This window comes from Pseudopodoces humilis, chromosome 2 (genome assembly GCF_049639895.1).
Source record: "Pseudopodoces humilis isolate 2021_Gansu_Grassland_sample_001 chromosome 2, ASM4963989v1, whole genome shotgun sequence".
Lineage (NCBI taxonomy): Eukaryota > Metazoa > Chordata > Aves > Passeriformes > Paridae > Pseudopodoces > Pseudopodoces humilis.
This window is the reverse complement of record NC_142201.1, coordinates 95,117,385-95,402,454: the sequence shown is the minus strand read 5'-3', so window position 1 is coordinate 95,402,454 and position 285,070 is coordinate 95,117,385. Positions and strand designations below refer to the sequence as shown.

Here is a 285,070-nt window from a genome sequence, read left to right as displayed (position 1 = left end):
ATCACAGTGGGCACCCAGGCAGGCAGGCTGACTTGTGTAAATCAGCCTGTGCAGGGGAGGTCTCGCTGCAGTCCCATCTCCTGGAGCAGCTTTCAGCGCAGACCTCAGGAGCAGCCCACACATGGACCAAACCTGCTCACACCCTCACCACATGGGTGACTGGCAGCCCAAAAATATCCCAGGTGGGAGCAGACCTTTGGCTTTTATGCCCTCTTGAACCAGTGGGACAGGAGCTAATGGGTCATGAAGTGACAGTGGCAATACTTTGCTAAACATGATTTCCCTGAGCTTTCCAGCGCTCACATTGTATCCCTGTTGGTTAAACCACAGGAGGCTTCACCAAGCTAGTTTTTGATACCTTCCCTTTTTCTGCTCCCTGCTTCAAGTGCTCAAGAAGTGTCAGTTCACACACACCCAGATTGTTACACAACAGCTGTGTTGTTTCAAAAGCAATCAAAACAGTGAAATCCATTTGATGTGATTAGAGGTGGACGTTGGGAGATTAGATGATCCTGTGATGAGCAGCAGAAGTAGGTCTGTGTCAAACTGAAATCCCCAGAGTGTTATTATAACCTTCTCTGCAATGTTTGCTTTGCGATTTAACTTCCAGATCAGGAGTGTAAAACTCCAGCAAAGGCATAAAGCAACTTAAACCTGATAACTGCATTTTATTGTCAGAATGACAGTGGTGGAACACAGGCCAAACCAACTATGAGAAAGGCCAGACAGACTGAGATAACAAAAAGAATAATTTCTTAGAAAATATCTCTCAGGAGGAAAGGGGCAAGTTTTCTCACCCTGAATCCTAATTCAAGGAAGAGGGAGGGGGTTTTTGAAGGCAAGCTGATATGAGAAGCTCACCCCAGGCAGAAGAACATCCACAGCCTGGGCAAGGTGTGACATTGCCACTGCTGCTCAGGGTGGCTGAAAGTGAAGCTTCCTGACAGGTGAAAACCACACAGTTTGAGAACTGTTGATGTGTACTCCAGGTGGGATAGCTCAGCCATGCTCACCCAAAGAGCTGCTCATTGGAGACAGGCATGGTTTTCCACCTTATTTCCAAGCAAAAATCAGGTGAAGAAATGGTTCTGGTTCTAACTTCAAATTGCAAGGGCTGAATGTAATTCTTCTGCTAACAACAGTTGTAACCAGTGGTGACTGTGGCTATAAATCAAGGCTGTGCTTTTGTTGTAATGTACCAGTTGAACTGGGGTGAAAACTGCTTTTCTCCCCTTGACCCACCCTTCATCAGGCTGACCCACAATGATCCAGTTGAAAAGCATGCAGACATTGTGGATGGAGCTGTCAGCTAGCAAAGCCAAGAGAGTAATTTCTCTGGAGAAAGAACTGGCACCTCAGCAGCTTCAGGATAGAGTTCATTCACAGATGTTGATAGATTATAAAGGCAGGTTACTCCTTCCTACCTCAGCAGGCCGTTTTGCACAGAACAGAGAAAACATACTAAAATTAAAAAATGCTTTCTGGTAAATGACACAGCTGGACAGGTGCACAATCACCTAGAACTGGCCATATGGGCCCATGCAGTGTCATTCAGGAGTTTATTCTACATTTACTGCCTTGTCTCCAAACAGAAGTGAGCAAAATTCCAGTCTGTGCCTCTGATTCACAAATTCACATCTAACCTAATGGTTGGCTGAGGCCACTTCCTGCCAACTTCCTCAAAACACAGCTTACTGCTATTCCAGAAGAGAAAGGAGGCTAACACAAAGAGGCAATGAAATATCCTCTGGAGGCTTCCAGATTGCCTTAACTCATAATTCTGTCTCAGTACTGTAATTGAGATATAAATAATCTCCTTGTTTCCACTTCAGTTACTTTCAGCTTCACCAGTGTGAAAACAGTCTTGTATCTCTCAGATACCTCAGAAAGTTATTGCACCAGAAAGCAAAGATGATTTTAAGAATAGTTTCCACATCAGTTTGAATGATAATGCAGTCATGCAGGTGTTGTATAGCTGATATTATATTCAGAGTAGTTTACTTCTTGAAAGTGAAATATAAACATTTCAAGCACACCTACTTACAAGAAATACGTTCACATATATTCCCAGGCAGCACACACCTTGGGGTGCATGATTACTTCCTATGAGAAAAAAAAAAACAAGATTCTCCTCTTTAAACAGACAAACAATACATTTCCTCTTCCCATACCACAGTAAAGGCTTGTACATGCACATCACGTACACACACACACAAATGCTCACATGTGTAAGATCCACCACAATCTAAAAAAGAAAGTGCCATAAAAGGACCCTGTAGTAATTGGGTAGCACATCTTGATGTAAATGAGCGTATCTCAGAAAAGCTGCAGGCCTTGTAGTCTTGTTTTGCTGTGCTAACCACATGCAGACACACACACAACAAACTACTTTCATGTTAGAGCTCAGTTCTCCTTCCATAAAGCCTGGTGGTAAAGCTCTCCCTGACATCCATCAAAGAGAGGGACTGATGAGGTGAGAGCTGATTAAAGTTCTGAATAGCCAAGGAAACCCATGATTCGAAGAACTTAATTCCTCACATCTTAAACAAATGCTTGTTTCCCTGGGAACTCATCAGAGCAGCTGTTCTGAGAAAAACTCCTTTTTTCTCCTTGCCATACCCTGTCCTCAGGACAAAAGGATTCCTCTGGCATGTAACTACCCATCTCAATTCCCAGTGTGGGCAACAAGAAGGGATATGCATGTTTGGAGCAGTCTTTGTCTCAGCTCAAAGTAAATATAGGTCAGATGAATTAACCCCCCCCAAAATGCATGTTTCTCTCTGCTGATGGGAGCAGGAAGCTACCACAGTGAGGTCCCACACTGACCTTGGAACTGGACCATGCCTTACCCCATGGGCTGAGTGCAGGAAGGAAGCACTGCTCATATGGCTTGTAGGAAAATTAGGACACAAATGGGGTGTGCCATCCCTCCATCAGAGCACTGAACAGTTTCTTACTTCACCATATGTCCTGCCACTATCTACCCATCTGTCATGGGGAGAAGAAAGGGCTTCCTCCATGGATCCTACATCCCTGTCACACCCAAACATGGCTTTAGTAATAAGGAAAATGTGAATGGTGACCTAATCACCTTTCCAATCCCTTTGGACATGCTATTTCAGGGTTATCTGGGACATGTCCTGGTAATCATGAAGAATTTTCTTCCTCTGCTGCACAGTCACTTCAATAATTTGGTACATTCCATTTTTGAAAGGATTTAGGTCCTTGCCCCCATTACACTGCTCGAGAGACTGCTCCAGAACTTTAATCTTTGAATGATTTTATTAATTTCAAGCCTGAACTCCCTCATGACCAATTTCTAGCCAGATGGGTTGGAGCCAGTAGTGTCACTTAACTCAAATGCTCCTTTTCCCTCTGTGATTTTTCCCTCTCTCCCTGTTCCCAAAAACGTATTTATAAGGGGACATCATGAATGTCTCCAGTTTCAGAAGCCAGCTTCTTTTCACGGTTCTTGCAAAGGAAGATATGACATTCTTCTCACTGTAACTATGTAATTAGTTAATCCTTCTGGACCACAGGTAACCAAACCTATAAAAATAATTCACTGAAGAATGCCAGTATAAATGTACCAATACTTCCCTGTCTCTATTCAGAAAAGAACCTGGTAATAAAGTTTATCATTGTCTCTGAGTCAGAAAAAAAAGACACAGTGGTTGTTATGGCATTTTCTCACTGATCATCAAACCCAAGCCTCTTTCTTCGTCGTGTCCCTTCACAATAGCAGCTGTTGTGACAGGAGAGCAGGACCCAAAGCAACGCCAATGCTGAGCACTAATTGCAGAGCAGGGACAAAAAGGGACTTCAAGGCTGGCAAGGCTGGGCACTGGAGGCGATGCCCACACGAGCTGCTGGGAGTAGTGGCTCAAGCTCCTCGGCTCCAGAGGCACAGCTCCCTCTGCCAGCCCTGCTGCCTTTCACTCCCCATTTCCCAGCCTGGTTTTCCCTCTCTAAAGAGATGTGGCCATAGCTGAATCAATCTTCTTCTCTCAGCTCCCCAGGTAGATGCCAAGGAAGTGCCAGGGGCAGCAGCAAGTGCTCCAGCCATTATATCCCCAGACAGGACCTCATGCTGCATTCTCTCACCCCTTCCCACGTTTCCCTAGGAAAAAAGGACAAAGTTAGCACATGTAGGGACAAATTAAATAAATGCACATTTATAATAGATCCTCGTTTCCCCTCTGTTTCTTCTTTCTTTACAAGCCAGTGGGATTCAGCCCACAGCACCTTGTTTATCCTAAATTGATAAATTCATCCTTTTTGATACATTTGCCCTTTTCTCTCTGCTGAGAGGAACAAGGAAAGCACAGGGCATGGCTCAGCCTTTCCAGCATGCCTGCTCCTCCTGCGATGATGGAGGTACCGCAGTGCCCAGAGCAGCACATCTGCCCTCAGCCCCAAGTAGAAATGCTCCAGGCTACCCAAGAGGAGTGTGTGGTTATAAGGTCCAAAAGCACTTTCCCTCTTGGGACTTATATTTAGCCTGAGAACAAACAGTGCTTTTGGCTTATGGCCTGGATTCTCATCAGAAGGAAGGAAAAAGTTGGTCTGAGAGGCTTTTTCAGCTGCTTTCCCTAAAACCGTCTGATTTTACTCTCCTCTTCATGGAAAACATTTGTGGTTTTATGCTGAGAAGTTCGTTCATCAGTTCTCCACAATACAAAAAGAACACAGAGTTTCTTTCTAAAAGGGGACAGAAACATGAAAAAGGAAAATATTTAATTCTAGCTATAATTTCTGGAGTTTTGCAATGTCATTCATTTTCCTAAGTAATACCCAAATATTTTTCTTGCTGTGCTGCAGCCAATACCCACTTGAGCTCTCATATGAGGAAAATAAAACAGATGTGAATTATTCAAATCTTAAAAAAACAAATCAACCACTATACAAACTTAATGGTGCATACTGGCAATCCTGTACAAAAGTATCTGTGACCTATGTCATTATCCTCTGTTAAAAGATAATGAGGTGGGGGAAAAGAACCATAATGAGATTATTCATAGAACTGGGTATATCACAGGAGGTTAGATGAGCCCACAACCTCAGCATCAGCGGTGTTAATTAATGGGGTTATTGTTCCACTAGGGAAAGACCCTTTGTCTGATCCTTGGCTAGATTAGTCCTACTCTGTGTACATCAAAGGAATCAAATCCAATAGGAAATGCTAGTGATCCCAGCTCCCTCAACCATTTCAGGTTTGTAAGAAAAACAAATGCATTTAGAGCAAGCTACTATCCTTGTTCAATCCTGTTGTGTTTCACCCCACACCAGTCCTAATTCCATTAATTAAGGGAATGCTGGACAAGGTGGCCTTTGTAATACATCCCAACAACCATGACAACCACCTTCCAGAGGGAAAAGACAAGAAAGGTTTGCAATCAGATGGTGCTGTGAAATGACTTGTAACTCTTGACACATAAAATTTACACGTTTCATACCCACCACAGCTGGACAACAACTGGTGACAGCGCTCTGAGCCCTGGTGATGTTCCACATGGTAGCTGGAACATGGTGGTAGGCAGGATTTCCAGTGGCATCCACATCAGGGAAAAGCCTGTTAACATAACATTGCATGCAGCCTTGGTCATTCAAAAAAAAAAAAAAATAAAGCAAAAGCTTTGAATTAAAGCATGTGAGTTGTCTCCCTCAGCAACATGCTCAAAAGGATGAGTGAACCTGGGGTACAACAGAAGGTATTTTTTTATCAAAAACTTTCCTAACAGAAGAAATGAGAATAGCCCTGTGGATATTTTCTGGAAACAAGGAAATAAAGAGGCAAAGTTTCATTTCCTTGCTGAAAGCATTTTACTGAACTGCATCCAGCTGCAAGATCCACGTGGTGCTGCAGAGCCTACGGTGAAGGTAACTTCTGTCAGAGTACTGTTATGGTTAACATGGTTAAACTGCAGCTGGTGTGCTGGTAAAGGCCCCATTGCATGAGCCCCAGACACCCATGCTGAGTGACCAAGGCACATGAAATACACCTTCTGGATCTTTTACTAAACTAACATGACAGGCTCCCAAACCACTGGCATCTGTAAGAAAATCCTTTAAAAGTTCTAATGGAGTTCAACTCACAGTTCAGTTGTATAAAGCAATGCACTAGACACTTTTGAAATTAATTATGGAAAAGACTGAAAGGGGCTATTTTGCAAACATTTTGCTGTCTGTAGTTCATTTGTGGGGCAGTGCTGATTTCCAAGAATGTGTCAGTCATTCAGTTTATTCTGCCACAGTGATGTGGAAACAGCTTGGAGCCCTACTGTTGTTTGAAAACATTTTAGTTCAACTGTTTACAAATTATTAAAATTGTTTTGTAATGCCAGCATTACTTCTGCCTCTCTGACTGAGGCATTCTGAAAGGAAAAGTGTGAATAATGATCAATAAATAACAGCACAATGACTATGGAAATAAATGCTTGCAACCACATACAGATTCAGGCATTTGTCTGAATGAAAGACAGCTTGCTGAACGCACAGGCAAGCAAAACCCAAGCTGTCTGGAGCAACCACTTCTCCCTCTAAGCCTGGCCTCTTCTGCGTCCCTGCCTCTTCCCAGCAGCACATGGGGACACCATCGCTGGCTCCCTGATGACTTTTCAGTGCCATCTTTTCTGTCCAACAGAAGGTACTTTGCTATTGAAACACTTTCAGGCTAAACACCATCTTATATATGCACAAAGTGACATGATCAAACAAGCATACTGAGGACTGGGCAGCAAGGAAACTTCAAAGGCTTGACCACTTAAGAGCTTTGGGGCACTTTGTGAAGTGGCAGAGCAAGGTTTGGGTTTGCCCAAGGCCAATATATTTATCTAGCTGGTCACCAGAAGCTGCATCCCCCTCTATCCACCTGACACACAGGTAGCCATGATGTAGGATGCTGGCACTTTCTGCAGCACAGAGGCGAGCCAACCCACGAGGTTGCCACATCTCCCCTCTCTGAAACCCAGGTGGTGACCCAGTCATTTCTTTAACACCTCCAAAGATGATAACTCCACCACCTCCCTAGGCACCACATTCCAGTGTTTGACAACGCTTTCCATGAAGAAATTCTTCCTGATGTCCAACCCAAAACTCTCGTGGTGCAGCTTGAAGCTATGGCAGCTTGTCCTCTCATCCTGCCACTAGCTGCTGGGAAGAGATTGACCCCCCACCTGGCCACAACCTCCTTTCAGGTGACTGTAGAGACCAGTAAGGTCTTCCCTGAGCCTTCTTTTCTCCAGGCTAAACACCCCCAGCTCCCTCAGCCACTCCTCACAGGACTTGCTCTCTAAACCATTGACCAGCATCTCCCTGGTGCAGGAGCCACCTCGGCTGGAACCTGCTCTGTGCCAGCCCCAGCACAGCAAACCACTAAACACAGAGCTCTAGGAAGCCAGGTGTCACCACTCTGGAAGTGGAGCAGCACGTCACAACGCCATTGCAGGCCCATGGCAGGCGTGTGCCTGTGCAGCAGCATGGGCCAGCAGCAGGTTCCCACTGCGACAGAGGCCAGCTCTGCTGTGTGGGCAGTACTCGGGTTCCCACTGATGTTTTTGAGAACAAAACCTCCCAGCTGTATGAACATTGTGTGGTGCCCTGTTGTTTTAGGGAGAAGAAAAGGCATGGGGATGGGGGTGGACATGTAGTACTTACTGAGACTCAGCACAGCAAAAGCTGACAAGTGCCTAGCACTTATTGAACAGCCACTTCAACCTGCTGCTCTTCAGGCCAATCAGACACAGACCCAGACCAGAGAATATGAGACCCAGGTTGGTAATCCTGTCAAGAGACAGCCCTGCACAGAGGAAAATTTGGCAAACATTTTGGAGGCGGTTCAGAGACTGCCACACACAGTATAGCACTGCATTCATTGAGCTTGTCTGAAAAACAAACCCTAATTACTGGTTAAGCCCCCCTAGGACACGCTTAGAGTAGCAGATGGTGCCATTTCCCAGAAATGTTTATAGATTTGAGTGTCTTTGGCAGAGGAACATAGCTACTATGGAGTTGCAATGGGTCATAAAGAAGAGGAGGAAAATATTTGTTCTGCAGGACATTTTTGGTTAGAGGTGGGAGTTAGAGGCTTACAGCCCAGTGATGGCTGAGCTTCTGCCTCCACCTCTGGGAGCCAAGGCATCCAGCAGGGAGGGCCAAAATTATAACCAAGGCAGTGGAAGGAACTGAACATGCTCCTGAGCACGTCAAATCTATGGGCTATCCCCCTACCTTGCAGTGAACCAACAAGTTTTCAGATCACTTTTGTCTGAAGAATATTAATTCTGAACATATAATTGCTACCACCAGGACACTTAAGGTTATATAAGGGCCATGAAGCAGATATGGCTGAGTGTCACAGCCTACCTCAGACTAAAACTATCCCACACCACATCTAGAAGCTGCAGCACAAAGGTCTGTCCAATGCAAGAACCACATGATTCCTCTCCTCCACATCGACTCTCTAGAAAAATAATGGCTGGAAACTTGAGCCAAAGATGTTTGGACAAGTCAGGCAAAAGAAATTGCATCCAATGCTGAGCTTTAAAAAAAACACAGAAGCAAACTTTTCTCATAAATTAATATCTGTTGTAAATCCACTTAATTTCTATGCTTTTTCATACCTGTGCTAAGATTAGCACTGAAATAATAATAAATAAAATAAAATCATAAATAATAAATAAATAATAAAAGACCATGTTTCCTGTTAACACAGGAAAACCCTCAGCTTCTTCCATATAAAGCTAATGGAGCTCCAGTCCATTGCAGCCAGCCAGTTAATGAAAACAGAAGTAGTTAAGAGCAGAGGGGAGAAACAAGATCCAGTAGGTGTCTCAAGTAAGCAGTTTTTGTCAACTCAATGTGAAATTGAATTTTGTCCTCCATTTCAACTGACAAACGCTTTCCACTCTCTGAAATTTTTAATTTTCCATTTTCAGAGGCTATAGATTTCCATCTCCTACCCTAGCAAATGTTTTGGTGGTTAATGATTTTTCCAGCCCTTTCTAATTTGCTCAGAAAATATAGATAGGCCAGCTATAATAAACCATTGCAGGATGTGCAAAATCTTCACAAGAAATAAATATCTACAGCCTCTTCTTGTACCCACAAATGACAAAATCACAATGAAATGTTAAACAGAAAGCGATCCTCCATGCGTGGGTGAGATCTGATTTCTAATCTAAACATCTCTTAAGCTTTCTGAGTGCTGCTTAGTAGAACATCAGTTGGCCTCTTCTAGGGATAAAATGTCACTCAGAGACACAACATTGTTTTGAGATGACTGAAACCTTCAAAGGATGAAGTTTTGCCTCTCAAAACAAAGTTACAATGAAGCAAGAGTATAAACTGTGTACTCTGTTTTTAAAGACGTGTGCATGGGCTTTGCTTTTCAGCACTTACTCATTATCATTTCTATATTCTCCAAAAGAAACACGAGCCATATTCATCAGCTCATTACATGTACTCCCTGAAACACCCCTAGGCATCCATCTCCTCTGGCTGCTCTCCTGGGAGTTGCCCACTTCATTTGTCAGCAGAACCCACCCTGACCCATCACTCTGATGTCCAGCAGACTCCTCATTATATAAATTATCTGCCATTACCAAGCAGATACAAAGCTCCAGACAAATGTTAATAAAAGGCTATGTAAAAAAAGCAAAACACTCCAGATGGACCAATAGCACAAGGTTCTCTACTTTTTTGCAACCATTCATGCCAGTGAAAAATGATCAGATGGTGTTTTACATGCACAACACTTTAAATGAGTTTTTAAGGCTTTTTTAAAAAAATCAGCAACACAGAAAAGCATCCCTGTGGATGTAAGGGAAGTTGGGAAACATTACTAATGGTTTTGATTTAAGAAGTTTTAAACCCATAAGACTCCACCACCTGAAGGAAAGTGTGAGACTCACCCAAAACTGCCGTGCACCACATTTTCCAACAGTACAACCCATTACACGTTCAAGCTGAAACGCCTGTAGGAAACTCAAGTTGAAGGAAAAGAAAAAACCAAATTATCTGTTCTGCTGACCTATTGAAATTGAACCCAACAGACAGGCTGATCCTCAGCAGCACTCCTCTGCCAGAAATTGCCTCGGCATCTTCCAAGGTGTTGCCAGCCTGGCCAAAAGCAATGACTGTGGAGTTACAAATGACAATCAGACACGACTAAAATCCTCCAAGTTTCTGCTTCTTGCCATGTTTTGATCGTGTTAAACTGTTTTAGGGTTCAATGCTTCACCAAGCTTCCAGGAAGTAATGCAATTTTGGTGATCAGGCTATTTATATTTATAAACAGGATATTTATAAAAGGAGGAGCAGTCAAGGTTAATGGCCCTCTTTTCTAGAGGAAGCTTTGAACAATAAAAAAGCCCGTGTTCATATAATAAATTCTCCATGTGGTCTCTCACAGACATATAATTCTTGATGCAAAATGAATCAATAGGAATGAAAGTCTGGTAAATATTCTAAAGGGAGCTCTCTCTCTCTCTTATGTCTGCCAGAGAGCAAAACAAATGCAGCCCTTATTTTTCTCTCCATCCATGAGGAGTTTGTAAACCTCTTAGAAAGAAAGTCAAGCCACAATCATTGCTCAGGTTTGTTCAAAGTAAATTTAAGAATTGCTGGAGAGACACTGATCAGTATTTTTGTCCCCACAGCATAAAAGATTAAGTGCTCTTTTTAAAACCTGTCTATTACAAAAAAAAAAAAAAAAAAAAAAAAAAGTGATCCAGTTTGCTAGGGAACTATGTAAACTTTGGTGTTAAAGCCCCAGAGAAAGGGGTAGTATATTAACTAACTGCTTGGCCTGGGGAAAAAGGCTCAGAGAGTGATGCGGAGAGATTGAAAAAACCCCAAAACAAACCACTTCTAAGTAAGTAACTTAACTGGAAATTCCTGGGTTCACTTTCCTCTGTCACCCTGGGAAAGTCACTTATTCCTTGTGTATATTGCAGCTGTAGGGCCTCTGAAGCAGTAAGTCCCAGCAATGATCTAATGCAGAGAAAGTATGGCTGTGGTAGCCAGGTAACCCTCAGAAACAAAGCCTCTAGTGCAGGACAAGTTGGTGGGAAAGGATTGAAAGAAAACACAAAAACAAGCTGGTTACCGAGCATTAGCAAGCCCATAGCAAATTCCTAGAAGAGATAAGGTGACTGTGTTTTTTACCACAAGATAACTTACGAGGACAACTTGCTCCACTCCACCCATGACTAACCTCACCACCTTCTTCGCTTCACAGTACATATGGTATTTGCAGTGAGTAACCATATGTAAACTGCAGATAACACATCCCTAATAGGCTGCTGTGATCTGCATGCTCTTTAAATCAATTATATTAATCTTTTAATTAACATAAAAAGTCTTAACTGATGCTTTTGAAAGCTTCATTTCAAAAGGCTTCATTTTCCTAGGTGTGGATTGGCTCACTTCTCCCATAGACAGAGACATACAAAATCAGAGCCTGCCTTTGAAATGGCAGACCTTCACTCCCACACATACATTTTCTTTGAAAAAGTGAAAACCGAGGGCCAAGCAAGGTCTCATTCACAGCCTCAGCTCCACAATGGTTTTTTCCATGTTCTTTAGTCAGTAAAGTCTCACTGGGAACATGGTGTCAAAAGGTCATACACCACCATTTGCCTGTATATGGAAGTGGTACAGGCTATGGGGTTTCCCTGTCAGAGCTTGAGAATAGCTTTGCCTATAAGGGTTTCAGGCTTTTTTTAATTAAAAAAAAAGAAAAGAAAGTAAAAGCCCACTACTACCAGTTGTTTCATTTAATGGGACCTACCATATCCTCTTCTTGTGCTTGAAGCCTGAGGGACAAAACGAGAACAGGGTTCCTTAGCAGGACCAAGCCCAGAAGTGAGGACAGCTCCCCAGGCTTGGCTTCCACTTCCCACAGCTCTGCCTCTGTTCCCACCTGTCCTGCAGGGAACACTTGTCTCTGTCCTTTCTGGCAGGGAGAGCAATCTGGACTACTGAAGCAGCGAGGAGAGGTTCATCATAGTATCATGATTTTTTTTTTCAAGTGCTAAAAATCCTTTTGAAAGCCCACTGTGTTTTGGCCTGGGTGGGGAAGGAGTGTTGTGCACTGCAGCACACAGGGCAGAATTTCTTGTCCCATAGCAGGTTTGACAAAATGGCAGAGAACCTCAGGGTGCCAAGAGCTTCCAGCTCCTCTCATCTGTGGGGCTTTCTTGGAGAGCCAATGCCCAGACCTTGATGGAGGTACCAGGCTGACAAGCTGAATTAAGAGGGTAGAGAAAAGCTGCTCTGGTTCAGAGTTGCAGAGAAAAAGGGAAAGAATTCCATGACAACATTTGTAATTTCTAAAATCTTTTGTGATACTACAACCTTGCAATTTTGAGCCACAGTACTAATAACACAGGACATGTGATTTGGATCACAGATCCTGATCCTGTTTTTGATGTCCAACAAGATAGGCTGACACTATCGATCACCAGAGCCTTGTGCAAGCTCCATTGTCTCTGCAACCTGCATTTCACACAGCTCCCTAGCACCATGCTCAGCTGTTAGAGTCAGAGGCACAGAAAATATCCCATTATCTGTGCTGACAGGCTCTGACACCCAAGAGAACACTGAGTTTAACCTAAAACCATGGGGGAAACTTCTAAAGCTAAGTAAAGAAACTAGCAATGTGAGTGTGTAAGTAGAGTTGTATTAAATCACTGGGTAAAAATGTTAGAGTTTGGTGTTTTAGTTATATTAATATGTGAGATACAAGACAGAGGATTTGGGGCATTGTCTCTTTCTCCTTCTTGTTCTTTTTCTTCCTTCTTCATCTTCTTATTCTAGGGTTTTTGAGTAATATTAGAGGATTGGATAGAAGAATCCACATTACAGCACACAGGTGTCAGGTCATTGGGTCTCTAAGGAAAATAAGTTACTTGGCATTTAATTACTGGGTAAATGGACACATAAAAGGCCTTGGAGAGATTCTTCATCCTCCATTTTGCACTTTGCTACCCTAGTGTATACAACTCCTTGCACTCAGTAAATATGTAATATAGATAAGAATAAACATCCCAAGCCCAAACATGAGAAAACAAGTCTCTCTCTCATCAATCTCCGTCCTGGGGAAAAGAACCAAACCACCAATGTTGCACCCTGACACTCAGCCACTCAGGCTGGGAAGCAACATGAGCTTGTCCTCTCAGAAAGATCTGAACAGCTCTGGAAACTCTGTGTGCTGGAGAAGGAATTCACTGGGGGTGATGTTGGAGGTTCTGCTCTTTGCATAGAGCAGCCAGGCTTGGGTCATTTCGGGCCAGACTGGCTACTACCATGAGAGCCAGGTCCCTGATTACTTGCTAAAGCTTGACTGAAGCACACACTGCTCCCTCTCCCATCAGCAGCCCTGTCTATACCTGAGTTAAGGAACACCTCTTTCTCCTCTCTCCTCCTGCTCCCATTCCCCTGCCATGGGGCAATCCCCAGGGGCATTTGTCCCTTGGGAGGGTGGACAGCATGAGCAGAGGAGAGGGATGGCACCAACCCATGAGTGCCTTGGTGCATCTGTTTGCCATCAGCAGCCCGTGTCCCACAGCTGGTGTGACCTGCTCGTGTGGGAGCTCAGCAGTCAGTCAGTGGGATCTGGACATTGCCACTATGTGCTGGGATAAAAAAGTTAGGAGAGGTGCTGGAGGTGCTTAGCCAGAGCAGTGCCAGGACTTTCCCACCATGATCAGAGCTGGGCTGGCTGAGGTAGAGGACAGCCTGCAATTTTCCTGGAAGTGACAGAGTGAGTGACCCACTGTGACAAGAAGCCTGAATCACTCCTGTGGCAGCACACCCTGGCAGGGGAAAACATTGATTTTCTCATTGCTCAGGTCACAGTGAGGTAGAGAAGTTTCCCTGTTTACTGAGTGCCAGTTGGAAGAGGACAAACCGCCTGTGATTTACCAGGATCCCTATTCAATATATCTAAAACACATAAACTGGAAACTCAGCCCTGCTGCAGCTCCTAGCTGTGGAACAGTAGTTGCCACTTCTGCAATTGAGAGAAAAACAGAGCAGTTTATTAAGCACAGTTGTGGGAACATAGTTTCAGTTTTCAGTGGGTTCATCTGAATATTTTTTCCATTTTAGTTCATGTAAGTTCACGCCCTTTGGGTTTCACATAAAGCCGTAGGGTCTGAGAAGCTCAAAAAAATCTCAAAATCAAAATGTCAAGTTGAAACGAAACCATAAAAGGTATTTGGATTTGCATGAAAACGGGCCCAGATTTGCTTCAGGAGTTCCTGAAGCCTAGCAAAGCTTTTGAAGAGCCTAATCTGAGTTTTGTGGTTTCAGTGCAGACAGAAAGCAGTGCAAGAGAGCAGATGAGCTCCTTTCAGGAAGCCAAGGCAGAGGAGAATGATTAAGAAGCTATGAGAACAAGAACCATGGAGCGGGGAAGAGGGAGGGAGGGGGCTTGGGGGAATCTAAAAAAATCTCCAAAACCAGATTTTCACTTGCTGAATCTGCATATTAGGACCAAAGAGAACATGAGTCATGTCAAGGCACTACAAGATAGTGGACAGATCTGAGTTTCTGAGGGGCAGGCTCTGAATGGGAATACAGAGGTTTGGAGGTAAGTCCAGCTATAATGGTGCCATATGCCCTTCTGCCCATACACTGAAAATCCCTCTCCCCTTATAAGTAATCCTCTTCCCACAGTACTTCAGCCACACATGAGGTAGGAAAACAAAAAAAAATAATCTATCAAGCTTATGCTCTCTGGTTAACACCTATAAACCTGTCCCAACATCAAATATTTTAAATTCTGGCTTTGATCTATTTTTTAAATTAGTTATTTCAATTTCATATGCTGTAAATTTATTCTTATTGCATTCTTTTACTGACATAAAAATAAACATTTCAGAGTGACAAGTCAATTTAGTTGCTCACCTGAAGAGATGCAGAATAAATTTAATTGAGAAATTAACTTTTCTTTCCACTAGGAGCCTATACATCTCATTCAATTACACTCTTCATATTAACATATTTTATATTGACAGGATGTAGAGGAGGCACCCACTGCTTGAGATTTAGTCTCCTGGCTGAGCAGCTGAATGTCTTAAAAACAGAAATCTCTCACCATGACTGACATAACAAGGGTATACAATGCTATGAACAGTAAGCAGGTAGACAAAATCTGCAACACTTAAAAGTATTCTTCTTTGAGAGCATTTTTCTTCTAACTATACAAAAATTGAACATATAACCTGCAAAGTGAACTTTCAGTCCACTCTTCCTGCTTTTTCTGGGAAAAAAAAAAATAAAAAAATAAACAGAAGAAATTTTCTTCTTTTAACAGAAGAAAATACAAATTTGGCTGAAACACTGAGTTTTGTTCCCTTCCATCAAAAGGATCCTTACTTTCATATCTTCTCAGGAGTTCATCTTGCCAAAGAAAATAAAATGGTTTTGCACAGCTTCAGCATTTGCTTGAATTCTCATGAACTTGAAGTGCTACTCACATTTTATATCATCCTCCCAGGAGCATGCACCCAGGAGATATGACACTCCCCACTGACATTGTCGTGCAGCATGACTACAGACCAGCCAGCAGCATTTCCAGCACTGCACATCTAGCAACCGTGGCTTGCAGAACAGGATAAATCATTACTTTGGTGTCATCTTGCTTTGCCTTTTCACCCTCTCACAGGTTTACTTTCATGCAGGCCACTAAACTTATTTAACCTGAAAAGCCATTTACTCTCCTTACCCTTTCAGCACCTTCTTTTTGTGATATAGAAGAACTCCCATCGGTTTGGCCTGTCCTCACAGCACACACTCTCCCCAGCCATATCTTTTGTTTGAGAGTCCATCCCAGGTGCTATTTCATACTGCAGTTGTACCTTGGATGTCATCTTTCAGACAGGATGTTCTTTGTACCGTCAAGATCTGTCTACCTCCTCTTCTCTAAGACATGGCATTCAAAGGATGCCTAGTCAGACCATTTCCATTGAAATCAGTTGGGTTTAAGTGCTTAAGCAGGATTGCAGGCTGGGTGAAACAGTTTTTGTTCTTCATCTAGTAGATCTGAAGATAAGCACTGCATTCTCACACTGCAAAGGTTTGACTAGGTTTGTTTGGAAAATCATAGTGGGGTAACTACCGTCTGACAACTCAGCCTCAATTCCAACAATATCCTGGGTCATGGTCAAAATGGTCAAAAGGCAAAAGTTTCCATACCTCAGTCACAGCCAACCAAACTACTGAGGAATCTTCTTTCCAAATGATGATGTTTCAATACATTTTCTGCTAATTTCATAGAAATGAGCTCTAGTAAAATACACAACCTTAACATGCAAACCAAAACACAAACCACAACAATTTACTTAATCTAAACAAAACTAAAGAGTTTAGTTTTCTGTCTTGGCAGGAAAGGTTAAAGGGGGTAGTCTGAAGTCCTGTTGTTAAAACAGTTTGGACCTTTGTGCAGCAACTTCAGAAGAGACCCCAAATGATAACAATCCAAATTCACACAATTTCCACAAGCATGATTTGAAGTGTCCAGCCTGTCCCCAGGCCAGAGCACGCAGGAGGCTCTCTATCCTTCATGTCTGGCATCCCAAACAGCTCATTGCCCTGTAGGGTTACTGACCATTCTATGGTCACTCCTCCCCCTCCAAAGAAGTAGCTGATTCAAAGGAGCAGCTGCTGTAGCAGCCAGACAAACAGGGTTTATTTCACAGAATCACAGAATCACTGGGTTGGAAGAGAACTTCAAGATCATCGAGTTCAACCCAGCCCTAACACCTCAACTAAACCATGGCACCGAGTGCCACATCCAGTCTTTTTTTAAACACCTCCAGGGATGGTGACTCCACCACCTCCCCAGGCAAACCATTCCATTACTTTATCACACTTTCTGTAAAAAACTTTTTCCTAATATCCAACCTAAATTTCCCGTGGTGCAGATTGAGACTGTGTCCTTTCCTTCTGTCAGTTGATGCCTGGAGAAAGAGACTGACCCCCACCTGACCACAGCCACCTCTCAGGGAGTTGTAGAGAGTGATAAGGTCACCTCTGAGTCTCCTTTTCTCCAGGCTAAACAACCCCAGCTCCCTCAGCTGTTCCTCACAGGGTTTGTGTTCCCAGCCCCTCACCAGCCTCGTTGCCTCCTCTGGACGCACTCAAGTGTCTCAATGTCCTTCCCAAACTGAGGGCCCAGAACTGGACACAGCACTCCAGGTGTGGCCTCACCAGTGCTGAGCACAGGGGGAGAATGACCTCCCTGCTCCTGCTGGCCACACCATTCCTGATCCAGGCCAGGGGCCATTGGCCTTCTTGGCCACCAGGGCACACTGCTGGCTCATGTCCAGCTGCTGTCACCAGCACCCCCAGGTCTCTTTCTGCCTGGGCACTGTCCAGCCACACCATCCCCAGCCTATTTAAATAGCTTTCACCTGGACTTCAGCCCTTTCCTCAGAGAAAATAACAAGTTGCCCAAAAAGTCCATCTCATCCCCCTATGTCTACGGGCAGCTTTCAGGGTGGTAGAGGAACCACAGCAGATGTTTCTCTCGCTGAGGATGTGTATGGGCTATGTTAGGGTTACTGCTGCATTAGGGAGTGGAAGGGAGGCCAGGAGGATGGTCTCAATCATAACTCAATTTCAGCTTCAGAAACTGAATGATCATTAAACTTGTTACTACAGGGTAGTGAGCAGATGTTTGGGGTTTGGCACTTTAGCAGATGTTTTGCAACATTCCTGCTGGTTTCACAGATTTTCTAGGAGACATTTCCTTAAAAGCCACCATCCAGATCCCAGCTTCACTGTAAATTGTCCTAGCAGCATTGAGTGAAAGAAGAGGTGGTGGTGGTGGTGGTGGTGGTGGTGAAATCTTTAAATCATATTTAAAACAGAAAAAAAAGAGGAAAAAGTAGACACGGAGTCATTTCATTATCCTTCCATCAAAAACATTTAAAAGTCACAGCAAAAAAATGGGAAATAAAAATATGATACAGGGCAAGGGAAAACACAACAGAACAAAGGTGAGACTCAAAGAGTAGCAGGTCCCTACACATAGCTGCATGCATGAAGTAGTCTTGCTCACTAGCTGGTTGTAGGCATGGGGAAGGCTGTGAGCAGCCCACTGGTCTTGCAGTACTTGCTGGGAAATTTGACACTGAACCTTGTCCATGGCCTAAAGCACAACCAAAAAACAAATAATAAACAAGTAAAGCAGAAAAAGAGTGAAAATGCTACACCACAATGTTATGTAAAAAGAGAAGCACAGCTGGAATAATTTTGAGAAGATTTGGGGTTTGTCCTGTGACAGCTTCATCTCTGTGGTTTTCCTCTGCACTGATGCAGTGTGAAAAATGTACAGCTGTACTTCCCTTATTAAAAATAGCCATACAGTCCTGAGCAGAAATCTCTTGTTACACAAGGGAGCCAATTCTGCCTGATGTCATCCAGTTGTACAGGCAGGAACTTCCCCAGAGGCGCTGTCACTTTGGTTCCTGTGAGAGGCACACATGGGACATGACGGGCTGGGAGTGTGTGATGTCACCCAGAACTGGGCTGTCACACCAGGGATACAGCACAGGCCAGGGAGGCTAGGCTCAAGCCTGAGCAGAAGACATGAGCCACGGCACCCAAGGAAATGCAGCTCCTGAGGCAGGGTACCAAAATTTCTCAGGAGCTCAGCAGTCCAGCAGACACCTAAACACAGGGCTGTTTTTTCCTCTAGCTCAGCATCATGCTCTTTGGAAAACCTGACTCACAATGTTACAAGCAACATCAGCAGCTCAAACCCTGTTATTTATCTGTAGGACAACAATGTCTAAAGGCCCCAGGCGTGGCATAGCACTGCTCCATGCGGGCACTGCGCAATCCTGCTGGCTGTGAGCCGTGGCTCCAGGAGAGCTGACCTGGCACTGGCAACCACCATCAGCTCCCCAGGAAACTCTTGAGCAGACATGGCTGCCCACCAGCCTTAAGCCATCCCATTTCTCTTTCCTGATCAATCACATCACTGCAGAGAATATTTAGATTTGAAACCACGGTGCCAGGCTCCAGCAGCTCTGTTGCTGTCGGTGAGGCATCCCAAGCACATGTTGCTTGGCTTATCTCCAGCCCGTGCTGACTTAGCTCTGCTAGGTTTGCATCACAGACGAGACAGATACGTGCAACCAACATTTTTTTCTGTGGGTCCTGTATGTGTTCCCAATCCTTCAGCCCTTGGGGGAGAAGCTGCCATTCCCTCCCTGAGCTCATGTTTTCTTCAACCCATCAGGAGTTTTCCCCCAACTTGCACTTAGGAAGGCAGCATGGTCTTTCATCCCTCTTGCTCTCCAAGACTTCCTGAAAAGATCCAGCGGTAACTTCTCCTATACACAGACATTTAATGGGAGCTTTGTAAAACAAAGCTCATGCCAGTGGGGACACAGCCAGAATTCATCTGGCATCCATTTCACAATGAAAGGAACACAGAGCTAAGTAGGGAGGCAGCTTAATCTTTTGGCCAGCACAGGGAAAGGGAGCTGACTTGGCTTAGTGACCTGCAGCAGTGATTCCACTGTTCAAGAAGCTCCAAGCAGAAGGAAATTATCTGTGCAAAGGAAGAAGGGGACCTCCTTGAGCACAGAAGAGAGGGAAAGACAGTGGGTCCGGACCAGTGTAGCATACCAAGACCTAGATTTACTTCCTTTTTTCCCCCCAGAACTTCCCTGTGACCTTAGACAACCTGCCCTAATCTTTGCAGAAGTTTTGAGTGTTTTGTGCATGCACAGAAAGGGGCAGAGCTCAACCCCCTGGGAGACAGTCTGTATGTCCACCTGGTTCCCACTGGTCATGCCAGGGGCAGCATGGCACCACAAGGACGTGGGAAGGACCCCTGACCAGAGCAAAGCCACAGGCAGAGTCACGTTTTGTCTGAAACACTTCCAAAACAAAAAACATCTCATGTTGCCATCATGAGAAGTCAAGCTCTGAAAACACAGAAATTTCTTTCAGAAATCAAATAGTCCTTCCCCATTCCCCAAACTTAAACATACAAGACAGGAGACTGGTGCCAATGCTATCAGACATTATAAATCCTTTCAACCCATCTGGCCCAGAGCAAAATAGACCAGAAGAGGAAAAGCCCTTGCTGAACCATAACTAATGGAGTAGCAAGTCCCTCTGATCCAGACGCAGTCTTGCAGCCCTTTTGCCAAAATTATGGGATAGCTCCCTAGCCTGTGTGAGTCAGCAGGAGCACATGGGTTTCTGTGGAAAGGAGGAACAGTTCCCGCAGGATAAACATACCTTCATGCTCTTTGGTAGACATACTCATAGTAACCTGTTAGCCAGAAACTTGTGCTGGCTAACAAAATATCTGAAAATTGACCTACAATTTAACTTTCAGCTGAAAATGAGAAATAGGATAGGTCCTTGTTTCAAACCTACACCTCTAAGACAGGTCTTGCACATTTATCACCAAACGTGAAGCTCTTAGCTCAAGCTAAACAATAGAACTAGGGAAGTAATTTGAAGAATTATTTAGTATATAAATATTGAAGTTTCAGTTTCACAGTTGAGAGCAGACACATCTCCAAGGACTACAGCTCATGGGTAAGAGATCCCCAATCAATATTAGCTGTGCACTGCCAGCCACCATCAGCTCGCTCATGTTTGCCTTGTGCCCTTCCCAGTCTCATAGGAGCAGGACTATAAGAATAAGCCTGTGCTATCAGATGGAGACTTTTGGCTTCTGTGTTTGGGGGCAGTGAGATTGCCCACCAAACTTTGTCTCACTGCAGCACACGGACATTTGAAATTTACTTTTGCCCCATAAACAGGAACAATTCTCTTCTGATTCACGCTGAAAGCGACAGGGGATTTTCAGAATTATCACAACACAAGACGTCATCTTCCTCTGCTGGCAAGAGGGATCGAAAATGATCTGATTTCATAAAAATATCAGCATGTGTGTGGCGTGTGGTCTGTTACTCTTCCACACTCTTGTGGTTTCTGGGCACACAGCAGCAGCCTGCCTGCTACAGACTGCAAAGTAAAATACAGGTTGGGAAACTGAATATGTGGAAGAGGAACAAAACAGAAATGCCTGAACAGATCTGTATCCAGTGTAGGGCAGCTAACATTTGAATCAGAACAAAATTAATAACTGAATAGGAAAACATTCATTTCCTCTCCTTCTGAAATAGCAGTAATGTGAGGCACAGGAAGTACACATGCTCTCATATTTTGATTTTCAAATAAATGTCAGATGAAATGACATCAAGAAGAAATGGAATAATCCTGGGAAAGTCCTCTGTTTATTATTTTTTTCTTTGTTTTCCTTTGCATAAAGGCAGTTTTGGCTTATTTCTACCTTTGCAGATTCACTGAGATAATTTCAGTGGTACCTGAAATTCAGAATACTTCACTATAAACTATTCATCAATTGGGCTGTAAAATACTTTTATGACTTAAAACCACAAGTTACTTCAAAACTAAAGTATATTATCTCCTTAGAAACATTTCAACACAATAAAAAAATGACAGGGCCCAGTGCCCAGGAATTAATTTCTCCAGTAAAAGCATTAAAATATTTTTTTTTTAAATTTCTTTTTCCTTACATAATCCACACACTTCCCTCAGCTCACTTTCACATTACTGGACCTCATGGCACCTTTCCAAAGCCCTTCACTGCTTTAAAGTGTATTCAGTTATCAGGCTTGTTGGAAATGCATTGTTCTTACATTTTTCCTATATTTTTCTTCAGTTTCTGATTCAGCCTTGGGTGGCTTCTGTTTCTTTTCACTCCAGTTTAATGTATTCCTGAGTATCATTTCAACTCCACACATTCAAAAGCAGCTTGTATGGACCCACTGACCTGTCTCTACTCCACTGATGGGAAGAGGGAAGGAGCAGAGCCCGCCTCTGACTGGGAAGGGACCAGCCTTGTGGATGGCGGGCAGTGAATGAATCAGAGGTGAACTCATCCCCAGCAGTTCACACTGAGCAGCAGCTGCTGGAAAGTTTCTGTTTCACACTCTTGCTTCTCATGAATGCTCTGATCCGTGGGGTCTTAGGGCTAACACAGAAAAATCCAATTTTGGCACCATGAGGCACAATACAAACACCCCATGGGTAGCTGAGGTTGTGACACACATCACCAGAAGCCAGAGATAATCTGATTTACTCCAGTCTGCTCCACCTCAGACAGATAGCCAGTGTGCACCAAGCGCTCACACCGACAGCCATCAGAAAGGATAAGTACAAAAATGTAACATTGATGATAATATTCCAAAAGTCAGCCTTGCATGTAGAGATCTAGCACTGCTCAGGGGGCACCAACATCCTGAAGCAAATATTCAGCAGCCTCTTGCTCCCTGTGTGGTCTTCTCCACCATGCAGCAAGTTAGGGACCAACTTGTGAAAAACAGATTAAAGGACTCATACCCCAAAGCAGATCCCATCCTAAAAACTAAAACCAAACTCTGGCCAGCTTCACTTTTTGAAGATCAGAATAAGAAATGGGATGAGGCCAACGGTCCTACAGGCTTGTTCCCTGGACAGCTCTTCTCTCTTCCAGGTTGGGGTGGCACCAGGTTTGGTACTGACTGCAGCCAGCCCAAAAGCCAACAGATTTTTCTATCAAAGGATCCCTCTTCAATGTGCTTCTCCCTAGTCAGCACTGAAGCACTATCAGCTTCTTTACATCCATCAGATGACAGAGGAATTATTGCTTTTAAAACTGTGAGCACAACCTCTGTGCAAGGTTAAAGTCATGGTCCAGCCAGAGCAAGGACTGGGCAAAGCAAAGAGCCTTGCAGCAGCAGCCCTGACAATCAGAGTAACTCATCTCTGGGGAAACCCTGACTCATGAACCAGATATTCCTAAATCACAGTGCAGACACCTCTTGCTTTTAGAAAGCAGCCAAAGTGTGCATGTATCTCACCTATTTCAGGGGAGCTTTTTCTGAGTAATTCTCCCTCAAATCAGTTTGCAGCAAGATGGTTCACCAGGGCCTCCTACGTCATGTAGTAGCGTGCAGTGATGTGCTTTGTCAAACAGCACTTTCTGTTTTAGAGATAGAGAAACCAAGAAAATCACTCTCATTTTTCTAAGACACATTTATTGTAAGTGATTTCAGCAGTGTTGGAAGCTAACTTCAGAAAGGCAGTCTGGGTGATTCAACCAAGCCAAGCATCTTGGCAGTTACTGATTTCCCCTTTGCTCTTGTCACTTCTTCTTTTGGAGGAATTTATTAATTTTAAAAGTGATGGATAATGCCTATTTTAGAAGGTTAAAACCTTCTAAAGGTTTTAAGACAGATTTATGGTTTTCTTCCCCTTTTGTGCAAGTTAAACAGCCTCCAGTGGGTACTGGATTTGAAGAAGCTGGCCGGAGCTGGGGAAATAGAAGCATCTTCCATTAACATGAACATCCCGAGATGAGAGGTGGAACCTGCCTGCACACAGAGCACTTCTCCAATTCATCAGAAACACAAGAGAAAGAGTGAGTCGAAAGGCAGGGTAAGTGCACCATTGAAAAAATACCCTTGAACCAGTCTGCTTTGGGGTTTAATGCACAGCATTCATAGCAAGGAAGCTGGTGTATGGAGCTCTGAGCTCTGTCCTCATGCAGGAGCTCAGCTAAGCCCTTCAATGCCTGGCAGTGCCCATATTGGCACCTCACACTCAGCCTAATTCTTCCCCTTCTCCCTGCACCTGCCTGTGTGTCATGCCAGTCTCCTGACCTCAAGCAGAGGTTCGCCAGCAGCCAAGCACTGCAAATGGGACTGACTCAACAGATCTGTGGGGATTGCTCCACACACCCACAAAAGAAGGCTCATTCCATTGCCAAATCCTGTCTCTTGCTGTCCTCAGCTCAGTGCCTCACTCCTCTCCATGGCAGGACCAACAAAGTGGCTCTTGTGAGTCAGCAGGCAGCACCTCCAGCACTGGCACAGCAACACAAGCTGTGAGGAAGGATTTGTCACCTCAAGGGTGGAAGCTCCTGCCTGCTGTCCACAATGCACCTTGCCAATCCTTTTTCTAAGAAGGAGTTAAAAATAACCCTTCCCATGCAAGGAAGGAGGAAGAGAAAAGCCTCAGGGTGAGCTGGTGGGTTGAAGCAGGACACAAAGTGACCGCTGGTCCACCAGCAGCTTGTGTGCCAGGCAAAGAGCCAAAGGGTGAAGGGAGAAAGCATTCCCTGTTCCCACACCATGCAGGTTTCTAGGGCTCCTGGAGAGCAACTCCAGGCCTGAGTGGGCCTCACTTGACCGCTACAAAAGCAAATCAGAGGAAAGAAAAGCCAATAGAAGCTGCCTGCAATGCAGCTCCTGGGCTTGGGTTGATCTTTCACTTCATGTTGCAGAGATCTAGCTCCTCTCCCCTGCACACCTTCCTGGTGCCACTGTCCTCACCCCAGCAGGAGCTGCTACAGCTGCTGCTCCAAGTTTCTCTTCCCTCTCCAGTTATACAACTACCAAAGCTCTCGATAGGAGTGTGAAAGCTGCTATTGTCTGCCAAACTACCCAGATGTATCTGCTGCAATGATTAAATATTTTGCAAGACCTGACCTTTTTCTACGTAAATCTGGTTTAGACGAGATCATTTTTCACCACCTCTGGGAAGTTAGCAGAACATTTATGGAAACAATTCCTCAAATCAGGGTGAAGTCCTCTGGCCTTACTTTGACCAGCAACTCCTGCAAACCACATTATGCATGTCCAGAGAGAGATGAGGTGTCCTTCAACAATCCCACAAACACCATCCCTGTCAGAAACAGCTTTTTCTTCTTTCCATCCTCTGCTCCTGCCAGAACCCACTCCTCCCTCTCTGGCATGCTGCTGGTACTTCAGCACAGCCTCATGATTCACAGGCACACTGGAGCCACTGAAAGAGCTGTCAAGGGGAATCAAGCCCTGAGCACTGCTTCAAGGCAGATCTGCATCCAGAGCAGCATGCTGCATTTCAGCCTCTCCGCCTGCCACATCCACAGGTGTGTTTTCAGGTTTGTGTGTTTTAGGAGGGAAGTTCATCCTTGAGTCAGAAATTCATTAGGCCAGTGCCGAGCTAGTTCAAATGATACCAGTTTGCTATGGTCAGCTTATTTTCTCCCTCAGAAGCAGCCAGGCATGAAAAGTCTTGATCTGAATTCAGTTAGCAAGGGATATATTTTCCTATAGTGATAAAATTATGACCTTTCATCAAAATGTGCTTCAAAAGTTTGCATTCCGGGCACCTTCTGGAAGGGAAACTCCTTGATATGTGACTTCTGAGTAGAAGACAACAGACTCTAACCATGACATCTTCTGCTCTCTGGAAAGGACTCCGGGAATCTCCCACCTGAAGGTTAGTTTCAGATGCACAAGGAGACCGCTGGTTTCTGATTAGCTACTTGCAGAGTGAAACTCCAATGTTCTCCCCTTCTTTGCTCCTGCTAAAACTTAACTGTGAAAGCCTCACCAAGAATACCAGTTAGGAGGAAAAGTGCAAGCTGCAGCTGTGGTAGCTCCCAAGCACTTTAGGGTCAGAGAAGCTCAAAGATCAACGCCAGAAATTATATATTCCATAAAGAGAAACTACAGACTCTGCTCTCCAGAAACAGAATTTCTGCTTTCATCATAAACAAGATGTTTGTGATTTCATAACTCTGAGTTGTGAAATGTCTTGTTTGACACTGAAACAAGGATAATAAGTAAGGATCACTGGCAAGAATTGAAATGGCTTTGGTTGGCATTCCCCATAGACTTTTCACAGAGCCCATGGGAATCCAAACATAGACACCAATGTTGCTTCCCATCAGATGCAAAGCCATTCTGCAAGTTTAAATATCTGAAAGCTCAGGGTCGTCTTAAACAACAATAGGCACTTGAAGATTTGCTTCCCTTTTCCTCATCCACCATTTAGAAATAACATCAGGTACCTTCCCATGGCTGCAGACAGAAGCAGCTTCTCATGTTTCCATCCCAAAAATTCTGGGGGTACATTCCAATGCTACACATCACAATCCACTCCAAGTATGGAGTTACGGAAGGACAAGACTTCCAGATCTTGCTGTGTCAGCAAGCACCACAGCATACCCATAACTTGCTTTCCTCCTTAACACACTGCAGCCACAATGGGTTCATTCCAAGAGTTTAAATAGGTAAACAGGGCTGCTTTCATCTCCAGTGGGTTACAGATAACAAGTGGTTTTGCTGGCAGATCGAGTCAGGGCTTTGTGTTTTCTTCCTGCCCAGTAGCTCGCCCTGCACCTCATGCTGAGGGCAAGCCCTCAAACCACCAGAGCCAGCTGCTTGCTCTAGGCAGGAGGATTGTGCCTGGGAAATGCTCCCAGGGATCCCACCACAACACCCTGGAGAGGGCTCTTGCAGCTTCCTCCCTCTGGCACAGAAGCCAGTGGGCAGGCAATGGTAATATCTTCCTCTAGCACAGCTGGTTCAAAGTGAACTTGCCTTAAATTATAACTGAGTAAGCAATATTGCTTATCAAGATATTTCAAGGAAAAAAAAAGAAGTCTTCTCTGAAGAAGCAGTCAATTTATAATCCGGCTGTTTCTTATAAAATTGCAGCTTAAAGTTGAGGTCATTAATTTTGAAATTACAGGTTCTTTTGTGTAAGATTGAGATGGAAAGGTCACTTTTAACACAATATTAGCTTTGAGCTATGAACTAAATATATTATCTAAGCTAGACAAGACATTGATAAACATCTAAGAGGATGAGGCTTTTGGCAAGCACAGTATCTTTTTTCCACTGATGCAACAGAAATTGTTTTTTTAAGTACTATCTAATATTGTCCAAACTGAACATGCATCTAAGACCACAATCTTGAGGCACAGTGAATAGATGATCCCTTGTTCCAGGTTCATCCAGTGATTTGCAGATGCTTCACATGCTCATGATACCCACAAGCTGATCAGTGACTTGTGCCATCAAGTGTGGCACACAAAATTCCACAGTCTCTGCCCTTTGATGAATCATGGGTCAGACACCATCAGACTCTGTCAGGGAGGCCATTTCAGAGATGTCAGTCCAAGTGGTCAACTGGCCACCTCCTGAGGCAGAGACAGCACCCAGTATCAGTTACCCAAGAATGGGCCACTTCTCAACACTGACTGTAGGTAAAAACAGTCAACATTCCTTCATCTGGAAAAACCAGACATCAGCCAAATAGAAATGTGAGTGTGGTTAAAAAGCAGGTGTGTTTGTGAAGGGTTGGGGAGGACCATCACACCTTAAACTTGGGCTAATTTTGGGCATCTAACTTAGGTGCTGATAGCAGCCCTAGGGTGTCAGCAGAGTATTCAGAAGGTGACTCAGATTCCCAGAGCCCACCACAGGGTTGTGCCCCCCTGGGTGGTCTGCCTGCCTGCAACCCTGGCACAGGGGACACCTCAGGTGGCTGTGATTCTGCAGAGAATCTCCCACCCTCCAGAAAAGCATCAAGTTAAATTGAGGTTGGCAGAAACAGTGGGAAAATGATCTGAAAATTATCTGAAAGCAGAACCTGGAGATGCTGAAACCCTGGTCTCGGCTCAGACCCCTCCCTGGCTGCTGCTGGGAGATGTCCTGTTCTGTACCTCCACCCACCTTTCTTTGCTGGCTGGGGACCTCTCCAGGGACATGCCACCAGCCCATATGCTCAGGTGATTGTCCAAGTGCTGAGATCCTGTTTTCTCAGCAGGAAACAGCATACTTGACTCAAAGGGGGCCAGCCTTGGCCCCCCTGCCAAAGCACAAACACTCTTTTCATGTCACAGTCTGGAACAAACACTTTAATGGGAGCAGTTTCAGAGGACTATCAACTACCTGGCTCAACACCTCATCCAGACACATGAGATTCTACAGATGGAAAAGTAGCCAAGCCAGCATATGCTTCCTCCCAGCTTTACAGGAGCCACTTTTTAGGAGCTGACATTTAGATATACCTTCATCTAACCACCAGTCACAGTTCCTCTCCAGGATTCACATGTACCTATCCTGATTTAAGGAACAGATATGAGATGTTGGCCTGCAGCCAGAAAATCATGCTGAAGAACCTCCTTTTCAGGAATAAACCCTATTCTCTCTAGGCTGGATTTAAGCCACTCAGTTACAAGACAGAGATTCATTATCAATTCTCAAAGTACCTACTGGCATGCACAAGTTTGTTTTTCATCTCTGCTGTGTACACATACACATGGTCACATCTCCTTTCTCCCACTCCCAGCAGCACCTGCAAACACAGTTCATGGGCAGCAGTCACACATGGGGCAGCTGATCAGTGACTGTCACCCTCAAGTGAGGTGATCAACTGGCCACCTCCTGAGGCAGACACAGCACCCAATGTCAGTCACCTTCCTGTGGGAAACTGCATGGATCCGCAGTGTGAAAGAGAGAAGAAGAGGAAAGATGTTTGATCTATCTGACTTTGTAAGGCAAGAAAGGCGTTTCTGCCATAGCAAAGCTGGTCAATGCATGGAAAGCCATCCTTCCACAGGAAAAACCTCAGCAGAGGTGAAATGCAGGGCTCAGCATTTGGTAAGACTATGGTGAGCCCTGGAGCTCTCAAGCCCAGAGGCAAACTGTTATCCTGACTGTTCTGGACCATCCGCACACTAGGCGAATGTGAAGGGTATGGAAACACCTCAGACCTGCCAGCCCCCTTCCAAAGTGACAGAAAAAAAAATTGTGGAGGAACAGTGCACTGATTTGCAACAAGTCACCTTAATTACCCAACAGGCTGCTTAAATAGCGAGAGCTTCCCTGAAGCACATGCTGGATCTCCAAGTGTTCATGAAACAAAAGCCATTGGTGTTTCCTACATCTTTTGGAACACAGCATGTTCCTGCTGCTATTGTAAAACAAGAGCTGGCAGGAGTCAATGGAGACCTGCCATTTCACATCAGCTGGGAGGAGAACACCTGAGTTACTACACTGCTGTTTTTCTCACATGACTATTCTATAGGATAAAACTTCTAATTAACTGCGTAGTAAATGCGATGGGAAGACTCCTTTGCTAATTATTTCTATACCTTCAGGCAACAGAATAAAATCAATATGTAGCAAGAAAATGATAGGTAAATAACCTTGGCAACTTTTGCTGCAGGTAAATTAACAGTGTGGCAGCAGATGGGAATGCCTTCAGAAATCGGGGTGCTAGTTGAAACCCGGCTTCAAATGTGTGTCACCCACCAAAGCTGCCTCCTTCAGTACAGCCTCAAAACTCCCTGCAATGGGGTCCTACAGCCCCCTCCTTCACAGCTGCGCTAAGGAACCTGCTCAAAGCAGAGCAGGCTTCCTACACTTTCTTGTATTGAAAAGTCTATACTACATTTACTTGTTTTAATGCTACTGGAACAATCAAAAGGAGGGGAAATGACCTTAGGAGCCATGCAACTCGCACAACATTTCTTGCTATTCCCAACAGGCAAAAATGGTTTTGGATTCAGTCACGTTTGGGTAAAACCAGGGCTCAAAACTGTGTAATTCTATGACCCCCCCATCAATAGTTACTTCTCCCACATGCAAGGAAAGATGAGAATTTAAGACTTAAACCCAGGGGATTTGTCACTTTGGACCCTCTGTTTTACTGCACCCACTTTCACCCTGCTTGAGGGGATCCGTGTTTCCAAGAGCCACTGAAAGTTTACTTAGAGTTGGGCGCCCAGCCTAAGAGCTGCGCACATCTGAAAGCCGTAGTACGTTAACTTTGTTTGTCGGCCACAGAGTAGTTTCATTGATCTGAGAGCGAGATAACGATTTACAAAACAAAACCACAACCACTTGTTAGCTGTAAGTGCCTTCATATACCCTGCATTAATTCAAACGTGAATTAGACATGGAAATGCAGCCGGAGCGCGCTGGGTGCTGGTGGAGCGGCGTTCCCTTCCAGACTCCTCGCATCAAGTCCCATCCTGCCGCGTTCCCATGCCAAGCTGGCAGGCCCCGCGCCCCGCCAGGAGATAAAGCCGGCAGTGCGCGGGAAGGCGCATGCACAAGGCATGTCTGGCAGGCCTGCTCTCATGACTAACGCTGCGTTCCTGCGATAACAGGCTCGGCCACCTACACAACTAGCCCTCTGAACAATTACTGCACTGCATGGGTTCCCATGAACGGCAGACTGATGGGAGAGAGAGATAAGCATTCGCTGTCGCTCTCACAAGGGGTTTCTAGGCCTGGGCTATCTTCTGCATCTTGCTCTTGTAGTTCTGTTTTCTGTCCGTCATTTTGGTCAGGTCCTCTGCTCCACTGCTAAGGCACCAGACCTTTGTCCAAACCAGTGTGTCATTCCCAAAAATCCCCCATGAGCACAAACTGCAGCAGGGCAGACAGGACAACACAGTGAAACACCTTCCCATTAAACCATACAAACACATCCAAAAAGACACATGGATTTTTCAGACCCAGTGCTTAGCAGCCTCTACCTGGTAAATGCATCCTCCCCTTCCATCTTTTCCCTCCCTCCACAATGTTCCAGACTGATTTACTTTGAAAGGAATATCTCATGGGTCGATATTGTCATTACACACCAGCAAAAGCCTTTGCAGCTTTCAAATCTTCAACAGAATTTTCTTGGCTTTCAAACACAAGATCTCAAACTTGTTCACAAGAATGAGTTTACATCAAAGCAAGCTGTCAGCAAAATTGCACTAACTGGCACAAAACAGGCACATCCAGCAGTTGTTTTCTCTGCTGGCACTAGTTGTTGCTTCCATTTCCTCCACTTTGTGCTCTTGGCAAAGTAAACTACTCATCTGTCCCAGATGAGGGGACAGATCTTAGATCTGATACTTAGATCTCAGATACTTATCTGTCCCAGATAAGGTCCTGAGCACCTTAGGATCATTTCTACAGCCCATGATTGGCTAGCTAGGATTAGCCATGTAAAAATTACTGCTTCCCACACTAGGGGGTCACACCTCTGCCAAAGAGGAGTTGGACAGGCCGCCCTCACCTGATACTGGGAAAGGGAAAGCAGGGGAGCCCTACAGAGAGCAAGGATGGGATAAGGAAGAGAGAGGCATTCCATTGTCACTGGCACGAAAGGAGCCCATACTCCCAAATGCATCATGCACTTGGAAAAGCCCACAGGGGTTTGGGGCCAGCAGGATCCTAGCATGGACTGGATAGGCAGGAAGATAACCTAAGCAGGGAGATAGATACAAGGCTGCAGGGAGGGTACACCCAGAGGGACCAGCCCCAGAAAACAGACTTATAGAAGAAGTTTTTAAGTTGGGTTTTTTAATGCCTGCCATCACTGGGCTCAGCATTCACTGAGCCTAAGCTTTGTGCAGGAACCAGGGGGACCATCACAAAAATCATGGGCGGATTTATTTCTCAGGGCTCTGTAAACTAGAGCCATTTAATTTTTTTTTTTTTGGAGGAGCCTCCTTGCCCTGATATCTTTAATTAAGAGGGTTGCGTGTTGTTTTTTCTTTTACTGTGTGGTAGTTTTTATCTAACAGGTATATGTAAAAAGTGTGCCTGGGGAAAATCATATTCATGGGAACAAACTTAGTAAGGCCACTTTAACCCGGCTGCTTTTTTAAGAAGCACCTGAGGGCAAACCCTTGAAGATATTTATGCTCTATGGTGAGTTAGAGGCTTCTGAAAACTCCAACTAATCCCACTTCCCTTTATTCCCCCGGGTACAAGCAGTGGGAAGCGCCACTGTCCCTCTGCTCTCAGTCTAGAACATTCATAAGGAACTACTTTAAAGCCAGGTGATGGGCTCCACCCTGTAAATTGCTGAGGGCCCCAGCCCCTCACAGCAAGCCATGAGTGTCCCAGCAGCTCAAGGGGTTCAAATGTGATTGTGAAGCTCATGCAAACCTGAATATCTGCATAAAACTTTAATGATGAGCACCTTATGTCTACATCACACAGGCCAGGTACACATCAGCAGGTTGGGGTTTTTTGGCCAGAGAAGTTGTCGGTCTGCAGTTGGGATGTCTACAACATGCAACCAGTGCCGGCAACACGTAGCACAGCTGGTACCACAGCCACAGAATCACAGGATGGGTAATGTTGGAAGGGATCACTGGAGGTCTTCTGGTCCAACCTCCCTGCTCAGTCTGGGTCCCCCAAATATATTAGTCAGGATTGTGTCCAGACAGCTTTTGAATTATCTCCAGTAAGGGAGAGTCCACAACTTCTCTGGGCAACCTGTTCCAGTGCTCAGTCACTGAGACAGTGAAGCTTGTCCTCATATTCAGGTGGAACTTCCTATGTTCCAGTTTCTATCCACTGCCTCTTGTCCTAGCAAAACTCCAAGAGAAACAAAGACTTTAAGTTAGAGCTGGAGATTAGAGAAGTACAGGTCATTTTTGCTATGCTTTGTCATTCTTTTTGTATAATATCAGTCTGCAAAATCATTTCTAGATTAGGCATTAGTTTCTGTTAAAAAAACTATACAAGCTACCTTAAAAGTTTGATCCAGCTCCTCATTAAGTCCATGTGAAAAGGGTTTTCTGAAAGAATAATTCCCTTCCTAAGCAGCTCAGGTCCATGCTTTTGTGGAGGAGACCTATCAACATCAGAAGGAGGGGTAGATATAATCATGGTGAATAACACAGTCCTCTTGCCACTTTCACCAGCTTTAAGCATTCAGAAATTAGGGACAAGCACCTTTCCTCTCCACTGCACAGATCTTCCCCATACTAGCTGGAAAAAAAAAAAAAATCCCCACAAGGCTAGCTTGTAAATTCAGGTCTTCAAGAAAAAAAAATTTAAAATAACAAAATCAGAAAACCAAACATCTGGGCGGTTTACCTCCAGGTGCCTGAGTGTGGGGAATTTTCCAGCCACAACCCCAAATGCTTTCACCACAACCCTGGGGGCCAACAGAGCTCCAACTCAAGAAGCAGAGCAGGGCAGGCAGCTGGTCAGCAGCAGTTCCTTGGCAGCCCAAAATCTGAGCTGCAGGGTGCCAGGGAGCAAAGATGAGCGAAACCAGCCCAGTGCAGCTGCTGTGAACTGTGACCCCATTTACAGTAGCTGGCACAGCTGTGTGAGATGCACTAGCATGTTTTTTTTCCATCTGTGTACAGGAAGCCCTGCAGGGAAAGGGAGGGGGAGAGGGGCCTGCTGGGCATTTTTCCTCAGTGGAGGTTGGTGGAGTTAAAAATTGCCAAGAACAGGCCAAAAACAGAGAGGGTTAGGCAACATAAATTCAGGGTGCATCACCCAGTAGCTCTCACACATCCCTCTGTATGGCACTGCCAGTGAGTGGACTGGAGCTGTGGTGTGAGGGCCCCACACACTACCATTGGATTTTGCTGCCTGCTCTGCACCCAGACAGCACAAACCTCGGGAGAAATAGTCCCAAAATCTTCCAAAAATGCATACAGGCCCTTGCTGCCAAGGCGGATCATGTGTCTGCCCCCATGCCCATGCCTGGGGCAGAAGTAGGTTCAGTGTTCACTGCTGGGGCACAATCCTGATCCACACATGTCCCACCAGGATGCTCTGCACTGTCACCTGGCCACACTACTGGGAGCTGTGGGGTGCAGGCTGCTCCCTTGAGCTGAGTGCACTGCAGGAGGGGAAGGTTTGACCTCACCCTCTTGGTCCCACTGCCTCTGCTGTGGGGAAAGGATGAGTCCCTGAGCAAGTAAACCTGTGGTCCAGTTCCTTACATGTGTGCCTTGCATTCACATCTCTGATATGAAACAAACTCTGATTTTTACATCCCTGCTGAAAATTCCTGACAGGAACAGGAGTGGTTCCTTTCAGACAACTCCCTTCAGCTGTTTTCCAGTGTTTCCTTTTTCCTTCACCATGGCACTTTTCTTGTTCCTTCTCTGGTTGTGGCACAGTAAGACTGGAATGAGAGGAAGGGTGCAGGAATGGGTTTTGCTGCTGCCAGGGACATCTCAGACCCTCTCTAGCTGCCAAGTCATTTGGACATGGGTAGGTACCATGCACTGGCATTCACTCAGTGCACAGCTGATCTTGCCACGTCTGCAGCACCAACAAAAGCAGACAAATCCCCATGCACAATATGCTTGTGGGAAGGGAGAAGAGGAGCATGAATGTGATGAAATAAAACCACTGAGCACTCACACTCTTTTCTGTGTCCTCATTTACACTGCAAACATGAACAGCCAGGGCCAGCCTCTGACTTTGGTTAAGCCAGGAAACAAAAGGGGTCAGGGCCAAGGTTTGTTCCCCTGCAGCCAGCCTTTCTTTCCCCAGCCAAGAGGCTGGGACCCATCTGCACTGCCCTGGGCGACAGCCCCCAAGGATGCCCTACCCCCGCTGCCCCAGGGCCAGGGCTGTTCTCACCAGGGCTCCACACTGGCAGTGAGGCAGGGTGGCTGCCCATGACGTGCTCCTGAGCCTGCTCTGGCCCGGCTCCTGTGCCTGGAGCAGACATAACTCTTTTCTCTCTGTGTTTGTGCTGGGCATTTCACATGGGAACCTCTGGGGACCACTTTGGGAGCCCTTTGCAGCCCATATACCTGTCTGGCAGCTCTGAGGCCACAGTGTTACCTTTGAGATGATATGCACATAATTCTTACTGTGACAGGCAGAGTAAAATCTATCCTACAGACCTCCTTGCGTTATTGACACCAAAGGTAATGTCCTGGCAACACAAAGACATTTCACAAGAGACCCAGAACAACTGCTGATGCCATTCCAACACCACTTCTCTATGGATTGGACGGGGAGTCTGCTGAGGTTTCCAAACTGGGATACCAAATACAAGGATGTGCATATTGGCCAGGTTGGGGGTTTTGACACAGAAGATGGAACAGGGCTATTATCATTATTATTGTTGTTGTTGTTTAAAAATTACCTGTTTCCAGGAGGACTCAGGGGCTTCAGTCTTACTCTGGACTCCATATGTAATAGGAGGATGTGCCTGTCCCAAAGAGCTGCTCAGCTCACCCCAGAGCACAATCTAGAAGCTCGAAGTAGCACAGATAAAATCACAGCTGCATACTTTTATTTTCTACCCCCAGCCTGATCAGCCAGGAATGAGCATTGCTGGGCTAAATCTCCTAAAACAAGCACTGGAACCCTGCTTGAGATGTACTTCTAGTCACAAACTAAGAGGCACTGGCCTAAATCACATACCCAGGCATTTTACACTGTAAAACACCTCCAGCACAATGTTATATGTCAAATGTCAATCTATTGTGAGCTTTCATATCAAAGGGCAAATGCTGATTGAAGAGAAGCGGAGAAGTGTAGCAGAGAAGTAAATAAAAGGAAAGGTCTTAAGAGGCTTACAACCACCCTGGTATAAAAGAATCATCTTTCAAGCTGATAAAAATATTGTTACATGCTCTGATAAGAATAATCTCTCGGGCTCTGATAAGACTACAATGAGAACAAGCCTTTTACAACACAGCATTAGTGAACCACAACCCCATCCTGCCCAGAAATACCCTTTCTAGGTACCGCTTCCTTTTGTTCTCCAGTGGGGCAAGCACCAAAAAGAGCTACTGTAGCTTTCCTCCCTGTCTATCAAGGACACAGCCAGGAAAGGACTCGGTGGACTCCACCCTATTGAATATGGAGCAATTCGCTCCAAAGCAACTAAAGCATGCAAATAATTGCATTGACTTCAAATGAAATTATTCCTATGTGTAAGTGCTCTACTGAATCAGGGCCAGGGTGCTTAGCACTCTGGAGTATCAAGTCTTGAAAGTTTTGGAAGGCTTTAAGTGAGAGGGAATGGTTTGGGAAATAGGGGGGAGGAAAGTGGGTAGGAAGGAGCTCTCCCACTGAATAATAGGTCATTTATCTCTGAAATCTGTGATGGGTAAAAATAGAGAGAAGAATGTTGGAAGGTCTGAGTCTATTTGGATATTTGCTTTAACCATGACTTAGCACCCCAAATCCACACTGACCCAAAAACTGGACTGGCTATATGGTTAGGAATTTGAGTTTGGAAATACATCCTGTAGTAGCCTATGCATATAACTTATCTTCTTTCCTTCCTTATTTCCATCACAATGCAAGAACATATTCAGACAACCTGCTGTTCTTGAAGGGATGATTCCATGACACAAAAGATGGCTGGAATTCTTCATGTCCCAAGCTGAAGGAGGTAGATGCTTTTTATTGAGAGAAACTTGAAGTCCATGAAGCTCCATGAAGCCAGCTAACTCAGGGACTGTAATGCAGGGGGACAGCTCAATACCTGAGGCACGGAGCTGTTATGCTGGGTTAGTGACATTGACAACAGCAGATACAGGGATGGCTCCCCCAGAGCCACCGGTTTGGCAGGAGGGAGCAACACAAAAACTTTGTGGAAATGACCTATTGAGCTGAGTGACACACAAGCATTTGCAGATATACAAAGCAGCCTGTGGCAAAATTAAGAAAAATATGAAGTGAAAATGGAAGGTCATAACTTCAGTTTCCTGCTGCAAGACCAGGAATATCCTTTGCCTTGTTACACTCCTGAAAGGTCTCATCCCAAGAATGTGGACATACCAACCAGTTCGTTCCCAAACCTCTCCTAGCATCACTGGCTTCCTTCTGCCCTAACAGACACTAGTTGTGTGCAGTTCTCAGGTCTGATCCCAGTCTATTCCAAAAACAACAGATGAAAGGCAGCAAGCATTAAAGTAAAGAGAAGTTTTGCTCTCAACCACATTTGGAGCTGAATTTGACCCAGAATTAAGAGGACACTTTTTACCAGGGATCTAGCAGGTTTCTGATGCTGTTCCAGTAGCTCCAGGAAGCACACCTGCTCTTGGATCTGCATGGCAATTTCTGTGGTTTGGACACTGAGGAGGGTTTTATATTATTTTTAAAACATTACCATTAAAAACAAGGAGCAATTTTTCTCTTTTCTCTTCACTTTTTTTTTTTTTTTTTGGAAACACTTGGACAAGACTGATTAAGCAAAACATACAGGTGACAAAGCCATACAGAAAATATTCTCAGGGTTGTACACAGAAAATATCTCCCACAGTTGTTCTGGATACGTCACCCAGCCTGAGCCTCTCATGCAAGATCCCTTCCCTCAGCTGCCCACCTGCTGCCTCTCAGGACTGACCCCACACAAGCCAACTGCAGCAGAAGACCACTGGTGTATCTGGTGTGATTCCAGGGGACCTCCATAGCCTCTGCTCTGTGTTTCTGACTCACTTCTCCCTCGCTAATCATGGGAATTGAGTGGCAGGTGATGCCAAGCTGATAGACTCCAACAGCTTTTTAATCCACCCATTGCTATTCCATCTTACATAGGGTGACTGGGCACAGCCGTGTCCCAGAACCAGGCTGGGCAGGAAGCAAAGGCTGAGGACCAGTGCTTCCCACCACTAATACCTGGGATACACCTTGTGCTTTCACTGTTGCATAGATGACACCAGATGGCATCTGCTATAAGTGACCAAATAAGAACTGGAAACATTTTTGAAACCGTATGAAGTGATATTGAGCTGCTATTGAAGCAATTTTCCACAAGTGTTGCCAGGAGTGCAGAGGACAACTCCAAGCGAGGGTGGATCACAAGTCCCAGTGAAACAATCTTGTGTGATGTGCCTGCTACAGGAGAGACAGGCCAGGAACCTGGGCAAAAAGAGAATCTTTAAGTCGTTGAATATGATTTTAAACAGTTTTGGATATAGCAAAAGCATGTGAAATGATGCTTAGACAGACATCCAAAACAGTTTCTACATAAAATGGGGGGAACAAAAGAAGGTCCACATGTTTAAAACAGGAAAAAAGGCCAGAGCAAAGAGTATTTCACACCAAAAGAACTGAAACCCCCCTTTCAATACAACCTACCTATGGCAGGAGCTCAACACCTGGGAAATTTACAGGCCTGCCTTTCACCAGGATATGGGGAGCAGTAATAGTCGAGCAGGTCATTCCTGCCCAGGAGCTGGCAGCAGGGCTGAAATTGGACCCAGTCATTTGCGTCATCCTCAAACAATTAGTAACTGCTTCAGGTAACTCGGGCCACCAGCCAGCGCATTTGAAAACGTCTGTGGCCGGATAAGGGCTGTCATACTCCTGATGTCAACACTGAGGCTTTGCAGTGAACTCTGCACTGTCACGTAACAGCAGCCAGGCTGGTGGAGAAAAGCACCCTCCCAAGGTAAAGCGCTGCTCAGGCTAACGCAGGACAGATTTGGGGCGGCACAGAAGGAGATGCTGGGCCAACTCACTTCCTGACAGTGTGCAAAGGTAGGGCTGTGATGGGGATTTCCACTGCCAGAGGCTTACAAGGACAGGGAATCACATTCACAGATCAAATGTCCACAGCTCATTGATGCTCACTTTGGCCAGTAGAAATCATAACACTGGAGGTGCTCCTTTAGCCAGCTTAGTTTATAGCATTTCACAAATCAAACTTGTTGATAAGCCGTTTCTTGAAATGAGGCGAGCAATAAAGCCGAGAAATTGGGGCCATTATGGAAAAAGCTTTGACTTTCTCTGAAATGAAGCATTTTCATGATTCACCCTAGATCCAAAGGGAAACATTTATATTACGTGTCACAAGCCAGCCAATTCAAATAGCACCAGTGAGATGTGATGTGTCTCTGCTTCAGCAGCTGTCAGTTATTCATTTCTACATCATCAGGTAGACAAACAGATAAAGCCTGCCAAACCATTGGCTCTGAGAGAACCAGCCCTGTATCTGCTGCTGTCAACATGACAAAGAAACATTCAGACCCCTGTTTTAGCCCTACCAAAAAGGCAAGTGCTTTTAAATCATATCTCTTTTGTCCAACTTAAAAAAAAATTTAAAAAGCCAGAAAAGATATTATTACTTCCATTTCCATCAGATGTCCCTTTGGAGAGACTTGGATAGACCAAATCAGAACTCACCATCTAGATATGGGGAAGTTTAGGGACAGCATCCAGAGGATTTTAGACTGTTAGTGTGGCAGTAACTTACTACACCAGATGTAAAGGCATCACTGTGCATCAAGGACACAGGAGACAGAGGAGCAAATGAGGCAGGCTAAGGACAGCAGCTCTAAGCAGGCTGAATGCAGCAGAATTGACAAATCAGAGCTCTTCAGATATTGCTTTCTTTGCCCTCCATAGCAAAACACCAAATGTTGACTGTCAACTAACTGCAGTTCATGTAAAGTTTGTTTCACTCCAAATTCACAGTTTCCCATTAAAAATCACATATCACTGGCATTCAGAGATCTTTTTGTGGGAGAGAAGGAGCAAGGGATCAACTACCATATGGATAAAAACAATCGTTGGAATTACTGCTGTAAAAGCATGGAAGAGTTACTCAGTCTCTGGTTTGGGTCTTAAAATAATCCCTATTAGATTATTAGTCATCTGATCCTAGAGGCAAGATAATCCCAACTTTCACAGTTTTTGGATTGCATCTCTAATAGTTTTAGGTCCTGGCATCTGCTGTCCTGTTTGTACAAACAAAACCAGGAAAAAATGCTCATAAAATAATAAACAAGGCAAAGGAATACAAATGCTACAGAGCTGGAAGGAAAACCAACTTCTTAGTAACACCACCATTTTCCAGTAATCGTTTTCAAATTAAAAAAATTGTTAATAATGTGGACATATTAATTCCAGATCCCTCACACTTACAGCCCTTAGATATTTTCTGTGGATTAAGCCCATTGCTGATGTAACAGTCTGGAGCCAAGTGGAGCTCACACCTACCGCGGTCTGGGTTCCACCTGTTTTTTTTAGGTAAACCATGACTTCCTGCTGTTAGGCATATCTGTCCTCCAAGAGCCAGAACATGAAGATAAACTCTTTGTTTTTATTGCTTTGTCACAGCTGAATTACACTGTCCTAACACCCAGATTCTGTTCCAAAAGGCAGAAAAACTGTAGCAAATAGTCAGGGTGGAGGACTGTGCCAACCAGGCTTGTTGCCCGATAGGGTGCAGGTGCAAAAGCATATTTGACAGATAGAAAGATTGTGTTGTAAGGGTTCAAAAAGTATTTCTGTGCCACAGAGGGAAGCTTAAGAGGGAGCAGGGGAAAGAAAGAGAATAGCAAGCTCTTGCACTAAGCTATTAGTGCCTTTCCTGAGAGGACCTTGTATCACTGCTGTTCTCCTCCCATCACAAAAGCCTATGTTTGGGGAACTCAGATTATACATCTACATTATTTACCATCAAAAGAAAATCTCTCTGCAGGTTAATGGTAGCACTCACCTGCAAGCACAGTCTCACAAGACTCTGTGTGTCTAAACATCACCCCTAACCCCTGGGCTCCGGGGAGTGACGTGACATGATTACAGCTAGTACAAAGCAAGCGGTAAGGATGAAATCCATTGCAGCCCTGCCTTGATACTGGAGACCACTGCACATGCCTGGAGTCACAAATCAATGCATTTACAGTAATCAGAGATACCTATCCAAGCATAGAGAGATCTCTACTTAGCAGGAAGACTTAACCTGAGCTAATAAAGGGGGAAATGCATGCCCCTTAGGACAAGTAATGAAATTCATTTGATGAAAATGTATGCCCCTATTAATAAATATAATCCAGACATTGCTTGTGCATTTCTAAACCAGCATAGCTGTTTTTATTTTCATTTTGCATATATCCCCACTGATTTTCAGAAGATGTTTTCAGCTGCCTGGATTTTACTAGTGACTACATCCTTTTCATCCACTGACTGGTTTGGTGTCATAAGAAGCAGTATGTGCATTCTACCTCTTCAAGTATCCAATGTATTTGTTTTCCATAAGGAACAAATCCCTATCTACCAGTTCAAGCAAACTGTCAAGGGAGAAGAATGACCTTCATTCACACACGATGCTTTTACATACTTTCTCTCCTTGCTCTAAGCCTAGAGCTAAGTTCTTTCTGGGTAAATATTTTTCCATCTAAGAAACCTTTTTTCCATTACAGGGTTATAAGCTATTAGCAAACCGTATTTTAATCGGGAATTAAACCCTGCTGGCAATGAAGAAGTGTATGAAATTCTGGGAGAAGGAAGTTTCTAATCAAAGGAAAATATCTCAAAATGAAAAAAAGTAGGTGTAACAATAGGGGTGGGAAATTGCTTAGCTTAAACTGAATGGAGCTCTAGTGAGCATTTGCTGCCTCATATCCTACTGGATAAGGTTGCCTACAGACACCAGAGAAATAGACCATTGAATTGTTTTTTATCAATTTAATTTTCATAGTTTCTGGCCTGGAGGAGGAGATGAGAGTTAAGGAGGACAGCAAAGTTTTATTGGTTTCCACACTGGTGGGCAGAGTGGGTAAAGGTCTCTGGAGGTCCCCACCACCCACACCCAGCATCCATCATCTGGTAGCCAGTAAGAAACAGAAAACACTGCAATGCCAGGGAGTGGGAATGGGAACACACCCAGTGCTTTGATGAGACCTGAAACACACACCAGACATCCAAACCCTCCCTGTGTGTGGCCATGGGCCCCCAGAGCCTGAGCTCTGCCAAAGGTGAGGCTCCCAGTGGCCAGGCTGGGAGCCCAGCCACACTGGTGCCCAGCCAAAGCCATGCTCTGCTCCCCCCAAGCAGTGCTGACCACCACCTTTTCTCTACTGATGTTGGCTGACTCGTTGCTGGAGATAAAGTTGTGTATTTGCTAGCACTCTTTGTTTCCCAAGGAAGCCAGAAGCAAAGCAGAAGTTTATACGCTGAAATGGGGAAAAAAACATATCAATACAGGAAACAACCAAACAAAAGATCAGTACAAAAGATAACCAAAAATAGCATGCTATGTCCTCAGGATAGCAAATGCAAAGAATTAAGTTTAAATCGTTACATTTTTATTCTGCAAATAAAAGAACAGTTTCTTCCACTTCAGTCCAAAAAGCTTATCAAGCCAGCATATCACACACAGTAGCAGCTCCACCTCAAGAATTGACAATATAGTTACACAGATACATGTAAGTGTATTAGCCAAGGTACAGGTGTAGCTTGGATTATACTGGATCGTATAATGTTACTTGTTCTTGGTTTCTTTGCCATTCCAGCTGTTAAGCAGAGCCCAAATATTTATGTGATTGCATGTTATTTCAGCTAAAGAGCTGTTAGAAGCATCCAGCACAGAGCACAGACGGGGCTTATTCATAATTCATTCGACAAGTTTTTTACCCCTGGCTGGATCCCACATGCTGCCCATTTGTAAATGCAGACCCTGGATATCAGTTTTGTAAATGGATGTGTAGCAAGTTAATAGTATGTGACTCCTAAGGCTCCTACTTATTTGTTCTGAATGGGCAGAAAGGAGCTAGACCTATTCCAGGATAAGAATTCATAAAAGGCATTGATTTGCTTTAAACCAGAACAATTAGGTCAAACCATCTACTCTCTGAAAACTGCATGATCGCCCAGCAGCACTGATTTTGACAGTGTGGAAAGAACGTGGGGCAAGATGCCATCTGAGCTGCTCAGAACATAGGTTCACTCTGTAAGACACGGCTGGTGCTCGCACAGCTCCTGCAGCCTGTTATTCATTCCAGCTATGCAGAATTTTGTCTCCAAACAAATTACCCCAGCCACCAAACACAACAGTTGTGCGCAGTCAGTGGCAGAGCCAACACTGTGACATGACAAAATGGCCTGCCCTTGCACTGGTCAGGCAGCTCTGGTTTCTGACAGAGCCTTATGAAGCCTTCAATTGTCCTGTACATGTCAGGTTTGATGAGCTTTTCCTGAAAAGCAAAGGAGGAAGGCATGCTGATTAAGCAGGAATCCTGCATCTGGAGAGCATATGAGAACTGGACTAGGAGATCTCTAAACCTTTAGAAATCCAAATAGATAGGATGTCCAGCACATTGCCAGGCTGCTCCCTGTCATCCTTCCCAACCTGCAGTGATGTGCCTGGAGAGATCCAAACTCTCAGCCTCCATGTGCAGAGGAGCACTAAGAGAGATGAGTTTGGCACAGCAACAGTATTGAAGGCAGGGAAATACCCAACCTAGTAACAAGAACATCACCCACCTACCAAGAGAAGGATGAATCACCTAGTTCACAAGCTACATGAAAGCTTGATTTATTGGTAAATTGTGATAAGTGGGCTGGTTTCTTCCTCTCCAAACGGGCTCTGCTGTTCAGGCAAACACCCCCAAACATCATTTGTGATGTCAAGTGCTGGTGCAGAGCTGCTGAGCTCATTGATGGGAAGGAACTGGCTTCCTCAAGTGTGGTTTTACTCTGAAGTAACTGTCTTGAAAAATTACCATCCCTCTGCAGGCTGTGTCTCTGCAGAGTGAGTCAGAGTGTAATAGATGCCTTGGGTGACCGAGATAAGTTTGCATGGCCAGATACAGGCAAAGTGCTGAGCACACTCTGCATCCTGAGCTCAGAGCTCAGCCTTGGCTGCAGAGCAAGACCACCCTCCCACCCCTGGGACAGGCTCCTTCCTGATTATCCAGGAGGCACAGCTTTACTCCATGGAAGCAGCTTTTCATGTTATAATGTTTTCTATTTAAACCACCTCCTTCTGGTGCATCCTGATCCTTTTTACCTTGGGACATTAATCACAAAAGCAGTCACAAACAGCACACCATTAAAATGCAGGAGACCCAATTTCTGCTTTGCACAACACTGGGAAATTAAAATAATTTGTCACCATGATTTCTTAGTAAACTGGATGTTCAGTCCTCAAGTGAGAGATTGTAGCAGATAGGGAAACACCCCGAGTGTGCCACATCACATAACTGAGTTAACGTGGACTACAAAATTTCCTCTGAAATGTCTGGTTTTGGTTCCCTCCAGACCCACACACATGGTCAGTGGCCCAAAGCAACAGATTACTATCACCAAAAGGCATTTTGTTAAAAGCCACCTGGAAGAGGAAGGAAAATACAAGTTCTCTAGTGAGCTCGTTTTTTGACTTAGATGTCTGTCTCACTTTTCCCCAGAAGGGGAGGCAGTGGGATTCCCCAGCTGGCTTTTGCAGTTAAACACCAGTCTTGTCTGCTGCATTTTTCCCTGAAGGCGGCCAAGCTAACTGAAGAAAGAGACTTGCAAAGAAGAAGAAAACTGCTTGTTGGAGACCTTGTTTTGCTGCATAACACAAATACCTGAAATACTTGGGAAAAAAAGGTATTCTTGCTTTAAAAGAAAAACCTGCAGATTATCCATCAAGGTTCAAGGAAACTAGTCAATTACTTAATTCTTCATTAAGTTTCTGAACATATTCCAAGGAAATATACAGACATATGCAGTGTTTTTAATGTTTTTAATGTAAAGTTATGAAAAAGGAGAACACTACAGGTCTCAAGTCAGTAATATCTTTCTTAAGACATAAGCTACCATAATCAGGCTGCATCTCAGGAGTCTCCTCTTTTATATTTAATTTAAAAATTTTAATTAAAGTTATTTTCCCTTAGAATTTCTGAAAGGAAAATAAATGCTTGAAAGTGGGACATGGGGGTACTCTAAAAACAGAGGGGGAAAAAAAGCATTGCTCCAAATTACCTTCAGACCAAGTCATTCTCCTAAGCCCAGGTCCCAGCTAACCCTGGGTTAATACTGAGCAAGCAAGAGCAGCACTCTCTGTGAAACCATTCACTGTCCATTTATATGTCAGGGTGAGGAAAATGAAATGGGAAAAAACACAAGCCTATTTATGAGGTCAGATCTTCTTAAGAAACCAAGAGCTGGGGTTTTTTCTCCTTTTTTTTCTGTCTTTCATCTTGCCTTTCTTTTGTTGAGTGCTGCTTTGGAGCACACGCATTTACATTATCCACACTTAGGGCCCCCACTGGGGGCTCACAAAAATAAATACAGGCTTTAGTCAATTCACAGATTCAGAGGGAAGCCCAAGCCTGGGCTTTGAGGGCTTTGATCCACCAAGATTCAGCAGCAGGCTTGTGACAGTGCCAGACACAGCTGCTGAGCACACAGATCTCACGGCTGGAGAAACATCCCTGCTAGAGGGGCAGTGAGGGCTTTGGCCAGGGTTTGCACACAGTGCCGTGCAGACAGGGGGAAGCCCTGTGAATCAAAATGGGCACTTTCCCAAGGGCTGCTTGGGACATTTACAAGTCTAATTCTAAGTGTAGTTTACTCAAGCATGGCCGCTAGCGGAGCTGCAGGCGCACCACCCCCTCGTGCTCTACCTCCACATCCCTCGGGCGATCATCCCAGTTCCTGGCCATCTCTTGTCCCAGTACACCCGCATCCCCAGGCTCCAATCCAGAGCTTGAAACCGCCTCCACTGTCTGGGACCCAGCCCCATCCCTCGCTTCTGGGAGCCATGAGCCTCCCACACAACCCCTTTGCCACCAGCCATGGCCCATCTCTGCACTCTGCAAGCGTGGATCTAGGGGAAAGGAAAAATAAAATTTGCCCTCGTTTTGTACATGGTGGAAGCGTTGTTGGACCCAGCAGTAAGCACACTGATGGACTTCTCTGAGCCACCCACAGTGCTTCAACAGGACCCGACCTTGCTGCCACCTTGTCCTCAGCAGGCCAATGTTCCCAGAGATGACAAACTCTCAGGAGACAGTTCAGTGCTGTACAGAACTGTAGGCAGAGAAAAACATGAGCTCAGATCAACTGGTTGACACAAAGAAAGGCTGACAATGGTGGGGTACCCCATGCAAGGGGCCCGGTCTGGGCTGTGGGAGGCAAGCGGAGGGGGAGAATCCCAAATCAGCATCAGCACTTCTACAGGGGAGGGAATCATGGTGCTGGAAATAAGAATCTTACATCTTCCACCACAAACTGATCTTCATCAAGCACATTTCTGAGTGAGGAGGAAGTATTGATATAAAACATGGTGGTCAGAAAAAAAATCACCCAGAAAATTTTGGCAGACTGAGTATATGAATCTTTTTCTCTGAAAACCCCATCAATGTCATTTGACAGTCTGCTCAGCCCTCCAAATTGTTGCTGGTAATTTTGTGTTTTTCAGCAGAATTAGTCATGCTGTAAATTGTTACACTTGAAATGAGACCCACAATCACCAGTTTATCATACATCTAATTAAAACAAACCTAAGTATTCCACACTATATATACACTATGGTGTTCATGTGCCAAACATCAAGATACAAAATACTTTGGAGTTCATATTGACGTCAGTTTTCTGCTTCAATCAACATTTACCTTTTAGGTCAATATATTTTTGTGTTTGCCATAACAGAAGCTAGACATGCTTATGCCTGTAACTATTTCATTTAACTCTTTCAGTGTTTGAAATAAAGTTTGTAAGGAAAAGGCAAAGCTAAATACAAGTGTGCAGTGGCATTTCCTGGCCTTTTGCTCAGTTAAAATCAGAAAAATACTATTGCAGGGCTGTTATCTGGAAGAATCACCTTGTTCTTTGCCAGCACTGGCACAAAATATACAACAACATTGCCAGTAATATTAAATACCAGTAATAGCCCACCTGAATAGCCGGGAGACAAACATTCAGTTATTAAAAGTGATGGTACAGAGTTGCCTCATTAAGCCCAGTAGCTCACTGTTTACAATGGGCTAGTGCCAAAAGAAGAACACAGTTTTACAGCTTTTATTGCTATTGTCTCAGTGCATTGAAGTATCTGTTTTCAGATAACCTACAAAAAACCGCCAGTTTTAATCAACGTGAGGTATTTGAACTCTGTGGCCATCATTTGATCCACGATCAAATTATCTGATTTGAGCCCTGCTGAGATAAGAGAATGTATAATTATCTGTTTGGTTTATACAACAAGTAAATTTATTATAACCTGCTGCTCTTGCCAGCATTACCAGTGCTGGCTGGAGAGCTGGTGGACAAAACATCTGCCTAGGGATGGATGATCTGTTATTATGAGTGCCACAAAGGCTGGCAAACCATGACCACGGGTGCCAATGGCTCCCTCAGCACTGCCATCCCAGGGAATGATTTTGTGTCTCCACACATCCAAGTTTAAAATGGGCTCAAGAAGAGCATGTAGGAATGGTATAAAATGCTCAGGCACAAGGTCACATGTGCCCTGCCAAGAAGTACACACATATTCACATGGGAAGCTTGTTGGCAGGCTCACTCTCTTGCTTTCTCTCTCACATGTATATGTATATATGCATATATAAATATATGTATACATACATATATATGTATATATATATATATTTTTATTTTTTTTTCTGGGCCACAAGTCTTCCTGCAAGCCTAGAATTGTCAAAACCCCTTCCACTGGCCTTGCTCTAAATTGTTGACAAGAGCAACTGCTGTTCAGGAAAGTGAGGAAAAGACATGTATGTACAGCAGGGAAGAAAAGGTATTCATGGAGACAGGGGCAGAAGAACAGAGGACTTTTCATCATTCACAGGTAAAGCACACCATTATGGAGGAACAGTACCCTCTAAATGGAGTAACCAGGAGTTTCTAGGCAGCTCCCTAACAACTGTTTGCCTGCCTCCATTCCAGGAGTGGGAATGTTATGCCAAATTGCTCTTTGCAATGTGGGAACAGGGTGTTTCAGTGGCTGCCCAGGTCCAGGACAGAGCCATGATGCACACTGGAACTTCTCTTGTGCAGCACCTGTTCTACACCTCCATGCACTCATCCCCATCCCAACTACAGCTCCTCAAAGGAGAAGGGAGGAGGAAGGTCAGTGTGCTCCACTGCAGACTGAAAATAAAGATAAAAAAACATGCAAAATTGTCTATTAGTGCATGAAAGACAAACACTGTTTTCCTCACTCCCCAGTAACTCACTACCTTAATGGCAGAAGATAGACAATTAATAGTGTGGCTTCCATGTTCAATCAAGTTGGGGGCTATGGCTTAAACCCACTTTAAAGAAACTAGGCCAATCATTTTATGAGGCGTGGGAATTGTTAAATTGGGCTACCCCTTCTGCTTTAAAACAATTGCATGAAGGCTGGTATTGTGGAGAGACTTTAATGAAGGCCTTATATAGCTCTAGGTCAGGACATTTGCATTTGTGAAGATTACATTGAGCACACAAGAAATGAAACAGCATGAACAAACAGAAATGTTTTCATCTTTAAAAAAAAAAAACACAACACATTCCATCCGTGGGAATATGGTACAAGGGACTGGGAAACAATAGTTTCTATTTCCAGCTCTGCTGTCAACTTTCAGGAGTCTGACCTTAAGCAAATCATTTTACTCTGGAACTTCATTTATCTGCCTCGGGTGTGTAGAGGCTCATTAGTACTCTTACTAATGAGCTTCATATAATCATATGCAAAGCACAGCATTTTAGTAGATTTTGGAAGAGCAGGATTTGTAAAGCCCTTTGAAATTCATGATGATGTAGATACGTAAAAATCTGCCTCTTGCTTAGTCTCTCTCACACACACTCTCTGTAGGTGAGAAAGACAAATTCCATTAAAAAATTTCAATTCCCAAGCACAAACAGTGTAAACCCAAAGTCCACTTCCTGAAGTTTTATTACTTCTTTGGAATAACAGCACTAACATACTCAAAAGAAATACAAACAGCAGCAGGGTACTGCAGCAGTTTCTGAGTAGACAATAAAAGCCTATACAAAGTTGAACTTTAGATTACATGCCATGTTGAGTTATTGAATTTGACCGGTTAATTTGTTCATTTCTTTGACCTGATTTATACATTCACTGTGTCCTTGCAGGTTTCCTCCTCTTCAGATGTTGCTTTTACACTTCTTGCCTCATTGTAGCTTCCACAGTGCAGAGGCAGTCACCAGCTCTGAGTGCACAATTGCAAACCTGTCTTTTATTAAGCTAATTGTTATAGATGGAAAAAACCCTACTTGTCATGCCTACAGCCCAAAACCAAAGAATTACCCTATTCCAAAAAGAGTGTCGTATTTTTTGCAGTTATAACAGTTGGTTTAATTAAATATTATGGCTTTACCTACAAATTCCTTCCATCTTTTGTCCTTTTATGACAACAACAGGATAAAAACTCAGACTTAGTCTCCTCACTGGAAATAAGAGGTTTACAGGTTTGGACTGGGATATTTGCTTCATAGCAGCTCATACAGTGCTTTCGGATTTGTGACCAAAACAGGGTCGAGAGCACACTGATGTTTTAGTTACAGCTGAGCAGTGTTTATACAGCATCAGGGGCTTTTCTGCTCCTCAGCCTGCCCTGCTCATGAGTGAGCCAGGGGTGTATCAGAAGCTGGGAGGGGACACAGCCAGGACATCTGACTCCAATTCACCAAAGGGATATTCCACACCTTATGCTGTTGTGCCTCCAACACATGGGCACCAAGGAGAGACAGTTCCACCTCCACTCTCACAGGCAGAGGTGTGCCCTTGCTACTCAGGGAGATGTACTCACACTTAAAATGAAATACTTTCCTGGAGAAGAAAAAAAAAATATTTGCTGTAGGAAAAGTGGCCAGAGCAGCCCTATATGAGGCCTCAAGGCTCTGGTGAGCCACAGTCACCTTGCAAGAATATCCCAACTATTTGAGAGTGGACTGTGTTGGAAGTTAATTGCAATGGTGGGGAAATTGTCCTGGTTTGTTTGGTGAAAGCTTTATGCACACCAATTATTTGCTTGGCTGGAGGCTTTGGGTGTTAAAAGTATAGGGAAGTTATATTTTTGAGTGATAGAGGATGCAAACGTCCCCTTGGCAACTGAGGTTTTGCTAGGGCAAGGAAGCAGCAGGAAGACCACCACTTTATAGGAGATCAAATCACACTTTTATCACTGATCGCTTTTCTACCATTTGTTTTTTCATTGAACCTAATTGCATTACTTTGCATTTATCCTTGGGTAAGGCAAAGTTTAAAAGTATGCAAGATTCGATTTAAGAGAAATTAGGTCAGGCAAGGAGGTTAAAAGGCTTTAATTATAGCCTTGTCTTACCAACTAACTAGTTTTGCTCACCCTCTGCACTTGCTATAACCTCTCAGAAACACAAGGAAGGCCCTCCACACCCTTCTACAGCCAGTCAAAAAACCTGGCCTCCCTTCACATTCCCACAAGGCTCTCAGGATTTCACCATATCAGCAGCAGATCTCAAACCACCACCCAGATCCAGCAGGCTTCAGTGCCCCTTGAGCCAGCATCGCTTTGCTTTGATGGGCCAAACTCCAGCACAGCCCCCTCACCTTGCAACCTGGGAGAAGGTGGCTGCAGCCAGCTCCTTTTACCCATCACCTTCCTCCCTATGCTGCTGCTCTTCCATCCCCAAGCTGCAGGGCTTGTCTCTTTTAACGGGACCCCAAAGTTGTCCACGGGATCCAACCTGTGAGCAGACATTGAAGGGGTCCAGGTTAAAAATAACCCCTTAAAAAGAAAGTGTGTGGGAAGAGTCACTGAGGCCATCCAACACCTGACAGAGTCATTGAGGTGGCGATGGGTGAGAGTGGGCATGAGGAAGGATGGGGCTAACCTAGAGTCAATTTGTATCTCTGGAGGAGTCAGAGCTGGGGTCCATTCCCACCACTTTCTAAAGCTCTCTGTCCTGCAAAAGCTGGCACCAATACTTGGAAACCTTGGATGGATCAGTGTCAAGCCCTCCTTGGTGGAGAGAGGTCTTTCACTAGAGGCAGGGCACTCTGTTCAGAGAAACAGTCTTCAGGGAACAATGATTTTTTTTTCCCAACCATGTGCTGGCACCTTGCCACCATGTCCCTCCCCAAAACAACATGTTATTGGACCCCCCCCAACACCAGCACCCATAAGAAGCTGTGTATGACTGACACAGGGACAGCACTGGAGCAGTCACCTGGACTGCTGCCAAGGGAAGCAGACAAGCCCAAGCATCCAGCATCCAAGAGAGAGGGTGATGCTGGCACCCAGCACCTCAGCAGCCTTTCCCAGAGAGTGAGAGGGGACATGGCAGAAGCCCTGCAGCCCCCACTCTGCCCAATACTGAGCTATCCCTGCTGTCTGTGACATCTCCTGGGAGAGGACTCCCTTACTACATCCATGACACAGAGATGACAGCTGAACTATAAAGAAATGTCAAGAAAGTATTTAAGGCCACTCATCCCCCCAGGATGGCTGTGCCAGTGCCACTTCTAATGCTGTAAAAAGGATGTGACCAAAATGGAGAGATCACAGCTCCCCTTTGCCCACAGCAGAGAAACATCTCTTTCCTTCCAGACAGGAATGAACCAGTGTGGGGTAGGGCCATTAAAAATCCCCACACGGTTTGCAATTACCAGCACAGTTGTGCTGCCTACTTCTGGAGCCAGAACTGATGTTGGGGTGTTTCCCACCTCTCAGGCCCAGACAGCTAGCAGGCCCACCCACTCCTTCCTGAAGGGAGGGCTTGTTCCCTGCTGGGTGCATGAGCTGGCTCTACATGCATTTACATGTCTTCTGATAGCACCCAGAGAGTCACTCTTCCAACATCCCTACACCAGAGACACTTGGGAGTCTACTATGATGTTGTGATGATTAACACCAAACTCAATCCCCATCAGGCAGACCTCTATCCCCGTGCCCGCCTCAGGAATTTGCACACAGCTCCAGGCTGGGCTGTTTTTGCATTTTGGCCCTCCCCATGCACTCATACACACATTTCCACGGACAGCTTTGCAAGAGAGCACCTTGGGGTCTGAGAGCATCCTTCTGATGCCAGCATCCCAGGCAAGCTCCTGCATGGACACAGGATGTTTTCTGCTCCTCTGAGGGCATGGAAGGGGAAGACAAGAGATTTTAAGAATGGGTCTCAACTTCCCCCACTGAGAAAGATCTCCCACTGGCACCACTCTCTCTCCCGCTCCAAAACAAGGTTTAGCTCACCAGAAAGCAAAGAAAAGCAAAACGTGGAAGAGGAGCATAGCAGCAGGGAGTGCCAGGGCCCCAGCCTGGCAGGGCAGAAGAGAGCAAGCCGAGCCACGCCACCAAGAGCTCCCAGGTTCCCATCACCTCCCACCCTCTTCCGTAGGAGCAGGCGTGCCGCCCGCTCTGCCGTGGTGCCAAGGCCTCTCCCCCCACGCCTGCCCCTCCTGCTCCTCGCCCTTCCCAGCACACAGCGTGCCAAGGCACACAGGCACTGGGCTGCAGCCAAACACACAGGTTTTTTGAGCAAATTCATCCATCTTCTGCTCAGCAGCCCAGTCTCCACTTCTGATGATCAATCTCACAGCCCATCCTCACCCCAACCAGCATAAGGCACCTGTGGAAAAGGGCACCCTCCACTGATGCTCCAGGGTTGCTTTCAAGGCCACTGTGTATCATACAATCAAAATGACCAGGTATTTCCAAGTCTGTTTAGTAGGGCCTTTTTCTCTGTTTAGCATGTGTCTTGTGGAGAAAAAGCCAAAGGCCATCTTTAACACAACTGGGAATGCACTGTGAGAGTGCTGCAGTTGTGACCTCTGTAAGAGCCAAGCAGGAATTCCTTCCCCACCGCCACGGGTATTGCCAAGGAGCTATGCACCAAAAGAGGCTGGTGGTACTAGAACTGCGATAGAAGGAAGGCTACTAGAGCTTCAGGGTCACTCTGCATTCCTTTTCCCATAAGGTACCTCCAAGTGGAATGAAGTTTCCAGCTGGGCTGACAGACTTAGAAGCTGAACTTCTGTTTAGCAAGAGAATAGGCCTAACACAAACTTCCCCACAGCTTTTTGATAAGGACATGACAGTCAAGAACCACACCTAAGGAAGCTCTTCCCGGGCTTGTTGCAGTGTGCAAGGTCTCTGCCAGCCTTGGCAGAAGATGGTGTTTTTGGGCAGAGAGGGGCTGTGCCATCCCCTCCATGGCAGCACACCTGGCAACAGCAAGCTCCCATTTCCTGGGGTACAGCTGGGGTACCACAGGGAGAGCTGGGCACCACACTCATTCTCAGGCATGCTTCTTCACAGAGAAATTTTCATATGGACATCTTGAGAGTCTGCTGAGATTTATTGTTGAGTCAACAACACATGGTGCAAGAGTGCTGTGAGATGTGGCAGGAGCTGGCAGCTGCCACAGCACTACGGAAGGGAAGTCAGAAAGCTGTGTCCCCCACTCCGAGATATCACATTTCCATACCTTATGTTATGCACCTGATGTGTTTTGAAGGGACAAGCCACCGGCGTACATCCTGGTAATCCAAGATGTTATCACTTTGTTAAGAGAAAGTCTGAAGATAGGCAGATATGGACATGCAGGGATATCTTGCTTAAAAGAAAAAAAAGGGAGGGGGATAAGGTACCACTTTCTGTGGGAAACAGTCTCCCCACAGGAAGAAGTAGAGGTTTCTTTTAAGTGGGTTTATTTTTTTTTTAATATTACAAGAATTTTGTTATAAAGGAATGGTGTTTCACCTGCAAAACCAGAGTTCATTTTATCTCCTCCCACTCCTCATTAATCAACCTCAAAGAACGTTTTTACTATAAAGAGATACAATATTAGTTAAACTAATGACTTACACAGACAAAATCATTCCCGCAATCTTGCCGAGTGCTTGGAGCAAGCAGACAGGTCCTGAGAACTGACAGCTCTGGCTGGGGAGAACGAGGCTCTTGAAGGAAAGTTGCTTTGCAGATGGCTCCCCAGTACCAGCAAAACACCTTGGCCTCACCAGCCTCTGCCTCAAACTGCATCGATGAGGCACATGGCCTAGGCCATGAAGACGTGGCACAGCAAAGAAAACACTTCTGGGTAAAACACAGACAGCAGTTGGAAATCTTCATGCTCCAGTTCTGGGAAAGAAAGGGAACACTATGGAAATTGCTGACCTCAGTGCTCAGAGGCTGGACTGCTGTTCTAGACAAAGCCCCATGCGCAGGTGGGCAGGAGGGTGAGCTGCAGGCTGTGCCCACCTTCAGCGTGGGTGAACAGAGAGGCACAGGGGCTGCAGGACTGCTGGGACCAGCACGTGAGGGAGAGAAGCAGGCACTCAATTTCAGCAATGGGTTTATGACCAGAGAAATTTAGAGACTAAGATGGGAGAATAGATTAATTCTAGGCTCATCAACAAGGTTTATCTCTTTCTAGGTTTGACCACTTTTCCTTCCTGTTCTATTCTCCTAAGTTTCAATTTGCCTTTTCCATGGCCAACATTTTAGTAGTAGCCAACACAAAAGGAAATGTGCTGGTGGTGCTACAAAGGAAAGCTGGTAGGATTTGCAGAAGTTAGAAAACAGTCAGGAGAGAAGATGGACACAGTGGTGAGGTGGAAATGGATTCAGTTCTGGGAACAGCAACACGGAGCACAGAGCAGAGTGGGGATAGACACTGAATGCTGTAGTAAATTGGTAAGCCTAAGCTCCATAGAGGTGGAGCACTCAAAGGCACCAGAAGAGGCAGAATCTGACTGTCCAAGCACAGAAACAGTGCTCCAAGTAGCACTGAGCAGAAATGGGGAAAAGGTCGGGCTGGATGGGGCTTTGAGCAACTTGGCCTTGTTCTTGCCCATAGCACAGGGGCTGGAACTAGGTGATCTTTAAAGTCCCTTCCAACCCAAAGCATTCCATAATTCTGTGGTAAACAAGTACCAGAGCTAGATCTGGTGGACTGAATACAATAAGATAGAGGCTTTTGGGAGCTGCTCAAGAAAAGGGTCACCAAAGAGTCATCTAGTCTTGAGAACAAAAACAGTTCTCAAAATGAAGTTTGTCAGCATGGAAGAGAAAGTTGCAAAGTGTATCCCACCAGAGGAACAGGGATACCAGCAGAGAAAAGAAACCAAAACCACTCTCAAAGCAAGAAACAAGAGGGATGGAGAAAGCTGGGCAGATAGAGGACATCAAAGAATAAATGCATAAAAGCAAACAGAAAAAAGAACGAAAAAAATTAAATAAATTGACCAACAGTCTTCAGTGCCCAAAAAAAGACAGGTATGTAGGCTGTGAAAGAACAAGGCAAGAAGGACCTGGTGGCACAGGACAAGGCCAGAGGGTTGCAGTAGGACCATAAAGGCTAACAGGAAAGGTCAGGAAGGATGATCCATGGTATCTATGCAATATACAAATGGATGGGGAAGCAGGAGTAGGAAAAGATGTGAGAATGGCCAAGACAAGCCAGAAGCAAAGCTAATGGATTTAACAAAGACACAGAGGAGTCTCTACTAATATGGCAACACTAATTAAGAGGATGTGGCACCAAGATATGATGGCAGCAAATAATTAAAGGTTGTTAAGAGGAAGTAATTTAAGGCTAATAAGAGACAGTAATTTATCAGGAGCCAACAAGAATAAAGAGTCCAGGAGCAGTAAATTCAACAACGGAGTAAAAATAAACAGGCAGAGCAAGAACCAGAGACACCAGCATGATAACAAGGACAGTGCCACAGCAGCGCATAAAGTCTGTACACAAATGGTGAATGGCTGATGGAGTCCCAGATGGAGCTGTCAGGCCTCCTCCCTCTCCTTATTCAAATCTTCCCTGAATACCCATCTGCACCAGGAGGCCTTTGGGATGATATCAAGCCTGTGATCAGGGAAGATGCATCTTTTTGAAGTAAGGCCCCTACTGCATTTGTCCCTGCACCCAGCATTTCAAACAAGAGCTCTTGGGGCAGAGATTGTCACAGGATCCACACCACATGGGGTGGACAGGGTGGGAATGGACACAAGGTTGGTGGAGGGTGGCAGCCACCAGTAGATCCTGAAGGAAAGTGACATTGTTGGGCTTGCAGAGTGCAGGCAGCATGAGGGAGGAGCAAGAGGTCTTCATAGCATGAGGTCTTCATAGCAAGAGGTCTTCATAGCTGCAGCACCAGCTACAGAGTGACAACTGAGCTCTTACCTGGGGAGCAAAGGACAATCTTCCCATGGGAGCAGGGGAACAGGAGTCCAGGCATCAACCTGGGAGCAGGAAGGCAAAAGGAGCTGGCTGCCTTCCCCACAGCTCTTGCTGCATCTTTACAGCACCTTCCTAGAAAGCACCTGAAGCTTATTAGCCATGTTCCTGGCACTCCTGCCCTGTCCAGCTCACACTAACAGATGACTGCTATTGTCCCTGCAGCAAGAATACCTCTCACTCACATCCAGTGTCCAAAGCCAGACAGACAGAAGTGCACACCCATCCCACTGCTCTCCACATCCAAGCTTGGAAATCCCAATCCTGAGCCCAGTCTGCTTCGAAGGGAGCGAGCGGCCAGCGACCGCACGTCGGCGGTCAGGTTTGCTCCAGCGCTCCCTCCCGTCAGCTGTCCCCGGGCTCCGCTGCAGCCACCGCAGCCCAGCCTGCTCTTCCAGCTGGGGACGCGAGGCACAGCAAGGAAGGGCTGCCCTGGAATCAAGAGACGCGCCTTGAGACATGGATGAAGAGAGCGTGGGAAAGAGGCTAACGACATTCATGTTCATCAGAAGGCAGATAAAACCACTACAATAATAAAATTTCATTATGACAACTAAGGAAGAAGAAACAAAAATTCTTTGTTTACTGTGTCTATAATAAAGTACAAAGGTACCTGCCTTTGCACTACTGGTTGCACAGACAGGTTTCAGCCCTGGGTGAGGACTAGAGCTCGCTGGAGTGTTGTATGTTGGTTTCCAGGTGGCAGATCAACCCTTCACAGTGTTAACTCAACATTGTGCCACAAGGTACATGCAAAACACCTTTCCTGGGGTCCTTCTCCTTAGGGAAACAGAGAGCAGAGATGGCAAGACTTACTAGTTTATACAGATGCCAAGATTTATGGATTTCTCGAGAAAGAGGGAGGACATTAGCATCCTCACCAACAGCCAAGGAATGTGCTTCATCCTCATTAGGCATGGGAGAATCTACATTGGCAGTCATTCTCATTTCAGAAAACCATCAGAAACCCAACTTTTATTCTTCACAGTGCTTTGGTTTTCACTAGTGTATTCAATTTGCAAATTCAAGAGAATAGCATGGGAAAAGTTTCTATTTTTAACAAAAGAAGGTAAAAACATCTAAAGTAATGAATTACTTCTATATAAAAAGATTCATCTTCTTGAAAGAGTTTTGCTGCCTTGTGTACTCCCACACAATACATTTTACATACTTATATTTTGCATGCATATATATACATACAATTCTCCTACAGAATACAAAAATAAATTGATCCATATTATGAACTTATTCTACATATGCATGTTTTTTATTCACAGACATGTGTGAGAAAGTTTGAGAAAATGAATAACCATAGCAGCCTGAGACTAGAGCCAGGGGCTAGAACAGAAGCGGATAAAAGCTGTGTAAAAATAAAGTAAAATAAATAAAGCAGCAAATCATCCTGTACAATCTGCTAACTTTTACAGTCTTTCTTTTTCCCCTTCCCATGTTTATTTTTGTTAAGAGAGGTCTGTCTATCCCAAGCAGCAGAGTAGCTGACCCAGTGGCACAGTTATTTCCTGATGAGTCATCCATGTCCTGAGCTCAAACTCCACACCTCTATCCCAGTAGGAAGACTTATTTCATACAGACCATTTCCATCAGAGCGTTCATGATGATGTCTTAAGTGTAGTTAAAAAGCTCAAACCACTAAGACAAATGCTTATTCCTCAGTTTGACTCATCTCCCCTTTTTTATTTCTTAAGAAATCCATTAATGACCAATCATATTTCATGACCAGTCTTTATATTGATTTTGCCTGACTTAAAGGTTTCTCTAGTTTTGCCTCAAGTGTTCACAAAATGCCGTGAGTCTAGAGTCATGGGTCTAGCTCAGAGTTCCCTTCCATCATAGCATACTCAATTTGTGCTGGTGCAATTTTTTCTAGTCTGGATGTGCTTTTTCTCCTCCTGTTCCAGCAATCAGGGCTTAGAAAGATTGAATTTTTCAGGTGAAAGAGCTCATTTTTGAGGCATTGTCCAATGGCTGCTCCAAACACCCTGGTAATTCTAGCAGTAAGCAAAAGTAGTATCACAGGCAGTGTCTCCAAACTGAGCACGCAAAACATGTGAACTCAACATGAACAGAAGGATCATGAATGACCAACAGATCAGTCATTACTCATTGTGTTATTTGGCAAATTTAGAAAGAGCAGGCATCTAGAAGGATAATTGCAAGCCTGCACAGACTTTGGATCAAGCTCCTGTGGTTCTTTGAGCCTCTTTAAATGTCTTTCCTTCTCCCTGCTTCAGGTTTCTTATCTAGTTGATGGGACTAGTGATTACTACTGGCTTTTCAAGGCACCTGGAAATCTACTGATGAATAATGATAATAGCATGCTACTATCTTGATGGTTTTTCCTCAAATTGCTCCTAAAATACTTCCCCTCAAAATGAATGCGGGCTGTCACTGGTGACCCAGTTCTTACTCCTGCATTGTATACCCAACTGTAGCACAGGGCAAGGGATGTAGGTAGCACTATAAGCACCTCGGAATTTTTCATCACGGTGACCTCAAACTTCCAATTCTTCTTATAGAAATGCCACATTAATCAGCATCACCAACTGGAGTGTTTTTAGTGGAGTGGAAGTTCTTGGGCAAGAACCTGTGTTCTGCCTGTGGATAAACAAGACGTACATGCTCAGCTCTCCAGGGTTTACTGGCTAGCCATGAATAGCAGTGTTTACAGAGACACTGTCGTTTTTTATGGCCTAGCTCTGAAGATTATGGGGCAGCTCTGGGCCTTCCCACAAAAGCCTCTAGATAGACTGAAGGCTGTCCTAAGCAGCCATGGACTTAGTTTGTGGTTCACTACCTCTCTCCCAGACTGAATCAATGGAAAGAACTCAGCACTGCTGAAGAAGTCTTTTATTCGAAGTCAACACACAGCATTTGATACCATGACCTACCTTAAAAAAAGATGGTACCCACTGTGGTACCAGAAAGTCACCTATGTGGCCCAGACCATCTGAACAGAACTACAAGCTTTCATTAAGTGCATGCAAAAACATCTCTGCACTGCATCCACAAGACAGTTCACTCAGACTCCTCAGTCTGCCTTGCAGCCCAGACATGTCTACAGAAGCAATATGCAACTTCTTTCAATTGTCTGCTCCCCCTTCTAAATCTAGAGCAGCACCTTAGTCATCTTTCCCTCAGGCCTTCTGACTAGCAAAGAGGAAGAGAAAAATTCCACCAGAAACTAAGGGAAAAAACACGTGTGAAGTATAGGTTGGTTAGCACAGCAATCACTTTCTCAAAACAGCCTAGACCCCATTTTCAGAGCTAGGAATAAGGATTATCAGGTAAAACAAAGATTTATTGAGACAGCCTCAATCACAAAAGGTGAAAACAAACAGACACTAAGAAAACGTAGCCCAAGATATTTTACTCTTCTCCAGCAAGACTGAGATAGGTACCTGAAGAAAAAAAAAACAGCATCTAAATTACACTATTACAAGAGAGACAACCTCAAGTGTGGGACTTCGGCACTAATGTGGTTCTCAATTCCATCAGTGCTGCCTTGAGACTTTTTGCTACCAGGAAGCAGATCTAAAGAAATACTGCCAAGAACAGCCAGGAAATTTTGTCAGGAAAGGAGCTGATCATATAGCTCTGTGTACAAATGAGCATTGCCTCCCAAGCCATCAGTATCTAAGGCCAAGAATATCTCCAAACACTCAAGAAAAGTAATAGATAACAATAGAAGGATTTGAATGTGTTGAAATACCAGGCCAATTTTTGGCATATACTTAATTGCAGGAAGCTGTTCTTTCTTTATGTGTTCAGCACACTTTAATCATCCTCAGCTCTTCCCTTACACAGAAGGGCATACATATTTTTAAAAGAAAGGCAACCAGACAAGCAGACTATCAGGTAAGAAGAACAAGCAGTTCATGTCTTTGCCGTCAGTTCTACCACACCCAGCCTCTGTAAGAATGTACTTCCTGACTATGTTTTTTGCTTTCTGATAAAAATATAAAATGAGCAATAAATGCGGGAAATGTACATTTTCCATCTCCAGAAGCAGAACATGTTTCTTGTAAATCATGGATTGCCACCTTCCACAACTCCAGTCAGATGAGTAGCCCACAAAAATCAAGCAACCCTTCACTGAAGTTTGGCTTACTTAGACAAACAAACCAGAAACATCCTGGGAACAAAGCACCACGTGTCTCAATATTCCTACTCGGAACCAAGCCAGAGTCTTCTGTCTCTACTGCAACCAGTGAAATAAATGGTGAGCCTACATCCACATCAATAAAAGCTATTCAGCACTTTCCGAGAACCTTAAGTTATCAGGGAAACGCTATTAGCCTGCTAAACATTTTGTGGTACTTGGCCTTCAGTAAAAAGGAATTGCTCCTAATAGCTAGTTAAATTGGGTCAGATATGCCAGACCTTCCTAAGATCATAGGAGAGGAAAATGAGCCAGTTAGAGCAGGGATGCTTTCTTGTGAAATTACCTACTGAACTCTCCAAGCAATGAAATTACGCTCCAGGCAGATGAAGCCTAGCTTCAAACACTACAGCCTCCCTCCCACTAGGAATTTTCTAACTTGGAGTACCAGGAGTGCCCCTTCCAGAAGGGCACGAGTGAAACAGAAAGCACCACACTGCTTGCTAAATGCCTCTCACCTACTTCATGCTCAAGCACTGGCTGAACATGTGCCAATGCTCTGCCAACCTTACAAACCTAGGGTACTTAATCCCAATGTGAGATGACTCAATGCCACCCAGAAAGGAGTGCCAGGCAGTCAGATCAGGCTGATCTGAAGGGCCAGAACATCTCAGCAGCAGCAATTTTTCCTGTGTAATCATCTCTTATAAAGAAAATTAAAATTAACCAAAAACAGTGCTATCAGGATCCTTACACGAATAAAAAATATTTGAATATACATGTTGAAAATATAAAAAAACGAGGCAAGGTCACTTGCAGTGAGAGATGCAGATGACAGCATCTTCAACACAACCTAGATACAATTAGCTGTTCACATAAAGAGGTGCCATATCAACTTTGCATATCCTAGTAAGAAATTCAGTTGTGTTTCCTGTTGCAGACTGTGTGTGTGGTACCTTCATCAATAGTTTCCAGCTCTCGTGCTGGGAGTGAGCTCATCCCCACTCAGGTTCTCTGGCCTGTCATGGCTCTGCAGGACTGTCCTTGTTTGCTGCTCCCTGCAAGAAAGCTCCTCCACACCTCTGGGCCTCTTCCAATTCCCACACTTTCACGCTCACCACAAGCAGCAGAGCAAGGCAGGGTGGAGAGCAGGTTCACACAGTGACATAGAAACCTTCTCAGCTTCCTTTCCTTTCGATCCACTTTTATCTCAACTACTGCCATCTCTCCAGCTCCATGCTCATCTGGGACAGGCTGTGATGACAGCTCTTCCCCCTGCAGGGTCACTGCCACATCTTATCACCATTTGTGAGGCAGACAGCCCATCCCCATGTGTATGGCCCTACTTCCTAGCACAGACTGCTCCCTGTGCTAGGATGACACTCATGCGTGAGCTGCCAGAACTGAGGACCAAGGCAGGAAAGTCATGGGGAGAATGTAACAGATTCTGTAATTGTCAGAACTGCTATTATTCTTTTGAGAATGCAGGGACAAGTGTTCAGGTTCCAACCTGGTGACTATAAACTCGATTTGGGGCACACCTACTAAATTCACAGACAACACAACTGCACAGTGCATGACCCAGAACACCAGCATCAAACAAGAGAAAGCACAAACAGCAGGATGGTAAAACTTCATCTTAGCGAATGGCTTTTCAGACTCACACTATTACCATGCTAAATCAGTTTTACCTCAAGCTTGACTTTACCATCATTATTTGTATGACACACAGGAACCACCAAAACTGAATTAGCACATTTATTCAAACACAAGTTACACATAACCCTTCAAGAAATACATTGCAACTAAGCCTTTGCATATCAGATTTTTTCATTTAGCTTGTCTACAAGACATACTTTGGCAAAACAGCAAAATCAGACTAATTAAATGGTTACAACAGAGAACTGCATGTGATGAAAAAACAGTTTAAGAGCAAAGACCATACAGAGAACATATTACTGGATTACAGCCCAGCATGGATCATTCAGAAAGTGATAGAAGGAAGTTTCATCCAACAGAACACAAGTATACAGCATCATTAGTATATATTTTCCATTAATAATTATTAAAAAATAGAAAAACCGTTAACTTCAAACATTACTTTGCTAGCCACTATACCTATAAGGTAAAACCATAAATGGACTAATTCTGCTTAGGAGGTGGAAAACATTAAGTCTCAAGAATTAACTAGAGCTCAATTCAGCAAGCTACTTATGCATGTGCTTAAGCCCCACCAACACCAGTAAGGCTTACACATGTTGAAGTATTATAATTAACATTGAGAGATTTCAGCAAGCATCAAGGGTGAAGTGCATGCCAAACACTTGCACTGAATCAGGATCATATCCTTTAAAGTACAAGTTACACACACTATAAAAATCATGATCCACCTCTCACAATCTATTGTTCTATCACAAGAAAAACCCCTACTAGGTATGAGAAAAACTGACACAGTCCCCTGAAGCAGCACAGCTTTTCATGTTTTATTAACAACTCCAAAAGTATGCACAAATCAATGCTTGGGACAATCTGTCTTAACTCTACTTTCCATCCTCAGTCTTTCCGAACAACAGAATTTACCCAATTTACACCAGTATAGTATTAAAACTCTGCATGCAATTTGCAAATTCAAGATCAAGGAACTTGTTTCTTCAGATCCTTGTCCAAGTGATCAATAGATTCTTAGAACTATACAGCTGTACAATAATGTCAGTGACTATATACAATCCCACACAAGATACTGGAACAAAGCCACAAAGTTACATAAATAAATGTTCAACTTCAAAAATATTTAATTTCTCTTGCATTTTTTTTTTTGTGTTGCAAAACACAACAATCTTTGCAATTTTGACCTGTATCAGCCCTCTCTAAAATTAAAGAAAAAAAAACCTCCCATAGAATTGCCCTTGTCTAGAAGTTATCTGCATGGCTGTTTAAATAAAATCAGTCTTGCCATAGCTATGAAATACAGGAAATACAGGAAGCTAGGAAAATGTTCCACATACTTGGGAATGAAGCATTCCCTTTTGGTTGAAGGAATTTGATTGTTGGGTTTGCGGTTTTTTTATTCTTACGTAACCCACTATATAATAGTGAACAAAATACTTTTGTTTCATAGAAACAACTAACATTTGCCCACACCAGGCAAATGCTCTATTTACAGATTCATTAGGACTGCCTGACTGACAGTGAGTGTAAGTTGCTGAACTCCAAGAAATATGGAGCCTAAAACGGCGACACTCTCTGCTGAATCGCCTTCCCTTTGAGGATACGTCTTATCTGGAGAAGAGAGAAAAGACAAATACATCAGTCTTGACGTGACTCACAATCTGAAAAACTCCCACCCTAGATCCAGTTTTGCATCCATTTATCCAAGCCTCCTTGTTCTGAGTCCTGAGTTGAGTCACACCAGAAATGATCCCACTTTACAGCATTTGAACCAATAAAAGGCAACAGTCAGCAACTCAGTTGTGCTGAAGTTACTAGTCTTAGGTTAGGAGTCAGTTTTTTCATCAAGCAGGAAAAAGTGATTTCTTCATCTGTTACTCTGGCCTAGGAACTGTCATTGCTAATTCTGATAAGAGCAATAAAAGCATGAACTCAGGACATACTGAGATGAACAAGAGAAGTAGTATTGCCTCCAGTACGTTGCAGGGTTACAGAGACAAAGCCTATCTTGACAGGTAAAAGCTTTTGAGATGGAAACAAATAAAAGCTGCATGTGAAACCTAAAATTTCAGGCCTGTATATTCTGCCTGATCTTGACATTGAAGCTAAAGATCCAAAGAATAAAATGGTATTTGCTAAATCTTTTCCTTGAAAGCTGCAACTCAAAGCTCCAAAGAAACTTCTGGAGTGGAATACAGCTTTTGTGTGGACAGGGACAGATGGAAGGAGAGGGCTGCTATGAATTCCTTACCTGTTCCCCTACAAGGCCATCAGGAACCAGATGAACTGGCTGCTCATTCTCCAAGTTCCTGGCACTGGGATCGGCTCCCTTGCGCATGAGCAGGCGCACAGCATCCAGCTGGCTCACGCGGTACTGCAGGCTGGCAGCCACATGCAGGGCTGTGTTGCCATTGTAAGCCTGGGGACCACAAAGCAACTCCATGAGGGGAAAGTGGGGGCTTGAGCCTCTCTTTTTCTATCTGCTTTATGAAAAAAATCATCATACCTTTGCATTAACAAAAGAGAGATAGTTGGGCAGCTCCAAGAAGAGACGAATGAGCTCCAGGTTTGCTTCTTCTGCTGCCAAATGTAAAGCAGAGCGACCACTTTTGCGATCCTATCAAAAAAGAAACTGTTTAGTCTTCCCTGCAGGTGCTTCTCCTATCCAGGGGGAACATGCAGACAAATAAAAATAGAAAGCAAAGTAACTGCAGAGTGTTGAGCAAACATACTTGCACTACAATTCATCAAAAGTGAATCTGAATATATATATTTTAATATCAACATCTAACGAACAATGGAACATGATCTCATCTGCAGGTAAGCTTACATAATGTAATATTTGATATTTTGGCTAAGTAATGGTCTGGCACAGCACAGCCCTGAACTGCACAGGTAGGCAGTTTTTTAATTAAAATTTGCAGTTCAAGAGCAAGGTGTCATCAGCACCCTACTACTATGGTTATCTCAGAGTGCTCCAAACATATTCTTACTTTTACAACATTACCCACTGCAGCCAGCGCAGCATCATTCTTAGTCTAGAGATGAGACAGTCACCTCCCTCTTTCCCCAGGGTTCGTTTGCATTGATAACACCTTGTTCTGAATAAATACAACATTCTCATCCCATCTGGATAAATTAAGCTTTCAAATTAGTCTACTTCCCTTGTAATAAACACAGCGTGGGAGAAAGGGACATATCCTGCTTCCACATTCTCTCTGGATCTGGCACTTCAGACTAAGGCATTTTACTTACTTTCGCTTCAACGGAGGCTCCCATTTGTATCAGGATCTTGATGGTTTCTACCAGGCTCTTGTTTCTCAGCAGAAGCTCCTGGACCTCAGGGGAGTGAGGTGGCTGGCAGTTCTGCAGTTCATGCAGCACAGCATTATGGGCCACAACCGCACAGTGCAATGCTGTCAAACCTGAACATCCAAAAAAAAACCAAAATCATCACGAATGAACAAACGCAATACAGAAGTATTGACTGGATGCTTGTTTCAGAGCTTGGATAAAGGAGCTTCTTTCCCCATTAAGCCCAGGGATGGTTCCATATTTATAGGTGACAGTGACTGGTCCCAAGTGGCTTGAGGTCTGCACTGTCCATCAGCAGAAGAGTAAAGTACCAGCCTACTGTGAGCTCTCAGCCAGTAGATGATGAAAGAATCAATACTGAATATATTTTTAACTATATGTCAGAAAGAGCTGTATTATGGAGAAAGGATCCAAACAGAACAGCTTCCTACTGCCAGATTCTGGCTTCTGTGTCCACTGACACAATGCTGGCACTCCAGTGTTTTAAATAACGGCCAGTTACAGCCTGTGCTCTCCATGCCAAACACAGCAATCACATGTAAGAGGAAAGAGGTCTTTACAGACACAGACTAACCACATTCACTTCTGACATATGTCAACTGTACCTGTAAATTTCCATCTGAAAAAGAAATATTGCATTTTATTGCATTCCCATCAATAGCTATAAAACATTGTTACTATCCAGTAACTCTGTAAATCATAAACTTAACTACTCACCATCATAGTTTGTTGCCTCGAGGTCCACATACTGATTGCTTCCCATGGCTCCCTTTTGGATTGCCTACAGAAGTGGGAACAGGTACACATTTAGGTCTTATCCAAACCACATACTGCTTCAAATTTGTTTATTGCCTTACTGCAGGAACTGTAATAAAGTTGCAATAAATAACAGCATTCCTGGAAATGTTCAAGGTCAGGTTCAATGGGCCTCTGAGAAACCTGGTCTAGTGAAAGGTGTGCCTGAGCACAGCAGGGGGGTTGGAACTAGAAAATCAAGTCCTTTCCAACCCAAACCATTTGATGATCCTATGACTAAGAGGAGACTTACTGTTTTGGTCTGGTAAACTAGAGGATTCCCCCAAAATTACTCCAAAATGTTGTGGAGAACCTTAATGAGAAATTCAGTCCAGCTTTAAGCTCTGTGTATAGACAGACTCACAAGGCTACCCAGAGAGAAAGATAAAGGAAGGAATGTTTCCCAACACAGAGCTTCCCAACGGAGCTAATGCCAAGGCTAAGAGTCAATGGCCAGGGCAGAGCTGTGCCTGCCTGGCTCTTACCTGGAGGACCTGGGCATGCCCCTTCTCAGCGCAGACATGCAGCGGCGTCCTGCCCCAGCAGTCTGTGGTGTTCACTTGAGCCCCCAAGCTAACCAAGTCCTGCACAATGAGATGCTGATTGGCAGCCACAGCAACCTGGAAAGCGCTCTGCAAACATCAAGAAGAAAATTTAAGCTATTAGTCATCTGATCTCTAACAGGAAAGAGCAACTAAAACAAATAAAAACCCTAGCTACCTGGTATTATTGAAGCAGTGATTATGAATACTAGGAAGCCAGGACAAATGAAGCAGAGCACATAGTTTTACCAGCTCAAGGTGATCCCAAGAAGTATTAATAGCTCAAGGTTAATATTAGTATGCAGGCTAAATCTTGGGGTTAATATTAAATAAGCATTTCACCACATCTTTCCCAAGGTTCAGACATGCAGAAACACTCAGGTGCACAAAGCAGGTGCAAAGATTTTTTTCAGAACCTCACCTGGCCATTGTGCTCTTTAATATCCAGCATGTGCAGGGCAGCCATCTTCCTTGCAAGAACATAGGAGAGTGCTCGACGGCCCTGGGCCACAGCGATGTGGAGGAAGCTGCAGGAGCAAGGGGAACAGAGTTACACCACCGAACATAAACCAGGGCTCAAGACAGCAGAGAACCAAATGTATAGAAGGGGTGTTACGTTGCCAGCTTCAAACCTTCCCTGTGTAACTAAGACAGGAACATGGGTATTTTCTCACCAGGGCAATTTAAAGCATCTAAACTAAAATGTTTTCCTCCCCGTTTAGCCAAGCCTAACAATAAGCACCTGAAATTAGAAAATTACATCTACTCCAGTGTGCTGGAGCTCTGCATTGCAGTCATCAGCAACACCACACCTTTCACTTGATCAGCCAAACCACTGCACTTGTGACACAAATATTGCTATTGAACTGCTTCACTATAACCCACAGTCTGCCAAAACCCAAAGAGAAACATTCCCCAACCTCCCACAGAAGAAACACCAAGATAAACGGCACTCACGTGTCTCCATCAGCATCTTTAGCAAGAAACTGGTCTTGAGAGATGTTAGCCAGTTTGTTCTCCTCCTGTTCCACTTGCCATTGGAAAAATGACTTGCCCAGCTGCGTTGTGCTTCTGGCAATGTTTTGGTCAGACAGAGAGACATTCAGAGCAGCCAAAGAGACGCTGCGCTCCTGACTACCACAGAGGTTGCTGAAGTTGAGGGCGTGAGGGGCAACCTCGGCCTGCGGGTGGGCACTGCTCAGCGGCTGCAGGGGACTGGAGACGCTGTCCGAGCCCTCCGAGTCGTTCAAGAGGGAAGAGAAGCTCTGCGATGGGCAGTACTGCAGCTCGTGGCTCTCAAAGGTGTTCTGCTGGTAAGCAGGAGACTGGTCACTGGCAACAAACGGCCTGTAGTCCAGGGAGGCATCTGAAGGGTAACTCTGTGACAAATCTTGGTTCTGGGATGCAGGGAACTGGTAATGCTGTGGTGCATCAAGCATATGCTGGCTGGTGTGGTCTTGGAATGCTTGGTACTTCTGGGATGGGGAGAAAGCCTGTGTTCCTGGGCTGTCCTGGTACTGCTCATGGGAGCCATGGCTGGAGGCTGAGTGCAACCAGCTGACCTGCACCGTGTTCAGGGAAATGGGGCTCGACTCGTTCTTGATGTTTATAATGTTCTGAAGCAGATCAGAACTGCTGTCATGCTTTGGGTCAGTTTTATGTGTCTCCTCCATGCTATCCATAGAAGTTGGTGTCTGGGGTGGGGTCTGACAGGGGGACAAAAAAAAAAAAACAGCAAATCAAAGCAAGCCCCAGAAAATTAGAAGTATAGGAGGTATAGTTGTACCTGGTAGTTTCTGATCATACAAAGCAAACTGAAAAATAAAGGCACGGAAAACATTACTACAAACTTACCAGGAGATGTGGGTGAACATTTGCTTGGCGTTTGAAAGAAGGTCCATCAGAAAGGAGTTCAGGAGCCTTTCTTTTGCCACTGTGACCCAGTATGCTCTTCAGTTCTGATGAAAATAAATTTAGAATCCATTTAGAGGTTACTCTTACAATTGATTTAAAATGATACTGCAGGATATGTATTTAAAAATGGTGTACCTGTGTATGGTTCATAGTTCACCAATCCTCCTTGTGCCTGTTTAAGAAAAATCCAAATTTTTCTATTATTATAATGTCATTTCTGGGGGGGGAAACAAACAAAAACAAATAAACAAAGACCAAAAACAATCCACCTTCCCAAAAAAAAAAAGAAAAAAAACAAGAAAGCAGCCATAACTTCCTTCTATAAACATAGAATATACTTTAGAATAATTCTAGTATGTGGTTTTCTAACCCTAACTTAATTGCTTTTAATTAAGGGTAGAAAATGGAAATACTTTAATGAAACTTAAGTAAAACCCACTGTTTTTCTTTAGGCTTTTCCACCCATTTGTTATACCACAAAACTCAAGAAAATCTAGAGAAAGACACTATTCCTTCCAGAGACCTGAGGATTTTTTTGAAACATAAATAACCCAGCCAATTTTACACTTCTTTAGTGCTGTGAACATTTCTATGCAAAAAATTTTCCTCGAACAACACTTATCTGGGAAGCTTCCAAACACACGAGAAAAAAGAATCTAATCAAAAATATCCTTTAATCTTCTCAGAATTTCCTGTAATTTTTGTCTTTTCAGACTGAAAGGGCCTACCCTTACACTGTGTGCTTTGCACAGAGAGGCGTAATAGCATAACAAACAAATCCGAGAAGAATCCCTAACCCTTCCAATGAATGATCTCATTCCAGTCAACACGGAATTTCTGTGGTTTCGCAACACAAATGTATCTCTATCCAGACTCCCTTTGGAAACTAAAGCTTAGTAAAAACATTTTTAAGTGCCTCCTCCTCCTCTCATGGTAAGCCTTCTTTCTGATTTCTTCCCAGCTGTATTTTTCCATTATGTGTTGAAAAACACCGATTCCATCCACAGCAGATAAAGCAGAAGCTCATTTCTAGCGGTACCACAAAGGGCTCTCTTGCCAGCCTCAGTAACCATTAAAATCAAAGCCCTAAGTGCAGAAAGCTGCCGGTTACCTTGCTTTCCTCGGTGGCAGGACCCGAGGACATCTGTTTGCTGCTCCTGAAGTGCAGCAGGAGCTCCTTCACGGAGTTCTTCACACGGACCCCCTGGAAAGGTCCTCTGTGCTGCTTTCCGCCCCCCATGTGCTGTTCAACTGTGGAGACACGAAACAAAACCCGAACTTAAGCCACCCATTTGGTTAACCTTTAACAAATAATAATCGAAGAAAAAAACCCAAACAAACCAGGAACTCTTGCGGAAAGGCACCTAAATACTGGTTTAGCAGAGAGGGGCCAGGGATCTGCCCCGTGTACCCTTCGCCATCCCTCGGGCGTGCGGCTCCTCCACCGCCCCGGGGAGCGCCCCGCCGCTCCGGCTCCACGGATGGAAACACCCCGGCACCGGGCGCGGAGCGCCGGCCAAACGCGGCCGCTTTTCAGCGCTTCGGCCGCTTTCGCACGCAGAAGGGGCAGCGGCCGGCATCGTCCCCGAGGGGACGGACGGGACCCGCGGCTCCGCGCTCTCCCCGCCACCCCCCGGGGCCGGGGCCGCCGCGGGGACCCGCCGTACCTTGCAGCGCGGGGCGGGAGCCGCCCCGGGGGTCCCTCCGGCCGCCGCCGCGGCTGCTCACCGAGAGGCCCGAGTCGGATCCCGGCGAGCCGGGGGCGGAGGAGTGCGCCGGCGAGCAGCTCCCCTCGCTGGAGTGGGGCGAGGCCCCGTAGAAATAGGCGAGGTTGATGGGGCTGCTGAGAGCGCCGCCGTCGCCGCCATCGGGCGCCGCGTCCCGGCTGCTCTCCACGATCATGGCTCTGCGGCGGGGCGGGCGGCGGGGGGCGGCGGGCGGCGGAACGGGAGCGGGCACGGCCAGGGCTGGGCGGGCGGCACGGCGGCTCTGGGGGCGCGGGGCCGAGGCCGCGCTTATACCGGGTCCGCCCCCGCGGGCGGGGCCGCGCCGGGCGGGGCCGCGCTTCCCGTAAGGGCCGCGGGAGGAGCCTGCCCGGGAGGAACCTGCCCGGGAGGCCCTGACCCGGAGAGCACCGGTGGGAATCGTGGCCGGGGGTGCCGCCTCACGCCTTGTCGTCCAAGCCGGCCCCTGTGAGCTTCGCAGAACAACAGAATATCCCGGATTGGAAAGGCCCCATCAGCACCATCGAGTCCAACTCCTGGCCCTGCCCAGGACACCCCGAGAATCACACACGAGCATGAGAGCGTTGTCCAAATGCAGCCCTCGCTCACAAGGCGTAGAACCGCTAATCGCCGCCTCTTGCGGAGCTGCAGAGGTGTGACCAGGATCTCCCTCGGCCTCCCACCGCTGCTGGTGCCACCTCACGTCCCCATGGGTAGGAATCCCTCACCCTTCTCCCCAGTCCTGCCAGTCCTCGGCTCCAGGACACGGGCTCGGAGGAACAGAGACTTCTTGGCCGTGAGCATCCCGTGAGCAGCATCCAGCGAGAAGGGGAACGTGAGCAGTTCCTCACAGTAGAGATGAGGCATCTGTGTTCCTCTCACCCGGCCTGGAGCAGGCAGGGACAGACAAGGAGTGATTTTGGCTGTAGGTTGCAGCATACTGCGGTGGCAAGAGCCTCTCGGTCGAGGCCAGTGGGGAGAAGCGGGTGATCAACACGATGCCAAAACAAAAAATGCGTGAAACCATTCGATTACTGTTAACATCACTGAGTTATTACCAATGTTCACAGGGAGACTTCTCAGGTTTCTGCTTTTCAAACAAATATTTCTGCTTTCCCATTTCTGCTGAAGTCACCATCTTCTAAAATACAAGTGAGTAATTTTGCCTATGAGGTTGAGATTAGAAAGTTTTTAGCACTGCGGCTGCTCCAATAAACATGTCATAAAACAACATGGTCTAACCTGGTCTTTCTAAAGTATGTTATGCAAATTGGAGATCTATAATTTATCTATTTTAATTGTATTGAATAACATGGGTCAGGTGCAATATGAAATTATATTAATCAGCCCACGAGGAGGCAGGAGGGAATTGCTTTATATTATTCAAATATCTCCCACTGTCAAGTGAAGGAATGGTTTCACTGAGAATTACCTAGGCAGGTTTCTACTCCAAAGACTGGTGTTTTACGCCACAGATTGAATCTACATAGCCAGAATGAAATTTGCAAGTAGAACCCGTAAAACAAAATCAGATGCCAAGAGGTGCCTGAAATACCCCAATAAAAGTAAAAATTCACTTGCTCCCAAGCACACCCTCTCCCTCATTTCAAAAAGCACTTTACACAAGTGAGGATTTATGAAATCAGGCCATGAGTTTTAAACAAGGAGATGGTTCCCTGTTCTTCAAGCTTTAGACCTCAGTTTTGATACCTTAACCTTAGGCAGATGCTTTTAAGTATCTCTTCATTGAAAAGCACTTTGTGCTCAGAGATCCTGGACCCCACAAATGTTCTTTGCACATTCAAGGGCTGTGAGGAGGACCCACAACTCAGCTTTCCAAAGTGGATCCAACCAATGGACCCTAGCCTTCTCATCCCTGCCAGGGAGCCCAGAAAGCCACTCATTTTAATCTCACAGGAGGGTCTGCAACTACTGTAAAGTGCATCTTGTCCTTTAACAAGCAGATGGTAACGCAAATCTGAGAAGCTGATAATCCAGAAAATTGGATTTGTTATCACAGTTGCCTGCCATTCACTTTAAAATGTTGAGAGTAAAAGAGATTTCAAAGCAAAAGTGGATTTGTCTCATTGTAGTTCTGTGTTTTAGAAGGTCCCTAAACCACATGCAGGCAGGGACAGGCAGCACCTTTATCCTTGCTATTCAATAACAATTTTGGAATGGATTTAATTGGAGATTAGTCTCTACATATAAATGAAAACTATTCTATAAAACAATTTAATAAGTTTGTGTTTGGTTTTTTCCCTAAAGAGAGCATGGCATTTCTTTTTCTCTTCTATTTCAAAGTCTCTATTCTCCTGAAGGTTGAATTGCTGACTTGATCTCCCTTTTTCCAAGCAAAATCCATTTCAAGCAGCACTCTGATACCTCAGCTCGTGCTTGTTTCATCCGTGGCATCTTATCAGGTCTCCTGGCATAAATCAAAGCAGATTAAGGCAAGTCTAATTCCACCAAGCTCCATAACAAAAGGCTCTTTCAAAAATATACACACACCCATCGGTTGCACAAGATGAGCTGGCTCACAGCAGCCCTGTGTTCTCAGAGTGCTTCTATGACAGTTACTGGTAAATTATTGCTACATCCGCAAACTGTAATTATTAATGCTGCAGACCTTGAGCATTAATGGGTTTTGGCCCAAACACTACGTAACAGCTGTGGTGACCAAAACCCTGTGATTCATCTTCAACCAAAGTAAGTTCCTCTGGGGCAAGGTGGTGACCAAAAAAAAAAAAAAAAAGCACTTGTCACCTCTTCTCTTTGGGAAGGCATCCAGCTGGTTTCAGCCTTCTTTGGCTGAGCTGTAGCTCAGTGTAACCCACCAACCTCAGAGCTGGAGAAGGCTGCGAGGTGAGCACAAGGCAGCCACCTCAGCTCCCTGAGTGCTCCCTACCCGTGTTTTTATTGCACAACCACCCTACTGGGATGTATCAATAATGCCAACTAGTGGCTGTTAGCAGCAGCATTTGTCCTGAAACCACTCTTGTATACACCTGCAAAAAGTGAGATAGGCTTATCTTGGTATCGCAAATAACAACAAAAAAGAAACAGAATGCACTTGTTTCTGAAAGCTCTTGTTTCTTCCCTCCCTTCAGAGCACAGCCCAGTATTGCAGCATTAAAAGCAATCACTCTTGGTTTAGGTTAATCCAATATACCTGATTAATGAAATACCTTTTGAGAGTGTGACTTGTGCACACCCATGAGAGACTTCAATGGGATCCAGAAAAAACTCAGCCGAGAAGAAAACCAAAATCCACTTGTCTTGTGCTTGCTGGGTAGGGGTCTCATTACAGAAACAAAGAGTTTCTGAATGCCAACACCTTAGGCTTTTACCACCAGCTAAACATCAAGGCTAATCAAGCTCATGTGTGTCCCCTTTGCTATCCTAATCAGAACAAGCACAGAGAAAAGATGCAGTGAACACTATAGGGAATGTAGGCTTTAAATAAATAAATGAATGAATAAAGCAAGCCTAGTAAGTGGAGTTTTGACTTCCCTGTAGAGCAGCACGTAGTCACTCTGCCAGGCACACTGGACAACCTCCCTGTGTGAGTGAGGAAGATGCCAGCTCTGAGAGCAGCCCACAGTTCAGCAGGTATGGGAACCGAATAAATCTCCCTCCTCAGCCTATCCTAAGCAGCAGCATGGAATAAGGGATAGCCTCTAGGTGAAGTGCCAGAGCACTAACTACTAGTAACAAGAACTTGATTTTGCAACATGTTTCTGGAGCAGCATAACCTTAATGGTATTTCTTAAACTGGACATGAAAATGGTAGTTTACAATCCCATTGCTTAATGTGAGTGAATATTTGCTCTGTTGATGTCAAACGTGCCTTACTCTCCACTGGATGTAATTGTGGCTACTGCTGCAGACTGTGAGTTGAGGTGTGTGAATGCCACCACCACACCTCTGCACCCCAGCAGCAATTCCAACAGCACACACCTCCCAAACTATGCAGCACAACACTCAGTTTGCTTCTAGACTAGCATTGAGAAAAACAGAGGTAAAATCTCAGGAGCTAATCCACTTGTAGAGAGCATTCAGGGTCTGTACCTGTGTTTGCTGTAACGGCTCTGGAGAGCACTTGTCAGCAGACTGGAAGTGGTCCATGACACAGTTTTACTCTAAAAGCTGCTATAGAGGACTTTTATTCCCTCTTTGCTATACTTGTATTGCTACATTTTTCCTAGACTTTGGTCTTCAAGACTGACATTCTAGAATTAACTTGAACATCAAAAGGGGGCATGTATAATTCTTCATATTAAAGAAAAACTTAGACTTTTTATTTAACATATTTATTTTGGGCCTTACTCCTTTGATCCAGAGAATACCTTCAATTCTACTTTTTTTCTCTCAAGCTGTTTTATATTAAAAAAAAAAAAAGTAATTTTTTTTTTTTTTTAGAAAAGTGGGTTGCTCCTAAGTAGATCCTTCAACACTGTGTATATAAAACAGCTGAAATCAGTACAGAAGAATAGAAACCCTAACCCCATCAAGTGTTGCAAAGCTGGCAGAGTGGATCTGAGTTCTGTGAAAGCAAAGAGTTTCCGTGTATATATACACCCCGTGTTTGGGGACATTCCTCCCAACATACTCACTGCCATGGTTAGTCAGGCGTTCTCAGCAGCTCACCTGTCTCATTAGTTCATTAGTGCCTTGCAGCAGGAACGCATGGCTGAGAAATACACACACCACTGATGTCACAGCATGTAAACAAGGAGCTGTTTCCCCATAGCAAAGGGCAACGTCATACCTCCCCTATAAAGGATACTGTGTGCACACAGATGAGGTAGAGAGTGCACGTTCTTGCCCCAAAGTACGTGGCTTGTTGTGGTATTCCAGCTTAGAAAGGGAGCTGGCACAGTTTCTCAGTGCTATTAGGGAGACTCAGTGTAGGTTTGGAGGGGTCAGCATCAGTTTTCCTTGTTGCTCACGCTGAAGACATTTTTCCTCCTGACCCAGATGATCAACCTGGGCCAAAACATGACATTCATTCATATAGCTCATATTAATTTCATGTTCTGCTGTCAGATGCAGGAGCATGTGTTGCGAGCACAGTAGGTGAGTTAGGCTCTGGTGTACTTTGATTTCAATGTTCCTACCTTCCACAAACAAGAACCACTTCAACCATCTGTAAAATGAAATCACTTTCTAACAGGAACTTCAGAGCTGTCCCGATTCTCTTTGCCACTCAGCACTTCAGTCCAGGAATGGGAGGAAAAACTCCCAAAGTGAGATTTGAACCTAGAAAAACATGATTTTTTTTAACTGCTCTCAACCCAGACACTTGCATTCCTAGACTCAGTTTGCATGCAGTAGCAGGCAAACTACCTAAGATTAAGATTGTCATACACCCAGGCTTCTCAAACACGCATTTTTCCACTCAAAAACATTGTCTAGGCAGATTTTGAAAATCTGTGCTCTTCTCAGGTATGGCAAACCAGTCACATCTACCAGACAGCAGGTCTAACAGCTGACCAGTCCAGAAACCCCAGGCACAATGTCAGTATTTATACAGCCCACCTGTGCAGCACTTGCATGGCAGGATCAACACCTGCAGGAAGCCTCAGCACTGATTTGCACAATCCTACACATCCTGTGTGCATACCATCAGCTCAAGGGTGCAGACCAACGAGCAGGAAAGTCCAGACAGAAGCAAGACAACCAGTAAAAAGCACTTGTAGCATGTTGACACTGTAGAGATCATTGAAGGGAACGCCCTCATCTAATGTCTTGAGCTTATTTCACTATGTTTTACAGCTGATAGAGCTTAAATACCTTCAGTTCAGACATCCATAAACTAGAGAAATCCCAGCTCTTTCAAAATACATGCCTATATGACCATTGGGAAAGTCCTGAAATTCAGCTACAGAGCTGTCCTCCATTAGTCAGACAAAGACTCTCTAAACACGGAATTTTCTCATTTAAAAAAGCACCTAAATCAAGGCTGACAAATAAAATTTTATTATGGTAGGGAAAATGTTAGGTCAATTCCAAACAGCAGTACAAAAATTCTCCTGGTGCTTAGGATGAACTGCACCTACTAGGGCAGGTTTTACCTTCAGTTAAATGTCTGCTGGGACAATACCTCTCCACCTATGGGTCAGAATTTGCTATCACACAAGTCTAAATCACAGATATCCTGTGTCTGCATAACAGATATAAATATCACAGAAAGGATCCAAATACTCTGTTCTTTCTATAGACTTAACAGCCCCCTGCTACAGGTTTAGAGAGAAATCCATGACAGTAATGACAACTTCACAGTAATATGTAAATCATGCACGAGTTAGCACAAAACATCAAGTAAGTTGGAAATAAAGTCTTTGATTTGGTGGGGCACCGTGCAGAGCTCTGTTCCCAGGCGTTGGCTCCCTCCTCCAGTTCCCAGCTGGGAAAAGACACCTTCCAAAGCCAGACACATCCTGTCTGACAGGACGCTGCTCTCCACAGAAGCCAGCCCATGGATGTTTAAGTTTCCTTTTAATTTCCTGCCAATTTCTTAAGAAGAAAGCAAAAGTAAAGGCAGCTCTTGTTTCTACCTTTCACATTTTGTCTCAGGAGTTTGTGACTGGGAACTCATCAGTCACATGGGGGTTTCTAAGCAGCAGCATCAGGACTGAGTTTTGCTGCTCTCAAAAGTCCAGCTGAGAAGCAAAGCCAGGTCAGACCACCCGAGCTGAAGCAGGAGGCAAAGCCAAAGTAAGGGATGGGATTATTGCTGCCACCCCGCTGCTCTGAGCGGCCCAGGGATGGGAAAGAAAGCTCCCCAGTACCCAGGACTGCTGGTACTGACCTGTTTACCTGTTTCCAGCAACTGATGATGATAATGATGACAATGACGATGATGATGATATCCCAATCGCAACCTCCAGGGTGGCAGGCTGCAGGGCTGCCCCGAGCAGCCCAGGGCTTGGCTGGTGCTTGTTCCCCATGACAGAGAGGGCATTTCCTCCCCTACTACCACCCACTGCCACCAAATGCAACAGGAAATGTGGCTTGCTGCAAAGAAACTAAATAGAAGTCTAACAAGCAAAAAAAAAAGGAAATAAAAATCACTTGCTGGAACGTGATCACAGAGCGGATACTGGAGCTTTGTTTGGAGCAGAAACACAGCCTTCTTTTCAATGCCCTAGGTGTCATGAATGGTCACTCAGTCTGGATGAGGGAGAGTCCAGGGTTTCTCCTTTTCCTTGCCCTCTCTGTGCCTCCAGCAAACCTCCACGTCCCAGCTGAAATCACCTGGTTTCCATCTGAGGTACGTTTGAACTACCCATCCCCGGCGGCACTCATGTCTCCAGTGTCATCATGGCACACACATACCCCCAAACATTTGGGGTCTGAAAACCAGACCACATTTTATCCTGTGCAAGACTCTTGGTGCTGAGCTGCCCTCCCTGCCTGCCAGAGACGGGCACGGTTAATGAACCGGGGTGCTGCATAATCAACCTCCTGTGGTAAGCCAGGGAAACGCTCGCCAGGCGATGAAAAGAAGTTTATGGTTTGGTTTATTAAACCCCTTAGCATAACAAAATTTTAAGTGAATTTTAAGCTCATTAAATTCACTTATTTTCATTCCCACAGATTTTTTTTTTGAATTGCAAGAAAGTCGGCCTAGATCCCTATTTTTATACGCTTCCCTGTGTTCGCTGTACCATGACAGTTTACTACTGTCCTGTTGAAGCTGTCAAGCTCATATGCTGATGGTGCTCTGCTATTCCAAAATTACTGATGAGCTGCCAGGAAAGAAGTCTAATCAAGATTATACAAAACACCTTTTTTCACTAACAATGCTTCTTCCTTTCAGTACTCTCAAAGCTTAGCTTTCCATCCATTCATCCATCCATCCATCCATCCATCCGAAAGCTATTACATCCTCCCCTAAAAATGCAGATTGCTTCAGAGAGAGTTGCCCAGAGTAGTCCAGCTAAGCTATTTAGTAGTATTTTGCTACCAGATTCACTGAGGGTTTCCAAAAATCCCACCATTCTTTATGGTTTCTTCACTCTTGGCTGTACCCATTACCCTCCCAAAAGCCAACCTGTCTTCCATACTCAACCCAAAACACACACAGATAATTATAGCACAAGCCACTTGCAAGGCTATTACAAATTAAAAAACTTATGAGAAGACAACATTGTTTCAATCAATTCGGTTTTTTTAAACAATAAATCAAATAAAGCATACCTTCATGTTAGGAGGAGCGAAGTTAGAAATAGTTCTATGGAAAACAAGCCAGTTCTTTGCACCCCATTGGCAACTAATCATTCCTTATGGCCATGCCTGTGTGAATGACTGAGAAGTTCCTCTGAGGTTTAAAGGTGTGAAACAGAGAAGCAGTGATAAGGAAATTTTTCTTTCCCTCCCTCACAAAAGCCCTGCTTGCTTTAGCTTTCTGTTCACACACACAAAAAAAAAAACCAAAAAAAACTAAAACCAAAAAACTAAAAACCCCAAAACCCTAAACAAGTTTCTTTCAGGTCCCGGCTGAGTACCCATGGGGCACCTTTAGTGCAGTGGCTCACACACCACTTATCTTTTGGCTCTGGTTAACAGGAAGGGAACGGGGATGTTGTGACATGTGAGAGGAAGCAGGGTGGAGGAGGACAGTGGCGTGAGTGTGGCTCCCTGGACTTTTTCTGCACAGTGGAATTTCCCAGGTGGGGTAAGCCCTGGTTGAGGACATTCCCCTGCCAAAGAGGCTGGCAGGAAATCCCAGGCTGGTGTAACACTGCCAGAAAAGGGTCTAGAAAACAGATATGAGATAAGAATAATGAAAAAGTGCTGTGCAACAATGGGGTGAAGAGAAACCTATGGGTATAACCCAGTGGGGTTTCCTTCCTGCCAGGAAGTTCTCCTTGCCCACCTCTTGCCTGAAGTGCTGCCTGTATGGCCACAGGCATTAAGCTGCATCTCAGTGTCCCTTTTCTGTCTTGGCACCACAGGGTAAACTGGCCAAGCAGGTGCCTGCATAGCATTCACATAGGAAGCAAGAGAGATGCAGTGTCCCACAGGAAAAAAAACAGCTGCAGCCTTTGGGAGGCGGTGCAGGACAAACACCCCTCCTTGGCAACTGTCTGGCTTTCAGCAGGACTTTGCCCTCGGAAAGGCTGGAGTGAGTTTCACAGGGTGCGAGTGTGAAAGCTCCATACAGCCAGGAGCCTGGTTAAAATGGGAAGGGGGACATGTGTAAAAAGAGATAAAATAAAAAGGAAAAAAGTAGCCCCGTTTGTCACAGATGTATCAGGTGTGAAAGAGTCACCTGCTCCAGTAGATAAAAACAACCTTCAGTATAAAAAATGCGTCCTGGATTTTACTAAAATGTGTGTAAATCCATCCATAATGCCTTTTCCCTTCAGCAGTGGCATGGGCCAGCATTCACCATGCATATCAAACATGGTGAGCAAGGACAAGACACCCAAATCTTTTCAGAGCAAACACCCCTCACTGTCAGTGCCTTGCGTTGCCCCTTCCCAAATGCTGATACAATTTCCAGTAGCTGCCACCAACAAGGCAAAGGCACTGCTATTCCTGCCCATTGTGTTCCCAGTGCCTCCTGCACTGGAACACAAACAGAACATCCTCACGCTTTATCCCCACCCTTGTCCTGCTCCAGGCTGCAGGAGGGAGGTAGGAGAGAACATCTCTATCCCAAAGGTGATAAATTTGAAACCTTCCCCCTGCAGGCAGGAAACGCCGCGTGGGCTCCACCTTCCTGTTCACAGATGTATTGTATCACTGGAACATGTTCAACCGATAAACTTGATGGGCTCGATACTTCTCTTTGAAATCAGGATGGTTTGTTCCAGCTGGGGCTGGTATTTGCTCACTGAAGGCCCGTGGTGACTTCAGTCTTGTCTAAAACGCATCAGGACAATGCCTCATCCGGACCCTTGCCCTGCCCTCTCCTGCAGCAGCTGTGAAGCAAAACCTGCTGCCTTTGGGTTCCTGAGGGGCTTCTGAGTGCCTTCACAAGGTATGGAGGTCTCTCTTTGCAAAGAGGGAAGGCTGCAGCCCCAAAGAGGCACAGATGGCCATCCAACACCACAGGCAGCAGGAGCAGCACCTGGAGCACCACTGGGCTCATCCTTTCTCCCAGGTGCCACTGCCTTTGGAGTTAGGGCAGCTCAGGTGCTTTGATTCCAAAAATCATGGGGGACATTTGTTACCAGCTGGAGATGTATGGAGGTCAGCCTCCTCCTGGGCACCACTCAGCTGTGAAAAGAGGTAATACCTGCTGCAAAGAAAAGGAAAATCCAAGTCTAACAAGAAAAGAAAGACAGGAAAAGTAAAAACGCCGTGGCTGATGTGTGGCAGGGCAAGATGCAAAGTCACCACTCCAGCCAGAAGTGAAAATATCTGCCTGTAACGATGTTTGTTGCACACAAGAACAGAGGCAACAGGACGTCAGGAAGAAATGTGTTAACATAAGGAACCTACATTTCAACCAGCATATATGAAACTTCTGGGATTGGAAGATACACATACGTTGAACACAATTTAAACAATGCAAAGTATTTATAATATCTGCTTGTTACTGGAGCACCTGAAATTTTTAATTGAATTTTTAAGACAGGATATTTTTTTCAGTAAAGTAACTTTCTTTTTCTAATTTTACTTATCAAAACAAGGGCAAAAGCAAGGTGCAGCAAAAGCAAATAATAATAATACACAGGGAAAAAATACAAATGTGGAGCAGAAAGATATGAAACCATTAGGAGGAAGAAACAGCTAGAGACAGAAATAGGTGCCTTGCCAAGAGCAAGCAACAATTCCCTGAGAGAAGCTGACTCAGAAAAGAGGGCAGGCAGGACTGGAAAGCACGACTCACCCAGCTCAGGGAAAACCAAGGGGTAGGAAGAAGTGGAAAGAACTGACTGCAGGACGGCAAGAGGGGAAAAACCCTGTAATTTGTCATGGTTCTTTCACTGCAGGTGAAGTGAAAGTCACTTCTGCCATGCCTCTCACCTACTGCACTTCCACAGGCATGTCCCACCTAGAAGCTCTTTCGTGAGATCCTTCAGAGTGAGCTGCCACACCACAGCAGAGGAATTGTCCTTGTCACATAAACACCCCTGGTCATTGCAAACAATGCAGCAGAGATTTAGAGGGAAAAGGGACAGTCCTGTACCAAACTAAACCAAAAAAACAGGTGCCTTCAGAGGCACAAGGGCAAAGGGTGAAAAGTACTTGTCCATTTTCAGAAGGGACTAGGGAAGGAGAGTGTAAAAATTGGAGGGGACAAAATATTTAATGGATGGCTGACCTAGAGAACACTGACTGCCACAGCACATCTTGCTCTCAGACCACAGACACTGCTTAATTTTCTATGTTGCAGAAAGAACTAACTTGAGATGTACTATTCTGTCCTGGTAAAGTTAACTTCTCTCCATCCTTTTGTGGCTTAGGGAAAAAAAAATCAGATTTAAAAGAATATTTTGAGGGGGGAAAAATAATCATTCTCTGAAGCATAGTCTTCAATCTAAGAGTTATCAAATCCATGTCATCAGCTGATTTCACTCTCAAACATACATCAAGTCAAAGAGCCTCAGTTGTATTTGTGACATTTGTTTTCAAAACACAAACTACACATGAGTTAGAAACAAACCACCACCAAGACAAGTATGTTGTGGCTTATGTTTTTCTTTTGAGAGTCATCCCAGACTCTTTTTCAGTGCCTCAAAGCCCTTTTCTGGCCACATTCATTAAGGGATTAATCTATTTAGCCCACGCCAGCTGACAGAGTTGGGATGTGGGGGAGGGCATCTTGCACTTTCAGTTAGCTTTAGTGACGTGCTCACACCACAATCTGGTGCTCACAGAAAGTAACTCATACACTCAGTGCTCTAGCATTGCCCCACAAAATCCCTCTTTCCCCTTCCAAGCAGAGAAGCTCCTGTAGAGTTCACCATGACAGACTCACAGAATGGACCAGTTTGCATCACCCCAGAAAGCTACTGAATATGCCCATGGGAGACTAGCAACACCAACAGTGAAGGAGGACACAGTAATTGGGACAGGATTTTAGAATCACTGCCCAGATACAAGCTAGGTTCCCTTACATGGAAGTTTGGGTCTGAGTGACAAGCACTGTGGTGAATTAACAATTCAGGAAGACTCAAAGATCCAGATACAAGGACATAAAACATTTCCTGATTTCAAATACATTGATCTTGCACCGTCAATAGGACAGCTAGTGTTAGAAGTTACCTTACACACTGCTTACTGGGGATGCAGGCCTAAACCATGGGATGAACATAAGAAGCCCCATTCCAGCCGGATCAGAAACCACGTTGTTTTGGCTTTTTCCCAGGAGCCATGGTGAGCCTCCTGTCCCTGTGTCTGATGGATGAGGCTCAAGCCCCTACCCTGCCAAGCAACCTATGCTATCTCAGGCAAGTTACATGGCTCCTCTGAGTCACCACAGCCTCTGAGGAGCACTTGGCACATGATAAAAATCTGCCTGCAAATTCCTCCTTATCTTGACTACAAATGCTTCGGGTTTCTTTTAAAAAGTTCCCCTGCTATGATATCTGTCACATCTACAGTCATGTGAGAACACAACACACATGGCTTCAAACCAACAATAAGCAGAGTTTGGAACTGTACCTAACACGATTGCTGTGTCATCACCGTCAGGAGGGCATAGAGGAAGAGGTGGGTGAGCAGCCTAGGTGGGAAGAACTGTTCCTTTTTTTAAAACATGTAGAGCAATACATCTGTGTGCATTCAGTGTGCTGTCTCAGAGGAGTGAGTCTGTCCCACACAATTGGTACTGCCTTTGGAAATCTCCACATGACCAAATGTCCAACTTTCTTCCCCTCCTTGGTGTCACACAGCAAGACCTTTGCATGTTGTTTTTCCTTAACTGCATCCTACTCTTTTGCTTCCCCCATCTATCCTACTCCCCACTCTCACTTCCCCTCTGAGGAGGCTTGGGGCCTGATGTAATACCACACTGAAAAGCAGCTCATACTTTGCAGCCTTTCTTGTTCATTTTTGACTGAGTGAAGGCTGACGTAAGTTGGACACAAGGGCAGCACACTTCAATGCAGTTTCCAGAGCCAAACGCTGGGAAGAAGCTGCTTTGCCTTTGCCCTGTCCCCTCAGGGCCATTGGGACTGGCGAGAGCAGGCTGGGCCATGGCCCCAGCTCTGTGCTCAGGGGGAATGTATGAGCAGTACCCAGATCACAGCCCTGGCCCTTGCCCCTACCCTGCCCCCTTCAGCAGGCACCACGGAATGAGAGGGGAACAGAAAAACAGAACAAATACTTGGCAATGCTGCCTCAGCACTCTGTCCTAGCTGGGAGGATTTTGTCATTCAGGGATTTTTAGCCTAGTCAAACGGGCTATTTTTGGCTATATACGTCACGAATCAGCACAAAGGGCATCACACCCTGCTCACTACTTTCCCAGCTGCGAGCCCTAGCTGCAAGCTAACTCCAAGGCAAGCCAGTGGACATCCCCCAAATCCTCTACTCTTAGGACATCCCAGAGACTCCCCAAGTCTATGCCAGGCAGCCACTCACTCCCTCCCTGTCCCCACGACCCTGCAAACGCAGCCCCTGGGCTCACGGGGCAGTGGACACACAGCCTGCCAGCGCAGGGTGCCCTACAGCCCTTCAACATGCGGCTGACTCACAGGACACATCTCTCCCCATTTTTTTTTCCATTATTTACGTAAAAACCGTTCATAAGAGAGAGAAGCAATGACCATGCTGCATCTGCTCTTCACCCTTTTTTTTAATTAAGTGGTTTAAGGATTTCCTGGGGGTCAGTTGGGCTGCAAAACCCCTCAAAGAAGGAAGCCTAGATTATGTACAAGCTTTTAATATGCACCAGGCCTGATACACCAACGGAGGGAAGCATCAGTATAGTTTAGTGCTAGGTCTCATGTCCAGCACAAATCACTCCTCTCCAAATACAAATCACCTAAAAAAAAAAATCACTTAGAATGAATTTAATCTATAAACCATAGTGTGAAACTCCTACCCAACACACAGCACAAAATATAATAGGTAAAACTAAGGGAATTACTATGCAGCTATAAAAATATAAAGGACACAGGGTTACAGCAAAGAAGATAAACTGAGACTAAATCAGATTAAATGGTTCAAGTAAACTTGCCCTCTTTATTAGGAACTTTTCATTCTCTGAGTTTTTTGGCTATTTAAATTGTTTTTCTGATCACATCAGGAAATAAGACAGTAGAGCCTTCTGCATATTATAAGCATTACAATAACATACATATATTAGAAAAAAAACAAGTTCTTTCTCCAACATACAGAATTTTCACTGCTCCCAACAGAGAGTAAGAGCCTTCCAAACAGTCCAAATATATATTAAATGATCTGGACTTTAGTAAGTGCTTTATAAATGAAAAACATGTGTGTGATTGAAGTTTTTTGCTGTTACTTAAACTGTCATGAATGGAAGAATGTTTTAACTCACACTTCTGCAACAAAACCAAAGCAAAACCCCAGTATACCCCACCCCTCTAGAAGGCAATTTCAAACCTTTGTTTTTGTCATGTACATATGAAATTGTCACGTGTAGTACCTAAAAAGTTGCACAGACACTTGTGGTAAGCAAAGTTTCCATTTTTAATTGCTTACCTCTAACAAGTAGAACAATGAAAAATGGTGATTTAAATCTCATGAAGTTGTGCTGCATTGCAGATGAAATTAGAAGCAACTGAAAACTTGAAAAAAGGGAAACTTCTGCTTTTTGTCCTCCCTCCTCATCAACAATTCAACTCACATTTTTACTAAATTTCTAGAAGAAAGAAATCAGCCGAAGAAGATATACATGAGACAAGACTCTCGAAATAATACAATGCAACACTAATAAATATAAAATGGAGTTTACTTATTTTATAAATGAATTACTCTGAAATCTTCTAACAAACACAAAAATAGTTTCTTTCACTGGAATTTAAGACAGCTGGATTTAAAATGAAGAAATTTAAAAAGAAAAAGTATCTATTGAAAGATTAATAATCAAAATGATCAGCACAACAATGAAAATATCAAAAATAACACCATTTCTTCCTTTCAAAGGAAGAAAATTGAAAGAAAAGGACAACAGGGTTTTGAAAAACCTTGTGAATTAGTTTTTTTATGTGTCAAGGAAGATACTTAACAGATGCTAAAAAATTCCTTTCCAGTCCTGTTTCACATCAAGTAACTTCAAAAATAACCAACATCTTAACCTAAGTCCCTATTAAAATCCACTTTAAACTTTAAAGAAACTGATTTAAAAATATTTTATTGCTTCTGTGTTTGCATATCCCATACATACACAACTGGTGTGATGGTAACAAGATGAGAATAGAAATGAAAAATCATTCAGAGATCACCTGAATGACATCTAAAAGCACAGTGTCCCCAAACACGAGTAAATCCTCAGTTTCTTCATTTCTCTTCCCTGTCTATTTTAGAGCCCGAAGAAATACAGTCTTCATCCTCATTCTAAACCAACTGGCAATCTCCCTGAAGTTCATTACTGACAAGTTAGTTCATCTGTTACTAAAAAATTAATCTAATTAATCTAAAGGATGAGGGTCTACCAGAAGGCAATTAGACACCTTTGCTAATAACAGCCCTGTTCTCTTTCCCTCAACTGTCAAAGCATCCAAAAGAATAGTGTCTTCTCTCTCTGTGCTTGGTAGCTAACAGTGATATAAAGCTGCTGTTGAGGAGCAGTAGCAAGTACTACAACACCCAGAGAAGACACATGCAGCCACAACATTTTCACACACAGTATGGCTTTATGAGTTAAACCTAATGGTCAGTCCACAAATTAAGTAGCTTCCTTCAAAGTAAGTCTAAAGTCCTATTTCCATGAGCATTATTAGGATAGAGTTGTTATTCAGGATGAAAGTCTTTACCTATTTTAAAAATCACACCTGGAAAAGATGAAAGGTAATTTTCCATTGTGGTAGTTTGCTTTCCCAGACCTGAATTGGTGTGGCCTCTTTTTAGCAGAGGATAAATTACCATTACCATATTGAAGTAAGAAATAGTTACCTAATGCTAATGTATGGGCAGATGCTGTGTGAGGCAGTTGTCAGCAGGAACCAGCAAATTGGATCTCTTAACTGTTGATTTGAAAAGCTAAGAATAGGTGCTATTTCAGTGTACACAATTCCTCCAGACATGCTTAAACATTTTAGAATTGTTAACTTTATAGGCGGATAATATCAATGCCTTTTACATGCTAAAGTAATTTATATTTGCTTTTTAACCACTTCTCAGTTGCCCTTTAAAATGAGCACAATAAGAAACACTGTTGCTGAAGCTGGTAGCATTGGCTCTCTTAGGGCCCTGGCAATAAGAGCACAAACCTCCTTAGGAGAGCAGCAAACCTCACAAAGGGTAAAACTTCTCTAACATAAAGACTTTTTGATTATTTCACCCTGTGCAATCTGCCAATTTGCCTTATTAATCTTCTCAGTTTGCTCACAAAGATTCAATTTGGTTTTGACACAAGCCAGTGAAGAAACTGGCCTGAGTGGGACCAAAACTAAGCATAGAACACTTCTCTGCTGTTTAATTTGGGAGTTGAGTTTAATAAAAAACTGTTTTCAAAGTGCTTCTAGTTAAAACTGTAGACAGGCTCAATCAAATAAGCAGCAGGAAATGCCAGGCCAGGAGGCTGGAGAGCCACCAGCCACCAGCAAACCTGGGTCTGTGCCAAGCAGATAAATAAAAGCAACCCTGGAAGCGCTTGGCTTTTGGGGTAGGGTATTCCACCTTTTGTACTGGCAGCAGTGAAGTTCATGAAGAAATGGCAGAACTGCCAGACCCTGAAAAGGAGCCATTGCATGGCCTTGACCACTACTGCCAAAGCACACCAGGGGCCCTGGGGTCACTGGGGCTCCCCATCCAGACACGGCGTATGAAGGATGCACCAGAGACACTCTGGGCAGCCGGGCTTCGCAGGACCTTAAGGGAACAGCTGTAGCTCGCAGGGAATGGAAACACTGACATTGGCAAATGAAACACTTTCACTGGCAAATGCTTTAAGCTTCAAGTAGGCCAGCCTGCAACTCCAGCCTGCAGAAACTGCCTGGGACAGTGTTTTCACTGAGGTCATAAAACACACATATCCTCACTACAAATCAAGAAGTAGACAGTGTATCAAAGCTCAAAAGAAATTCAGTAGTACAGGAAACCAAACTAAAATACTGGCTATTTGCACTATTTAGCAGCCATCTGTAAACAACAAAGGTGCCTAATTAGTGTGCTTGATTAAATTTCAGCAAATTCTTCATGACTTAATTCTACAGATATTGTGATTGTGCTTCCTTATTTGTGACTTCGGTACACTCCCTTCATGTTTCTAATTAGGACTTTGAAACAAGGACACAAACAAGGACACTCTGCTTCTCTGACACACAATTGGAGGAGACATCCCTTAAGCTCTGCAATGCTGAAAGACCATTCCCAAAATCCTTCACAGGTTTCACACACTGTTCTGAGAAACATGACCCTGGCAACAGAATCAGTGTCACGTGGGTTAAATTAGGCATACAGTGCAGACAACTAGTAAAGCTAGTAACCCAAACAGTTTCTTATTGAATCCTGCCAATTTAATTTAAGGTGCTCTCTAATAATCTCAGGTATGAATGATAAACTTGAAGGAATCAACCTCACAGGAAGACATGGCCTGAAGAGTCAACTCCTCTTTACCACCCTTCACAGCTACCCAGACTTAAGGCCACCCAACTTATCCTGCATGCAAGTACAGTACCCAGAGCTCCTCCATATCATCCAGCCCCATTCCACAGCTCAAAAGAGCAAGTGTACTTTGGCTATAGCTAAAGACGACATAGGGATACCCATTTGTGCTAAGTTTGCAGAGGGCACACATAAGATAAAAATGCATCTATTTGATTCTTGACAATTATTTCATTAGGGTGCAGATTATGTGGCAAGTAATGAGCCACAGACATCTCCCAAGCATCCACAAAGTGCACAGCAATTCCTGAGAACATTCTCCTCATGACAGAATCAAGCTGAAAGGAATACCAGTCACTGTTGAAGAGGCTCACTTCTGGCCCAAGCTCCTGAACATTAGCGGTTCTGATGACAATTGAAGTCTTGGGGCTGCGGTCCAGCAGCTGAACAACGGCTCTGCGGATGTTCCTGAGCCGCCGGATGTACACTTCCACGGGGAAGGTGCTGAAGTGGGACCATATGGTTATGGCTATGACGGTGTTCCTGCCGCCCACGATGCTGTTGAGCTCGTTGGCGATGTAGCGCAGCTCGCTGCTGAACACTGTCGAGAAGCGGATGGGCGGCCCGTGGCAGCGGAACTTCAGCAGGATGTTGTGCTTCAGGTCCACAGACATAAAAGGGCCCACGTTCTTTGGGCTCCCCAGGTTGAATTCCACTAGATCTGAAAGCCCAGGAGCAAGTGTTAGTGAAAGATGGTGCAAGAACTTCAAACTGTCAACAAGATGCGTGGACCACAGGGCAAAGCAGGAGTAGATAAGGAAATCTGAACATATTTCAAAGAACTCTAAACAGAAGTGAGCATTATTTTTTAGAGTGGAGTTTATGGGTGTTGAAATCTGCAGGACAGCACATTTGGATTTCATAAGGCTGTCAATGCCTTTTCCAAGTTTCCCAAACTATTTCCTTTTCTCTTATAAAAAAGAAATTTTCCAAATAGTCATTGTTACTCTCTGAGTCCAGCGTTAAAAAGAACCCTTCTAGCAATTTTAGGACTCCATTAAATTGAAAGATTACTTCAATTTGTAGGAATTAAGGCAGCTCAAAGACTGTATTCCAACACAACTGAAGTGCTTTTCACTTCAATTGGTTGAAAGGGATGAGGGAGGCAGGAATACGTAATTGTCTACTGAAATCCTTCTGTTTAAGTAACTTGAATAAGGAAAAGCTATAAACAAAACCTATAAACAGCAATGGAGGTAATTTGCTACTTCATTCCAAAATCTCTCCAGTGACTGGGATGCTGCAAGGCCTTACAAAGGCAACCCACGTGACTTCCAGCCAAGCCTCCTGGGGTGGCCACTTTAACTCACAACCACAGCAGCAGTCCTGTTCCAAGGACTTTGCAGATACCTGATGGCCACATTTACAAGGCCTACATGTTTTCAGTGTCTGCTCAAACATTTGGCTGTCTGCCAGGACTTCTGATGAGATTTTGTCTTTCCTCTTTCTTTGTTTTGTCACTGTCACTCAGTAAAACCAGCTCTGTGTCTGAGATGTGAGAAATAAGGCCTTGTAAAGGTCCTTAAGGACAAAGCTATATAACAAAAAAATTACCTGGAACAAATGCTGTCAAATATTCAAACCATTGCCTTATTGTAGAGTCTCCAAACAAGTGGATTACTTTTCCTTGTAAGCACTCAGTTATATCATCTGATTTATTGAAATTATGGATCCAATGTGTTCTGGACCTCCACTGGTCTTCATAATAATAGCCAGAAGGGGAAGCTGTGGGATCTTCAGCTCTGTCCATACTGCTTAAATCTGGAAGAGAAAAATCCTTTGAAATCAACATGCAACCAAAGCAGCCTACATAATCTTCACAGACACCTAGTCAGTGACCGCTGACAAGAGCTGGGTGGCCGATTATTGTTCAGCTCGGTTTAAATTAAACGGTATCTCTGCCGCTAATGTAAAAACGTATCTGACACCTTTCTCCCTGCTCTGGAAGTGCTGAGTGGCGGGTGTGTGTCCCGGCAGAGAGGAGCGGAGGCAGGGAGACCGGCGGAGCATCTTCCCCATCCCAGCACGGCGCACTGCTGCCCTCCAGCGCCCGGCCTGCGCACGGCAGCGCTGCTCGCCGGCGACACCGACCCCGCGGGGACAACCTGATAACACTCAGAGAAACGTCCAAAAACCCAAAATAAACCCACCAAAACCCCCAAACAGACCAAAACCAACCTCCAGAAAACTCCTCCTATGGAATAACACGTACCTCGGCACTCTAGAGAGTGAAGTCTGAACCATAATGCTTCCAAACTCAGAAAATACCAGAATTAAAGCCAGCATAAATAAAAATGGTTTATGTGCCACTTGAACATGATAATTATGGGAGTCTCTAATTCAAAAGATTTTGTATATTGTCTCTGCTATCTAGCCCCCTCCCCATTTACTGCCTGGGACAGGCAGCCCCCTGAGGAGCAACTACACACCAGCGAAGCTGTGTTCCACAGGATACCTTTTTAACTTGCAGAAGTTGAGCAATACCTTGCAAACAAAATTATCAGGATTACAGATTATAGGAAGACAAGCTTCAATCTCATGGTTATATCAGCCAAATATTGCCGTATTTCCCTTAGTAACCAGGGTGATATTGGCACATCAAAGTTCCGTGAGATTGTTCCAGGTTCTTCCTTTGCCATTTGTGTATTCAGATACCTGAGCTGAACAAGCATGGAGATCTTCCCTGGCACAAACACCAGCTGCATGGAGCAGACACGTCCAGCTGTTTAAACACTTCTACTCACCTTGGTGTGGAGACTGCTAAGAACAGCCCATGCCCTGTCATAACTTACTGCTGTTTGATAAAAGCACACCTTGCCGTGGCCAAAATAATGCCAGGGACCATTCAAATTATGTAAAAGTACAAGCACTGGAATTCCAGGGCCCAAAAGCACCCTCTGATAGATGTTTCATTATAACACAGATAGAGCCAACCATAACCATCTTTCCTAATAAGCATTTTTAATTGCTCTTTTTCTATTCAATATCCTCTGCATGTTATATTAGTAGATGTTAACCTCAGAGGTTAGAGGATGTTAACCTCCTTAGACCTCACAGGGACGCTGTAAAAAGCAAACTACAATTACATTTGTATAACGCAAACAATATAATCACAATTACCACAGAACAAAGCCATCAGAAAATTCTGTCTCTGGATTCTGGTTCTTTAATCTGACAGCAGGAACAAGGAGGAAAAAAAAACCCCAACTAATAATGTGGATTCATCCAATATTTATAAACAGGAGAAAGGAAAAAAAGCCTTCACATGGTTATGCCGTTAAAGGCTAATTCATAATGTGAATTCACAGCTTGAATTTATTTGATTTTAAGATTTGATGTAAAAGCAATTCCATTTTTTACCTTTCAGATGTAACGGTTGTACTAGAAAAACTTCTTGGTGCCCCCCAGTAAATCAGCATTTCAAGTCTGGGTATAGTATCATACCAGTTTTGGCCCAGAATTGGCCCTTACTTTGAGATTTTATAAAAAAGAATAAAAGCTCCAACCTGAAGTTAAAAACCAAGAATAGAAAGAAAAACTTGTATTTCAGAAAAAAAAAACGTTTTAAAAATCTTGATCTACATTTACCACCATACAAAAGAACACGTACAGAAAGAACAGCAGAACAATGAGTCTGTGTGTACCATCAATCCTAACAAATCCATACATTCACGAGCATTATACCAATAAGTTCAGTTTATTTATTCAGAGACTGTTGTTCTTGGAAGGAATTTCCCTGAGGAAATGTGCTACTCTTATCAACACTTTTCAACCCAGCATTAATCCTCACGACATTGTAGGTACACTTTGATCATTCATAGCTCCTGGAAGAAGGGTGACAATCAAGTTTTGAATTTGTAGCAGTTTCTCTCAGGAAATATACAAGATAAAAAAAGCAACAAAAATACATCAGCTAAAGGATCTGGACAAAGAAAAGAGGTGGAGGGTAAAATGCTGCAAGCCTAGTAGTAGAACTGTATTTTTTAGTGAACAGTAAAACTAAAAGCAAGAAATGCTGTAAGTTGTCTTCTGTTCAGACTTTATTGCTCAGGTCAGTAACTCTACCTTAAAAGTTTCTATAACCTTATGGAAAAAAAAAAAGGAAAGTTTTAATTTAAGAAATAATTCTCTGTGTATCATATTTTATACAGACTTTTTAGAAGCATAAAAAGCTTGCATTTGGATATGAATGAGATAAAACCTCTGAGTTTATGCTAGTACAGACCATCTTTGTTCTGTTCTTAGAAACAGCACAGAACAATTAGGTTCTGGTCCAGAACTGTAGGTTCTGACATCCTGTGGTAACACAAATTATAGTAATACTTCAATGCATTTATCAAAACTCTTGATAAAAAAAGAAATTAAGAAACATCACAGAGCTGTTTTCATTAGATTTAGAGTTTGGTAAACAGTTACTCTAAGACATTTTACAGTGTGAGTAAATGCTAGGGGAAATAAAAGACATTTTTGGCAAGAGAACAAACTACTTTTCTTCTGATTTCCTTTTTTTTGGCTAAAAATCCCATTTATGTACGTAATTTTAGAAAAAAGTTTCATTATTTCTGAACTTGTATTACAGATAACACACAAAAGCCTTCATCGTTTCAAAAGAAATCTGATACTGATTTTTGCACCATGCTAAAAAAACAAATTATTATTTTATACCTGCTGTTCTTTTTATAAATTTAATTATGAATTACAAACAAGAATCTTATGCAGTTCACTTTACCTGTAAATGCCTTGGGCTTTACAATGACTGAATCAGGTCCACTGGAGGGTATCGGCCTTTTGATATTCACGTCACTTGAACAAAAAATGAACACATCAATATTTGTAAAAGTTACTGTGAAACTTTAAAGTAATATTAATCTCAATTTTTCTTACTCTACTTCAAATAACCACATAGTACTACAAATTTTTACTCTAAGTTTATCCTACTTCCTATAGCTGAATTCATTCTGCATTTACTTTGAAACCACCATCACTATTCTGAATCCAAATTCAAAGTTTCTGAGAACGGCACTAACACAAATCTTACTGACACAAATCTCAACAAAGCAATCAAGCTGTCAGAGGTCTGCAGAAAGCTTTTGGGGATTTGTCCCAAAGATGTTCCCAGCTTGCAGAACCTTGCAGACAAACTACTGCAAGGGTACAGGGCTGCAGTAGCAGCTCCCAGCTGACTAATACTAAGCTCTTGTTCTTTTACTACTATTTTGAAGAGAATCCTTGTCTATTTTTTTTTTTTTTCATTTGAGAAATAAATTATTTGGAATTTCTATCAGCCACTTCAGTCAAGGATCTCAGAGCTGAATTAAACAAACAAATAAACAATGAAAACAAAACAAAAAAAAAAAAACCTTTCCCATTCCCATATGGAAACATCAACAATAAATAATAGCAATATTTTACAGGTGGACTGGCAGAGACACGAAGTCAAAAGACCCACGTACAAACTTCATATGGTAGAGCCAAAAAAAAAAAATTCCACTGATGCTTACTTTTTATTTCTGGTCTTGGTTACGAACATGCACACATGCTTTCCTAAATTTGGAGCTGCTACTCTAAAATCTTTCCCAGTTTAGGCCTCAAGTGAACATAGTGCCAAAAGGATGTTTCCTACAACATTTTTGTTGGAGAGCAAGGCAGTAGCCTACAACTACAACTCTGACACTAAATAGTAACTAACTTTATCTAAATTCAGCTGTGTAATTTGATACAAAAGCAGTTCTGCTTTTGTACTCAGGCGCTAAGAGATGGTTTGGGTTTGGTTTTTTTTAATGCTGAATGCAGAAATAAAATATGACTGTGAAACTTAATTTAGTTTGATACTTGAAATAACATGCACAGATCATTTCCACTTGCATGGGTATTGCTCAGCAATTTGTTCTACCAGGTGTTTTCTTTATGAAAGTGTTTCTAAGATTTGCAAGTCATACTGAGCAACAAGGAACACATTTAAGATAATTTTTTATGAGGAAAAAAAAATTTGCAATTTCTGTAAAAATAAGCATAAAACCCAGACCCTTTTTAGGGAGTTTAAATTTTGCTAAAAACACTTCTCAAAGCATTGTTACTGATACTGAAATTGTAGGTATGGAAACAGAAAATAAGAAAACAGTTCCCCAAACCAGTGCCAGATTTAGACAGCATGCTCTTGTGAAATTCAGTAGCACAGAAAGAGAAGCACAGAAAGAAAACTACATGCCAAGTTTCTTTAAGATTGCTAAGATTTTTGGACAGCTGAATGGAGTTCAACAACTCATACCAAACACTTGATCCTACAGATACACTTCCCCTCTAAGGCAATGTGTCATATTTAAACAATAGGCTAAAGTTTGTATAAAAAAAAACCCAAACAAAACAATTTGACGGGATATATAAATTTAACAACATACAAACCTTTGGAAAAAGAGGCTTTCCTCTCGTGTCAGAAGACCTTTCAGATATCCACCTTTGGCATGGCTGATTCGGCTGGCACAGGACAGTTTTCGAGGCTTGTAACAGAACCATGGCTCACCCGTGTAGAGATCTGTGAAGTTACAGACTGGGAGACCTCCAGGCAAGCAAACATTGCACTCTGTAGTTTCTGAATACCTCCCAGACTTGAATGAGCTTTTGAAATAGACTCTGTCCGGCCTTTCCTCTCGTAAGCGCATGAGGACTTGGATTGCTTCACTCGGATGGACAAGTGACACAGAAACTTTGACCTCTCCTGGCCAAAGCAAGGTAAAGAAGACCTTGTAAAGGCCATTATGGCAATCTACAATCCTTCCTGCTGCTCCAGCTTTCAGCCCAGGAGAGTGAATTCGTGCCTGTAAATAGTCTCCACCATACTGCTTGGGTTTTCCTTGGAAATCCTTCATACGAACGAGTACCTCTAACTGATCCCCCACCTTGAAGAACCTGCTGGGTTTCACAATCACAAAGTCACTGTGTGTGGGATCAGTGCTTTGTGCAAAGGCGATTTTGCCATCAGGGGGCTTTGGCCACTGTATTGCAGCAAGCAACGATTCCTGCTCCGCTTGTTCCCTTTTGGACAAGGTCTGCTGCATGTACCCACAGTAAGGCTTCCTGGTAGTTTTGGCTGTCTGTGACAGAGAATGCTGGACATCGTTTTCTGTTATCCAATTCGATCCTGAAACTGTGTCATCATCCAGGTGCTGGGGAGAAAAAGATTACCTGAAGCTGTGCTATGAAATGAAACGCTGTGAATAATGGATGCTTTGTCAGGAAATGATCCCAAGAACTGGGCTTTGCTTTACAGAGCTTTGAAGCTGACCAAATGAAGCAGCTTCACTAGAAGACCCAAAACTATTACTTTGACCACGGGATTTCTAAGGAAACAGGTGGGCAACCTGCTTTGGCAAACAAGCACTTAAAGAGATCACATCCAATGTATGGCAGTGTTTCAGCTACAAGTATACTCTCTAAAAACCAGCAATGTGAAAAAAATGACAAAAGGTTGGATGATTAAGTTATAACTCATATTTTCTTTTCTTCTGCAGTAACATTTTAGTCTCGTAGCACCATGAGGTCTAATAGCTGCCCCATGTAATGCAAGGAAATAGGGTTTCTTTGAGATGCTACACTGCAGGTTAAGCTGACGCACCCCTTCCAGAGAAGTCTGCTGCATGTAGCAGCTGCAGTCATTTATCTGGTCACACTCACATCACTTCTTGGCTAATTATCTGAAATGCATATTTCCCTGTAATGTGTACAGTGGAAGAAATAAAAGAACAAAAGCCCAGACCCTCCTGGGACAATGAATTCACAAGCCAGTTGGCAAGTAGAATAGAGCAGGACAAGCTAGGACTAAACAGGCAAAAAACCTGCTTTATTTCTAAGATTTTAAAATCTATATACAGCTGCTTCTAGCACTAAATGAAACAGCAAGCAAAACATCCCCTAATCCACACAAGCTTAAAAATTAAAATAGTTAAGTACAAAACTAGACTAAGAGAGAGAGATTCTGCTGAAACTTGAAAAAAATGCATTTTGTGCAAAAACTGTATTTTCATGCAAATGACTGCAGATACCATCTTCTTTATGACATCACATAATTTTGCAGGGTAGCATTAGGAAAATTTTTAAAATAGCAGTCTAAGACTCCAGAGGTACCCATGAGACTTCTAATCAGAAATGCAAAAAACACCCTTCAAATACACACAAAATCAGCAGTTAATGAGCAATTAATTACCAGGTATATATAATAGAACTTATCCATAGTTCTATTTGACAAAGAAGGAAAATAGTTTTTCAAGCAAAGATTAAAATTATACAGTGTACCATTTACATGGCATCAGATGATATGCTAGTTCAGATTTGAAAGATAGCTAAAAGATTTAAACAACGTTATTTGAAATCTTTAAAAATATCATATTTAAATGTTGGTACAATATTACCAATACCCCAGTGTTCTCCATTTAATTCCTCCATAACTAACTCAGTAATGTACTAAAAGTCACAGCACTCATATTAAAGCTTTGTTCATTGTTATAAACCTTTCTTAGGCCATGGAAATATCAGAAGTGTCTTAAAATCATTTGAACCACACTGAGATTCAATATACTTTTTTAGAAGAAAGGTAAACCTAACAAGCAGTAGAAACACATAGGTGTTTGAAGTCTGTGACATAAGTTGGTTTTGATCAGCTTTAGAGTAAGATGATGAGCACAAGAGGATGTAGGATGGATACACAAAATCTCCTTCATTTGATATCCAAGTTAACTAGAAAACCTGAAACTGTAAATTGCTACACTGTAGCTCTAAAACATAAATTGACACATACTCATCTATACACCAGATGTTAACATCACAATAGAAGCTTTTGCTTCTGCTTTATATTCCCACCCAGGATATAATAGATTTTCCCTGAAGGCCATCTGAGATAATTCTTAATTATTTTTGTTTTCCATCACAGCAAGCCAAGCTGCAGATGTAAGCTGCACATTACTTTTATTACTCCAGTAAATTTCAGCCAAAGCTGAGAGTAAATCTGAGGCACAGTTCTACTTTAAATCTTACCTACATGCATTCTTGAATTGAGACAAGCTTCTATTTTTGGATACCTTTATAACTTCCTCCCTTCATCTGCTCATGCAGATATATATATATATATATAAAACAAATATATGTATGTATATATATATATATATATAAAATATATAAATATATATATATATAAAACACAGAAAATACTGCATGGAAATATTTTTTAAAGTTAGCTATATATTTTGATGCATCTAATAAGCTGGTAACAATGTCTGAGCAAACACATTTACATGTTTTCCTAAAGAGGATTGGAAAGGGAGAATATGGGTGTGTGATTACTTGTTGTTTCCAATGTAAGTTCCCAAGAGAAAGTTTCTGGTTTTCTGTTGGTTCTTCAGTGGTTGGTACTTTGGGCTGGGGGACATGGGAAAAACAAATCCATTCAAATTAAGAAGAGATGGTTATCTAAGACAGCTTAAAAACTGACATATCCATATTTTTAGTTTTCTATAAATTTCCTGAGGGTTTTAGACCCAGTCTTTCTGTCAGAGATGTAGAAGATGCCATTTCTGGCCTAGCTAGCCTTTCTGAAGTCTTCCCAGGGGCATACCTATATCTTTCAGTGGGAAAGGGTGCAAAGAACACCAAGCCAACAAACTCATTCAGAAAACAGAACATGGTTTGATGTCTCCAAATCAGTCCACCTACACAGATTTTTAGCAGAGCATAAGGCCAAAGCTCTTCACTTGTATGCAGCTGAGAACAAGGACAAGCACTGTCACTTCAACATCTCCAGGTTATGTTCTACTAAGCAGAATAGATCATACCACAAATATTTCCTCAGTCTATCTTGAAAGGGCCTGAGAGGGAAGATCCATGAAGGTAAGAGCAGAGCTTCTCCAGCATCCTGAAAGACCAATCATTCTCCAGCATCCTTGTTCATCTTTACAGCCCTCTTTCAAGCCTAACCAGGACCATGTATTGCTGCAGAATTATAAGCTTGTGTGTGAAAATAAGGTATACAATGTACGCCATTCACAGGAGAAAATATTGCAGAGATTCTCTTTGCCAGTAAAGGCAGAAAAAGCTTCAGAGTCAATTAATACACCAAAGGTCCTTGACTGGAATAGAAAAGCTTTCCAAACCCTCTTCCTTTTTTAAGTGTTTCCCAGGCTCAGCTCCAAACAAGTACTCAAGTTCTCCTGCCTCCACAGATACACAAGGCCTGCCCTGAGGTAAATAACTAGCTTAGTTTGTCCCCACTTCATTTCCTACTCCCTCTTGGCATTTCCAAATCTCTCTGGCTCCTCTATGTTGTCATACCGAGACTGTGCAGAACTGAGGGCTTTCTACTGCAATTAGTAACCAAAACAAAATAAAATTATTTTATGAAAAACAGATAAAGAGGATTTCTCAAGAGTGCTCTTCCTTTATGACACAGATTCTTTTAGTGTTCATTACAGCTCCATGTTGGATAACACCTGCTTTGCCTATTTCCATGTATACTCCATTCAAGGTGTCATGTAATTTAAGAGCAATTCCCAATGGGCTTTGTTTGTTTGTTTGTCGGGTTTGAGGGTTTTGTGTTTGTGTGGGAGGAGTTTGTTTGTTTTTGTTTTGTTGAGCTTTTTTCTATCCTTATTTTTTTTCATTTACTGCATTTTGAAGCTAACCAGAACCCAAATGTGACCACAAAGTAATTTAATGGCTATCTGCCAAGTAACACAGGCAGGACAGAAGAGATTACATGTCAGTTAAGCACTAATAAATCTACTAGCAGTTCCTGCATTAGAGATGTCATAAAAAGGAAAAAAGGAAGCTGTATTTTTATGAGAACTAATGGAAGTTTCAGCTCATCTCCTCATCTTTTGGCGTTCTCACCGCCAACTAAGCAAAAATTAGATACTACATATAGATTAACTCGGGCAATAATGCTCTCAAAGATATTCTAGAAGGGTCACAGAGTGTTGGGAAAATCTACAATGAACACCTGTCCTCTGTTAAACACCACAATGTAGGTGGCTGATGAAAATGTTGAGTATTTCCATTGCTGCTGAAAAGGTGGAACTCCATCTCAAAGCCCAGTATCTTCCACCAGCTGTTAACTCCTGCCTTGGCCTGGTGCATCCCAAACAGCTGCTGCAAACCTGCATAAATCACTGTCACTAGAGCAAGAAGCAACACAGGAGATCCCCAGGCAACAGGCACAAGTGGAAAAATAAAAGTTCCAGGAGACAACATCTGAATCTGAACAAATACCAATTCCTGAAAGATCAATCATCTTATTTTCAGTCATTTTACACTCCAGGTACTTTGTTACCTATGACAGATATGAAGTCAGTTCTCTATCATTACCACCTCACAGCGCTGAATGGCTGCTAAACTACTCTAAGTGACAACACCAATCCTCAAAAGCCATCACCTGACAGTCAAATGTTCCAGAAATAACTTGAATAAGAAAAAGTTATCTTTTGTAGGCACCTGCAATTTAGCAGCAAAAATTTAAAACCTGTTACACAGTTCTTTTGTTCAGTTTCAGCTGTCTTATTCCATATGCTGTCCTGGCAAGAACCTTCCCTTCTCCCCATACACTCTCACTTCAAGGTGCTTTTGAATAAAATAGTTCTCACAACCAATCCCAAAGTGGTTCTGTCACTCTAAAAGCCACTAGTACAACTACACAAACCCTCCTGCATTGTGAGAGCTTGATAATGGGGCAACATCCTGATACTTCACAAAAATTGCTGTACGTTTTATCAGTCTGGCTATATTTCCAGAAAAAAATATAATAAAATATTATTCTGGTACTATATGATCAACTGTGTGATCTCAAGAGAATAGCTATTCCATAATAAAAAGCAAAGTAAATAATAAGCTGGCTACCAAACATTTTGTGGACAGCTTGGTTGGTTTTTTGGGTTTTTTAAACAGAAGACAAGGAAAGTAAAATTCTGACTTGGGTATGACTACTGGGAGAGTGTCATTAGTAGTTTAAGAAATTAAGCAGGAACATTCCAACATGAAAAACTATAAAATCCTAAAGCAAAAAAGAATTGCCTTAGATCTTGAGCTTTAGCCAGCTACGTTGGATGATTTGGGGATAAGTACATCCCATACATACATAAGTACATAATAAGTATGTCTGATGCATTCACAAACACGTTCTCAAGAGTAACCAACAATAAGCTCTCCTTCCACAGCCTGAACAGATTTGGTTACAGATATTCTGTCAAAGTTTTGTAAGATTTTTTCTGGCTTTGATCACTGACTGAAAAGAATCAGCATAAATGCCTATGTTAGAGTGCTTGGAAAACTGAGCCAAGACAAATACAGGAGCAGGTCCATTCAGAAAAGTCATGAAAACAGAAGGGGTTAGAGTTGCATGTTATAGTGTAAAGATTTACAATCAACACAATACTTAACTGAGTTTAGAGTAGCAGACATGTAAAGGGCAACAATGCCACAGACACTTATCATGGACAGTGGCAAGAAAAAGCACAGAGCAAACACCCAACCTGCATTTTCCATTTCACTCTCAAAGCACTGCCAGAGTCCTTTTCTCCAAGAAATGAAATTTTAAAATAGAAAGGAAACACTTTAAGACCCTAAATATCAACATTCCTCAGGCAACAGCAAAATTGAACCACAGAAAGAGAAAATAAAAGCTACCTCTTATGAACAAAATGGATCACACTAACTTGAACCAAAAGTCCATCAAACACAGGATTTTGATTGCCAATAGTTTCCAACAGCAGGCATGTGGGAAAAGAAAACATGTTGTGCCATTTCCTCCTGTAGACTGAACACACTTTCTAGCACTTTATGGTTTCAATTTCTTCAACACTAGGATAAACATCTTTAAGATCTAGTATCCCCTAATAGATTTTTCTTCTGTGCATTCATCCAGATTTTTTGAATGTATGCATTTAGTAACTATAAAGACCTACTGCAAGGGTTTCTGCAGCTTTGCTGCAATCCATAAGAAATATCCCTGCTTCCTTTAAAATCAGCATCTGCAGTTTTTATTTAATGTGTCCACTAGTACTGGAACATGTAGCCAGTGCTCATTCTTCAGTTATTGATCCTGACATGCTCGTGATTTTAGACTTCTCAAACATCTTCCTTACCCTTACGAGATCCTCTTCTGATTCAGCTATATTCTGTGTGGGGTGAGGGGGCTTTACAGCCCCTCTTTCAGAACATTTCATTTGGGCACCACTAGGCAGGAGGAAGGAAGATTCTGCAAGTAGCATACACAGAACTTAAAAGCATAAAGCAATTACTGACTGGCTGATGTGCACAAAGGACAGCTATAATTTAACGAGGTGTTAGGCTAAGCATTACAATGCTCATCCACCTAATGCAGCACTGGAATGCCTGGCCAGGCAGGCAGCCAATGGGCAGGGTCAGCCACCAGAGCTCCCTCAGACAGATCCTCATCTGCCTTGACTTTAATCTGGGGCTACTGACTAACCAGTTTGAAAGCACCTCTGCACTGAAGTGATAAGGAAGATGAAGAAATATGCAAGACAGATACAGTGAAGGGAAAAAGGTAAAGGCATATAAAAACTGCATCATTACAGGCTGGAGGTGAACAAGCTAATAACAGCTCTGCAGAAAAAGACCTAGGGATTCCAGGGGACAGCAAACCCACGGTGTGTCAGCAGCACAGCATTGTGGCAAGGAATTAACAAGATCCTAACCAGCTGATTGAGCAAAGTTATAGTTCTCCTCAACTTGACAACGGTGAAGTCATGCCTAGAACACTGTGTCTGGTTTTTGAACAACCCACGGCAGAATAAAGCTGGCAAAACCAGACAAGAGCCCCTGAGATGATGAGGGAACTGAAATAACACTAAAGGAACCAAAGGATCCTTTCTTAAATCTGGAGAAGACCAAAAGGGGATCTAACTGCAGTTTTCACATCCTACAGGAGAGCCACAGAGGAACTGGAGTTAAAGTACACTCTAATACGATAAGAGGCAACCTCCTGTTCCACATAAGGCAAACATTCTTCCTTCTAAGAGGGATGCAGCATTGCAATAGGCTGCCTAGGTAGGTTGTGAAATATGAGTGTCCTTGAATACTGTCTAAAATCAAAATACCCTGTTGCAATCCAAGCTAACTCTAATGCCAGCCTTTTGAGGAGGGTGTTGGATTCAATACCTCCAGACATGCCTTCAACTATGAATTTTCTGTGATTCCAATTCATAGCTAAATGCTGTCAGTCAGACAATTCTAACCTTACACTCAAAAGTCAATGCTGCTCAAGCCATCTTGGAGAAGAAACGGGCTCCACTTACCTCTAACTGAAAAAAATTATGGACCAGGACCACAACAGCCAGCACTGCCATAAGCAGGCAGAAGAGCTGCAGTCTGAACGAGTCACGCCACATGGTCCATTCGTGTCTTTCCCTCCCATGTTAGACATTGCCATGACTTCCATTCACCACAAACACGAATGTCATTTCGTCTCAGCAGAGCACGAGAGAATTCAGTTGACTTCCACTTCATTCCTGCAAGTGCATTTACAAAAACTGTATTAAGTTTGAAAATGCTACTAGAACTAAAAGGTGGGGCAGTAACTAGCACAATAGAACTGTCAGCACAGATTATTTTGTGGAACTAATCTGAACAGCATTATCTATCGTGTTACATAAATCTCTTGGATGTGCCAAAGCAAACCATTACCATAAAGCCGGTCTCACCTGTAAGTGATACAAAAAAAAAAAGACAAAAGAAGAGCGCAAGATTTTGTTCTGGCAATCAAAAAGACCAAAACAAATAACAACCCTCTTATTTATCTGTTAGGCCACACCACCACCATCCAGACATTACCAGATCGAAGCAGAAACTTGTGGTTTTAGACAACTCTCATTTACCTGTTTACACATTCCAATAAGTTGTTATTAAACATTAATGTCTGAAACAAATTTGGATAAGCAAGGTAAAACTTACTTCCTCCAGTTTTCTGCTTGGGAAGAGGGGAAAAAACAAATCAATTGTAGCATTAAAGAGGAGATACCTAAGAGAATTGAAAGCGCTGAAATTTAACTTCATGCATCACCCATAATATTACATCTTCCCTGTTTTGCTTTTTTATCGTGCCTTTTATCTCAGGTACTCATATGCAGCTCTAAAATAAATAAAATAAATAAATAAAAAAAAACAATTGGAAGGAATACAATGTGTTGGAATTTGGTATTTCTGGTTCTTTAAATCTAATAATAGCACTGTCTTTCATAAACTTTAACTTTCATACAATATTGTTTTTTAAGGTTGCTTGATGGCTGATCTGCTATAAAATCACAGACTTAACAGCCACTGATAAAGTTCTCAATGCTTGCTCAGAATGACTCTTAAACCTTCCTTTCTTTCTGAGAAGGACAATTTTGATGCAGTCTTTTTGCAAGCAAAAAGGGTACAGTTCTTGCAGAGGCTCTAAACTTGGAAACAGAAAACAGATGGCAAGAAGAGACAGTCAAAAGACACCAATCTCTCCAAACCCAATATTCTCAGAGCAGCATTACTCATACAACCATGCACCAAGTGCAACAACATAATCAAATGATTATATAAACTTTGTATAACTTTCTATAAATAGTATAACTGAGAATTTATACAATTAAGATAACAAAAATATATAGTACCTATAGTTTTAAGACCATATGAAAAATGCTATGTAAATTTAAATGAAAGATAATGATACATTACATATAAAAATAAAAAAAATTATTTATCAAATGAACACAGGCTAGAAAACTGAAATACATTACTGATATAACCAGGACAGCCCCAAAATAGACCACACATCAAATTGCTTTACAAGGATTATAGGGATTATAACTTCAAATGCTTTGCTGAGAATTACAGAGATTGTATTTCTGACCAATGAACTAGCATTGAAAGAGCAAGACATCCATTAAAGTGAAAGTACCAAAATGCCACCAAAATGCAGCTTTTTTGGAGCTGCTCTGCACTAATATGAATTTTATATAAAACAACAGCTTAGGTCATAAAATGATAATAAATATACCTAAATACAAGAAAATGCTAATTTAAGGATGCATACGTACATTTGAGGAAGAGAAATACATTAGACAAAACCAGAATTTTCAATTGTGTTGCTGAGAATTCTTACCACATGACCAAAAAGCACAAGACACTGAAAATTAATAGACTGCAATTTCAGATGCCTAAAACGACCACAAACGCTTTCCCATGCAGTTTTAATCAAAATTTTCCATGTTATATAGGTATCAAATGCCCTAAAACATTTAAATGTACAGGTTTAGAGCTTTTTTTATGCTAAAGGTTTAATATACTGCCAGTTCTATGACAATTGATGAAAAATTGATCCTGTTCATTTTTTTTAAAAGGGAAGCGCAAAAGTACACCCAAAAGCCTTAGGTTCTTACCCTACTCCTGAAACGTTCTCTGAAGCCATCCACACGAAAGGCCAGACAACCTTGGAAACAATACATAAAAAAAATAAGTATATCTATAGAAACACACACAAATATTTTTAAATAAAATTCATACATTGGTGGTTTGCTTACAGTGGCACAAAATAAAATGGCAGTTACAACTTTTTACCTGTAAAATCACTTTAGTTTCTACAATGACCCAAGAATTTTGTTAAAGTATTTTATTCATTTAAACTTCAATGCCGTGCCTTTAAATTTTCTTCTAAGTATTACTTCTCCCAGCCCACAAGCCAAATTTTACCCAATGTTAAAAACAAAAAGCGATTTAATGACATACTTATGAACACGTCATTAAATCATGCCTCATGTTCCAATACAGGATTGTTGCTTTGCGTTTTTTCAAGTTGTCAATTACCGTCAGATCTCTATCCCCACAGCTCTCTAAGCCAGCAGCGTTACAAAAGCAGGTACGAGGGCAACCTCTCCAAATTTTGTCACGCAAATCGCAAAGGCACAGAGGAGCCGCTCCTTCTGGCGATGCCCAAACCGTGTCACCGAGGCACAGGGGCTCCAGGCTTGATGCTCGCGTGGCTGCCAGCACGGAAAAATCAGATTTGCATCTGTTTTGCGCAGATTTCACCCTGGTCCCCAGGGCTCGGGGAACTGGCAGCTCCCGGCCGGGGAACACGGGACCGGACACGCACTCACGAAACAGGGACGGAGGCAGCGAGCAGGAAGCACCGCTGCCGGCAATGAGAACCGCACGCCTCTGTTTTATTGCTTCAAAGGTACTTTTTAGGGTGCCGCGGAGTGGCCATCCCCGGGGAGCGGCACAAGGCATCCCCAGCATCCCCGGGGAGCGGCACAAGGCATCCCCAGCATCCCCGGGGAGCGGCACAAGGCAGCCGCTGGAGCGGCAGGAAGCACCTTCAGCCGCCGCCTCGCTGAACGCCGAGCGGCGCGGCTCTGCGGGCGGGCGGAGCCGGCCGCGGGTACGAGCGATCCGAGCAGGGCACCCGCCAACCCCGAGACCCCGAACCCGCCTCCCGCCCGGGCCTCCCTCCGCGGCCCCGGGCCCGCCGCCGCCCCGTCTGCCCCGCCAGGCTTTCCCCCCGCACACACCGCGCAGGCCGCACCGCCCGCGCCCCCTCACCGCAGCCCCCGGCTCTTCCCCGGGCCAGGCGGCGGCCTCGCCCCCGGCCCGGAGGCGCCGGCTGTAAATGCCCGGCTCCCTCCGCCCCTCCCTCCTGCCCGCCCCCGACCCGGGGGCGCCGCCCGCCACGCCTCCTCCCGCCCCGCCCCGCCCCGCTCTCGGCTCCGGCCCCGCGGCCGCTGCCGCAGCCTCGGTGCCGAGAAGGAGCAGTGAAAAGGAAAACAGACACAAAACCCGACAAAAACAATGCCACCGTCGCTGTAATTTTTGATCCACCGCAGGTGAAGCCTAAGAAAGCAGGATGTGAGAGGGTGGCGCGGAGCCGGGCACTATGGCCCGGGTGGCATCTCCATGGTCCGCAGCCGCAGCCCCCGGCAAGAGCGAAGGCTCTGACACGAACCAGCGCAGCTCAAAGGCTGCCCAGCCTGAAGGCAAACGGAGCAGGGAGCAGCTGAGGCGGTGTCTTGGACAGAGAGAAGGTTGTGAGAGCCTGACCCCAGAGCAGCTGCAAAGGCTGAGCGGGGGATAAAGGCACGGCCCAGCACAGCAGAACTGGGCAAACGCAGCTGGATTGAAGGCTGGACTTCAAGATGCTCGATGAGGACAGGCACACAGTGTTGAGCTGTGCACCCTGCACCAAAGCCAGGCGGCACTTCCAATCTGCAGGGCATCTACAATTAGTTTTGTAAACACTGCGTAAGTTTGGGAATGCCAAAACACACACCTGCCAGCAATTCTTTGTATGAGTACAGCTGAAGGGCTTGAGCTTATTTTTACTAAGGAATACGGGGTTTGCTTAAAACCAGAAACAAGACAGAGCTGCTGAAATATTCTTGTGAACACATTATTTTAGCCATTAGAAATTCCCTACTTTTGCCCCCATCCCCATCAGCCAGAGCTGATGAAGTGATCATAACTCTTATTTTTCTCCTTCCTGCATCTTACAACAGTGGTTACCTGGTAGAGATAGAAAGCAAAATCTCAACAGGCGCCAGCTTTTGTTTCTATTATACACTGTAGGTCAAGAATTGAAAACCATCTGGCTGTACAAGCATAACACATTAAAAAGATAGTATTTTGAAAGATAATTGGTACAGATTTTTTTCCTCTTTCAATACACAGTCTTTTAGTTCTATAACAGACTCTTTTCATTCTTCCTTCATGAGCCATGCAGTGCATCAAATTCCCCTTTGCAGCTCAAGGTGCAACCTAAGGCAAAACTTGTGTGCCAAATGCCAAGCATTATCCCATCTCTTAATATATCTGGAGTGATGTTGAGGGTGAAGGTTGGGAAGGTGACAACAGTAAGTAAACCTGTCACTTCTAAGGAAATAGGTACTGCTATGCTATCTTCTGCCACATTTTACATTTCACCTCCCCTCAGAGATGGCAAGGTATCCCCACACTACTCTCCATAAATTCTTCAGTTATCATTATTGTTAGTCTTGATGAAGGTCCAATAATGAATCAAATATGCCTTTCTAATCTCTACCATGGTAAGCCCTTTTGCACAGAGGCCAGAAACCAATTACTCAGTGTTTGCCCCCATGCTCTACAGAAAGCACCATGTAAAAGGCTGTTTGGGTTGAGTATCAACAGCATTAGTGAGGTCTGTTCCACTTTGTCACCATGCAACATCTAAGTGTCATTAGTCCTAAAGGAAGTACAACTTGAGCAGCTGTTGCTCACCTTACATCTCTCCTTGTTTATCACACCACAAACACTTGGCAATTATTTTGAGATGAGTACAGAAAGCTGGAAAAAGAAAAATGAAAAAGAAAAATGAAAAAGAGTCTTTTCCTTGTTTCTTTTTCCAGAATTATATGCAGTTATGAAGTTATGCTGGGCCCTTGGCCCCACTGTCCTTCTCTCCCTTACCTGCAAAGAATAATCAATTAAACACAGTATATTTGATAATATATATAGGACTACTGAACCCATTCTTGATTATAGGCAAGTGTTGAGTAATGTTCCGGTTTGCTCCCTGAGGCAAACTAAAACATGCTTTTGTGCTGAAGTATGGTGAGTTTTAACAAACAATGCATTGGACAGTCTGCAAAGAGCACAACCCACACTGTTCCTTTTCTATAGATACCTTTGATCTGTCTCCTTTTGCTACATTACCCTTATATCACTTCTCTAATCTTTTTTCCCTTCCACAATCATCTGTGTCTTGCTCTTCTGCAGTCCTTAGAACAGCAAGTTCCACTCTCATCTTCTACACAAGTTCAGCACAGCCCCTGGTTTCAGCCATATCAACAATTAAGGCCTATTTAACTGTTGGAAAAAGTGTTTTGCTGACCTGGTGTCATCCAGATGGTTTTCACATAATCTAATGCTTGTAAAGGGATAATGCTTTTGCTAGAAGAATCCTCTTGCTGCTTCCTCAAGTCATTTTCCAAAAGGTTACACAGAAGCTTTCCTATAGGCACCATCAGCCTTTCCATGAACCTGCCTCAAGCAGCTGTGCTGCATTCCCACTCCAGGGACAGGCAGAAGGGAATGCAGCTTTCCATTTCTTCCAGGTGGCTCTGCTCCCCTTTGGGACTAAGAGAAACTCTTCCTGGTCTCCCATTGTATTTCTGCACCAGACAATGGACATGGCCACAGCCATCTCAGCCATAGGCTGCCCAGAGTAGATCCTGCCAGTTTGACACTGCTACACCAAAGGAAGGGAAGCATCAGGCAGCTAGGAATATGAGAAAGCAGGCGAGAGAAAGGTAGCTTACATGTCCCACTAGTAAAATAATACCTAGTTCATGTGCTTAAAAATTTCAGTATCTGTGAGTAAAGCCAAAAAGTAAGACCAACAGGAAAGCCAATCTGCTGTAAAACTACTGAGCTTGAGAATGAACAAGCAAGGACAAGTGCATGAACTCTATCCTGAAGAGCTCAACAGTACAAGACAGCTGGAGAGCCAGTCTTGAAAACACTCCAATATCACATGTATTTCCCCTAAACTTCAGGTTGATGGGGCTGTAGGAACTACTGATGTAAAGAAGAAAAGTGAATTCTGTTGTAGAGTTTCCCAGTGTCTCCTGTTTCTCCCCAGGTCACACAGACTTTAAGGCATAAGCAGTGGTAACCTACTCAGCACATCTTCCAGACACTTCTCACACCAGAAAACATGCTGCAAATGTTCAAGGGTCTGGGTAGCTTCAGCTGGTGTAACAAGGGATAGGAAATTTCCCAAAGGCTGCTGCTTGAATGCAGTTCAGCACAATGCCAAGCAAACAGCCCTGACTGCTGGACTGCTGCTCCTCACAGCAGTACACTGTCTGAGAATTGTTTAGGCTTTTCTAATGCTTTTTTTTTTTAATTGCTTTCAGTCCAACGCAAACACTCTAAATACATCAGATCTTACATTTTCCAGAGCATTCTTTATGATCATGGGCTTCTCAATTTTCACAATTTAAAGCACTGTAGAAGAGGCTATGACTCGTTTGATTTGGGCATCCTGCGCAGAATTTTCTGACATTCCTTCCCTTGGTGATATCTTCTTGCACATATCAGAAAGAGCAGCTATACTGGTTTTGGATGGAATAGAGGTAATTTTCTTCACAGTGACCATGGTAGGTCTTTGATTTGTGCTGGGAACAATGTGATAATATAGGGCTGTTTTAGCTACTACTGAGCAGTACTTATAGAGCCAAGGGCTTTCCTGCTTCTCACACCACCATGCAAACAAGTGGGCTGGGGCACACAATATGTCCTAACATAGGGAAGGATTTCAGCCCATAAAATTAACTGTTTCCTTTTGAACAAAATGGGTCCATCCACTAGCCATGCCTTTTTTCCAAATCTAGCCAAAGATTTTAATGTCTGATCTTATTACAAATATGAATAAAAGCCAGAGACAAGAGGGCCCTTCAACCTGAGTTCCTGAGGTGCTATGGTTACTATCCCTACGACACACAGCATTTAAACTTACTAGTACAGCTTTAAGGTCTTGACTCTAAAAGAAAAAGGAACTGCTCTTTTCAGGCCTGAAGTTACTTTAGCTATGCCTATTTTTTACTTTTAAATAAAGTCCTAGAATGAGTTGGAAGGGAGCTTAAAGATCACCTAGTTCCAACTCCCTTGCCATAGGCAGGGACATTCCTGCCCATAGCAGGAAACTGGACCAGATTGCCTAATGCCCAATCCAGCCTGGCCTTGAATACATCAAGGGATGGGGTATCCATTTCTCTGGGCAACCTGTTCCAGTGCCTCACCACCCTCACAGTAAATATCTTCACAGAAGAGCAAGAAGAGTCCCACTTAAAAAAAAATCTTTTCTTTGGTGTGATGAAGTAGAAAATCATAGTAAAGAATTAAGAATGTCCACTAACCTCCACGTGTTACAAGTTGAGTGAAAACAAAGTTAGCTTTCTTTTTTCAGTTTTTTTATTGTATTTTTTTGTTTTTACCTTTCAGAGAACTGTGTTGCAGTAAAACATGACTTTTGTGTATGTCTCAACTCCTCAACTGTTTCTTCTTGTTAAAGCCTGAAAGATGCTTAATTAATTTGTTTGTTTAAAAACAGAGCAGGTATCTGACTAAGTCAAGAGACAACGCCACACATTGCAATTGTGTTTCTCTTGATAAGCCCTTAGTCATAATTCTCTCTCTAGAAAGCTCTGTACAGAATACTGTATTAAATCTAAATTAAATATTTTAATTTAAACACAACAGGTAATTAAGAACACGAAAGAGAGCCAGCAACAGAAACTAAGGACTGCAAATCACGAAGACCAATTTCAGAGCCATTGGCAAACTCATTTCATGTACCCTACAACACTTACTGTCCTAGGCACTGCAACAGTGGCCAACAGATATCTCAGCTTACCAAGTAAAGAATGCCAGTGCTTACCTTGTCATCACTTGCTTTCTATTCCTGAGCTTCCCATGTCCAGAAGAGCCCTCCAATTTTAAGATTATGACTATAGCCATAAGAGTCAATATAAGGTACACCTTAAAATTTTCAATAAATGTACAAATCATTTATTTAAAATTCAAAACTCAGAGATACAAACAAAATACTTAAGAAGCAATAAATCCAAACTGTAAACACTTATAGAAAATATATTAACTGTACCAATTTAACCACCCACCATTCTTCACAGAAAACAGCAAGAAATAGAAAGACAAATCAATATCAAATTGTTCCTTTTTCTCAAATTCTAGTTTAGAGGTAGAATATGCCTGTGAAAGTCTCAAAAAATTTAATTCAGTAGAATTATGCTACAAATGAATTTGGCCCATATACTTATAAACGTAATAAAGGCAGAAAAAAAGATTCTTACTGAGTTCTTGTACAATAAAATTTGGCACGGCACTTTCCAAGAGATAAAGCACCTTTCCTGATAAATACTGGTTTATGTTTTTGCAAGAAAGGGATCCTATGCTCTTTTCATTACTGACAAAGAAAACATTTAAAAATAGACAGAGTCCCAACTTTTTGGTAGGCATATAGAAAGCAAGTGTTTCTCAGTAACTTGTCCTAGAAAGCCAATCTGGGGGGGGGAAAAAAAGTATAACTATTAAAAGAAGACATTTTGAAAGACTTTATGAATACTTGGTGCATACTTATTTGGGTGGCACAGTTGTCAAGGGAGGGATGGGGGGAAGTTAATACAACAGGAGAGGAAAAAAAAAAAAGTGTATTTTCCATAGCAGGGGAACTGACCAGTTTTTACATTTTATTGTTAATCAGTCAGTTTCCCCTAGCTGCTACAATTCTGTCCTCTCATGAAAAAGTGTATCTGTGTGAGACACACTAGAACATCAAGTGCAGAAAAAATTATCCAGGTAATCTGAAAGGAACATATATTCCATTTTTGTTCATCAGATAACCTGCTACAAGTAGAAACTAAAACTGGAATTCTTCAGACAATATATACAAATCCATAAAAAAACAGGAACAGTTTGCAAGCTCAAATACAAACATTATTTAGAAAAAAACAAACCTTTTTTTTATAGAGACTGGCTGCTAGGTGCATTATTTAAACTGCTGCATGCAAATAGTAGAACCTATGGTTGTTTAGGAAACTTAACTATCAACAACTGTTAGGCTTCTGCAATTTAGTTTAGCCAGGACTTTCTCAAGTATTTGCTGAAGGACATTTGTAGTTCAGAAGCAGCAAAATTTGCAGTCTTAATGCCCTCTTGCTTTATGGTAAAGAGGCAAAAGAGTAATTTCTGCCACAGACTAGGTGAAAATAGGCTTGCATGTGCCAGCTATCTCATTTGGGGCAAAACTACTTTGTGGTGCAGTTTAAATAGTCTGAGCTATATTTATCTGATTTTTCAGAAGCAAATTAAAGAAGCATTTGAACTGTACTCACGGCAGAGCTGGCAACATTACCGGGCAAATAACCAAGTTATCTCTCCCACTAACACTGGAGGATCAGCCCAGGACAAAACACAAGAGATAAGCTTTTCTTCTACAAAGTACATTCTTCTGCTGAACATGAAGCCTTGCAAAAGGAAAGAATACAATATTAACACAGGAAAGTTTCAGATATATTTTAGGCCTTCCAATTCCTTTATGAAATTTTCATCACCTCCAAAGGAAAACTGTGCACCCCTTACCAGCTAAAAGAATATTACATACCTAGATTAAGGAAACTTACTTAAATAAAGATGAGCAAATGCTAAACCACGTATTAACCTATGACACTTCCACATCATGATTTGTTGAGAGCTCAAAACAGGGCTGAAAGAAGACAATTTTAAGTATACATCCAGTTTTATTCCTTATTTTTCCACTGTATCCCTCATTATGACTTTCCCTGTATGTATTTTAATGATCAGGATGAAAATATTTTCTGTATATACAAACTAATTACATTTAACCCTGTAAAAACTAATCCAAAACTTCACCGTTCTTTGATTTTTCTATATTTAGGCAACTCATCTTCTACACATGCAAGATACTTTTTAGAACATTAGAAAAAAAAATTTCTAGTATTTCACTGTTTCCCAAAAAAAGTAAGACAAAGCTGAGTGTTTTTCAGTGCATGCTTCACTGTACCTGCATAAAACCATTTTTGGATATACAGGTTACACACATTAATAAGGACAACACTGACCTCGGCATTAGTTAAAGTAAGTTGCCTTGTCTTTGTGCTTACAAGTCCTAATAACAAAGGAAATGTCAAGAAATATCTAGGGCTTCCATGAAAAATTTACTTGAACCAAGTTTTACCCCTCTGACAACTCCAAAATTAAAGTTGTTTCACCTCTAACTGTGCAGCAAAAATGACAATCCAAAACAGCAAGATACATATGCTCCCTCAGCATCTCCAGTAAGTAAAACATTGTTTTCCAGGCAGTGGTCTAGTTTCTCCCAGGTCTTGCAATAAAGCACTCTGCCATGAAAGAGAACTTTTACTGTGTTATTATACCTGACCACTGCCTCCAGAGTGCAAGATCCAACAATTGTTTCACAGACTGAAATAATTCCTCTCTCAAAAGCCAAAGAAAGTTTCCTTGAAGTTTGGGGGTTTTTATATGGCATACTGACATTCAAAGAGCTAAGTCTTATGAACTACAGATCCCCAAGCATGGCAGATTTAAAGCCAAGTTCAGCACCTTCAGGAGACAAGGGTATGATCCTGTGGACTAGACACTGCTTTGCCAAGGTTATCAGATGTTGTGATACATTAATGTACCTGAGCCATTTTCAATACCCAAGCACAACTGTGCTCTAAGATCTAACTATGAATGCGGTCATGCTACAAAAGTGCTGCAACTACATTCAGTTAGAAAGACAGCACATTAAGAACCTACCACCTCAGCTGTCCTGGGTTTTCTTTAATGCTCCCATATATGCATGGCACAGGCAGAGGTCAGCCTGACTGCAGAGACAGTTCTTTGGAGAAGATGGTGCCCTAGAACTTTTTTGGAGTGGGAGAAAAAGAGATGATGGCTACTCTATACACAGAGGCAAGCTTTATTCTTTCAAGGTGAACTTCACCACTGGGAACATGGTTGGTACAAGTCCAATACACCATTTATGTTCTAAATAAAGGATATTTTGAGGCCCCAAGCAGATACTGGCCTCATACCAAACTCCTGAGTAGTGGTAAATTTCAGCTTGTAACCTAAAGCAGACATGCAACCAAAGCTTTCACGAAAACTAAATTATTTTACATGGTAACATGGCCATAAGAGTCATTTTAAAAGAGTGCTAGTAGGTTTTAGTGACACCATAGCACCAGAAGTTAACCTCTGGATCCAGAGAATTACAATAAGCACGTGTCTTTGTAACTGAGAACTAAACATTAGCAAACTACTGCAACACTGGCCTTCCAGTACACCTTGCAAAATGCAGCATCAGCAAACGCAACTGACCCCTGTAAATCACAACATCAACTTTTATTTCACTAGTGTCCATCACAAATCACATGGCAAAACAGATTTCCCTTGTCATTGTTTAAGAACTCTAAGATACCTGATCGTTTTCCATTAAAAAACCCAACATAACAATGGCTAGGTAAGATACAAACCCTGCTGCTTTCCCAGTGTTTAAGTGGAAAGCAAAGTCTAGGTATCTCAGCATATTTGCTAACAGGGAAGAAATACAACTTTTTATCCACATCTAATTAAAATGTCAAATACTGGACATACAGGGGGGAAAAACAACCAAAAAACCCAACAGAGATATCAGGAAATAGTTTTAAGTCATGGCATTTGCTTCTAGTATTTATACCTGTAGACAGGAGTAGTTGTGATCCTTCAAATGCACTAATGTCTTGAAAGCCATGAAAATCCAAATCCCACAAGGACATTAGCATCCTTTGTCCACCACACACCGCCAAGTCTGCTGCTGTAACACAGCAGGGCAGTCTTGGAAATGATGTTCCCAAACCACATGCCCTTCTGAAATTCTTATTTAGTCCTGGCTGCTACTGGTTCCATTTTGAGTCTTACCTGAGAAGGCACAGAACTTCAACCTCAGGACAAACAAAGGTCAAGGCTTGTTTGAAGTTCCCTGAGGTCTCTCTCCTGTAAGTCCTTGTTTCAGTGTGTATGTAAATGATCTAATTCCTTGCCAGCAGCTTCAAGTAATTTCAAAAAAGTCACTGACTCGGACACTGGTTTTCTGGAATGCATCTTTGATACACAGACCAAGTTACTCTTGTTAAAGTCAAAAGAAGTCTGAAAAGCAACTTTTCATCTTTCTCAGAAGGCTGTATCCTATCTATGACAGGATTTACTACCTGTACTGACTCAATTTCTTCCAATATTGTTTGCTTCTCCTTGCAAAATAAGAATTTAAATCTTTATTTTCTGGGAAAAAAAAAAAAAACAACAAATACTTAACTAGCACATTCACCAAAGTGAATTTACAGCAAACATTACCACCACCACCATTCACCCCCTCAATTTTCAGAATTAATTTAATGGAGGCCAGTTATTAGGATATCAGTTTTATGTTTGAAAATAAAGTGCATAATGATTGTCACTGAGAACTTTGCTGATTTCAGGTTAGCATAGTTAGTGTCAATCCTCAGCAACATCAATAAAATAGTAATTACAACATAAATTCATAACATGAGTCAAAATCTGAAACAGGACACATGAAAAATAAGTTTACATAAACAGGAAAAAGAAAGTGAAATGGAATCCCTAGTCCTTTGTGAAAATGATCCTATTATACAGCTATCCCAACATGCAGCATCTGAAACGAAGAATCACAATCTGTTGGGTTTCCTTCTACTATTCCTGAATTCAGTTTGTAGCTTTCTGGTGGTGTCTGACAGATTTCACCTCGGACAGGGGAAGATGTGTCTTGAGGGAGCTCTACAGAGACCGTGTCAGAGGAAGAATCTTGGCTTTCTGCTGACACAGCAATTTGTAGACAGCTGCTCTCCATTTCTTCATTGCAATATGTGTCTTCATCAGCCTCTTCCAGCTGCTGAACAGATTTTAAGTACTGTTGTATCAGTCCGTTGTCCTGCTCATTACTAGAGCTCTCTTTACTTTGCCCACACTCCCCAGGGCCATCCTCTACATCTGAAGAACATGCTAAAACACAACTGCCACATTGTTTGATGGTTTCCATTGAAAGGGAGCTCTCAGTTCCTTCAGCTAAGCTCTTTGCAGAGCAACACAGGTCACTGGCATGAGTCTGATCAGCTGCAGAAGAATGAAAGCCAGAATCTGGGAACTGCAGCGAAGACTTTTCCTGAGGATCATCCTCACTAGCTGGAACGAACAAAGCAGAACTAATGGCTGGTGGGGTTTCTTGCTCCATTGTGGATGGCTGAATAGGTGCTTCGGATGAACTTAAAGTACTGGCTGAAGGGATCCCAGCACCACCTAAATTCTGCATCACTGAAAGCTGCCATTGTTGAAGGGATCTAACCTGCAAAGTATAGAGAAAAATTCATTATGAAATGCAGCTAAATGTATTTTGATTTCTAGAGGTTTTCTTGCATTCAACAACCAAGCTCTAGTATAAATCCAAGACCAAGTGAGAAACAAAAGGTTTTCTGTATCTTTAGGGAAATTTTGTTCTTCCCCACTGTGAAATCACGGCTTTTAAACCTACATGCCAAACACTGACAGACCACACAACCTCCCAGTTCAAGTACCTGAAAAAAAAGTAATCTGCTCTTAAACTCAGAAAGGGTTTATCTGTTTTTAAGAAAACAGCCTTATTTTTGGAAGAAAAGCTTATTAAAAGGTATATTAATAACTTCTCTGCTTCAAAAATGAGTTGTTCACAAGCAACACAGCTTGACATCATTTCATTTGCCATAGGTATCAGTCACATCATGTTTCACAGTTTTATGTTTATTTAGCTTTTCTTGTGTTTTGTCTTCCTTCTCACACCAGGCCACAATTTAGTCTTTAGTAATAAAACCAGTGTTCTTGCATAAATGTTCTGAAGGTTATTTTCCCCCACAATATCAGTATAGCAGACAACACAGCAATAAGACTTTATTATACCACACAAATCATCATTGGAAAAACTGAACCATATTGACTGTCTCTTTAGGATCTGCAGTAAGAAATAATGCAAATTCACATATAAGCAGGTTCAAATTCCAAATTCACATTTAAGCAAAAAAACAAGACGACTAAAATTACTTACCTGGTTCCAAAGAAATTTGATGGCTTCCTCCTGTACAAGCCTCTGCATTTTATCTTCTTCTCTTTCTTTTCTTAGTCTGCAAGAACACACATCCAAAATTTATGTAGCTTAAATAAGCAACATTTGGGTAACAAGAACAACAAGAATACATAAAAATGCCTACTTATATAACAGCACATTTGAAAGCTTCAACAAAGCCTAACATTAAGAAATTACTGCAGTCTGGCTTGCCATAAATACCCAGCTGCTGACTTCAAGTTTCTTTTTCAGTTACATTTAAATTCTGTTTCCTTTTACTGCAGCACATTTGTTGGCTTGGCAATAAAGTGTCTTTTTGTAAACTGAACCTGAGTTCTTATTTTTTCCTGCATGACTATCACCTTCCCCTACACCAAATAGTACCTTCCTTTATTTCAAATTATACTGTCCCCACTGATACATGGATGGAGTATGATGTGTAAGCACTGGGAGTTTCTAGCGGTTCTGAGCACTCAATTCACAGAACTTTTGTCACTTCTGATAATGAAGAAAAAGAGCCTATCAGACTGACAGATCCAGCCTGATGCAGAAAGATATTAAGTAAATCCAGAATTTTTGTCTTACAAATTGAGGAACTTTGACCATGACCTTCTCCAAACACAGATTTACAGGATCAAAAATTAAAACAGAAACAAACACAGAGTCACATTTTAAAATTGTATCATACAAGGTAGAGGAAATTATTTTCACCAGCAACAGAAGAATGACTCTCAATATGGACACTCGATTTATAGACTCTAATTGCAAGAAGACAAGTAAAAAAAAAAAATTCCACTCAGCAATTTCTATTTTGAAATATGCAAGCCCTGCTAATAAAGGACAGAAAAATGTGTTCTAACCCAATCCACTTAGAGAAGGCACTTTGAGAGTATGAATAGCTACATGCAAAACTGTGCTTACCAACAGGAAGTGATCCTGTAATAGAATCAGTTTTATGTTTCTGATGCTAGGTTCTACTGTGAGTAGTTATATCAAGGTCCATCTGTATCTGTTCTGAAATTCTCTGGAATGATGGTTATATCCATACAGACTTGAAAACACACAGCATGATCTCAACTTACTTTTCTATTTCAGCTGTTAAGCAAATGATGTGCTCCTGCATTCTGTTTAGTCGAATTTCATTCCGCACTTCCTTGGCTCGAGGATGGTGGTTCCTCGTGTAAAATCCTCTCCAGGAAGCTTGAAGCTTGGTAGCTGCTTCAGTCATCCTTTGCAGTTCAGCTGCACTTTGATCAGCTGGTGCTGCACCTTGCACATCCAGTGAACCAGACCTTTCTTCTGTCACCCGCTCAGGACAAAAAGTTTTTACTCCTAATTCTGCACCTAACGAGGTGCTGGGGTGACCATGCAGAACTTGGCCTTCAGAGGCCCCTAAAGAATTGCCAGTCTTTGCAGCCAGGCCAGCTGTTACTGGACCAGGGGCAGGCACCTGCAGGATCTCTTTGATATTCTCCTGTGTTTCCACCCTTTCTGCTGCTCTATTAGGTTGCTCTCCTGTAACAGACAAAGCTTCTTGCTTGTTAGTTGTTTCCCTACTACTAACACCTCCCACACATTCAATCCTAGTATCATCATCATCATCATCTTCTAGGCCCAAATTGATTCCATGTAGCTTCAGGTCTGAGGCAGGAGACACTGGAGACAATCCTGAAGCAACTGGCATGAAAGTAGACTCTGAGGATAAAAGGCTGCTGTTTAGTTTGTCTTCACCTGTCTGTACATCTTCAAGGTGTAGCTCCTTGGGAAAGCTTCTCTCATGAAGAAAAGTGCTCTTTTCTGCATAAGCATGATCATTGTTTGCAGTTGGTCCAACCCAACAATTCCTCTTGATGACAGGTCCTAGATAGGCAGAAAACCACATTATAGTGTTAGATTATTTCAGTAATAGTAATATTTGCTTAATTCATAGGAATTCCCAATTTGGTTTTGACAGCTAGCAGCTGGGTAGGCAAGATGTTAGTAATGATGAGCATTATTTCTGTATCAGGACAATAGTTACGACAGTAACATCCAAACTTGGCAAATACTGGGTACAGGAAATTGCACAAAGTGCACTTCCTAGGAGAATAAACTTGTATAAAATGGAAAAGTCAAAGTAGTAACTCCAGTTTGTTGGGTTGGGTTTTTTACCTAACCAGCCTATTAGCATTGCAAGACACAAATAAGCATGTAGCAGAATTTTTTTAGAAACAAAGTTTAACTTTGTTGAGAAAATTGAAGATCAATAAAATAAAACACTAACAGGGCTTTGTTCTGAAATTCCTTCCACAAAGTTACCTACATTCAAACCAAAATATTAATTTCCGCATGTTAGATCACAGGTGTAGATAAACTACTTACCCTTTTCAAGAACCATCTGTGATGGTTGGGCCAGGCCACTGTGTTCATGAGCAACTGGAACTGTTTTGCTGGGAAGAGAAGATGTAGGTGGCTCCTCATTTTGTTTTTCATGCATCAACTGCCTCTGGTGGAGCCTAAGCACAGAGTGCCAACAACAAATTTTATGTTTCTTTTAAACTTTCTTTTGTACAGAAAACATCTAAAAGAAACTATGGACTACTTCAAAATAAACAAGTGATCAAAACATTCTAAACATGAGGCTAGCTATGCAGACTCCTATATGCACAAGACACTAACAAGACTAGTCACAAAGCAGGAGACTGCAGTCTTTTCCTGCTCTCCTTCCTCCTTTCTTCATTACATGTACAAAAATAATTAAAATAAATAAAAAAGAGAAAAACCCAACATGCAATTCTGACTACAGACTGAAAACCATAAGGTATTTCTACACACAAAGAAAGCGTACAGATATTTTTAGTGTCTAATGTGGAATACATTATGTGTGTAGGTATAGAGGAGCTTGAGGAATGGTGGGAGTAACTTTTAGATTTCAAAGTCAGTGAATCAAAGAATAGGTGCTCGTGTTACTAACCGCCCAAAATCCTAATACAAATCAACAAATATTGCCACAAAAAAAAAAAATCATCCTTTACAAACTCAGAGAACACACAGGTTGTTTCAGCCCAGCCAAATTAGAAGATCATGATGCAGAGATCAAACTGTCCTACAGATCAAATATGGGAATGCATATATACAGGTGAGCATTTGGGGGCATTGCTTTTTCTGCTAGGTTTTTTTTTGCTTGGCTGTTGAGAGTTTTTTTAATTTTTAAAGAGTTAGATTTAGCAGAAGAACTTCCTGAATTTTCCTCAGATACATGTGAATGCCAGAGTACTTCGCTAGAAATTCCAAGGTCAAGATGCCTTGACTACACCTTCTCCTCAGAAATAGCTACAACATTTCTATAATTTCCTCCTGGAGACCAATCCACACTTGCAAAGTGGGCAGTAACTCCTTCCGGATACTCCCAACTTTCTGGCCCTTTTGATGAGATACCCCTCTGCTAACCACAACACATATTTTTTTGTTGCTTAAGTTTTTAACCACACTATGCCACCTAGGTAGCCTGCTCCTGAGAGATTAATTTTCTGCTCTTTCTGCAAAAGTTTCTCAATAGGTTCTGAGGAATAGAACAACCTGTATTGTTATGTATTCTGGCTTCTAACCAAAATTAGTTCACCTTTACATGGACAAAAATTGCAGCATGATAACTCTACTCATCTACTTTGCACAGACCTTAGCAAAATAGTTACTGCTGACAGAATCAGCAGGCTCTCCAGAGGTCTCTGCTGACAGACCTCAGATACCAGATACAGATGGACAAAAGCATCACTGGGAACAGTGTCCCTCAAAGGACAACCTTAACTTTAAAGCCAAGAAAGAACATCCCAACAACAAAAAAGTGGATAATACACCAGTGTACCACAATAGTCATCGTTCACTACTAGAACAAAAGTTAAGCTCCTCTTTGAAGTTTTCATCATTTTTCATGTGGTTAAAAAACAAAAAAAAACCCCAGAATATAGTTTATTTTAATCACAGTTCTAACACAAATTACCTTCAGCATAGACTGAAAAATATAAAGAATTTTCCCTTAGATGGCCCAGAAAACAGGAAAACACTCCTGCTGCTGCCTTGCTTCTTATTCCCATTTAGGCCACATCCCAAACCTCATTACACTTTGCATCTTCAGCCCTAAATTTTGCTTTGAAATACTTAAAATGAAATCTTACTAACACATGAGATATATAATTATGTTCTCAATTACATTCTCTAAGAAAGAAACTAGATTCTCACCTTTGCTTACTCAATATTTTCTCTAGTTTTGCATCCTCTTCGGTCTTGAGTCCATATGCAGATATGAGAGGACAAACAGTAGCCAAGTACTGAACCAGCTGAACATGCTGCCCAGGTCGATATGACCTTCCTTTCCCTTGACTGTAGAGCCATTCTGCTTTCAAACTGTGAGGAAGGGGGGAAATGGTTTTAAAACCTTTAATGAATGGCATAAAACCAGTAACTCTGTTTTCATTACTGTCTCCCTCTTGGGTACCCAAGAGCTAATCTACGAATCTAAGCAAAACTTGGAACATGAGCAGTGCCCAAAGGAACTGGGAATGTCATTACCAGAACAATGAATAAAATATTCACTCACTTAAGCATCAATGAAACAAATAAAAAAAAACCCTTGTCCAAAACTGTACAATCTTTGCTTTGTATGTAGTCTTTGAGCACTGAAAACACATTTGTCTCAATGAACTGATCAGCATCACTTTCACAGAAACAGAGAAGTTCATAAAACCATGCAAAACAGACAAAGAGAGCAAATCTTGATAAAAGTATTCAACGAGTGTGGTTTTCAAGTTAAATTAATTTCTGCCTAAGAAAATTTAATATAATACATCTACATGTAATAATACAGTTAATACACAGTCATGAAAAAAACTCAAGAATTCTAATAGGCAATTTTTCAGGAAAGTCATAACATGTTATGGTGAAACTGAAATAGAATTGGTTTACCTTTGACCAAAAAAAGTGCACCTTTTTTATTTTAGTATCAGGGAAAAAAGGACATGAATTCCTAGAATATATTCATGCCCTGGACTACAATGTGCTTATACTGGAGAATGTTTATGCTTGGACCATTCTGATGTCAAGAACTTTGTCATGCAGATATCCTAGCGATACAATGAGCACAGTGATACAATAACAAGTGATTTGAGCAAAATAATATTTAACTAATTGATAACAAAAAACCAGCCAAATCTAGAAATGTACACGAAAATCATGCTCTTTATATAAGGGCATGTTTGAGCTTGCCCCAAGACAACAGCTTTAACACCTGCTGATTGTGACATTCTACAAAGCCAAAGAGGCTGTAAAGAAAAGGTACCAGACCACTGATGAATTGCTACCAGAGTTTTGCTTTGTGGAAGCATTTGTGTGAGTTGAGCAACAAAACAGCAGCTTAACTTCATACCTCTCTTTAAACAAACTGATCTGACATAATAATTCCAGTGTAACAGACAAAAAACTTAACTGAAGCAATTTATGCTTAGCCAAACTTAATTTAATAATTTTAGAGATTTAATAATACTATTACATCACCTTTCCTTCTGAGAAATCACATATCCATCAAGAATTTTAAGATTCAGACACCAGCTGACAATATAAGGCCTGTAGTCAAAGCCAGGGACAGAAGGTGTGGCCATCACACATGGATTGTTCATAATTGACAGCTGTTCCAATTGGCGAAGAGAAGCTAGGAAAGAAACCTCGAGAAAACAAGATACATTTGTTAACTGAATAGAACATACCACATTTCTCCTAGCTACAGCTGGACAGCTCATGCAAAACAATAGAATGACAAATAAATCAAAAATCACATTTGATTTTTGAACACAAAGAACTACAAAGGACCTTCTATCAACTACTGCAATTTCCCATTAATTCTTCTGTAAGTGCAATTTAATCCTTGGAAAGTATTACCTTCTCTTAAAATTCAATAATAGGGCTTTATGTATAGAAAGGTATAGTATTTCTATGATTCCAGTTTACTACAACAGTTGCTGGACTTTGAAAACAAATAAAGAAAAAAAAAAAAATTGTTCTTTTTACAGTGTTCGAAAAATAGGTCAGTGGCAACAAGTGCAATTCAAACCTCTGTTCCAAACACAGCAGCTGCAGAAGCTCTCTGCAGCGGTTAATCAGCTCAGCTTTCAACTTTCAGACAACCACAAAAGATAGGAATTCAGGCCTGAAAGTAACATCCCTGAATAATAAAAAACATAACAGAAAAAAGGCTAAGCTTCTTTCCAGACTAAATTCCAAAAGATACCACGTAGCTTGTGCAGCTAATGTAAACATGGTTTTTACATATAAACAAACTATTAAAAGCTGGGTTCTTTCAAAGAGGAGAGCCCATTTTCAGTTACAACCTCAAAAAAAATGTTCAACATCTTTCTTTCAGTCTGCCTAAAGACAAGGTGATCTATCTTCTATAAATTACCTCATTTAAGTCTCTGATTTCATTTTCTGCCAAAGATAAAACAGTCACACTCTGAGGTAGGCAAACAGGGGCGGTGCGAAGTGAAGTTATAATATTTCCATGTAGCAACAGAGTCTATAAAATAAAAATACAGTGATGAAATGAATGGTCAAAACCCACAGATTTATTTTTCAGGCATCACCTGACAAAAAGACAGGCAAAAGAACTATAATTAAGGCTTTCTGGTCACAATTCCTAAAAAATGCATCTGGAAACATTTTTCTCTATGGTGTGCATGCCAGAAGAGTTAACAGTATGTTTTGTCTTGATTCATGATAGGAGAAAAGAAAACAAAGAGCTATGAAGAAGGTATCGCCACCATATCTTTATCAAAATCATTAGAGTGCCTATAGAAAAATCACTGCCTCGGCTCCTGCAATTTGAAAACAAGGAAGAGAGTTCTTACCTGCCTCACTCTAGAAATTACAGTTAATTAATTAAAATGCTCTAAGAACTAGTGTTCAAATAGTCAATGTCTAATGGCAGCAATTTTCAAAGCAAATTTCTTTATGTAAAGAATGATGAAAACAGAGATAGAATAACATCTACCTTCAGCGAGGTAAGCTTGGAGAGGTCACTTAATTGAGCTATGTTATTGTCTGACAGATCAAGATGCTGAAGTGACAGACAGGAATTGATTTGTTCAATGACCTAAAAAAAACGAAAAAAAAAAAGTCAGTTACTCACAATAACTCTTTTTTAGCCACTAAATAAAACCAAGCATCAATAACTATAAATTCTTTTGAAAGATAAAAAAAACACTAGCTAAGTAACACAAAATAAAAACCACATTTTAATACGGCTGTATTTTAAAGACAGTAATTTTTTTTCCTATTTTGAAGATCACTTCCTTATTTTCATTTCATTTTGATATCAACCTTTTATTTTTTCCTAGACAACTCTACTCCAAAAGCTGCCCTCTTCTACTTCATAAGCCAGTAGGCACAAAACATTAACACTTGTTCCAACCAAAACATATTCATATTTCTTTACAGCATTTTCCAAATTTCTATAACACAAGATTCTGGTTAATGCAACAGACTAAATACTTTACCTTAAGGTTATTTCCTGCCAAATTCAGCCATTCCAGGTGCACCAAATCCTTCAGCCCTTCCACGTACCCAATACTATTGTGAGGCAAGTTGAGCACTCGGAGCTTGGTCAGTTTTGCTACACCCATCATTCGCACCAAACGATTGTTGGCTACAGACAACTGTGGACAGACACACAAAAGAATCTGTTTTTACTGTGCAGACAGAGTAAGATTTTACTTCTAGTAGTTAAACATCTACTCCAACAGATATTTGTGCAATTTACATATTTAATTTTCAAGTAAGTAACACAGACAAAAAACCTCCAAGAGCCAGGAAATTAATTACTGATCAAAGAACCTAAGTCCTCACAGCTCACTCCACAAACTTGAGAGGAAATTCTCCTAGCAGTAGCTAAATAAAGGAAAAAGAATGAGGAATTGTGTCATATGAAAATAAGGTTTTAATATCAGAATTGCCAACTCATTGTGCAAACTGTCGCCCCATTCCTGGTGTAAAATCGCACTTACTGTCAATATGGCAGAGGACAAAATGTATTTCACACAATTCTCAAACAGGTCCTGTGCTAACAGGACTGTGAACCACTAACTTTTAAAAGGGTAAATCCTGACTAGACATACACTTCTGTAACATGATCACCCAGCTGGCAGTGTAGTGAAGATTTGTTGTAGCAACAAATCCCACCTCTGCCAACTCAGTGTAGCTGGTCTGTAGGAGTTCTCAAGCAGCTTCCAGAAGCACTTTCAGTGATAATACGAAGTTATTTTTACGGTTACAAAGCTCGTGTACTCAAAAGCTAAGAGGTATCAAAATTTGAGTTATCAGTGACTTTTCTAAGTGTTCTTATGATGTCCCTTCCCCATTAGGATTTATTTAGCTCATTTTTAGTTACCCAGGTAATTCACAAGTCTCCTCCACTATCAACTGCTGGCCGCCACTGAAAACAAAGCTTTCTACTTTAGTTAGCCATCCATTATTTTCCTCTGAAGACAATAACTGTCTAGCTTACTTCAATTATATAATATGGCCTGAAGGCAGAAGATGCTAACATCATAGCACCACCATTTGATAACAATTTCAAATCAAGTAACACTGACCTGCATCAGATTCTTGCATTTCTCCAAGTGTTCCAATTTAATGATCTGATTTTTGTCCAGAATCAGAGTCTGAGTATCAGCATCACAGGGCAAGGCTGGACCCAGTTTTTGCAATCCTTGACCTGAGCAGTTGACTAACAAGCCTTAGAATAAAAAGTTGAAAAAAACACAAGAAATAAAAATAAAGCGCCACAAAGTTTATATATGAGAACATGTGCTGAAAAAGTAACAAAAGATAAATAGATTTGTTTTATAATAAATACAGATAATTTGGAAAAACAGATTAACATTGTTTTCCACATAAAACTGAAGCGAATTACTTCAGCTTGAACACTTTAAGAGTAACTGATTCAGTTACTGGAAGATATACATACCAAACACTGTCCCAGTTAAGAACTGTGGCAGAATTCTGGGAAAGTCATAACAGATCCTTTGAAGTGAGATGTAGCAAAATTCTGGTAGCTAAATTTAAAGGTGTGATCCTCAAAACCCCAAATTTTAAAAGAACCTAAATTTTAAAATTCTTCAGAGAATTTAAGTTTTTGAGCAGCTTGACAACTATGTGTAAGCATTCCATCTAAACTAAGAAGCCATTCATGCAGCAACACTACAGTACTGGGGGCACTGGGAACAAACTGTAAATAGGCTAGCGTACCATTTACTTAATGCAACACACAATTCAAATGTTCCATACAAAAAAGGTGACTACATAAAGTTAAAAGGCAAACCTTTGCCATCTATAGGGAGCTTGAATCACAGGATACCCAAAGTGACACCTGATAATCATAGTAATTTTCATACATTAAGCCTCTGCAGTGTATTTGGTGTACAAACACCGCTGTAGAGCTTCTTGTTCTATTAATATCTGTTCAGTAAATAATGCTTCCTTTTTCAACAACATATCCCAAATAGTGTTCTCACCCTAATATGCTGCACATATTAATATTACATTTTACAGGTTTTTAGGGTTTAGTTATGCTGTGGATGGAGACAAGCTTTTTTTATGTACTGTTTTGTCAGCTAGAGAACATGCATTTCTAAAAAAATTTGTCTGATGACATTTATTATATTTCCATTGTTTTTTCAAATCCATGGTTGCCCCAAGAGCTTTGGAGAGCAGCAAGGCAGAGCCAGCAACCATCACACTCCTGTCTTTGCATATTCACGGATAAAGTACCACTTGTTTCTCACTCAAGTAGTCACTTCTGCAACCACTTGGTCACTTTAATTGAACAGAGAAACTCTGCATCTGCTCATTCATCCAAGGGTTTGTTACAAAAATTCACAACTGGCCCCTCCAACCTAGCAGAAAGGCAAGGACCCACAGTACTGAATTGTAAGAATAATCCTTTTATTCATGTGCAACGAGGTGTCCCATTCAAACCGAGGCACTTGGAATATGGCTTTACACATAAATCTCATAGATTTCCAGCATTCAAATATATCATGAACCAATTGCTACTTAATACACACAACCATTTGCAAAGAACCTGTATTTCTATGGCGACATCATCCACCTGCTTCTCTATTGAACTAGACATTCCCACAGTTTGACTTGCTATAACCACTTCTTCATGATGCTAGACAAAGAAAGGTTTTCACAGAGGTGTTAAACAAGATAGGGTGCTGGTGTTGTCTCCCTTGTCTGGGCGTATCTTTTATGAACACCTTCAAGATTCAGAGAAGAACAGGTCCCTCTTTCAACGTTGTCTGTCCTCCTTGTAACAAGCTTCAGTTTGTTTGCTTAAGCATGGCAGGTCAGTATACAACATGAACTATATATATAAATATATAACCCCACTAAACACATTCCATTCTATAAAGACTCATTGATATAATATCTAGGGAACGAGATTTTGCTAAGAGGCTTTCAGGACTCAGGAAAACATTTCAAAATTGCTTATTTCTCGTTTGGCAGGAAGCAAGGAACTACACCCTCAGAAGCGGCGCTGTCTCCAAGACCTCTCAGCCCTCCCCTCTAGTGAAAACGGGCCCTATGTCATTCAAACCCTGGCCTACAAAGGTTCTACAAGGCTGCGGGATCTTCCAGGACGATGGACAGCCGCTCCGTCCTGCCCCGAGCCAGAGGCGCTCCTCAGGGCGGGAAGAGCTGCCCGCGCCGCCGCCCTCGCCCAGCGCTGCCCCGGCCGCGTCCACACCCGCGGGGCCTCAGGGGCCGGCAGGGAGCGGGGGCAGCGGAGCGGCCGAGCCGGCCCCTCACCCCGAGAGGAGGGGGTGCCGCCGCCTCCGCAGTGCCGAGCCCCCCGCGCCCCTCCGAGCGCCACAGCGCCTTTCGGGACCCGCAGCCCCCAACATCGCGCCCCCCCGGCACCCAGCACCTGTCCGGAGCTGCCCTTACCCGCTCCGGCCGCCTCATCCCCCGCCCTGGCCGCGGCGCCGGCTGCCGCCATGCCCCGCACTTGACAACACCGCCAGACAACCGAGCGGCAGGCACCGATCGGCCAGGCCGCTCCGCTACGGCAGCGCCGCGCCTTTTATGCTGGCTAGAGCGGCGGGTCCCGCGTCCGGAGCTGCGCCGGGGTAGCCCGGCCGGGTGAGCGCTCCGCGAAGCCCCCGCGGTGCGGCCGGGCCGGGGCGGGGCGGGGCGGTGCTGCCCGGCCCTGCCCTTCCCGCTCCGCTCCCGTCGGGCCCCGCGCGCCGCTCCCGACACCGCCTCCCGGCTTCGCCTCCGCCTCTCCGGCCCCTCGCAGCCGCCGCCATCATGAAGTGAGCGCCCCATCCGCTGCGATCCGGGCCCATCCGCCGCGGGGAGGCCGCCGCGGGGCCCCGGCCGCCTCCCCCGGCACCCGCGCCCTCATCTAACTCTTCTCTCCCGCGCAGGGTCGAACTGTGCAGCTTCAGCGGGTACAAGATCTACCCGGGCCATGGCCGCCGCTACGCCCGCACTGACGGGAAGGTGAGGCCGGGGCGAGCCCCTCGAGCGGCGGGGGCGGGCGGGAGCGGGCCCTGCGGACGGGAGGGCACTGCGCCCGGGAGAGCGGCCGGACGGTGCGCGGGGAGCGGGGGCCGCGCACTTGGGGCTGTCGGAGACTGCGGTCGTGTTGATGTGGCCCGTGTTGTTGTGTCTGCCCGAGTCGCTCGTAGTGAGCCGTATGAGAAAACAGCATCGCTGTGCAGGTGCCGTGGCTGCTCTGTAGGAGATCCGTGTCATGCTGTAGCTTCGAGTTGGATTTTTTATGAATGCAAAGTTTCCAAAGGGAGTCTTAAAGCTGCAGGTGTAAAGTAACAAAGTTATGTAGAAAATTATGCTTAGACGTCCTGCATCAAATGCTAAGATTTACTGGAGCCAACAGCTGGTCTTGCAAATTAATTGAGTAGAAATCTGTGGGGTAGAATAGAGTGGAGAGCCCTTTCAAGTTGTCATGTCATATGCAGACAGGATTGTCCCTGCCTGTGAAAGGAGGGCTTGGCTTTTGAGTATCCCAATACAGTCATCTTTCTCTACCGAATTCCCTGCAAAATGACCAGGAGATGGACTAGTTGAATCCTTGTGAGCACTCCTGGGAATTAGGCTGTACTTCAAATGGAATTATATAGTTAATAACAAACCAGCTTGCACATTTTGCCTGTTGTTTTAGACAACGGGTTAGTGTCACTAGGCAAGAAGAAATCGGGTGGAGCATTGGTCTCCCTGTGTTCCCTAGGCCAAGTTTTGAGTCACTCCCACATACAGGAAGTACATTGTTGCTTGAGAACAGACGCTTGAAAAGTATGATGCTGGACACAATTATTCATGCTGTGCACGAAATACACAGCAGCACTGGATGCAAGTGGTAATTTGAACTTTTCTCAGAAAAAAAAGAATGCCTTGCAAGACATCAGTTTGACCAGTGTAACAAAATGCAAAACTTTAAGTTGGAGCTGTGTTTAAGAACTCCAAAAGTGTCAATGTCAAACAGCACTGACTCAAAGAATACTTACTTAATGCAAACTGTGACAATGTCTTTCATGGAAACAAAGCATACACAAAACATTTTGCCTTCCCAGGTTTTTCAGTTCTTGAATGCAAAATGTGAGTCTGCATTCCTTTCCAAGAGAAACCCTCGTCAGATCAACTGGACTGTTCTGTACAGGCGTAAGCACAAGAAGGGACAGTCAGTAAGTACATACCAGCTAATGGCACTGTAAGTTGGCAAAAGATGTGGTCACTGGTCTGTTAGAGGTCACTTAAGTGTACCAGTGTTGAGCAGAAGTGTGACCCAAGTCAACAGGATGAAGACTGGTTAATGGTGAAAATGTGAGTTTACACATCACTTCAACAAAAACATTGTATTGTGTTGTAGCACTTCTTTGAGGGGCTGCTTAGAGCCACAGTATGTTCAGTAGATCTTAATTAAGTAGATCTTAATAATTGCATATGTTCTTAAAAGTTAGTTTTTGGGAAGCTGGGTCATTACCATCTGTTTAATATGCAGACTTCATAATAGTTTGATCTGGTAAACTTCTTGAATGGTGACAGCATAGGGAGCTGATATTGGGGTTGGAGTGGCAGGGATGACACTTCTGATATACTGTCCTTGAAAACTTCGGGCTGTAGCTTAGCAGGAGGTCTTTTCCTATGTAGCTGTCATTGCATGGAAAAGATAAATCATGAAGGCATGTAGCATGAGGTGTGCTACAGTGCTCTTAGCTAAACTTGCACAGCAGAGGAGCTTTGAGAAAGGCTTATATCAGTGCAATAAGTCAGTGTTCTTGCCAGTTTGGTTGAAGAAAGAAAGTTGATGCATGATGGCTTACAGTGCTCCCCAGCATCTGATCCACTTGAACAGGTGTGGAGTGTCTGCCTTTCAGAAGACACCATCAAAGGCTTGTCCTTCCTCCCTTTTTTCTTGTAGGAATTACAGATGGCTGAACTTCTAGCATTCTTTCAATTTTTTTTTTCATACTTTGCTGTAGAAGCCTAGAAGATACAGGGTCTAATGTGTGCGCCTCCAACACTAATAGCTGGACAGCTGGGGAGCCAGCCAAGGATTGTTGGTAATAGCACACTATGAAAAGTACAGGATGTGTCTGGAGAAGGGGCCATATGGAGGTAGGGCAGCGCTTCTCTGTACTCAACAGAAGGATTCTGTAAAGTGAGGAGTAAAATTCTGCTTCAGTGTATAGTTTTAAATAGCTTCAATTTGAGTAGCAGCTTGTTTCTGTAATTGTCTTTAGCCATGTATTTAATGTCCTGTGATGCTAATTGTGTTCATCTCCTGCCCTCTTAGGAAGAGGTCCAAAAGAAGCGCACACGCCGTGCTGTGAAGTTTCAGAGAGCCATCACTGGTGCCTCTCTAGCTGAGATTATGGCCAAGCGGAACCAGAAGCCTGAAGTACGAAAGGCACAGAGGGAACAGGCTATTAGGTGAGAAGTCAGATCAGTGAAGCTGTCCCAAGCTTTTCAAAGATTACAGTACTTTTCGTACAAAAGCTTAAACTCTAGGTGAGCTCTGTGTTTTATAAGATTTTTGGTGGGGTTTTTTGTTTGCTTTTAATCTACCTAGTTGTATGTAATAATGAGTAATCTTCACAAAAGATAATGGCAGCAGAGAAGGATCTCTCCTTGCCCTTTCTCTTTGTATTTTTGTCACTCACAGTTCTGCTGTCTCTGTATAAATTCCCCCACAGGGGATAGTGAATATAGAGAAAAAGTCTGCAGTAATGCATTCCATTCATGATCTTGGGAAGCTCTTACAGTGCTGAAACAAGGAAACACTGAATGGCAGACATGGATAACTTTCTCCTTTTCTGTGAATTAACAGGGCTGCAAAGGAAGCCAAGAAGGCTAAGCAGGCAACCAAGAAAACAGCAGTTTCTGCTGCAAAGGTAAGATGCAGTAGGCAAATAGAAATTATAAAATGGAATACACTGTGTTGTAACACAACACACAGCGTTCTGCTGTGGCACTTAATTGGAAATTCCCATTTCTGTTTTGAGGAAGCATTTTCATAATTTCTTGATGTGAAAACTCTTCAACTGGATTTTTGTACTGAAGTTAAGCATACCCAAACAGCTTAATAAAATGAATCTTCTTTACAGAATAAGTAAATATTATAGTACAACAATTCTCTGACCTAATATTAGAGATAATTAATAGATGAAAACTTGTCTGAATGCGACATCTTCACTATCTAGGAACTTGGTAAAAATATATTGATGTGTTTCATTATCACATATGAATTAATACCATATGTTGGCTTAGTGTTGTGTGTAAACATCTGTTAACGTGATCCCAGTATTACAGATTGCAATTCTAGTCTGATCTGATTTCTGTCAAGAGTTTATGCAGGGACACTTAGGACTGCAGATAAATAGCTTCTTTTTGCTCAGTCTTCATTATTTCTCTACAGGCCCCTACGAAGGCAGCACCTAAGCAGAAGATTGTGAAACCAGTCAAGGTTTCTGCTCCCCGTGTTGGTGGAAAGCGCTAACTTGCCAAGCTGTTGGTTATGCTGAATAAACATCTGATGAAATTCCACTACTTGTGCCAAGGTCTGCTTAGCTGTGTGAGATACACTGAAGGGAATGAATCTGTGAAATAACCATGGCTGGGTTTTGGAGACTGAAAAGCACCTTCCTGCCATAAAACACTTTGTTTCTTAGACAATCTGCTGTATTAGCACACGTTTCCCCAGTCTTTACTGAGCGGCTCAGGTAGCAGGGAAGATGCAGCTGGTATTTGAGGAGCGTTCTTGCCTGGAGGACAGAACAGCACCTGAGTTTATTCTGCATCTATCACAAATGACATAAAAAGAGGTTTCTAAGCTCAGAGATCCAAGATAAAAGGGTGTGTGAAGCAATGCCATCCATCAATCACTTAAAAAGGTCCTGTGTTGTGGAGAGCATGTAGCAAGATAGAGGGAATCAAATAAGGAAAATACGAAAAAAAGGGGAATGAATGGATGGTTTCACAGACTGCATGGCTCTTAAACACAAAGATTCAGATGCAACTTCTGGGTCAGGAAGTTACAAAATGATGAATTGCTGGAAGCTCTTGTGAGGTAAAGGAAGCCTGTGAAGACTGAGTTTCAAATACAGCTGGTGTTACACAGTTAAAACTCAATTAAGGTTCATATTTAACTTGCTGAATGCAGTTAGGGGCTCCCTTAGTGCAGGGATTGAAATTCCTCATGGGCATTCTTCTGTCTGCCTAAGTAACTACACTGTGCTGACAGTGTGCCCAAACTTTGCCAGTTTTGCTGGACAGCAATAGCCTTGGCAAAGCAACATCCTGACTACAACCAAAACAGAAACCAAAGCTTCACTATTTTCTGGATCAATTACTTTTCTCTTGATACTTTGAGAACTTAGTTTGTTATCTTACATCAGTCAAGAAGACAGCTGTGTTTCAACTTCCTGCAGTCCTGGGCTTCAAAAACAATAGCTGTAATGGGCACTTGGGTTATAGGCTATACTTACACCTTGTTTGGGTTTTAGTAAAATAGATATGGGTCTGGATGAAGGCTACAACCCATTTAAAAAAGGTCCGGCTTGATAATAATAATGGAATTTGCACCATGATCTTTCAAATAATTCTGCTTTTTGCTATTAAAACAAACCAAAAGAAGCCAGTGCTACGCACGTTTAGAGTGAAATTGAAGGCTTTTAAACTGGTTTAACACATTTCAAAGTGAAGGAGCCAGAAACGAGGGGAAAAGAAAGGAAGAAAAATGGCCTGTAGTTAGCAGGGAAAGGATTTTTTTAATCATTTAAAACTGAAGGCTGTAAACACCTCTGAAAATTACCCGTGCTAGTGGTGATTATGAAAGTCACATCAGTGTATTGTTATGAGGCCCCTGGCATCCCAGATGTGTTCTTGTGAATGTTTTCAGCTATGAAGCTGAAAATCAGTATGAACTTCTACCATCTGCTTAAAATACCATTAATGATAAATCTAGAAACTGATTGGCAGATATGACTAATAAGTTAGTATTTGTTAATGCTTTGAAGCTTGCAGGCTTTGGCTGCCTGGTGTCACTGCAGTGGTACACAGAAATGTTTTACAATTACTCTTTATGTTTATTCCTGAGTTCTTATACAGTGAGAAGAAGTAAAGAATAACAGGCCATCAGGTTACTCCTCTCACAAGCTATGCCTCGAGTGAGGCAGGCTGTTCCAGAGCAGGGCCTTACCCTGGTGTACCAGCATGCTATTCAACTCAAACACAGATGTAATACAATGAATTATCATGGAAATTAATATAAGCCGTTGTGTTTACTTAATGCAACATAATTGATCCACTATCAAGTATTTGTCAGAAAAAATTGAGCGCCTAAGTTTGTCACAGACCCACAAAATAATTGGGGTTTAAAAGGACCTCCAGAGGACATCCACTCCAACTCCCTGTTCAAAGCGTGTCTGTTTAGATGAGATTGCTTAGTATCCAGCCGAGTCTTGAACGCAGCTCCAAGGACAGAGATTCCACAACCGCCTAGGGCCACTTTTTCCAATATTCGACCACTGCCACTGTTAAAATAAAATAAACCGAAAAGCTAAATACAGAACCCTTTTTCTATATAAATAGCGCCTTTGGCCGGTCTCGCTCTGGTGGGTATTTGTGCTCCAGGTCCTGCAGGTACCGAGCGCAGGGGAAGGGATGCGCTTTCCTTGGGCGCGACATCCCGCGGCTCTTGCCTCGCATGGCTCTGTTGCGGGTGAAAAAAACACCGCAGAGCTCGGACAAGTAAAACGCGCAGTTGACATCTAAAGGATTTTCTTCCTGGCCTCTTACAAATTAAACTTTACAAATAAAAGCGGGCACCAAGCGCCCCGAGGCACGGCTGCGGCTCCTGGTCGGCACGAACGACCCCGCTACTCTGCTCGCAGCTTTTGCCCCCGAGGCACTTCTGGAGCAGCAGCCGCTCGTTTCGGAGCCGGGGGTGCACAAGGATTCCCCCGGGAACGCCCCCAGCCCCGCAGCCGGCTCTGCCCGGCTCCCCCATGGCGGCCCCGGCCTTGCACCCGCGCCCGCCTCTGCCAGGCTCCAAGATGGCGGAGCCGCTCCCGCGCGTGCTTCCCCGCGCCCCCGCCCCTTCCCGGCGCCTCCTGCGCGCGCGCGGCTCCACCTCACTTCCGCTTGTGCAGCAGCCATTTTGTCTTTCCGCCGCCGCTGCTGCCCGAGCTTCTCCCTCCCTCCTGCCGCCGCGGGCCGCGACACTCCAGTTCCCCCCCGGGCGCGGCTCCCGCCGGGCCGGGGACGATCCCGACCCCCCTCCCCTTATCCCGGGAGGCTCCCCCGCAGCCCCGGCGCGGCTCTGAGGGCGCGGGGGCGGCTCCCGTGCCCCTGCCGCGCGATGTCCAGCGAGGAGAGTTACCTGGCCATCCTGCGGTACCTGACGAACGAGCGGGAGCCGTACGCGCCGGGCACGGAGGGCAACGCCAAGCGGAAGATCCGCAAGGCCGCCGCCTGCTACGTGGTGCGCGGCGGCACCCTGTATTACCAGCGGCGGCAGCGAGACCAGCAGCGCTTCGCCGAGCTGGAGGTGGTGCTGCAGGCCGAGCGCCGCGCCCGCCTCATCCGCGCCGCGCACCTGGCGCCCGACGGCGCGCACCGCACCCGCCTGCAGACCTGGCAGGGGCTCTCGCAGAAATACTGGTGGAGAGGTGAGCGCCAAGGGCGGGGGCTGGGGCACGGAGCCACAGGAGCGCGGCTGGAAGGGACCGCAATGGGTCCCAGGGTCATCCCAGAGCGCATGGCACAGGACTGCGTCCAGACGGTTCTTGAACATCTCCGCTGATGGAGACTCCACGGGCTCTCGGGGCAGCCTGTACCTTGTGCACAGTCACCTTTACCATCTTTCCCCGTGTTCACGTGGAACCTTCCCTGCATCGCTTTCTGCTCGTTGCCTCTGGCGTTATTGCTTGACACCACCGGCACCTTGCTCCATGCTCGCGGCACCCTCTGTTTAGATACTTATACACGTTAACGGGGTCCCCTCTCAGTCGTCTCGTCTCAAGGCTGACCGAGCCCAGTTCTCTCAGCCTTTCCTTGTAAAAGAGACGATTCAGCCCTTTAATTATCTTTGTTGCCCTCCGCTGTACCCGCTCCAGGAGTTAGGCGTCTCCCTTGTACTGAAGGGATGTCCGTATGCCCTCCCTGGCGAGAGCAGGAGGGGACTGTCATTTGCTGAGTGACCAGCGCCTTTAAACGCCACCTCGAAGCACGTGGTCTGTGGGCAGTGACATTGTGTCACACCCCGAGAGGCAGGGCTCACTCTGCACACTACATCTTGGTCAGCAAATTGTCCTGGGCTTCTTATCTGGTGGTGGTACCTTGAATATATGGAAACACGGAGTGCAGCTGTCCCCTCCAGGTCTTGCACATAGCCCAGGTAAGACAGTGACATCTCAACTGTGCCCTTGGGATAGAGTGATAATCCATTCCAGGTGACCCAGGTTAGTTTTTGACCTCATTAATTCATGTGATGGTGTTCATGTTAAAGTACTACAGCTGCCAGTGGTGGTTGGCAGTCCTGACACTCGTTGTATTTGTCTCTTTCTTGCAATGAGGAGCTGAAAAGACCAGACTAATTGTCAGCTGGGTCCTGAGTGATATCACAGCTGTTAGAAGGTGCTTGAACAGCAGTAATTCCCAACTGTGACTTTCTTTTGGCTGAGGAAATGATTTGATATCTTGTTCCCTTTGGATTTGGTGTTCTACTTTTAGCTCTAGATATCCATTAAACAAATTGCCTGCTTTTCACTTGCCAAAGGCCCAGTGTGTGTCTGTATTGCTTCTCTTGTTCTGCTTTCTTCATCCATCAGCAAGTCTGTAATTTTGGCTTTAGTTTTCCCTATTTTCAGTTGGAGGGACTTTGCTCAGCTGATCCCTCCAGTCCAGATCTCATTGACTTAAAGATCTTTTCATGTGAAAAAGGATTTGGCATCTCAAAGCTGATATACCCATTCTGGATGGTGGTTTCCTTGCTTTTATCTGCATTCTCATTGTCTGCCCAGCATTGTTCTAGTCTGGTATCTACTCTCATCCTGTGCTGGAAGCTTTCTCCACAGGCCACAGTGTAGCTCCTGTCAGGAGAGGACATTCTGTATTCTTATAATCTTCTTGGTCACCTTTATTTGCACACCCTATGTCCTCTTACTTCTCTTGCACTGAGAATAATAAAATCCATTCCATTCTTTCAGTTCAAATATTACGTTTCTTACATGTGTCTCCTTCAAAACTGTTTTCCCTGCCATTGCAGTACTCTTTGGCTGGTAGTGGACAGCAGCTTTGGCCCAGCTGTCATCCTGAGATGGACATCAGCCTGGTGTGTGTTTGTTCTGTAACTGCAAGGCGATGGACTGGAGAATGGCTCAGGGGCAAGGAAGGGTTTAAGAGGTGTGATTTGCAGGCCAGAGACCTGTCTGATTTCAGATGAAATCAAGGAGATTTACAAGTGTTGAAATGGGCATGAATTTCTTAGGTTGCCTTAAGTCTCTTTTCCTGATCCTTACAGAGATATGTATGTAATAATAGTGCAAGTCATACTCTGAGGTTATGTGAGCAAGCAAGTCTAAGTCTGTGTTAGCAAAGCTTTTGAGTTGTGCTGGGTTTTAAACCATAGAGGCCCAGCTGCAATATATGCTTTTTTATTGTCCTAGTGAAGAAAATTAATTTGGACTGAAAGCCATGCATGGAAAATGCCTTGGTGTCTAGAAGAGGACCCTGGGCTTAGGACATATTGAGTATCTGAAATTATTTACAGAATCTCAAAATGTGCTGGGTTGGAAGGGACCCAAAAGGGTCATTGAATACAGCTCCTGGCCCTTCACAGGACTATCCCCAAAAGTCACAAAGGTCATCCCTGAGAGCATTATCCAAACACTTCCTGAAATCTTTCAAGCTTGATGCTGTGAGGAGCTCCTGCTTCCCTGAGGAGCCCCTTCCAGTGCCCAGTCAACTTCTGGGGGAAGAACCTTTTCCTGATGTCCAACCTTAATCTCCCCTGGCACAACTTCAGGCTATATTCGTGGATCCTGTCACTTACATTTGGTTCCACTCGTTAAAGTCTTGGTGGGAAATTGATTTATTTAAATTCCAAAAAATCATAGGCAATTGATTTAAATCAGTGTTAATAAGACATATCAGTGTCATTGCATATAGCACAGTTGATGCAAATTTTGCAAAAGCTCTTAAGTGAGCCTTCCAATTCTTGTCCTCTTCAGGAGTCACAAGCAATTTGTGTGGGCTAAATGCAGAATTACATTACATCCATCATTACCTTGGGATTATGAGACTAAATCTCTAAATACCAATATTTTTTTTAGCCTTAATAATCTTTCTGTGAGAGTTTGCTTGATGTAGTGACGTTCTAAGTGTTCTATCTCAAATTAGCATTGGTGACATGGAATATCACACAGTGGTGTGAGAGAATCAGAATTAGTAATAATGCATCAGAGAGGGAGAGTGTAGGTGACTGACTTTATTTTTCTTGGTTAGTATGTAATATTTTTGATTATTATCAATGTTTTGCTAATCATCTACATACTTAGTTATTTGTTCATATTAAACTGAATCAAGATTAGAAGCCTAATCAAGCTTCATTAATTTTTCTTAGGTATTCTTAAGCAGGTTAAAGATTACATTAAAGAATGCAGCAAGTGCCAGGAAAAGCTAGATCGCTCTAGATCTCTCTCAGATCCTTCTGAAATGCTGGAGGAGCTAGGACTGGATGCAAAATCTCATGAGGACAGTAATGAAACAGATGATGAATTGAGTAACACAGCATCAATCCCAGCTGCATCCCCAAAGCCTGTGAAGAAGAAGCCAATAGCAAAGCACGAGCTTGTGTTTGTAAGTATCATTGTTTACATCTGAATGGATTTGCATTTTCTGTTGCTGCATTCTTGGTCATGTACTTCTTTTCCCTTGTGATAATCTTGTAACACTAAGACTACAAATTTTGCCAAAGATACTGAATATGTAGAAATGGCATACTGGTATATATGTCATGAAATTAATTATGGAACATCATTGCTGGGAAATAAAATCACCCTATATATTAAGCATATAGAATCTAAGATAAAGTGAATGGCAAAATTGCCAGTAGTAAAACATCACATATAAGATTCTTATGGGCTCTATATCTTTTCCTTAATAAATGATGCTGTAAGATATATAAAATTCTTGTTTATAACTGCAGGCTCACATGCACATAAAGACTTTTGAATTTGGAAACATTTTCAGACTGTAGCATACAAAAATACAGTCAAAGAGCTGTTTGAATGTGTCTTCCCATTTTTCCAGTCTGTTTTAATTGTGTTTGGAGGGAGGGTGAAACTTAATGAAAGAAAACAATAGTAAAGTTAAGCTCTGTATTCTACAGGCTTGAACTGATTGTATGGTTGCAGAAAATAATCCTTTCTGTGTTTCAGTGTGAATGCTTACAAAGGCACAATCTAAATGTAATGAAGTTCTCAAATGTTGTTTATGACAGGTTGACAGTAAGGGCCTTGTGAAGCAGTCATCTTCCAAACATTGTCTGTCAGTCTTAAACCAACTGAATCAGCAGAGGCTTTCCAATCAGTTCTGTGATGTGACTTTGCTGATTGAAGGAGAGGAGTACAAAGCTCACAAATCTGTCTTGGCAGCCAACAGCGAGTACTTCCGAGAGCTCTTCATTGAAAAGGGAGCTGTCACTAGTCATGAAGCTGTAGTGGATCTGTCAGGTGAATTGCTGTGGGTTTCAAAGCTAGAAATCATAATATTCTATTCTAAGTAAGGTGTACAGTATTTAATTCAATCTTTTTTGAGTGTTGAAGACAACCGAATTTTAATCCTGCTTTTTTTCTCTTTTACTCTAAAAGTATTTTGTGTGGATCGTAATGCAAAAGTGATCACTCTGATTTTGCCTAATCTGATTTTCCATGGACTGCGGTATTTAATCTTAAAATTCTGAGAAGCTTTTGCTGGATTTTTACCTTGCTTAGGCATGTTTCCTCCTTGGATTAGTTACAAAAGTTAAAAAGGAAGCAAAATCAAATACTTGAATACATCAAGCAGGGATGTTGACAAGCTGCTTGGAGAGTTGTTCAGCTTAACAAATGCTAAATTGCTTCTTAGTTCTGTGTAGCAGAACTATACATGTCTGCTTATTTCTCAGACCTGGTACATGAAAGACAGGAGACAGTTCTAAAATAAATGTTCTAAAAATAGCTTTGTAGTGATGAGGAATAGCATATAGAACATATGCCTTCTGCACTGGTTTCTCATTTATTAACTGTCTCTGCATGAATAATAGGCATGTGTGAACAATAATTTTCTAATTGGATGGTCCAGAAGGTTTTCCACATTAAATATTTGATTTATTATTTATGCAACTGTGGAAAATTATACCAGACTTTTTTATTTAAGCATTTCTATCCATTTATCCATATCTTTGTTTTCAATAGCTACTCTCTTATTTTTCTACCACATCACTTGTTACTTAAGACCTTCTGAAGTACTTCTGAGTACTTTCTGAATGTAGCAGATCCAGAAAGACTTTGGTTCAATTAATCTGCTCCATAAGTACTGTGGCTCTCCCAGCATCTTGAAGTATTCCTCAAAGAATTTTACTGTGAAACTACCTAAGTTCTACTTAGTCGTTGGAAAAGTTGTCTGAGCTTACCCACACATAGAAACTACATGAGGAGGAATCAGTAGTGTAAATGACAATTAACTGTGTCCCATTGATGGACTCGTTATTTCCAAGTGTGTCTTGCTCTAAATTTCAGACTTAAGTGTATCAAAGGTGAACTGTTGTATTCATCATGGGGTATTTGGTGTAATTTCAGGTCATCATTATTTGCTCTAAAACATCTTGTTTTATTCCTGATAGGTTTCTGCAAGTCCAGTTTCCTGCCTTTATTGGAATTTGCTTATACTTCAGAATTAACCTTTGACTTCTGTAGTATGGCAGAAGTTGCCATGCTCGCCCGGCATCTCTTCATGTCAGAGGTCCTTGAAATCTGTGAGAATGTGCACAAACAGATGGAAGAGAAACAAATTACAGTGTACCAAAAGGGAGATATTCAAACAGTAGAGTCAACACAAAACCTAGCAGAGCAGGCTGAAGTGGAGGTGCAGCCCGTGGATGGTGTTGAGCAGCCTAAACTCACAGCCGGTGAAGTGCCAATAGCTGTGAATGGAGCTCCTTCCTCTGCTGGGACAGAGGAGGCAGCAGCACCCCAGCCTGACCCCCTGCACCCAGAGCCTCTGGAGGCCACTGCGGGTGATCCTTCCAAACCTGTGGAACGGTGTGAAACAACTGAAAATTGTGTCAAGATCCAGCTGGTGGAGAGCATTTCAAACAGCCTCTGCAACACATTCACCTCTGACCCATCAGCTGTGGAAGCCATGGACACACAGAGTCAAAGGCAAACTGAGACAGTTCAAAATCAAAGTGATAAAGCACATGTGGACTCTGCTTCTGAAGACTCCTCAGAGACACTCAAGCAAAATAATGAGCAGAACAGCTCAGTTTCCCAGCTGGAAAGCCTCGCTTCCAGTCAAGATGATACTTACAAAAGCAAGCTTCGCCAGCGTTCAGTCAGTGAGGGGGGATACATCAGGCTGCATAAAGGAATTGAAAAAAAACTACAGAATAGAAAGACAAATCCTAAGTCTGCAGTGCAGCAGGTATTCTGTCTGTCATTAGGCCTGTAGTTGCCAGAGTAATTTTTAAGCTGTGAAAGCTGTGCAAACAAAATCCCAAAAGCATTGATTTGGCATCAAAGTATTCCTTCCATGATGAGGGTCCTTACAATGCTCAGTGGCCAGAGTCTATATTGAGTCTCTTCTCACAACTTCATATGGTTGGACAGAAGTTGTATCATCTCCCCAAAATTCTGAATCTGTGAATATAATTCTGAGCCAGCTAATGTGTAAGACAGTTATAGATACATACATTTGTCTATTAGAGAAGTGAAATCCTACATTTGTTCAGACTTGACAGCAGTATTGGGAATGAAAAATTTTACATCCCGTGTAGATCTTAAGACGTAATCATGAGTCACAATAATGCATTCCTGATACTTTCTGATGGGGGTCAGTTAAGAGAAAGAATCAAAGGACACTGGTGTTAAAAACTAGTGCCTGAACATACTAAATGTTTGATAATTGAACTAGTTCCAGTTACTTACTTTTTCTTTTTTCTTTTTTTTTTTTTTTTTTTAATGAAAAGGTCTTGCTACTCTTTCCCCTTTGAGAGCCTTTCCTCTTTCAGTCCCCACAGATAGTTGGCAATCATCTCACTGAACATTCATGCATTTAGTTTGTGACAAAGTGCACTTCACTGTATATTGGCAAAGTCTTCTGAAGAACTGTTAATTTCCAGAGGAATCCTGAGAGTTTTGCATGTTAGAGCCACCAGTCCCACATGCAGGACAGTAGTTTGTTATCATTACAAATCCCTGGTAAATAGAAACTGTAGCATTAGTTTTTTTACAGATGGACAGCTTAAAGCCCAGATGCTAAATCTAGCACAATCAAAATACTTGAGTAACCTATTTATACTGGTTGGAGACCACCAAAGTTTTGTTCTGTTTTGGAAAGGGGAATACTTATTTTTGGGAATAGTTCCTGTTAAGGTATTTTGCAGTTTTTAAATCCAGCTCCTTGACAGATGAAGTCCACAGACCTATGGAAAAAAGAAACTGGTTTAGGTGATTGCTCAGGATTGGACTCAGGAATAGGTTTCTGCTTTTCTAACTTGTTTTGTAGTTTTTAGTGTTTTGTCTTGTGCATCCCTCAACTCCCCTATGGCATGGGATGTCATACAAGCTTTGGGAAGGAGAAGCTCTCCTGAGTTCCCAGTTTTGATGCTGGAAGAATAACAAGATTGCAGGAAATTGCTGTTGATTTAAATTACAGTACTTGAACCTAGCGTGGAGATATTGGGGCTGAGGTGTGCTTTGTAGGAATTATCTTCCTAGCTCGTACTAATCGGGTACTGAACAGAATTATTTTTGTGGCTTTGCAATTTAGCCAAGTTTGTGTAAGTTTTCAGAGCAACAGGAAAATTAAAAAAAAATACGTTGAAAAGTTTTGCCTGTGTCAAGTTTCAGTTTGGTTTTCAGAGGCATGGAAGGGCTGGCATGTTTTAAAAAACTGCTAGATAACTCACTTGCTGGGAGAAGGATGATGTTGGGAGTAGGATGAAGAAATGGGGATGCTTGTACTTCCTTCCCTTACCTTATTCTCAGGAACCCAAAGGGGACAGACCTAATACGGACATTTCAAGCTGATCACTTAGAATTTGGCTTTTAAAGAATTTGGCAGCAAGTTTCTACAAAGGAAGATGAGATTATCAGCTCCACATAGTACTGCCAGTACCACCTAATAAAAACTCACTAGTGCCTTATTCCTAGATGAAAAATCTCTAGGAAAGCTGAAATGTTCTGAACTGTACTGGCAGTACTCTGTGATTTTTTTTGATTCCATAGCTGTCACTTAGGCAGTTATTCAGGGCTGAAGAGTTATCCCTGAACTGGTAAATCACTCTGTGACCATCATCATAATAAGTTTATACTTTTGAAAAAATACAATTCTTTACTCACCTTGAGATCTGTAATTTTGAAGTGAACTGAAACAAGGTAACTTTTGAGCAACTAAGTCAGCTGAGCAAAATTAAGAGGTATTACAATAACACAGAACATTGGCTTTTAATACAAACTTTCAGACAAGGCATGAAGTACAGTGCAGTAAAATTCATTCAGAAGTTCTGTTTTTCCAACTTAGGTTGCCATGAAGCTGGTACAAAGAGGGAAAAAAATGAAACAGCCCAAAAGAGAGACCACGGAAAACAACGAAGTGGAAGCTCAGCACAAATGCACTGACTGTGGAATGGTGTTCCATCGGCGCTATGCACTTATAATGCACACACTGAAACATGAAAGATCGAAAGAATATAAATGCCCGGTAAGTTGAGGGGTTGGGATTTTATTTCTGTGTAAACCCTCCTCCTTACGAAAATTAAGTCAGTAATTATATTAGTAATTATTTTTCATTGCCTTTTTTGGTACATACATTTATTTTCCTTACGGATTTCAGAGTTGGATACAGCCTAGGTCTGATGGGATGAGGTAGAATGGAGTGCAGCCACTTGGCCTGACAGTCGTGTGTGACTTGCTGCTCAAGACAGTGCTAGGATGGGATTTGCTTTTAACCCTACCAGTAAATTTGTGTTCAGTCTAGTCTGGAAGTTAGTCTCGCTGGGAAGTGATCAGTGGTTCTGTCAGTAGCCATAAAATAAAAATTTACAACTATTCATTAGCCTCAGACAGCATGGCTGTTGGAGTTGGGTTATAGATTTAACTCACCATGTTACTGTACTTAAAACATTTGATTACTTTGGTTTTTTTTAAGTAATTCTGAGTGTTGCATGCAAAGTAAAGTTGTAATATTTTCTGTCCCAGTTGTGTAAGAAAGAATTCCAATACGGTGCCTCCCTGCGGGCCCATCTGGTGCGGCACACGCGGAAGACAGAAGCCAGCGCTGCAGCTCCGGGTGCTGAGGGGACAGGCGTGTCCTCAGTGAAAGGGAGAACCAAGCGGGAATTTGTGTGTGACATATGTGGGAGAACTCTGCCTAAGCTCTATTCTCTCAGAATACATATGCTTAAACATACAGGTGTCAAACCCCATGCATGCAAGGTAAAGTCCTTTTGCTCTCTAATCAGATTAGTAATGTTCTCTATTACCAATATTTTGTTATTGATGCTCTGCCCTAAAATTTATGTTAATCTTGGTCACTTCACAATAGGGAAAACTAGTGTAACATTCATGATGAAATTGCTTGCAGTCCAGAAGAGAGAAAACTAGAATTGAGTTGTGCAAGTTCATATTCTTGTGTCTAGAAGAATGTCTTCCTTCTATTATTCTTTTTTTTTTTAAAAGACTTGTTCTGTGACTGGTGCAAAATCACAGGCTTGGCCATCCTACTTTCCAAGAAATACAGGAGGTTTTGTTCTGTTTGAAGTTAAACACCTATTACATAATAAGTTTTATTTGTCCTATTCCACCACATACGGATTTTTTTAGGTTTGTGGAAAGACCTTTACATATAAGCATGGATTAAAAATGCACTTAGCTCTCCATGAAGTACAGAAACAGTTCAAGTGTGACTTGTGTGAGAAGTCTTTTGTCACAAAAAGAAGTCTTCAGGAACACATGAGCATTCATACAGGTAAGTGATGAGAAAGGAAATCCTTTTCCTTTGCTTGGCTTTTGTATGCTGCTGAACTTAAACGTTGTTCTTCAATGTCAAAGGATAAAAAAAAAAGTAGTTTCTTTTTTTTCTTCTGGTGAGGCAGCTGAGATAGAAGTAAGTAGTCATTTTAGTAGTCATCTGGAGCTGTTTTACCGTAGTTTAGTATTATTATACAAATGTTCTATACAAGAACAGGGAATTATCTGTTCCTGTGGCCTTATGTACATGTTTAATGCCTGTATCATGTCAATTCAATATGAAATAGGCAAGAGGCTGGAATGTTCCAGTGCACTTAATCTTCCAGCCTGTCCTTTTAGAGGAAAACAGGCTAAGTTAAATCTCTCAGAATCTCCATATAAGTTTTACAAGATCTTCTGTATTAATACAGACATTTTATAAAGTCTAGTGTCTGGGAAGATCTTAGCATGTGAAAGATGACTATATAATAATTTAATAGAAGCAGAGTTTTAAAATTGTAATTTGTAAAGGTTGTCTGTGTTTCTGTTTTTTTGGGCTGGGCAGAATCGAGAGAGATATTCAGTTAGGATAATTTTTTCCTGAAATTAAGGAATTTATATTAGTAGTCATCACTCCTGTGTTGATAAAATGGAGCAGAAACTTTTATTTTAAGGTGTTTTTCCACAAATCCAAGATATAAGCAATAATCCATAAGCAATGCTGTGTTTCTGAAGAAGTTGCATAATGCATAAAAACACAGGCAGTTGTGTTTTTCATCACAAGAGGGCAGTTTTTTAGGCTGCTCACTTTTCCTCACTAATTCATAATTGCAGTGATGTACCTATGTTTAAAAACATGAAATTAGAGTTGCTACTCCCCCCGTTGTATATTACTACATTAGCACATACAAAATACACTTAAAAATTCCATCAGTGTGTAATTAAATAAACTTCTCTTTGTAGTGCTGATTACTTAAGTTATGTATGAATTCAATTAAATTTATGTTATGAATATGAATTTAAAAAGTTATATATGAATTAAAAATCCATCTCATAAAGCACTCCAAAGAAATGGAGGCCTATATTGGTAACATATTTTGTTTTGTTTTTGCTAGGAGAATCCAAATATCTTTGTTCCATCTGCGGAAAAGCTTTCCACAGGGCATCAGGACTCAGTAAACACATAAAGAAACATCAGCCAAAGCCTGAAGTTCGTGGATATCAGTGTACTCAGTAAGTCAGGTGATGGGTGATTTTGGTGGGCTTTTTTTCTTCACATTAATGATCCTAGTAATTTTCAAGACTAAAAGCAGCTCCTTGTTGCAGCCTAAAACTGTTCCACTAGCCTGGGATAAGACTTGCAAAGCATGAGAATAAAAAAATGCATTTTATTAAATGCATGTGCTGGAGACAAAGGCTTGGTTTTAAGCTGTTACCTAGCTCTAGTTTCATGCAGCTGTTCTTTAATGACTTTGCACTGGAACTGGTGCTGTAGTCAATAGCTGTGTGGATATAGAGCTTTTTTGTAGGGCAGATAAGAGTGTGAGGTTGTGAGAGGCCCAGCCTTCAGCCTGATTTTGCCCTCTGGTAGTGTGATAACTGATTTCAGTTTGATTTGAAGCTATCCTGTAGAGTCTGCAGTGTCCTGCACTTGAGTGCAGTGTTTGCCAAAACATGGTGTGTTTAGCAAACAGCTCTGCAGGAACATCACAAACTGAGACTCACTGACTGTTGCAGTTCTCTTGGTTATAAAATACAGATGACCACTCAAATATTGCAATAAATGGCATGTATTTTATTAATAATGACATTTATTATTATTTAAATGACAGCATTGTGGACTTGAGCAAAGCAGAAACTGTAACTGGAAAATGTGTTCTTAGTGCATTAGCAAAACATGGATACTTTTTCCTTCCAAGTGCCCTGCAGAAGGACAAATAATGTTTAATTTTGGAACTCACAGTGAGGTCCCTTGTCAGATATTACGAGGAGTGGTACAATTTATGATTGCCTGTATCAACTGAAGGTTTTAAAGAAAGCAGTAATCTAAAGAATTGTTAAAGTATCTCGGTGCTGCTGCATGATAGCAAAAATAACAGTTTCTAAATTATGAAAACTTAGTTCTGTCAGCAGTGTTTTTATTTCATGATTTTTAATGCTAAAAGCATTAATTCTAAAAATATAAAGAACAGAGCTAATAGGTTACACAGACACTGTTTCATGAAACATACTATGGAAGGCAATTTTAGTTTGGAAGGTGAAATATATTTATAAAGCAAAATTTTTTTTACTCAAAGCAGTAGGGCCATGGATGCAAGAGATCACCTTGACAGAAAAGATATTTTGTCTCCCCAGCTTCTTCAAAACAGACACAGTCCTTGCTGCTTCTCCAGCGAAGGTCTCTACTAAGGATATAATTCATGTTGTCACCCGTGGTTTAGAGAGCTTCAGTAAGCAATAACCAGACTTCAGTTTTTTAGTTTGGTGACTTGGAATGGAAACCTCCCTGTCAGGCTTCAGTCTGAACTTCTGACCCAGTTAAGCAATGCTGACCATGAGTTATTTTAGGAAAATGTTCCTGGAAGTTTTGCAGTATGTGTTTGATTAAATTGCAGTAATGCGTGACAGTGTTAGAGGGTGGTGGTTGCTTGAGGTTTTTACTTCTCTAATGGCTTTTCCAAATACGCAGTCCTTGAGGAGAGAGCACCAAATGCCAACCCCACTTAAGCCCTTGAGGTGTCTTTCTGATACTTTTTTATGTGGATGTGCGAACTGAGGATCCCCAAGAACCCTATTTGTACTGGAGTAATCAGATTTTCCAGCCTACAAGGAGGAGGGGGAGGTGGTTGTTTGGGTGGCTCAAGGACTGTTACCTGTTTGTTTTTTTTTTCTCGTTCAAAAGCAGACTTTCTTTGTTTCCAGAATGCCCATTATTCAGGCAATGTAATATCAAATGCTTTGTTCCTGTATGGCAGCTTTTTTCATTTTCAGATTCCACTGGATACTGACTTCTGAGATTCCCTCACTCCAGTGGTTGATACTATAGAAGTTGAATCATCTGCCTTTGCTTGCTGGCATTGCTCTGTCATTTCTTGAGTCATGCAGCTGTATGTTGTCACATGAGGAAGAGAGAGAGATGAGCAGCAGAATTTCTTTCAAATGGAGAAACCATTTTTTTGATTAGACCAAACTCTAGTCTTCATACCAAGAGGAGCTGCTACAGCAAAGTATAAGTGAAGGAAAACCTTAAGTTAGCCTGGGTTAAGATGTGTACAAGCAGCAACCTAAAGAATGGGTATCACTACTTTCAGATGCTTTCTTGAAGGATTATCAACTTGGTTTTTTAAATTTCTTAAAACTCCCTACATTTGAGCATTAAAACCAACAAATTCCAGTTGTCTATGTGTCAGTCCTCTTGGTTAAGGGAAGAAGCAGCTGTTGCTCTCCTCATACATTCATATGGTATAATACAAATTTCTGATGTCTCCCAGTTGGTTTGCCTTAGATTAATCACTGTTAAAGCTGCAGAAAGAATATAGTTACTCATTAGCAGACAAAAGGGTTTCAGAGGCCCTCAAGTTTTATTCCAGGCTTTCAAATAAAGTGCTGTTCTTTTGCATTTTTCCTAATTTAGAATGGGATTGTGCTTTAAATAAATACTGATGATGCAATGGGTGTTCTCAGTCTTCAGTTGCCATTAAAGAAGAGGGTCCCTGTGCCTTTGAAATCAGTCCTGAATCCCTTTTTGTAGGGGATGCTAAAACATTTGCTGTTACAGGTGTGACAAGAGTTTCTATGAAGCTCGGGATCTTCGGCAGCACATGAATAAACATTTAGGTGTGAAGCCATTTCAATGTCAGTTCTGTGGAAAATGTTACAGCTGGAAGAAAGACTGGTATTCTCATGTAAAGTCTCATTCTGTCACAGACCCTTACAGGTAAGAGGAAATTAATTTAACAACTGAAACGTACTAATCAAAGTGAGGTTATAGAGATCCACAGCCTGTCAGCAAGCCACTGCCTAGTCTGCATTTAAAGTACCAATACATTGATGGTGACTGGGGTCTTGAGTCCTTGAGGATGGAGGGCTGACTTTAAATTGTGTGGGTTAGCTGCTAACCTGGGGCACAGTGCTTGAACTAAGATGGGAATTCATAAGAGGATAAATACAATCAGTGAAGTTAGAAACATGATCTCACTTCTCTAGGAGGGTAAGTGGAAGCTTTGTGGCTGTGGATAAAAGGAAATGAGATGATATTGTCATTAAACTTTGGCTACCATAATTAAAGTGGATTTTGGCTTAAAAAGCATAAGTGTACAATAATGGTTTTAATAGATTTCTCATTTAACACATTTTAGGTGTAATGTATGTGGAAAAGAATTTTATGAGAAAGCTTTGTACAGAAGACATGTAAAGAAAGCCACACATGGTAAAAAAGGAAGAGCAAAGCAAAATCTGGAACGAGTTTGTGAGCACTGTGGAAGAAAATTCACACAGCTCCGGGAATATAGGAGACACATGAACAACCATGAAGGTATGTAGAACACAAATAGTCATTACATCCCTCAACCCCTAAAAACACAATGCTGAAGGGGTAATTGTTTCTTTGAGTCTGTGTGTGTCTGTTTGGCAAGACATGGAGGGGTTTTTACAGAGTCTCCATTCTGTGCAAATCCTGGTTTGGTAACTTGCTACCAGTGACTCCCAGAAGTTGTTGGAATCTTCCTAAAACTCCAGTCACACACAGGGACTGTGCCAGTTTGTCCTCAGAACCTGAATAGGAGTGTTTTTACAAGTGGTTAAGAGGGGTAAATTTGACAAAGAATTGGATGCACTATTTCATGTTTTCAGAGGTGCACACTGTTAACAGAGTACTTTTAAAATAGCAGAATGATTGACCTAAATTTAAAATAAAAAAAAAAAAAAGATGAATGTTGGAAATTGATCAACTTAATTTATGACAAGTGATAAACTATATGATGTTTGGGGAAAATATGAAAACGTTTTATATTTTTTGTTAAATAATTGTGAACACTTTCATGTTAGATGTAAAGTAAGAAATTTATTTTTGAGTATTTGGTTCTTTCAGCTGTTTTGGGAGTCTATATATTTTCCTGTCCCAGGGAAAAACCCACCTTATTTTTTTAAAGCATGTCTCCTTTTAAAGAGTTCCTAAGAGTAAATCTGACAGCTGTCTAAGTATTCAAATAGAGATTTTTTGTTTGTTTCTAAACAGAGAAAGTGTCTTCTTGTAGTTACCTAGCCTAAATCTACAGTAACTGTCATACAGTAGTGAGATGGTGTTTGTCACCACCCACATGCCCCATTCAATATTACAGACCACAGAACTCAGATGTTATGAGGGAAAAAAAGATCATTCAAATGTCAGGTGCTGTATTTGAACATATGCAGTGTGGAAGAGAAGGGGTAAAGCTGTAGGTATGCAGAAGGATTTACAGAAGCAAGGGTGACTAGAAATGTGACAAATTCTGTGAAGTAAAGCATGACTTCAGAAAGGCATCAAAATGATCAGAATTCCATTAAGCATTATGCACTTTAAATAAGGAGGAAACTGCATTAAAAGGAATCTTGAAGTTTTTTTAAGTAAGGTGTTGGATTGGGGTGGGCACTTGTGGAAACTCTTGCCCCTGAATGCATTATGCTTGCATTGTATTGTTACACAGAAATGTAAACGGGATCTCTTTCTGTCATGGCAAACGTGACAGTATTGCTCAGTTCTTCCACACTGCTGTTCTCTGTGTCGCTGCTGCTCTCTGTGAGCTGTGTCACCTCTGCTGGCTTTGCCCCGTGCAGGTGTGAAGCCGTTTGAGTGCCTGACGTGTGGCGTGGCCTGGGCGGACGCGCGCTCGCTGAAGCGCCACGTGCGGACGCACACGGGGGAGCGGCCCTACGTGTGCCCCGTGTGCAACGAGGCCTACATCGACGCACGCACCCTGCGCAAGCACATGACCAAGTTCCACAGGGACTACATACCCTGCAAAATCATGCTGGAAAAAGATACTCTGCAGTTTCACAACCAGGGCACGCAGGTGGAACACGCCATCAGCATCTTAGCGTCAGACATGCAGGAACAAGAAACCGAGATCAGCTTTGGTGCCGCTGAGGGCGAGACTGTGGTAGTGACAGGAGAGACGCTCGAAGCCATCGAAGCAGTTGCAGCTTCTGAGGAATGCACGTCGGTCTCTACCCTTTCTGACCAAAGCATCATGCAGGTGGTAAATTACGTGCTGGCACAACAGCAAGGACAGAAAATGGCTGAAGTGGCACAGGCCATTGAAACTGTAGAAGTAGAAGTGGCCCATGTAACAACAACAGAGTCAATTTAGTATATGAGAGAGCAAGGAGGGTACGGTTCTATAATCTGTAAGAGCCAAGTATTTAATGGGTTTTCTGAGGCTTTCAGTGATGCCTGTTTTCAAATGGTTAATCCTCAGTATTGAATGTTGTGATGACAGAATACTGCACCATGCATTAGAGGGAAAAAGTACAATACTCCAGTGTGGCCCAAGGCTTTGAAAGCTAAGATTTCTATACTGGCTATATCTTAAAAAAAAAAAATCAAACAAAAACAACAGGTTAAAATAATGTTTTTGTGTATGCGATATCATACTGTAACTCTGAAAAATTAAAAAGAAAAAACATAAAAAGGCTGCACTAAAAACTAGAAATGCACAGCTACTGGTAGCTTTTTTGTTTGTTTTGATGTGCATTTCATCAAGTTTGTGACCAAATTACCAATATTGGATTCTGTCTGTTTACTCCCAAGGCAAGGGACGTGGTCCCTTGGGAATGCTTTGCGTAGGCTTGTGCTTCATGTGGTATACAGAAAAACTGAAGCTTTTTTCTCTGAGCAAATGCACCATTGGTAGTTAGTGAATCCCAGTTCTGAAGAACTTAATTTAATTCCAGGTGTGTGGGCAGCTGGTCCCAGGTTCAGCGAAATCCTGTAAAATGTTTTATAGATAATGGGCAGTGATCTGCTGAAGTCTAAGGAAGTGATTCTCCAAGATGGTTGTGAATTTAAGTTGACCAGGGGATGGCCCACCTCAGGGAAACTAGTTGGAAAATTAAATTCCTTTTATTTTGTAAGGGAGAAGTTGACACGGCACTCTGCACGCAGCCATGTTTAACTCTGTGTTTGTTTGGAAGCTATTGCTAGCACTGATGTGTGAACCCAAAGCAGGCAGCCTGCTGATGGATGCTTCTAATTTTGCTTTACATTTGGTGTAGAAACTGTCAAAGGAGAAAGATCTAATGGCATACTTCTTTTGGAACTGAGGAAGTCCAGCTAGTTACAGACTAATCTTGTATTGTACTGAAAGATGGAGCCCTGCTAATTCCCAAGCAGGACACACAACAGTATCAGGATAGAGAAATACGAAAATCTTAGGATGGGGTAAAAATTAAATTTGTCTCAAAATTACCAGAATCTCTAGAAGACCATATTACTGCTGCTTGAAAAAAATACTCCTAGGGCCAGTTGATACCTGGTGTTACACCACATTGTTGGAAAAATCCTTACTGGTGCTCCTGCAAGTAAGTGTGAATGACAGCTGTACTTGGCCCAGGTTTCCGTGTCCCTGGATTAATACCACAAACAGGGCACGTGCTTATCTGAACAAGGTATGGGTTCCTTTGCTGCTGTGTGGGTTTTTTTAAGCAAGCAGCATGTCTGTCAAGGAAACTGAAAGTGCTTTGCATGTGAACAATCAGCTGTAGTCTTCAAATTCTTCTCAGTCTATAGTGGTATCACATGTTTCCTAACCTGGACAGTAGCAAGATACCCAAGCAGTGAGAAACTTGTAATATTGCAGGGTAAACTTCATAAATAAAGTGACATGCATATAACTCTGCTACTTGTGAAACAGATCCGCTGAACGAAATTTCAGCAAACCCTGTGGCAAAGTAACCACCTCATTTGAATTAGTATTTCTACTTTTCGTCTTATTTAACTATGTGGATATCTGTCTACTAAGCTACAGAATGGGCTGTTCTTTTTATACCTTGCAATTCTGTAGATAAGCAGTTGTTGAAAATTTTTTATGTTTGAGTTCCTGTCTTGGATTCAAATTAATTTGTAGATGCCTATTTCAAAAGTCAGGGTCTTATTTCAGAGAAATAATGTACTTATTTATATATCCTGCACCCCTTTACAATTGTATTATTTTCTAATTACCAAATGGAGTAAAACTAAAATGAATATTAAAAAAAAATACTGCTTGCTATAACTTGAATTTTTGTATGGTAAAAGATCTGGAGATAGCCATCCTGCTTAAAATTAAAATACTGCCATTATGATGGAAAAAGATTTAAAAGAGCACTAGGTAAACTTGAAAACTTACTTTTTGTATCCTAAAAGTAATTATGTATTACTAAAGTGAAGAAGTGTTCAAGGAAAAATAGCTGTAAATAGTGCTAGAACATTATGTGTATATTTAGTGTTTTACCTTACAAAAAAGATTATTACCAGCACCTTAGTTTAATCTTTGGTGCATTTATTTATTGGCCCAACCTATGGAAGAAGCAAAACTGAATCTGAATTTCAGAGCCTTCTTATCCACTGTCAGAATGCTTGTACTGACTCAGTGATCTGCTGTTTAAAAACAACCACCAACCAAACTAATCACAAAAGGTTGTTTTCTAAACAAGATTCAGCAAGGAATGTCAAAGCTGAATGTTGTGGCACCCCTTTCCTAACATGCTGTGCCTTACCTTTTCAGAACGGCATGAGGTAAGCAGGGAGTGTCACTCTTGGCTTTGCTGTTCCCATCTGTGTGGAGTTGCCTTATGTTTTCTTTGGACTTCAGCACTTAAGACATTCACTGCCCTTCTGCAAAAATCAGACTGCAAATATGCAGTTGGTATTTGATTTTTTTTTAAATAAAGATAATGAGAAGTGTCCGTTCATTAAGTATTCCTAGTGAATTCCTGTACATAATGAATTTGATTTGTACATTCTGCTGTTTTTATTTAGTGTTACATGTATAAAGTTATGGTTATTTCTGTCATCAAATAAACTGAGCTATGCCATGAATTGCTCTTTCAAGAAACTTCCTTTTTTTCCAGGGAAAGAAGGTGTTGCAGGTTTCTCTTCAGTATTTCCCTTTCAGTATGCAGACAGATTCTGGCCTGGATAGTTCTAGCAACACCTGCTTTTTAATTTTTGCTTAAAGCTCAAAGACTTATGTTGTGTGAAGAAAGGAGACACACTGCCCTCCTGAATTGTGTCAGAACATGGCTGTACAAGAGCATAGTGCTAGTGAAAGACCGTGTATATTGATACTGAAATTGCTTTGGCTACGAGTCCTCAGGGTGGGTGAGCTACTGCTTGGCCCCCTGGTACCCAGCTGTAACCATCTTGGTTTGTTTCAGATGGTGTTTCTCTTGACTTGGGTGTCCACAACACTGCATCCCAAAGCAGGCACCAGCCAGCACTTCCATCTTGGCCTCTGCCCTGGGATGGATATTTGAGCAGGGGTTGTGGTGTGGAAGTTGCCCTCCAGTGTCACTCTCCTGACTGAAGGATGAGCTGTCCAGCTGCCTCCAGGTCTGGGAAGTGTCCCGTGCTTTTCCCTTTGCTGTTACAGCAACTTCAAGGCAGCACCAATGTTGCAGAAAGCCTGATTATCTTCTGAAGTTCATCCTATGGGAACAGTAGGAGCTTTTTAACTCCTCTGTGAGCCCCTGTAAGTAACCAAGCTAAGTCTGTAATTAAACAAAAGTGGGTGTTTCAAAAGGCTGAGTGCTAAAAGGAGTAAGGGCAGCTCCTGTTGAACAATTCCACAGGGATGCAACTATAGGTGCACAAAAGCCAAGTGATGTGTGGATAATTTTTGTGCCCAGCTTTGTTTCTACTGGAGTTACAATCACGTCATTCCTTGCTGTGAAAGGAAGCACCATGAGTTTCTACAGCACCAGTGTATAATGACGACATTTGGGAGCCAGTCTTACAGCTGCAGCCAAAGGACATGGTGGGACCCCCCAGCAGCTCTGGAGCAGCTCTTGATCAAGGCCTGTTCTCCTGCAGAACACTTCCAGCTGCTGCAGGCCAGAGGCCCTGGTCACTGTTGTCACCCTCAAGTGCAGGGCTGTTGGGGAGCATCCTTACAAGTCCTGTGTGACCTTTACTGGATTTAGCAGAAAGGTGTTCCCCCAGGAAAAGTTTCATGCTGTAGGCTTTGTCTCTCCTCAGAGATCAAACGCCCTGCCTTCCAGCATTGCTGACTTAAGTGGTGCTTTTAGATGTGGAGTAATGCAAGCTCTTCTTGTCGCGGCTTTAAATTTTACATGTGAACAGGAGTGTCACACAAGCACCTGAGTAACGGACCTAAAGCAGCCCTTTAGGCCCGTGTTTCAGTTACCTGTTCAGTGCCTGCTGCTGGAGACATCACAGCTGCTGTGGGTGGGGAGGGCTCCCAGAGCCACACTTCTGTCACTGAGCCACTGCTGTAATTCTGTACTGACCTACTGAGCATCAGCCAACACCTTATATGCGACTATCACGTTCACAAATTAGGGGAAGCTGGGGGAGAAAAGGAGAGATAATTACATTTTTATTATAACTTTCATTAACTTTAGGTTAATAACTTGTACTGCCAGGAAAACATCAATACAGGCTCATGACTTCAAATTTCGGTGGAGCTCTTGCTACAGAACCACACTTCTTGCATATATATCTCATCAGGAAATCCAATCCCAAGAAGCAAATTTACAAACTGAGCCACATGCCAAGCAGAGGTTTTCCAGACCTCGTTCCATGCCACCGTATGAGGAAGTCCATGCTCCAACTGCCAGCCACTCCTGCCTCCTCACCCAGCCTCAGGGAGAGTGTCCAGACCTCAAAGAGCTGCAGAGGTTTGGGCAGTAAATCTTGGGCTCCCACCACTACAGACTGCTAAATGCAAGTTTGCAAATGCAAACTGAACATGCTGTGTCCAGAGTTACAGTGTAACAGTTGATGTTCCATGCTTTTAATTCCATGGATAACTATGCACCTACCCCCAAGCACTGGCTCTACATTATTAGACACGAGCAGCTTTCCTAAGTAAGCACTGTATAAGATGCCAATATTTCAAAATTAGACAACAGTAAGTCTTTTTGTTAATGAAACTAGAAGAAATAAAGGATGTGTTAATAGGAAAAAGTAAAAAAGCAAATTGTTAATTATCCAATATTTATGGTATTCTAATGAGTTGTGCCAGAGACACTAGACAACAAATTCTGGTGACTTTAGAACATAACCTTCCCTTTTGTAGCTTAAGGGCAGAACTACTCAGCATACCTCAACTTGTAGATATATATGGAATACCAAAAAAACCGAACCTCTTTGCAGAACACTAAGGCTACCAAATACACAGATAAAAAGCCTTCTTGAAGCCCTGTAGCTTCTCCAAAAGGATTTATCTTATCTTACAGCAGCCTATAAAGAGTTCTAGTGAAACCAGTGAATTAAATAGTTTAATTTACAGAGCAAGTAAATAGTTTAAAACCCATTTGCCTCTTCAGGAAACAGAAGTTGCCATTTTCTCAAAAGCTGACTTGTCCTCCTCCAAGTCTCTTTGAAAAGCCAACTTTGGTAAGCCACTGGCAGCACATGGAACTCAGCAGAGTCCTGTGAGCTCTGACAAAGGGGTGCTCTACAAACCTGGCAGCTGTGGAGATGAAGCTCACCAGGCCTGATGGCAGCTGTGGCTGCTGCCGTGGTGCTCCCAGGAGGACTACAGCTGGTTTTGCCAAAGTTCAATGAAAACCGGGATTGGGTCATCTCCAATATGGCACAAGCTGTGAACTGGCACCCCTCAGTTACCTTAGAGACAGGCTGGGGACTCCTTCCTGCTGATACAAACTTCTGAGTATCTGGACAACACACCTGCCATGCTTTAAAGGAGTTAAATTAATAAGGGGCTAGGCCCGGCACTGCCTGAAACACGGCCACCAGCAGTTCACCGCACTGTTTGGTGGGGCTGCTTTGTTTTGGATTTTTGGGTGAGGACTTTTCTTTTTTTGAGGGGGCGGGTTGTTGGGCTTTTTGGTTATTTTAATATAGTTAGGTAAGTTTGGCTCCATTTACAAGCCAGCAGGCTCAGAACAGGCCAGCTGCAGGGTAGCATAGAGAAGGTTACTGGGTACCTACTCACATCTTTACCTTATGTCATCAATGTTCTGCAGGCTGCTCAGGTGTCAATTCCTGCTAAGCAAGTATGAGCCCCATGGGATAAAACCACACAAGCTGGCATTTCAACCACTGACAGGCACAGTGTGCTGTACTAAGCAGTTCAAGGTCTCAGCACACCTCCAGGAAGCACTTCACCATAGCTACATCAGATCATTTATCATGAGTTTCAGGATTCTTGGACATCCTTAGATAAAAAAAAGCCAAACCAACCAACAAAAAAACCAAACAAAAAAATCACACCAAGAACAAAAACAAACTAGGGCTCTCTGCATGCAAAAAACATGACTACTCTAACAAGAGCCTACAGCTTCAAGTTAATCCCAGCTAACATTTGCCTTGATGATATTGTTCAGATCAGTTTGTCCTCACAAGCGTCAGACATTAAACACCAGGAGAGACACCTGGGAGGGACAAAATCCAGCTTGTTTGGTCCCCAGTCCTGAGGAGACTGAGGCCATCCTGATGGATTTGCTCCCATGAAGCACAGAGAAGGAAGAGAAGACTTGCATTGGGTGAGGCAGGATCATGGCTCACCTTCAGCTGAGATTTACAAGTTTCTGCAGTCTCTCACAAGGTCTAGGATTATTTATTGACCAGAGAAGTAAGAAGATAAATATAACTTTTGCTCTCTCAGTTGCATGGAAGGTATTTCATAGCATGTCTGCTCTTCTGCCTAGCTCTTTCCTAAATGAAATTCTGGGTATGAACATCTACTTGAGACAAAGATGTGGAAAAAAGTGGTGGTAAGTTAATTAAAACAAGGAACAGACGTCTGAGTCGTTCTCTTATTTGGAGTTCTGTTTTGCTTTGTTCCTATACAAGTGATTGATAAAGTATGAACCAGCCACTGAGGAGCATGAGAAAATAGCTATTCACTATGGATTACCACTATCTTAAAGGGATTTATTTAGACAAACATAACCACACGTGATGAAAAGAAGTGAAAAGTTTGTCTTGGCTCGTTCCATTAATGCCCAAATTGGTTTTGGAAGTCCTGAAAGTCACTTTTGAAATTGTGTTTAGTTTTAAATAAACCAAATATTTCTGCTATGGAAGAAAAATAATGTATACATTTTTATGTTAAGTTTATAACAAGGCTTTTAAAAGAAAACAGTTACAGGTATTCAACTGCATCAGACTTCAAAAGAAAAAAGATTACACATACAATACAAAAATACAAAAAAATATTTTTAGAACTTACAAACTCAAAAGTCTAAGTGGTCAGAGCTTTCCTAAAATAATAATAATAATAATGATGATAAAAAAATACATTTCAAGATGCACTTTCCTTTCTGCACTTTCAAGTTCAACTTTAGCAAGAAGACAGTTTCAGAGGCAAGATGAAAGCAATTAATGTATTGAATGCTACAACCATTTTCCAGCTGAAATTAATTTAGTGGTTGACACTATCAGGTATCTGAGTTTTAAAAAAATATTATGTTTGTTTGGGGTAGGGGAGGTGGTGCTCTTGGGGCAGGTGGTGGTGTTGCTGTTGATAATGTTATATTTAACCAGTTCTGTTAGTAAAATGTTCTACAAATACACAATCTAAATTAGACTGAAATTTAGACAGTCATTACTAGCACCGAAATCCTTCAGCACCCTCCTGCAGTATGGAAGCTAAGAAATCAACTGACCAGATTCATGTCACTGCTGAAAATCACTGCAAAAGGAAGACAGGCAGGAAAAGGTCAAGTTTTATTTCCAAAGCTGACACTTGTTAGAAACATCAGGAGTGTGATACAGCATTCCTCGACCTGATAGTGTCCACTGAGGTCATAGGCATCAAGGCATTTTGTCTTAAATGGCAAGACAGGGAAAGTGCATCTTAGATTTTTCATACTTAAGCAGTGAGTTACCGATTTTTGGTGTGGCTTTTATTCCTTCTAGGCATAGTAAAGAAAAATATTTCAACCAAAGGTGAAGCTTAATGTACATTAGCTTGTATTTTTGGTGGTGGCTTTTGTGTACCACTAGGAAATGCTAATAAGCACTACTCAAGGCTAATGATTTAAAAGGAGCACACTGAAAAGACTGATTTTACCTTTGTAGTGACTATTCTTTACAGACTGTATCTAATATACAGACAAGGCCCATTTCCTTAGGACAGAACAGGCCACTGAAGGTTACACATCCTACATGAAGTTTTAAACAAAATCAGAGCTAAGTTACCAGAGCCACTCAGAGCAACATAATTCCTAGTTTGCAGAGACTTAACAAAAGATGACTGCAGGGAGAAAAAAAATCCAGGTTCTTATTATTACTGTGTAAGATTATATTGAAATTAATAGTCCAGTAACACTTCTAGCACAAGACAATGCTCGCTCTCGTTAGCAGAATTCCTAGGAGTCAAGTGTTTCTCCTGTTATGAAGAGGGAGCCAGAAGTGAGAATGCAAGAGCATTCAATTTTAACCTGATTAAAGAGACAGTAACCTTTTTCATCCACCTTATTTAATCACTGACAAAAAAAATTATCTTAAAAAGGTACCACTCCAATTTCTTTATTATCTGTAACCTTTTGAAACTAATCACATGAACTACAAAATTAGCAAATGCCTTGAAATCTGTATACAAAACATAAATTACCTCTAATTTCAAACTCATTTATTAGTGTACCACTCAAAGTCTTAAAAAAGTGGCTCCAAAGATAGTCTCATACCATTCTTAAAAAAGGAAACTGTTCCTTTAATGTTACACCCTCCCCTCCCCCCAAAACACCCAACTTGTAATCCACATCATTTAGTTATTTTCTTGGTCATGGACATTTCCAAGATGAGATTTTATATTTCGTTCCCATAGCTTCTGGTTGTCAGAAAATCCATGCTTTCCTTTATTGAACGAATTTGGTCCTGCTGAGGTTGGTGTATCCCTGTAAAAAGTAAAACAAGAGCAGTTGAGAAAGCCAGCTCAACTATAGTAGTTGAGTTCAACTATAGTAGACTGTGCCATGTGACCCTGAAAATGACAATTTTGAGCCCTGTCTGCCCCAGAAACTACCACACATTTCCTTCTGCTACATCAGGAGCCCTCACTCTTAGCAACTGTAAACTGGCCACAGAACTGATCTGTACCCAGTATGTCAAAACACAGCCATGAGATGGGGCAGGAGAGAAGGTTGCAGTGGCAGTAATTGCTGCCCACTACCAAGATTAAGAAACTGAGGATTCAAATTTGCTACTGGAGGAAAAAAACCTATCATACTAGAGAACTTCCAGAGTGACTGACTTTAAAAGAAGTCATGATAAACACCTCTAAAATACAAATTCTCAAAATTCACCCCTAATTCCAGTGATGTCTCCTCTGAAAAGGTCCCTACTTATTTTAGGACTGGTCCCCTACCATGTCTGTGGCAAGCAGGAGAATTAAATGATTAATTATAAAGTCCTTGTTTTCCTGAGAGATGTTTCTTATCTTCCCCTTGCACATGAGTTTAAAAATGTGACCAGACTACCTACTTCAAGGCTATTTATAAAAGGGAGAATCAGAAAAATACAAAGTAAAGACAAGCACGAATTCCTACCTATTACATTTACAAGAAACAAATGAGCTTCTATTTAATGCAAACTCAATTACTTCCTCAAAAAAGGTAAATAAGATTCAAAGTTCAAATGCAAATATACTACTTTTAACCTGTAGATGACACATTTGAAAATCTTGTTTCTGGAGAAATACTTCTTCAACCTATTCTACCTCCCTGTAGGTATTTGTATTCTCAAACCATCCTCAAGATCTGCCCTGAGCCAGGGAGGTACTTCACACGCTCACCCTTCTCCACAGCACAGTTCAAAGCTGCCCTACCTTCCGATGTTCTTCATGCGCATCTTGGCTTCAGGGGGCATTTCCTCTGGTTCGCTCTGCAGGGACAAAGGACATCAGAGGAGGGCTGAGCACCTGTGTTTCAACCAAATGCCTGACAAGATAAAGGCTGGACTACAGCCCTCCAGGACAGCAAACTGACTTTGGACAAAATGGAGGTCCCACACGGTTATAGAACAAAATACAAATTCCTCCGTTCAACTCTATGTAAGAAGGAGCAGTAATGTAACAAAATATTTAGCAAACCAGAAGCAAAACTTCCCTTTGTCTCCCCCTAACCAAGCCTAGAGAAAGCAAGTATTAATTCAAATTATGTTGTGCATCTCATTTGCAGGGAGAAGTTATCAACATTTTAATGATTTCTTGAACCAACAAAGAGCTACTGTATGTTCTTAATCAGAGTCAAAAGAGATGCTTCTAGGTTGAAAATTCCTGACATTTATGTTAAGAACCATAAATAACTCACTCTCTCTGCCTACCACACCAATGGTATTTTGTGTTGATCACTGGCTTATTACTCACATCTTCATCTTCGTTGAAAGCTGCTGCTACAGAAAGGGTTTTTGGAGCCAGGGTTGGAACAGGCTCTTTCGGCTTCTGGAAAAGACAAAATGCACAAGTAACGTAAGTCTACCAACTCAAAAAAAACACCCTTGGCTTTTAAAGTATTTTGGTAAAATTAAGTCAAACACCTTCACTAAAATGGACAACCAGGGGGATAAGTTTCTGTCTGAATCAAGCATATAAAGGATTCTCTAATGAAAAAGGAAAATGACTGCTCATTTATGTGTGAACACTGCAAGCAGCAAGCTGAGCCCTCTCATATTACAACTCCACATGCAGGTCTTAACTTTCTAGCACACTGCAGGGGTACTCAGCCATTGGTGCATGACATGAACAATTAAAAAAGAACCTGAACAACTTGTGGTACTCAAAATTTTACTGTGTCACTATTTCCATTATTCTTTTGGGATATTCTTATCCATCAATGTCAGAAAAAAATGAATATGCTTATTTTCTTCTATTTTAACAACATGACAGCTTTCTGGCTTAAAACAATTTAATGCTTTTAAACTAACAGTAGAGATACTAACAGTATCTACCACAGTCCGATTAATATAAAGTTCCTTTAAAGAGTATTTATTTTATTTCAAATTTTTCATTCTTCTATTTGAAGTGTAGGAAGCTGTCACTGTTACATGTTATATAGCAGTGATACCAAAAGTTACTTCAACATCACTGAGAAAAAAACCAAGCTAGTAACAGATTGCCACTATGGTACTAAATCAATCCTGTACAGTGTTTTCTCCATTTTGCCTTTACTGGCAATTCTTTAAAACACACTCCTAGAAGCTGGTACTGCAGTATAGCCCTTATGCAACTGCCTACAGCTGTTCTTTACTGATACTGCACAACATATAAATACCACACCATTTTTAAAGCATCTGCGCCCAAGGAATGGGGAATGTACTAGGGGAGTAAAAATGACTGAAAAGAAACAGGGTAAATTTCAGCACTGTGCCATCTGGTGCACTGTCAGTCACTCACTAAATTCAGTGAACCAGTAATCCTGAGCCAAATTTATTGTCACTTTGGACATGAGAAACTGAAGCATGCTAGAAGCTCAGAGAAGGAAGCCTTTATTTTTCCAAAGTCTGAGCTGACCTGACTGCATTTATACCCAAGAATGCTGCCAGCCCACATCTCCCTTCCATCTCAAAATAACCGAGCACCCTTTTAATCCTTTGCAGGTCTCTAAAATGCTGGCTGGCATTGCAGGTACAAGGCTTTCATGATTAGAGTTTGAGTTTGGTGCAGACAACTACTCATAACACATCCATCACAAAAACAGGTGGGAATTGTAAATGAACTCTATTAAACAGAGATGCAGCCCCTGGCTTGTCCTTGGCCAAGCCAGTGGAGGACTACTCTGGAAGTACAGACAGTCATCAGATTCCCACCTGAACAAGAACAAGGATATCTTGTGCTGGAAAATCAAGTGGATCAGAATTCTTAGAAACCTATATAACAAAGCCCCATCTCTTGCATTTAACACAAATAAATCATACTGACCTTGCAAAGTCATGGAAATACGCTACAATTCCCCCTGCTAAAATAAAACCTTTGGAGTGGAAGACAACCTATTAAGCCATCTAGATGTTTTCTTCTTGCTTTAAGCATCCTATGCAATGAAGCTCCTGGCAGGCATTTATTTCAAGTACCCTCAACAGCTTAACAAGTCTGCTCACTTCCCTCGGGAAATTATTGCAGACTTATCAAACCTCATTACAAAATTATTCTGTACGTTTAAAGATCTACAATTAATTTCAATCAAGTCTTATGATTCCTGAGACTACTGACCTGGTATTAATCACCTTGAAGTACTTACACATGCATGACTAGCTGGCCCTGCAATGCCTGCTTAAACTTTACCCAAGTTAACCTCATGGGAATTCAAGGTTTCCTTCTGCAAGGAAGCCTCCCCGAAGTACTTCCCTTTTCCCTCAGTTCCCTCAAATTAAAAGCTCTCGGTAACTTACATTTGCTCCCAGTTTGATGGATATTGCAGATGCCTTCTTTGTTGTCTGACTGCCTATGGAAAATCCAAACTTGGACATTTTGGCAGGAGCAGGCTTTGTGGTGAAGTCTTCAGCTTCTTCATTAGCTGCCCGTTTCTCTGCGCTGCGACTCGAACTTTCTCCTCCATTACTGGAAGAAACAGTCTTAGTTTTCACAGGTTTTTCTGCCTCTTCTTCAGGTCCTGGTGAAGTCGAAACAACTTACCAAGATGAGCTACTTTTACTGAGCAGATTGATGGGAGCAGCAACCTCAAAAAGCATTATACTTTGGGTGCAATAGGTAAGATGTTTTTAGTGACAGCAGTTTCCACCAACGTATATTTAGTGGACAGCAAAACACAAAGAGGAGAAGAAACTGCAAGCACTCCACTACTTGTAAAGAACTTCTTGTATGAGCCAGGAAAACAATCTTGAAGCACCATCTCTTTATTTAGTATGGAAGTCAAAGTTCACGTAGTAAATTAAATGTAGATGACTAAATCTTTTTAAGATTTTAAGTTGCCACAGATAAGCTTTCATAATTGGAATCCCAATTCCAAATCTAGAGTAGATAATCTAAGTTAAAATTAATTCTACTAAATTTCTACAAAATCATGTCCATGCCAGTCTCTAGGCTTGTCTGGCACAACTCTAAAATCATGGGAGTGACTAGAGTGAGGCCGGCTGTCTCAATCATGTTTCAAGTCACTGCTTGTCCGCATCTCATCTGTAATATATCTGCCAAGCTCTGCTTGAGGAAGGAACCAGCACTAAAAAAACATATATACAGATTTCATCTTTTCTGGTTTTGTATAGTCATGGAAAACATAGCAGCTGAACAGTGATCCACAGAGAAAAAACATTCAAGTAACACTTCCATTCCTATAAAATCAGCTTCTTCAGCTACACCAAGAGACAAAGGTGTCCTTGGAAAACTCATACTGAACAGAGTAAATGCTTCAGCAAAAAGACAGTTCCCTGCTGCTGAAATAAGCAAACCACTGCAGTAGCAGAAGGGGGGAAAAAACCAAAACGCATTAAGGGATGGACAGGGAAGTGCTCACAGTAGCAGTTTAAAACTGGAGCTAGCACAAGTTCCTCATCACATCAAATGGAGAACAGCACCTTCCATGCACAGCAAATTCCAACCATCAGGGGATAAAGCTCTTTGCATTGCTAATGCAAAAAGCTACTAGGATGAAGCAATGAGAGAGAAGAAAGTCTGAACTGGGGGTCAACAAGATTGTAGTTCTGAGAAAAAAAAAAGAAGCAAACAACATCAGGAAAGAGAAAAACTAGGGACTCAATCTATATATATATTTGTCTGCTATTTCCCAAATCATAAGCAGCAGAATATACCACTTCTATCCCACTCTTCTGGGTATCAAGATAGTAAGTGATTGAAACCAAAACTGATTTATCATTCACCTTCAGAAATATGGCAGATCACAAAAAAAATTTGTAACTTTAATCAGTTTCACTCTATTAAAAAATGGTACTAAAATTTGATCCAGAAAATATAGATATAAAAATGAAAAACAAAGGAGGAAAGAGAAACAATCAAAATTTACACAAGTGACCTTGGGCACTGGTAGCTGTCTTAGCACAGTTTACCAAACAGCAGTCTGCAGATACTATGAGAGAGCATCCTTACAGCTAGTCCATGAAATCACACTAAACAGAATGTTCCAAGCCCAGCCTCAGTACACTAGAGACTGTGAGTCAAGTGTAGGTAAAAGATTCACTGGCCTTAAAAGCGCTGGAACCACAGGGTTAAGTCTTCTTTTTCATGACATACAAAATCCATAGCAGCCCAAAATTCAGGGCACAGGGAACCAGTCAGTTTCCTAGACTAAAGGTCTAGGACCTTCTAAATGTCCTAGGACTAAAGGACCTTCTGCTAGCCTGAAGGTTATTACACTGCCTCTCACAGCTTACTTCTTTTAACTGCAAATTCTCAAATGCTGCTAAGCACAAGGTGAAGCCTACTACAATCTACCCACATCTGTTTTCTCACCAAATCTTAAAGAGTAACTCTCTCAGGATCAGTTCCTATCAGCACTGCATTCTGACTGTTATTTCTACTGGGCTTGCCAAAGGATGAACTCCAGACTGCAGCAAGAAAAGCTGTTGCTTGACAAGAGAGCTGTAAGGGGCACAGGACAATTGGGGACGGTGGGGAGGGAACCATTGTGCTGTTTGATTTCTGCAGGAAACAGAAATACAGACATATTCACCATTAAACAGGTCTCTACCATCTCCCATGCCAGTCCATATAAATATTCCAAGATACCAAGGCTGCTTTATTGTTTCTTGGATGGTCATACTTCACCTACAGAAAGCACCAGTACCGCTTCCAAACTAGACTGGCTAGTGCCCTTTTCATGGATTGCAGTAAAAAATTGTCCTACTTCACAGCTAAGTTTTACTCATGTGTATCAACAAACCACACAAGTGGACAACTTCCACTGTCCAGGTGGCTGAAGTGACAAGAGCGACAGTGCCAGCTGCACAGCATTTCAGGATCTGTTGTCCCTGGGAATGCGACCACTGGGGCATGTGGGAACAAACCAGTCACAACTACGCTAATAAGTTAATGTTAATATAAGCCCCACTATCCTGGCAAAAGCTAAAGACTGCAGATTGCTTTCAAAAATCCTCAGGTAACATTCCTTCCCAGAGCCATGGTTTCTCTACTCATTCAGATCATGTTTCAGCACACAGAACAGTACACAGGGCAGGATGAATTACTGATACACTGATGCTGTCCAGTTACTGTATTACTAATACAAAAAAACACCCAATACTATCACCAAAAAAATAAAAACCAAAAAGCCACTAAGGCCCAACAGAGAACCAAGGGAACTACCTAAAATCAGTATTGTTCAAATGCCAGCGATTATAAAAAAAACCATTCACTGTTGAGGCTATTCTGATTGCTTTACAAGCCTGATTTAATTTTTCAAAAGATCTAAGAAATACCCTCTCTTTACAGATATACTGAAACAAAAAAAAAAACCCAAACCCAACTAAAACAAAAAGAAAAAAAAAACACCAAAAAAGAAAAGCAAACACACTGTCCTCTCAATTTTAAGTAAAGAAAGAAGAAAAGAAACATACAATTAAAATTTTCGAACCAAATAGTGCAGAAATGACAGGAATGTCCAGTCATAATACAAATACTGTAAGACCAAACAGGAAACTTACAGATTGTTGCCAGGTAAAAAAAACCAAAAAAACCCCAAATTATTAAAACAGCAATTTAAGAACATTCACTGTACCCATTAATAAAAAAGGTATCATAACTGTTGAAAGTTAATCTTTAAGGCTCTGTCTTCATCCTTGCAGCCAGCAACAGTCGTATTTCTCTCAGAACACAGCGTAAGTACCCCATGTATTTTTACGAGAGAGAAATAGCGCATTCGCATGGACAAGGAGAAGCTGGTGTATTTTCACAAAAGCGCCTTTAAAGCTGAGCACAGCAGGCCCGACTCGGCCTCTCCTTCAGCGCAGCCCCCTCAGGCCCGGTCCACCCACTATCCCCGCAGGGCCGGGCACCGCACGGCCTGGCCCAGGCAACTCATGGCCGGGTGAGGCACACCTGGACCAACCCTTCTCCCCCCACCCCCTCTGGAGCAGCCCGGACCCCTTTCCCACCCCACAGCTCCGCGGCGAGAGGCGCTACATGTTCACCTCCTGCGGGCAGCGGACGCTTCGCCTTCTCCCCTTCGGCTCTGCTGTCCGCCATTTTCCCCCGCCTCCTCCGCCGCCTCACGCGCCGCGCACGCGCGCCGCTCGGGCCCGCCCCCGCGAGGCGCCGCTCGCGGCCAGGCCGGCCCCGCCCCTGCGGCGCGCGGAGATGGCGCGCCGGGAGCAGCGGGAATAGCGGGAGCGCGCCGGGGGCAGCGGGAGCGCGCCGAGCGGCGCCGATCTGACATTCGTCCGGAGCCGCTGCGCACGTGGGCACGGCTTCCATTCCCTCCCCAGGGGAAAGCGGCGGGATCAGTCAATGCCCCCGGCACTCCCGGCATCGCACCTCTGCGTCACGGGGGTGCGAAGGAACCACGTCCGCTGCCGCGCCCACCTCACTGCGCGTGGTTTTAACGATTACCTTCCGTGATTCACAAGTATCATTACCTCATTGCCTCCTCGGTGTGTATAAATATCTAAAGTGTGTGGAGGTGGTACGCCAAGAAGGATCCGGGCTCTGTTCGGTGGTGCCAAGCCGTGGGACAAGAGGCAACGGGCAGAAACTGATGCACAGAAATTCCACCTGAACTTGAGGAAGAAATTCTTTACTGTGCAGTGACCAAGCACTGGGACAGGTTTGCTCAGAGGGAGCATGGAGTTTCCCTCACTGGAGATACTCAAGAAACCTCCAGATGCAATCCTGTGCCATGACCCTGCATGATTTGGGAGATTGGACCAGGTGACCCATTGTGGCCCTTTCCAACCTACCCAGTCTGTGATTCTGTAACACGAGTTCAAGTGAGCAGTGACATCACCTTCCCCCCACCCCAATGTGCAAGCCAGTCTGCAGATCAGAAGAGGCTGTTTGTATCGAGGAAGAGCAAATGACAGAAGGGACATGGTACCCAGCCTATGGCAGGAGGTTGGAATTAGATGAGGCCCCTTCCAGCCCAAATTATTTTCCAGTTCTATGACATTCAGCAGCACGTAGCTCCTTCGCTGTCTCTTCCTCCCTTGCAGAAAGAGTGAAGCGCACACACACAGCCAGTCCTTACACTTAAGGGCTTCCCATGAGCTGAAGGCAGCTCTCAATCATGTTATAGATACATATTATATTGTTGGCTTTTCACAAATATTAAAATGAATGTTATGTGTATAAGAATGGGAAATTTTGTTGTGTTAATATAGTTTTCTTTATTTCTGTTATTGATGAAACTTAGAAATAGTAGTATAATATATATATGTTAGGCTATAGCATAGTATTAAAATAAAAACTGCTTTTGTTTGTATAACCCAAAGACTGAGAAAAAAAGAAATAGCTAGAGAACTCCTGCATTTGTAAACTATCTTATCCAGATGAAGACAGAAGTGACCAGAACTCTGGGGGGGAGGAATTTATTACATTTCTGGTATCAGGGAATGTAAATCTCAATGGCACCAAGAAGATTGATCTATTGGGAAAGGGGCAAGAGAAAACTAAACAAAAGAACACCAAAGATCCTAAGATGAATGTATGAATATGTATGAGAATTTATGGCTATGTAGTAGGATTCTGTTTTTAAGGGAATCCTTTGTCAGTAAGGTGTGCTCTCTTGGCTGAATGCAGAGACACCCGGCCATATCTGTATACTTTTTTTCTTCTCCTAATTGTCTTTTTTTTATTAAACTTTTAAATTCTATAAAAATTATGTGAACCTCGTTTTTCACAATCATCACCTGGAACACCACCCTAAGGTGAAGCATTGTGTACTTCCCAACGACTGTAAGCTGAAAGGAAGCAGCTCTTTCCCTGTGCCAGAGGTTATCCATGCCTGGAGGTCCCTGCACCTCACAACAGGCACTGAAGGGCAGTATCGGGCTAGTGAATCTTCTGCCTTCCAACCCCCACCTTACAACAGCACGTAGGAAGAGGTCCCCAGGGAGTGGGTCAGCACCAGCTCATCATCTGCCATCACTGACTTCAACCATCACTCACAAAGAAAACCCTCCTCATCCTACAGACAGCAGAGCAGGCCTGTATTTAGCTGCCCATGGCAGCTCTGCAGCCTGAACACAGACCTTCAGACACCAAAACATTTTGAGGTGCAAGAAATATTAAAAGGCTCTCTGCTCCTCCAAGTATTTACTAATAGGACTGTTTACCATCTCATAAGTTCCAGCACTTTGGGAAATCTACATTACATGGCCTGAAAACACAGGTACTCTGGGATAAAAGTCTTACACAAAAGTAGGTAAGTTGTTTTTTGGTTTTTTGGTTTTTTTTCTTGGTGCAGTCAAGAAATTTGCCTTATTCCTTCCAAACAGTGACTTGATTTGTGCCAGATAGAACATCCAGAAATAAATGGTGCAGTGCCCTAAACTCATGCAAGGTTTTAACCATTTTAGTTCAGCTACCAAAGGCCAATTCATCTGCACAGAAGAGGACTCAGGAAGTAATGGGAGAGGTCTCTTCTACTTCATCTTAGTGATCTTTTAGAATAAAACTGTAGACAGCCTCCAAAGTAGTAAGCTTTGAAGACCTTTGCATTCAGTAACAATTACCCTTGTCCAAGCACAGTTCCACTGAACAGACTGACAGTCTTCATGTACAGTTATTTTTTTTTACAACAGATTATCTCATTTCTCTTACATAATTTCAATAATGTGTGAATAAATTTAAACAGCTGGACTACTAAAGTAATTTAAACAACCCAACTCTTAACAATGATCATTTCAAATGTAAGCAACAAAACATGTTCTGGGATTAAGAGCTGAACAGAGTTCCAGATGTACCGAGAAGCCGAAGCATTAAAGGACACAGCTTGTGTGTAAAAAATTCATTCTCCTCCCCATCATTCTACTTTTGCTTTAGTTTATACTTCTTGGGGTAGTTCTTGACAAATCGCTTTCCTTCTACTTCTCGTCCCTTTCCAAGTTTAAGTGTGTTGACCAGGTCTAACGTTTTTTTCAGTTCCTTTACAGGTTTGTTTACAAAACCACAATATTTCCTTTTTGGAACAAATTCCAGAGCCTTCTTCCAGTCAGCAGTATCTTTCAAGGTTAATAAAATATGCATCATTTGATCCAGTGTGAGATTTTTGGCACCAGTACTCCAAAGCAAATACTTCTCCAGTGGAAGGGCTGCAGTCTCCAGTCCTAATCGCTTTGCCCGTGCTAAAGAGACTCCTGTTTTTATGCTCCTGTCAACCATTGACCCAACAATATAGATCTTATCATGATCAAATGTTTTCATTACTTTGGGAGAATCAGCTGTCAGATAGATAAGCTTATCCTTTGGAAAGATTTCTGTGTAGCACTGGTCTGTCACTGTGATAAGCAGTTTGTCCCATGCCTCTCTATAATTCTTGATAAATTCCCTATGATAGAGGCTATCATCTTTGAAGTTACAGAAGTGGATATGGAATGGATCCACAGATTTCCGATTGCAGCTTTCACTCATTACTATCTGTCTCACTGTATTTGTGACTTCTCGGACAGACATTTCATTCTCATAAGACATGTCAAATACTAGAGGCTGGCCAAAGATCATGGACTGAGCAGCCCTCCAGTTGTATGCTTTATCCATAGTGCTGGACCACATACATATGAATGAACTCTTTTTTGTCTCATCTGTTTTTGAAGCTTGATCTTGTGCTTCCAGCCTCCTTTCCCTTTTCTCATCCATCTTTCTTTTGTCATTTTTCTTGTGAAGTTCTTTGAGATGCAAATATTTTACATACTTCTTTTTGGCTGACTTAGAAGGACACTCCATAAAAGTTTTTAACTGTTCTTCACTAATATTTTCTGGAACTGCTCTGCCAGCTAGTCTCCACATCTCCAAAGTCTCACGTGCAGCAGCCAAACTGGAAAGCTCCTTAGGCTCCGAGACCATCTCACTGACCTCTTCTCGCAACCCGGATTTCATTACCTTCTTCCACTCATCTAAATCTAGTTTTCCTGAGGGTTCACATGCCTTGTCCTGCTTCAGACAAAGTGATAAACTCAGAGTTCTACTGAGTGGAAGCAAATCCTTTTTCATCCCATGTTGTGCAGCAAATGGAAGGCTTCTTAAAATTTTTCTAAGAAGCATATTAGCAGACTGCATACTTAGGCATGTGCTGTGTTGCAACTCTTATCTGCAAAACACCAATAAGAGGGGAAAAAAACTTGTCAGAAATCACAAAGAAAACATATGTAGATTTTTATTCTTAGTAACACTGACAGAAAATAGGTTACTTCTTGAAGTATGCTAGAAATTTCTCCTTCTATGAATTTTTTACTGTTTCCTAAATAAAACCAGCTTAAAGCAGCTATACTTACTGCAATTCAAAATGCAGTCAAACAACCTTCAAGCGCTGTCCAAGATCTCTTTAAGTTATCTGTATCATACGACGAGCCTTCACATCCAAAGTCAGTGAAAATGCTGCATGGAAACCAGAAGTATTTTTAAGTAATTTATCTATCCTGTGAAAACAGCAAGAAGAGATGGAAGAATGACAACTAGTACAGGAAATGACCATATTTTTTTCTTTTTTTTCTAAATTGTTCGTGAAATTGGAATAGGCACATAAAGCTGAGGACATCCCCCCCACACCCCCCAGTCCCATTAATTTTATCCACATTTGTATATAAATATGAAAGGCCTGCAGAAAGAAAACACCCAAGAACATTTAATAGTTTCCTTGGCCTATGCACACTACTGAACTAAGTATCGGTGAAGTTTCAGTGCTTGAGGAAACATGATTTGGACAAAACTAGAATTAATTCCCAATTTTTAGATCAAAACTCATAATCTTCCTAATAAACTGAAAATAATGTGATATACAGAACAAGAAGTTAAATCTAAGACTGGGTTTATAAATACATACCTGCTCAGATGGAGGTATATCTTTACATACATATGTACACAGAAGGAGCAGTGTATGATTTAGAAATGCTATATAACCTGGCCTGTGTTTTACTATACAGTAATTGGTCAAACTGGTGGCTTACCTCTCATGTTCTACCATTATTAAGATAAAAGAAACAAGAACCACCAAGCAACCTAACAATGTGAAAATCTCTAAGTGTTACAACAGAAGTATCCCTAATTTTACATTGAGGCATTAAACCTACTGGCAAAAGTAATAATCAAAGAAGCATGGAGAAATCAAGGGATCAGTTCCTCAATTAACTTACATTACTGGAGCTCAAATTAAGTCAATATTGAACACTGGATTTACACCATCAGAATACCTGATGACAGCTTTTGACAGAGCCTTCCAGTGTGTCATTCAAGCTAACATCATTACCACAAGAATTAATCTAAGGCTCTTTGAAGAATCTAGATTTGTAGCACTGAAAGTATTTTTCCTCTTCTTTGTTATCATGACTTCACTGCAACTCATCTCAGTAACAGAAAGGCTCTTCACTGATATTTCAGAGACTGAACAACTTGCCTTACTCCTCCAGCACAACTGTCACTCAAAATCACAGAATCACAGACTGACTAAGGTTGGAAAGAGCCACAATGGATCATCTGGTTCAACCCTTCAGGGTCGTCCCAGAGCACATGGCACAGGGATATATGCAGACAGGTGTGGAATATCTCCAGCTCTGGGCAACCTGTTCAGTGCACGATCACCTGCAGAGTAAAGAAGTTCTTCCTCACGTTCAGGTGGAACTTCTGTGCACCAGTATCTGTATCTATCTATCTTCTGTGCAGCAGTATCTGCCCGCTGCCTCTTGTCTCATGGCTCGGCACCACGGGGCAGAGCCTGGACCCATACTCTCGGCACTCGCTTTAGACTCTCACTGATGAGGCCGGCTGCAGGGGAGCAGCACTGCACGTACACGCTCTTCAACAACTCTTAAACCAGCCCACGAGTACCCGAGCCGCGGAGCGCCAGCTCACACCCCCAGCCCCGCGCTGTGCCCCCCGAGCCCTCCCGGGGACACCGGCGCGCCCGCTCCCCGCGCTGCGGCGGGGACCCGCCAGGACCGCGGCCTTCGGGGCAGCGCGCCGCGGGTGGCGAGAAGCACCTGCCCGACCTGCGGCCGCGCTCCCGCCCGCTGGGTTCGGTCGGGGCAGGGCCAGGCTGGGCCCGGAGCCGACCCACGGTCACCGCCGGCCCCGACCGCGCCGCCACCGCCGCTCACCTCGCGGAGCCGCTGCGCCTGCGCGGGGCGCGCCCGCCCGGCCGCGGTGCGTGCCTCGGCTGTCCCCGGCGCTCCGCGGCTGCACCGCCGGCGTTCCGGGCTGTCTGCGTCCCCACGGCGGGAGCTGCGGTGGGCGGCGATCCGAACTCTCCCGTATTCCATTCCTGGGGAGCCCCCGGGCACTGAGGGGGCTGCCGGTGGGTTCTGCCGCCGCCCCTGGTGCGGGGCAGGGTCTGGCCCCGCCGCCGCGCTGGGCCGGGGCGTGCGGCAATCGCCTGGGCCCGAGGGTTTGTCAGCCCGGCCTGGTGATCAGTGATGTCTCTCTCCGTTTCCCTCTCTCCCTCTCTTCTCTCCCCTATTAAAGATTTTAATAGAACAGAGAAGTTTCGCTTCTTTTTGGCCCGCAGGTTGCTGTTGTTTGATGTGCTTTGTTCTGTTGTTTTTTAACCCTGTCAGGTAGGGATTTTAGTGGAGACCGTGGTCTGTCGCGATGAGTTTTCTGCTGCCCAAACTGACCTGTAAGAAGGAAGTGGATCAGGCAATAAAAAGCGTCGCTGAGAAGGTTTTGGTTCTCCGTTTTGGAAGAGATAATGATGCTGTTTGTCTGCAGCTCGATGATATTGTAAGACAATTTTTTTCTTCTTTTTTTTTTTCTTTTTTTTTTACGGATTGTACAAGTATAGTTGGTGCAAAGAAGAAAATGTTGCTTTTGCTAAGATAGGGACTTATGAAGAGTTTGGTGACAAATATAGAATGAAATTTTATTTATAAAAAAGTTTGAAAAGTAAGCATCTGTGTTTTTACTACTGTAGTGGCTGAACAAAGTGCTTGAGGTAGACAACATGTAATATTCTATACCTGCTTAAGCTAGTAACACATAAGAGAAACAGGCTTTATAAAGCTTACCACCCTCTTTTCCTCATGTCTCACTGTAATTGTCATCTGCCTTTCTCACTCTTTCCAGCTTGCAAAAACAGCTCATGACCTGAGTAAAATGGCAGTCATTTACCTGGTGGACGTGAACAATGTCCCAGTGTACACCCAGTATTTTGACATCAGTTATATTCCATCTACTGTATTTTTCTTCAATGGACAGCACATGAAGGTTGATTATGGGTAAGTCATCCTACCATTGTATATTAAGCCTGTAAGAATTATCAGTCTATGTTACCATGTCTGGAGAAGATGACATTTGAAAATTATAATGTTGTTACCAGCATCTGCATTGAGAATTCTGTAGGAAGCCAGAAGGATGTAAAATAGGGAAGTAATTTGAAATATGCTCTGATGCAATAAGTAGGTGAAATATGTCTGACTCTGCAAAAAATAGTAAGAAATGGTTAAAAACTTAGAAATGACAGTGCACCTGTTTGACCTTTGGAGGTCACAGCATATTCCTGACTCGTTACAAAGTTAGTTCATTCTTTCAGAATGACTAGATCAGAGCTCCTTATCTCATTTGGGCAACTTTTCACATTTTTAGGTGTTTTTTCTCTGAATATTTTAATGTTATATTCTACCTTCTAAATTCTGCCTTTGTCTTGTGCTTATATTTAGGTCTCCAGATCACACCAAATTTGTAGGAAGCTTCAAAACAAAGCAAGACTTTATAGATCTGATTGAAGTGATCTACCGTGGAGCAATGCGGGGAAAGCTCATTGTGAGAAGTCCTATTGACCCCAACAACATTCCTAAATATGACCTTCTCTACCAAGGAATTTAATGGGTTGACCTAAGAATTGCACAAATGGATGATGTTGTATATCCCTTTTTCCTTTGAGTGCTTTTGGCCTCCTCTGGCATTGTGGGACAGTTTGAGCAGTTATCCTGAAGGATCATATTGGTCTCCTTCTGAAGACAGATATTCTGTCACCTCACACTTCTCTCGTAAATAAAGCTACATGTTCATGCACAGAGTTCACACAAGTGACTGTTCTTTGAGTTGTGTGCTGACCAGCCCTTACAAAACAGGCAGGCTTTGTGCATCCTCAGCTATTCCATCTCCAGTGCTACCTTCTTCAGGGAACTGAGGCGCTCTGTTAGTTGGCTGTTTAGTAACATTTTCATTCAGATGAAGTAACAGTAAACCTGACATTAATAAAAAAAATTGTGCTTGCTCTCAAGAGCAGTCAACTGAATGTGCCTTTCCCATAGAATTTTACATTTTACCCATTGCTGCAAAACAGGACAGAAGTTTCTTCTGAGAGAGATGATGACTGAAATCTGAAATGGATATAAATATAAAGGGAAGTTGCTACTCTCTTCTCTCTCTTTTTGACTGAGATTGGAATGTTCTACACTTGTAGGAGAAGGTTTTGTCATCCGTAAAAAGATTTTTGTGGCTATTGAACACTTAGGATTCCCCCAGGCTTGAACTGAAAATTAAGAATAACTCTTTTGTTTACATTCACTTTAAAGATTATTTGAACTTCTGCTTGTACACATTGCAAGCCTTGGGTATGTAAATTTAAAAACTTTGTTTCCCATCTCTGTCTAAAGTTAAACAGCTGAGAGGAAACAGCAATGTCATTACTTTGCATCAGTTTGGTAACTGCAGGTTGCTGGACTATTGTATCTATAGCAACTCATGTCCGGAATTCTCACTGTCTTAGTTGGCTTTAAAATGGAAATTATTTTACCTCCATGTGTCATGTTTGGGGCACACCAAATCTGACTGCAGGGAAGGAAGTAGTGTGTACTTCCCTGGAGCATTATTCAGCTTAACAGCAAATGTTTCAAGGAGGAAGGTGGATGTTCCAGCTCTTGAAAGATTTTAAACAACACATGGTACAGAGAAAAGAGAATACAGATTTTTTTACATGCTCTTCCTGTTCCAAACTTGGCCTTCTAATAAAGCTAAGTACTTAAGCAAATGTTTTCCTGATAGTTTAGTCTCATTATACAGCCGTAACTATAGAATGTTTATTATAGAAAATGATAAATGAGAGTTTGTGCACTTTAACATCTTTAATTCAACTTTAAGTTTCATAACTAGCCAAAGGCTTTTGGCTTAAGGCTTTCAACAATGCATTTCTTTCCTAATAGTTAACTTTTGTCTTTTTCTTTTTCAAAACCAAAGCTTTTCTTTCAAAACCAAACTAGTTTCAAACACAGAACTGTGAATTTCTCCACAGTGAGATGAAGGTGCTTAGGTGACAGAAGGCTGCAGAGGCAGTTACGAAAGAAAGAGACCAGTATCAAAAACAAACAAGTGTACCTTTATTTATTGCCTCTCTTCTTATGTGTGCTGCTTCTGGTTGCAACAGGTGAATTCCTCAAGGCTGTTGTGATCTTGGCTTTCAGCTTGTTCTTCAGGTACTTAAAGATGGGTTGTAAGCAGCAGGAGGGTGCTAAACCATACTTTTCTGTTCCAGCAGACAAAGTAGGACAACTTACTCTCATGAGAAAGCCCACAGTTTTATTTAGGGGTTTACTGTTCGACACCCATTCATGGCAGTTTCTGCGTATCCATTCCTGTATTTCTGGATCGTGTCTGCTCTGGTGCTGCATGTTGTGCGTGGAGTCGATGAATGCCACTGAGTACACTTTATTTATCACCTCATGTTTCCTCTGCACCAGCAGATCAACAAACACCAACCCCCCATAGCCATGGGCAATGAAGGCCACATTCCTGGCTGCACTCTTTGCAATGAAATGATCCCATACATACATGGTATGCTCCTCAGGGCTGCTGCTGCCCCTCTTGGGGATCCACCAGATGGACTGTGTAAAATTAAGTGCTTCTTCCTTGGCAGAAAATCTCTCGTTTTCAGTGTTCAGATCAGTGAAGTTGTCATTGGGGTTCAGTACAATCACTTCCCATTTGCTTTGCAGAGCCATTTTGATGAATGGTATTTGTGTTCCATGTCTCAGGCCCTCACTGACAATTGCCCTTCGCCCCCACTGTCCAGCACAAAAAACTCCACGGTCCTGAAGAAGGATAATTAGGCTAGAGGAACTTGTTAGTGCATTTTTGCTCATGAAAAAGAAACTTCTTGGTTCATCCTGTGTAGCATCAGTAGGAATATAAACCTTCTGCAGCATGCAGACTCTTTCCAGGAGCTCATAAACATACTGGGTAATAAAATGTCCCAGAACTTCATAGCGTTTATGATTCTGCTCATGTCCATTCTTGTAGTAATTGAAAACAAAGGACTCATTTGTATCCAGATGCCTCAGCTCCCCTTTTATATTGAAGTCATATTTTAGTTCCTCTTGATACTGTGAACCCTCTGTTAGTTTCCTCAAACTGAGTTCACGCTGTATTTGTAACCACTACAAATTAAGAAGACTATCATGGCAAAGTAGTGATAGACCTCCACACAACACCTGTCTACGCATCCCCCCACCCCTTGCATTAGAATTCAGATTTAAAAGCTGTTATAAATTAAATACTTGCTGATCCAGAGTATTTTGTGGTGATGTATAATAAACCAGCTGCCTCTAAATTCTCTTGGAGATGTCAGTTGCCAAGTTCCAACAGCAGTAATTCCTCTGCATTTATTAGGCCTTATTTTGTTTGGTAGTTAAAAATTTGTAAGCTAGCATGTTTATTTAAAGACCTGTTTACAGTAGTTTGAATTAAAGGCTTTAAGAAGGTGGCACATGTATGTGGTTCATTGTTCACTTGGACAACTTTTATTGCATTGTGTCCTAGCTGTTATCTTGGAACTCCACAAGTTCCAAGGCTGCCTTTGAAATACAGGCCTTGGCAATTGGAAACAGTCCAAAAGTCATACTGGATCCTGAGTTTTTAAAGAAAAGAAGCTGCACTTACTAAGGGCTTCAACCTTCCTGTTGCTTGTATACCAGCATACTCTCCACGTTCTACCTTCAACTATGCTAGAACAGATAAATACATAAATGTGTTTGCTTTCTGCTAATCACTCTAGTTGGTCATTCATCCTTGCAAGCACTTGCCACATGGAAATATAGGAATGGATGACAGAATAAACTAGCCACTGTGGTCCAGGAGCCGGAGAAAAGGTCCAGGTAGGAAACTATCATGATGTTGGACTGAGGTCTCCAATTTCAGGTGACCTGTCATGACTGATATGAATTATAGCAGGAAGTGATTTTTGTGCAGCTGAGAAATTAAGCTTATCAGAACCTTCTATTTTCCTAGTAACTCTTCAATCTACTACTGACTGTCACTGGTTGTAGAATGGCAAATAGGGTATAACCTTTGGTGTGGTCAGAATCCTACCTTTACAGAAGTTTACTACTAATACGGTTTGGTTTTTTTTTGTAAATGATCTGAATCAAGTTATATTTGGTAAGTTAGACTATGTAAGTTTTTCTTCATGAACTAAAAGAAGTTTTATAGAACACAGTAAATTACATTCTATATTAACAGTCACTGTACCATCTGATAAAGCAAATTACTAGGACAAAAAGTGATCTGAATATTTTCATGTAAATGAAAGGCTGCTGAAGATTTCTGGAGGCAGAAACAAAGAAACAAACACAGTTTTACATAAGGTGCACATACGACTTTCCTTTGCCTTCAAGATGCAAAATGAAAAGTTTTGAGGCAATTAATAATGGGCTATCACTTAAGAGTTTACTTAAATAGCAGCTTAAAAGTATATGCTTATTATTCCAGAGGACTGATTTTATGGTAGTAACACAATTAATTATAGAATTAAAAAGTAGCAATTACAGATTGTTCTAGATACAGCTGTATAATGCATGTACTTCTTTGTTGTAAGTCTGCATTCTAAATCAGCATTGATAACTGTTTGTACTTCATTGTCTATATATAAATGCAATATTCAAGGTTGTAAAGGCTGCCAGCATATACAATTGCTACCTTAATTTTAAAAATTTGCTTTTGGGGGAAAATTAATCCCTCTTTCCCTCCCTCCCACTTTTCTATTTAGATTCTGAAATGCTTCAGATGTAAATTCAGCTGGTGCTTGTTGCAGCATTTAGCATATTCTAAACACTGCTGCAGTATAAGTACTATAAAAGGTCCATAAAGATTACTTTGTTTTCCATTTAAAACCACCTTATTCTACTAAAGCCTGATATTACCATATGGTCTCCTGTAAAATCTGTCATCATCATAGATGGAAATCTTTTTCACTCTGGGAATGTAGAGTGTAGACAAGTCCTCTGCATGAAAAAAATAAACCAAGTCATGGTTTCAGCTTTCATTACTTTACGTATCTAGGCGTGTATCTACAAAACCTACCAATACCTGATAGTTTGTGGTCATGTAAAGCGCCCCAAATAGTTTCCAGTTATAAACTGACCTTTTATGTTTGTAATTCACACCCGACAGTAAGTTAAAGCTAAACCTCGAGTATGAAGCTGAACATTTGTCCACACCAGTTTTCAGTCCCAATACCAAGAAGAAAACAAAACAAAAAGCTCCATGGAAAACTTAAAATTCTGAAGCTGTCCTGAAAAAAACACAAAACCACAAAGAAAAATAAAAAAAACCCAGAAATCCAAAACAAAGCACAAAACAAAAACTCCCACCCAGCAAATCTTCGTCTTTCCCTTGGCTGCGGGAGAATTTCTAAGGGCAGCAGCTGCAAACCACGGCCAGCTGGGGTTATGAGAGCGCTCCCCGGCTGTTCGTCCTCCCGTCAGGAGATTAACCTGGCGGGCTCTGCCTGTCAGCTGAGGGAAACAGCATTAGCAAGGTACAACTTAAACCTGAGTCGGGCTCACTATTACTTCTTTAAAAGTAATGCGGTTTTCTCGGTTCTTCAGTGGCTTTTAGCGGGTCAGTGCCGAGCTTATCCCGAGCAGGTTAAAGCTCGGAGGGCCTGAGCGGCCGCGCCCGGCCCGACCCGGCGGGGCGGTGCCCGGCCCGGAAGTACTGGGGGAAGCTGCGCAGGCAGCGGCGGCGCCGGGCTGGGTAAACAGCTCCGGCAGTGGCGGTGAGTGAGTGCTGTGTGCTGCTGCTGGGGCCGCTCGATCCCACCCGCTGCCGGCCTTTCGGCTGGGGAGAGGGGAAGAATGCAGGGCTGCAGCCGGCCGGCAGCACCTCCGGGGCCGGGCGGCCGCGGTGTCTGCCGCGAAGGAGCGAAGCCGGCAGGGCGGTTGGACGGGGGTGCACCGAGGGACGGAGGGAGGGTTGGTGGCGGCGTAGCTGCGCCTCTGGGAGAAGGCTGAGGAGAGAGTGTGAAAAAGTGGAGTCGCTGGCTCAGGCCCTCAGGATTTGCGGGTTTGTCAGAGGGAAGCCGTTCCCCTCCTAGCGGGAGGAGCCGGGGCTGCGGAGCTCGGGGCCCGCGGTGCTCTGCCGGCGAGCAGCCCTGTGCCAGGGCCGGGCTCATGCGGTGACAGCCCGGGCGCGGCCGCTCCTGGCCGGTACCTGTTCCCCCGAGCTGTCAGGCTGCCCCCGTTTGTCGGCTCTTGCTCGTCGTAGGCGTCGGAACTGTCAGCACTTTAGCTCTCCTTTATCTGTTCCCCATGCTGGGGGACTAAGGTTCTGAGTTAAAAAAGACGCTAAGATAAGTAAAAGTCCCCGAACTTGGCCTCTTGATAGACTCCAAGCCAGCTGTAATCTTTGAAGGTCTTGTACCGCAGTCATATAGAGTGTGTATAAACAGAATACCTCTAAATGTTGGAAGCTCTGAGGCTCTGTTCTTCCAGTGATGAAATTTATAGATTTAACAGGAATCCTTGCCTTTTATTTATTCTTGGAGCTGTTTCAGTGGTACAGATGTCCTCTTTTACTCATTTTTACTCTGTAGTCCAAGTGTGAACTGCTTGTTAGTTGTGTGCTTGCAGCAAGGAGTTAATCAGTAAATGTCTTAGCTAAGGATAAATTCTAGGAGAATTTCATTAACAATTCTGCCTATGCTGACAATCCAGAGCCTTGCCTAGGTGCGTGTCTGGCTTGTATTGTGGCTGTCAATTACTTTTTACCAAGGCCTGTAGTGACAGGGTGTTTTAGTTTAGGGCAAATTAGGAAGGAAAACTCCAAATGGGGATTTCCCCAGGGAAATGCCCCTCCCCACTAACTGGTCCGGGAAAAGAAAAAATTCTTTAGAGAGAAGTGGAAAAAGCTGTTTATTTAACAGAAATTGAGTAATATTAAATAATAAAACTTTTTGCTGTTCGATGGGATGGCAAATCTAGAAGGGAGGAAAAAAAAAGTCCTTTTCATGTGGTGTAGCTCGGCTCGCTCAGGTTCTTATCAGTCCCTCCGGCGCTGGAAAGTGCCGAGGCCCAGGCCCCGGTGGGCCACAGGCGTGAGCTCCCGGGGTTTGGCTGGGTGTTCAGTCCAGAGCAGGCTTGCACAGATCCAAGAAAATTGGGAAAAAAACAAACAAAGGTCCAGGGAACTCCTCTGCCTCAGCTAGCTAGAACTAACTAAAAGCCAGAGAGAAGCTCTGTCCCGCTGTCTGTCCGTGCTGCAGACACCACAGTCCAGGAGCGGGATGTGTGGGAGTGATGTTTTTCTTTAACACAAACTGCGCGCTTCTTCTTCCCCCTCTCTTGCTCTCAAAGCCAGTCTTAAAGGTGCAGAACTTAATATATAACATAAACTAGACGATTGGGGATACTAGTATCATAAAGTCACCCCAGGACACAGGGCAAGATAGAATAGTCATAAACTGAAAGATGGTAGGTGTACATTGGACATGAGGAAGAAATATGTTTTACAATGAGGATGGTGAAACTGGAACAGGTTGCCCAGGGACAGAAGCAGTGGGTGCCCCAACACATGGGAGTGTTCAAGGTCAGGCTGAATAGGCCTGATGGATTGAAAGATGGCCCTGCCCGTGGCAGTAGGGCCGGGCTATAAAATAATTTAAAATCCCCATCCAACTCAAGCTACGTTATGAATGTGTTTTCTTTGTTATGGTTTGCTCAAAAATTATTTTCTTGTTCTTTCTTAGTGCCTACTACTGTGATTTTACTTTCCTCTTAATCAGTAAACCAGAAATTGTTAAGTTCATTTCTTTCTTTTTTTTTTCTTTTTCTTCTTTTTTTTTTTTTTCAGTAGCGAAAACCATGTCAGGAAGAACATCATCTTCAAGTCATGTCAGTGTAAGTGTTCCTGAAATTTTCAACATTTTATTTTGAGGCTGAGGTTTTCCTAGGGTGTTCTGATGTATTTTCACAACCAAATTAATTCTTCACTGATCTAACTTTTGCTTTGTTGTAACATGCTTTCTTGGGAAACTGTTTATTGTGGTAGCAGTCAGTTCTAATGTCTACTGTTGTACATCAGTTAATACATTATAGGCTTAGTATTTGATTACACATAAGTAGGGTCTTTTCCAAGTTATTTTAAGACCTAGGCTAACACCTCAAATTCTAGAGTAATTTGAAGTAAGTAGAACAGATGCAAACTGTGTAAAACTTGGTTATCTGCAGAGATGTACTCAGAGGCTTCTTATGCTGGTGTATAAGCTTTCCTAAAATATCCCTATTAGAAATAGTTTCTAGCAGGGGGAGTACTGGTGAGAATAAATGGTGGACATAGGAACTGGTGTCATTGGGTAGGGTCTGGGTGATCTAGTGGTTTAGAAATAAGCTTCCAGCACTGTGTTTATGCGCTTTCTCTGGCCCTTGCTTTTACAGGTGGGAACCTTCAGGAAAGTATTGCTGATTTAGATGAGTCTGCTGAGTGCGTATGCACATATATGTGTAGAGTTAGTCACTTTTTATTTGGGAAAAGCTGAGGCAACTGCGTACCTCATATTTAGCATAGATTCAGACCTCTCTTTGCCTATTGACTTTGTGTTTGTTCTTTATTGTGGGCACTGTAAACTGACATCTTCTTAATGAGTGCAAGCATTGGGAAGATGCTGTGTGGTGAGCTGGAGATGTTTCTGGTTAATGTATCTTGTGCTTTTTATCCCTTTCTGTCAGTTTTCTCTTCTTTTTACTGAGTCTGACTTTATCTGTACTTAATGTTGTCTGTTAAGTCTTTACAGAGGTTATCAGAACATCTCTAATTTTAAATGTATGTTAAAATTTTTGATAACTATGTGTTCTTTGTAATCTCTTAACAGAAGCTGTTAGGCAGCAGGTGGAGGTCTGAAGTAAGAAATCTGCTCCTAGCCATTACAGTGCAGATCAGAAACATACATTCTGACTGATAAACGTGTTTATAGGCCACTTCTAAAAGGAAACCAACCAAACAAATTTGAAACAATCTACTTGTAGAAGTTCCTGAATAACAAAATACCTTGTTTCAATCCTTCTATGTTGATTGAAAAAGGAAGGGAAGTGCTTGTATGAGAAGTTGTTGCCTGTGTGTGATATTTGAATCATTTAGAGTTTGAGGAATCTGTATTTGTTACAGTGTTTGACCAGCAAAGGCAGCCTGAGGTACTGTATAGAAATTTGGGTCTAATTACAAAAAACTTTAATCTTAGTTTCAAAGACGTGTAGAGAAGGACTAAGAGCACTCATGATTCAGACTGAAGGATTGAAATATTATCTCATTATGTGCAGCATGGTTCATTATGGTGTGTCTGAAGGACTACCTGCTGAGCTAATGAATGCAGTTAAGTTGCTAATAATTAAGTTGTTAGTGTCACTGTTCTGGAATCCCTGCTTGTAATTTCATGTTACACTGCAAGGCATCTGGTGGCTTGCAAATCAAGTTTATAGGACGCTTTACAGTGTCCATCAGTAGCTTCAGCTTTTTCCTGCCTGAGCTAGACTCAGTTATCTAAGAGGTGTAAATGTTGCATTCTCTCTCTGATACATCCTCATCTGGTAGTATTTGCAATGTCAGGTTTTGTTTCTCAGCATGCCTGGAGTAATAGCAATGCTTGTATTCTTTCAGTTCATACTATTTTAACTGATTTAATTAACTGATAGGAAATATCATCCTATTCCCTTGTCTTGAACTAGTACAAATTTAGTTTGATTATTTTTGGTTTGATTTTCAATGAACAAACCTTTATTTCCTACATATCTTTTTTTAAGACCCAGTGAATTTCTGTGGATTACTAACTGCTTTCTCTTTCAATAATTACTTTCAAAGTGCTGGCTCCATTTCTGTGGGAGTTGGCAATGAGAATAGCTGGTACCATTTGGAGTACATTAAAGTCTGTTTGATGCTAAATTATCATACCAAAATACTTGTACTCTTATAATATGTAATTGTTCTTCATCCTGAATCTTTTCTTTTGAGAAAGCAGACCTGGTCGTGACATTCAGCTATTTCATTTTTGCTTTATCATTCTCTAAGCTGAGACAGTTAAACTAGAGTGTAAACAAATCAGAATGAACTAAGAAAACTGTGCCAGTGGATTGTTTGTCACCTTTGTGTCACATTTGAAGATGTAAAGTTAATGTAATAGAGCTTTGTCAGACGGTTCATGTGTTAAAACTAGCTCATCATGTGGTATGACACAAGATTTGGGATCAAGTATTCATGAGGATGCATTTCAAGTAAAGTCACAGGTCAGGGCTTCCCTTACAACTTTATTTTGCCCAGTTAAGACAACTTTGTACATGGCTGTGTCAGCTCATAGCACCAGTGGATACTTTAGTTTTACCATGTGTAACATGATCTATTTTCAGTTTCGTATACCAAAGAAGAAAAACACCAAGGATGGTGCTGTCCAAGTTCAGTCCCCTTTGGCAAGGCTCCCAAGCTCCCACCATTGTGACTACCCTTTAAAAGAGGTAAAGAGAAGTTCTTCAGAGTGTAAAGTGTGTAGGAGAATATTACATGAGGTTTTGGTTTAGTGTTGGAGGCTGGGTATTTTCAACAAGTACTGCCTTGTGACCAATAACTAATCTAGATTGTCTTGAGAGAGACAGGTCTAAAATCTAAAATCTGTTTGCAAGCGTGCATTTACAGAAATGGGAGTCTCAGTACCATGTTTCCAGCCTAAATAATTGAAAAGCAGTTTGTATTCAAATGTAAGTTTGAAACTATCTCAAAATCATTAATTTAAAGGTAAATATGATATTTAATTTTTTTTAGTTGATTGTCTTCTGACTATTGAACTTGTAGGTTATATTCAGATCACTTACCAAACTTATTGTTATATGGAAATAACGTTTACATTGAGTATTCAGTTATCCAAGAGCTTAAGCTTTTAAGAGAATATATACAAAGTACTGTATGCCTCTTGACAGAATTTTAGGTGCTAATACAGAAATAAATGTATTAAGACCAAAAGACTGTAAGAGTCTTACGGCATTTATCATAACTGAGTGTTTGGATCATCTCAGTCATACATAGAAGCAAATATTTGCCTCTATAAATCTGTTCCAAATTTACTACGCATTTCAGATGTCAAGTGTTGGAAACACATTTTGCTACTCTTGTTTCCTTCAGCTCAGTATCCAGAGTTTGTTGCTGGCTTTAGTGCTTTCAGAATCATAGGCCTGGACAAACAGACCTCCTCCCGCTCAGAGGAGGTTGAAAAGTGTAGTGAGGGAAGGTAGGAATTTTTTTTGACTTATAGTGGTGGTGGTAATGTGACCCAGGTCTCTTGGTAGGCCAGGTCATTTGAGAATATTGCAATAGAGCCTCGCTGTGGGGTTGTGTTCTATGCTGGTAATGCTTTCAGTGAGCAGAGCATCCAGTTGCAGTCAGGTTTTGAAGTGGGAGGTCATGTTTTTGTGGCTACAAGCAGCTACCTCTCAGGCAGATTCAGACAGCACTTGCATGGAGTTCTTCCTGTATTTATCTCTGCCTTTATAAAAATAATGATTTGAATGGGTGAATTGAAAAATACTTAATTTCCTTGTTATTTCCTGGATGTTGTCTAATTTTCTGTTTCTTATTTTTCTTACCTATGTCTATATATTTTGAACTTTTCCACATACTGGGAGATTTCAAATGCTTCAAACACTGACTAGTTTTTATGTTCTACTTTAAAAACACTTGGTCATGAGTTGTCAGAGTTTGGACCATGTTGTTTGAGAAACTTTGTGCAGTTTTCAGTGAATTGGATGTATATCCTGTGCTTGAACACCAGTGGTATGAGGTGAACTAGATAATGTTTGAAGGCAGGAAGAGGGGAGAGCCCAAGACAATTTCTTGCTGCCACCTTTAGTAATGGGCTTATTTTGCATTAGAGTTAGTCCCTATGGTAATGAAAAGTTTGATTTGGGATGCACCTTTCAGACTTCACTAAGGTTTGTAGAATATGGATGGGCATGAACTTTTCAGGTGCCTTTCCAAACCACACTTAATCAAAAATGAAGATAAATTTGTCTGCTTTCAGCCTGTGTGGCAGCCTGAACCTAATTTTCAAGCATCTCTTGGGTTTATTATATTTTGAATTTTAAGAAGTGAGGAAGATAGAAGGGTTGGAAGGCTGGAGGTTTCTGGAATTGCAGCAATAACTATGTTGTCATGGAGCTTCATTTATTTGATTTGAAAATATAAGTACTTTCTGGTAAGGTAAGACAATTTGGGAAAAATGAAGTCTTGCTGTTCTGGGGTTTGCCACCTAAATACCACACCTTCAAATTGCTTTTCCTTCTCAGAATTTTATATCTTTTATATCCATGTTGTAACCTGTAAAATTTGCCTAAATGCACAGTGTTAGCCTCTACTTTCTGTATCTTGTGTATTTGTGATTATGTGGAACAGGCCTAAGTCTGAGTTTAGTCTAGTCCCCCTTGAAACTGGGAAACAATAGAAATATATAGATAATAATATAGAAAAATATTTCTTCAGGAGAAAAAAGTTCTATTCAAGATCAGGTAATATGTGGATTCTTTCAATCAAGCAAATTATTTGCAAAATTGCTGTATATGCTCTTCATAACTTCAATATATTTGGTCAGCTGCATTGTTTGTGTCCCGTTTTTCTAGTGCATTATCCATTATGACATATTCAGGTTTGTTGAAATCTGCTAATTTTATTTGTTTTGTTTCAGTGGAGATTAAGTGCCAACAACAGAAAGCCTTCCACAAAAGGGAAAAGGCAAAAGGATTGCAACAGACAAAGCTCTAATGATGAAGAATCAATTGGGTAAGAAGTAATCTCAAAATTAGTTTATCTCTGTTTGTATATTCAGAGTCTTTCTTGAAGATGAGTGTCTCTGGTCTCTAGCTAATAATTTGTGTCATGCAGAGATGGTTTTCAAGCCTTACCTTCAGACAATTATGCTTCAGTGATCTAATGGCAGCTGTAACCTTTCCTTTGTGTAATGGAAGCACAAGACTGTGACATTAGAATGAGAGTGCTTACTAGAGGAATTACTGCTTGTTAACCTGCTTGGAGTCCCGGAAGGGGTTCATTACTTTTTAAGTGTAAATTGGCATTCTAGCCCTAGATATCTTTAGATATGTCAGAAGCTTCCCAGAATTCTTTTTCTCATCCCTTTTTGTTCTGTACTCCACTCCCATTAGCCTAAGCTTTATCAACTATTTAAAACAATATAAAAATACCTTAAACAATATGGTGATTAGTAGTGGAAGGAAGATAAAAAAAAAATGAAAGCTTTTTCGGCTTAGTGTTACTGTCATGGCATTTAAGTAATTAAGACTGCTGATGTGCCGCTTCTTTATTCTCTGTTGTCAAGAGCAAATATCTTGGTTTCTCTGAGATTGTGGCAAATTGATATGCTATTTATTATAAGATAAAATCATCACCTGCAGAGTTGTCACCTAGGTAATTGTTTATCCAATAATATTTTGAAGCTGTAATTTCTGTAGTTGACAAATGGAAATGAAAATGTAGAACTATATTTATTAGCAGCAGCTAGGAAACATAATGACTTTGTGACAAAATTAATATGTTTGTTGTAATGAAACAATTGCTATTCCCCAAATCACTTAATTCTAAATAAATGAGTAAGCATTCTCTGCCCTGTTTTCTGACTGCAACTAAACTTACCCATAAGTGGTTTCTTTTCAGGAGAGGCTGTTCACAAAAAAACAAAGTGCACAGGTAATGAAAATGCAGGTGACTTTGACACTGCTGATTTCTGTAGGCTTGTGGTTTATGAATAGTCATTGTTTAGCCTGGTCTGTATATTCAGAATGCTTCAAAGTTGCAGGGAAGAGCTAAAATTGTAAAATATGCTGAGTTTATTTTTCATACCTCCTCAGAGGCATAGCTGTCTGTTTACATGTACTTGCCTCAAAAAGCTTCTGTCAGTAACTCTTAACTGAGTCACAGGGTCAACCTAACAAATAAAATTCAAGAAACTGCAATTAAATTGTATGTTGTGGCATGGTTGAGATATGATATCAAGATATCAATCTCTAAAGGTCTTACAGGAAACTTAAAACTGATCTTCAAACATTGAGAAGTTTGGTTTCTTTAAAGCTATCTTTAGACCTGTTGTATATTAATTTTCAGTTGCATGTGTTTATTTCAATATGTTAGAGACTTTCAAATAGCATTTTTAGGTGTTCCATAATTTGTATGCAAATGGTTAGCAGTGCAATAGTGAGAAAATATTTAGACTACAAGGATACAGCAAATATTCTGATATTAAGCCTGTACATTTTTCAATTCCTTGAAAAGAGATGTGTGTCTAGAGACCTTCTGGAGCCTCTCTGTAAAATAAATTTACTCTCCTGTCTGCAATGAAGCTTGTACTAAGTGTTCCATTTGGGTACTCAGTGTTTCTCAGTAAGTCAGCATCAACATGGAGACCTCATTGCCTAATAAGTGAAAAGAGCACACAGGTTCTAAAGAGGTGATGTTTGTTGAGCAAGAGTCTGAGAGCTAACAAAACTCAGAAAAGAGTGAAGTTATGTGCTGCAGGTCTTTACGATGCATTAGTTTTTATTCCCAGTGAGGAATTTTTCATTTGCTTTGCAAAGCTGGAAATAAGTCTTAATGACAAACTCCTGTTAGCTCCTGATATTTTAAAAACAATCTATGTATTGATAGGAGCCAATCTCAGATGCTTAGGGAGATGTGTTTTGTCTGAAGTGTTGCTTCAGGACTGTTACCTAATTTTAGTCATAAAGGACAAAGTGGATGTATTAGCACAAACCTACATCTTCACATTGAGTTTTTTTCAGCTTCTGGATTACAAAGTTTGGTAGTCAATTACCTGTCAGTTGTGATGTGATGTGAGCTCATGGAGGTTTGTAGCAGCAACTGCAGCTGATCTCACTGGTACAGCTCTGCTCCTGGGCTTGTGAGAGGTGATTGTCAGGTTTGTCTGTGGTCCCAGAGGGGGCTCCTGGGGTAGGTTACTTCCCTAGTTAGAGGGAAGGGTGGAAGGAATACTTAAATAAGATGTGTGCAATTCTTTCAGGTCAATATTTTAAATGTTCAGTGAAATACATGTTACAGCTGAATCAAATACTGACCCTGTAGCAATCAGGTTTTTGTGGCAATCATTTACATACTGGTCCCCCTTGCCCTAACAAGTGTATTTGGTCAGGATTTGGGTTTACTAGTAAAATAATATGGCCATGAAGATAGTGGTGTAGACAATTAATTGTAATTTAGTCCCAAATGAGCCAGTCTTGTCTCATTTTGATCACTTTCTAATACAAATTTGAATGAATTTGAGACGGGAGTTCCAGCACTGGTGTGTATACACAATATGATTGTTGGGTAAAGAACCGTATCTAGCAGCTGCCATTATTGTGTGAAATAGAGGTCAAATATTTTCCCCAAAGAGGTATAAACAATTAATAGCTTTTAGTCCTGTTTATAAGGTAGGATAATTCTTTTCTTGCCTGTGAAAAGCAGTATGAGACTTTCCAGGAGCAGCTAACAGCATTTTTCATAATATATTTTTTTTGTCATTCCATCATTACATGCACAAGTATGTTTTCATTGCCTTTGCTTTTGTATTTTTTTCAGTTTTGGGGAGGTAGATGAGAGACTATGGTAGGTACTTGTTTTAGAAACAGAAAAAATTGTCTTTGGTTTTCCTTCACCAAGATGCCTCCAGTGTAATTGTTTTACAAATTGCTTGCTGGGTCTATTGGTGGGTCTTGCTTTTAACATATGCTTTGCTTTTTTCTGTTTTACACTTTAATATTTTGAAATGTCTTTTTGATTGAGTTGCTCACTTTAATCTGTGGACAATTTAACAGATAATTTAGGGATCTGTGTCCCAGCCATTGTTTACAGATGTACAGGCTGGCTTGAGTTTAGATGTTTCCCTTAATCTATTATACTTCTAGTCTTACTGAAGTATAGATTGATTATGATTTTCAAGAAACAGTGCCAGAGGCCATATCCCTTTTAGAAAGGAAAGCCGTTCAAAGTTCTTATGCTGCTCTTCTGCTCTAAAGGTTAGGTCATAACCAGTTCAAAAACTTCAGTCAAAACCTGGTGCCAGATGAGAAGTGATGCCTTGGCCTGGCACTGACAAGTGTATACCATTGACTTCCTTATTTAAGGTTCCTCTCCTTTGAAAAGATTGCCAGTGCAAAGCTTGCTTCATGGTATGTGTGTGTGCTTGAAATTATACATTCATTTTTGCTAAAATACTTGCCTAAAATCTATAAACCACATTTAAATCAAGGTCATGGGGAACATTCAGTAATTCCAAGTAACAATCAGTAATTAAATTATTACAATCAGTAATTAAATAGAGGACCCTGGAGTCTGTTAAGGTCTAGACTGATGTGAGTGTGAGCAAGGGATGTCAGATCTGGATTTTCAAGATGGCAAACAACCTCTAGGTAGTGAAATTCTGCTTCTGACTCCTTTACCTCATGCTGTGGGCTTTTTCTTTCATTATGTTGTTTAAACACTCAATGTTGGAATATTTTCTGTTATCTTTACAAGTCTTGATTGTACATGGTCACAGTGTCTTTATTTTAATTGTGTGTGCCCACTGGACTAATTACCTTGCTGTTTGAGCCCAATTTAGTAACATTTCACTGTGATATCATGTTTGAGAAATCAAAAGAAAAAAATATGTAATTTCTGTGGGGTGGAACAATGAAAACTGAAAGAATTGAGATCTGGGAAACCGATAGCCTTGATTTGTTTTTAGTCAGGAGAGCTGAAGTATTGCATAGAGAATAGCACATTTATGTTGTGTCATGTTCCCCTGATTTTAATGATTTTAAAACATTAAGAAGCAATTTTCTGGTTCACATCTGCGTATTGCTAGGGCTTACTTCTACGACTATTGTCTATTTAGAAGAAAAAACTCCATTTAGTTACTTCAAGGCTTGATTTTTAATTTTGAGTTCTGTTGGAGGAGGAGGGGAAATAGCTGACTTAGTCTTTGATTGCATCATCTCTTCTGGCATCCCAAGACCTGAAGTGACTTCAGTTCTTTAGTCTTCAGTGACTGGCCCTCTAAAGTAGTTTGGGTATTTGTCTTTAGGGAGGAATTTGACAGAACAAGAGTGAATGTCTTGTTTCAAAAGATAACTTGTATAAATATTCTTGATGACTTTTACCTTGAAATTTCCCTTAACTGCTTCAGTGGCTGTAAATTTTCCTAACAGCCTAATAAGTTCTTATGTAGCTGAATTTTTAATTGATTTTCATGTTTCTTATATATATATGTGTTCTCTATTTCCTTGGATTCTGCTTATTTATTTATTATTTCTTATATACATTACAGTGGACAAACAACCAATGATGTAAGAAGTCTGGCTGCTATAATCTCTTCTGAGGTATTAAACTGTGGTTCATGTGTAAACTCAACGTTTGAGAAGTCCAGAAGAAAGCCAGAACTTCTGCTTTAGTGGGGATTTCTATGGGAAAATAAATCTTTTGCTTCCTGTGCTGAATCAAGAAGATTTACTGGACTTGGGATGTCCTCACTAAGCTGCTACAGTTGAGCTCTACCATTTAAGACATTAATGTACCTAAACTGACCCTCAGGATCTGTGTTCACTTTCTAAGCTTTTCAGTAATTAAAACGTATCCTGAAATGCAACTCCAATCTCTGGATCCTCAGTGCTGGACAGGCCTCTGACATCTGCAGTATCTGAGGCAGGTTCTTGGAACACATTTTTGTATTAGCATTCATAGACTACATACAGAACTAGCTGAAAGAAAATAAAGGTGAAAGCCTTTCCCAGACTGAATAAAACATTCTGGAGCTCTACTGTGCTTTATAGTGGTACTCAAATGAGACTGCCTTTGCATGTGTGACTTTTTATTGCTTTCACAGAGCCAATGTCTCACTTGAAAAACCCAGGATTGTTTTTTTTTTCAACAGCTAATCTGTTACATAACACTTTGTCCTGTGTCCATGTCCTTGGCATCAGAGTGCCTGAAGTGCATTTTGGGGTTATTTTTTATTGGTGCTTTTTTTTTTTTTTTCTTTTGAGATAAAGCCTTAGCTCTTTTCCACCAATTTTTCTTCAGGAAACTTCTGATAGAAGTTCAGAGAGTGAAGGAAACTGCCTTCACTTGAGCTCAAGTTACTTATGTTTGAAAAGGAGCCATTTAGATTTATTGTGCATTTGCAGTGGTCTGCAAAGTGTGGAGACAATTCACTGGGGTACAGGAAGGAAATATTTTTTGTACAATTACGGAATATTAATATCATCTTTATTGCATTCCTTTTGAAATTTCTATTCCTGTGTTTTATAATCATAGAATTGAGGTTGGAAAAGACCTTTAAGATCAGCCTGTCACTAGTACTTTTCTGTAGATTTCAATCAAATAAACTTTGTAGAAGGTATATGCTCAAAATACTTATTCCTGTTAGGGGTGTGTGATTAAAACATTTTGGGGACTGCTGGTGTGGGAAAAGCATCGCAGAGCTCTGAGAGAGCACATTATGGCATTCAGGGGTGCAGAGATCTCATCCGGTTGACAGCCATCCATCTTGTGGGCAAGCTGTCCAAGGCTGTCCCCTGCCAAGTGGGTAGGAACATGTCTCTTCAGATTCTGTGAGGGGTTATGTGTCTTGTGACGGTGGCAAGTAACTAGGGAAAGGAAATCTCAGTGTCAAGATCGAAAGAGCAAAATAAAGGGGTTGTGTGGGACATCTGCCCCAAGTTCATTGCGTTTCACTAGCATGGCAGTTCCAGACCTTATTGGAGGTTCTGGCATGTCTGTCCTTCAGTAAAAAAAGGTTCCACACTGTACCTGTATTTGCCTTTAGGTACCATGTAGCCAGGCTGCTGAGCTGGATGCAGCATGTCAGTGGGACAATTAGAGTCACTTGCAGAGTTGTAAATGCACTGAGGAATAGCAGCCCTTTGCTTAGGAAATGTTACTGTAGAATGTGTGTAACAGCTGTGTGAGTAGTAAGGGGTTTTTTTCCTAGCTATTAAAAAAAGGCTTGTTCTACAGTGAGAACAATATTTTTGTTTGTTATGCAAGGCATGCAGTAGGAAAAAACCCAATTCTCACTTCAGTGATCTTTAAAACCCAACAAATCAGCCTGAACTTCAGTGTTTTTGTAGGACCAGTTATTGGAAAACAAGTCCAGTACTCAGAGGTCTGAAAATAAAGTAAATCCTGACAAACATTATGATCCATAATGCTTATCAGTTTATAAATCTGATAAGCTGAAGTCCTGCCATGTTGGGATGTGACACTGGTAACTGGGTTCTTTTCCCCGGGACTGAGAGTGACGAGACAGAGGCTGTCTTCTCAGATTTGGACTTGGTAGTTGATTCTTTCCTTATCTGTATTACATATATACAGAGTACAAGGAGCTATGGACAGTAAAATAGAGATTTACAAAATGGCTAATGAAGAACTTCTTCAAGGTCTTTTATATGTCTGTTTGTCCAATTAACAAATGCCAAGTAAATTATTTTTCTTAGTGACCCAATGACCTGACACCTGTGTGCTGCACTGCAGCATTTTCTGTCCAGTCACTTGCTGTTACCCAAAAATCCCTAGCAGAAGATGAGGAAGGAGAAGGGGGCAACAGCCTAAATCCTCCATCTTGTCTCTTGTTTTCTAAAATAGCTTAAACCGTAAACTCTAACTTACTCACAGTAAGAAAACTCTAACTTACACACTCACATTCCCAGTTTCTCTACTTTAACAGCTGTCTCCATGGTGTTATATGAAATTCAGTGCTCTCTTGGGTGTCAGAGCCAGGTATTACAGATAAGGGCACATTTTTCTGTGCCTGTGACCCCAACACTGCCATTAGGTCGCAGCCACCTTACGCAGCACTACAGGCTGGGGAAAGAAGGGCTGGAAAAATGCCTGGTGGAAAAGGCCTTAATGGTGCTGCTCAGTTACCTTTTGAGGCCAGAAGCCAGGAGAGCTTTTTCAGGCTTGTCTGTTTTTAAAATGTAGATCTCAGAGAAGCAGATCTAACTTCTAAATAGTTTAACCAGTTGTCTATCTCAGAACTAGCCAGCCACTAGTTTTTTCTAGGCACAGAGGAAGCTCTCAGTGGCTTCTCTCAGAAAAATAATTTCTGTAAGTAGTGTCTTTTTTACTAAATATCGATTAATACAAAACCAACACAGTAAACATGAGCCAGAGTGTGCCTAGATGGCCAAGAAGGGCAGTGGCACTTGGTCTGTATCAGCAATAGTGTGGCCAGCAGGACCAGGGCAGTGATTGTCCCCCTGTACTCGCCACTGGTGAGGCCACCTCAAGGGCTCTGTCCATTTCTGGGCCCCTCATTAACAGAAAGGCATTGAGGTGTTAGAGCGAGTCCAGAGAAGGGCAGTGGAGCTGGTGAAGAGTCTGGAATATAATTCCTGTGAGGAGCAGCTGAGGGAACTGGGCTTATTCATTCTGGAGAAAAGGCTGAAGCGAAGACCTTGTCACTCTCTAAAAGTACGTGAAAAGAGGTTGTGGCAAGGTGGGTGTTGGTCTCCTGTCCAAGACAGTCAGTGACAGGACAAAGGGACATGTACTCAAGTTGTGCTTCGGTGGTTCAGGTTGGATATCAGGACAAATGTATTCACTGAAAGAGTAGTTAAGCACTGGCATAGCCTGCCCAGGGAGGTAATGGAGTCACCATCCCTGAAATTGTTCTAAAGCAAGTAGATGTGGAACTTCTGCAGTATGGTTTAGTGGGCATGCTGGTAGTCAGTTGAAAACTTGTTGATCTTGGAGATCTTTTCCAACCCCTATGATTCTGTAAGAAAACTCTCTAAATTACTAGCTATACTGCAGAATTAATTCTTTATGTGAAGATTTCAGTACCAATCTAGCAGAACTACCAAAGTACAGATACTTCTTTAAACACCTTCAGTAGGGCATTTTTACTGACTTCGTAATTCACAATTCTAAGTAATTTGTTCAGTGAAATTGAATAGAAATAATTGTATCCTCAGAACTGGGAGATTTATAACTTTTTTTTTCCCCAGCAAGATCATAATTAATCTGCTATATGGCAACAAATAATATTCATGGTTTTAAAATGACACAAAATGAGTGCCTATTTTCATATCCTGCAAATGGTCATGCATATACTTCCAGAATAGCTTGTAAGGCCATAGTGACACTACATCCAACATTTTGTGATAACAAGATGCACCAAAATTCCCATTTCAGTTTCTGCACTGGAAGTTTACCTCTTCAGTATGGCACATGGTTATGTTGGTCATTCATGCCAGAAGAAGAAACCTTGAAAGGTTGTCCTGATCAAAAGATGAGTTTGATCTTGATTGCTCTTCTCCTAAGAGAACTGCTCTGTAAACTGCCAGGGCAGTGACCTTAATTCTCTAAGGTATGATGCAGAGACAGTGAACTCACAGAATATCTTAGCTGAATTCATGTGACTTAAAAAGTTCTCAGGACCCTATTATTAATGTATTGTTATATGTATGGCAGGCAACCCAAAGTTATCTTGACGAATGTCCTGAGGACGAAAATAGGAAGAAAATATACACAGGCGCAACCTAAAACTGGTGTTAATTTTTCTGATGCTGGCAAGCTGCAGTCAAATCAAGCACCCTCATCATCTGCTGCCAGCATAAAGATATGGCAGATTTTAAACCCTACTCTCCAAAGTCTTTTTCTGTCTAAAAGGTATGTTGTCTTTGCCTCATGTCACTAAACAAAATAATTTTCCTTGCAGTTATTTCTTTATGAGAAAGTGTTCTTTATTGTACCACAGCTTACTTGTTCATGAACTGTATTTTATCTCACATCACTGAATGCACTTGTACCTGGTTCCTTTTGATAATCATTGGGAGAGATGGTGCCAAGCACGCTGTAGTGTTTTTTTCTGGTCAAATGCCTTCTAGATGGTCCTGTACTGTCAAGACCAATTAATTCTAATTTAACCATTGGATTCTCCAAGTGTTTGGCTTTTTTTTTTATTCTCATGAAAAGAATACACTTGAATTTAACTGCAGCCTTTTTCTCAAAGGAGGTATCGAGGTGTATTTTCACTGTTACTGCTTTAGGCTACTCATGAAAATAGGAAAATTGGCATAAATGATCAGAAGAAAAGCATATCAAGTCCAGTATCTTCTTTGTATCCCTCCAAGCAGCGGTCAGTTGTAGAAATTCAGGGAAAAGTATGGTGAGAGTGAGTTCTTTATTGGCTGGGTTTTCTGTCTGAGCTTCTGGTGACAGTGTAGCGGCTTCCTTTATGGGAGGTTACATTCAGCCTCCATGTTTTTCAGTATTAGAATTTTGCTCTTTAAGTTGTATCTCTTAATTGTTTACCCCCTGTGGTTCTCTGCAATGGTGTCTGGAAGGTAGTCTCCTGATGAAAAGCAAATTTGCATCTTGGTGCAAGAGGAGATCTGAGTGCTCTCCAGACATCACACGGTCTGTGCAGGAATGTGCTCTGTGGATCAAGACAGACAACAGGAGAATTATGCAGTCAATACCCAAAAGGCAGTGGTGTTCAAAAGACATTCAAAAAGGCCATAGCCTTACAATCTAATCCAAAATAGATTGCAATGGAAGTGGTAGAATTTAAATCCCAGTGTGAGAAAGGAAGTGGATATGGGCTATACAACAAGCTGGCTACTGTGGCATTGTATGAAGTAATGAGTTGCTCTTACACATCATGTATGTGTTCAAATGGGAGTTGCATCTTTATATTTCTGCTTGGCTTATTTTTGATGCTTGTCTGTTTTAACACCTGGGGGTGTTTTTCTGGGTCTTGCTATACTGTAGAGTGCCATGTCATAGTTGAGGAGTGGAATAAAATCTAATGCTACCTTTTCTGTACATGCTACATTTTTACCTTTTCACTAAGGGCTTTAGAAAATTTGCTCTGTTTTACTGGAGGCTTCTTGTTCACAAGAAAATCAAGATTGTTCCTTCCAGAGTCCTGAGAAATGTATACAGATATCACATGAAAGCTTTTTAGAGATAAATATTTACCAGTTTTTAAACAATACTGCGTGATATGTTAGAGGCAATGCAGTGTGCGTAGTATCTGGCTAAGGTAAAATTACACGGCTAGTTTTTCTTACCCTGGTTTTATTTTGTGTTTATCCGCTTTCCTTGTATTTTAAGTTTCTTAATGAGATGGATTTTTTTTTAAATTTTTTTTTACCTCTAAGGGCCTAAAAATGTTGTTGTTTAATTATCAAGCCTCTAGGATACATGAATTTAACAAGAAGTTTGTTTCACTAGATTTCAGTGCAGTACTTATGATTTGCTGTTATATGTATGGCAGGCAACCCAAAGTTATCTTGACGAACATCCTGAGTACGAAAATTGGAAGAAAGTACATAGAAAGCCACGTAATAATTGATGCAAATTTACCTGCTGCTGACAAATTGCAATCGGGCCAACTACCCTCATCAGCTGTTGCCAGCCTACAGACATGTCAAATATTAAGTTCTCCTCATGAAAGTTCTTTTCTTTCTGAAAGGTATGTTACTCACTGCTGATTTTTCCAGTCTTCCTGAAATAACATAACTTCACAATGGAAAAGAATTTCCCTGAAACAACTTTTGTTCTCTTTTTTTTTGAATCAGGAGATCAGTTTCCTGAGTACAAATTAACATGCTTCTACAATGAGCCCTTTCAACATTGCATTTGTTATGGTTTGTGGGACCTGATGTTAAAAGGCTACTTTTCTTTCTCAGAAAGAATTTCTGTTTGCAGTGCATCCCTCTTTTGATGTGGGAAGATGCACAAGTAATTAAAACACATCTAAGTTGGTTTTGTGTCCAGAACCAAAATCTTGCTTTCCTGTTGGTGTTAATGTGTTCTAGCATGATTTCAAATAACTTCTTTTGAAAAATTTCTCCAAATAACTCTCTGTGATAATGAATTTTTTTTCACATTAACCCACTGGTGGTCTCAGTATTCTTAACAGGGTGGCTTTGGTTAAGGGCTGTGTGTGTCCTCTTACCACTTAACATCTACTTTTAATCTTTTCTTCCTATATGTAGGTTGACCCAGCATCACAGTAATGTTTGGCACATAAAACTAAAAGAAATCAGATACTGGAATTAGATAATATCTATTTTGGTCTAAGGTGGCAGTTGCATTCAAAGTGAGCTGTCTCCTTTTGTCTGTTATGGCTACATCTTTACTCAACAGTAAATTTTCCACAGGAAAAAAAAAAAAACACAGAAAAAAAACCCTACTGAGGAAGACAGTAGAAAAATGAAGAAGAGAAGAATGATGTGGAATTTTTTTGAAGGCAGGAGTAATTAACAGTTCCCAGGTTAAAACTGAGAAAAGTCAGTCATATGCCTCATTCTGATACATCAACATCTTAAAGAACTGAAATTAATAGCAGTTTTTTTCTTTTCCTATTGGGTTGCCCATTGCTGCTTAAATTAACCTGACAAAGCTGCAATTTAAATGAGATTTAGAGAGAACAGTTTATTATCTCATTTTAAAGTATCATATTTGTTGCTAATAATTTTCTGTAACTTAGGCTGGCTTAAGTGTGGGGTGTTTGGATTGTTGTGAGTTTAGGTTTTTTGGGGGTTTTTTTGTTTGTTTTGTTTTATTGCAAAATAAGACTAATATTTTAGTGTCTAATTTTTTCACTCTGTAAAGTTGTGGATGATGGGAGGTAGTGGATTTATAGAAAGGAAAACACGAGGTCTTGTATTTAATGCTCTGAATCTGAGGATACCTCTTGTGTATTTTTTCTGGCTTATATCTGGAGCACAATATCATATATTAAGTACAATAATGGTTTAAATTAGTAATTTTTTTAGTAGTTGTGAACTCAACTTGCTTTAGATCTTAGGAGTGGTTCATTGTTTGAATGATTAATATTCTGTACCTGCATGGTTTTCTAATGTATTGTGTAAAAGGCTTGTTGTCAAGATCCAATTAGGATGATTTTTCACCCTTCCCTCAGTGCAATTTGTAATAGATACCATATGGGAAATGGAGAATTTAGGAGTGATTTCAATAAAGTCATGGCTTAATCCTGGCCACCTGTCTGTAAGTAAAGTCAGTGCATTACATACACTCGGCACTGATTCTTTCGGGGTCTCTTCTTTGGAGGAGAGTAATAAAAGCTCCTCCCTTGTAAGTGTTATGCATATGTATGCTTATGAGCATACAGAAAATCTTTTGTACCATTAGAGAATCTAGAATGCATGTTTTGTATTGCTGAAAATCGTGCTAGTTTTGTACTATGGAAATTTCAGATCAAGTCAAAGAATTGTGTGTCATCAGAACAGGGTGGTAATAAGTTAACTTATTGCTTATTACTTATAGGTTAACTAATAAGTTAACCTCTGTCAACTAGAACTTACTGCCAGCTGCCTCTTTCCATTCTTGCTCTTTGTATTACAGAATTGGTGAATTTTTGCTGCTTTACTGCAACCCAATGTGAAATGCATTTATTTAAGTGAGCACTGACTTGTCAATATAACTAATGAATTTGAGGTAGGTTTTAAATGTAAAGAAACTTGGGGTTCTAAAGTGTTCACAGTATTTGTTTCTCGTGGTCATTGAGAACACTTTACAATATATATTGCCATAGCTTCATAGGTGATGCATATATCTGTTACGGGGTGCATTTGAAACTGAATTATCAGCAAAGCTGGAATTCAAAATAAAATGTGCAGAATTATGTATAAAGCAAATATGTTTAGGAAAAGCTGTTAGCTGAAAAAACCCTATTCAGGTGTTTTCTATTGTTGAAATCCCTGAATTGTGATGTTGGTGTGAAACAAATGCTTATAAACACTTGATGGTTTTGTATGGTCTTTTAAGACAGTCAAATCTATACAGCTGTTATGCATGCAGATATTTTAGTGGAGAGAGAAGTGTGGGTTCCAAATGAAAGTTTTCTATAGTGACCTGCCTAGTCTATGGAAGACTGTATTCTTCCATATACAGAATGAACAATAGCACTTACTGGAAACTACTTCTGTATGTGGTCCAATTCATGATTCTTTGTGAATGGAAAGATAATCAGTAATTTTTTCTCAGTGCTCATCACTGTAGTATTGGAGCATCCCAGAAAACTTCATACAGAATTCCCAAAGAGCACAGATACTGCAATTTACAGTTTGATCTCTAAAGAGTAGTCATCTGTTCAAAAAGTGTTCAACAGTTTTGGTTGTCTGGTTAGAGATGTCAATAATATTTTTTGCCATGGTGGGTGATGATTTTTAAGAAGCTTGGCTGTCAGTGATATCAGGAATTGTGATGATCACTTAGTTCTTTGAAAATTTGAGGCTGCAGCATTCTGACTTGAACACATTATAAAATGATGAACACAAAATCTATTTGGATTAAGTACTGTAATCCTTTTCTGTTTCTTTCTTTCTGTGTCCCAGCCCTCTCCACCACCTTTAAAGTTACTGTTTCAGGCCCTTTTGAGCAGGAATTCCTATTTCGAATAATTTCACATTTCAGGATCTTACTCAATGGATTCTACCAGCAGTTCTGAATCTAAGTTAAAAATACACTACATTCCCACCATATTCATTACGAAGGCAAGGATAGTCAACTGACTGTTCTCTCTTTTTTTCTTATGTGTTCTTGTTGTAGTCATTCCTTACAGCAAAATAATGTTTCAGTGTCTGGTCTCCAGCATGTCATACTCTCATACTGTGCTTTTTAGAAGCATCTGTTTCATTAATAGTGTTAGAGAATCTGTTTATTTCCACGACTGGACTGAATTAATTTGTGTTTCATTAGGCAAGATCCACATGTTTATGGGAGAGACAGAACTTTGAAGACTGACCAACTCTTATTTCTGTTGGGATTTTTGTTCAGTATTATTTAAAAATTAAAGATAAGTCATAGTTAATATTATTTACAGGTCTGAACGTTGCCTGAGAAGGACAGATGATGAACTGTGTAAATTGACCAAGCCTTCTAAGGAGGTAGAAAGAACTAATGCTGTCACTTTCAGAAGACGAGAGCTGCAGAAGAAAGGTTTGTAATGAGCAGTCACCTGGCAGTTAAGTATGAATTTTGGGGAGTATTGGGATATTTTCCTTTTTTGTTCCTAGTATTGTGAGGAGAGCACAGAAATAAATGGAGGTGTTACACACAGTGTATGTGTTTCCTCAGAATGTTTTGGGGTTTTTTTAACAGATACAGTAAAAATATATCTAAAAATGCCTGGCTTTAAATAGGAATAAAGCTATGGTGAATCAAATCTGTGGAAGAAAAATGAGATTGAGTGCAGTCTCACTGCACTATTATAATCTCAAGTTTTCTAAAAAGTCTTATAATAAAGAATGCAATCCATTAAGAATGCTGAAATGGTTTGTGAATCCTGATAAAATATTCATGCTTGACAATGTTTGCTTTCACTGCTGAAGAATTATGACCTCTATACATACTCTCCACGGATAATGTGCAGTCTTTTTATGCTGGTTACTAATATTTGCAGATTAGAACAGGAAATTGAGAATATTGCATTTGGCAGAAGATAAAGGGTGTGGAGTATAAAGTGCTAAGTCTTGTTTGGAAGGGAGCTATGAATTTGGTTATACCCTTGACTAATTATGCAAAAATAATAATCATTTTGGGGAATATGCTTTGATAGCCACATACAGTTAAAAAAGGAAAGAACTTATTGTGGAGGATACCTGCTTCCATGCATTTTATATAAAACATAGACAATATGAAGAAATGTAAAGGTTTTTAAGGATAATATGTTAAATTACTTTTTTTTTTTTTGACACAGAAAACAAGCACTGTGGTGAACTGGAGAGGCGGAGCAGACACACAAACAGCACTGCACTTAGTCAGAAGGAATCGGGCTCTTTTGATTCTGAAAAAAGGAAAAGAAGATATAGTGGCCATATTTCTGATGATTGTAATGCACACATTCCACAAAAGTCACTTGTACTCTCTGTAAGTTGCACTTAATCTTAGCACACATTCACACACGATTCAGTAGCAGCAGTAGCAACATCCCAAATAAAAGGATTATGCCAATAAATAGGATTTATTGTACAGGTATTATATACAACTACATACATGTTGAGGGAAAATAGTTCAGTGATGCATCACAAGGAGTGAATAAATGTTCTTCTGTCCACATCATCACGATGTGCTTCTTGTAGCAGAAAGCTTATGAAAGATGAATGAGAGTGTTTCCTTCAGACAGGAGCATAGATTCAAACAATTTGGAAAATAAGGCATCTAGCTACTTAAGTGAAGCTTCTTTCACAGATGATCTAGAATTAGGGGCATTAACAGCAAAACTGCTAAGTGTACCTGAGGTTATTGTAATCTTGCAGATGTCATCATTTTGCTTCCTCCTTAGTCTGTTGTGGTTTTCCCTGAAGTTTTCTTCTTATCCATCATTAGGATTTGAAAAGAACCCAACAAATAAAAGACAGGGAGTCAGTCAAGTACAAAGTTTGATTTATATTCAAGCATTTGTATATAAACAATAAAGGCATCTCTGTAGCCTTCTGATCTAAACCCTACAGAGACAGGCAGTTACCAAACCTGTTAAACCAGGCTGACCAAGCCACACTTCTGGAAAGTAAAGAACAGCACTGATTATTGGCCTCTCCATGTCTGACACTGACACAGCTGCTATCAGAAATAGTTCCTTGTTCAGTTTGAACTGGAAACAAGGCTACAAGGTCATTGTAGCCTTTTAAAAGGTTGTCCCCCATGCCTTTATGTAATAATAGTCTTTGGAATATGAGGAGAGAGAAAGTATCCTGAATTGAGCATTAAATGTCACTGTGTTAAGCTATAATTATTTTTTCTAGGGCACAGGTAATATCAGTGATCAGTGATATGTCTAGAAATGTCAAGTAATAAACTTACATCCTGTTTCTGATTCCTGTTTTAGGAAAAGCAAAGTTTGAGTTCAGCTCAGTCTCCTGGCTGCAGAATTCCCTGTGAGGATGGACAAGATCACAGATCTGATCCTATTCTGGTGCCAGACTGTCCAGCAGAGAGAGACTCTAAAGACTCTTCCACCCACAACCGCTCACCTGCTCACAGCCGCACAGGGGACTCTGCCTCAGAGTCTCCTCCCAGAAATTTGTCAAAGAAACAGCTTTCTGCCACCAGTGAGGTGGTGATTTCACCACAAGTTAGTACGATCAGGAAATTAAAGATGGACAAATCACAGTACCTGAGCAAGCTGCGGAACAGATTCTGCAGGGGTAATCAGCAACTTGTTTCCATTGACCCAAGTATGTACTGTATCTGTGCTAATGACAATTACTGCTGGTACGCTTAGGTGCTAGGAGAATTCGAGCATAACTGGCTGGTTGAGACACGGGGAACAAAAGATTGAAGACTGCCATCCTGTTGTTAGCAATGCATTGTGCAAGCTAGAGAACAGTGACCAGTGTCAGGATCTTGTACCTGAGAAACAGGATAGACAGCAAGAGTCTCAAATTCCAATCTTCTTTTTTCAGCTGATTTGGTGGCTATGGAAAAACGGAGCTTTTACTTTTTAATGATGCTAAAACTGAGAAAAATTACTCTCTTCTTTGAAGCAGCTGTGCTGTGTCCTGTTTCATTTAATAGACAAATAATTTTGAGAATCTGGTATAAAAGGTGTTCATAAAAATACAGAGCAGTGCTTGTTGCATACACTTCCATGCGTGCAGATCTTGACTGGTTTGAGCAGTGTACTTTGATATCACATACTGCAAGACAGAATTTTTATTTGTCTGAAATCCACAAGGAATGAAATATTCTCAAGTTTGTAATTTGTAGTATATGTATACTTTTTTACTTTTTAGTTATCCTTTCCAGTGATGATGAAGATGGACCTTCTGAATCACAGTGCACAGAGCTGATGCAGGATAATGTCGCTGAAGATAAAGAAACAGACCAACAGTCTGACTGCTGTTTCTCAGCCAAGCAATTAGGAGACAAGATGAAAAGTCGCACAGAGCAGGTAGTCCAGTTTTTGGCCTATGTATTATTATGCCAAGGTTTTAATTTTTATCTGTAATGTTTGTTATAGAAAGTGATTGTTTATTATGGTCCCAGCCACAAGCAGAAGCTGCAGTAATTTATTTCACAGATAGAATACTGGACAGTCTTCAGAGAATATCTGTGGTTCTGAAATTTGGGTGTTTTTGCTATACACAATATATTTCCTATTTTGAAAATAAACATTTGGAAATATTTAATATCAGAAAACAGGAAGATCAAACAGTAACCTGAGGTAGACATAGACATGATGAAGATACATCCGTGGTAAAATTTATTTCCACGCACCTTTATGTTGATCATAGTTTCTTTTTGTCATCCAATCATCTGTTGTAATTCAGGAATTATAGAAGTTCAAGGATCTTTGTTGGCAGGAGACAGAGATAAGGTGAAGTTCCCTTTCCTGACAGGCTTACTGTAGAACTTGAATCTAAAACTAGCCATAAGGTTGTTTGCCCCATTTTGGACTTGATTAGCCTTTGGCTGCTTGCTCTGACCTGGATCTGGGTTATCTCTGTAATCCTGAAACAAGTCACAAGAGCCATTGCTGCCTCTTCTCACAGGTGAATCAATTCAATTATAAAAGCATTGAATTGGATACTGAAGCTTTGCTATGAATAGAAGGGTATTATTTTGTTGCTCTGTTTCAGTTTTTACTGACTGAGAATGAAGTCAAGAGCGCAGATCATGTTTTGGTAATAGAAGTGTAGCAAGGTACTGTCAGACCCTTAAGGAAATTGTCAGTAATGGATGTAAGAACACTTAGAGTTTTTTAATATGAATTTTTTATGTGGAAGTTGGCTTTGGGAGTCAATTCTTACAAGCATGAAGAAAAGTATACAGAAGGGGTGTATCTAACAAGTCCTGTAGTAAATACACTTTTTTCCCAGTCTTTAACAGAGTTAATTGAAGATAAATGTCCTGTCAGCTTACCTTCCGGAAGCACATCTAGAAAGCAGGCAAACCTGGCACTGGATGTTGAATTTGATAGACTACACATTGGGAAATTTAAGTGTTTATCAACAGGTCCTGCTAGGGTAAGTTGTTCTATTATGCTATTTTGTGAATATTTAAAAGTTACAATTCTGGTTAAACGAAGTCAGTGGTACTTAGTGTGGAAACACAAGAGATTTTATTATTGTTGCATTAAATTTCTTCGGCTAAACAATGGAGTGTGTGGTCCATTGCCTTGAGCATTTGGGTTGCTGTCAGTAGAAAAGCTAACTGTGATTCACTGTGGCTACAGTTTTCACATGTGAAGATTCTGTAAAATGCTGTACTGGAACACAAATCATACTGAGAAAGTTTTTAATGAATTCTAACAGAAAACAATGGCCATATTAATGGCCAATTAATGTCACTTAAAAGAAAGACCATTTACTTTTCTCAGAAATAACAATTGTGTTCTATTAAAGTGGTTCATAATGATCAGAGTTCAAATATATACTATGCTCTTGCCTTTTAAACAGAAAATTGTTTGCTTTGTGACTTCAGAGAGCATAAAAGCAATGCTAAAAGCTTTATAGTGTAGACAATATGCTACTCACAGGGTATAGAAACAAAGGTGAAGGTATTCTTTAAATGGAGCACCAGCTCCAGGAGTTTCAACAGATCTTTGACCTGGTTCATTCTGTATATAGCAACTGAAAAAGAGATGTTTGAACCTGTGTATCTTCTTTTGCTTTCATTAAGACATTTTGAAATCTTGAATTGTAACAACAATTTCAGCTTCTCACAAAACAGCAGTTACAAAAACATTTCATGAAAATTTTCTAAATTAATAGGCAAAAATAATTTTAATGATGAGTTAAAATAATTTCAGAATCAATGCTCTTAGGTGTGAAGTAGAAATTTTCCTTGGGAAACACTACTTTGTGCCTCTGTGGTTCCACAGGCCATCCTTTGTTAATGTATATAACCTTTTGTCAAAGTGACAATAAAGCATTTTTCATTTAGCAAACTCACTTTAACATAGTAGCAGTGCAAGTGGAATCCTTAAAGGCCTTTAATTTTAAGATTGACATAAAGTAATACCAGCATAGAGTTGAACCATTTCTATTGTGTCCTTACTTCAAGCAGCACATCTGACAGCTTCTCACACATGGCTTTAACTCCTTCTGTCCCAAGTGTTCATCTTTTCTCTTCTTTTTGAGGAGCATATAGGCAGTTCTGCACCTTTGCTTATTTCTCAGTGCCTTGCATCTCTGAAATTACTTGCTGTCCTTTAGATTCTGCAATGTCTTTAGGAATGTTTTTTTAGGTGATATAGGCAATATGAAGTCTCAAACTAAGCCTGTTTGACTTGAGCTTAATGGTGTTTTCCAACCTGAATGATTCTATTATATTATTTTCAGTTTATTTCACTATAAGGAAAGATATGCAGAAATTTAAAAATACATAAATTGTTTTAATCAATTTGTAAAATGCAAACTAATTTATACTTTTTAAAATCTTATTTCAGTTTACAATGAAAAATATTGTGATCCCATTTCAGGGTAAGAGAATTTTCTTTTTTTAGCCTTTTCTTAGTTATATATTTAAAGTATCGGATTAGAATACTAAGTATATATTTCTGTTATTAACAATTTATAATATTTCACAAAGATATTAGATAGTTTTTAATTTTTTGTTTTTCAATAAAAAAGAGTTTTAGTGTCTATAGTGTAAACATTAACAACAGCTTCTTGTGGACTTGTTTTAATGGCTTGCCTCACATATTCCTGTGTATTTTAGGTGTTGAACTATAGTAGATAGGGCTGTGCGTGTTTTTGAGGTGAAACATTGAGCTTTTCAAATTAGCATTTTAGATCCTTAGGTTTACAAAAATGTATGAGTAGACTAAAGCTAAGAGGACTATAACTATAGATCGGTGTTTAGTTGATTTGCCAAGATGACATATGATAGGAAAAGGTTTATGAGCAGTTCTAAGTTGAGTTGACTGGAAGCAAGTAGGAATTAATGATTTGCAGTATTTTTATATTCGTAGGTATTAACAGTGGCTATTTTGAGGAAAAAAGCCAACTTTTTTTCAGGAAGAATCTTGCATGCAGGTGTTTATATTTTTGTGTTAGAATTTGGTAACTTTGTTTTATAGAGTTTGATGTAATTGATTTAAATATTGTGTTCTCTTTATGCAATGCAAGGAATAAAATCTAGAAGTACTGTGTTAATACACTCCGGTCATACCTCTCAGTATGTAATTACTAAAACATGTATGACTCGATCTGTGGCTGTTAGGAGCATGGTTTTTATGAATTCTGTTTTATACAGTGTCTCTTAAGAACATTCAGCTGACAGTGGATACACTGGATCTGAGAAGATTTGGCTGGTGGAAAAGTGGTGGTGACTGTTCTTCAACAATTATTTTTCTTTGGCTGTCTGCGGATTATGTAGAAAAGATTGAAACCCAGATGGGAAAGTTAGTTACCAGCAAGCCATGTGAGTAATTGCTTTCCCCAAGTGCAATGAAAAGCTCATGTCAGTAAAGTGGTTCTTTGACAGCTGTGTTTTTTGAATGCAGAGGAAAGCCTATAGCATTTTAAAGACCACAGAATCAGAAAAGATGTTGGGTTGGGAGGACAAGAGTCCAACTCCAGGCCCTGCACAGCGCCATCCCCAAGAATCACACCATATACCTGGTAGCTTGTCCAAATACTCCTTTGACTCTGGCAGGCTGAAGCTTTGACCACTTCATAGGGGAGCCTATTCCAGTGCCCAGCCACACTCTGGCTGAAGAGCCTTTTCCTGATATCCAACCTAAACCTCCCCTGACTCAGCTTCAGGCCATTCCTGTGGGTCCTGTCACTGGTCAGAGAAGAGATCAGTGCCTGCCCCTTCTCTTCTCCTCTTGAGGAAGTTGTAACTGCAATGATGTCTGTCCTCAGTCTCCTCTTTACCCTGAACAAGCCAAGTGATCTCAGCTGTTTCTTATAGGACTTCCCCTCAAGGCCCTTCACCATCTTTGTGGCCCTCCTTTGGGTGCTCTCTGATAGCTTAATGTCATTTTCATATTGTGGTGTCCAAAATTGCACACGTGTACTCAAGGTGAGGCTGTACCAGTGTAGATAATTGGTTAGTTATGCATTTCTGAAATGCTTCATTGTAATTTTATTTGGAAGAAAACCCCCTAATATAATATGATTCAAAACTACTTCTATTTTATTAAAAAATGTCAAAACAATTTAATTGTAGTCTCAGTCAGAACAAAGCATCTCTCCCTTTAAAATATACGGATGTTTGAAATATCCTTACTCTTGAGTATTGTATATGCTATACAAAAGGCTTGGCAAATAAAGATTGAGGTGACCTTTGACAAGAGTGCAGTGAGCCATTGCATTATTATTAAAGAAAATTTCCACTGGAGGCTGAATGGGCTGTTTAGTCTTAGGGTATTATGGACTCATTGTATTTAGTTGTCTAGCATGAAGCTCTGTAAAAACATAGAGTATAACTTTGGCTCACATGTTCGGAGTGGCACAATCATAAAAGGTTTCTACATAAGCAAAATTGTTGTAAATAGCATCTATGAAAAAGATTGTTGGCACTGTCTGTGTGACATTTAATAGTATGTATTCCATATACAGTCACCTGTATGAAGAAAAATTGTAAGTAATGGCAGCTTTACATAAGGAGTACAAGTAGTTTTGAAGCAAAATACTGGATGAAATTTCAGCAGAGAGCTACTTTTAGTTGAGGCAAGTTTATTAAAGTTACTGGTACCTTCTTCTAGACACAGTAAAATGAGTGGAATGTGAGTATGAAGATCTCAAGGCATCTTTTAATATTAGGTTTATTTACATCCATTACATTCTTGTTGGAGAAACCATCAGGAATTTTTATTAAATTTCTATGTTTGACTGTTTTACCTTTTAGTTGTACATAGTAATGTCAATGTTTTGACATGTTTTTAGAGACTTGTTGAAAAAAAATCAGCGGTGGTTTTGCAGATTGTGGAAACGGTTACTGTGATTCTGCTCTGCTGCCTTAGTGTGTTAATATTAGAGGAAAATATATCATGGTGGATCTGACAGCCTGAGAGGGGTCAGAGGAGCTTCTCAGCCAGGAGAGTTAGAAAGGGCTTTAATAAGAAGACAGGATAGGCTGTGCTGGTCCATGCTCATGTCATGGCCAGGCAAGTGCACTGACCAGCAGAGTATTTAAATGTCACTGGTCCTTCTTATGCCCTTAACCCTCTCTTTTCCCATACTAATTCTTCCCTGAATTACCTGAATGTCTCTCTTTGCTGCTTTTAGGTATTTCCTTAAACAGCCTATATTAAGTCCTGTGCAATCCCAAAATACTATTCCCCTTCCATATGTGCTATATGCTTCAGCAGAAACCCCCTTTCAGTCCAAAAAGTGCCCTGACATTGACTTATCTTGATGGGTTTTGGGTCTGGACGGTTGGGCTGAGACAACCCTGGGAAGGGCCCCAGTTGTGTGTCTCTTCCTCAGTCCTTAATTTGGGTTCCTACCTGCCATTTTGCTGTGCCCCTCTGTGCCTGTGAAAGTGGGACTTCTGTGGGCTGATGGCCCCTGTGATGAACCTGGCAGGGTATTGTTTGGGCTTCCCCTCTTGCCATTGTCTCTCTAAGTTCCTTTGCGGGTGTTCAGACAAGTTTCTATCACATAATCTAATAGTTAATATGATCCATTCTCTCCTTTTTCCAGCCAAATCAAATGAATTTGTAATTTTTGAACTGTCTCAGCCACTCACAGAATGGGAAGAAGACAGTCTGACTGAACTGATTACACACATCAGCAAGAGGAACAGAGCACCAGATCTTGCTGAGTTTTTATCTTTGAAGCAAGCATTAGCCTTGTTTAAGGGTCTTTCTCCTGAAGAAAGCTCTTTCATGAGTTGCAATATGGATCTACTAAAGCAGTACATGCCAAAAGAGAATACCTCAGATGCTAATGACCCTGTCATTCAGGTTAGTGGATAGCTGTTTCTTCATTCATCACCACTGGTTGGCATTCACACATTAGAGTAAATTTTAGGTCAGTGTTCTTTCTTAATTTATAGCTCAAAAAATCCCCAGTCATGATACTCCAAAATTTGCAGTCAGCTGGATTGTGTACACAGAGGGATAATCTGTAGACCACATCAGTAAGGGGCAAGTACCAATGCTTTAGATCAATTCATAGTTGTGTAAATTTAGAACCACAGGGGTGTTTTGCCCTTGTGGTGTCTCTAGGGCAGCAAGCAGGAAGTTAATCAAGTAATGAGTAATGGAACCATTTTTTTTTGTTGAGCTGGAAGTGCAGCAGAGGAGGAGCTATGTAGATGGCCCTCCAGACACCTTTAGACGTACTTGTGGGGCTGCCACAGCTTGAAAATGCTGAATTGTTCCTCACGCTCCTGGGGAGATGAGTCTGTGCAAATGAATGTGTTGGTTTAAACTCTTGAGTAAATGTCTAAACACAACCCCACATTACTGTCACACAGAAATTGCATATCTTTGTTCCCATCAGTAAAAAGCCAAGAGACAGCAGATCAATCTGGTCCATGAAATTGTGGAATTTAAAAGGAAGCTAGCCAGCTCAAATATGTATTGTTTTTAGGCAAATTGTTCAAGGACTAGATTTTTCAAACATTCCAAGCATATACAGCTCCTGATAAGACAATCTGATACCTGTCTTTCATGTTTCTTCTCCAGAATAATTTTTTGTTCACTTGGCTAAATAATACTTGAATAGCTTTAGAGAGAGATTATGAACTAAGATCTGTCATTATTTTTTAAAATATTTATAACTTTTTAGTTGTCTGAGCAATGGCATGTTTGCCCAAATGCCAAAGTTTATACTTTGGATCTCCAGCAAGAATTGCCTTCAGTGATGCAGCATACTCCTGTGGGTCTTAGGCTTGGGTTTTTTGTGTTGTGTTTTATGTATTGAGGTGTATAATGCTTTTTATAATTGTTTGTGTTTTTCTGGTAGGAATCAAAGCTAAAAGTGATCAGGCCCAGTTACGCCCTTGCAAATAAGCAGAATAGTGGCTGCTATTGTATCTCTTTGTCCTCTGCACTGAATGAAGAATGGAAAGAAGTAAGAGAAATGGGAACAGTTAAGAAGTAAGTGTATTTCATGTAAATGAGAAAGGTAAAATATAAATAAATGGAATGAAATAATTACTGGAATAAAAGCTCTCATGTAACTGCCATTCTCTAGTTGATTTGAAAGTGTTGTATGAAAGTCACTCTTCAAATTGAAAATAATAGCAAATATCAGTGTAGTTATCTGTTAAAAGACAATCTGGGTGTGTTATAGGATCAGTCTCAAAGAAATTAGGGCAGATCTGATCTATGACTACAAGGCCATATCATGGGTGCATCAACAGGGATGGTGGGGATCTCACGGGTTCTGTCAATATCCATTCAAGTCTATTTTAGCAAAACTTAACTAAAAGTTAAGCTAACTTTTTATAAAATCTGAACAATGTGGTTTTGTACTGTTCTGTCACACTCAATCTTTTTATAACCATTTGCCCTCTGTTACTTCTTCACATTTTATATAGCCGTATTTCAAATACTATGATCAAAAATAGAAAAACAGGATGAAGGCAAAATATAGTGTGCTTTTCAAAAGTTTTTATCAAAGTTTCAGGGTGCATTGGGGTGATACGTCTTTAGTAACACCTAAATGTTGGAGGAGGAAATGGTAAAGTTTTGAGACCTACTGCTTTCCACAGGTTTTCTGGAAAATCTTGTGCATATAAGACAGCCATACTCAGAACAATGTCACATAAACCAGTTTGTCACTGGTTGACATGATTTGTTTTCTAGTTTAATTGTTTATCCACCCCCACCTGCAAAAGGAGGACTGGGAGTCACAAGAGAAGACCTGGAGTGCTTAGAATATGGAGAGTTTCTCAATGATGTCATCATTGATTTCTATCTTAAGTAAGTAATCTCAGCCCTTCTTGTACCTTTCAGACTCTCTGTGGCGTGATGTGGACTTGAATGTTGAATGTTACTGGAAATGTTGGTCACCAAATACAACAATACAACAATTTCAGAAGTGACAACATGACGAATTGGGTGCTAGACTTTTTAAAAAAGCTTTTTTGTGTTCTTAGCAGTTAAATTTGTTTTAATTTCACTGGTTTTGTCCCTTTGAAGGGCTGTGATAGAAACTGGACAGAATAAGCGGAGGAAAAAAGCTTCTTGGTGACCTTACAGAACAGAAAATATTAAGTAGGCAGTTGAAAAAATTAGACAGTCTGTAGTAGTAGTTTATTTACTAATTTTGCATGAAGTGGAGTATCCTCTGCTATTTTGTGCAATTTCAGGTACTCTTCTGTTGCAGAGCTGCAGAAAGGAACACAGCTTGAGGAGGTTTTGCTTGGCTTAGCTCCTTCAGGCCATCTTGCTGAAGTTGGTTGTGAAAGCAATTTTTCAAGAACTGGCCTTGTGGCCACTAGTCCCTAAAACTGTGGGTTTTTTTCACTCTGTTGACTTAGACTTCAGAAAAATTCTGGTTCTTTTGAAGCATATCAGCAGGAATTGCATTTTATTTGTCATTTAAATGGGTTCAAGCACTGTGAGCAATAGGAAGACTTGTCTAGAGGATAAAGAAAAGGAAATGCATAACAGTGTTTCAGTGAGATTTTACAGCAAAGCCCCTTATATTTTGGTCTAAACTATAACTAAATAATGTATCATGGTCTTCTGAATAGTTGTAGCTTCTCAACAGAAAAGGAAGATTTAAATGAAAGAACTTAATGCAATTGTTGTAGAAATTCCTCTGCTTTTAAAATTTGTTAAGACTTCCTACATTCATTCTCAGTTTTCATTCTGTTGCAAGCAATGTCATGTATGACTGTGTTGCCCAATTCATCACGTGAAGCTGGAGGCACCTTGTGTAGGATAACTGCAATTATGAGAGCTTTGGCTTTCTAGAGTGACAGAATACACACTGAAGCTGATGTTCATAACAAAATTATCAGCAGTGAAATAATAGCTTTCACATGCACAACCTGCAAAAGTGAAATGGACAATTTGACTGACCTGTTCCATGCTTTTTGATTTTGCACAAGTATAGCGTTCTATAGGTTTATACTTTGTTAGGTTTTCAAGTCTCTCTTAATTATAAGGGATAGGCACCTTACTTTCAAAATAAAATTAATACTGGAGAAAAAGTCAGGGACAAAGATAACTTGATTCTTAGTAGCTGCTTGGCTGATACATAATCTGATGATGCACATCCATGTGAATAGTTAAAATAAAAAAGTTTGGCATGATTAGTGGCTGTGAAGGTAGCTGATACTAAGCATAACCTCATATGATAACTCATTAGAATAACTGCCCTTTTTTTAGCAGTAATAGTATTTTCTAGAAAAAATAATTTAATAATTTTCTTGGTTTTTTCCTTTGGTAGATATCTCTTATTGGAGAAGGCACCAAAACATATTGCTGACCGTACACACATTTTTAGCAGTTTCTTCTACAAGTGCCTGACCAGGACAGAAAAAAACTCTGAGGGGGATGTCAAAGTTTCGTAAGTTCATTTTACAAGCCATTATGACCAGAAACAATCTATCTATCCAACACTTCGAAGTTCTGGAGATCATCTACTATTCAGCACATAAAATAGTTTTTGGTGTTTTCCAAAGGATTAGTGATGAAATGTTGTAACTCATACTTTAAGCATATTGGTGTTTTTCCTTAAAATCAATGCGACTCATACTGAATATGAATGAAAATGTTATCACCTTTCTCCAACTTTATCTGAATATTTACTTCAGACAATTATTTATTTGATATTTTTATCATAAATGGACAGTTTTTCAAGACATGCATAATTTTAAGAAATTATGCTACTATATATATTTTTATATTATAAAAATATAATAATGTTTTATACTAGAATAAATATGATATTATAAATAATAAATACAATATAACATATAGTTATAATAATTATATATAATAGTAAATACATATAATAAAAATATATAAAATATATTTTTATATTTACCACGTATTTAGTTTTACATATTGGTAAAAAATTATTGACCAAAGTTTTAGTAAGAAAATTTTATTGTATACCCAGCTTACACATTTGTTTTTTAACACATGAGCTCACTCAATTGGAGAGTTTCCCAAAGAGATATCATTAGCAGCCCGGGAACCCTGTATCACATTGTGTTTCCTGCTAACTGTCTAAAGGGTAGAAGCATTCTTAACTCACTTGCAATTTCTTCTCAACAGCGATGTTTGAGATCAGAGCTACCAACATTCATTCTGTGTCCACAGCATCTCAGAATCTGTTAGGTTGGAAAAGATCTCTAAGATCATAGAGTCCAACAATTATTACCCAGCGCTATCAAGTCTACCACTAAACCATGACCCCAAATGCCACATCTACCATGTCTTTTAAATACCCCCCAGGCTTGGTGTCTCAGCCACTTCCATGGGCAAGCCTGTTCCAATCCTTAGAAAACTTTTGGTGAAGAAATTTTCCCAATAGCCAATCTAAACCTTCCCTGGGACAACCTGGGCCCGTTGGCTCTTGTCCTGTTGCTTGTTACCTGGGAGAATAGAAGGACACCCAACTCACTAAAAACCATCCAGGTTGTTACAGAGATCAATCAGCATCATCATTGAGCTTATTGAAAGCTTTTTAGTTTCTCTGAAGTGTTCTTTTTGTTTTTTTTTTTTTTATTCTGTTATCCATGAAGTCCCCAGATCTTTCATTCTACTGGAAAAGGAGGCTATCTGCACAGAGAGGTGTGTGTGCCATCTTGTTTAGGTGACAGTCATTGCTAGGTGAAAGCTGTGATGAAGGGAAGAAAAGTGAAACTTCTGTAATATTCTCAAGGATGTCTTGAAAATTCATGTAACTGTGTTTGAAAGAACATCTTCTGACTTTGAATGTTCTGAGGTGAAGACAAAACTATCTGTGATAAGAATGCTGTTGTGCCGTGGTCCGATTCCTTTTACAAAGCTGGTCTGTCCATAATCTTCTGGAAGAACAGGAATGGACTCTTAATTTACCACATTTCAAGGACTGTGGCTTTTCTGGATTAGGAGATAGCTTTGGAAAGTCTAGTTTTGTGTTTGGGCTTAGATACTCACCTGGTGACTGCAGATGGTTAGGGTTGTTAGTTGTTTCAGTGGGCTCTTGTGGATAAATGGCTAGTGAAAATCCTGGCTCTGTACTGTTGTAAATGAAGTGAATCTCAACAGATGTAGATACTTAAAGACCCTTTCCTTCACTTTCTTCACACAGCTCAGGCGCTGGATTGAGCAAATTGCTTTTATAGGTGCTTTCCCAGATTATAAGCAGGCCTTCCCCTTTGAATTGCCAGTGCTTCTACAGTCATATAGCAGAGGAAATTTGCAGTAAGTCGTAATGCTGGCCCATGCAGAGCCCTACACCAGTCTGATTTTCCACTCCTCACTAATTTTCTCCAGTTGCTATTACTCTGCAGTTGTGCTTCGTTATCAAAGATGAGAATGGAATCACAATGATAATAGGGATGTCTGCTGAGTGAATTTTGCTTTCATATTGGAGCAAAGTTCTGTGTAATGTTGATTTCCATTTCAACTTGAGCAAACTAAATCCAAACTTAAATACCTTCTCAATTTTTATTGTTCTCCTTGTATTCTGTCCTCATGCTTTGTCTGTAGAGCTGGAAATGAAGTGTGGTCCAGCATTTAAATCTCAGGATTGGAGGGCGTGTGTTTCACCTGTATTTGCAACAGGTGTGCTGCATGGCCCTGTGCAAAGCATTTAGCTTTTTCCCTTCAAGAATAAGGTTGTTCAGATAGGCCTTCAGAAGTGGTGTTGTGAAGCTTAATTCATGGATGTTTTTAAATTATTTTAGATCTGTATTTACACTGACTGGTGTTTAGATAAGGTTTTTGCCTTTAGTGCAGTAATCAATAATTTGCAAGAAATACATTAAAATCTATGAATGATTGTGATTTGTTGGTTTTTTTTTCAAGAAGAGCTTAAGTGCTGGTTTTTCAAGCAAGGCAAACACCCTAGTCCAGGAGCCAGCCCGTGGCCTCTCTCCCGGGCCACCCTGGCCAATCTACCCACAAGACATCAATGTGATGGATGGCGAAGCAATGGCCTTTATTGCAGGGGATTTGACAATTTATAACCTAGGGTCATTGTGTTACTCCCATCTGCTCACGTCACACCTAAGTGCTATTGGCTAATTACAGGAGGTTTTACTATCCTAACAGAGGGGGGGTTTTTTCTAACTTTCCGTTACATTCCGAGATCTTCCACATCGCCGGGCCTTAAACTGCAACACTTAAGATGATTCAGAAGTGGTTCATTAGTCACTTGGGCTCAATGGTGGGCTGATTTATTTCTTATCTGTCTAGGAAATTTCTAGAATAAATTAAAAACCCATTGAGTAGGAGTACTAATCCCTATGCCTTTCTTTAACTAAAAGGAACAAAACCAAACAACAATTGTCATTTGTTTGTTTCAGAGTTGCACAGAGAAGACACAGAAGAGTAAGAACATGGACTCGCCATATAAATATCTTCAATAAAGATTATATCTTTGTGCCTGTGAATGAGGAGTAAGTTTATGTTTTCAACACCTTTTCTGATATTTAAAGATCTCAATGAATATTGTGGTAGTAAAAAATTATGGCTGTAAAGTTGGATCATTGCCTGTGATAGATCAGATTTTGAAGAAGTAACACATTGGAATGAGTAATTTTTGAAAACTGGTCAAAAGATAAAATGTTTATTCAGCTGTCAAATTTGTACCTTTGGTTTTTGTTTTACTGAGAATTACCATTAGGTATTTTTCAGAATAATTTGTGTGTCATTATGATGATTCCTGTTCGCTTGAGTAATATTTCTATAAAGAAATCACAGCAACTCATAGTGTCAATAGATAAAAGTAGAACTTCTATAATCTGTGCCTTTCCCTGGTTAAATAATTGACCTGCACATGGAAACTCCTGTAAAACTGAACAGTCATTGAAAGATACATAATGTAAAACAGCTGTGGAAAGGTGGCACACTTTCAGCTATATTCAAAACTGGGATGACCATAACTAATTATTAGTATTTTTTTGTTTTGGTTGAAGTGTGAAATGGGTGGTCAAATGCCAATAAATTGCTGTGGTGGGTTTCTTGGGGTTTGTAAATTGATATTTAAATATTAAAAATTAATGGAATTGATAGTTACTTTTGCTGTTACGCCACAGTGCAAAGTAAAAAAATGAGGGAGAGGATTAGTATGACTTGCCATGAAGAGAACATGGCAACGATGGTTGTGTGTCACAGAACAGTTGTCCACAAGCTCTCAATATTGTAAAAGCTTTCCATAGCCTTTTCAGAACCAAATGTTACAGAGTTCTGACATTTTTTCCTCCCTCTCCTCACTGCTGGGCAGGTCTCATTGGTACATTGCAGTTATCTGTTTTCCTTGGTTAGAAGAAACTATGTATGAGGAGTGTCCCCATCAGAGTTCATTATCTCACCAGCCTCAGCAGTCTCCACTTGAGCCAGAGAGTGAGAACACTAGAGCTGGTTCCGTGCTCTTCAAGGATGAGGAGGAGACGGATGGTAACAGAAGTTTATTCTCTAAAGGTACGTCATCTAGGAGAAAGTCATGTCAAGCCATAAACAGTTCTAAGTGTCTTAGTCCTTGAAGGAAGGAAATTATGTGAAAGATGATTTCTAAAACTTCCAGACTGATGTAGTATGTTTTTATGTACCCATGCAGTGTAAGGACTGCAAGTTTTATACAACTCTGGAAAACACTGGGAGAGACATGGAAAATGAGGAATGATTGGAAAGTGGTTCAGTTTCAGTAGGAATTTTAGCAGGAGGGAAGACCTTTGGTAGCTCTGGTATTTCAGGATTCAGAAGAGAATGTTAAAATTTTGTTTATAAATTAGTTCTTTACTTTCATATTTTGAATAATAATAATCATAAACTTGAAAATAAAAATACTTTGTTTAGGCATTATTTTCTTAACTTTTTTTTAATTTATTCTTTTGTACTAGGGGGCAATGAAATTGCTGCTTCTGCTTCAGTTCTATATTCAGCTATTTCTAAAGTAAGTTCCTTTTTGTGTTGATAAAGAAAATATATTACTGAATTTCTGAAGGCTGTGAGAGTTGTCCAAGGGATTTTGCATCATCTTTTTGCAGTAGTTATTGATGTTTGCATGGCCTGCAGCATGTGCAAGGCATTTTAAATTAGCATTGTCCTCCTTTGCTTACCTATTTGCTCTGCTATGATTTCACCTGTTTTTAAAATTGATTTATCAGTTTCTACCTTTCTGAAATTAGCTTCTCTAACTACCTTTTAATTTATGAAGATCTTAAAGTTGATAAATGATGTTGGTTTTTAAGATTTATTTTTTCTCTTATCTCAGATCTCCCTAAGTAATTCCAAAAAGCAGATTTGTAAAAGGTATGTTTCTGTTTTCTTTCTAGTATTGTAACATTAAATTATGAAATTCTGTAGTAATTCAGGTATTGTCATAAAATCACAGCTGTAGGTACTTGTTCATTTGTATGTACCACATTGGTTCAGATAGTGATACTCTTGGGTAGGCTGTATGCAAACAAAATACTTTCTTCAGTAGTGTTGGTGATGAAAGACTGAAATGACTTGTTTTTGTTTTTGTTGTGTACAGGCCTTGTATACTCATCTTAGACTCCTTGAAAGCATGTTCTGTGCAGAAAACCGTTCAGGTTTTGAGAGAGTAAGTAATTACAGTTTCTGTCTTGTAGCAGTAGATGCTGCTGGTCAAATTACTATATACAAAATAAGTTTGTCTAGAAAACTGTTTATTTCTAATGCTAAAGGAAAATCCATGAAGAGTCATGACTAAGGAAATTGTAATTATAATACAGAGGCTTCCATGAAAAGCCTATGTTCTGCAACCCACATATGGTGCAAAAACTGTGAAGTAGAGAGTGGAGAAAAAAGGAAAACAGATTTTTGCTAGTGTTGTTTTTATGGAGGGAGGATTTATCCCATCTAGTCTAGTAACTGAAGGTGTCGAAAAACATTTAAAATGAAAACTAATGAAATGAATACTTTGAAATACTTTGAATGATCATTTTCTAGGGGATCATTTTTCTGATAACACTTACATAATTAGTGTATAATTATATTAGTGCATAATCCATTCCTATGTGCAAAAATGCAGAAACTAGACTGAAGCTGTCTAAAATCTTGCTGTGTCAGCAGAGTTATGGTGGAATGGTATTTGTTTTGAAAAGTGTTAAAATATATTCAATTTTCTATTCTGTGAAAAGTATGTGAGTATTGGAAGAATGTAATAAAAACTTTCAGTACTTTTACACACTTCTAATGACTTTAATGCCTATCAACAACTTCTAAAAAATTGTTAAATATCTGAAGCTAAATGCAATTGTTCTTTCTGTTTTCTTTGCTGTTCCTTTCACGGAAAGGTACAAAAACCTGTAAACTAAATAGCACCACCTTCTTGTAAAAGTAATTTCTTCAAAATGCTATGTAAAGTTTACATGAGATATAGACATTTTTGTGAAACCATATTTTCCCTAAATAGAGAGGCCTCCCTGCTATGTGTCTTGGGAGGAAGAATGAAATAGCAATTTCTATTTATTTATTGAAAAAAATCTCTGTGGGATGTATTATTTTAGTGCAGTTTTCTTTGAGCTACTCCTGAGGTTGAAATTGCAGACTGGGTTTTTTTGGAGTTTAGAGAGATGTCACAAAAAAGTCAGAAAACAAGTGAAGACCTGTGGAGTTGTGAGATAAAGGGAGTTTGGGAAGCAAACTTCTTATTCCTTCAATTTCCAGTTACACCCTGGAAGCAGAAGTTTAAGGAAACTTACGCAGGAATTCTATGACATCTTCTTTTCCCTGAGTTGATTTGGGTTGTTTTTTGGGCAGTGATCAGGCTCAAACAAATGAATTAAAAAGTCTACAGTCATAGGTTCATGCAGTTTCTAGGAAATGTGCTTCACTGAAATGTCTTAATCTTTGAATTGTTTCACATTTGGTGCCTTTTCACAGTTGACATTTCCCCCAAAAGCTGTTTTAAGTGTTCTATATGTATTTTTATTCTTATGACTGCAAGGACTTGGGGCTTTTATCATTTGATCAAACGGTTTATCATTTTATCAAATTTGAAATCAAACACAAGGTCTGACTTAATGCCTGTATTTATTCTCTTAAGTCAGACCTTATGTTTGATTTTCAGAAGCTCTTAGACTTTGTAAGTCTAGCTAAAGCTAGGAGAAAAATATAGGTAACTATTGCCTTTGAAAACCAGATCTTTAGGTTTTCCATCCCATCTCTAGAATCAGCAGTCAGCCCTGAATGTGGGGTCAGTGAGTTGCTACTGAAGCGTGAGAACAGTAGAGAACCCTGACAAATAAGTCCTAATCACTACAGAAGAGCTTTTCTAAGGTTTTAAATACCTTAATTGCAAGGGTTATACTGGTGCAACTGTAACTGAAGTTTTTTGTTAGGTGATATTTAAGGAGGGCTTTAATGGTTTGCTTAGGTTGAAAAAGCACTGCTGGCCTCTTAGAATGAACTCAGGAAAAATGTGTGATAGCCAAGAAAATTATTCCTTTAGTTAAGGTATAAAATTGTCCTAGTATCCTAATAGCTTGTAGAAACACTGCAGAAGGAGCTGATTTTAAATGACATCATGCATATTTGTTTTGTATATTGCCTATTATGTGGTAGAAATGCCTCTGAGTGCAATAGAAACTGGATAGTGGAAATAGTACATGAATTTTGTTGGCAAATTTGGTGAAATAATTTGGCTAAAGCTATCTAAGTTTTTTGGCCAGCTTTGGAACAACCTTGAGTAGTGTTCCAAAAGGCATTGAGCTTGGGAGTTATTTCTCAAGTATTTAAACTGTTTACTTTCTTTTGTAGGTACCTTGAAGTGGAATGGGAAGCTAAACGAAAAACACACCGGGAATTCAGTAAATCAACAATGATTGACCTGTCTCCCAGAGTGCCTAAACAAGATAACAGCAGTGATTGTGGTGTCTATTTACTGCAGTATGTGGAAAGCTTCTTTCAGGTACAAATGCAAACTACCTTCCTCTTTCCCCCAAAATACCTTAAACCACAAAAACCCATTTTACTGAGCAAAATGGCCATACACCAAAAAACTGTGAAGTCATGTCAAAGCCATTTGAGAAAGAGGAGATGAAACCCATTCTTAAGTAATGGCAGGGGTCTGTCTGACTGGCTTCTCAGATGTGTTTATCCTCAAATGTTTCTGACTGTAGTTTCATGTTGCTTTTATATTGAAGCATGCAGTATTCCTGACTATTTGTGTATATTTGAAGCCTGTTAGTGTATGCACTCCTGCCCTACAGATGTTACAAAAATATCTTTTCATCTCTTCTTGCAGTATCTAAAACTTCGTCAGCTTGTGCATTGGTCTCTGAGTGGGGTCTGCAGGCAGCAGCTTCTGCAGAGAGAGGAAGAGGGGAAATTGTTAAAAGGGAATGTGTATAGCTAAGGGAGCATCTTTTTCAGCGCGTACCTTTAAATATCTTCAGATTCTGGGCTTCAGGCTCTGTCTTTTAGGGTGTCCCCAAGTCTTCCTCCCTCTGATCAGCACACTGCCCTTTGCTCTGTCCTTTAAATGGTTCTGATTGTCTGATGCCTGATGCGTGTGGTTTGCATTCTCTGAGATTCCTGTGTGTGCAAAGCGTTGTGTGAGGCCTTGGGCAGTGGACAGGATTTTCTGCTGTAGAGAACAGGTTGCTGTTCCAAAGCACCTGTACACGGGTACACGCGCTGAGGGAGGGCGTAGAGATTGGAACTCCGTGTGCAGTTGCCTGCTGTGATCTTGTCCAGGTCATGGGGATGTTGTTGGATGCATCACGTGTCCAGCAGGAGTGCTATGGATGGATACTGGCTCTTTGGGAAGCACTGGCACAGAACACAAGGAGGCAGAGTTGTCCTTCACATCGGTCAGCTGGAATGCATGGATCTATGCCTAGGGCTGGCTGAGGAGCCATCTGAGAGGTTCTGGGTAGTGACTAAAGAGCAGAGTACCATGGGTGACACAGCAGTGGGCATCTGCTGTCAACCACCTGATCAGGAAGAACAAGAACACCTTTGGACAGGTAAAAGTAGCCTCACATTTAAAGACATTGGACCCTTTGGGTGACATTACCCTGACAGCTTCCTGGAGAGTTCCTGACCAAATGACAGGTGACTCAGTGAGGAGAGCTGCTCTGCTGGAATCCAGGAAAGTCTGGTTGGGGATATAAAACTCCAGAAGTTTCTTCTATCTCCAACCATTCTTTGATTCTGTAATAGATGAGTTGAGCTCTTGTGTAGGTGGAAAATGAAATTATTTGCCAAAGCTTTTGAACTGCCCATTCTCTAACTAATAGGGACTTCTTGAAGAAGCAAGGCTTGGGACAAGGTGGTTGTAACTTGTCCTAAACATTCCAGGACTCATAGACTGCAAAATGTGGTGTGTCCTTTACTGTGTCAATTTATCATCAATTACTTCATTCAAAGGAGGGAGAAAGTGAAATATAAGCATGGCAAAAGAGTGAAGAGGGAAAGAAGAAAAAAAATTTGTTTTGGCAAGTCAGATGTGATATTGTGGTCTAAACTACCAAGTCTGCCAGCACTTCTCAGCTGTTTCATTTTGCTATCTTCTTTTGTTCCAAATTCTTCCCTTCTCATGTCCTGCTAAAACTGTTATCAGTTGTCTCACTTTTTTGTTGTCTTCTATTTTCTTTTCATGACAGAAAAAGACACATGCTTGAGACAACAAAATCTCAGCATGCTTAACCACTGTATGCTCGACTCTTTGCTATAGTGTGATTGTTCTTATGTGTCTTGTGACTAAAATGCATCTGTTCCTTGTTCGATACCAAAAGTATGGCTACTTTGTCAAAATACATGAAATCTGCCTTTAATGTGTGTTAATACTGATGTGTCTTTAGGAGAATGATGATAACCTGTTCAGTGTTTACCATGAGTACCTTTTGGTAAGGGCACGATGAAGGAACTGCAGTTTTATTTTGAAGGCTGTCAGTCTTGTATGGAAACTTGTTTGTGGCTTCTTGATCTCAGCAGCAGGGGAAGGGTTTGAAATTCTTTCTGAAACTTGTGTTAGTAAATTCATTCCATAAATATTCCTTTTTCTCTTACCAGAATCCCATAGTTAATTTTGAACAACCACTTCATCTGGAGAATTGGTTCCCTCGTCAGCTGATCAGAAACAAAAGAGAAGAAATTCGAGACCTGATCTTGCAACTGCACTTTCAACAGCAAAGTGGCAGCAGCAGCTAATAAATATAATAAGGCAGTCCTGGCAAAGGACACAGCTGTATAAAATAACTGGAACTCTGCTTAGTGATGTTTGGTCTCTCCCTGCCTTGCAATGAAGGAAAAAAAGAAAAGGCATAAGGAGTACTTTTTGTTCAGCATGTATTTATTTAAAGATTTTTATTTTTTTCCGCTGGTGTTGTGTGGTCTTACAATGCTGGAAGGGGGAAAGGAGAAGGTGTAGATAAGAATGTAAATATGTAAGTTAAAGCCAGTGCATATGGATTACTAGTTGAAATCTGCTTACAGGTACAGCTTCAAGGATGTAAAAATACTTTTGTCTTTTGGAGCCTGCTCTTTATAATTCTATATAAACCTAAATGATCCTGTAGGAGTCAGGCCTGAAGACAGGATCTGGATCCTATATTATGTCTTGATTTCCAGCTGATACAGAGTGAATACTATGTATTGTTTTACTTTAAGGCTTTTATATTGACTCTCTTTGGAGATGTATTTTTTGTTTTGTTTCTGATTATAAACAGAAGTAATCTGCATGTGTCAGAAAATTCTGCCAAGATTTGAGGCTGATAAGTTTTCATGATTTTTTAAAAAATTATTTTCCCCCTTCCTAGCATTTTCATAAAAGTGTGTTTCCACAAGTGGAAGACATTTGTTTGAGAGTGACAAAATACTTCAAAGTCAGGAGTGTATTTGCTTTTAAGTTTGTTTTTTTTTTCCTTAGCAGATTTTAGAAGCAAACTTGCTCTCAGAGTACATACCAGTACAGTATGTGTAGGCAGTAGACTTTTAACACTGTTCACCTGATTTTGGGGAATAATTCCTACAAATCTTAAGACATCACCTGCATTAGCAAGGCAAGCAGGCTGTGGCTTAACAACCTCAAAAGTCTGAGGTGCTTTACTGAAAACAAGGTCATTAAGATGTGTGATTTACATATGAGAGAAACAGGATTTGTACCTTGCTCAGGAGAATTGAGTAAAGAGGACTGAATATTGAGTGTTTGAACTCAGACTTGATTTGATAAACTATCATAAGTTCATCACTGTCTTAATTTGTATTTATGTAGCTTTTCCTTGAACAGTGATCACATTTTGATGTGTGCACTTTTTTCTGTACTCACTGCATGATAGAAGGTGACTGTTCTAGAAGGATGCTTTCTACTTTTCCCCCCATAAGTATACCTAAGTGTCATGAGCCTTCAAAAGGACTGTATCAGATAACCACCAAAACCACCTGTGTCATAAAATAGTCTACAAAAACAGAGCTCTTAAAGCTGGAAGTACAGTAGAGTTAAAATAAAAATTGAGGGCAACCCAAAGATGTGAGCCTTTTTATGTCATAGCAAAATTCTCAGGGCCCCTTCCCTCAAGACAGCTCTGAAACCTAGTATTTGGAGAATCCAGTTATTATTTCAGCTTCTGTACAGTCATCCAACACCCCTCCACCCCCCTTTTGTTTCTCAAACCAGGAAGCATTCTTTCTGGGGGAGAGAGACAATTTTGAAACAACAATTTGCTGAGCACAGTTACCTTCTGTATAGCTGTGAGCAGCCTTGTGCAATGACTGTATGTTTCTTGTCTTGGTTTCTAGTTTAATTCTGTAGTTTGTCACTGCCCCTTCTTCCCCTGCCTCCCAACATCTTTCTTCTCATTCCAGAGTTGTGTCCTTCTGCACCTAAATCACAACACCAGCATTACTTACAAGAATAAGTATATTTATTGTAAAACAAAAGATAAAATGCAGAAATATGTTCCCTTTCTTAATTGAATAATATTTTCAGTGTTCCCTTATAAAAAAGAGTTTGGGGTTTTTCGTATGGCAAAGTTAGGTTTTACCACTAAGCAATTGGTTCTTTTTTAGATTGACTGGTTTATAGATATTTAAAAACAAAATGTATGCAATTTTCTAAATTGATTTTATAACACGAAAGGATTACCTTTTTAGATTTCTTACATATGTGCTATGAGAATGTCAATGCATTTGATATTAAAATTATCTCCAGAAGTTGCTGACTATGGTTGTTACCATTCTTTTCCCAGCTGCTACAAATAACCCACAAGTTCAGTGTAAGATAGACTATCTGACTGCTTTTGAGGTATATACACAGTATGTGTGTCTTAACCCAAATGTCTCACCCAGTGATTATGGGACCATCAGCCACAACCCACCCCATGTCCAGCCATTTGCATTTACCAGGTATGGTAAATGCTAGGAGTGTCTGTGCAAGAAACTACATTCCAGGTATCTTCATTCTTCCTTTTTACTTGCTGGAACTCCCCAAACTGGTTAACTTTTTAACCAGATCAACTCAGGGACCTTCTTGCACATCTCTTGCATTTCCATTTCCTGTATTAAGCCCTCTTTAACTGAAATAGTGGAGTGACAGGGTATTTCAAAGCAAACTGTAAGGCTCTTTACCCTAAGCTGTGTAATTTTTGTTTCAAGGCAATCAGTTGTATTCGAATGTGCCTGTGCATTCTGTCTTTGTGGGACCAGAAAATGGCTTCCATGAAGATACCTGAGTCATGGAGATCTGTTTAACATACTGCACAACACAAGAAGCAAGGTAGAAGAGAAATTTGTAACTTGTAGGAGGCAAACCTGTCAGGAAAAATATAAATATAGACATTTAGTTTTCATTAAGAACTGGAGAAGGGAATCTGCAAATATGATTTTGGGGGTTTTGTTCATTTTTTTAAGTATGAGGGGACAGCTGTGTTTTAGCAGTGGAATTGCAGGCATGGATTAATTGCAGTTCATCTGGGCTTTTGTGGTACTCACCTCCTGGAACTTGACCCTGAGATGAGCTTGCAGTGCTCAGGAAGTACTACACCTTAGAAAATAATAACTTGAGAGCTACAGTAGTAACACTTTCATTTTGGTTAGGACAAAGAAGACAAAGAAGCAGAATATTGCTTCTGGCACCCATCTCCCAAAAAAAGAAACCCAAACAAAAAGATGACTGTTTTCCAGATGGAAGAGCAGGAATTGTAGCATGAGACTTGAAAAGTCTCAGAATTGAAAATGTATTGAATAAAACCAAGACTAACAGTAATAGTTCTGCCCAATCAAAGTAAAGTTGGAAATTGAAGTTCAATTGAAGTTCAACCGGGATCATCTTTGACTGTTGAACAAGGTAAGAGATTTATGGTCAGCAGTTCAGAAAAGGAGGAATGCTGGGAATAAGTTTACATTACATGGACAGCATTGATAAGTGTGATAAGTCCTCACTTCCTAATTCTCTACTCAAAATGCTTTACTGTATGATGGAAGAGGTGGCAGTACAACAGGCTATGGTGAGCTGCATTTGGTCAGCTGGAGGGTTAAACAGCCTCAGAACTTGTTTATTCTTGGGAGGTGTTCACCAGAGAACTCTTCAGGAGCACAAGCAGAAAGTGACAGTGGTGAATGCCTGGCCACAGCAACCACAGAAACTGAACAAGTGGAAAGGTTTTGTCTAGCCTAATTGTCTCTGCTAAACTGATTGGGAACTTTGTTGGTGAATCCTGTCAAATGCCATAAAGTCAGCTTCTGTATCCAGTCATGAGAGACAATTTAGATTCTAGAGAGTGAACCTCATGAGCTTGGAGATAGTGGGTATCTGCCATGATGTGGCTCTTTTTAGAGGCATTTTCATAAAGTATTCCTTTATTTGATATTTTTTTAGTTATAGGTGGATTCAGCTTTTTTAATAAATTGTGTTTTAAAAACAGGGACATAGAATGGTATGTGTGCTGTAGCAGTATCTCAGTGAGCATTGCTCTGTAGAGAACTGTGGTTCAGCTAATCACATTTGCTATATGAAAATACATGTTTCTTAAAAATACTGTCAGAAAACTGTCTTTATTTTTGGAGGTACTGGGGTGACCTTGATGTGTTGTGAACTAGAAGATTTCTAGATAACTAGAATTATACTTCCCTTTTTTTCTCAACTAGCAAGAATTCTTTTCATGCATACTTCTGAACAGATACAACTTGTCTGCTGAAACCAAAGAACTATGCATTTTCTGATACTATGTGTTACTGTAAAGGCTTTTGTCAATCAAGGAAAGAATTTTTCCACAATTATTTTGGAACTATATTGCAAGAGTTGTTTTGATTATTTTAAGAAGCCTTAAATGGCTGTGCTTTTAGATATGACTTTTGCTATTATAGGAGATTTTCAGCTGTTGCAGGTCTACATTTCAGTGCTGAATCACTTATATCACTTATAAAATTGACAGCAAACTAATATTTATAAAACTGAATTTACACTTTAAAAAGATTTTATCTCACAGAAGCTGACATAACCATACCATAGAAAACAAATTTTGACAGAGATGGTTTTTATACTCTTCACATTCTGAGTGCCTTTGAGTACTTCGTTGATGAGAGAATCAACAATACTGTAAATCTAAAAAACTCTCCAGGAAAACTTAACTGGGTTTCATACTTTTACTAAGTATGTGTGTTCTGTAAATTGTCTGTAAAGGAATTAGTTGTCACGTGTTCTGGAGGTAAGATAGCTTTTGCCTTTATAAAGTGTGTGTTTCTAACCTTGATCCAGTTGCATTTTTGCAGGGTAATGCAAGCAGAAACATTCATGACACCGAAAGCATGAGTTTCTGCAGAGGATTAAAAAATAAAGCTGTTCTGTGTTGAATCCAGGGTCATAGTAAAGATACCCATGCTAGCCTCAGGAATTGCTGTCTCTACCCAGACATACTGAATAGGACTTTGAAACAGTTTCCTGGGCACCAGTGCAGTGTTGTCTCTGTGCTGTTCCACCTAAAGCTCCAGCATGGTGCTGCCAGCATCATGGTTAGCTTGGCAGAGCCAGACTAGAACTGCAGTGATGGTTTGATAGATCCAAAAATACCTGATTCTAAGAAAACTGAGGGTGTTCAAGCAGCTCAGTGGATAAGCTTTAAGTGTAATTTAATAATTTTGGGGTGGAGGGGGAGAACAAAAGAAAATATGTTACTGTTTTGGAAAATATCAGCAATTGTCTGTTAGATGTCAGAAGACAGAGCATAAAAACAAAGGTAATTTTATTTGATTCCTGTGAGTGTTGTAATACTGCTGATAATTCCCGATATGTGAATTGCTGGCAGTTCAGTAGAGCAGCTAAAAGAAGTGTGCACTGCACTGCCTAAGGAGCTCTGTGTAAAAGCTTTGCAGACAGACATCTTGGAATCCAGCTTTGAAATACTTACACAAAACCACTACCAAAAATAGTCACTTCAGCTAGACCAGCAGTTTGTTCAGATTGATCTGAACACAGTAACCTGAAGGAAGTCCTGAGTAACACCATGCAGAAGACAGCCCTGATGGAGGTTTCCTAGTGGTCTGAATGCAGTCTGCCATTGCAGGGCAGCTTTCATACACGTTTCCACAGCGAGCTGAGAGTGCTGCTGCTTTCCTGTGCTCTGTCCTTTCTGCAGTTTCCTTAGCTGATCATCTCTTCAGGTGTCTGTACTTACTTCTTGCTGCTGCTTGTGTCAGGTAATAGCTGAACAGAGGTGAAAGCATAATGACTTGCCCTGGCTTTATCTTTGGAGGAAGCCCTGCTTTTGGGATGCAGTTGGGATAGTGGTGTAACAGCACAAGATATTCTCCTTTAGCACAGACTCGACAGCAGCCCTGTCCAGAAGAAACAGTCCCACAGAGAGGTTGCTTCAGTGTTTACATATACAGTGGTGTTTAAGTGAGTCATACATTTATATGTGTTTATATTTGTATGAGCAGAAAACAAAACACATGAGACTTTCTACTGGAGATTAGTGTGCTCCCTCTGAAGTCTTGTGGCCAGCAGGATTTTTAAAATGAGCCGAAATTGAAAGGCCAATGAAAAAGTGTGGTTAATTAAATGTGAAAGGTGCTGTCCTTGTTTGGACTGTCTGTTAATGGTATGACAAGCCCTGGTAAAGAGCTTAGCTGGCCAGATTAAAATTAAAAAATTGTGTCAGTCCATCTGCTAGCTCCAAGGAGTCTACTTCGACCACCTTTTCTTGTTTCTTCACTAAACCAGAATACTGTCTTTGAAAAGAACAGATCCAGGATGTATTGGTTGACTTTTTTTACCTAATGCTTTCTCCAAAGATAATGATACGTGACGTCAAGACATTTTCAAGAAGTGCAATGCTCTTGGTTGGTTCAAGGCTACGGTAAAGACAACAACACTTTTGCTAAAAGGGATTGAGATTTCTTGCTTTTATAAATATATTTGGTTTTTATTACACAAATAAGTATGTTTGGCTTCGTGTGGAAAATCTTTCTTTGCCTTCCGGGAATGATTAACACAGATCTTCAAGTAGTTGCAGGTAATGCAGACATCTTTCTTCTGTTCTTGTTTACAAATTTAGCTATGGCAGTGTGTAGAATTAGCAATACCCGTCTGATTTAATTGTAACAAATGGGGCTAATACAGAGAAATGATTGATCAAATTTGTGCTGTGACAGCAGTGTAAATATGGAATACTTAGACTGATTTGCAGGTGGTATAGCTGCACATTTGTCTTGTTTTGAGTGTAGAGGTAGCTGTAGGAGGTGATTTTTTTAAACTCTGAAATGTTAAATACAGGTAATTTTCTCACTTTTCTTTTTCTATTATTAATTTTATATTAAGTCTTAAAAAGCAAGATTCTTCCTTCTGCATATGGGCACTGAACGTGTCAGTTTAGGTAAAGGCTGGGTGTTCGCCTTAGTGACCTTTTTTGATGTTCTTTCTGCCTCTGCTATACCTTTGCAACAGAGCTAATTATTAATATACTATCAAAATAACTATGCCTTTCATCTTTCAGTCATAAAAAAGGTTTACTGACTATGAAGTTGCAGAATAAATTAATAATCTGTTGGATGATGAATGCCATAGAGTTATTACTGTTCTTTCTCTAATAAATGTTTGGTTGTAATTGTTTTTCAGGCATGTTTTCCAGGGAAAAAGTGAAAGAAGTTGAGTTAAATAATTTCAGATCAGCTGACGTTATAGGATAGAAAATTAGACTGTCAGACTTAATCTCAATATACATGTTCTTACCTCAGCTGTTTCCTCAAGTTTCCTCTGGAATGATGTGGAACAATTAATATAAGAGGGAATTAAAAAAAACAAAAACAAACCAAATAAAAAAAAACAAAAAAAAAAGCAAAAAGAAACCCAACATCAAGCTGATGAGCCCTTTCATTCCTCTTTTTTTCCCCCTGCTCTAGTAGAGTAGAGATCTGTCTCAGTGATGGAAGGTTAGCTGTCAATTCAAGCAGCTCTCTTTTTGCAAGGTATACAAATTGCTCTTGTGGAAACAAAGTATGGAGCAGGATTATTTCTCAATGGTTTATTTTACTTCTGGAAAAACCCTGAAAGCTTCCAAATACATGTTTGTTCACAAATACAGTCCCATTGACTTAAGCCTAATGGCAGGTGGGAAGTTAAACACAAAGCATTAGAATTCAAAGGGTTAGAGCCTTATGCTATGTTACCATTTGATGGGATGTTGTAAAGAGCTTAAGGTTGTTTATAATATCGCAATCAGAAACAGGTTCTGTTAACAGAAAAAAGCACAGCAATCTCCTTCAGAGACCGCAGAAGTGACATAAATATACTAATGATTGCATCGTTATCTCCTCTGAGAAATTTGTGTGGTTTTAATTTTACAGCAGAAGCTTATTCAACTGTGGGAGGAGGACAGGCAAAAGATGTTTCACCAGCCCCTCAGCTCAGTGACTGGCAGTTGGCAAACCCTTCTTTGCCTCCTGGGTTGAAAAAGCCTAATGGTATCATGGATGCTGTGCAGTTCCACAGGCATTTGCAGCTGAGAAGGAAGCGGTCCATTCTGTTTCCCAGTGGAGTTAAGATCTGCCCTGATGAATCTGTTGAGCAGGCTATTGCCAACCATCTGAAGTATTTCAGGCTCAGAGGTAAGTACATCCCGTGAGTAATTGATAAAGAATATTCACTTATTAAAAATAAGTTCAAGCTTTTAAACATAATAAATACCAGGCCATAAGAAATACATTTTTTCTAGTGAAACTTTTCTGTGATAATCTTGCTTATGAGAGCTGTTCTGGGCTAAAACCCCAACACTATCTGTCTACACTCCTATATCATAAGAACTCTTACTCCCTGAAACCACATTGTTTACTAAAATAATCCATTCTCAGACCAATTTGAATACTAAGGAAAATAGATGCTATATATGGAGTAGCTAAATAACAGAGTTTGTTTGGTTAATTTAGTGTTCTTAAAGTGCCAGAAGAATTCATTAGGTGGTCAGTCAGAAAAGGCAAGTCTGAGACGATGGCACTTCAGTGTACACTACACTTCAGTGTACAAGTTCTGTGTGTTGGGCTGCAGTATAATGAATAGACAAGCAGCCTTTTTTTTAAGATGTGAAGTTGGTGTGGCAGAGCTTTCTCTGAAGAGGTGCAATATTCCCACTAGCATCTTCTTTCACTTGATGAAATATTACAGGAACATGGTGTATTTCAAACCCTTCTGTCTGACTGCATTGGAACGGGGCATCACAGTCATGCAGCACTTTCTGCTCTTTGTGTCTTTGTGTTGTAGCATTCAAACAATGTGTAGTCATTTTAACGTGTCTGTACAAAATTGGCAAAATGACAGAGCTGCTGTCAGAGGAGAAGGAAGGGTGTTCAGAGACTCATGTTTGATGCGATTTGGTTGCCTATACAGAAACGCTCACTGGTGACAGTTAATTTACTTAGACAAGAGAAAAACAATGACAACCAGGAGCTGCTTAGTGTTTGCATAAAAGTAAACATAAACAATGCATTTGGAGAAGAAATTGAAATTATATGGGGTTTTACAGCCTCATTCAAATATGAATTGTGCCCAGCTTGCAAGGGCTGTTGACACTGATGATGATGCTGATGGTGTGACAGGCTTTGCCAGTTTCTTATTTCCAGCCAAGAGGACTCAACTGTTCTTTTTGTTCTGAATGAATCCATACATATTTTAATACTGCTTTAACTGCAGTTACCTCTCAGTTATCTGTGGTAGGGCTACATTAGGGCAATACCAACTAAGCAAAGGTGTGAGTGATAATAAAGAAGAAAGAAATCTGAAAATTAGGTTGCAAAAGTATCTTTAGGTCTTAATAATCCTAGGCTGAACCAAAAATCCACCTAGTCCATCTGTTTCTTTACTAGGATTTAACAGCTTTCACAGTCCACCAGGTTTTCTTGAGTACAGAGGCCGTAATTACCATTAATGCTTGTAAGTTAAAACTTTTGGAAAAGATCTCTGAAAGTAGAAGAGGTGACTTTAATTCGCAGCAAGCCACATAAGATCTGGTTCAAGCAACTTGTCATCTTCATTCTGTTAGCTCCAGGAGTGCTGGGTGGTGTCTACCTGAGTAGGTACCTGAGGTCAAGAGAGTCCATGTGCTATGTATTGGGTTTGTGTGGCAAAATTTTGGTAGCAGGGGGCTACAAGGGTGACTTCTCTGAGAAGCTGCCAGACTCTTCCCCTGTATCAACAGAGCCAAAAACACCCAGCTCTGCTGGTCAAGGCCAATCCCATCAGCAACAGTGGTAGCACCTCTGGGGGAATATAATTGAGAAGGAAGAAGTTGCACAGCAGCAATTGCAGTTGAAAGAGAAGACTGAAAATATAAGACAGAAACAGCTTTTCAGACACCAAAGTGAGTGAAGGAGGAGGAGGAGGAGGAGGTGCTGCAGGTGCCAAAGCAGGGATTCCCCTGCAGCCTGTGGTGCAGAACATGGTGGTAAATGGCACTGCAGAACCCCACCTGCAGCCTGTGCCAGAGCAGGCAGATGCCCAGAGGAAGCTGGGACCCCATGGGAAGCCCACGCTGGAGCAGGCTTTGGGCAGGATGTGTGGCCCCATGGAGAGAGGAGCCTGCACTGGAGCAGGTTTGCTGGCAGGACTTGTGACCCCATGGGAGTCTGTTCCTGAAGGACTTGCACCCCCTGGAAGGAACCCGCGCTGGAACAGCTTGTGAAGAGCTGCAGCCTGTGGAAAGGACTTACATTGGAGAAGTTAGCAAAGAACTGTTTCCCATGGGGGAGGCCTCACACTGGAGCCAGGGAAGAGTGTGAGGAGTCCTCCCTCTGAGGGGGAAGTAGTGACAGAGACTGCAGTGATGAACTTAGCACAGTCCCACTCCCCCATCCCCCTGCACCACTGCAGGTGAGGAGTTAAAGAAAACCAGGAGTGAAGTTAGGCCTGGGGAAAAGGGAGGGATGAGGGGAAGGTGTTTCATGACTTGGTTCAATTTCTCATTGTCCTGCTCACATTTCATTGGTAATAAATTCAAGGAATATCCCCAAGCATAGCATCTTGACAGAACCTGGTGAGTGTTCTCTTGCTGTCCTTATCTCAACCTGAGCCTTTTGTTACATTTTCTCTCCTTTGTCCAGGTGAAGAGTAGAGTGATAGAGCAGGTTTGGTGGGCACCTTGTATCTGAATTCAGTGTTACTGATTTCTATGCAAAATTTTTAGTAGCCATCTGGATAGCCACAGTCCATTGTCAACAAAATAATCATAGGAAAAAGTGTGGTCACTGTTTAACACTCAGAGACCAGCTACTATGAGTGACTAGGAAAACAACTAACCCCAAAAGGGAATAAATATAAATGTACACAGAATCTGCTGATTTTTTAATCTCAGTGTGTATTTTTAGATTATTTTTTTTTATTATTCTGTATATGTTGAATTAAGAAATTACTTCAATATCACTATATGACTTTTCTGGAAAGGATAGTTCTAATACACTCTACTCTTGGTTTTTTTTTACTGCCAGCAATACCATGCCACTGGTTTGGAAGGAAAGGTTGATTGCTACTGTGATGTAAGAGCTTGTTAGAAAATAAGAAAATATTTTCATGTGCTGATTATCCAAATTGTTTGTTCTGTCTGTGTCTACCTTAGAAGGAAACAGGTGGCAATATAATTATCTGTCTGTAGCTCCTATAGCTTTATTTACTTTTGCTAGCTGGCAAAAGCCTCTCTAAGTGTCAGACTGACAGATGAACATTCCTGTCACAGGTTTTAAGGAAGTGCTTCTGTCATATTGCTGTAGGCTTAACAGCGTACAGCTTTCTTTTTTCTGACTACAACATCTGGATTTTTTGGGCCTTAAAAAGATGCAAGTTATAGAATGTGATAAATACGTAATTGAAACACAACAAAATACAGGGATCTGGAGAAAAATCAGTACTTTCTAAAACAGCAGTATTGACCTTCAACATATGAAAATCTAACTAATGGTGTGATTATTGGTGGTTCTTTTATTACTGTGGTATTAAGAGGCACCAGCCTGGAACCAGGGGGTTTGTACTTCTTCTTCTACACCTGCAGTCTAGAAGACAAATTTCTGAAGTGCTGCTTTATTTCTGCAGTCAATCACATGCAGAACAGAGTTTTGCAGCAGCAGACAATACTATTTTCACTCTTTTGAGATGAATCCTGGATTATGATTGTCTTTGTACTGCCCTGTCTCTATCTCTTGTAGCTATGTATGGAGGCTGCTGCTGTTAGCTGACTTTCTATTTAATTTTTTTGTAATATGGGGATGGAAATCAGTCATAGAAATTTTCAGACTCGATACTGTAGGCCTATGGGCTGGGTCTTAGAGTGCATTTAACTGATGTCCTTTTAAATGCTGTAGCGTTATGGCTGCTGATGGAAGAGTCATTCAAACGTAATGGTTCAATGCTAGACTGTTGTGACAAATACAAAGTGTGTCCAACAGGCAGCTGGAGATTCTACAAAAAAAAATGTTTTGGAAACTAATAGTGGGATTTCAGTGAGTGGGCTGTACATTTTAATGTCTGGTAGGATGTTCTTTACTGCTGACAGGGAAATGTTAGCCTGAGCCATAGATAAATAAAATTTATTATATTAAAAACAGACATGCCCACTCAGACCACGTCTCTTGTGACCAGTCACCTTATGTACACAGTTCACATAATCTGAATCTGTCCCTTCTCTGTTGTGTAAATTGTTGGTAGAGGATTGTAGTAGGCTTAGAAGTTGAATTAGCATGTAGAACAGAAACAATATAAGGATTACAAGATTGGTAAACAGTAAAAGCCGTGCTATCTCATGCCTCTTAATTGGGCTGCTGGATTTTGCCACCATGGCTCAGGGTAATATGCTTCTTTGCCACCTCTGAGATGTAATTACTCTGGTGGCTACCTTTCCTAAATTCTCTTGACAATTTTTTCCTACTGTGACCCTCTGTCTTAAACTATTCAGTGTATGCTTGTGAGTACTTTTTTTTTTTGTTTGTTTGTTTGTTTTTTTTGTGAGCACTGATCTTCTTTTCACATGAGTAGATCAGATAGTCTCTCTGCCAGAACTGTTCTTGTCAGCCACAGCTTCAGATAAAGCTGAACATCTAAGGATAGCTTTTAGATACTGACCAAACAAGGAAATAGATTATATTGCAGTGGGCCGTAGCTGATGAGACACATGGACATTTTTCAACTTTGGAAAGAATTCCTGTTTCTCAGGAATTAAATTCTATGCATGAATGTAATCCCTAGGTTGGGCATAGCACTGTCTGCTCATTTTTCCCTTTCTTTGGTCCCCTCAAATCTGTTTACTGAAGTATTAGAAATAATGATGTTATTTTCTGCACATGAACGTAGTTAAGAGTAAAGTTTCAATTTGATACTGAAATGATAGTGTTACAGGTTATTCAGATCTTGCTGATAATGATGAAAGCAAAGAGCCAAAAGTCATGAGAAGTACCTGGCTAAAAAGCATATATTACATAAAGAATCTGGCTAGGTGAGCCATTTTTCCCTGCCTCCCCTGCATCCCTGGCACACATTACATATACCTCATACTCAGTAATAAATTTCTGAAGTTTATTTGTAGAAGGTCTATCTCCCTCTATGTTTGAATTTTTAGGTACCAGCATATGCTTCTGAGAAACCTGACTTTTCCCATGAAGGACACTCATTAGTTTTTACTGAAATATTATTGATGAGAATAATTTATGTGCTAGAGTTTAGTATTTGAGTGTTCAAATGAAAAATCTTTCATGTGAATTAGCTAATTCATATTCAAGCCTTTTCTCAATTTAAACCCATTTGTTTTATATATCGTTTGAGGGTTGCTGTATGCAGGCCATACACAGCGGCATTGCAGCAACAGGTGAGTGATTTCTCTGCATGTGTGTATTAAATTAACAAATGGTAACAAAGGCTTTGCAGCAATGACCTCTTAGGAGGAGGTCACTGTGACTGTAGTCTTTATCAAACCCTTCTGCAATTAAGCTGTTCAGTTGTGCAGAAATTGTGAGAGAGGACGAGGAGTTGGTCTCACGTTGCCTCAAAATAGATTATTCAGCCTGATTCAGTGCTCCTAGCCACCACAGACGATTCAACTGTTAAGAAGCACTAATGAGATTTAATTGGGATTAAACTCCAGCACTGCCCACTCTACACAAATGACCAGAAAGCCACCCTACCTCCTACAGGGTGCTAGTGCTGTCATGTGGTGCCCCTTCTGTTAACCTCAGAAATCCCTGAGCACAGACTGAGTGTAATAGGCTAATTGTCTCTCGTTTCAGAGGCAAGTGCATCCCCAGTGATACAGCTTGAGCTCGCAAGGATGCTGTATTTTACCCAGGCACCAGACTGGAGAATTTCAGAGCAAGAGAAAAGTCATCTAATCACACCACGGATCTAAGCTGAGGTTTTGAAAACAGTGACAATGCCTTTAGGAAAGAAAGCTTCAAATAAACTTTTTTTCACTTGTTTCTGCAGATCAGTAGGACTGAAAAGAGCTTGTGTCTGCCTATGAGGAATTTTTTTGGATTGAAACACAACTATCTTAAGCTTTTCAGGATATTGGCTATTAGTTTTGAGTATTACTTGAGCATAGATGCTGCATTTGAAATAGATAAGCTCCCAAGGGCTGGATTTTTCTGCTTTTGAAGCAGTTATGCTGATAGACAGTTCCCATTGTCTTATGACATGTCTGGCTTTCTGAAGCAGCCTTTGAAACCTGATATGACCCTTAAAGGTTAAGACATTGCTTACTTGAAGTGCCTGTGACACTTGGCTCAATAGAAGCTTGAACAAGAGCATGGACCAAATGTGCCGATCTTTTAATTTTTTCCTAGCTCCTCTTCCATTTTGAAAATGATTATATCAGTGATTAGTTAAGTGACTTTTCAGGATGGAGTACATGGAAAATGTAATATATAATGCAAAATATACTGGAGACAAACTGCAGACCAAGCTGTGTGATTTGCATTCTTGGTTTGAATTTTGGTTTATTGTGCCAGTCAGTTACATGTCTTCAGCATAACTATTTCTTTTCCTGTAGTCAGCTGGACCTGATCACATCTCTTGTAGCAGGGAGCTTCTCTTCTCATAAGCCTTCTTTTTTTTTTAACATTTTAATTCTTTGGAGGAAAACTGCAAGGTAGCCAAAAGATCAACTAACTTAAAAATACAAGTTATTTATTACTGCAGCCATGGGATGAAAGAAACAATTTTCCAGGGGAGCTTACCTTCCCACTCCCGTGTAGCTTCAAGACTCTTAGCTCACTGCCTTAAAAGATTGATCTCAATTTTATGATGCTTTTAACCAGTATTGTTTGCTGGGGATTTAGAGGCCTCATCACAAATCCTGTCCTCCAGGGCCTGGTACACATATCTGTGCCCCTGTAGCAGGCTAGTGGAAGTTTGGTGTGAGACCCACACGTGAAGAGCAGCTCTTTGCACATGGCCCGAGGGCTGAGCTGCTCTTCAGGTGGCGGTGGCTGTGCTGCTGGTTCTGCTCAGCAGTTCTTCCTCGTGCTGGCAGGGCTGCCTGCTTTTTGTTTTTTAAGAATTTTGTAGCTAGTCTTCATAAACTAAATCCTGGTGTGAAAAACGAGGTTCACATATTTTTATATAAATTTTAAAAGTTTAATAGAAAGACAATTAGGAGATAGAAATGAAGTAAAATATACAAATACGGCCGGGTGCCTCAGCATTCAGCCGAGGCTACCCCTTACTAACAAAGGATTGTCCCTTAAAAACAGAACCCTACTACATATTCATAAATTCTCATACATAATTCAAATATTCCTCTTAAGTTTTAGATGTTTCTTTGTTTAGTCCCAACTCGCCCCTTCCCCACCAGATCAATCTTTTTGGCTCCACCGAGTTTCACATTTCCTGATAACAGAAGTGCAATAAAAAAGAAATAACAGAGGTGCAAAATAAAAGAGCTTTGGTCACTGCTGTCTTCATCTGGATAAGACAATCTAAGAATGCAGGGGGGTCTCTAACCATCTTTTTCAGTCTTTGGGTTATACAAACAAAAGTAGTTTTTGCTTTAATACTATGCCATAGCTTAACATATATATGTATTATACCACTATTTCTAAGTTTGATCAATAACAGAAATAGAAGGAACTATATTAATACAACAAAGTTTTCTAACCTTATACATATAACATTCATTTTAATATTTGTGAAAAGCCAATAATGTAATATGTATCTATAACACTGGAAAGATCATAATGCAAAACATGCTCAGCAGCTTCAATTATAACTCTGAATTATTGGCCTCCTGGCAATTTATTATAAGCTCTCATGCAGCATTTTTTTCCCCATTCTCAATCTCCTTTAAATGTTTAAATATAAAACTCAGAGTTGGATTTCTAGTTGAAAAACTCGGTGGTAAACTTTTTGGTCCCCCATGACTCTCATTTTGTTTAACTTTCTGTTTAGATTTGAAGGAGTTGCCATTTTAAATCTTAGTCAAAAGCTGCTTTTAGTTTTTTGTCAGCATATCTAGGTAATGTATTTGACACAGACACTGGCAAGTTTCTGGAAGGACAGAAAGGAAAGATAGTGAATTATTTTAAACAGTAAGTTATAGTTATTACCTGAAGCTTCCAGTCAAGTTCTGTTTAACGTTGGTTTTGTACCTCCAACTTTTGTCTACAGTCTCAGAATGTTTAAAATCTAGTTAATGAAAAACATGTTTTTCTTAATGGGACTTCTCAAGAATTTGAGAAACTTTGAAAACCTGCCTCACCTACAGATAGCTGAACACCTATCAGAGTGGGCTGCACCTTCAAGTTAAAAAGAAGGTCGATGATACTTATTAGCCAACTTGAGTGCACTGTGAGGGTGGTGTCTTTTCAGTTCCCTGGTGGCCATGTCAAGTCTAGATAAGAATTGGCTCCCTTTTTGACATTCCTGAAGGAGACATGCAAGATGGAATTGTGCTTGTCTCTTTTTTAACATGTATGTGATTTGAACCATACTGAATATATTGTGTTGTTCTCTGTGCTTGAAATGGCAACTCTCTTCTAACTGTAAAACAATGAAAATATTTATAAGAAAGAGAGCAATTTCATTTCAGTCTTTCTTAGCCAGTCCATGAATTTACTGTTGAGCATCCTGTGGCAGAGCACATCTGAGGATGGTTCTTTTGTTGAGCCCTTACAGCCTGGATTTGTTGTTCTGTGAAGTTCCCTGCTATACAAACTGGCCAGTTGGAATAAACAAGGCAGTGACAAGACTGGACTGTGTGTCAACGAGGTTGCAGGGTGATTGTGTTGGCAAGCAGCTCACCAAGGCTTCCTGACAAGGCTAACAGAGATGTTCAAATGGCAGTTGTGGTAGGTGTTTGCTTGGAGTTTTTAATCCCTCCTGATGTGTCAGAATTAACACACTCTGACTGTGTGGAAGGAAGAGAATACAGAAGGAATTTGCACTTTATTGTCCAACTTGTTGCTCACCTCAGTGGAAACAGCTGGAGAGGACAAAATGTGACTCTTTATCCACATCTAATTTCTTCCTTTTGCAGAATACATGGCTGTGTTGACAGCTTAGGTCTAATTAATGGGCTTGGAGCCCACAGATGGTGCAAAGCCTTTGGTACTGGAATTCAGTGGGGTGTCTAATTCCAAATGAAAGGGCACACAGAAAATCCTTAATCTATTGGGAGCCGATTGGAACAACTGTTTATATGGGAGCAGCTTGTATTCAGGCAAGACGCTGTCTCATCACATTTATTTTAAACTTGTTTAAGACCATTAAGGAAAATTATCAATTTCTTGCAACTGGAAAGCCAGTCCTTTGCCTGTTGGTATATGAAAACTCTAGGGTTAGACAGTGTCCCTGCAATGTATTTTCAAGGTGTTACTATGGCTTCAGTTGTTACTGAGAGTCTGCTGAGGACTTATCCCAGCCACAGGGAGTAATCTCATTGCAGGATTGTTGCTCCACAATGTGGCACCTGGAGTAAAAAGTATGTAGGATACAAGTACCACCAAAAGAAATGTGAGCAAGTGATATTCCTTAGTGTAAGCCTCTGGATTTGAAACTAGACTTCAGTCTTTTCCTGGATGCCTAGCTCTTACAGGTGGGATGGTAGAGAGAATATTACAGAATTATTCTGCTTCAGAAAGCTTATTAGTACTCCTGCAGGAACCAGAAATCCCAGAGCAGGATTATGGTTTCATTGCCTGAGGTCTGTACAGAGGTCAGATGGAGATGTGGTCTCTCCCTCAAAGGGTTTGCAGGTGTCACTTGAGGAGGGGATGTGAGATGGTACATGGATGTTTGTCAGTTTGGCTATTTGTTTCTGATTAATAGAGATGCATACACTGATTGGAAACATGGACAATACTTTCCATATTAGTGTGTTTTACAGCTAAAGTTAACTGCCTATGGTGCCTTAAGTTTTAGCTTTCATATTTTCCATATTCTGTGCTGTCTGGGTGTGTCATTTTGAGCTTCATGTTAAGTGTTAGTGAGCTCCCTTCACAGAGTAGGTAGACAAAACAATTCCTTTTCCAGTTTGATACCAAGGAAAATTGTTACAAGTTTCAGGCCCAAAAGCATAAACAAGGGCGGACCGAGAAGAGAAAACAAGAAAGATGGGACTTCATAACCTGAAGCAGAGATTGGAAAACTAACCCCAGTTTGCAGATGGACCAAAACTTATAAAAATGCAAGACTTCATGACCAGTTGTCCATTTTGTGACAGTTTTGGGTCCATCTTGGCTGTAGCTCTGGCCAAGCTCTTGTACTGCCCCAGGTGCATCCTTTAAGGCATTTCAATAAATACCTGCTTTATTCTTAACTCTGTCTAGTCTATGGTCTAGGTCAGCCTGCTCAAGGCATCACCTAGATGCTGGAGGGGTGCTAGAACAGTAATACACTACTGACAGTTAATAATGCAGAGTTTGGGGATTTTATTGTTGTCTGGTCATGCATACCAGATGAGCTATAATGCTAATCTCCATGTCATAAACCTAGGAGTGTGGCATGAAAATTAGAAATATCTTCGTATCTATAGAGTTCCACAACAGAGGAATGGTCTCAACTGGTCTGATAAATTAAAATTCAGGGTGAAGAAAATAACTTTTTCTGCGTGGTGCCATCCAGTGTGCCAGAGTCAGCTCAGCTTTAAGGGTGGTGCTGCAAAGGAAAGAGTTCCTTAAGGTTGTTATTTGTAAAGACTTTGCATTTAAGAAAAATGTCCATCTCTTGGTTGAATGAAAATGTTTCCCTATGTGATCTATGTGTTAAGTTGTACATATGTACATTTAATCAACTTTGGAATTTGGGAAACAAAGCATCGAGAAGAAATAGCAGCAAGGTACCGGGTTTGGCAGCCCAGAGCTAATTTTAAAGCTGATTGAAGAAAATTACTTTCTGGAGATGGATTTAGTCTCCTTTCCCGGAATGCAAAGCATTTCTCTGCTGAACTAAGTAGTGAAATCAGATTAAGGCCAAAAAGCAGGTTTGTCTGCTACACCTCCAGGATGGCATTTGGTATGAATGATTTAGAGAGTTCGCCTTTTAATGTTGCTCTTTTCCAGGACACAAGAGAAATCCTATAAATCTTTCTCTCTTTGAGTTATCCTGGGTCACAGAGTTATCCTTGCTTGAGCATCATGTGACCAACTGCTCTGACTGGCAAAAAAAAGCTTGTGCAAGGTTGGGAGGTTAAAGTAGGCAGCATTGTATATGACATGATATATATAGATATATATATATATATGTTATTAAACCTGAATTTTCAGGCTGTCTATTCAGAGCTGTCCAGTTCTTTCTCAGTGAACATGTACAGTAGAGTTAGAGCTTAGCTTATTTCATGGCATATTCTTTTGTCATCATCCTGCCTTGTTTTTGAGTTATGAATGCAGTTGTAATTTCTGAAACGTATTTTAAATTCTGAGTCTGAAGGAATTGTTACTGACTGAGCTTACTAGACTTCGAACACTGCCACAGTCTTTCTTACAAATTAAGCTTCACGTCTACTTCCTATGAGGATATTTGCCACAGTATTTTAGTTTTCTAAAAATTCAATTCATTGAACAAATGACAATTTCACTCAGTGGAAATACTGTTGTTCTTGATGATAAGAGACAAGTGTTTTTTCATGCTCTCTTCCTTTTTCTTCTTTCATTTTCTTTAATTATTTCAGTTTTAAATGCCAGGGAGAGAGGTAATATGAGTGTGGAAGATTCACCTTATCTTCATTTAAGTCTCTTCAATGTTTTCCACGTTTCCACGCTGATGTCAGGTCTCTGTGCTCTGTGTGTTAATGTGCCGACAAGCTCACAACATTGGGACAGTAATAGCCTGGCCACAAGTGCCACAGAAGCACTCCTGTTGTACTAACACCAGACCTTTCTTGTGCCTTCAGTGTGCCAGGAAACAGTCTGGGAGGTCTTCAAGACTTTCTGGGACAGGCTGCCGGAGCGTGACGAGTATAACACCTGGATGAGCCTGTGTGAGGAAGGCATGATGAGTATCTTTGAAATGGGCACCAACTTCAGCCAGTCAGAGGAGCACCGGAGCCTGATTGTGAAGGTGGGTGCAGCAGCAGCTTGGAGTGTTCTCATGGGCAAGGGCATCGTGTCCCACTGCAATGTGCAACTTTGGTACATGGCATTTGGCAGTGATGGACAGAGCCTTACAACAAAGAGGCCTGGGTATTCCAGCTCTGGGATCTGCAGTTCCAAGATCAGCTCTAAAACAAAGTTGTGGTTGGCCCAAAGCAGGGGAAAGCAACAATGATGAAGAGAGTGTTGTCCTCAGTAGTGTTCCTGACAAGTAGATGGTGTCTAGACCCACGAGGTGAGTCAGGCTGTGGTGCATTTTCCCACGGGGTGTGTAGCAGCCTCCCTGCTCTGAGCTGCACACTGAGGTGCCTTCAGCACAAATGGCACTTGGGAGCAGGAAGTTCTAAGCTGTAGGTCTGGTGCTACCAAGCCCTATGGCATCGTTATCTGTTTGATATTCTACAGGTCTGTGATGTCTGTGCACTGCTGCCTGATTGAAATGAGTGTAGTTATAAATGTAAAAACTTTGGTGTCCAATGAAGGCAATAAGTAACATTACATAACTCACCACGGGAAGCTGCAGGTTAAAATCAGTGTACAAGTGTAAAACAAATCAATAAAAAAATGCTGACTATCTTGGTATATTTTCTGTTGATTCAAGTTTATTTTCACTTAAAGAAAACAGAAGAAATACTAAGTCAAACTAAAAAAGCCTGTCTCAAATGAAATACAAAGATGTAGTTTCAGGAGTTTGTGAATTTCTAAATAAAGTGCTTAACTTTGTATTCATCTAAGATATAATAGATATCTTAATTTCTCTGGATAAAAGGCTTCTTAAAATGTGTGGTGGCTTATGGATCTTCTTTAAGATTACTTTTGCAAGCTAATGGATGGGTAGTTTTATGAAATTTGTAAGTCTTAAATGTGTAACCCCATAGAAACAATAATGTTCAGTCCCTGTGGATGTGCTGATTTTTTTCCCCTCCTGCTTTTTTATTGGACTTCTATGCTAGGAATGTGCACTAAGGAATGTGGATAATGGAGAGAGTGGTTTTATTCCTGGGCCTGCATGTTAGTCTTCCCAGGTGCTACTAGCCAAAGTTTGCTTCTGTGAAGTCTAATGATGCTGTTGCCCTTAGAAGTCTTTGCAAAAAGATACAGAGAAATAAAATTAATGTGTTTTTTTTTTTTAATGCACACAGTGCATGTAACACTTTTATGTTCAGTTTTTGCAGTGAGATGATCTATAGTGGGAGTTTATTAAAATAAATCAAAATTGCTCTTGGAAATGATGCATCTAACCTCCCACCGTTGCTCTCCCTTTTTGGGTATAGCTGTGCAGCATTTCAGTGGAGTCAGATAAAGTGCTCTGGGTTTGATCTTTTCAGAAGCTTTATATTTATTTAGGTTCCTTTTCTTCTGTAAGTGGATATATTCCCTTCAGTAATGCCATATTCTGGAAAACAGTCTGTTCATTCTTCCGTCTTCTTTCAGCACAGTTGGTAAAAGGCAATGGTTCTTGGGCTGATTTGATGGCAGACTAGGATGTGATAAGAGATTGAATGCTGCCACCTCTGTGCTCCACAAAATGTCACAAATCAGCCAGGTGCATTTTCTTGGAATAAGAAGCTGAACTCAATTTGACTTTGAACCAAAGACAAAGAGGCAAGAGCACCCTATCCCCCAGTCAGTCACTGTCAAAAGATCCAATGGGATATTTTCAAATGCACGGGTCAGAGAATGGATTTAATTGCTAGCTCTAGTACTGACTCACCTTTCTCATATGTGCTTGTGCACAAAGTTCTTGTCAGACTGTGAAACCTTTCTAAAGCAGCTGTGAGAATGTTAAGTCCAAACAGATGCAGTGGATTCATCTCTGCTTTTAAGAACATCCTTCTTCCTGTTAGTTGCTTGCCCCAGTCTAATATGGTAGTAAAAGCTGGGGCTCAGCCTGTGGGGCCAGACACAATTTCTAAAGCCCTCTCTTGTTCTTTCCGTTCTCACCAGGTAAGAAGACCAAGTTTTATGGTCAAGCCTTTCCATTACTAATGGGATTTTGTTTCCCTCTCATTACAGAATGTTCATTCATTTAGTCATGATCAGGTGTGGCTATTTTTTCCCCCCATTCCTTAGGTTTGATTTCTAAAGCATGAAGCACTTGTCACCAAGGGGCTGCTGTCATTTCACTGTGTGCACAGGACTCTAGTGGGCAGGTGTGACACGTGTAAATGGCCACACTTGCTTAAAAGGAAGATTCACTTCTGCAGTGTTTTTTTGTTTGACCATTACACTCATTAAAAACCACTTCCTCTGCTCCCCAATGTCTGCAAATCATCTGTGCTTAGTTTCAAGAGTTTAGTTTAGAGCCTGCAGCTTATAAAAGTAATTCTGCTTTTCTTTTGGTATATGTTGGCTGGTACTGTCATAACATTGCTCTTCTGCCTCTTTTGTATGGGCATGCTGGCAGATTCTGGCAGTCTTATTTCAAAGTGTCTTTTTGTACTACTTTTTGGTAGATTCCAACATGAAATTTAATTTTTAGCAATGTTGCATGTCCTGAATTTCCCCCTCCCTCTCTAAAGAAGTTCAGTGTATCTGAAAATTAGGCAAATTGAATCTGTGTGGTTTGCTTTTAATAAACAATAATTCAGCAAAATTATTGCTTTCATGACGTTTTTGTTGTAGTGTGAAGGTTCTGTTATGAGCAGTGTAATTAAATGCTATCTTCTTAGCCTTCCTTCTTGGTTTTCTTTCTTATCCTATCCTCTAATCCCCAATAATCAGTGTCACACTCCCACAGATGCTGCAATGTCTGCTCCATCCTAGCTTAGTTCATGTTGAGAAAAATTCTCTTTCTCTTACTTTTAGCATACTTTCTTACTGGATATCAGTTGGAGCTTAGACCAGCTGCTGGTCTCAGCTTTCATACTTCTTTTTTTGTCTTGGAGCTGTGAGGTCTTCCTCTGTGGGTTTCTGTAATATCTGCATATACATGGATATTCTGTATGCACTAATACAGAATACATATATATATATATATATATATATATATATACTAATTTTTCCTGAATTTCTTTAAGCAGATCACCTGCCAGATTTTCAGAAAGAGCAGGTGGACATATTCATGCCAAGCATAAAAAGTGATTTAAAATATCTATTTTTTCCCCTTGAATTTTCATTTTAACTTGTGTGATCATGTTAACTGACAGTATCTCATATAGGAAGAATGCTATTCTAACTAATTTTTTGGATATTAAACAGATTTACAAACTGTGAGATTGTTAACCCATCTTTTTTCAATTCCTGACAGAAATGCAAATGGAGCAGGTAATTGCAATTCATAGGGTGGTTTTTTTAATATAAATCTTTGTGTAAACATTCCTTCCTATAAATTGTCTTGTGTTCCTTACTGTGTAGCTGTATTTCAGTGGGGAGTAAAACCCTGTTGTGTAGAATGTAACATTCATCCTCTGTAACATCCTCATTCATCCCATTCTACACTTTGAGACATATATGTTTGGAATTCGGCCAGTATTGCCAAATTTGCCCTGACTCTGCCCTGTGATTGTGGCCATGCTCCCACTTGTGCTAAAAAATTTTTGGACAATCCAAGTAAGGAGAAATGCAAGCAAAAGTAAATATTGGTTTCCCAAGAGCCATGGATGACTTGCTATGAGATTGAAATGCTGCTGCCAAAGCAGCAGAACCTGTGCTCTTCATAGGAGAATTTACAGCTGGAATACAGGACTCCTTCCTGAGTCCATAGCAAAAAGCAGCTTAAAGCCTGATACTGCAGGGCTTTCAGTGTAAAGTTTTGTCTTCATCCTGCATTCCCAATGTGGACATGTAATACATGTCAGAATTTCAATTTTCCCAGATTTCAATCAAATTTCAGAAAATAAAGTTTTAAGGAGTTGCTGCTCCTTACAGGTCTGATGACAATCTAAAATGAGAAGAGATGTTGAGAAAAACTATTATGAGAAATGAAGCATTAAAGGAATCCATGCAACTTGATCTGTTGAGCAGATGCTTGACCATACCTGCTGAGTGCTCCTGTACAACCCCATGTCAATAATAACATATCTGACAGTGTTGGGCAGATGGGACAACAGGAACTAGGTTATGAACCCTTTCCTAAAGAAGCAGGTCTGTGAGACTGCCTGTGAGAGGGAAATTTGTGTTCTGCCCACTCTAGTGGGTCTGAGAGCCAAGAGTTAAAGGGAGATTTAGTGTGGAAAGAAGTTTGTGGCAGAGCTTTCCCTGAGAGTCAAAATGCAGACAATTTCCCCAGGAATTCCTAAAACTGTGATGGGAAGTGCTAACCTACCAAAAGGCAACTTGAAAAGTTCCTGGGAGAAGATAGAAACCCTCCAGTGGTGTTGACTCAGCAGCACTTTTATGTAGTATTGACTTTCCAGGCCATGAGCAGCTCTATCTGCTTCAGTGTGTTTGCAGCACAAACTGCTCGGGGGCAGATTAGGGTAAGAGGGGAGAAGGCAACCCTGCCTGAGGATGCATGAATGGGTAGCATAACAAAACACCTTCTTAGCATGCTGAAATGGGTACTTAGCAATGTAAAATGAGTGATTTTACCTGAATTCTGAGAGCTGTGTTCAAAGGTGGCATGTAGCATTCCAACTATATGAATTATTTGTAACCACTTACTCCTAGTGCTGTTGATTAAATACTTTGCAGAGGCAGATTATTTTATATTCCTCCAGTTTCTGTGAAAGGTCTCTTCTGCTGTCTCTCCTCTCCCCCTGTTCTGTGACCTTCCTTGCTAACCATTGTCTTTGTTTAATTGAATGTCCTAACCACTCTGTCCAGACCTTTATGTTTTTTTCTTTGCATAGAATACCTCCTTTAGTTTCTTTTAAATCTGGAAAAAAACAGATATCTGCTCTTTCACATGCCCTATCCTCTCATATGCATGCAAAAAAAAAATTTTCAATTGCCCTCCTTTGAGCCATGCCAGATTTCCTTCACCCATTTTCTTATCCATGCACTTACTGTTCTCCTATTGACTTTCATTCTTTGCATTGCAAGTTTTAGCCTCCTCTAGTTTAAAAAGGAAACCCCTTCACCTTTGCCATGTATATTTACACATATATATATACACACACACTCACGTATATGTGTGTATATATATATACACACATATATATAGCCTTCATTTCAAGTTGCAATAGTTGAAATGATATCTGATCCACTAAGCTTCTCCTGCTATTTCTCCTCTAACTCACTGTAGACAATATTTTTACCTTACCTGTCAGAGATGTGCCTCAAAGCACTGCTCCCTATTCTGTCTTTTCTCTTTAGTTTCAGTTCTGGACATTGTCCTCCATTTCCTTGCATAATCCCCAGCGCTGTGGCCTTGCCTGCATGTCAGCGTGGCTCTGCCATGCACCACGCTGGGGAATCAGGACAGGCAGATAGAGAATCATCCCTTGGTATGACTCTCCTGTTGGAAGTGAGGTGTATAGCTGGGCTAAATCAAATATGCTTGGTACAGTACTACACAGATGGGATTAAACTAATATGGGATTATTTTAGATCTCCTTGACATTTCCTCTGCCTTTTTCTCCTGCCTGGGATTACCCTCAGGACGTTTTATCTTCTGTGCATAATGGTAGTCTCTTAGGATCAGGAAAGAATGTCCTATATAATTGGTTTTCTGCAAGATCATGGGTTGACAGAAGCTCAGATGGTTGGTACTGTATGTGATTTGTTGTAGCCTGTGTTCAATGTATTTGTGTTAATTCATGATAACTCATCACTATGTAAAGTAACTGTTGAGAAAGGTGAGCACTAGAGCAACAGACACAAAACTCAGCTCCCAGCATTAGGAGAATTGGTATAATAATGTCAGGAAGGTCCTGCTTCAAGAGACCTAATTTTGTACAAAGCACCTGCCAGAGATAGCTTCAGTGAGTAAAAGCTCCCCTTAGCTTTGGTGTGGCTGCTGCTGTTATGGAGAACTCTTTATAGATCACTTCAAGTATTGAAAGGATGAAGACATTAAATAATCTTTGCAGTCTGTGTGCAGTAGGTAAATTCCTACCTCCATTTTAATGAAGGACCTGAGTCAGAGAGGTGAGGTGTTTTGGCAAAGGCTATTCTGTCCTAAATGATTAAACAAGCCAGTATTAGAATTTGAGAGCCCTTGGCATCTTGTTGGGGGGGGAAAAGTGATGTTTGCCATGGAGTTCAGTCATGTCATCACTTGCCCCCACTCCAGGCTGGAAAGCAAATTAAACATTTGAGAGAGAGGAGGACAGTCACACTACAAACTATTGCAGAATGTGCTAGTTTAGCAATAGGAGGTGCCAGTTTACTATGAAATTATATGAGAATTTAGTAATTTGATATCTTATTAAAAATGTGGTTGCGGAGACTGTGTAGTACTTCTTATTCTAGATTTTGGCCATTAAAATAATAATTTGAAATTTTATGTTTGGTTCTTATAAGTTCTCCTTTTAATTTGTTGAACAGATGACTTGGAAATAACACGACATATTGGCTAAGTCCAGGGAGCCAGACTCAGGGAACTTGAGAGCCACCAGCACGTCAGACTGCCCTGCAACAGAGTTTTGGCCCAGGCACCTCTCACTGGGGTGTCCCTATTCCTTTGCTCTTGGCAGTGGTCAGGGCTGCACTGAGCTCTGCTCTCAGGGGCCTTTGAGGAGCAGTGAGTAAAGCTGCAGGGTACAGACTAGCACTAGATATTGAAAAGATTTGTGAGGCCTGTGATAACTGGGGTTGGTTTTAATAGTAGCTACAAATCATCCTAACTGGCTGAGTGTGGAAGATCTCCTTTACTAACAAACAAATGCTTTTTACTGAGCTATTTACAGATAACTTTCCAAAATCTTGTAGATAGGTAATCAGTCTCTCTCTTCCTGGTAGATCCCAGTGCACTAGGGGTGAATATACAGGCACTGTATAGATCAGCATAATGACCCCTTAAAAAAACAACCCAAAGTCCAACACAGCTTTAGTGGCCCCAAGTTAGAGTTTCTACGGTAGGCTACCCGGTTTCTTTGTTTGCCACTTAAAACTAGTCTTGCTGTGTCTTAATTTTTCATACTAAAAAATCTCCAAATGCTTCATTAAATGGAGCTGTATAATAAATGTTGGTCAAAGAACATGCTGCAAGGGAAGCTGACTGAAATTAGTATTTTTGTAAGCCCTGCTCTGGCTGATATCCAAACTGCCTGCCATTCTAGCTGCAGTCACAAGGCCCACATGTCCTAGAAAAAAGAGAGGGCTGCTCACTGACATGGCTCCAAATCAATAACAGCTGAATTTCTTCACTTTCCTAGGAAGAACAGGAAAACACAGGTGAAGAGAGTGAGCAGGCTAACCTGCTCAAAAAGTCTCTTTTGTTTTTTCAGCCCTCCTTCACACGAAGAACCATCAGGACAGCTTAGAGTGAGAGTCCTTAGGTCACTGAATACATACGGGTGTGTTTCAGAGAAGTTTGAAAAGTGGAAATAGTATGTTTAAAGCTAGCTGTAATTTAATTTCAAAGAAGGTACTTAAGTTGATTCACTTCCTGTTTTTTCACTGAAAAATATACTTGCATTGATTATACAAAGAAAGCCAGCCCAATAAGCAGTCCAACCAAACAATCCTTTTTTGATCCCTTAAAGCAGAGAAACAGAAATTGTGTGGATGGACAATAATTTTCTGTAAGTATTTGATATTCCCTTTACACTGGTACAGCAGCAGGATACAGCATTATTTCTCAACAGCTCCTATTACTTCTTGGGACCTCCTCCACTTCTTGTGGTGTTCTTCACAGAAGCTTCTCTGACTCTCCTCTAGAACTAATGCAGTAATACCATGAGAATTTTGATGAAAAAAATATGAACTGTCTTCAGACTTCTTAGTCTTTTTACACCAATACATGAAAAACCATCATTCCTGCCACTTGTATAACCATAAGCAAAGTCATCAGATTAATCCTGCTGTAGCTTTACTTTCAAAAGATGGTTTTAAATCTATACACAAGTAACAGAAGTAATACTGAATTTCTGAAAACTGCTTGCTTAAAAGGTTCTTATTGTTGGCATCCTCTAACATGGGACAATGCTGTACCTACAGGACACTGCAGGAAAATACATAAATGTAGAGCACCTCTGAGAAACCTAACGCTCTTTACACTGCCTGATGTCGAGTTTCAATTCTATTTTGGAAATGTCAGACATATTTCCTTTACAGTAGGGACTTCGTTAATAAATTTTGAACTTAGCAAATGACAGTACAGAGAATAGAATAATTTCAGCGTGCAGAAGGAAATAAAGTGGTATAAACTGCATTACAATTTATTTCACTTTATATTACTCAAATATATTCAGGATTTGTTTTTGTTTTCCAGAAACTGGCCTATACAAAGGAAGCCATGGGCAGGTGAGTATATCTGTGTTGTCCTTGCATTTTATTCTCTCTGGAGATAACATCGAGGCTGAGCTGTGACATTTTGTAACCTTTTCTCTCTTTTTTTTGTCAGTTCCTGTGCTGATTGGTCATGTGGGTAAGTAATTTTCCCTTTCTAAAGGCTAGTGACAGGTCGTTTCTCTGGTTCTTGCTGCTGCTGGCGTTGATCGGTGCACTGAAGATGAACAAAATTCATCTTTGTGCAAAAGGATGTATAGAAAAGTGTGGTGGAGAAACCTGTTGGTTCTTGCATGTGAACCTCTGTCCTGGCATGGTTGGCATGCTGAAAATATCTCAGCCAATCTGAGGCTTGTACTTCTGCTTAAGTGTGTCATCACCTTGTTGGCTGTCAGGCTGCCAGGCACAGACACAGGCTATTTACCTGAAGAGGTTTAGTGGGGGAAATCTCTTCTGGGAAAGACATGTGTCCATAGTTGTGCTCTGGTTGTCTTGAAAATCTTTCCCAAAGGCTTTCAGGTAGTCCTGGCCATCATTATAAAAACCAAAAGGAAATGGAATATTTTGAAATGCTATTCTATAAGACTTTCAAGAGATGTGTTCTGTAAACAGTTACAGGGGAATTGATTGTTTAGGCTCTTCACACTTTTAACAAGGCATTAAAACTGGAAACTGATTTGTGGTATCTTTGTATCAATGCAAACCTGAACTTGAGCTGTTATTTTCATGTCTTTTATTGTATTGAAAACAAGTTCAAATTATTCTTGCTCCATTGCTACTCAGAACTTAATCTAAGCTGTTATTTTTGGGGGTAATTCAAACCCAAATAATCTGGTGCTGAGTTCCTCTGAAAAACTGGTAGGTTCAGTTCTCTGCTTTACAGGCCACATAAATCTATGCTAAATACAAGTAATTAAAATACTGGGAAGAGTAATCAGAACAAACTTCTTAGAAAAGCCCCATCTTCTCAAATTAGGTATCCTCACAGTGATTTCATAACCACAGCATATGCTAAAATTAATAATTTGAGATGATAATGGAAAAATTTATTCTAAAAGTTGGTTTCTCTCTGTCCTGTGGAGCTGAGTGCTCCTTTGACAAGAGCACTCCCTGAAGCCTCCAGGTCAGTGTCCATCTGTTCTGAAGAAGTTTGGGTTTGAAAACCTACTGCCATCCCTCTGTGAGATCATTCAGGAAATCTAGTAAATACAGAGATACATGAGAGGAATTGTAGTCAATGCATCTAGAGTCTGCATGTACTGTGGTAACAGTGCAAAGCAACTAGAGGAACTTGGGCTAAAGGAACAGTGCGAAAAGCCCAACTTTTGGTTGAAAGGTGGATCAGAGGGATAAATGCTGTACTAGTCCAAAAGCCACCTTATGAAGTGTTTTGTGGCAACATTAAAGGGGTTCCAATAGACAGCTGCAAACTTTACCAAACTCAGTTCACATGGGGCTGTGCTGCATCTGTCTCAAAAATACACCGCTTTTATTTCAGTATGTATTGCTTCGGATTGTTTATAATTTTAGGTTGGTATCTTTGTTACTGCCATCTGTTTAAACTTTGGGTTTACTGTATATTTTCCTCTATAATTTGTTGTTTTTCTTGTGCTTGGAAATTGTAGTGTTTTATAGCTTAAAGAGGGGGATAGAGGACTGAAGCAGTGACAGAAACAGGAAGACTAGCCCTGGGTAATGGAACATCAGGAGAAATTAGTAGAAATAATTTTTCCATTATGAAATCCAAACTTACTCTAAGACTATTCTGGACATCTTAGAACACTCATGGTTTAAGATGTGAAGTTTGTAAGCCAGTGTCCTATAAAAAACAAAGCTGTGATTTTCTGTCATGGGTAGATGATGTCTCATCTAACTCCAGATGTCTTTACCCCAAGAGGAGTAAGTCAACCATCTCAACACCGCCAACAGCCAGTGTTATTCCCTGAAAAAATAACCAGACGTCCCAGTAAAGATCAGAATAAATGTTCTTCTCAAAATGTTCTGTAAGAAATTAGCATAAGTACCCAACCCAGGACCACCATCAGCCTCTAAGCTGCAGGATGGTAAATCCAGTGTCAAGTCCCTACTGCATAAAGGGAAAGTGAGTTCAATTCTACTCTCTCCTGGGCATTGCTGTTCTCACCTGCTGACCCACATGTGCAGAGACAGGCTTGTCCAGGACAGGGCAGTGCTAGGATCTGAATGCAGCTGACTTGTCACCCAGCTGTGCCACCTGTGTCAAAAGGGACAACTGTTCTGGTCTTGTCTCAAGGGATGGCAGGGCTGTCCTCAATATCTAGATATCCAGGGTATCTAGATGAGATATTCAGGTGAGATTCCCACACTGCCAGGGAAGGACAGGCTTCACCAGATGCTGCCTTGAAGTGAGGGTCTAGCTGAAGTCTGATTTGTCCTGTGGTGAGATCCAGTGTCTCTGATGACTGTGCAGAACCAACTATTTTACTTTGGAGACCTGGGCATATTTCTCTGTCTCTTTTCCCACTGATAAGAACAACAGAAATTTTGCCAGAGGTTCTAGAGTGTAGCACCCACACATAAGCTTTGACCAATCTCTTTTTTCTGTGAAAGAATTTTTTTTCTTTGAAACAATTTCTTAATTTGGGGTTGATCTGGAATGGAAGACTTGATATCCTTGATATCTGTTCATCTTTTTAACTATACTACCTCTCTAAATCAAATCAAAATTGTCCTGAAAGCTGTAAACAGCTATAGAATTGAAGTTGTGACTTGAGTAGTTGAATACAACTCTTATAAACCTACCTAGATGTCAATGTGGTGTCTCTCTCTAGCTGGAAAAAGCTAGTTTCATCTAGTTAAACGCTGGGATAGTTTTAATGTGGCCTATGGAAAGGTGACTGGTGCTTTTGTAGTTTAGTTCCTGGAATAACTCCCAATCTGGCATTACTGACAGTGACGTAACAGCAGGATGAAAGTTTGTTCCCGTAAGATTTAGCGCTTGCATTCACGGAAGTTAAATGCTCAGCTAACCTGGCCTTTTTAGGAACTGAGGGATTAAGCTAAGTACTACCAAGGAGAAAACCTCAAAAGGAAAAGGCAATATATGGGACACAATCCAGATGTGTGCAGAGCAGTGGACATTGTAGAGTTTTTGCCCCAGTTGGAAGTTTCAGAGCACTACATCAGCTAAAGACTTCTATTGGTTGCTTTATTCAGAAGGCCACTGGCACTTCACATAATGAAGTTCTGTCTCTTAATATTGTAGTCTGTCTCTTGACAATAGGACAATCTGTTTGTCTAATTCCTGGGGGATCAAAAGCCAGATCTTGAGAATCAGCTGAAAGCAAAGAAGTAGCACAAAATTCTTGCAGTGGAAAACAAGAGCTTTTCTGCCATAGCCTTGCTTGAGTGGTATATGCACAGCAGCAAACTGAGGAAAAAACAGAGAGGATAGGATAGTTGAAAAGGAGGAAAATAACACACTACTTTTTCAGTTCTTCAGAAGCATTTTTTAATGTAAAATGAAATATGTAGAGGCATGTGTCCTTTCTGATGGTACTTGCTGATCCTAAACTCGCTGAAATTAGTTGCAGTAAATCTTGTCCAGACCTCCTGTGTTCTGTCCATGTTCTCTGCCTTGAAATATATTGGCAAATCTAGAATCCATATTTTATCAGAGGTGGTAGCAATGGTTGTTGATGTATCATTTTGGCTTTTGTGCTATTTATCTAAATGAGCTTCAAGGAAGAGTAGGAGTTTGTCTTCTGTGCTGGGATCATTTTATCAGTTCAGCAGTTCTGCCTGCAGTGACATAGAAACGTACCTGAGTTTCTTTGCTGTTTGCATGTGGGCTTGGTAGTGATATTCCTTATTTCAGAATATTTTTTATCACCTGCACAGCTTTACCACTTGTGAAGAGTTCCACACTACACCTTTTCAGTTGTATATTTTCTTTTGTGCTCCCTGCTGTCTGGCAGAAAATACCAAAGGTTTGTCCAGCTTTAATTAGAACCAAAAGAGATTAAAATTCAAGGACTACCTAAATGAAAATTAAGATAAATGCATGTAAATATTAAAAGGAAGAGAATCTGAATACAAGGTTTTGTCTTGCATTCTGAAATTGCATAAAAATACTTCTTTAATTGCATGCTAGTTAGTTCAAGGCTGTGACTGAAATATTTAAAAATGAGAAAATCAGACAATAAAACTTTCTCTCCTTTGTGCAATATAAGAATTGAAGTAATATTATTCAGGAAAAAGAAATGCTTGAAATAGCCAGTTAGACTTTAGAACATTCAAACTGACCAACAATCTTATAAATAATGAATAAACTGGTGGGTGTCCAGAACCCATAGTACAAATCTGAAGGTGTTACTTTCTTCAACCACAAAGCTGGGCTTGTCTTAAACCTTGTCTTAAACCTTGAAAAGAAATGTAGAGAAAAATCTAACTAATACCTCTGTAGAACATCATGGGGAGCTGTGAAATGGTATCACTGATGGCCCATTTGACAGGTCCAGAGTGCTGTTTCTCCTTAATAACACAGTATGGCTGCACATAAAGAACCAGTTTAGGCCTGTGAGTCAGTGGAACTCTGTTTATGCTTGTTTATGGACTGGAACTTGTCAAGTCTTCTCCTGACATGACTGATGTCACACAGAAGTACATACCTTTTGAAAAAAAGGGGAATGTAGGCTGTATTTGTGAGCTGTGATTGCTGTATTAATATGTATAGGCTGTCCATAAGCACTGTTTGCTTCAGATCAGCTTCCTAGGCCCTTATGGGTCTTACAGCTGCCTAGATCCTCGTGTCTAAGAGAACTGTGTGATCTGAAACCGCTTGTTTCTGCCAAGGAAACACAAGTGCAGTGTTGTTTGTTCTGGTGCTTAGACATCTGCTTGTCTGTGTTCCTTCCTGCCTCTCCATACATACGTGTATGTTTTTATATTTTGCTTACTGCTCAGCCAAGATGATCCAGGGAATCATTCATGCAGGTAGGACAATGGAAATTACATTTCATGTGTCTGTGTCTCAAATTCACAATAAACTCTTGTTTGCTGGAATTCAGTCCCTCTACCTGGAGTGGCTTGCTTGTGTAGGTAGAATTAAAAATCAAGTATGGGCCCTGGATTAGTCATGGGGCAAAACCATAAAAAATTCCATTTATTTTAAGTGGCACAAGTGAGCGGGAATTTGAAACTGTGTTTACCTTGAAAAGTGATGTGTTCAGACAATTCAATATTGTCAACATTGCCATGGGCATTTTGAGTGACTTCCTTAGAGATGCCCAGTACAATTGATGATTTTAAAGTGATCAATAAAGTGGGCATTTGAAAAATGTTAAAGGAAAGTAGAACGCAAAAAGAAAGCAAACCTCATAATTCTGCTAAACTTATGAAAAAGTGAGCTTGGTTACAGCATAGAATCCTTAAAACTGTATTTTCATCCTCTTGAAAAAAAGTAGTAGCTGATCATTTGACCAAATTTGGTGCTTGATTGGTTTGGTTAGATTTTTTAAGGTGTTAGTAGGTGATATTTAAGTGCTTGGTTTTTAATTTTCAGCCAGCTGTGCACTTGGAATCCTGTCAGAAAATTTGTTAGCTCCTGGGGGCTTGTATTTAAAAGCCCCTCAGTATCAGAGTAAGGGTATATTACCTGGCCTTGACAAGGAGGGTGGTCTCTTGTTGCTTAAGGAGCTGGGTTTGCTACACAACCTGAACTCTCACCTTGACACTGGCCTTACTCTCACCTCTCCTTCCAGCATGATCATGGCTGCCCCAAGGCCTGGCCTGGGCTTGTGTTTAGGCTGTGGTTTAGTCACCATGTGGCTAAACCAGTGCCTAAGGTGATGCTTGTGACACAAGTGCCCTGTTGGAGAGCTGCCATTTGTTGAGGTCAGTGACAGAGAAATTCGTCTTGGACTTTTGAGACTTGGAGAACTTCACTTTGATGTGTCTATCACCAGTAATCTGATCTAGAAGCAGAACTTAGGAAAGATATTAGGCCTTTCCATTTGTAAACTGCTCCTCTTTTGAAAGTGTGATTTATCTCACAGCATTTTGTTTGGGGTTTCTTTTCTACTTTGAGCATTTGTCCTTTAAAAACTCAAGCAGCTTTGTTCAGGGGGCTCCCTGTCTGGAGTGTCCAGGGCTGCCCCGAGGTGGCTCCAGATGCATTTGATGGGCAAGGCTGAGCCCTACACTTGTGGCAGCTCAGGGAAAAGCCTGTGTGGGAAAGGGCAAAGAACATGGCACAGGGAGAGGAAGAGGGAACAAAAGGAATGAGAAACAGTGGCATGGAGAATGCCAAGGCCAAAGGCACTGCACCATGGCAAATCATGTATTCCCTGCAGCCGAGGAAGGACCCAGACTGGAGCAGTCAGACCTTTCCTGGAGGAGCTGCTACCCCTGCAGAGCATGCACTGGGCAGAGGAGTCAAGAGTGAAGTTGAGCCTGGGAAAGGGTGAAGAAGTGGTGTTTTAATTTCTCTGCTTCTCACTACCCAAATGTACTTAAATATGCAATAAATTAGATTTCCCGAAGCTGATTTTCCCATGGAGGTAATTGGGATCTGCTGGCTTTATTTCAACCCAGAAGCTTTTCATCATATTTTTTCCCCTGTCTTATGGAGATGGAGGGAGTGATAGAGTGGATGTGTGTTTGGCCCTTGGCCAAGGCTAACCCCAGAGCTGGGTGCTCAGTTGGTCAGATAGTAATTTTGGTCCTTTTGAGATGCCCTGAGTTGCAGCACACGTGTGCAGAAGGCCAGCAGGGTCGATGTGGGATCCACGGGTGACCTGTGCCTTGTGGGGCAGTAGCTGGAGGTCAGGAGTGCCTGGAGGCCCCTCAAAAAACGCTGGGCACCAACCTGTGGCCACCTGGATCAAGTGCCATGAGTCTCAGGTTGGGATCAGGCTTAGCACAGCAAATCATGTTCCTTGTTGTCCTCTGCTTTAGAAAAGGGGGTGGATACAAGGCTCAGCTAGTGGCTATATATAGGTTTGAACTGACCAGAGTATTAAAAATCCTGTAGCAGAGTTTTTACTATTCATCACTTTGTTTTTGTTGCGTTCATATTTTGACCCTAGTTAGACTGAACAGTTTGTAAAAGTAAAATCCCAGACTGGTTCACCTCTCCTGAAAAGCAGAGTCATTCTTGCTTCTGAACATGAAACATGATGCACTAAAATGCTCTGATGCTGTCATTTGGTGACTCTCTGGTGTAGATGTAATATACTTCCTATTGAAACTGGTAAAATAGGCATCTTGAATTTAGGTGAGCTTAATTGGAAAATGTTTCATCAGACCAATTAATAATTAAGCAATAGTTTTTATTGCAGTTATAAGATGACAAACAAGTAAGGAAACTAAATCCCTCTGAAACAATCATCATTCTTAAGAAACTATCCTTAAGAGAGGCTATCTTTTCTAAATTACACTTTTCAGTAAAATTTTCCAGTCTTGGAAATCATTTGAGGATTTACTGAGTTTGACAAAGAATTGGCAAACTCAATCTTGCACTATGCTGGCTGAAAACAGGTACCAGTGTCCATGAACTGGAAGCAGGCACAACTACACTTCAAAGCCTGCATGAGGCTCATTGATTTTATTTATGCAAGAAAATACATGAAGGTACTGTTTAAACTCTTGAATAAATATTTTCTGATTTGTTAATGTGTAAATTTTTATTTTTTGTTAATGTTTTAGAATTGTTGTGGAGTCAATGCTGTCAGTTTAACATTCCCTGAACTATGTTTTGGTATAGTTAATCATTACGTGGAGGATTAGACTGTGCCCTCTGGGAAAGGGTGTGTGAAAAGATTCTTGACTTGAATAGAAAGTTCTTCAGGTTTGCCTTCAGGTCTGTTTATTGGCACGTAAGTCTTATGTGTCTGTGAGGGCCAGAGAGAGAAAGGGTTTCAGACATTAACTCAGTGAAACTATGGTCTCTGGTCATATGCTGCTGCTCTGGTATCTGCAGAATGTAACTGTGAATCTGGCTGTCTGGCTGGTGCTGGAAGCCTTTTTTGGAGTAATACAAAGACTGACTATGCAGCCTGAAGGAAGCAAGGTATCAGCTTGGAGTTTTGCCTGAGGATAGACTGCAAGACCACTTGTGGAATATGTGAATCATAAATTAAACCTGGCAAGGCCAAGAACCATGGCTGACATTGCATATATTAGAGTGAAGACTTGCTGCATGTTTCACGGCACAAGTGTGATCACCAATAAAAAAGGAGATCTTTCTGAAGTGAGAGAAATATCTCAATACTATGAACTCCAGTAATTTTCCTGTTCAGTTTCTCTCCAGCGCTTAAACTGTCAGTCTTACAGCTTGTGCCGTATATATTAACAGTATGAAAAACTCAAAAAATAATTTTCCCCTCATTCAGGAAAGACTTGTTTCTGTCAGAGCATGTCTCCCACTCTTGGTAACTTAAGAGTTGCTCCAGGCTTACAGAATTGGCTCCAAGCAGCTTGGGTTTACTGTAAGAGTCCTGTCAAAGCTGTCAGTTTTTCTTCAGGCTGACAGTCCTTGTGTGATTGTTCTTCTGAAATGTTTTTTACATTTGGCCCGGAGTTGTTTTATCCTGTGTGTGAATCCCATAAATGGGGTTTGGAAACTGTTGCATTTTGAAGATTTACAAATAAGCAGAATAAAATTAATGATGAAAACAATACATCTTCTTGCAGTGATTTCAGTGCAGTTATGGTGTTTTAGTGCACTGGGGAGTATTTTAAAACTAGGTATTACCAGTTATCTTTGTGTTTTATCTCTTTGCATTTGCTTTCTTCACAGAACTTCTAGAAGACAGAATGTATTTTTGTATGGGACTCCAGGTCATTTGGGATATAAGAGGGTTAGCAACCCAGAGATTCACATGACGTATGATGCAAGTGACCCAAAATCTAAGTTTCAAAATAAAACTGAAATACTGCAAAGCCTAATTTTTATAAAGCTATGAGCAAAATAGTACCATGAAAAATTTCTTCTGCACATGTGCTTCTTGGTGTAGTATCAGAATCACAGAAATATCAAAAACTACTACATTTATCTTACCACATCCAGCTTCAGTTTCTGATTTGTTTTTTGTCTAGTGGGACTCCTACTCCACCTTTGGATGCTGATGTTACCACACTGAGAGGTCAGTTTTTACCTAACTGCTGTTAATGCTGATTCTGAATTAGCAGAAAAGTTGAGAAATCAATGTGTTTGGACTTCAGAAAGAGCTCTGAATTTTTACACCTCTATAATGCCATTTCTAATCTGTGCTGACATTTTGTTATCCCATGAATCATGAAAATCCTACTCAAGAAATTAGTTCTGTGCTGTTTTTACTGCACTTAAGTTCATGTTTCCAAAAATATATCTGCTTAGGCAGAATGTTAGCATCTTATACTGATTAGTGTATTGGATACTTTTCCTCAGGCTCTTCATGTGTCTCCTGTGCTGTTGCTGTCATGATGATGGGAACAGGAATCAAATTTGACTATAGGTTTATGCTTGCTGAACTGCTTCTGTGGATGTATAAAAATAAAACCAAACAAGCCAAACAAAATAATACTGTTCTCTTTCAAATTCAGATGCAGCTGCCAATGTTCCTCCTCCTCATGAGGTCTCCATCGAGAGTCCTGAGGGTGATACCATCCCTGAGCATGACAATGTAGACACCACTGTGAGTGGGTTTTTTAATTTGCATTCTCCTGCCTTTCCTATGTGATATTTTTATGGTCATTTGCATTTTAATAGCAACTAAAGGTGTTGTTAATATGATGTGGTAACACAAACTAGGGTTTCTTGGTCCTAAAATTAAGAGCCAGACATGGTTAAGGGATAAAGGGTTTTTACCTCAGTATTTAATAAGGATTCTTATGGTTCAACTGTTCTTGTGGTGCAACAAGGTGGAATACGCTGAAATGCACGCTCACGGTAGCTCATATATACAGTTTTATAGACCTTGCAAATCAGTATATCTAACAAAGATGTTCCATTGAGAGGCTTGAATGGATAGCGTGACATCCTCCTATCCCAAAGTATTCCCCCTTTAGATGGGCCTAAACCTAGTTTACAGATTGTGTCCTAGATGGGACCTTGGTTTCTCAAGATAGAGTAAAGCTTTCTGGCCTCCAGCTGTGAGGTCTTTAGGGTGTTTGGTCTCCTGGCCTAACAGAATACCAGGACTATGCTAAAATATCAGACTTAAGGAATTATAAGTATGCATGCTAAGGGCACTGAGAATATAGGAGAGGTATATTTTAAAAAGGCAAAAAGTTGTCATGGCATCAATAAAATCAGGGTGTGAATTTCTAAAGTTTTAAGACATTTTCCTGGGCAGATGTTTTTCCATTTGGAGAGGCTTTGAAATGCCTCTTTCCCAGCAGTGGGAGATAACAGATCAGTTGAGCTATCAGGTGAGATTTTTTCTGGTGTCATAGGACTAGAGAGGGAATGCCTAGTGGATTTGAAAGCTCCAAGAAGAATGTGAAACACTATTATTCCTATGGAAGCACAATATTCCTTAGGTTGCTGGAGTAGTGTTTCGAGGGTCTGTGGGTACAGTTGCATAGAACAGCAGAGAGATGGCCTGGACAGCCTTGGGGACTCTGATTCTCAGCTTTTTTTCCTCAGTTGATGTAGGCAAACTTTTATTTATCATCTTGCAAGTCACTCTTTCTGTGATATTTCACCAAAGCTCACAACACAGGGAAGTCTAGACCCCATATTTAAAACATCTCTGTAGAAGTGAACTGACCACCACATAGGTCCCAGAGCAGTATTTGCTTCTAGGAAACACGTCCTCTGGACTAAATTTTAACCCCACACTCTAAAATCCAACTGCAGTATTCATGGGCCACCATGACTGAAGAAAATTGTGCAAACCAGTGGTATCAATCAGTTGGCTTTTGTTTTTTTTTTATAAATCAAAATAAAAATATAAATATTTTTTATAAAAATGAAACTCTCAATGGATCACAGAGAAGCTCACAAAGTTTCAAGTTCTGCATGTAAGTATACTATATAATATTATATACTATATAATATCTGATTTGTTGTACTGAGATTAACTGGGCCATACTGTTCAATAACCTAGTGTGGCCCTGAAACAAAGCTGAGGCAAACTGTGCTTTCTTCTAGCTGTCAGTGCTGACTGGAGCTCTGATGTTGGAGTAAATACAGAATATGAAACAGACAGCTTCTGACTCAAGTGCAGGGTCTGACCTTACATTATCTAGCAAGAAAACTTGTGGTTTGGTCCCAAGAATAGCATTATTCTTCTTTTGAAACAGAACTGCCTGGAATATTTCTACTGGAGCAGAGAATAGGACCACTCAGTAAATTGGGAAGGAATCAGAATTAGATTGCTGCTGCTACAGCGTTTTCACTCTGCACAGTTACATCCCACCTCATTGCTCTTAGCAGCCAAAAGGCATTTCTGATTACAAGGCCAAGAGTGAGCAAAGTTCATCTTCTGCACTTTGTATGTTGACTCTACCAGGTTTTGAGGTGCTGATAAATGATTTTAACTACATAGTGTTGCAAACCACCAAATGGTAGCACTATATATATATGCCTGCTAAATGTGTATCTCTCAAATGCTAAGCTGAAGTAATGTACCAGTCCTTATGGTCTTTGGACAGTTATCCAGTGGAAAAGGGATGCGAGGGAGCAGAAAGACATTTACTAAAAACTTTTAGAAGGTTCCTAAACAATGTAGAAGTTGCTCAGGGATGGCAAATAAACTTTCTGGAGAAAGTTTTTTCCATTTCCTGCGTGATGCATAACTTCAGCTGCAGTTTCATTGAAAAGATCTGTTTTGCTGGATCTCTTTTTTCCTTTTAAACAGGAAAAAAGAAGCAAACATGTATGTAAATAGTCAAAGACAAAACCTCTAGCAAAAGACATTTGGCTAATGTTAACAAGCCAGCCTTCTCTTCCCTCCCAGACAAATCTGTATTTTTTATTTTTTTATTTTTTTGATGTCTTTCAGTATACCACAAGGAATAGTATGGTGTTTTAAAAATACTAAGCAGAAAGCATGCTCAGTCATTCAAATTAGATTAAAACTTGGCATTCTCTGCTGCCTGTGACAACCATGATAGCTCCATGAATCCTGATGTGTTGCACAGCCACTGCTCTGGGGCTTTTTGGGCAGCTGTAGGCACAGCAGTCAAAGCCCACTGCTTTAGCTCAAAATGCTCCCATTCAGAGTGCCCAATGTATATCTGGGGGCATCCTTCACCTCCTGAGGCTGAACAACGCAGGGTGTTATTCCAAATGTAGAACTTGGCAAAGGTACCTTGTCTTCCAGCTGGAATAGTAAGCAGGAGCCTTGTGATGAGTAAGTAAATTTTGGGTAAATCAGCCTAGGCTGGCTGGGCTCAAGTGAGTTGTTTGATTAGCCATGGTTGTGCTTTAAATTGCTTTGTGAACATCCCACACATCTGTACTTCACTTTGTACCTGAGGTCAGTGAGATGGACTTAGACTGAAGGTGTCCAAATGGAAAACAGAATTATCTTCAATATGAGAATTCTCAGGAAATGTTCTTGCTCAGTAGACTGCCTCATTAGTTGCTGCCTCTGTCCCTGAGGCTTCACGAGCACTCCATTATAGTGCAAGGCAAACAGGTGATGGCTCCTGCATGGGCACGCTGTGCTTCATACTGCAGCATTCACGTGGCATTAAGTGTGTCTCTTCTCTCCCTTCTTCCTTCCCTTCCAGATCAATAATGAGATAAAGAAGCAGGATGAAAAGCTAGATAGACCTGTAACTGAGCAGATGATTGAGTTCAACATTTTGATTGTTGGTGAACAATACAGTGAGGAGCTGAAGGACCCATCTGCTGCTGAGTATCAACTGCTGTCTGAACGGTTCATTTCTCAGGTGATTCCCTTCCCTAACTTCCTTTTTCCTTTTGCTGGCTCTGCAAAATAATAGCAGCAAAGTCATCTGTGTCAGGGCTCCTGATTTTTGTCTCCCTTTTGTTTCCAATATTTGTTTTTTATTTTGTGTATAATGGTGGCAATTTTATTACCATCATATTTTGGGGGCAGGGTGTGTGAAATTGTTCTCTTTGGAGAGGGATCTAAGTTTTCATGCGGCTGCTTATCATGATGCTTATCTTTTCTCTAGCTTTGCCTCCTTCTTAGCCCCATTTAGTTGGGGTTGGTTCTCTGAATGCTTTTTACTGGGGCTAACCCTATGCCAGATCCTGGGCCAGATGGGAAAGAGATGTACTCTTCACTGCAGCCAAGAAAGCATCACCATGATTGTCACAAGTTGCTAGCGTAGGCTATAGACACCCTAGTTTTCCTAGCTGTGAGTCCAAGTAGCAATGCCACGGTATGTGTGTATGCAAAAATTGTCAGGTGGGACAGAGTCCACCTGGCACATGGATGTTCCACTCCTTTGATCCCTTGCCTGGTTTTGTCTGAGCTTGAATAAAGAAGATCTTGGGGGAAAAAAAGTCAGCAGCACTGTGATTGTATAAGTCTCACCAAAGACAGTTTAAAAATTAAGTGGGGGAGGGGAACAAGAATTTATGGAGTAAAAATTAATCCTCAATTGGCAAGGATCTTTGGAAGCTAAAAAACTTCCTAAACCAGCAAGAACTTTCAGTATTCTCTATCTTGGTTTTGTCTCCTGTAGCACACTTGATTATCTTGGCAGTCTCTTTCCATTTCTCCCCTTGGAATGTTTCTATACAGTCCTTGGAGAATGCTGGATATTGTTCTTCAACTTTTTATTTCCCCTTTTTCTAATAATGAAACAGTGTCACCTAAACTACTCTTCCATAAAGAAAAGAATATTTAACTGTTTTTCACCAATTAGATGTAACAGCTCAGATACAATTTTGGAACATGATAGAAACGCTTCCTGATTTTTCACCATATGAGCAGAAGTGAATGGAATCTGTGTTAATTTTTTTGTTTTTCTGTCAAAATAGATTAAAAATGTATTTGAAGGACTACCTGGATACAAAAACATCCATATCCTGGATTACAGGTAAAATGATACTGATGCAGATATGGTGATTGAACATGGTCAAGTATGATGATGCAATAAGCTGACATGATGCTTGGCAGGATGTCAGGTGTGTGTGTGGGAACTCCTAGGATGTATTAATCAAGTACTCTTGTATTTGGTACCTCTATATATGCAACTGAAATAGAAATATAGAACAATCTTTTTTCTTTTTTTTTTCCTCCTGGCATTCTCAAGAGAATCTCACATGACATGTTTGCTGTGCTTTCAAGACAAGGCATTCTTGTTCAAGATTCTATCCTAAAATTAAAAGATATATTCATAGATTCTACTTCTAATATGTCCAAGTATTAAACAAGGAAGGACACAGAAACCTTTTTGGAAAAATGTGGTGTATTTAAATTTATTTTTCAAATTTTTGATGTTAATTTGGGATGTCTCCAAAGGTTATTGTTTAGGCTATGTAAAGGTCTCTCTTGTATCAAAAAAAAGGGTGGGGGATAGTTTGATAAAAGATATGGAATGTTTTAACTCTCTGTATTCCTATAAATATATTTTTAAAGACCTGATTCCCTTAAACCCATTTGTGCTTCTGAGTGACATTTAAAGTTAAGTTGTTAAGTTAATGCCTCAAATGTAAAATGTCAGACTTTTGGAGTACAGGGCTCACAAACTGATTTTTTCTGAATGGACTGGATATAACTTTTAGAATCTACTGAGTGTGTTGCTCTACTCATGAATTAATCTAAATTGTGTTTTCTTTGAGAATGTAAACTGTATTTCTTAGAATTTGTTGCCTGGGGTATTTTAACTAGCATACATGCAGGTAACAAAGCAGCTGTAGTGAGAGAGGTCTTGTGGTTGGAACCCTAGCCTGCGTCCAGTTTGCAGCCTGGAAGGTAGCAAAACATCTTGGTGTTTGCAGTCTAACAGGTTTGCAAGCACTTGGTTCATTTGAAAAGACAAAAGACTGGAATTTTTGGCAAATTTTTCTCTTTGTTTCTTTTCTGTGCATGGCAAAAAGCCATTGGCTTTAAGTTAAACCTTTAGGTGGGATAAGTGAGCCTTGATCTTCTTGGTACTGACAGCAATTTAACTGCATTGTTTACAATAATCTGAGATGGCTCTGACAATTCTTTGGGATCAATAGGAAATATCTCAGTTGAGTAAAAGCAGAACAATTTTTTTATGTAGCTGAATAACTCAGAAACTTAAAAGGATTTTCCTGTATGTGTTTTCAAATGGATATGCCCAGTAGAATACCAAAGCAAACTTGTTAGAGTTTTAAGACTTAAAGGAAATTTTGACATTGATTTAACGAGTTTTGCTGTTCTGTTTTGTTTTTATAATCAGCCCTTCCGAGGAAGAAAGGTAAAGACAACTTTTTTATAGATATTGTCATAATACAGATGGGAAAAACATGTTTAGCTGGTGGGCATTGTTTTTGAGGATTTGTAGTTTTCCGTTCAGAGCAAGATTGTTATCTAACATATATATTGTGAGAGAGAGGTCTACCAGAAACTGCAAGAAACTGATCTATTTCCATTAAGGATAAACTGAATTTGCTTATTTACGTCCTAATAAAAAAAAACTCTCAGGAAAAATCATCCTAGACACAAGTCAGCTACTGGGGTAACTTGTGAATAAAAGTATCTTTTGTGAAGAAAACAAAATTGCTTAACAATGACTCAAAGTCTTCATACTTTGCAGCAAAGTCTTGAATAGATATGGTATTATTATTATTATTAATGAAGTAGATAAAAAGCCCACAATTCTCCAGCAAAGGCTGTTGGCTTAGCTTCAAGGCCAGAGGTGCTGCAGATCTTAGCAGAATTTTAATAAATGTTCTTTAGCAGAACATGGAATTAATTGTTTCTCATCAGACATATGCAAGAATCCTGAATTTTCCTTCTTTAGTACGTTAAGAATGCCACAAGACAGAAAAAGAACTGCAGCCTTCATTTACGAAATGTATTTGTTCTGTCTGTATCTCAGCATAGCCAGTTTCCATGAACAAGTTTAAAGAGAATGAGCATTCTAACTTTTCAAGAAAGGTTAGAACCACAAATCTCTTCACAAACTATATGCAATTGTTAACAAGAGCTATGTTCCAGGCACCAGATGTTTAGCCATTTCCAGAAAGAGGTTGGTGTACAACATCCATCCGTGTTATTTGTTATGAACTATGAATGACAGCACAGTTGTATTAAACCTAACTGTTACATTTGAGGAGCATATTCTGTTCCATTTTTGCTGTGCCTTTTCACTACTGCTGTCCTTTTCAGTTTCCTCTGCTGACAGTCAGCATGGTGAGCCTATGGTTGGCTCATGTCAATGATAGAGCCAGCAGGAAAACCCCTGGTTTTAGTCAGTGTGTTTGCAGATTGTCTCTGTTGTATTTGGCACTGGGGCTTTAAAGACTTCTCTGAACAGAATTATTGTTTTAAAAATCCAATCCAGCTCTGTGGAATCAAGAAAACCTGTATTCAGAGCATGTTTTTCTCATGCTTCATAGGTTGCTTAATTTTGTTGCTGTGTTCTGTCTACAGCCAAAATGTGTTCTATCTTCTACAGTTCCCTTGTGTTTATGCCGAGTGTATGGTAAATTTGATTGCAGCCTAAGCTGTTGTGTGGAAAAGGACATCCAGATGTATTCAGGAAAAGAAAATGGAGGAGAGTTTATATAAAAAAACCTCTAAACTGTACACAAATACAAAACTGAGTCATAGAATAAATGATCACATGAGTCTAAATAATCATAAATTTTCTCAATTATAAGATTAATTAAATACTATTTTATTGCTATTAAAAGCATTCTTTCAAGCGGGTTAACACTGCACAGTGACAGAGATTAGGGCTCTCACTTGCTACTGTAGATTGCTACTATATACAACCTCTTTTTCCTGCCTATTTTCATACCTCAGAACCATTCCTATTATTGGCATGACCTTAAAATCACCACTCTCACCACTGCATGCTGGTGGACCCACTAACAATGCTTGTAGAAAGCCAGTGTTTTGGTCTGCTTGTGGTCTGCCATTCACTAGTAGAAATATGGGACTGGGAGCAGACCAGGTGTCAGTTTTGGGTAGCATTTCCCTTGGGAACTTCATGAAAAGAATCAAGCAGTTTTTATTTATCCTTTAAAGCCATGTATTTTTATATTAAAAAGGGTATTGATGTGGGCCCTTGTGAAAAAATAGTGCTTGCTTGTTTAGGACAATCTGGCATTTCTCATCTGTGTTCTTTCTCCTTGTACACTGAAGTGGGGTGGAAGTTCACTATGCTGTGACATTTGATGGAAAAGCCATCAGCAATGCCACCTGGGACCTGATTAACCTGCATTCAAACAAGGTGGAGGACAACTCCTTCATGGGCATAGAGGACAATCCAACAGTTGTGTACACCATCAGTGATTTCCGAGATTATATTGCTGAGATCCTCCAGAAAAATGCTCTGCTTGAAAATGCTTCCATCTCTTTGGACCCTAACTCTCTTCAGCTTACTAATGGTGCGTATTAATTAGGATGCATTGGTGTGCCACTCATCTGACTTCTTACAAAACAAATCTCAGCTGAGTGAATTATTCAGCTGTCCTCTGAAAAATTAAACCGAACAAGATCAACTTGTGTCATAGCCTGTTTTGCTCTGATCTTTACCAGGCCAAGTCATTAGCAGTAGCATCCTATTCTTGATCCGTTAGCCTAGCCCCCCATGTTATTTAAATTTTTATTTTGAAACTGAGGTTTGTTGTGTGCACTTTCAGTAATACTTTCAAAAATTAATAGGAATAAAAGGGGGAAATGTGGTTCACATGGTGCACATTGCATCAGGGTGACCTTCAACTTAGTAGCTCTGTGTTTGCTTTAGGCAGCACAAAGGAAATACCCCGATTATTGTTGAATATTCAATGATCCTGCTAGAGGTGACGAAAGAGTGCTGTCACCCCTTTGTTCTCATCTTTCCCCTCCATTTCCTGTCAGTGATTTGGAGACATTTCCAGCAAAATCTCCCTGGTAAATTTTTGAGAAGATTTTACTTACAAATCTGAAATCAGAGAGGGCTTTTCAGTCAGTCTTCCAACACAACCTCCTCACACTTGTTACTGCAGCCTTTATATCCCAAGTGTTTATATTTCCACAGTGAAGGAAATACTGCACCCCACATCTGAAGACCCATCCTGGATCACTGAGCATCCAGTTGTGCTGGAGCGCCCGGAGTTTGATGTGAGTATGGTTCTGAGCAGTGGTCTTTGGACACATTTGAGCAATTTACTTCAGCAAGGTAGATTTGTAGCCAACACCCAGAGCTTCTCTATCCTGTTGTTCATGCAGAGCAGACATACTAATGAAGGCATACTTTATATGGGAGTAAAAACAAGTGAAATCTCTCGTGTGATAATCCTGGTGTCTGCTGCCCAACAGTTTTCTGCGATCATCTTATTTTGGTTGTAAACATCTCTAAAGACGTGATTCTGCCTTCCATGATACTACCTTTCTTTGGAAAGATGAAATAGATGTAAATCCTAAAACTGACTGCTAGAAGAGCTAAAACTCTAAGTTTCATAAGCTCCTTTTGTTACTGTATTTCTTTCAAAGAAAGTTCTGAATTTGGTTTTAAAATTATATCCATCCTCCTAATACCAGCAGAGGAAAATAACTGACACTGGTTTCTTTTTTTTGTCTTTTGAAATTGTAATTGTCATGTCTGACTAGCTCTGGAATAACCCAAGACACAGACTAGAGTTCCGTATTGGACAGGAGACTTGGTATCCCTGACCATGTCTGTACATGATTAAAGCAAAGATGCTGAGTTAGGTGCCAGCAATGCTGAGATCAAGTTAGTCAGTTCTGCCAACAGAGATCTTCTGAGTGCTGAATCATTGTCTGGGCAGTTGGTTTCTGCTCTCCACTCTGTTCTGTAACACAGATGTGTTTTCAACAAGAAATTAACTCAGATCATGCCCTAAAATCCAGACCCACTTTTGCTCACTCAGTCCATCATGAGATACTGTTTTGAACACAGACACATTTAATTTTAGCCAACTTCTGAAATTTTTATGTAAGCAAAATTTGTTTTCACAGAATGCAAATATTGTTAGAATGGGCATAGGTATAATATCCTTAATTTCATGGCAGTTTTCCCTGAATTTTAAAAACTAATCATCGATATCTAAAATACAGATTCATGTGGATTTGCCATAATGGATTAAACATGGTGTAGATAAACATGGAATTAACTTTCAGAAAAGGGCTTTCTCTTTACTGGAGACATCTAACTAGTCTAAAATGTAGAAAGACAAAGAATTCTGCCATTCTGTAATCTGACAGATGTGCAGGCAGGAAGATATTTTAGGGCAGTAGTATCTTGGCAATAATAAATTTTAAACCAGTTTTGGGGAATATTATTATGATAAAAAAATTGTGGAAGTTATATTTTTCTAATCATGGACTATGAATAGAGGCATCTATGCCTTCAGTCAAAAACTCTGATTATGTCAAAGGTACCAAGTATATCCCCAAACCCGCTGTGTGCAATCTGCAATACACAGGGCATTTGCAAAGTAGCTTCAGATAAATATAGGAAAAACCTAAACGTGCTTAAACAGTACATAATTGATCGATTATTTCCACAGATGTCGAACCTTTATGGTTCAAGTAGAACAGTTACCTATTGAAAATAATTTTGCTATAGTTTTCCCTAGGTGATTTGAGAATGAGCTGGATTTGTATTAGCATACCAATACCATGACATAACATGGGGCTGTCATGATTTCACCATCCAATTGCCAGTAGGTGGTACAATTAATTTTTTAGAGTTTTGCAGCTCTCTTTAAAAGTAAAGCAAAAATCAGGTCTAGTTTTTGAAATCAGTATCTTGTTGTTTATGATGAATTGTAACAAGTAGAATGGTCCGGTTTGAGGAATACAATGTCTTTCTGGCAGCAGAATGAAAAATCAGGGAGAGGGATTCTGTGTTTACAGCCATCTAACATATTTGTAAACCTTTTACACTGGTGAAAACCAGAACTAGACAATATGATACTAAACTTGTTAGTATAATATATTGCCCTGTAACAAGAATTTTTTAATAATGTTAGTTGCCATAGGAGCATTTATCCATTCAAATATATGATGAAGTGCAGTCCCTGGCAACTAAATGCTTGCATTAAATAAATATATCAAGGAGTGATTGCTGGTAGTCCTAATTATTTTCTTATGGAATTTATATATATATAATTTATTTCTAATTTTGTACAGTCGCTCTTTTTACAGCTTTATTTATAGTGGTTAGTCTTGCCAAAAATAAAAGTGCTGGAACACATGTCTTTACGGTATATATATTTTTCAACTGATTGTTACCATATAAAATAAAATACTTGATGAGACTGTGGTGGCATAACAACTGGCATTTAAAAATGTGATGAGTACATGCAAACAAGTAATTTAAGGGGGAAAAAAAAACAAAACCAACTTTAACTGGCCTGTTTCCAAAGCATTCAAATGTAGTTTGAATTAAGCTGAAAATCTAATTCTCCCACATTTCAACCGGGAGTAAAATTTAAAATTGAAAGGTATTTGGATTCTTCCTGTTATTCCTGCTGGTCAAGCAATAGAAAGAGGTTTGACAGGAATGGTGAGCTACAGAAATTATTCCAGTGGTTTTGAACTGTAATACATATTACAGAAACTTGCGTCCACGGTACACTTTTCTCATCACCATCGGCAGTTTGTTAGCCCATAATAAATTGCTGCTTCTTGAATTGCTTGGCAGCTTTTCATACCCTACAGGGTTATTGGTCCATAGCCCACTGCTGCACAGCATTTATATATGGGCAGGTATCCATGTAAAGTACTAATTCCTGAGGTTTAGGCTATCAGCTTGCTTTTGTAGCCTTGACCAAATAACTTAATATCTTTTTTGCCTTTTTTCTGATATAATTACCTCATCAGACACCATAGTAGGAGATTAATATTCAAAGATTAAATATGCTCACTATTTTAACTGTAAACCAAGTAATGATTGAGATGTGGAATAGTAAGTAAACAGTGTGGAAATTGGAGATGTAACAACAAATTATTTTTTCACATTTCAGATAATTCTCAAATTCACTCTGCATCCACTTTGTTGTTCATCGTTACTGCTGTTAGATTTTTTTTTTCCTGCACAGGCATCTTGGCTTTAAGACTAAATTATTCCAGGTTCTAAATGTTCTTCATTATGTTCTGGCCTTTGTTATTTTCCTGTGTTCTCATACCCACAAACTAAAAGATATCAATAAATGATGACTGGGCATGCATCCATCAAAGTTCACTTTCTACACAGTTTCCTGTATCATAGTAACTGAAATAGTAGAATTACTGTATTAATTGTGTGGCTGATGAATAACAGCTGTTAGACCTCATCATGCTTTAGGAAGGCAAACAACATTTATCTTTGATTTAGCTGGAGATGGACAGATTCCTTTTTTTCAGCATAGGAAAGGAGAATGGGGTTTTGTATAGATGGCAAATCTCTTAATACCCTAAGGAGTGCTGCACTCCAAACAGGCTGAATGGCTCCTTTCCCTTTTTGATGGACACAACATTTGTCAGAAGGATGTGCATTTCACATGTATATTGCACTAGATTAGCAAGGGTCTATATTTGCCACTCACCCATTGCTCCCTCAGAGGCAGTAGTTAGAGACTTGGCCACTGCCTGCTGTTAACCCCTTCTGTGTGTTCAGCCCAATGCAGACAGTCAGTGTTTCCCCTGTAATAGTGGAAATATTAATAGTGGCTTTATGTTCCAGGACAGCACCTTTTTAGCTGAACGTCCTTCTGCAGATGAGTCAACGGTCAGCAATGCCTTGCCCTTTGATTACACCAAACCAGATTCCACCTCAGACAGTGAGCAGTCCAGTGACAATGAAATCCAGCCAAGACCAGAGAACATGGACTATGAGGCTGGTTTGGCACCTGAAGCTCCACTTTCCTCAGAGGTTGATGTCACTTCTTTGCCTGATGAGCAGAATTTAGAGACTTCTCATTTAGTCACTGTACCAATGTTAGAGCATGATTCTATGGACTCTCTGGAATGGCTTTCAGCCCCCAGTTCTTTAGATGGTAAGTTAATGCCATTGACTGAAACTTAAATCTGGATACCGGAGTTTCCTGGTACTCACCAGATTATAGTTCACCAAAATGAGCTTTCAGAAAGCTCTAAAAGTTGAGTATTTTTCTCCACCAGTTTTTACCTTTTGTGTGTGCATGTATCCAAGAGCTATATACCAAAGTAAAATGCTCGTAATAGCTAATAATGCCTGTTTCTCTCTTCTGGAAATTATATGTACATGGCACTTGTTAAATAGCACAGAAGTAATTTTGTATGTCTTGACTTGGCCCATAGAATATCTTAATGGAAAGTGGGAGAGGTTAACAGCGGTCCTTATGACTTTGGCATACAAAGGCCAGGATGTATTATGGAAAATGTGGAACATAGAACTACAGGTACAGGTAATTTGACACTTTTTTTGTAAACAACAGCTAATTGTCAATTTGTTTTTATTTTTAATGTTTGAAGATACTGGGCTATCTGAAGAACTTTTGCCTTTAAGTCCTTCTCACCTTGTGCCTGAAGAATCTCCGTCTACTGATGACTATGAAGTTCCTCTGCTTTCTGCACCAACAGTGGCCTCTTCATCAGTCATAGAGACTGATATTAAAGAGAAGGAAGAAGTAATCCAAGGTAGTCCTGAGGGCAGTGACAGTGCAGACTCTGTGGAAGAAATTCCTTTTCCCTTAGAAGTGCCCCCTATGGAAGACGAAACTGATATATTTCTTGGAGATAGAGTTATATATGATGATGGGTCTGGTTCAGCTTTTGATGGTTCAGGAAAAGAAATGGAATCAAGTATCTGGCCTTGGGAAGAAGCAACCCTGGAACCAGTTTTCTACCCTGGTCCTGATAGCTGGCTTGAAGATGACAATGAGTCTTTGTTAATCAAACCTGAGGATATCCCTGAAGGCATGATTTTAGACTATATTCTTAACTCTGGGAATAAATTAGATTATGATCTTTCCAAAGATGAGAATGAAGGGATAGTCAATATAAAAGATTTCCTTGATGAGTCTGAAATATTTGTCTTTCCAGAGACGACAACTCCGCAAGTACCTCTGTTACAGACAGAAGAGCCATCGTCTGTGGAACCATCTACACAGACAGAAACACTGGGCATGTATGATTCTTCTTTTGTCATGCCAGCTGGAGAGGCCCCTGTCTCACCACCATATACAGATCTGTCTGTGGAAGATAGTCTCCATACATCCACAGGGACTGTCAGTATGGAGCAATCTGAGGAGTCTAGTGTAGGCCAGAACATAATCCCTGAAGTAGTTGAACACCAAAGTGAAGACAGGGCAGTGGTAGAAGAACTATTCACAGTGAGGCAGCCGGATGTAATGGAAACTGCTACAGTAGGACACTGGGACACAATCTCTTTAGAAACTATTCTGACTGCAGATTCTTCTGTGGTAAAGCCTGATGCTTCCACAGAAGAGCAGCAAGCCCTAGATTCATCACTGGCAGACCGAGACACTGCTGGATCAGCAGTGAAGGTACCAGCTGATGTTTGGCCTACTGACAGGGCACTAGAAACCTCCTTAGATCAGACAGTGCAACCAGCAATTCCAGCAGTTACTCGAGGTTCAGCTGCATTTCCTTCTGTAACAGATCACAACACTGTCCTAGAGGGCTTTCCTGGACAGCATGGTACAGACCATGACACACATATTTCCATGAGCTTCAGCACTGTTATGGATTATCAAACAGTGAGTGTAACAACAAGCACTGTTGAGCTTCAGTCCCACCTCCCTCCTGTGGGATCCACACCATCATTGTCTGTGGCTACCTCAACAAAGCTGGGAGATGAAACAACGAGAGTCCTGGATGTTTCAGTAGACCTGGGCAGTGTTAGCACTGTTCACTTTTCTCCTGAGCAGACTGAGGAGGGAAGGAGGATGACTGAAAGTCACATGGAGCTGACAACTCATGTCCAGTCCACAGAGATGGCCAGTGTGGCTTGGGCCACACATGAAACCCACTACAGTAGTACTGTCCCATCCCGATCTCTAGTTGTGTTCTTCAGTCTTCGGGTTACCAACATGATGTTTTCAGAGGACCTGTTTAATAAAAACTCCCCTGAATATAAAGCCTTGGAGCAGCGATTCTTGGAGCTGGTAAGAGTTACTTCTGTGCTAAATATCCATTAGCAGATAGACAAAAACTATTTGTAAATTATATTTGGTCATCTCTCTTCGACAGAGAGCAACTTAAAACTGGTGTTTACATGGTGTTTACACATAAGGTTTGTGTCCCTCTGTGGGGAAGATTCTGTCTGAAAATGGGTGGTGGGATGCTGTTCACCTTTTAGTCAGATAATAGTCTCTCTGAAGGAGAACTCCTTAGCATCATGGACCAGCTGCTCTTCTGGTGTCAATAAATATAGCAGTGTAGCTGAAGTCACTACCACACTCGCCCTACTTGCTTCCAGACTGCTCTGTATTTAGTGTATAGGGAGAAATGCAAGAAAATCTGGGGCTGTGAGCAGGTAACTTTTCTGCAACACATTCAACCTGTCCTAAGTAAGAGGTAGCTCAGGGAATTAAGCTGTTCCTAACCTGGCTGGTGACTTGGAAAGCCTTATGGGAGTTACACAGCAGCAACTGCCAAATTTTAACTGGGAAATTCCCCTCTTGTGACTGAAACAAACACTCTTTTGTGAGAGATGAAGGGAGCAAAGCAGAGAGAGGGAGGGGTGACATGCATGAAGGAAAAACCCTGTGAAATGGCAAATATTCCATATACTTAGATCAAGGGAGAACACAATGTGGGTCCTGAGAACTGTGTTTCTGATTTGTTAGATTTTTAGAAACTCCTTGCAAATTGGTATACTCTTAAGAACTCCCTGAAATACTCAGGCTCCTGGCATCACAGACCTGAGCTGGGTAAAGGTGAATGCCCTTGATGTACAATTTGGATAAAATCATTCAGATTTTATTCAGACTCTAATTGTCTGCTGCAGTAACAGTGCAACTGGCTTCAGTAGAGAGAGATTCAAAGATTCAGCTTTTCTGTCATATCCCCTGTGTTGCAGCTGGTGCCCTACCTTCAGTCAAATCTGACAGGATTCCAGAACCTGGAAATCCTGAACTTCAGAAATGGCAGCATTGTGGTGAACAGTCGAATGAAATTTGCCAAACCTGTGCCCCGGAATGTCACCAACGCTGTGTACATGATCCTGGAAGATTTCTGCAACACTGCATATCACACCATGAACCTGGCCATCGATAAATACTCTCTGGATGTGGAATCAGGTAAGGACAGCAGGGAAATGCAGCTTAAAGCAAGAGATCTGGAAAAAAATTCTGGTTTAAGTGCTAAGGATCCCAGCAGCTCAGAGGTTGCCCACTGCTTTTCACAGGCTGGGCTTTAGAAAGACAGTCTTTCATTGAGTAAAAACAAACAAATTAAAATCTGCTCTGAACTAAAGACATGAAAGTCAAAGTAGTACCCAGACAGAGAAAGCTGTATGGGGTCCATACAGATTTCTGCATAAAAATGAACTCATGGGATACTCTGTATAATGCCCCTGTATTTGACCTGGGGAGTGGGGGAACAGATGGCTCAGGGAGATGAGAGAGATGGCTCGGTGGTGCCCATCTCTCTTATGTTTACTTTCATGTGTGGCTTGAATTTACTCCGCATGGTTATTCCCACAGGTGGTAGCCAGTTTGCCTGCTAGGTGGGCATCTGCACAGGTAACAGTTGCTGCCTCATGCTTGGGGTAAGGTCTTGGTTGCACTAAAAAGTGACAGGGCCTCTTGCTTCACTCTTCTGATACAGGGAGAAGGTTGTTTTGGTTTTTTACCCTGTCAAAGTTAGCCAGTAGTTCACCATATAAGCAACCTGGAAATATCTCCTGTTTTAAAGTTAGAGAAAAATAAGAGTGCTGACATGTTGGCAAATGGTAGCTGATCTTTCCAGATATGTCTCTTATAAAGATGGTCTAATCAGCATGGCAAATGTTCTGGTATTGATTGTTTAGCTGTATGCCAGCCTCTTAAGCCTGATACCAGTGAGATATCTTGAATGCAATAAGCTTGTGCTCCTTGCAGACAAAAAGGCAAATCCCCTCACATGGGCAGATGGTGAGTGCCTGACATCCCACTGCCCTTCCCCATATGCTGCCTAGGTTTTCCATAGCAAGAAATACTGGAGATCATCTGTGGTTTGCTCATTTGTAAAAGAGAGTTCCAGCAGACAGAGAAAATATGAGGTACTCTCTGTTCCAGTATGAAAAAGATCACTTCATTCTTGCTTTTTTGACTGTTTGTTGGGTAGTCTTGGCCATGCCACTGGCATGTATGCACAGAGGAATATTTGCTAGTGCTTGTTCACCTTAGCAGAACCTTTTGTTACTCAGGAAAGATGCACCCTGGGTTTTTGTGGATTAACAAGAGACCATTAGAGAAAACGGCAGCCAGCACCTTGTCCCTGTAAAATTCTTCCCTTTCATTAATAGGTTTTGCTCTGTGTATTGTCAGGTGAGCAAGCAGATCCCTGCAAGTTCCAGGCCTGCAACGAGTTCTCTGAATGCTTAGTAAATCGCTGGAGTGGGGAAGCTGAGTGTGTCTGCAACCCTGGCTACCTCAGCATCGATGGGCTGCCATGCAACAGCATTTGTGATCTGCAACCAAACTTCTGCCTGAACGATGGCAAGTGTGACATAAGCCCTGGGCAAGGGGCCATCTGTAGGTAGGTCACCCTGCTGCTGGAAGTTGTGCTTCCTGGATGAAAATGCCTATCTTGAAGCATTCTATAAGATTTTTCCAAAATTCTGTGCAATATTGTGTAACAAGTGAGTAGATGGTGATTATCATTCATGTTACGCTGCTCAGTGTGAGTCCCAGTACTAACATTAGTTTTCTTATGTATATATCATAAATGAGAGAGTGACAAATTAATAGAACAGAAACATCAGAAAATAAAACTAACTAGGAATACCGGTTGTAATGGAGCACACTCAGCGGTTCAAATCACTTTTATTGAACTTTAGGGACAGAATATACCTCCAGAGGTTTTTTCAAGTAGCAAAGTGATTGTTTGTTGTGTCACCTATGAGAGTTAATTCCATAACAGAAATTCCTGCACATCCCATTGATAATGCATAAATTCATCAAATATAGTGCTTTTGGTCTGGAAAAAAGCATAAAACTAAATATTGTACATTTGGGAAAAATCATGTGGGCTCATAAAAGGATGCAGGAACAGGCCCCACATATTTGCTTAAAAAAAAAAAATACAGATGCATCTAAACAGGATTGCTGTATTTTGCAGGTAAACAAAAAGACTTCATGCAAGATACAGACACACTGGTGGTGCCCCTGACATGGAACTTTACTTTTTACTTTTCAAACAATGTAACAGTCTATTATTAAAAATAAAATTTACCTATCAACAAAATTTAAGAAAACTACCACAAAGAAGTTTTACTACTAGTAGTTAGTTATGTTACTTCATGTGATTTCCTCTTTGAAGTTTACCTAGAACTTCTCTAAAGTCAATCTTAGATTGCTAACAGTTAACAGAAGAAATAAAAATGGTTTTAAAACTTTAAAATTGGATACTATCACAGATGCATTATATGCATTATATGCATTTGTGTGATAGTGTGAATCAGAAGCAGGTAAATATCTGAAAGCAAGCATGTTCCAGCCACTATTTATTAAAAAAAATTGAAAAAATTTGAGGTATTGCTTACTACTTTCAGAAACAGTTTCAGATCATTATGTGAGAACAGTTAAGTTAATGATGTTTCTTATTAATAGGGTTTATTGCTGTGCATGGTCATAACAGATCATGATACTTTGAGATTTTATAGAAAAAACTCCCAAACAGATATATAATGCAAATATATTATTTTACTGATACATTTAAAGTCAATAATAACAACATTATAGTTCCTATGTTCAAAACAACATTTAGGCAGAAATGCTGAATACAGTTCTGGGCAACCATTCCAGAGATACGGTCTTGGACCTGCGCTTCCCTCGAGCCATTTATTTTATCTATCCATTTAGACATTGTGAAGGTCACAACACTAGGAACATTCTACTCAGCTAACACACCTTCATTAGACTGCATTACAAGATGATAAAGACAACTGCTGTCTACCTTTGCAGTGTTGATGTGTCACACGCAAGGTTCAATCAAGGCAGGAGCTTTTCCTCAGTCTAAACATCTTCCAGTTTTAACACCTCACAGGGTACTGTAAATTTCATAAAGCACAGTTATTTTCCACCACAAATGCATTACCCTTTTGTTGTTTTACCTACCTTCATTCAATTCTGATTTGGGTTCTGGAGATCTGAGGATTCTGGAGAAAAGCAGGCTCCCATGAGACCTTTTCTGTGGCCTTTCAATACTTAAAGGAGGTTTATAAGAAAGGTGAGGACAGACACTTTGGGTCTGTTGTGAAAGGACAAGGCATAATGGTTTTAAACTAAAAGAAGGTGGATTCAGACTAGATACAAGGAAGAAATTTTTTACAGTTGCAGTGGTAAAACACTGTAACTGGTTGTCCAGAGAGATGGTAGATGCCCCACCCCTGGATTGGATGGGGCTCTGAGCAACCTGATCTGGTTGAAGATGTCCCTGCTCATTGCAGGGGACTAGATGACCTTTAATGGTCTCTTTCAACTCAAACTGTTACATGATTATCTACCAAAAAGTACGTCCATAATAATAACGATAATAAAGAAAATTGGTGATTGGACAATGCAAAGATATTTATTGGGGTGACTTAACTGAGGGAACATCTTAACAGGAACTTAAATACATTAACCAAAGTTTTTGCTGGTGTGTAATTTCCCTGTGTTTCTTTGTGGCAGGTGCCGTGTGGGAGAGAACTGGTGGTACAGAGGGGAGCACTGTGAGGAATACGTGTCCGAGCCACTGGTTGTGGGTATTGCAATTGCTTCTGTGGCAGGATTCCTTCTGGTGGCATCTGCTGTCATCTTCTTCTTGGCCAGGACCCTTCGAGACCAGTACACAAAGAGTGATACTGGGGACTCCCAGGGGTAGGTGACACCATCTAATATTTTAAAGCACATCAGCTACAATAAGGATAATTCTTTAAAAAGTCTTATATCACACCGCTTACAAGCAACAGGATGTGCAGGCACCTCCAAATGCCAGGCTTCCTTAGTCTGTCTGCTGCCCCTCCAGGCTGCAGAGAAGCTGACAGTGTGTTTATTGCTCCCCCAGGCAGGGTGACAGCCTCTCGTCCATTGAGAATGCAGTTAAATACAACCCCATGTATGAAAGTGATACGACTGGCTACAGCCATTATTACCGGAGATATCCACAGCTAACGTCCTACAGTTCCACCAGTGCAGAGACATCCACAGACTACAGCAGTGAAGAGATCAGGCACATTTATGAAAACAGTGAGCTTACTAAGGAGGTAAATGACCTTGTTTTCATAGTGGCATGGGAAAGATCATGGAAACTGTAAGCTTATTCCACACTTCTAGCCTCAGAGGTGGGCCCGATCTTTCCCCAGTGTCTATGCTCTAGGTAAACAGGTTGCAGTGGCTGCAGCTATTTCAAAGAGGACAGAAAAGCTTGCTTTACCTGCTTGCTTTTAGAGAAAGTTATGGTTTTGTTCTGACCTGTAATGAATTTCACATGATAAAGGAGCTGATCCCTTAAGTAACTTCATGGGACCTGGGGAGGTTTGATGTATTATTTGACACAACATTTACCTTTTAAAGCCGACTATCCTTTCTAAGAGTAGTTGCACAGTGGAAAATTGGTATATCTAGGCCTTTTCACAGGGTGCTTTTGCTTTGGGTGTTTTCTGATTGTTTTTAAAGTCTTTCTGTAACCTGCAAGGTAGATCACATCTTATCTCTTCATGTATACTCAATATCCAAGGTTTACTCTAGAAGGCTAAAGAGAAAGGATGTATATCCCAGAAATAACTACAGATCTTTAAGCAGCTGTGAAAGGTGTGAATCCAGTATGTAGCTGGTATGCTGGCTGGTAGGCAAACCATCTCTGAGAGACAAATGGTTTTGTTAAAGCCTGTTGAAATGCTACACTCTGACCAAACCCTGGTTTTGACTTAAAAGTGAAGTATAACTGAATTCAAATTAAGTGCTTCACTTAAAAAAAAAAAAATTAAAAAAATAAATTAAAATAATTATAGTAAAATAAAGAAGAATTTTAGCATTGGAGTACCCAGTTTCAAGCTCCACTCTTTGAAACAGCAGCATATAGGAGCTTTATTTCCCAAAACCCAGAAATCAGTTATTTCAGTAGCATTCTGATTTCTCTTATGTACTTACAATTCTGTTTATTGTATTCCAGGAAATTCAGGACAGAATTCGAATTATAGAGCTCTACGCTAAAGACCGCCAGTTTGCAGAGTTTGTTAGGCAGCATCAAATGTGAGTGAAATGTCTTGTCTGAATAACTAACTCCTTTGAGATTTTTTCATGTGGTCTTTGCCACATTACTGTATTATTTTTTAAGGTTTTAGAAATGCCAGGACACTAGAGGCTAAGATTTCAGCATTATTTTTGAAGAGGTTCAACCCTTTAACAGTATTTAATAATCCTGGAAGTCCTAGGGGTAAAAAAAAAAAAAAGTGCAGTGAAGAGGAATCCCAAAATTAATGGGTGTCAGAGCTCTGGCATCAATTTAGGTCTTTGAAAGTACAGATAGAATCTTATTAATTCCTCTGGTGTAATTCCCATTGCCCTGTACTTTGTTTAAAAACAGAAATTTTAAAAACCCAAACCAAAAATGCTAGTTTATCTTGAATTCTCAAGATTTGGCAGCTGACCAACACCAGAAAGATCACTGGTACAGTCTTGTGACCAGTACCAAGTGAGCACCAACTGTAACACAAACTACAATGCCAAACAATGACTCAGTCTGAGCTGTGTGCTTTGATGAAAGCTAAGCACAAAGAAGGTCCTCAAGGACTGAACTGTGAGCATACACACTCACATCAACTGTGTTCCTGCTGTGGGAAGCAGCAAACCACAACTTGCTAGGTTACTTTGAAAGATACTGTAGTACAGTTCCTTGGTATCCTGTTAAAAATACATATAGTAGCAAAAAACTCATGTTCCCAGATCTTCAGCAATATTTTATTTTAATTCAAAGGAACAGCAGTTCCTATTTTTCCATGGCAGTTGTTTATTTTTTCATCTTGAAAAGGATCAGCATCTAGATTTCCCACAGATGTAAAGTTGTAAGGGCTGCCTTGTATAAGCCTTGAATCCAATATTTAAAAGAGATTAACTTAATCACTGCTTTTCTGTTTTTCATTTCAGGAAGCTGCTTTAAGAATAAAAAAGAAATTGATAGAATACACGTGGGAGATAAACGCTACCTTGCTGCCCCAGCAATGGGCTCAGATGTAACTGCAAAGTTACTTATAGTCTTAACATTGCATGGATGGATACAGATGTTTTCTAAGTGAATGGCTAAAATGTACAGATACCTGTTAATCTCAATTTCTTCTGGCTCTTCCGTGTAAAATTACACTTCTAAAGAGGTGATCAGAAGCGGCAGAGGTTATGAAATTTCATTTTTCTTTAACTTCATAATGGACATTGAAGGATTTTGTATACAAGGGCAAAAAAAATCTTCTTGGGTAAGACAAAGATACATGCACAACCAAAATAAAATGCACATTGAAAATCCCTGCCTGGCATTTTATCCCCTCACTGGTGGTTCCAGTGGCAATTTATGGGTATAAAACACTAGCAGAAGGAAATATTTGATTTGCAAAAGAATCAATTGTAGGGGAGAACTATTGTGCTGGAGTTATGTCGGCATTATTTTAAAGCACCTACAAAATTTTAAAGCAGACACAAACAAAAGCTCACTGGAAAAGCTTTTGTTCTGTACAGATGCCTGATGTACATTTTGCCACCTGGCATTAGCAAAGCAGAGGATAGCACCGAGCCTGCAGCCCCTGAGGGCTGTCCCTGGAAATCAGCATCACCACCAGTGACCCCACAGGGAGCCTTGGCCAGGCAGGACAGTGCTTCTGCAGCACACTGCAGTGTCTTTAAAGCCAGCATGGTTGGTTCTCCAGCTTATTCTGGCAGACACACAAGCTGGGGCACAGAAGGGCTTTTATCATACAATTTTTTTGTGAAGCTTAAGTGGCTAACATTAATTTTTACTTTTTTTTTGTATGTAGACATTTTGTTTCATAATTTATAAGTTAATTGCGTTATTTATTTGTTGTGTGTTCAGCTTGTTTTCATAATGGATTTAGCTGTTGAAATAGAAAGATGACTAGTTTTAATAATGAAATACTACGCTGGCAGTTGTGCCCATTCTTTTATATCTATATTATATTTAGTGTTTACTCAGTGTTGAATTCAGCCAACTAATATTTGAAATTACTGAATGAGGCAATAGCCTGCCATGAGCTCCCTTTCAAAATCAGGCACTGAAGTCCATGCAGATTTGGTAGATGTCAGCACTTTCCTGCAGGGCAGTGAAAAACTGAAATTATTCTCAGTTTATTGGAAATCAGCACAGAATTCCTTAAACACAAAAAAAGTCAGCCTAAAACATTTTGAAATAGCTGAATTGAGATGGGGACTTCCAAGTAAAGAAATGGAATTTTATCTTCAAGTTATGAAGAGAGTTCTGACTATATGTTAAGCTGTGCTGGGGCTCTGTTCAGTCACCCAAGGTCTCTTGTTTAAGTCATTAAAACAGCTGTCAGGGTTAGGGCCCCAATTACAATCGCATTTGTGCTAGGAAAAAAAAGGCCAAGTGATTTATTTCTCCAAAAGCTGTAGTTTTTGGCCCACATGTGCCAACAGCCACCTGATACTTTCTAGGGTTAAGTGGTAGTGAGAATTACTTGATTGTCTTTAGGCAGCCTAGCTAAACAAGACAATATTTCAATGCAATTTTTCTACGTGTCCTGGAGCCCCTCACTGGATCACTTGTGTAGAACCTTCTTGCCTTGAGTGGCAGGGGATGGGTACCAGAGCCACATTTCTGTCAAAGAAATGCTTATATAAACCACTGAAAGCCAAATAACGCCAGACAGCAGGAAATAAATAACATGGTGCTGCTGAACATTGTGACCAGATGTTATGAGACAGAGGCCCCATCCTAGTGGCTGGCCCAGGGGTTATCAGAGCAGCTGGTCCAGAGTTTCTGGGGCACAGCCCACTCCTCGTGGCCCCGCAGCAGCGCGGCTGAGCCATCCCCTAACACCGGGGTCTGCTGTCAGAGCAGACAATTGCTGGGCTAAGGGTGGGCAGCAGCTTGGGACTTGTTTCTGTGCAGCTCAGCTGCCAGCCCTGGGAGATTTGGGGCTGCTCCTGCTGGGTTCAGCAGTGGATGGCAGCTGGGATCACAGAGGTTTTCAAGGTATTCTGCTGTGCACAAGCTGAGACGAGGCCTGGTTACACTGAGTGTGAGGTGTTTCAGTGAATATACAGTGATATGTTCTTTGTGTGTGTGTGTATATATATCAACATGATGGTATCTTTTCACTACAATAAAAAATTATTTCCAAAATATTTTTTTCTATAACATTCATGTAGAGACTATGAGTTTGACATGGAGAAGGCATCTTAGCCACGAACATTTGTGTGTGTAGGATCAGAAAGTTGTTTTAACAGAGTTAGCTAAGCTGTTAAATTCCTTCACTAATAAAAGCAGCAAATATAGTTCATTAACACTTGCAAGATTATAGTCTGAAAATTCATGCTGGAAAGCACATACCTGAGTGCTTTGCTTTCAGATAAACTCTTCTGAAGATGTTTTATCCCTAATCAAAAAGCCAAGAACTTAATGAATAATTGACTTTGTTTGACACTTTCCCAGTCCAAGGCAAAGATAACTCTAAATATCCTATCAAAACAGACAAACCCCAAACTCTCAAAACAACAAAAAAGCCAACCACCCCCCAACCAGCTCTGTATACAAACCTATCAGTCTATAATCAGTTAGCATGTGCTTTTTCAATTTATAGAAGTAAAAAGTGCATGTTTGAATGACTTGGCTTAATTGAAGAGCATGGAAAAAGGCGGGCATTTTTTACTTGATGCTGACAGGTCTATCAGAATCTGTGGCTCCCCTCAAGGCTGGAAACACAGATGAAACACGAGGTCCCTCAGGATGCTAGCAGCTGCCTTTTTAACAGAGGATCTCAAACACACAGCAGCCCTGTGGATCTCTCAAGGCCTCACTTTTAAACCTCAAGGCACCAATCCAAAGTGGTAAAATCCTACCAGGGCTAGAAATTCAAACAGAAAACAAGTGTTCAGAGCTGCAAGACTATCAGCATTCCAGG

At 41.2% G+C, this 285,070-nt stretch overlaps 11 protein-coding genes across 36 annotated transcripts; 5 read left to right on the top strand and 6 right to left on the bottom strand.

Annotated features, from left to right (window-relative positions):
* Window positions 1-61,389: 61,389 nt before the first annotated feature.
* Window positions 61,390-71,392, bottom strand: NFKBIZ (NFKB inhibitor zeta). Of its 3 annotated transcripts, none has more exons than XM_088051965.1 (12): window positions 70,318-71,392; window positions 68,977-69,116; window positions 68,001-68,037; window positions 67,806-67,909; window positions 66,909-67,657; window positions 66,373-66,478; window positions 65,895-66,041; window positions 65,332-65,395; window positions 64,555-64,724; window positions 63,806-63,916; window positions 63,551-63,718; window positions 61,390-62,910 (listed from the first exon to the last, which is right to left on the bottom strand). In XM_088051965.1, exons 1-12 carry the CDS (start codon window positions 70,526-70,528, stop codon window positions 62,857-62,859), a joined length of 2,061 nt encoding a protein of 686 aa, XP_087908091.1. In that variant the 5' UTR covers window positions 70,529-71,392; the 3' UTR covers window positions 61,390-62,856. The 3 variants fall into 3 exon arrangements, with proteins under 3 accessions (XP_087908091.1, XP_014108951.2, XP_005524018.2); XM_014253476.2 differs by lacking the exon at window positions 70,318-71,392 and adding an exon at window positions 69,533-69,813; XM_005523961.3 differs by lacking the exon at window positions 70,318-71,392 and adding an exon at window positions 69,594-69,811.
* A 12,320-nt stretch (window positions 71,393-83,712) lies between these two features.
* NXPE3 (neurexophilin and PC-esterase domain family member 3) lies at window positions 83,713-104,997 on the bottom strand. 6 transcript variants are annotated; one of them, XM_014253436.2, is made up of 9 exons: window positions 104,924-104,981; window positions 104,186-104,361; window positions 103,762-103,811; window positions 102,369-102,479; window positions 101,647-101,859; window positions 93,752-94,512; window positions 92,079-92,152; window positions 88,904-89,110; window positions 83,713-88,010 (listed from the first exon to the last, which is right to left on the bottom strand). In XM_014253436.2, the coding sequence occupies exons 5-9, from the start codon at window positions 101,737-101,739 to the stop codon at window positions 87,460-87,462; spliced, it is 1,686 nt and encodes a 561-aa protein (XP_014108911.1). In that variant the 5' UTR covers window positions 101,740-101,859; window positions 102,369-102,479; window positions 103,762-103,811; window positions 104,186-104,361; window positions 104,924-104,981; the 3' UTR covers window positions 83,713-87,459. The 6 variants fall into 6 exon arrangements, with proteins under 6 accessions (XP_014108911.1, XP_014108910.1, XP_014108912.1 ...); XM_014253435.2 differs by lacking the exon at window positions 102,369-102,479; XM_014253437.2 differs by lacking the exon at window positions 104,186-104,361 and having other exon boundaries at window positions 104,924-104,971.
* Window positions 104,998-109,931: 4,934 nt separating this feature from the next.
* Window positions 109,932-127,201, bottom strand: CEP97 (centrosomal protein 97). Of its 2 annotated transcripts, XR_001331528.2 has the most exons (12): window positions 127,005-127,201; window positions 124,646-124,788; window positions 123,551-123,709; window positions 123,046-123,147; window positions 122,458-122,571; window positions 121,557-121,723; window positions 120,246-120,410; window positions 118,389-118,522; window positions 117,110-117,887; window positions 116,010-116,085; window positions 113,840-115,277; window positions 109,932-111,381 (listed from the first exon to the last, which is right to left on the bottom strand). XR_001331528.2 is itself a non-coding variant. In XM_005524046.3 (11 exons), exons 1-11 carry the CDS (start codon window positions 127,054-127,056, stop codon window positions 114,564-114,566), a joined length of 2,604 nt encoding a protein of 867 aa, XP_005524103.2. In that variant the 5' UTR covers window positions 127,057-127,201; the 3' UTR covers window positions 113,270-114,563. The 2 variants fall into 2 exon arrangements, 1 of the variants encoding a protein (XP_005524103.2); XM_005524046.3 differs by lacking the exon at window positions 109,932-111,381 and having other exon boundaries at window positions 113,270-115,277.
* A 73-nt stretch (window positions 127,202-127,274) lies between these two features.
* RPL24 (ribosomal protein L24) lies at window positions 127,275-131,126 on the top strand. Its single transcript, XM_005523959.3, has 6 exons — window positions 127,275-127,372; window positions 127,487-127,562; window positions 128,654-128,764; window positions 129,877-130,013; window positions 130,411-130,474; window positions 130,999-131,126. The coding sequence occupies exons 1-6, from the start codon at window positions 127,368-127,370 to the stop codon at window positions 131,077-131,079; spliced, it is 474 nt and encodes a 157-aa protein (XP_005524016.1). The 5' UTR covers window positions 127,275-127,367; the 3' UTR covers window positions 131,080-131,126.
* Window positions 131,127-133,759: 2,633 nt separating this feature from the next.
* ZBTB11 (zinc finger and BTB domain containing 11) lies at window positions 133,760-152,849 on the top strand. 2 transcript variants are annotated; one of them, XM_005524045.3, is made up of 11 exons: window positions 133,760-134,251; window positions 137,206-137,441; window positions 138,085-138,316; window positions 139,468-140,267; window positions 142,368-142,547; window positions 143,045-143,281; window positions 143,669-143,813; window positions 144,910-145,027; window positions 147,573-147,731; window positions 148,153-148,328; window positions 149,609-152,849. In XM_005524045.3, exons 1-11 carry the CDS (start codon window positions 133,942-133,944, stop codon window positions 150,139-150,141), a joined length of 3,126 nt encoding a protein of 1,041 aa, XP_005524102.1. In that variant the 5' UTR covers window positions 133,760-133,941; the 3' UTR covers window positions 150,142-152,849. The 2 variants fall into 2 exon arrangements, with proteins under 2 accessions (XP_005524102.1, XP_087907990.1); XM_088051864.1 differs by having other exon boundaries at window positions 134,139-134,979.
* Window positions 152,850-154,345: 1,496 nt separating this feature from the next.
* Window positions 154,346-166,140, bottom strand: PCNP (PEST proteolytic signal containing nuclear protein). The gene is made up of 5 exons (XM_005523958.3): window positions 166,059-166,140; window positions 162,348-162,568; window positions 160,330-160,404; window positions 159,790-159,845; window positions 154,346-158,860 (listed from the first exon to the last, which is right to left on the bottom strand). The coding sequence occupies exons 1-5, from the start codon at window positions 166,111-166,113 to the stop codon at window positions 158,731-158,733; spliced, it is 537 nt and encodes a 178-aa protein (XP_005524015.1). The 5' UTR covers window positions 166,114-166,140; the 3' UTR covers window positions 154,346-158,730.
* Window positions 166,141-168,560: 2,420 nt separating this feature from the next.
* On the bottom strand, window positions 168,561-172,191 carry TRMT10C (tRNA methyltransferase 10C, mitochondrial RNase P subunit). 4 transcript variants are annotated; one of them, XM_088067819.1, is made up of 3 exons: window positions 172,173-172,191; window positions 170,355-170,457; window positions 168,561-170,170 (listed from the first exon to the last, which is right to left on the bottom strand). In XM_088067819.1, exon 3 carries the CDS (start codon window positions 170,137-170,139, stop codon window positions 168,892-168,894), a length of 1,248 nt encoding a protein of 415 aa, XP_087923945.1. In that variant the 5' UTR covers window positions 170,140-170,170; window positions 170,355-170,457; window positions 172,173-172,191; the 3' UTR covers window positions 168,561-168,891. The 4 variants fall into 4 exon arrangements, with proteins under 4 accessions (XP_087923945.1, XP_087923933.1, XP_087923937.1 ...); XM_088067807.1 differs by having other exon boundaries at window positions 170,355-170,498; window positions 172,173-172,189; XM_088067811.1 differs by lacking the exon at window positions 172,173-172,191 and adding an exon at window positions 172,065-172,170.
* A 15-nt stretch (window positions 172,192-172,206) lies between these two features.
* Window positions 172,207-174,084, top strand: TXNL4B (thioredoxin like 4B). 2 transcript variants are annotated; one of them, XM_014253341.2, is made up of 4 exons: window positions 172,207-172,301; window positions 172,629-172,794; window positions 173,137-173,288; window positions 173,730-174,084. In XM_014253341.2, exons 2-4 carry the CDS (start codon window positions 172,663-172,665, stop codon window positions 173,893-173,895), a joined length of 450 nt encoding a protein of 149 aa, XP_014108816.1. In that variant the 5' UTR covers window positions 172,207-172,301; window positions 172,629-172,662; the 3' UTR covers window positions 173,896-174,084. The 2 variants fall into 2 exon arrangements, with proteins under 2 accessions (XP_014108816.1, XP_005524013.1); XM_005523956.3 differs by having other exon boundaries at window positions 172,220-172,369.
* On the bottom strand, window positions 173,385-178,798 carry LOC102103248 (putative protein ARB2BP). Of its 4 annotated transcripts, XM_088067826.1 has the most exons (4): window positions 178,659-178,798; window positions 178,209-178,289; window positions 175,390-176,447; window positions 173,385-173,489 (listed from the first exon to the last, which is right to left on the bottom strand). In XM_088067826.1, the coding sequence occupies exons 2-3, from the start codon at window positions 178,239-178,241 to the stop codon at window positions 175,392-175,394; spliced, it is 1,089 nt and encodes a 362-aa protein (XP_087923952.1). In that variant the 5' UTR covers window positions 178,242-178,289; window positions 178,659-178,798; the 3' UTR covers window positions 173,385-173,489; window positions 175,390-175,391. The 4 variants fall into 4 exon arrangements, with proteins under 4 accessions (XP_087923952.1, XP_005524101.1, XP_087923959.1 ...); XM_005524044.2 differs by lacking the exon at window positions 173,385-173,489 and having other exon boundaries at window positions 175,370-176,447; XM_088067833.1 differs by lacking the exons at window positions 173,385-173,489; window positions 178,659-178,798 and adding an exon at window positions 178,430-178,551 and having other exon boundaries at window positions 175,370-176,447.
* Window positions 178,799-178,981: 183 nt separating this feature from the next.
* On the top strand, window positions 178,982-224,542 carry SENP7 (SUMO specific peptidase 7). Of its 7 annotated transcripts, none has more exons than XM_014253442.2 (24): window positions 178,982-179,065; window positions 181,138-181,184; window positions 183,681-183,785; window positions 186,002-186,096; window positions 194,779-194,976; window positions 196,589-196,786; window positions 200,165-200,280; window positions 201,041-201,210; window positions 202,169-202,487; window positions 203,076-203,233; window positions 204,162-204,308; window positions 205,733-205,766; window positions 206,542-206,709; window positions 208,941-209,203; window positions 210,210-210,343; window positions 211,055-211,171; window positions 212,649-212,768; window positions 215,722-215,814; window positions 216,642-216,838; window positions 217,258-217,310; window positions 217,632-217,669; window positions 217,896-217,964; window positions 220,145-220,295; window positions 222,404-224,542. In XM_014253442.2, the coding sequence occupies exons 2-24, from the start codon at window positions 181,149-181,151 to the stop codon at window positions 222,539-222,541; spliced, it is 3,117 nt and encodes a 1,038-aa protein (XP_014108917.2). In that variant the 5' UTR covers window positions 178,982-179,065; window positions 181,138-181,148; the 3' UTR covers window positions 222,542-224,542. The 7 variants fall into 7 exon arrangements, with proteins under 7 accessions (XP_014108917.2, XP_005524012.2, XP_014108919.2 ...); XM_005523955.3 differs by having other exon boundaries at window positions 202,169-202,517; XM_014253444.2 differs by lacking the exon at window positions 194,779-194,976 and having other exon boundaries at window positions 202,169-202,517.
* A 4,023-nt stretch (window positions 224,543-228,565) lies between these two features.
* IMPG2 (interphotoreceptor matrix proteoglycan 2) lies at window positions 228,566-284,294 on the top strand. Of its 4 annotated transcripts, XM_088052195.1 has the most exons (21): window positions 228,566-228,840; window positions 230,171-230,431; window positions 242,179-242,345; window positions 250,698-250,729; window positions 250,830-250,853; window positions 259,793-259,839; window positions 260,279-260,370; window positions 263,417-263,578; window positions 264,642-264,700; window positions 266,033-266,050; window positions 267,946-268,190; window positions 268,823-268,905; window positions 272,474-272,786; window positions 273,244-273,408; window positions 273,814-274,898; window positions 275,816-276,035; window positions 277,266-277,476; window positions 279,612-279,800; window positions 279,988-280,186; window positions 281,095-281,174; window positions 282,069-284,294. In XM_088052195.1, exons 1-21 carry the CDS (start codon window positions 228,768-228,770, stop codon window positions 282,079-282,081), a joined length of 3,738 nt encoding a protein of 1,245 aa, XP_087908321.1. In that variant the 5' UTR covers window positions 228,566-228,767; the 3' UTR covers window positions 282,082-284,294. The 4 variants fall into 4 exon arrangements, 3 of the variants coding, with proteins under 3 accessions (XP_087908321.1, XP_087908320.1, XP_087908322.1); XM_088052194.1 differs by having other exon boundaries at window positions 273,244-274,898; XR_015772032.1 differs by lacking the exon at window positions 279,988-280,186 and having other exon boundaries at window positions 273,244-274,898.
* The last annotated feature ends 776 nt before the right edge of the window (window positions 284,295-285,070 follow it).

What these genes read in the sequence shown, in the direction of transcription:
- NFKBIZ (XM_014253476.2), bottom strand. Translation starts at nt 69,767, where the DNA reads ATGATCGTGGAGAGCAGCCGGGACGCGGCGCCCGATGGCGGCGACGGC. An exon ending in GGCATGCCCAGGTCCTCCAG is followed by an intron (nt 65,396 to 65,894) that starts GTAAGAGCCAGG and finishes CCACTTCTGTAG; the next exon opens with GCAATCCAAAAGGGAGCCAT. An exon ending in TCTCTTTTGTTAATGCAAAG is followed by an intron (nt 63,719 to 63,805) that starts GTATGATGATTT and finishes TGTGGTCCCCAG; the next exon opens with GCTTACAATGGCAACACAGC.
- NXPE3 (XM_005523960.3), bottom strand. Translation starts at nt 101,739, where the DNA reads ATGTGGCGTGACTCGTTCAGACTGCAGCTCTTCTGCCTGCTTATGGCA. An exon ending in AAAGCCCAAGGCATTTACAG is followed by an intron (nt 89,111 to 92,078) that starts GTAAAGTGAACT and finishes TTTCTCTTCCAG; the next exon opens with ATTTAAGCAGTATGGACAGA. An exon ending in TTTGACAGCATTTGTTCCAG is followed by an intron (nt 88,011 to 88,903) that starts GTAATTTTTTTG and finishes CTGGGCTTTCAG; the next exon opens with ATCTAGTGGAATTCAACCTG.
- CEP97 (XM_005524046.3), bottom strand. Translation starts at nt 127,056, where the DNA reads ATGGCGGCAGCCGGCGCCGCGGCCAGGGCGGGGGATGAGGCGGCCGGA. An exon ending in GTGATTTCTCAGAAGGAAAG is followed by an intron (nt 120,411 to 121,556) that starts GTGATGTAATAG and finishes CCTTCCTCACAG; the next exon opens with TTTGAAAGCAGAATGGCTCT. An exon ending in TCAAATTTCTTTGGAACCAG is followed by an intron (nt 115,278 to 116,009) that starts GTAAGTAATTTT and finishes TATACTTTGCAG; the next exon opens with GTTAGATCCCTTCAACAATG.
- RPL24 (XM_005523959.3), top strand. An exon ending in AGCACAAGAAGGGACAGTCA is followed by an intron (nt 128,765 to 129,876) that starts GTAAGTACATAC and finishes CTGCCCTCTTAG; the next exon opens with GAAGAGGTCCAAAAGAAGCG. An exon ending in CAGAGGGAACAGGCTATTAG is followed by an intron (nt 130,014 to 130,410) that starts GTGAGAAGTCAG and finishes GTGAATTAACAG; the next exon opens with GGCTGCAAAGGAAGCCAAGA.
- ZBTB11 (XM_005524045.3), top strand. Translation starts at nt 133,942, where the DNA reads ATGTCCAGCGAGGAGAGTTACCTGGCCATCCTGCGGTACCTGACGAAC. An exon ending in CGAAAGAATATAAATGCCCG is followed by an intron (nt 142,548 to 143,044) that starts GTAAGTTGAGGG and finishes TTTCTGTCCCAG; the next exon opens with TTGTGTAAGAAAGAATTCCA. An exon ending in ACACATGAGCATTCATACAG is followed by an intron (nt 143,814 to 144,909) that starts GTAAGTGATGAG and finishes TGTTTTTGCTAG; the next exon opens with GAGAATCCAAATATCTTTGT.
- PCNP (XM_005523958.3), bottom strand. Translation starts at nt 166,113, where the DNA reads ATGGCGGACAGCAGAGCCGAAGGGGAGAAGGCGAAGCGTCCGCTGCCC. An exon ending in CCATCAAACTGGGAGCAAAT is followed by an intron (nt 160,405 to 162,347) that starts GTAAGTTACCGA and finishes TGTCTTTTCCAG; the next exon opens with AAGCCGAAAGAGCCTGTTCC. An exon ending in CTTTCAACGAAGATGAAGAT is followed by an intron (nt 159,846 to 160,329) that starts GTGAGTAATAAG and finishes TTGTCCCTGCAG; the next exon opens with AGCGAACCAGAGGAAATGCC.
- TRMT10C (XM_088067819.1), bottom strand. Translation starts at nt 170,139, where the DNA reads ATGCAGTCTGCTAATATGCTTCTTAGAAAAATTTTAAGAAGCCTTCCA.
- TXNL4B (XM_014253341.2), top strand. Translation starts at nt 172,663, where the DNA reads ATGAGTTTTCTGCTGCCCAAACTGACCTGTAAGAAGGAAGTGGATCAG. An exon ending in GTCTGCAGCTCGATGATATT is followed by an intron (nt 172,795 to 173,136) that starts GTAAGACAATTT and finishes CACTCTTTCCAG; the next exon opens with CTTGCAAAAACAGCTCATGA. An exon ending in CACATGAAGGTTGATTATGG is followed by an intron (nt 173,289 to 173,729) that starts GTAAGTCATCCT and finishes GCTTATATTTAG; the next exon opens with GTCTCCAGATCACACCAAAT.
- LOC102103248 (XM_088067826.1), bottom strand. Translation starts at nt 178,241, where the DNA reads ATGATGATGACAGATTTTACAGGAGACCATATG. An exon ending in ATTTTACAGGAGACCATATG is followed by an intron (nt 176,448 to 178,208) that starts GTAATATCAGGC and finishes CTTAATTTGTAG; the next exon opens with TGGTTACAAATACAGCGTGA.
- SENP7 (XM_005523955.3), top strand. Translation starts at nt 181,149, where the DNA reads ATGTCAGGAAGAACATCATCTTCAAGTCATGTCAGT. An exon ending in ACGAGAGCTGCAGAAGAAAG is followed by an intron (nt 200,281 to 201,040) that starts GTTTGTAATGAG and finishes TTTTTGACACAG; the next exon opens with AAAACAAGCACTGTGGTGAA. An exon ending in TATCAACAGGTCCTGCTAGG is followed by an intron (nt 204,309 to 205,732) that starts GTAAGTTGTTCT and finishes ATCTTATTTCAG; the next exon opens with TTTACAATGAAAAATATTGT.
- IMPG2 (XM_088052194.1), top strand. Translation starts at nt 228,768, where the DNA reads ATGTTTGGCTTCGTGTGGAAAATCTTTCTTTGCCTTCCGGGAATGATT. An exon ending in ACAAAGGAAGCCATGGGCAG is followed by an intron (nt 250,730 to 250,829) that starts GTGAGTATATCT and finishes TTTTTTTGTCAG; the next exon opens with TTCCTGTGCTGATTGGTCAT. An exon ending in ATGACAATGTAGACACCACT is followed by an intron (nt 260,371 to 263,416) that starts GTGAGTGGGTTT and finishes CTTCCCTTCCAG; the next exon opens with ATCAATAATGAGATAAAGAA.